Below are 285,915 nucleotides of genomic sequence, written 5' to 3'. Positions count from 1 at the left end.
TCTGCTGCAAGCTGTACCTTTTATAGGCCGCCAGCACTTTTTCCCTCAGGTCAGATTCACCTGCCTTATTCCCCTTCTAGACCCTGAAAGCCTTGAGTAAGGACTGTGTATAATTAGTTATACCTCCTAGTTTATCTAATAAAGTGCCTTGAATACAGTAAACTCTTTTCATGTTTGATAATGAGCAAATGAATGAATGAATCCATGAACATCTGCACAGCCCCTGCCTTCCCAGAATGCACACTGTTGGGGAACACCACAAGTGAATGGCTCTAGGAATTCTGGGGAGGCGATTATCATTGCCCCTGTTTTATAAGGATTTTAAACATTTATTATCTTATCTTCACTTTCTTTAAGAAAAAAAAAAGTCTTCACCTGGTTAATCAAAAGTTTCCAATGCTGTTTTTTTCAATGCAAATTGCAATTTCCAAATGATGCAGAACAAAGAAAACCACAGTGACAAAACCAGGCTGCCCAAAAAGAGAGGCTGGAGATTTCAGAACAGAAAAGATAACTTAAACAAAAGTTTGCCTGTCAACTCCCCTCATTCCCACCCAGGTTTTTTAGCATCTCCTTTTGACTTAAAAGAAGTTTGTAATAGATTGAGTTTTTAACTGTGTACTACATAGTCAAGTAGATAGTGAGTTCCCCGTCACTGGGGGTAGGCAAGGGGAGGTTGGATGACAAACAATGGGGAAAACGGAACAGAAAGTAACTGACTAGAATATAGTGAAGAGTCCAATGACGTGCTCTAAGAACCCCAAAATGACAAATTCAACTGCGTAACTGGTCAACAGAAAGGAGTCGTGGAAAACAGTGGAAGATGTAGGTTCAGACGGTTCTGAGACTGACTCTTGGCTACAGTGATGACTAGCGGTGTGACCTTGAGGAAGTTACGTAACTTCTCTGTCTAAATGAGATATAGATGGTAAAGAACCGAGCTGACACAAAGTACGTTAAAATACGCCGGCTGTATTTGTTCTTATAAGAGGAGGAGCATGGCAGACTGCACGGATTTCTCCCACTTACGTGACCATGCCTGCCTGCAAAGTGCCATCACCCCCGGGGGGCTCTCTCGTGCTCTCTCTCCCTTCTGGCATCCGGGTGTGTTTATGTGATTTGGTTTGCCTAATGGGGCGTTAGCAAATGTGGCACAAGCAGAAGCTTGCCAAGTATGCTTGGGAAACTCTGAACCTGAGGCCACGTGAGTGAGCCTGGTCTAGTCTGCTGGAGGGACAGAGGCGCAAGGCTCGATTCCCCTAATCACTCTAGCCACCATGTAAGTGAGACCATTCCAGAACCACCAGCCCCCAGCCAACCCCCGGGCTAACTGTGGAACCGCCCAGTGGACCCACAGACTCTATGAGCATTAATAACGTGGTTATTGTTTTAAGTCACTGGGTGTGTTACACAGAATTTGCTTTTTAGATACTTGGTCGACAGGTGACACGGCCATAATGCAAGTACATCTCCAGATGCAGGGGCCATTGGCGTGGATAGAACTGTCAAAACACAGCTGAACTGTCTGTCTGTCAGGCTTTCCGCCAGTTTAATCTACAGAAAGGCATAGTAGGCCAAGAACAATGAATGTTAATGCTTGGGCTGCTAAATACAAAAAGACAGTTAAGCCGTATTTACACAAGCGCTGTATTCCCAGAAAAAACCCACAGGTCCTCCTGGAGAGGAGGCTGGCTTAGGGGCATCCCTGGTGCTCTCCCTCTAGGATAGCCCGTCTGTGATCCCTGGGTAAAGCGGGGAAATATGCAAACATGATTTAGAGCCCACTTTAATATTACCTAAAAAGCGCCATTCACGCGCTTTGATGTCTGAGCTTGGTAGAAATAACACTTCCCTCATCAAAAAAGTTGTTTGATCCCTGAATTCCACTTCTTTTTTCCTTTCACATATTAACTCAGCGCATTTCGGTCTCCCCTGGGGGTAAAGCAACGAAAGCGGGTGGTGGATTTAGTGATTGCAGTTATTTAACATCATTATTATTGTAGCCCTGAATGGGGGCCGGGTCCCTTACCTGTTGACAATACCCGTGGTTCCTGTCCCACCCTCACCGCGAACTGCCCCCACCCCCCATTCCCACACAGCCCCTAGCCAGTTCTCACATCAGCTCACACGCGATAATGGCAGCGCTTCTGCTCTCAGCACTTACTCTTCAAGATGCTGAGCGTACACACCACTGGAATGATCTTTTAAAACTACCAACCGCATGCAGTTCCCTTGCTCAGATATCTGCAGTGGCTCCCTGTTGCCTAGGTCTCTGACACGCATCTCCTTTCCCTGTGGTGTTAGTGTCCTACGGCTGCCATTACAAAGTGTCACCAACTGGGCAGCTTAAACAACAGAAATGTATTGTCTCACAGCTCTGGAGACTAGAAATCCAAGATCAAGGTGTTGGCAGAGATGGTTCCTTCTGAGGGCTGTGAGGGAGAATCTGCTCAGTTCCTCTCTCCTAGCACCCAGCAGCCTCAGACAGCCCTCTGCTTGTAGACGGCACTTCTGAGTCATAACTTCACCCTCTCTCTAGGTGCATCTCTTCCTGCATCTAAATTTCCCCTTTATTTAAGGACCTCAGTGATACTGAATTAGGGCCCACCTTCATGACTTCATCTTAACTTGATCATATTCCAAGACCTTATTTCTACGTCACACTCATAAGTGCTGGGGAGCAGGACCTCAATGTCCTTTTGGTGGACTCACTCAGCCTGTAAAACCTGGTTTTTAAGGCCCTTCGTAAACTGGACCCCCACTTCCTGTCCTGGGTGTTCCCTGGGTGATCCTTGTACCTTCCCAGTTCTAGCCACAGCGCCATCAGATGCTGCCCACAGTTACGTCCCAAGTCTAGCTTCCATTCTGCCATCAACAGGGTCACTAATGCTCTCTGTACCTCCATTTCTTCTCTTTAAAATAGGCATAACAATAGTACCTACCTCCCGGGCATTGTTATGAGAGTAACATGAATTCATACAAATAAACCCTTTGAATAATGCCTAGCTCACCAGAAGCAGTCAGGGAATGTTAACTAACCTCATTTTTATGTTTTTCGAAGTCTCCCTTTGTTTCTTCCCTCTGGTGAGGCTCACCCTTTCACGGTCCCCAAGTAGGAGGTTGTGACGTCCCAAGGTCACACTGCAAGTGCACAGGATTAAAGCCCAGACATCTCCCCTAGTCCCATGCTGTTGCCTGGCCTTGTCGCTCTGTGCCTCCCCAGCCCCTGGTTGCCACGCCACTCACCCTCTTCTGGCTCCCTTCTGCGGTCCCAAATTGTTCCAGGGGTGAGCCATGAAAATCATTTTCTAAAAAACCTAGCTTCCAGTCTGAACTAAATGTGCCCTAAGTGTTAGCATCCGCTGTTCTGTGGTGTGTTAATTTGTCACTTGGGGATACAGAGGGGACAGAAAAGCACTGAGCACTGGGTAATGGATCTCTCCAGAGTTTGCCCCTGGTCTTCATCAGCATTCTAATTATTCCACACCTTTTTAATAGAGGAAGCATTAGCATTCCTAAACTGCGTAGGGGTCTGATTGAAATAATGTCTCCTGAATTATCTTTTCATAAACCCAAAATAAATAAATAAATAAGTGGGAAGCTCCACAGGCACAGCCTCCTCCTGGACTGCTGCCTGGCCGGGGTCTCATGGAGCACACAAGGGAAAGCAAAGGGGCTGTGGCTGCATTTGACACAGTGAGAGTAGGAGATGCTGTTGCCTGGTCCCTTTGCTCCTCCTCCTCCCTATCCTTCCTCACTGTGCTCACCCCTCAGGGCCCAGTTCATGTGACTCCTTCTCCAAGAAGCCTTCTCTGACTTCCTTTCCTGGTTGCATATAGAATATGGGCCAGCAGACCAGGCTCTTAATTCTCTCAATTACCACCTCTGTCCTTCCGTGTGTGTGTGTGGCCCTTGCTGGCTTGAGTGCCCATTTCTCAAAAAGAAAGTATTGCTGGAATCCCTCTCGTCTTCTCTGCAGCTTCTGGCACAAGCCCAGGCCCATAGTAAGTCTCAATATATAATTACTGACATTACTCACAGAAAGAAAGTCAGAGTGTCAATGTATCCTGGTCCCTGCAACGGTCTCCCACTCCAGCTGCCTCCCCAGATGTGACTACTCCAGAGGGCTCAGCGTCAGGGAAATGCAGAGTGGAGCTTAATGAGCAGGGGTCTTCCCAACAGTGGTCTGCGCAGGGAATGTGCTGTCTCACGAGGTGCAGCGTTCACCATCTGAAGGAGCATCAGAGCAGCAGATTGGAGCCGTTTATGGCTCAAAGACTCTTAAGGTTCCATGGCTGCAGGGTTCTGTGATGTTCAGGTTCCATTCTATGTTTCATGTCGCTCTTTGCAAAAGAAAGACCAGCTCGTTTTAGTAGCTCCCAGGCCACGTGCCATGAAGGAAACCTGTAGCCATCGCTGCGTTGCCCAGTTGCCCACCACTTTGTCTCAATTGGTGCGAACAGAACATCTCACATTTGGAGCTGTCACTCCACTGAGAGTCATTCACGTAAACAACGAGGTCCTCGTGGGTTTGATGGCAACACAAACACCACTTGTGACTCAATTAAGGAAGCGGTAATTAAAAAGGGGGAACCATATGCAGTCTCTCTAATCATATCTTCCCACTGGGGCCTGGCTGGTGGACTGGCAGGGTCCAGGGCACTTAGGGGACCTGCCCTGGGGCCTGTGCTTCAGGTCTGGGCAGAGCTGTCCCAGGGGGAGGTGTGCTGGGAGGGAAGACACCAGGACACGGCCCCAGACCCCAGGGAGGGAGCTGCAAGTGATGTAATTGAATAAAAAATGGTTGTAAATTAGCAAAGTATATCTAAGGGGTTGCAATATTGCATGCCCCCCATAAAGATTACTCAGAATTTCTTGGTTCTCAAATAATCATAACCAGTATTTTAAAAAACTTTTACTATGTTCTAAGAACTTTTTAGGTATTAAGTCATAATAATCTCACATGATAGCTGCTGTTACTGACTCCATTTTTCTCGATGGGGAAACTGAGGCACAGACCCCAAGTCATTTGACTATGAAGAGGCAAGGCTAGAATTTGAGCTTTGGGGGTACGGCCCTGGAGCCCACTCCCTTCAGCCCTGCACTCTGCCACCTCTCACCTTTATGAAATGCTCTTTCCTAGGCCTGGGTCTTCCTAATAATACTCAACTTTACCATTCGTTAAATACCACGCTGTTCCAGGAACTGTGCTATGTATTTGACATGGGGAATCCCATTTTATAAAGATGAGTTGTGATTATCCCCATTTTACAGATGGAGAAACTAAGGCTCTTAAAGATTAAATGCTGTCCCTTCCCCAACTATGTGACAGAGCCTAGAATCAAAGCCATATTTGCCTGACTCCAAGTAATTTCATCCTGCCTTTTTTATTCCCAATTGTGAGTATTTGGGATAGGATTGGTCAAGGCCAAACAGTGGACTAACAGATAGTTTCCATCTGTATCCCACTAGGCTAAGAGGGTGGGAGGAGGGGACCCAATCAGATGCTCCTGTCCTGGAGGGTTGCTATGGATTGTATTGTGTTCCCCCCAAATTCCTATGTTAAATCCCTAACCCTCAATCAACATGACTATACTTGGAGATGGGGTTTTTAGGAGGCAGTTAAGATTAAATGAGGTCACAAGGGTAAGATCCTAACTTGATAGGACTGGTGGTCTTCTAAGAAGATGAGAAAGCGACCTCTCTTTCTCCAAGGAAAGGCCACATGAACACATAGTGAATAAGTGGCATCTGCAAGCCAGGAAAAGAAAACCTGAACCCCACCATGCTGGTGTCCTGATCTCAGACTTCCGGCCTCCGGACTGAGAGAAAATACATGTCTGTCGTTCAAGCCTCTGAGGCTGTGGTATGTTGTGGCAGCCCAAGCTGACTGAAGGGTCTTATGATCTTTTTGAGCACTGTGGCAACAGGGACCCTGGCTGACCCATCACCCATCTTATGGATGGATGGGTAGATGGGTGGGTGGGGCGGGTGGATGGAAATCTGGGTGTACATCTAATTCATCCAGAGTTAGGGACAATGTCCACAGATCGACGCTGTTGTGATGACAGTTCCATGTCCGTCTTGGCAGCTGTTCCATCATTTCCTCTCAACTTCGTGGGTGACTGAGATCGTGGAGAAGAGGCTTCCACAGGTGGCAAAGAATCCGGATGCTTCTCTGTGGGTGGTCAGTGGGTTAACATGCAGTCCTGTCCCACGAGGCGACTCTCAGAATTGTTCGTGGCTAAGCAAACACACAGAAGGACCACAATCTGAAATTACTCTGACGGGTGCCTTCAGCCCTATAAACCACAGCTCCGATGTTCAGGGCAGGGTGTTTGGGAAGATTAACCTCTGTGAGAATCCATCTGGGGGCACTGGATCCAGGTTTGGCTTGGGACTTAGCAACCATGTTCTGCATGCCTACTGTGTGCTAGGTCCAACAAAGGATGCTGGGGACACAGAGGTGAAAAGAACCTCTTTCTGCCTTCAAGGAGCTCTGAGTCTGGGCGGGGCTTATGAAGCCTCAGAAGTTGGGCAGGCTCACTGAGTGCCTCTGTTGACCCCCACTCCCGCCCTCCCCAGGAGGAAGATGTCCCCCTTCTTTGACAGAGAACGGAGCACCAAAGGAAACAGAAGACCGTGTCCCTGATGACAATAGGCTCCAAACCCAAGAACAGCCTCCAGCGTCATGGCCAAAAGGTTAAATAAACAGAAGTAAAGGGTCATCACTGGAGAAAATTAGGACAAGTTTTATGTTGAGGCAGTGTGGTGGGGCAGGAATGAGGACTGTAATAGGAGGCAGTGTCTGAAGAAGCAAGCAGGCAGAAGGATGGAGCTGCTTTTTCAGGCATCAGACACTCGGGATGGGCAGGAGGATAGGTCAGCTGGAGAACAGTAGCAGCCGCTGCTTGCTGAGTACCACGCACCAGGCACATGGGGCCACGCCACATGCATGAGATCGAGCCTGAAAATGTCTGTTTAGCCCAGCGCCCAAGGAAGGAACTACCCTGTGACATAGATTGTATTTTCCCCATTTTTTCATTGAAGATGAGAAATTAAAGGTCAGAGATCTAAAGCTTCAAGCCACTGGTCATGCCACAAGTTGGCCAGAGCCGTGATTCCTGCCCAGGTCAGTCAAGCAAGGTCTGCGCCCTTCACCTGCCCTTCTGCTGCCTCCCCATGGGGCGGTTCTGCAACAGGCAGTTCCACCAGGCCTCTCTGAGTCGATTTTTCTTTCCTTGTCTATAAAATGGGTTGTTTGGGGATTGAGAATGGAGTGAACCCATGTGATGAAGAAGCACTTGTCAAAAGGAGTGTAGTATCCAACTTGGCCAGTGTGACTGCTAGTGGAAGCAGTGCAGGGAGAACTGTCACGGTCGACGTGACGACAGCCCTCAGTCTGTGCCCGATGCTGCTCGGAGCCTCACTCCTGATATGATCCCGTTCGACCCTCACCCCAACCCTAGGAGGCAGGGACAGTGACCCGCATTGTACAGGCACAGGCCTTGGGAAACGTGCGCAGCACCCCGCGGCAGCACTCTGGGTCCTCTGCCTGCAGAGCACAAACTCTTCCCCATTCCAGTCTACATGGCAGAGCAGAGAGAGAGCCGGCCCGGTGCCCAGAGAGGCGGTGAGAAGCCTGGCTCTGCCTGATGGTTCTGTGCCCTTTGGCAACTCACTGAACCTCTCAGGGACTATTTATCTCTTAAATGGAGATTTAAATGCAAGTACTCAGCTCACTGGGGCTGTTGGGAGGGTTTCAAGACGTGATGCTCATAAAACACTCAGCCCCATGCTTGGCACATGGATGTGCTGGATGAATGGCAGCTACTGTGAGGAGGAGGAGGAGAAGGTGGAGGAAGGGGAGGAAGGTGGGTAAGAGGAAGAGGAAGAGGAGAAAGAGGAGGAAGCAGAAGAAGAGGAACAGGAAGGGGAGGAGAATGAGGATACCCATGACCTGCTCTGACTTGCCTCTATTCTTGGCCTCCTGACTCGGCTCAGGTGATCCAGTCTGCCGTGGCAGCCATGGGCGAGACAGGCACAGCCACCCACAGTCCCCAGGCAGGGGCTCCTCTACATGCCCTCCTGTCTCCCTGCCGGCCCCTTCCTTGGTCCCAACAGCCCCAGAGCCCAGGCCATCATCTGGGCCTATAAATCAATAGGCTTTCTGTGGCCATTTGCAGAATCAAAGGCATAGTCCACTCCAGATAATGCATCAGGTCTGAGAGGCCAGGGGCGGAGCTGTCATCTCCAGTCAGCGAGGAGCAAAATCTATGTCTCCTCCTGGGCCTCAGTGCTGGTGTCACTGAAGGCTGCCCCCTTGGTCCCCTGCGTGAGCTAACACAGGGCAAAAGGCATGGGTGTTATGTGTGTATGTGTGTGTGTGTTTAGTTACAGAGAGAAATTTGTTGGGTTTTTAAATTTTGTTTGTGTTGGTATGTGTGTGTGTGTGTTTTTCCAAGAGGCCATCAGCATTCCGGCAGCATCCTGAGAAATTCATCAAATTATTTAACCTTTGCTGGAATAAATAATACATGTGCTTTCTCAGGATTTATTCTGATTAAGCCGTTCTGGAGCGGTGCCAGGCCTGAGCCCGCCCCAGGAAAGGCAGGGGGGTGCTGGTGGCACAGGATGGGAAATCAGGAGGCCAGCTGAGGGCTGGATGGGAGGGGGCCAAGGAGGCAGGAGATGGACCCCTGTGAGCCCCTCTAGGATGGCTGGATGTAGAGGAAGATGATGAGTTTTGACAGCCTCCGTCTCCCCACCTGCAGGCTGTCTGCCTCCATCTTGGCCTACGGAAGGAGGCACAGCGTAGAGAAAGCTGGACATGGGGTTCAGAGCCATGGCTCAGGCTGCCAGGTGACTGCTCGTGTGTCCAGGAGACCTGGCTTTGCATCCCTGGTCTGCTCTCTGCTAGCTGCAGGTTCTGCTCTCTCCTGGCATCCACATCCGGATGCACTTACCCAGATGGTGCCTGTGAGGTGCAGCATCTACTGCCTACTGAGTGCTCAGTAGGTATGAGCTTGGCACATAAGAAACTGCTGAGATGTGACCAGATCCTTTAACCTACACAAGAACTGTTTCGTACAGCTCAACCCATTCATCCATGTAGTGAGGAAGACCACGCTAACAACCTGTGCTCTAGTCTGTGTACCTTCAACAAATAACCTGATTTAACTTCAGCCCCATGAGACCAGCACATCCTCATTTTACAGATGGGGACACTGAGGCCCAGAGAGGTCAGGGGACCTGCTCACAGTCACCCAGCTGATAAGGGAACCAAGCTGGGATTTGAACCCAGGCTAGCCCCAGAGCTCCTCTCAGTGATACATTATGATGTCACTTCTACTTTGCCTTCCCTGGAAGGACGCTGCCACCCTGCATTGGGGTGAGGAAGGCAGAGACAGAGGCTCTAGGTTTCCAGACTTGAGTGCCTCCGTGGAGGGTAAGTAGTCAATGAAGGCAACACTGAAAAATCTGAGCCCAGCGGTGACACGAGATTTGCAGGAACCTGATTTCAGTGAGAAGCTCTAGATAAACTGCTGGGACATTGAAAGAAGGAAATTGTAATGTTTGGGACTTTTGCACACTAAGCAGTGTCAGAGGATCCCGGAAAGTTTCTCGAGATCACCCAGGAGCCAGCCTTAGCAGAAGCATCTCTAGCACAAGCCTGTGGATTTTAGTAAAAGGATCCGCCTCCTCCGGTTGTTCCGGTCCGCGCTGAGCACTCAACATTAAAGCAGACAAGTCTTAGAGGCTGTGAGTCAGCTCGGGTTGCCATGCAGGATGCCACCGACTAGGGGAATTAAACAACAGAAAATTATGTGCTCACACTTCAGGAGGCTAGAAGTCCAAGATCAAGGTGCCAGCAGAGTTGGCTTCTGGTGAGGCCTTGCCTCCTGACTTGCAGATGGCCTGTGGCTGTGTCCTCACATGGCCTCCTCTCTGCACACGGGCACTTCTGGTGTCTCTTCCTCTTCCTATACGGACACCACACCAGTCCCAGTGGATTAGGGTCTCACCCTTATGACCTCATTTAACCTTAATTACCTCCCTAAAGGCCCTGTCTCCAAACAAGTCACATTGAGGGTTATGCCTTCGATACAGGAATTTTGGTGGAACAAAATTCAGTTTATAGAGGTCAGTACAGGGGAAGGCTGGACAAAGCAGACCTGACCCCAGAGTGAGGGGAGGGGGCCAAGAAACAGGCCACCAAGCCTACCCCAGACTAGAGGCTCTGTGGCCCTAGCCAAGTCCCGTTTCTTCCTGGGGCCTCAGTTTCCCCCACCGCCGAGTGGGGTGGTCGCCCTTCTCCGCAGTCCCTCTAAGCTGAAAATCTCTGTAATTCTTTAGGTGTCTACATGGCCAAGGAGAGCAGGCAGGGGCTCTGGAAGCATTGTGTGTAGTTTCAAATCCAGATTCACCGCTGAGCAGCTGTGTGATCTTGGGCAAGTGGCCTGACCCTACGGAGTTCATTTCTTTATTTGTCACAACAGGGGTAGTAGTAATCTCCCCCTCTAGGCTAGTGGGTTTGGTTAACAAGAGGTTTCTGACAAGGTCTCTCACCTGGCTGGTAGTGGGGACTCCCAAAGCAGCAGCTGGTGATCAGGAAGTCCAGGATGGCAGAGCGCTGGTCTCAGACTCAGAGGCACAGAGGAGTGTCCCGGGTAGGAGAGAGCAGGATGCTGTCTCATCCCCCGAACCCACCTAGGGTTCAAATCTCAAAGCTCCGCTCACAGAAGACCACAGAAGACCTCAGTATTTCTGCAACTGCCCAGTCAGCTCCGGTCTCTTTCTAAGAAGCAGAAGCGTGGGATTGGAAAGATTCTCAATTGCCCAATGATAACCCCAAATAATCTTTCTTGAAACCACATATCATTTTCCTCTTAAAGAAACAAAATCTCTAATTAGAGTTTTCTCTGAACGTTTTCTCTTTGAAAAAAATATTAAAAATGTATAAGCCCTCCTGTATCATGTATGTATATTTCATTGCTGCATAATTGGGATCTCTGTCAGTAACCTAGGTAGCAGGCAATAGCCTTTTAACCGGCTACAGATGCGAATAGAGGGAGACGTTTTCCTCCTCTTTGCTCAACTGTTCCAGCCAGAGACTAGAGTGCTCCCTAATAAGTATTTATGTCAAAATCCTTTTGGGGGAGTGTGGAGAGAAAGAGCAGCTGTAGCACAGTTGAAAGACGGGGCTCTGATTACAGTATGCCAGCAGCGAGGGGGGGGGGGATCATTTTTAGAGCGAAACAGTGTTAATCAAGTTAATCACAAAACCCGCACTGTAATTGCTTCTGCTCTCAGACAAAATTTTACTTTTATCTAAATTACTAAAGTGAGGAGAGTGCAATCCACTCTAATTTAGCTTTTGAGCTAAAGAGAAAGCGTGTGTGGAAGGCTGGAGAGGTTTTTAAACATCAGGAGAAGTGACGCTATGGAATTCAACTTTCTCTCCCTCCCTCCCTTCGCCCTTCCTCCTTCAACACAGCTTAGCCCAGGAGTTGGAAGCTCAGGTCTGGGATCTACCCCTTAGGACTGTGTGAATAAGTTACTTAGCTTCTCAAAGTCCTCAGTTTCTTCATCTGGGAAATGGGGCTGATGCTGGCACCCACCTCAGGATATTTTGGCAGAGAAAGTGGAGTAACAAGGACAAGGTGCTTAGAGCGGGGCTTGGCGGGTACACACACATGCACACACACAACAACACTCAGGAAGTGCTAGTTACTATTCTTACCCCTCGATGCTCCTTCCTTATTTTGCCTCCTCTTTGCCTCCTTCTCCTCCTTCCTCTCCTCGCTTCCCTGACTCCCACCTCCTGTTGTTAGGCACACACTCTGTAGGAAGCATGGCCTGTCTTCAGGGAGCTCATAGTCTGGTTCTCAATTAGTTCAAATACAAGGAGAAAGTGATTACAGGGAAGTATTGGGGTTTGGACTGGAGGGGACCCCTTTTTCCAGCTGGGTAATCAAGAAGGGCTTTGTGGAAAAGGAAGCATTATAGCTGGGCATCAAATGTGGGCACTACAGATGTGGAGTTAGGAGGGTGAGGGAGAGAAGACTGGGACCCACACGGCAGACAGAAGGACCAGCGTCAGCAGAGGTCTGGAGGGGGATGGGCAGGAGCAGCTGGTGCAGGGACTCTGTGACACATCTGGGTGCTGTCATGTGGGACTCCGCCGAGCATGGTCCTGAGGACAGGCTGAAGCTCTCATTCTGGCCCTATGAGGCCCTTAAATTTCATCTGGCTCGTCTTCCCTTCCTCAGCTTCCAGGAGACCCCAGGCTGGATCCCATGATGACCATACATCGAACCACACACGGCCCTGTTGTTATTGGCTGCTGTAGCCCCCTGCCCTCCACCAGCTTCACTCTCTCCTCTTTGGGTCTCCCCAATTCACGCTTAGTCCAAGGAGGAGCTGATGTCATCCAACTTGCCCAGAAACACAGATTAGAGAAAACACACACAATTTAACTGGCAATTAAACAGGCTCCCCTATGTAATTAGTGTCAAGACAACTCACAATTACTACAGGGCGCGCCTTCGCAGCCGAGGCTGCACATTTATATACAGCGACAATTACTGGGCTCTAATATCTTAACAGGAAGCCAAGGAAATTTGTGAAACCATTTCAAGGAGGCAGGCCGTCCTATCCCTCTGCACTGTAAATAACTCTTTTGTAAACGCAACTGTAAAATTAAAGAGTGAATGCTGGAAATGATGCCGAAGAAGAAAAATGTTCTGTTGGGAGTAACTGATTGCTATTTTGGGATGACTGATTTCAGGAGACTAACTAGCTGTACCATATTAGTAATAACAAATACCACTGATGGAGGGCCTCCCTGTGCCAGGCCCATTCATCCTTTATGGCACAATGGCTCTCTTACAGCGAGGGGGGACTGAGATTAGGGGAGTGAAGCACCTTGCCCAAGCTCACAAAGCGCACAAGGGCAACAGCAGGATACAAACCTGGGTCTGACTCCAAACCTTTTGTGCAAGACCATCTCACACGCAACTGCTCTGTGCCGCCTGGCAGAGCTCACATCCAATGGCAAACCTGCATTAGCAAAGGGGGAGGCAGAGGCCCGGAGAGGGATGGATTGCCCAAGTCCAGCAGCTAGAGTGGAGCTGGATCCCAGGTCTCCTGCCTCTTACCAACCGGTCCTTTCCACTGTGTCCCTTGGTGTGTATGGAAAATGAAGACTGGAGAAAGTCACCAAAGAGCGCCCGCATTGGTAACTCCATCTCTCCTAGAATTGCCTCCCTCCCAGGGAGAGGGAGGCCTGAGATGGCTTCCGGATCATCAGATTCCGTTAACTTGACCCAAATGAGAGAGCATCTGGGAGCATTGAGCACTGCACTGGGCACACAGTAAGCATTCTCCTTCCTCTTCTCTTCTAACCCTTCACAACGACCCTGGAAAGGAATAGCAACTGTTCCCCTAAATGAGGAACCCAGCAATCAGGAACACTTAGCCAGACTTAATACACTAGCTTAGTTCATCAGTGAAATCTAATAATCCAAACCATTAGGGCAAGTTGGTGGCTATATCAGCTAGCTATTGCTATGTAACAAACTTTCTCAAAGCACTCGGGAGCTTAAAAGCAACTATTTATTTTCACTGACCCATCTACTGGTCACCTAGGGTTTGGCTGATCGAGGCTGGGCTGAGCAGGGCACTGCAGCTCTGTGACTCACTAGGCACCTCCGCTCCACATGCACCTCAGGCTCCTTGGGTCAGCAGGCTGGCTGGGGCAGGATCTTCCCGTGGGGATGGCAGAGGCTCAAGGGTGTGAGCAGAAACATGTGAGGAAGGTCTGGGATTGAATCTGGTATGCCATCACTTTTGTCCACCTGCCATTGGCCAAAGCAATTCACATGGTGGAGCCCAAGTCACAGGACCAAGCCCAAATCACGTGGCAATGGTGTGGATGCAGGGAGGTGTGAAGAATTGAGTAGGCGAGAGAGGCACTCATTTACCACAGTGCAATAAAACAGTTAAGTCATTTGTTTGTTAAAAAATAAAATCAGTATCTGATGCAAAGGACTAAAGCTTTAATTTATGACTCTGACAAATGAGAATAATGACAACTAGCTCACAGGGCTGTTATGAGATTTAAATGAGATAGTCCACATAAGTTACTCAGCTCCATGACTGAGGAGTCATCTGTACCTCACCATCCCCAGGGTGACAAACTTGGCCTGGTTTATCCAGGACCGTCCCTCCTAGGAGCCCCCTCAGTCCCAGGCAAATTGGGACGGTTGGTCACCTTAACTGTCCCCATCGCCAAACTAATATGTGCTCATCCGCATTTGTCAGGCAAGCTGCCAGGACCGTGGGGAGACAGCCTCACTTAACCCTTCCTTGCAACCACCCTACTCAGCAAGAAGCCGCTGTCTCACTGCTGCTGTGCGTGACTCTCAGGCAGCGTTAGGGAGGAATATAAAGGATAAAAGATGAGTTTTTTAAATGGACTCTTTCTAGGAGCTAATCGTCTAATAAAAAAGATAAAAGATGAACGCACACACATAACAACAACTGCATCACAAGAGAGAAAATGATCCTGGCAAATCCAGCTTTCCCAAGGATGACGAGGCTGGGATTTCTCAAAATTAACATTCCCGTTCCTTTAGAGCAGGGGTCCTCGACCTCCAGGCCAGGGACCGGTACCGGTCTGGGCTTGCTAGGAAACGGGCCACACAGCAGGAGGTGAGCTTGAGTGTAATGCACTTGAATCATCCTGAAACCATCTCCCCTACCCTGGTCTGTGGAAAAGTTGTCTTCAACGAAACCCATCCCTGATGATAAAAGGGTTGGGGAACGTTGCTTTATAGCCTCTCTGTCTTGTTAGTCAAGGTTAAGAGTCTGGCTTTGGAAACTCAAGGAGAATTATGTCTGACATGAATTTCTTTGACAAAAGGAATTTGACTTAGTTCTCCCAATGGGAGTCGTTTTATAAATATCTTTGTTTACAACTTGGAAAACCTTTACCTCAGCTAAGGGCTGGTGGAGGCTGTTCAACCATTCTGCTCCCTGAAATCTTGGGAAAGAAGAAGAATCTGTATTCAGGGCACTCTGGGTAATGTTGACACTCCCCCATTTACTTAGAAATAAATACTGAATCACGTTATCAGTCCCGATCATTCATCTTTTTCCTTGCAGCTGAGCCCTTTAATTTGATGTTTTCATTGTTTTAAAAAGTCATGGCTGGAGCCATATGTTACCGGGAGCACAACGAACAAATGAAGTGTCGGCCGAGGGAGCCAGTTTTGCCCTCGGCTTTGATGTTTTCCACGGGAGCGAAGTCTCGAAGGGATGTCCAGGTGTCTTGGGTGCATTGTGGTTTTTGAGAACGTCCTAAGATGAGCATAGGAGTTCAATACCTCCTGACCCCCTCCTGTGGAAACCAGAGGGTGCATTTGCCAGATCACAATCCACCTTCCTTTTAGTTAAGAGAGGTGCTTACTTCCTGCTCCTCTTCACCAGAACCCTGGCTCCTTCTCAGAGTCTCCGGGCTCATTCATGCATTCACCAAACTTTGGCCAAAGAGATAAACAGACCAGCTTTGGAGAGGTTAAGCTGGACACATGCCTAAGTAGTGGCTAGGCAATGCCAACCTTGGGAGAGGTATGAAGGGAGGGGGCGCATAAAATGTGTGACCAGGGCTGGAGGGAAGGGGACAGGAGTCAAGGAAGGCTTCTCAGAGGAGGTGGTATTTGGGTTGAACCCAGCATATCTCATGGTACTTTCTCCATAAAAGCAGGCATCATACAGAGGAAAATTAGGCTCTGAATCCCAGGCCTGCTTCTTACAGCTGGGGGCGGGGCTATAGGCTAGTCATCCAAGTTTCTGGGCTGAGTGTCCACGTCTGCAAAATGGGCAGTGATGGCCGCACCTAATTCATGAAGAGATCATGGGAATTCAATAAGATGTGTACTGTGTACTCAGAACACTTAATCAGTTATTTAACAAATAGGCATTCAGCACTCATTTGATGCTGGGACCGTGCTGGGCTGGGGGTTCTGTGGGGGACAAAGGCAGGCCCAGGTTCCATGATGACCACAGAGCACCTGGTACATGGTACAGGTCCAGTAAATGGCAGCCGTCATCGTTGTCGTTGCATCCACTTAACCCATGGAGTCAAAACAGGGCCCAGAAGGAACAGCACCAGATGGCCACAGGTCCACAAATGCCCTTCACCCTCAGCGAGGAGGCACTGGATCGCAGTGTCACCGAGTGCGCTCCAAATGGGGGTAAGAGCACTGAGCTCTCTGAAAGCCGGAAGTTAACCCAGCTGCCAGGCAGCAAACTCCAAACACATGTCCGGCTCCAGGTAGGAAAGAACTTTTGGTGGAGGAGGCTCAACAATGCTACCATTCACCCCACGTTCCTCCTCCACATCCTTGATTCCACCACCTCCTTTATAATGACGGCAGTGATGGCCGCTGGTCGCTGAGTGCTCATGGCATGTGCTCCCCTGGTCTGATATGACCCCCTATACCCTGTGAGGGCCTTTAATTTTTTTAATTATATTTTATTGATTATGCTATTACAGTTGTCCCAATTTTTCCCCTTTTGCCCCCCTCCACCCAGCACCCTCCACTCCCTCAGGCAATCCCCCCGCCCTCTTTCTTGCCCGTGGGTCATGCATATTAGATCTTTGGCTACTCCATTTCCTGTACTGTACTTTACGTCCCCCTGGCTTTTATATAGCTCCCTATTTGTACTTCTTAATCCCCTCACCTCTTCACCCAGTCCCCCACTCCCACTCCCATCTGGCAACCTTCAAAATGCTCTCCATGTCCATGATTCTGTCTCTGTTTTTCTTGTTTGCTTAGTTTGTTTTTTAGGTTCAATTGTTGATAGATATGTATTTATTGCCATTTTATCATTCATAGTTTGGATCTTCCTCTTTTTCCAATAAGTCCCCTTAACATTTCATATAATAATGGTTTGGTGATGATGAACTCCTTTAGTTTTTTCTTGTCTGGGAAGCTCTTTGCCCTTCGATTCTAAATGATAGATTTACTGGGTAGAGCAATCTTGGCTGTAGGTCCCTGCTTTTCATGACTTTGAGTGTGTCTTGCCAATCCCTTCTAGCCTCAAAGTTTGTGAGGGTTTTTTATACCCATGGCTCTCACACTTTAGCAGGCATCAGACTCACCAGGAGGGTCTGTAAAATATCCTCAGATATTCTGATTCAGTAGGACCCCAGAATTTGCATTTCCAGACAATACTGCTGGCTTAGGGGTCGCTGGTTTATAACATTAGTCCCCTTTTACAGGTGGGGAAACTGAGGCTCTGAGAGGTAAAGTGCGTAGCCCATACACACAGCTAGAAAGAAGCAGGGCCCACAGCACGACAAGCCGACGTGGTTTGCTCAGGAGTGAGGGGTTCCCGGGACGTGAGCCTTTCAGTGCTAAAATCAGGGCAGCAGCAGGCAAACCGGGGAGCTGGTCATCCTAATTTCAGCCCAGGCCTGAATGACCCCCTGGTCACGTCCGGACAGCACTGTGGATGTTACAAAGGGCTTGTACACCTATTAATACTGCTGCTAAGATTATTAATAGCCACTATTTATTGAACACTAATTATATATTGCCCGGAACCATCTAAGTGCTTTCTGTATCCAAGATCACTCTGAATTCTCACAACAACCCTAAAAGTAGAAATTATTATTGCATATTACAGTGGTAAACTGGGGACTAAAAGCGAGGTGATGTGTCAGGTCACATGGCTGCAGAGCTTCTCCCCAGAGGCCAGGCCCTCGCTCTCGGCTGCCCAACAGTCTTGAGGCCGCAGGATGGCTTTGGTGGGGAGAGAGGCCGGGGGCTTTCTTTGTCCATTGCTCAGCCCTCGATTTCCAGAAGCAGGTTGGACTCAGGGAACAGGGTTCTCGGGAATAAAGGAGACCAGTCCTCACCTTCAGCGAATACCCCCTCAGAGCTTCCAGAGGGCCAGCTGGGATGGAGTGTGAGCCGTGCCTGAACCATGGTCCCACGGGCCGCCTGAGCTGGGCCCTCTACTCAGGACTGTGTCCTCAGCCCCTGCGGGAATTCAGGCACATTACCTCCCGTCATGGCTCATTTCGCACGTCAGCTTGGCCAGGCCACGTACCTACCTAGATGGTCCAACGCTAGTCTAGATGTTTCTGGGAAAATATTATTTAGAGGAGATTAACACTGAAATCAGCCAACTTTGGGTAAAGCAAATTACCCTCCATAATGTGGGTGGGTCTCATTCAATCAGTTGACAGTCACTATAGGAAAAGACTGAAGTCCCCTGAAGCAAAGGTAATTCTGCCCGCGGTCTGCCTTCAGACTCGGAAACTGCTCATCACCGGGTTTTCAGCCAGGTTTTCAGGCTGCCAGGCCGCCCTACAGATTTTGGACTTGCGAGCTTTCACATTTCCTTAAAATTTCTCTCTTTCATCAGTATCTATGCACAGCCCCCCCCCCGCCCAGACACACACACACACACACACACACACACACACACACACACACACATCCTGCTGGTTCTGGTTCTCTGGGGAGCCCTGACTAATATTCCTCTGCCCTCAGTGGACCCCTACCCAGGCTTCTTCCAAATGCCAGGGGTCTATGTGACACCTGGGCCGGAATTGGAAAGCCAAGTTCAGTCAGGGCCACGTGTGTGTTTCAGAAACTCTGTGGAGCATTGGGAATAGGGGTGACATGCTCACTGATTTATTCAACACATGGTCCCTGTTGTCTCCTCTGAACAAGCATCATGGCAGATGCGAGGGGGACCGAGGGAGTAATTCAGAAGAATGGGATGACCAAGGAACTAGCTAGACAAGGAACAAGCAAATAGATAATGACCAGTGGTGCCAACTGTCAGGTAAGAAGAGGACAGGAGCCAGCAGGAGGTTCCTCGTCTCTAGGGAAACCTCCCGGCTCAGACCTAACAAAGGAGGGGAATTAGCCAGCCCGGGAGTGAGAGGAACGGTGTGGAGGGAACAGCATGTGCAAGGAGGTAGAGAGACAGAAAAGTTGGTCTAGAGGGGCAGGAAGGGAAACGTATGGCAGGGAGGAAGCTGGAGAGTTAGGCTGGGACCCAAATACGCAGAGTCTGTGGGTCTCTGTCAGAACTTGGGATTGTATCCCGAGGGCACTGGGAGCCATTGAAGGGTTTGAAGCTGGGGACAGTTGGGTCGATTTGAGAGCTGCTGTTTGTCTCCAAAGACCCAGGGTGTTCCTGTGGGTGGAGGGGTGGGGTCCATGGAGCACGGTCCCTGGGAGCCTGCCTTACTTTCAGGCAACTGTCCCATGCACACTGGGGTGGAGAGATGGAGGCTCCTCCGGCGGATGGAGAAGCAAAGCAGGTGGAAGGGTGTTCAGCTAGGTTAGGAGATCTGGAGAACCCTGGTTCCCCACTGCTTCCCTCCCCGTCCGCACCATTACTTGGCTGGGCCCCGGAATTGAGTTGTGGCATCAGGCTGCACGTGGTACACGACTGTAATTAAGGGTCTGTCAATGTTTCTCCTGGAAAGGCAATTTTCTGAGGGCATCTGGGTTTTTTTCTTTCTTTCCTGGGTATGAAGGAGTCCGGGCAGAGCACGCTGATTGTGCATGCGAGACTGATCCCGAGGTCGTTATGTGAGTGTTAATGTTCCGTTACAATATACAGTAATGAATTGGGACTTTCAGAGTAATAGCGGTTTGTGCTATTGGCCAAAATGAGTGTATTCATCTTAATTTTTAACATCTATTGCCTTGGAGAAGCTTCTGTAATTAAATGTTTGGTTGCACCAGCGAAGAAGAGGAAGGCGGTTTCCTTCACTGGGTAGAAAGGGCCTTCCTACCTTCGTCCAGCAACAATCCTGACCCCATTCCTTACCCACAGGTGCGAGAGAGTCAGATTTCAGTCCATCACAGAACATGATCATGATTACACTCATCTGGCCAGGGGCCAAACTTCTTTTCAAGGTAGTAAGTGCCCCATTGCTGGTGGTATGCAAGCACAGCGTGTACAACTGCTGAGCCATAGAGAGGATTCCAGCATTAGAGAAGGGATTAGTATTTTCAAGGTGCAGGGATTGGTGGATGGGACTCACACAGGAGTGTCTTTTAGCATAAGCTGCAAGGAAGGTTATATGGGAAATTTATCACCAATTTCCAGGATTTTAATGGCACCTGCCAACCCACCGACAGACTGCCCCTCTTAGGTGACTCATGCACTCTGCTCCCTTCCAGTCACTCATTCCTGTGAGCGGCCATGTGATAGGGTTGTCTGTGTCATTGCATCTACTTCCGAGTAACAGAGCTGAATGTTCTTTAACTTAATTCTCAACTTCAGACTTGTTGCTCTTCTGACTTGCCCTCCCAAGGAAAGTAGGCAAGCGAGCTAAGAAGAGCTCAGGGGAGTACGTCCCTTCTGTGTTTACTACAAGGGGTGACCTAGACACAGGATTGGCGTCTGTGACCCCTCCCCCACTTCAGGAATCAAATTCCAGCAAACGTCAGCATCAGTGTGTTTTGGAATTCCTAGAATTCCTTATAGAAAGCCAAGGACTCTCAATGGCTCCCTGGCTGTGTGAAGAAACTGAAAGGAAAAGCTGGGCTCGTTTGGGGGAAAATCTCCATGACCCCGTGCTCACCTTTGTTCAAGGAGCCCCATGCCATCATGGGCTTTGGTGTCCTTTATCCCATGCACCGCCCCCTCCCCGCCCCCCGCAAGGCCACTGCTGGGAGACCCCATCCCTAAGGAGTGGCCTGCCTATTTGCTTTCCTGTCTCTCTCCCTCTAGGACTGCGACTCCTTCACTCTCTGTGCCCTCTGCTGCCAGCCCAGTACCTGGCACAGAGTAAGCACTCATGAATGTTTGGGGGATGAATGAATGAATGTCAACAGAGGTCGGAGCTGTTCAATTGCACTCCTCCCCCTGCCCCGCCTCCTGAAGTCAGTTAAGACAGAGTTTTCCATCCTTTTCTTCCCCTCCCTCTTCCTCATTTGAGAGTGTCCGATGGCCCCCAAACCATAATATCTGGTGCGCATGCCACACTTCCTCACTGACCAAACCCTTTTACGTCCGTTATCTCATCAGACCCGCCTATTTTAAGGTCAGGAAACTGAGGCACAGGTTTCTGGATCAGGAGATGACCAAGAGAGGACCCCAACTCTGGTCCTCCAATTCCAAGTCCAAGGCCCGGGTAACAATACATCCACACCGTGTCCAGGACCATGTCCTCAGAAAACGGCAGATCATTTCTGTCTCAGGCAGACCATGCCCGCGACGGTCCCCGCCTCCTCTTCCGCTGTCCTCATAACTGCTGCAGGACTCATTTGTCAGGGCTTTTCCTCGGTAGGCAATTACCTGGGTTCATATGGTTAATTGAAATATTCCTTTTCCTAGAGTTTTAATTCATCCGGCATAGTTTCAGGAACCACAGATAATAAGACCTAATTTATAATTAGGGCTTATCAAGAATCAGCTAATTTCTAGACCCCTGATTCCCAAGGAGGGAGCATGCAGGGTGGGGGCTTCTCTTCCCTTTCCAGGGAGTTGCTACCCACAAACTCCAAGCAGCACCAGGGGGGAAGGAGAACTAATTGGGAGCTGGCCCTCCATCTTGGACAATTTATTAATTGGATTATGGGAAGTCTCAGGCCCCAGGCACATCCCAAGGAGGCACCATTGCCTTCCCAGGCCCACTGTGAGAATATTAGGCACAAAGACACAAGACTTGAGTTTTGCTGAGTCTTTCAGGAGCTGGGAACTTTTAAATAAGTCCCTGAGCGCTGCCTAGCCTCAGTTTCCCCACCTATACAACAGCCAAGATCACCCTGCCCTCCTGGCCGCTCAGAGTTCTCCCGGGAATTTCATGTGATGATGAGCCGGTACATTTCAGGAGCTGTTGTGATTTCTTCTGGGGTCTCTGTGCCCGGTACAGGCCTGAAAAACAACCAGAAAACAGTGTCCCATCCCAGGCACCTGTGCCTCCAAGAGGCTGAGACTGGCCAACACCTCACAGGCAGGAAGGGTTGGGGGTCTGTCTTTGACCCTAGCTGTCCTTCTGCCTGGTTTCTTGAGGCTTTCCTTGCACCTGCAGGTCCCAGGGTCTTGAACTTTAGTCCCTCTGTTGCTTACCTCTTGCACACTCCATATGTCCCTGGAAGCCCCTCAAACATCCACCAATCCAGGCTGAGTGTCAGGGAGGGGAGACAGCTCTGGAATCATGCAGGTCTCATTTCAAACCCATACTCTACCCTTCACTCGCTATATGTCAAGTTCTTTTAATCCAAAGAATGTGACATGTGACAGAAATCTAATTCAAATGATTTCAAGCTGAAAAGAAATATTGACTATGGACCTAAAAATTCTAGAAGGTCTCGCTTTAGGTATGGCTGGATCCAGGTGCTCAGTGATGGTGAAAGAGCTTTTTCTCTCTCTGACTCAGCTGTGATTTTCTCTGTATTGACCTCATTTCTCAGCAGGGTTCCAGCAGTGGTAGGAAGGGTGGCTGTGGCCATCCCTGGTGAGGAGGAGGAGGTAGAGTGAGCTCACCACATAGACTGAACAGGATTTCCATGAAGCAGGGGTGAGTAGTTCTGCAAAGAGAGGGACACTGGGAACACAAACAGCCATGTAATCTCAGGCCACTCACTCTCCCTGTCTGGCCCTCTGTGTTCTTGCATGTATAATAGTATATCAATAACAATGTTGCAGGATTAGTACACAAAAATCGATTGTATTTCTATATACTAGCAATGAAGAATCCAAAAAGGAAGTTAGGAAAACAATGTCATTTATAATAGCTTCAAAAAATATTTAGGAATAAATTTAACAAAGGAGTGCAAGACTTTTACACTAAAAACTATAAAACATTGTTGAAAGAGATTAAAGAAGACCTCAATAAATGTAGACATCCTGTATGCATGGAAGATTTAGTATTGATGAATAGTAATTACTCATCAAATTGATTTGCATACTCCATGCAATTTCTGCAAAATTCCAATTGCCTTTTCTTCCGATATTGGCATGCTGATCCCCAAATTCACATGGAAGTGCAAGGAACCAAGAATAGCCGAAGCAATCTTGAAAAAGAAAAGTAAAATTGGAGAACTCACAACTTCAACTTTCACTTGCCAATGTTAAAACTTTCTACAAAGCCACAGTAATCAAGATAGTGTGGTACTGGTGTAAGGATAGACACATAAATCAATGGCATAGAATTAAGTGTGCAGAAATAAACCCACACACCTACGGCCAGCTACTTTTCAACAAGCGTGTCAAGACTATGAAGTGGGGAAAGAATAGTCTTTGCAAGAAATGGAGCTGGAGCAACTGGCTCCCCACATGTGAAAGTACCAAGTTGGACTCCTACCTTGCACATCATCCCATGGACCGTAGATGGAAATGTAAGACCTAAAGCTATAAAACTCTCAGAAGAAAACAGATGTAAATCTTTATGACCTTGGAAGAGGCAATGATTCTTAGATATGGCACCAAAAATATAAGTGACAACAGGAACATAAATTAGACCTCAAAATTAGAAAAAAAAAACGTGTTTCAAAAGACATTATGAAGAAAAATACAGAGATAACAGGAGACAATATTTGCAAATCATATATCTGATAAGAGAATTGTATGCAGAATATATAAAGAAATCTTACAATTCAATAATAAAAAAAATAACCCAATTAGACCTGACTGGTGTGGCTCAGTGGGCTGGACGCCATTCCACAAACCAAAAGGTTACGGGTTCGATTCCCTGGTAAGGCACATGCCTGGATGATCGATTTTCTCTTACACATCAGTATTTCTCTCCCTTCTTTCCACCCCTGCTTTCCTTCTCTGTAAAAACAAATAAATAAAACACTTTTTAAAAAAGATAACCCAATTAAAATTGGGTTTTTAATCAAATATCAAAAGATACGACTATACATTTCTCAAATATGTATATCTTCCAAAGAACACATACAGATGACCAACGAGCACATAAAGAGGAGCTCAACAGCCTTAGTCATTAGGGAAATGCAAACCAAAACTGCGGAGATACTGCTTCACCTCCACTGGGATGACGATAAGCAACAAGAGGGGCAATAAGAAACATTGTTGAAGATGTGAAGAAATGGGAAACTTCATATGTTGCAACTTTGGAAAGCAGTGTGGCAGTTCTTCAAAAAGTTAAACATAGAATTACCATGTGACCCAGCAATTCCACTCTCAGCAATTCTACTCCCAACTCCAAGATAATGGAGAACATATGTCCTCACAAAACATGTACATGAATGTTCATAACAGCATTATTCATAACAGGCAAAAAATAGAAGCTGCCAAATGTCCATCAACTGAAAACTGGATGAACGAGATATTATGTCCATACAACTGAATAGTATTCAGCCATAAAAAGGCATGAAGTAGTGATACGTGCTACATGGAGAAACTTTGAAAACGTCATGCTAAGTAAAACAATTTGGCCACTGAAGGTCACATAGTCTATGATTCCGTTCATATGAAATGTCTAGGTCTGACAGACCCATACAGGGAGTGAGGAGAATAGTGGGTTATAGGGGCTGGGGGAGGGGACCGTGGGGAGTGACTGTTAACGGGTATGGGGTTTCTTTGTGGGGCGATGGAATGTCCCAAGATTAGATAATGGTACGGTTGCACAACTTGGTAAATATGCTAAAACCACTGACCTGCATACTTTCAGAAAATGAATTGATGGTGTAATGGTTAATTTTATGTGTCAACTTTCCCGGGACATGAGCTGTCCAGATATTTGGTTGCACATCATTGCGGGTGTATTTGTGAGGGTGTCTGGGGAGAGACGAGCGCTTGGATGGGTGGTCTGAGTGAAGCAGATCACCTCCCTGCCCCCAGTGTGGGTGGCCAGCACCCAGCCTACTGATGGCCTGACCAGAACAAAAAGACAAAAAGGCAGAGTGCTGAGTTCTCTCTCTCTCTCTCTCTCTCTCTCTCTCTCTCTCTGACTACTTGAGCTGAGGCATCCATCTTCTCCTGCCCTTGAACTAGGACTTACACCATAGGTAAGGTTCTTGGGACTTTGGACTTGGGCCGGAACCACCCGCTGGCTTTCCTGGGCCTCCAGCTTACAAATGGCAGATTGTGGGACTTCTTAGCCTCCAAGATTCATAGGAACCAATTCCTAATAACTTCCTTTTTAAATATTTCTCTTAGAAATATATAAATTTACATATTTGTCATATCTATACCCATATCTCTATCTATATATCTGATTGGTTCTAGTTCTTTGGAGAACTCTGACTAATACAGAAAGCATGTGATTTGCACCTCAGTAAAGCTGTTATTTTAGAAATTGGTAGCAAAACATCCACCATACAGGGTAATAGCGGAGAAGAAATGAATTGTTGACTCTAAAACTCCTAGCAGAGTGCTAGGCACACAGTAAGCGCTAAGTGTTAGTTTGTTTTCCTTTCCAAATAAGTACTCTGGGCTCCCCTACCTGCCCACACTGGCCCCCAACCCTCCTTAAGCCATTCCACCCAGTTTCTAAGGCAGAAAATTGAGGCATTCCACAAAAAAGGCTTTGCAACGCTCGACTACTCACACAGCAGCCAGGGTCATGATTAAGATGGCTGGGCTGGTCTTCCCTGATATTAATGAATAAGATATTCATTTCCCTAAGAATGCATCAACCTCTCCAGCAATCCGGGGAACATAGAGGGAGACAGATGCAGCTCTATTAATCCAAACAGGCCTCACATCCACTTTGATTCAAAGGTTTCATTCTGGTCGCTTTCCATGAAGAGGATGGTTTATTAGTTGGCGATGACAGGCTAAGTGAACTCAGGTACTGGTGTTTGGCTAAGGATGACGATGAGGCTATTTTAAGTCACTGGAGTTCAAGGGTATCTGCCTCAGCGCTTTTGTTTAAATTGATTCGTAGTCCTGCACACTTGACCTTGCTGCATAAAATAGGTCCAAGGGGGGAAAATAAAAGAGCTCAATTCTAGCCAAGGGAGCAGACGTGTCCCAGTCTGCCTGCCCCTCCCCCATGCAAGCGAACCCACCACCTGACTGACCTTGAGTGTGGACTTTGACTGTGACACGGCCACCACTCAGCAGTCACAGGAGTTGGAAAATGAATGGTCCAGCAGGATGATCCCTGCAAAGGAAAAGGATTACTCAAGGTCATGAAATGAGTCAGTGACAAAGATAGGAGTTTAATCCAGGTTGGTATACCTCAAACTCCTTTCAACTGTTATAAAACAGTTTAATCAGTGCCTACCACATTCCAAGTACTCTCTAGTGCTTCATTTATGTTAGTTCCCTTAATTCATACAACAGCCAATGAGATTAAGTACTATCAGTAGCCCCATTTTATGGATGAAGAAACTGAGAGTGCTTGTTTTACATAGAACTTGAGAAATTTTCCCCGAAGTGGCAGAGATGGGATTTGAACCCAGGGGGTATGACACTAGAACTGGCCTCCTAGCCATTCTACCATGCCACCTGTCTCTTCTTACTGCATTATGAAAGAAAATGAAATCAGATTCTGCAGGGTCTAAGCTGGACAGTTCCGCTGCTGCACGGACCAAATTAGCCTGGTAACTGTGGCGTCCCCAAACCACCTCCTGTAGAAAGGAGCTGGAGGATGTCACTCTTTGGAATGGCTCTGCTGTCTAGTTTTCTGGAGTGTCCAAAGCAGGACCAGCTAACCAGTATGAAATGGGCTACACCTTACAGTGTCTCCTGGAACTGCCCAAATAAGCTGTTCCTTCCCCTCCTCCCTTCTGAGCAGTCAGATATCTGCTCCCCTGCTCCTGTCCTTCTGCCCTTAGCTAAGCAGCCTGCTGGGGTTTGTTACTTGGGATGGGCAAGAGCACTGGACAGGGAGTAAGGGCATGTGCGTGAAAATCCTGTGTGTCCTTGAGTGAGTCACTTACCCTCTCTGGCCCCCAAATTCCTCGTGCGTAAGCTGGACATAAGGATATCTGCTTCTCTCACAAGACCGTTCCAAGGATTCCGAGAACCTGCATGACATGGGTGGGTTTTGAATGGTGGAAAGAACCAAGAGTTTAAGGGGTTATCACCAAGACAGAGCCCGCGCTAAGTGATGGGGTGTAATGAGAGGGAGAGGCCAGTAGGTGGCAGTGCTTCAAAGCAGCCTGTGGAAGGCCAGAAGGAACTTCCTATTAACCCTTCTTCGTTAGGCATATGAACCTCAGCTCCCCACTCCATACACACACCTAAAAAGGGAAAAGTGAAGCTCAGAGAGCAAAAGTGCCACTTCCCAGGACCCACCATAACACGGTGGCAGAGCCAGGATCAGACCCAAGTTGAGGTGGTCTCTGGATGTCTTCCTTCATTCAACTCCTATTTCTCTTGTTCCTACTGGGTGCAAACGCTTCTGTGAGAGCTTTCTGGGGAGTTTTACTGCTCAAGGTTGGGGGAGTCCCGCCCAACCTGGAAGCCTGCCAGCTCCGAGGGCCTGCACTTAGTGGGATAAGCACTCACCCAGCCGAAAGTGGGCACAGGCAGGGAGAGGTGATGGGCTAGAGGCCAGGAGACTTCGTTCTAGCCCCAATATTGCCTCCAGCTTGCTTTGTGGCTTTGGCCAAAGCCTTCTTTAGTAGGTCATGAAATCAATTCAGTGGGTGTCTAGTTGTAAACGGATTTTTAAAACACTAGTGTATATCTGCCGTAGTACAGCTAAACACCGTTTTGTGTTTTTTTTATTGTTCCACTTTTATACGGGCATGCGGGAAAACCCTGTGTGTCTGTGTGTGTGTGTGTGTGTGTGTGTGTGTGGTGGGTTCTGCTATAAAAGGCAGTTCGTCTCGTGCATCACAGCCTCACAGTTCCGAGAACCCCATCTAAGGGCTATTCTAACTCTTTCTTCTTCCATCCAGTATCTCCTCTCCTTTGCTATCTTCACATCTCCAAGATGGCCCTCAACCTGCCCAGGTCCCTGGGTGCATTTCTACTTTCAGCCTCAGCAGAGGCAAGGGCTGGCAAACTCAAGTCATCCCTTATTTAATACACTGATATGTGCACAGTGCCATTTTATCCTCCATGCAGTGAATCACGTGTGGTAGATATTCCCATCTTCAGGTGGAAAAACTGAGGCCTTGAGAGGTGATGTGACTTGTCGAAGGCCTCACAGCTAGCAAACGCTGGAGGCAGGATTTGAACTAGGGTCAGCCTCACCCTCAGAGGTTGCTGAGTCCACTGCCTGGAGCACAGAGAGGGTTTAGGGCTCCCTCAAAGGAAAGCAACAACCTGTCTTTCCAGCGCTTCCATTTCTCTTATTCCAAGTCACTTTTATTTCCTCTCTATCTCTCAAGTTTGATTGAATTTACACTTAATGAATCCAGCTTTGTCATTGAGGGGATGTTGGAGCAATAAGGCTTGACAAGGCGTGAGTGATGATGCAATCGGCTGCTCCGGGAGCCCTGGCAGGCCGTGGCCGTGAGTCTGGAGCCGTTCCTGCTGCCTCCCGGGAGTCCTGGTGCACAGCCCAGGCTCTGGGGAAGCAACCTGACTCCCTGCAAGGAGCAGGGCTGGCCCCGGGGCCCATCACTTTATTTAGGCCAAGGGTTCAGAACTGGCCTTCAGATTAGAATGGGTAAACCAGAAGGGGGGTTAGCAAGATGGGAGAAGTGGGTGCCAGCTCTGCCACCAACCTGCTTGCTCCATGCTCTTGGGTGAGTCACTTCACTTCTCCCGTCCTCAGTTCCTCCATCTGTGACATGGGGCAATGGTCTATGTTTGCCGTTGCTTTATAAATGATGGGAGGGAGGCTTAGGCTCTTACTGGAATTTTAAAAGTGGCTGTTAGACAGCAAATTAAACTACTTTGAAGTCCATCTTCTGTTCTCTTATTTGCTAATAGTGAAGGTCAGCTCCATGGTCCAAGGCCCCTACTTGTGCTGGCAGGAGGGGGCGTGGGGAGGAGGGAGGGTAATAGTCTTTGCTAAAGGAATAGAATGAAAAATCAAAATTTTTATTAAAGTGATAAAAATTCACTTCTGTTAGGAAAAACAATATATGCGGAGGAAAAGTGGAGATAAACAATGTATGCTCAGGAAAATGGTGGCTAGGAGAATATATCCTAATATTCAGGCAATTTCCCCCTAATTCTTACCTGAAATTTTAAACCTTTTTTACTTTTAATGAATAGAACGCACATACAGAAGAGTGCATAGCATATGAATATCGAATTTAATGAATAACTCTAAAGCACACTTGTACGAAATGACCTTCATTGTCACCCCTTGGCAGCCTCTCAAGTGTCCTTCGCCACAGAGCCATTCCTGTCCCGTGACAAGCGGCTTTTTGGCGATCATCTTTTTGTTTCTATTTTTCATTGTCTCACTACCTAAATGAGCATTCCCAAAGAATAGTTTGTCCTATTTTTGAAATTTATGTTAATGGAATTATGCTATATTTTGTGGGTGTGTGTCTTTCTTCTCTAAACCAACATGTTTTCAAAATGTATTCTTGTTTTGCTTGTGGCTATAGCGGGTGCATTTCCGAGGCTATGTAGCAATAAACTTTAATGTCTATACTACAATTCATCTACCCATTCTAATGTTGGTGGACATTGGGTTATCTTCTATGTATTTTCAACTTTCCTGCAATGAACATGTCATTACAGGTGGACTATCTGGATGTACATAGTAGGTGTTCAACTAAGATTTTTCAACAAATGGCCCTGGCTTGGTGTGGCTTGGTGGGTTGGAGCATCATCCCATAAAACTAAAGGTTGTGGGTTCAATTCCTAGTCAGGGCACATGCCTGGGTTGCAGGTTCAGTCCCTGTTCGGGGCATGGATGAGGGGCAATCAATCAATGTTTCTCTCCCTCTCTCTCCCTCCTTTCCTCCTCTCTAAAATCATTAAGCATGTCCTCGGGTGAGAATTAAAAAAATTGTTTTAAACAAATGCATGAAAAGTGATGTCATTTTTATTAATTATAAAAAAAGTTTCCATGGTACTAGGGTGGTTGAGGCTATGAACAAAGATAGAGTGAAGGGGGAATTTTCCAGATTTTCAGATTTTCCCTGGAGCTCAGAGGAGACACATCAGGTTAAAGAAGATTGGTGGATGTCATCTCTATTACCTAGAAAAGCCTCAAGCATATCTGGGTGTCCCATTTAGAATAAGAATAGGGTAATATCGAAAATGAAGAAAAACTCCAACAATCGTGGTTTTAAATGCACGATTAGAGAAAATTAAAATTTACAGAAAGCATTGTAGTGAAGTAGACACAGCAATGAATCAGGAATCAGAGGAGCTGACTTTAACTCCTGACTCTGGCATTGATGAGCAGTGGGGCCTTGAAGTAGCCATCCTAACACCTCTACCATTTCATATTTTCTTTCTTTATGTATTTGTGGAGAGGGGGAGGGAGGGAGAAGAAGAGGGAGAGAAACATAAATCAGCTGCCTCTTTCACGCCCCCAACTGGGGACCTGGCCTGCAACCCAGGCATATGCTCTGACCGGAAACGGAACCAGCGACCTTTTCGTTTTCAGTAGGACTCCCATCCCACCAAGCCACACCAATCAGGGCACTTCTCTAAATTTCAGAGCCTCAGTTTCCTCATCTGTAAAACTGGACTAATCCCTCAAAGGGCTGGTCAAGTGAAATGACATAAGTGACTGAGGTTTGTAAGTGTCAATAGAAATGGCAGAGGTTTTCAATGAAACCACAGGACAGAAAGCAGCTCTTTTAGAATGTCCATTTCCTAACATATAACATCCATTTCCTTCCTGTCTAGCACAGACCACCCGCTGCCTGAGACCAGAGATACAGGAACGGGGAGGCGTGGCCTGCCTATGAAACAGGGAGAATAGACCAACGTGGAAGCAAAGTGCCCCTGTTAATTATTAGGATGCTGACTTAATTGGAAAGGTTGGGAGCAGGAGTGAGAATAAGAGACCTCCTGGTCACTCCTGCTGTCCTGTTAGCACCAGGAGGGGAGGGACACGGCCATGCTAGTCACATAGCTGACACTCCGTTTTGAAAGAATAAAAGTAACAACAGTGTTTTCTAATCAGACTTTGGAAGCACATCCTACCCCACACCCCTCACCTTTTTGATCAGAGATCTTTTAGAAATGTTCACAAAGGTTTCGAATCCTCCTGAAATCCCATGAGGTCCGGGAAGGCCTGGCTGCAACCTTGCATTTGAGCAGAGTACCTGACCTTTTTATTTTTACAGTGTTGATCTCTTTGGCAATCTGGGGAAGCCCTTAGATTATTTCTCAGAATAATGTTTTTAAGTGAAAACAATGCATATATGTTTAAGTGCATATGTATTTTTGATGAAAATAGTTTATAGGATTACAAAGAAAATCAATTATACTGAAATATAGTTTTCAATATTAAATCAACAAATATGGAAGATAGTAATAGATATATTTCTTTATTAATACATTAAATAGCAAGCTCAGCAACAGGTCTAACAACTGACATGATTGTAAGTTAGTGAAGAACCTAAATGATAGTTCAAGATACCTGCAACAGCTGTATTGTGGTGGGAAAACATCTGGGATTTTCCGTGGTGACACATCACAGTTGTGCTAATGTGACTGTGGTTTGTTGCTTACATTCGGAAGGGAAGGAAATGCTCGATTTCAGTTATGGAATTGGTGAAATAAAGAAAAATAGATATACATGTTTTTCCCCATCTGAGGTTAGAGGCCTCCTGAATTGTAACTGTGCTTTGAGCTAAGGGCCCCGGCAGGTGTTTGAAACTGTTTTAGTTCATAATGAAGTGGCCCATACTGCGTCCCTGGGTATTTTTGGAGAAGATATCTCCTTTTACAAACACATAAACACACACAAAGACTCAGCATCCGTGGAGCCCAAGGTGGTGGAGGGGCACAGGGCAGGTAGAGCTGGGGACATGGAGGGTCTTGTGATATAAAAGAAACCCTGAAAGTATGAATGGTTGGGTCAGGTATCCCGGGCCCCGCCCCCCTGCCCCCCCCTTCCATGTCCCCCTCTGCCTCTCTGACACCATAGCCCACAAGTCCATATCACACTCTACATAGACCACCCCGACCACGGGTCTAAAACAGGGCATTTTAAGACCATTAGAAGTACCTCAGCTAGTATACACAGGTAAATTCTGTTTTAGATGCTTTATAAATTAATACACACACACACACACACACACACTGAAAACCAGTGACCTAAGCTTACTGCTTTAGGTCTCAGAGAACAGGTTACCCTCCCCCACCCCTACCACAGAGAGAAACCCTAAGGATAATAGTAGGCAGGAAAGAAAGAAAGATAATAGCAGGAATAAACAAATTAGGAAGCACAAAAACAGTGAAATCAATAAATAAAACCAAGAGCTGATTCTTTGAGAGAGCTAACAAAAAAAGACCAATCTCTAGCGAATATAATCAAGAAAAAATGAAATCAGAAATGAGGAAGTGATTACAATGATGCATCAAAAAGATTAAAAATATTGAGGGGGTATTGTACATAATTCTTTAACAAATTTGAAATTATCAATTAAACAGGCAATAGTCCACAAAAATATAAAATAGTCCAATTCATACAATAAACAATGTAGGCCAGGTCAGCAAATGAGAAAGGCTCTGAGGGAGTGAGAAATTTATTAAAGAACGACCCTCCCCACCCCCTGAAAAGGCCGTTTGTACCCACCCTAGAGTCTCTGGAGAAATCTGTCCAAATGTTACAGAACAATGCATTTCCATGTTACATAAATTATTCTTTAACATAGGAAAAATGGCTTTTTAAAAAAACTGCTAATTCATTTTGCAAGGCAAACGCAGTCCTGATTTTAAGCCTTGATACAGAATTTTTTTTTTAAGGAAACAGGATCCAATATCCTTTGAGAGTACAGTCCCAGCAAATAGTGTTCAGCAGCACGTTGAGAGACAAAAACACCATGGCCACAAAGGTTTCTCCAGCAAGGCAAGGGAAGTTCAGCACAGGGCAGCACACCAGATCGATAGATTAAATAATGGGAACCATATGATCATCCTAATGGATGCCAAAGAATGCATTTCAATAGATGTCAAAACAGTTTTAAAAATAGGAATAGAATGATATTTCCTTAACAGAAAGAAGACCTATTAAAAACCAAGCCGGCATCTTTTAGAATGGAAAAACATTAGAGATTTTCCTATTGGAAAGGGGAGCAAAATAAATAAGCTCTCTATCACCATTATTATTTAATATATATTGATATATCTTGCTGATGTAATAAGACAAGAAAAAGAAACCATAGGAATGGTTATTGGAAAGATAGAAAGCTTCATTAGCAGATGCCATGATTACATCCTTTAAAAATCTTATGATCTCATTGAAGCTACCATTAGCAGTCATACAAAAGTTCAATAACTGGCTAGATACGAATACATAATAAATATTTTAAAAAATCAATACCTTTCTTAAATAAATCCAATAGCAAGGCAGGAAACAAATTTTAAAATGAGACCAAATTCACGATGAAATATAATTAATTTTATATTAAGACATTAGCATGGCACACCAACAATTTTCAAATTTTCTTAGAAAGTTTAATAGAAAAATGTATGTTTCTCAACCAAAAGTCTAAATACTTTAATTTTTTGATTTCGTGATTCAAGATAATCTCAAAATAATACAAAAGGATTTCTTACAGAATTTGACAACATGCATTTTTGAAAAGAACAGGCAACATAGCAAAGAACATTCTTAAAAAAGAGCAATGATAATAGGTAACATGTAAGTAAGGCATTAAAGAACAATAGCTGAAATGGGGTGGTAGCAGAGCAAATCAGATCAATAGCTTAATTAAAACAAATGTCTGGAAACAGACACGATGACAAACCAAAAGGGTGTCACAAAGTGTGTGGGAAACGAAACACCAGGTAAGGAAGGAGCGGAATGGTAGGTAAGCAGAGGAGGTAGTTTATGTCCACACATTACAATCAATAACTGATTTAGAAGGGATTAATTTTTAAAAATTATAGAAAACACAGTGGAAGATAAAATGGGGTATTTATCCCATCTAAGAGAGGATTATAATAGGCCAAGTTTAGAAGAAATATAAGAAATTACCAAGAGGAAAAACAGAGAATAAGCTATATTAAAATGCTAAATGTATGCATACACTAACTAAAAGAAAAAGAATATACTCGGGAAAAGATTTGTAGCCTATGGCTTCTTAACTGTTTTAAAAAGTATGATGTTTTGGAGAATCTAAAGAAAGTTAGGACTCTTTCACATATATCTACAGACATTCATACACAGACACATGGGAACACACAAGTACATTCACATTGTCACATACATACATAGACACACACACATAAATGGCAGGTACACTTGCATAGGGCTGTTAGGCTCCCTAAGCCTCTCCTTGGTCCCAAGGTTAAGAATACTACATCTAGCCCTGGCTGGTGTGGCTCAGTGGATTGAGTACTGTCCTGTGAACCAAAGGTTTGCCGGTTTGATTCCCAGTCAGGGCACATGCCTGCGTTGAGGTCCCCAGTTGGGGGCATATGAGAGGCAACCACACATTGATGTTTTTCTACCTCTCTTTCTCCCTCCCTTCTCCTCTCTCTAAAAATAAATAAATAAAAATCTTTTAAAAAATTAAAAAAAGAATACCACATCTAGACAGAACAGAATACATTAAAATATGTAAGAACATCCCAAAGCCAAACAAATAAATGAGAAAAAGGCATGACCAAACATCTTACTGAAAAGAAAATAGAAATAGTAAACATAAAGACAAATGATCAATAGGCATAAAATATACTGCAAATTTTGTCTACTAAATTACCCAATCGGTATGACACTGATTTTAAAAAGCAAACTAATGCTGATGAGGTTTCAGGAAAAATGCCACATTGCTGGTCCTTTTGAAAAGTAACTTAAAATACCTAACAAGAGCCCCAGAACATCAATACTTTTTGACCTAATTGCCCTTTTTCTGGGAATTCATACCGATGAAATAAATCTGAGAAACAAAGATCCTCAAAGACGTTCACTACACTGTGTGCATTATGTTAGTAGAACTCTCTAAACAGTAAAAGGAGACGGCAAGAGAGTGTTGAAAATCAACATAATGCAATAATGTGTCGCCATTAAAGTGAAAATGATGAAAATAAAATTATAAGATATGCTAAGTAAAAAGTAAAACAAAATTGTATAGTCTGTACTATAAAATGTTGGTGAATGATACATTTATTTTTTAACTTTCCACAATGTTATACATCCAAAGTCATATTCCATGTTAGGCATGGAGAGGACACAATACTATAATAGAATCTGAAAAAGGGAAGAATCTTCAAGAGCTTATGTGGCTGTGACTCAAAACCAGGATTCCAGACTTAATCTGACTGTGCATATGAGCTGTTTGAGACAAGTAGGGTCCTAGGAACTTCTGTGATGAACTCAAAGTTCCTTTTCCTTCCTTTCTCTCTTCATTTTCTCTTCCCTTTTTTCTTCCTTTCTTTCTCTCTTGTTTTCTCCCCTCCCCCCTTGGAAAAGTAGGTGATTCTTATACTTCATGATCATTTTTCAAGATTACCTCCCCAATCCCATCAAACTCATAAAGCATTCAAAATATCTGTGTCAGTGTTGGAACACCAGAATCTTTAAAGTAATGTGGTATAAATGAGCACAAAATGAGGGAGATAAAAGTCCTCGCATCCTGTGATGCAACCCTCCTCTAGAATACAAACTCCACTCCTGTCTTCCACCATCACTGAATCTCCAGCATCTGGAACAATATTTGGCACATAGTAACTGCTCAGTAAATACCAGATGGTTGGATGGATGGATGGATGGATGGATAGAAGAATGAGACAAAGGACCACCAAAAAAGCAAAGAGAAGCAAGACTGAAAACCCTAAAACTCTGGACAGATCATGATTGTGGAAGTCCATAAGGTGGTCAAGAAGAGCAAATCAAAAGATACTAGGAACTGCTACACTCAGATATTAGGAAGAGACCCACACTCGGAGCACCTGACAACAGCATTTGCCCCACCTCTCTCTCAGGTACACTAAAAGATGGTGCACTGAGATAGTCAGACTGGCTAGAGAAGAGGCACCGCGTCCCCTGCTAACTCCAATAACCAAAGCAAACTATGCTCAATCGAACACTGAATGTCCCTGATCTGTGGGGCCTTGTACACTTCCCACTGGCATCTGGGCCTTAAACCTCATCCAGATGCCTAGAATCAGGGGCAGGCATTGAAAGTGAGCCAGGAGGCAGTGAGAAGTGAGCTAATCTCAAGCCCAAGAATGACTTGGAGGACTGTGTCTGTCATGCTCACACATATGGGGGGGGAGTGGGGAGGAGCAAAAGGGTATATTCTATAAAGAAGTGAGCTTCTGTGCCAAATGACTGCCTTACCAGCAGTTATAAAGTACACCACATGATAAACCGAACACCCTGACTCCCCAACCAAACCTTCAGAAACGTAAAATTTCTCTTTTTCTCCACATCTGAGACGTAAAGAAACTGAACCTGTTTCTCCTGTGACAGACTTCATTTCCAAACCCAGACCTGCCGCCAAAGAGTTGGTAAAACAAGGACAATCATCCAATTGCTGTGTTCCCCAGTACAAAAGAAGGAATTAACTCAGATATATAATCTGAACAAGTGTTCCCTAATGATAGAGACTTACTCCAAGAAACAGAAGGAAAAATTTTTATATCAAATATATATTTTCCATGAGACTGGAGAATATATTGCCTTTATGAAAAGATAATTATCTGAGATAAGACAATTTTACTTTAAGATGAAAACCGTGATTACAGAATTTTTAAATGTAGTAGAGGCAGTGAAGAGCATATTAAACATTGAAGAAAACTGCATTAATAATTTAAATTGTCTGTTGAAAAAAATCTCCTAGAATTCAGAGAGAAGCACAGTGAGATGAAAGAAGATGAGCAAACACATCAGAGCAAATCTAAAAGCAGTGATAACAGTTTGGGAGAAAAGCACTCACCAAAAGCTGGTGAAGTTGATTAAAAGAATCCACATCTAGACACATCCTGGTGAAATTTCCAAATGTCAAGCATATGAAAAAGAAGTCAAAACTTAGTACATTTTGAATTTTAAAAATGGGATCAACCAAAACAAAAATAAGAGAGTACAGGTAACTTTGGAAAGAATAGGAAAAAAAGAAAGTAGAAAATATGAAACATATAACCAAAGACTGGGAAAGAAAACAAGAAACAGTATTAAATACAATGACAGAATTAAGAAAAAAGGTATCAGTCATCACAACAAATGTAAACAGATCAAACTTCTCTATCAAAAGACAAAGATTAGTCCCGGCTAGTGTGGCTCAGTTGGTTGGAATGCCATCCTGTAAACCGAAAGGTTGCAGGTTCAATTCCCAGTTAGGGCACATGCCTAGGTTGTGGGTTCAGTCCCTGACTGGGGCGTGTACAGGAGGCAACCGAACGATGTTTTTCTCACATCAATGTCTGTCTGTCTGTCTGTCTCTCTTTCTCTAAAAAACAAAAACAAAAACAAAGATGGCTATATTGAGCCTAAAAGCAAATTCCACTTAAGCCAAAATAGCAATGTTTAAAATAAAGGAATGGGTAAAAAAATATTTATAAGGCAATTGGTAGTTTGCAAGAGGAATATAGGGACAATATTGACATAAAAAGTTGAATTCAACCCAAAATTTTAAATAGGACAGGGCTAAATGATTTGCTGAAAGTGAAACCTTCATTTACGATGTCATGAAGTTTAGACACTAAGTGACACGGTATTATAGTAGACAAAGCAAACAATCATGCTGAGAGGTTTTACAAACACTATCCACACTTTCGCTTCTGACGTGATGGAATGACTGGAATCAAACTAGCCCTTCTCTTGCAAACACCCAGAAAACAGCACAGAATAGATGAAGCAACTGTTTTTAGGCAAGTCTGACACCCAGTAAAAAATTACCAGCATGTAAAGAAGAAGAAAAATACAACCAACAGAAAAATCAATCCATTGAAACTGACCCAGAACTGATATCAATAAGTATACAAGGACATTAAAGTAGTATTATCACTGTGTTTCATATGTTCAAGAAGCTAGAGAAAGTAGAGAAGTTAAGTGTACACATGGTAGATATAAAAAATGACCCTACTCAACCTTCTAGGGATGAAAATTATAATATCTGAGATGAAACATACAATGGCTGGGTTAACAGCGGTTAGACATTACATACAAAAAGATTAATGGAGTTGAGGACAAAGCAATAGAAACTATCCAAAATGAAAACAGAGCATGCATGTTATGAAGTTAGTACTACTTTTTTACTAAAACCAAGAAAAAACAGTACCAAAAAAAAAAAAAACCCCAACCAAAATCCTGCAGAACACTATGCCCTCATAAATAAAGCTTAAGTCAAGAACAAAATAAGAGTACAACCACAGGCTAGAAAATAATTATGACAACACTGTGTGCCAAAACTTAGGGACTCTGAGGTACAACTCAGAGGATACTTCATAATTTTCAATGTTGTTTGTTATGAAACAAATAAAAAGGTGTTTGTCAAAAATAATTAGAGACAATTGTTTACCTTCCTGCCTTTCCGAGGATAATAGTGGATAGTAGTTGGACCAAACAATACACAAAATAAAAACGCTTAATAGAAGAATCTGGGGAATGAGATGTACCATTGGGGCTTTGAAAAGTTCTTATATTATATTCAAATTTTAGCAGGCATTTTTGGTGGGGAGAAAAGGACAAGCCAATTCTAAAATTCATATGGAAATACAAGGGACAAAGAATAGCCCAAATAACCTTGAAAAATGCAGTTGGAGGACATATAATTCCCAACTACAAAACTTAGTAGCAAGCTACAATAATCAAGACAGTGTGTTACCGGCATAAGGAAAGACATACAGATCAATGGCATAGAACTAAGAGTCCAGAATACACCCATACATCAATGATCAAGTGATTTCCAATAAGCGTGCCAAGAAAATTAACTAGACAAAGAGTAGTCTTTTCAACAAATGGTGCAGGAATAACATGGGTAAGAATGAAGTTGGACCCTTACTTTACACCATATACAATAAATTAAATCAAATGAATTAAAGAGAAAATATAAAGCCAAATTATAAAACTCTTAGAAAAAAAGGTGTCTTTTTTGTGATTTTCTTAAGTAATATTTTCTTAGATATAATGTTGAAAAGCTCAAACAATCAAAGAAATAGAAAAATTGGACTCCATCAAAATTTAAAACGTTTATGCTTCAAAAGAGACTATCAAGAAATTGAAAAGACAACCCATAGAGTGGGAGAAAATACTTGCAAATCTTATAATTATATACCTGATAACTAACTCATATCCAGAATATATGAAGAACTTCTTTATATCTAACTCAATGGTAAAAAGACAAGTAACCCAATAGGCAAATGATGTGAATAAGTATTTCTCCAAAGAAGATATACTTTAGGGAAATGTTAATAAAGCTATAATGAGATACCACTCCACACCCACTAGGATGACCATAGTTTAGAAGATAAACAATAATAAGTGTTAACAAGGATGTGGTGCGATTGGAACCCTCATACACTGCTGGAAGTAATGTAAATTATTTACCTCAAAGGATTAAACATACAGTTACCAGCAATTCCACCTCTAGGTATATATCCTAGACAATTAAAAACATGGGTTCACACAAAAAACTGGTACATGAATGTCCAGCATTATTTATAATAATCAGAATGGGGAAACAACCCAAATGCCTGTTAAGGGTGAATGGATAAAAAAAATGTGATATAGCCACATTATGGAACATTATTTGGTCATGAAAAGGAATGAAATACTGATATATTCTAAAATGTACATGAATCTTGAACATATTATGCTAAATGAAGAAAAGACAGACATGAAAGGCCACGTGTTACATGATCCCATTTGTGTGAAACGTCCAGGACAGGCAAATCTGGAGAGACAGAAAGTATATTAGTGGTTGCCAGGGGCTGCAGCGGAGGGAACAGTGGGAAGCGACAGCTTAATTGGTGCCAGATTTCTTTTTGGAGTGATAAAAATGTTCTGAAATTAGATAGTAGTAATGGTTGTAAAACTTGTGAATATATTAAAAAAAAAGTGAGTGATTCATTTAAAAGGGTGAGTTTTATGGTATTTGAATTATCTCTCAATAAAAACATCTACACCATTGGGAATAATAAAGCAGTTTTAACCAAAGATACAGAGAAAAAATGTTATTTTAAGGACATATTTTGCAGAAATTATAAAATACAGTGCTGCAAAAACTAAAAAATTTAATGAACTACATAAGTTTATAAGACTATACTTTCCTGAAATAAACTAAAAAAGAAATGGAGAACCTGCCGGGACTAGAAACCATGGCTGAATTTGAGATGGCTGTCAGAGAGTCCACCCAGAAGGCACTGAGTCTCTGTTTCATTGGTAGACATTGCAAACTCAAGTTTGATAACATACACAGAGAAAAAACTAATAACCAGTCGTGCTTCGGGTTATGGATATAAAATCTCTTAAAAAAATAAAAGAATGATTGGATCCAGATGTACATTTAAAAAATAATACACCACCACCAAAAAAGAGCTCATTATAAAAATAGAAGGTCAGTGCAATAAAAATGCACTATTATAACTAATCATATTAATAAGTCAAAGATGGGAAACCATATTAGACTCTTTATATACTTATGCAGTTTGATTTTTTAAAACCTACATCAAATCAATGTCAACTTTATGCTTAATGACATTGCAATAAAAAACAGAAAGGAGAAAACAAGGCCCTTAATTATCATTGTTACTTAACTTCATTACGTAAATGCCTGCCGAGGCGATTAGATGATAAACTCTAACAAAATGTAGTTTTTCATTTGCTATAATGGGATACATTAAAATATTTAACAAAGTGTTTAGTAGTATGAACTAACATGTTCACTAAAAATGTTAAAATTTAGTCCCCTTTTCTCTGTAAGGAAAGAAACTAAAAATTGCCTGTCAATTAATAGCAGTTATAGTTAAATTTTTTCATCAAATCATTCTAATAATTTCCAAACCATTTGTTGATTTTTAGAAATTGTTGATGCAATTTTTAAAACTACACCCAACATAATTAAATGATGCTTTCTCTAAGCTATAATCTGACACAAAAGCCACACCAAATTCTTTCAACAACTTATCATTGATTGGTAGTCATTGAATGACTCGGTAAATGAATGTCTCTTAAGGTCCAAAATATTGCTCATAGTTCTGACTCATCTCTCAGCTTCTGCTGAATTTACAGCAATTAATTTAGAATTCTTGTGGCCTTTAAAATATTTGGCTTTCTATGTATTTAATTTCTATTATTAAATAAGCCACAAAATTTACTATAATATTGCATTTAATTACAAAAGTGACTTATCAATCTTCATTTACTTTTAATTCAGAGCTTCATAAACATTATTTAGCCAAAAATGAACAAAGCAAAATTAATAGTTTAATAAATTAAGTAATACAGTTTATTAAAGAAAAATAAGTTAAAATTATTTTAACTTTTGTCACCAAATGACTAATGCACTTTTTATAATTTATCAATTTAATGTATTTTCTTTTTGAATTAATACTTTATCTTATTTAAAAGGGCATATTTCTTTATTTCTATAAAATCTCAATTTTCCTTTAGTTTTATGTACTCAAATAGTTTTAATTTTGGGGCATTAAGCTGTCCACTATAGTTTAAACTTCCCATGAAAATAAAGATATTTTTGATATTTTATCTAACAAATTAGCTTAAAGTGAAATCCTTTTTTCAAAAAGGGCAATCTTCCAATTGTTTGCTCCTCTCATACAATTTTTGTTCAATTGATAAACTTGATATAGTTCTCAAACTATGGCCCAAGCATTGTAGTTTTCACTGTCTCAATTCCAAATCCTCAGATATATTATAAATTTATCCTGACACTATATGATGATAAATTAGGACAATATTTACAATTACTTACTCACTTTATTCATTTTATTGCATCATCCAGGGATAATTGAATTCAGCGACTTGGACAGTGCCAAATTAAAACATCCAAAAAATTTCCTAAATTTTGGCTGAAAATGTACACTCTCTTCCCTAATTACTCACAGGCACTGTTTATATAAAATCTAATAAGGTTTTCATGGAAATATTTCTAACTGAAACCATTTTTCTTATGTGTCAGCAATAAATTTTGATAAATTATTTCAGATGTTGCTCCTTCCTGCTTCAGGAGATCAACAAAAACCATTAAATTTTCTTCAAAGTCTTGAATTTCACATCTTAAGTAAATTATTAAAACTATTTTATATGAAGCAGTTGAGGCTTCGTCAATAATGATTGACATTTTACTGCCTTGATTTATACATTTTCCAAAAATTTATTTTCTGATTTCAGTAGATAAATATTTTGCAAGAAGCAAGTACATAAATTCAGGTTGCTGTAAGTCTATATTGATATTGCTCCTTTTTGAAGGTCTATTAAATAGTTTATGTTTGACAATGTTCAATTATTTTTAGTCATAGGAAGACAAACAACCCAATTAAAAAATGAGCAAAGGACTTGAACAGACACTTCTCCAAGGGCCCAAAGACATATGAAAAGATGCTCAGCATCACTAGCCCTCAGAGAGATGCAAATTAAAACCACAACGAGATACCACTTCACACAAGTCAGAATGGCCAACATAAAAAAATCAACAAACAACAAGTGTTGGAGAGGATGCAGAGAAAAGGGAACCCTAGTTCACTGATGGTGGGAATGCAGACTGGTGCAACCACTGTGGAAAACAGTATGGAATTTCCTCAGAAAACTAAAAGTGGAACTGCCTTTTGACCTAGCAATTCCACTGCTGGGATTATACCCTAAGAACCCTGAAACACCAATTCAAAAGAACCTATGCACCCCGATGTTCATAGCAGCATAATTTACAATAGCCAAGTGCTAGAAGCAACCTAGGTGCCCATCAGCAAATGAATGGATCAAAAAACTATGGTACATGTACACAATGGAATTCTATGCAGCAGAAAGAAGAAGGAGCTCCTACCCTTTGCGACAGCATGGATGGAACTGGAGAGCACTATGCTAAGTGTAATAAGCCAGGTGGTGAAAGACAAACACAATATGATCTCATCTATAAGTGGAACCTAATCAACAAAACAAATAAGCAAGCAAAATATAACCAGAGACATGGAAATTAGGAACAAACTGACAGTAACCAGAGGGGAGGTGGGGGGGAGGATAATGGGGGGAAACGGGGGAAGGATTTTCAGGAACATGTATGAAGGACACATGAACAAAACCAAGGGGGATGGGATCAGGGGTGGGAGGTGGGGATGGCTGGGGTGGGGGGAAAATGGAGACAACTGTACTTGAACAACAATAAAAAAAAAGATGGCACTTCATAGTTTTTCATTTGCTTTATCAATATCTTGATAATTTTTTCAGAAATTTTTATTATTGCCAATGTTTTCTATATGAAACTTATTTTCATATTTTTAATAATTTTTCTCATTAATAAGAAAAATTGTCCTATATTTAAACTATGAGTTTTAACAGAACATGTTGCCTTTCTGAGGAAATGTGGAAGTACAGTCTTTCTACTTTTAATTATACAACTTTTGAGCACTCTTTGATTGTCTGGGCCACACTTATACACTAACAACATAAAGTCCCTTGTACTATTTTTTATTAAAATAACCAAGTTGTTTTTATTCCATTTATACAAATTTTTAATTTTATTTTGCTTTCTTTTTACATAGTTCCAAAATATATCCTGGGTTCTGATTTCTACGTAATATCAGAAGCTATTCCTGGCATACTTCATTATTAATACCATTTCTTCTTTGTTCTTCCACAGTCAGAAGATTCTTTACTTATAATATTTAAAAAGAACCTTAAGAGACTTATCCAAACTCCTCTGTATCTTTACTCTGGGCTTTAGTTTTACTATTTAATTATAAAGCCTTAAATTTAGAAACATCAGAACACTGCCCAATTACTACTTACAATGAATTATTATAGCATTCTGAAAATAAAACCTAAGTGCAAACTAAACTATTTAGAAGTAGGGGCAATTACATAATTTGGGCATTGTCATGAGTTAGAAATTTTTCTAAAGCAGTGGTCCTCGAGCCGTTTGGTCTCAGTACCCTTTTACAGTGTTCGAAATGATTTAGGGCAGGCTTAGATCTTTGTTTATGTGAATTGTATCTAGCAATACTTATGATATCAGAAGTTCAGACTGATAACTTCTTATTCTTTGTGTTTACTCAGTTGACTATAACAAAAATCTAGAGAATGTTAACAGAAGTAACATTTTAATGAAAAGACCATATTTGTCAAAATAAAAAAACAATGAAAAAAGTGTCATTGTTTTTACATGTTACAAATTGCTTCAATGTCTGGCTTCGTGGACTCCAGGTTCCTCTGTTTTCAGTCTGTTGTGATCTCACACATCAAGTAGCCTCTGAAAATCTTAACTCATATGAGAATGAGAGTGAAAAAGGCAAATGACATCTTAGTACCATTATTAAAAGTTTTGTCCCTATAGACTTGAAAGGGTCTCAGAGACCCCAGGGGTCACCTACCTCCCCACAGGTTGAGACCCACTGTCCCAAAGCATAGAGTTCTTCCTAAAGTGTGGGCCGTGAAGCCATTCTGCTTCTCTGAAATGGGCCAAACTGGCTCCTTACTAAGCATACGAGAAAAGATTTGACCACGTAATTTAAAAATTACATAAAAATAATGAATAAAATGAAAGAAGAACAAAACGATAAGAAAACGTTGACCATTCCAGCAGAAAAGTGAACAGCAGCGTATGTATGTATAAACATGTGACCGGTAAGCATCAGAAAAGATGCTTTACTCAGTAGTAAGTTAAGAATAAACATAAAAACAAGATACCAGTTTTCACCTATCACATTGGCCAAGATTAGAAAGGGTCATGCCATCTATTGGTTAGTGAATGGAGAAAGGACACTGTAAGCTGGACCGACGGTTTGTCATGGGGTGGTGGTGGATTTGGAAGGATTTAGTCAAGGTCTTAAAATATTCATAATCTTTGATGCAGCCCTCCCATTTGTAAGGAAATATTCAGGAAGCTTCATAACAAGGAATGTTCAAGAAGCTCTTCACAATATTGTCTCTATCAATAAAAATATCAGTAAATGGGCAACCATAAGGGTTTGATATATGCATATGTACCATATTATGAGGGTATGGCATATTCATATGGTGGAACACTATGCTTTCATTAGACATGCTATAAATATATATTTATTGACTTGGAGACAGGTCCATGGTATCATAGTAAAAGCACCATTCCAGGCAGCTCAGAGAATTCGATTTCATTGTTTTTGAAAGTATATCATTCACAAATCCGTATTACATATAAATGTAGAAAGTGTTTGTCGGGCTCTACAATAAAATACTAACACTCATTAGCTTTAGACATAGGCTTAAAGATGGGCTTACTTTATCACGGTTTTGGCCTATGTGCAATTTTTTCAACATTGGACATGGATGGCTTTTACAATAACAGATCTATTTTTTAAATCTTGCTTAGGCGCCCAGCCAACTAAGTTTGGTTCCCAGTACTTCAGATATGCAGAAGGACTGGTGCAGGCTCCTGGAGACTGTGTTGTTGGCCGATAGGAATGGTGTAAACGTACATTGAGGGAAGGCTGCCGCCGAGCTGCCCGGGTGTCTGGTGGGGGCGGAGCCCATGTGCCTCCTCCTCGGGCTGGAGGGAAAGCTCCCTTGGAAGCCCCAGACTCCCAGACAGTCGGGAGTTACCTATGTGTTGAGTTGCCCCATCTCATGGCTCTGTGGCTCTTCTGCCGTCTCTGCGGGGGCATCAGATACCAGTCCCTGAGAACGTGGGCTCCACACTGCCCGCTCAGCCCTCTGATTCCATCATTTGTTTCGGTAATGCCCAACCGCCGTTCCCCTTCAGATCCCACAGTGCCCCTGAGAAGGGCACCTCCGCCCCTGCTTGGTTCAGCACCCAGCTGCTCCATCCTCACCAGGCCCTTGGCTCACAGCACCACCAAGAGTCGTATCAGACCACATTATGATGGTATTTCATTCCCCAACTATTGTTGTAGAATTGTCTGTTTTTCTTTCCAATTCTATCATCTTTTTTGGTTTCTTGCATTTTGAGGCTGTGCTAGAGGTATATACATATAACTGCTATATTTCGCTGGTGTATTCATCCTTATATTATTATAAAATGGCCCTATTTGTCTCTGCGAGTATGTCTTATGTTAAAGCCAGCTTTGAATCTAAGGTGTGTCTCTTATGGAGAGCATGTAGTTGGATCATGCTTTTTTTTTTCCCAGTCATACATTTCTTCCTTTTGATTGAGAAATCAGACTGTTTACATTTTGATAGATAGGCTTTACATTTGCTATTCTTAATTTGCTTTCTATAGATCCTTTATCTTTTTCGTTCTCCTGTTTCTCTTTTACTTCCTTATTTTGTATCAAATAAATACATTTGTGTACCATTTTAACTCATATATTTTTAATTATTTTCTTATTGCTCACATAGGGATTATAACACATATGTTAATTTTTCATCCTGTACTTAAAATTAATATGAACTTAATTCTGGTAAAATACAGCAAGTTTGCTATAATATGTAGCTCCATTCCTACTCTTCCTCCTTTGGGCTATTATTGATGTACATATCTGTGGATAAACCTAACAGTACAATGCTAATATTGCTTTATACAATCTTATATCTTTTTTAAAAGTTAAAAGAATGAAACAAACAATATAGGTAGACTCTCATATTAACTCTTATTTTAATTCTTGTTACATATTTATCATTTTTGATGGTTTTCATTTCTCCTTGTAGATTCCAATTCCCATTGGGTGTCAATTCTTTTTGGCTTAAAGGACTTTTTATAGTATGTGGTAGGGCAGGGAAGGTCTGAGAGCCATAAATTCTTTCAGCCTCTCTCTCTGTTTTTTTTTTAAATTTGGGAATATATTTATTTAGCTTTCATTTTTTAGGGAGTTTTGTTTAATATTGAATTCTTTGCTGACAGTTCTATTTTTTGTTTTTGTTTGTTTTTTAAGATTTTATTTATTTATTTTTAGAGAGGACAAGGGAAGGAGAAAGAGAGGGTGAGAAACATCAGTGTGTGGTTGCCTCTCGCATGCCCCTCACTGGGGAATCGAACCAGTGACCCCCTGGTTCACAGGCTGGCGCTCAGTCCACTGAAGCACACCAGCCAGGGCTATTGACAGTTCTTTTTTCCAGTACTTTGAATATGTCCTTCTCACTCCATTATTTTACATGGAGAGTGAGTAATGAAAAGTATCAGCGCTTTTCTACATGCGAATCACTTTTTTCTTGCCGCTTTCATGATTTTCTCATTGTCTTGTCTTCCGACACTTTGACTGTGAACTATCTAGGTGTGGATCTTTCTGTGTTTATCTTACTTGGAGTTTATCGAACCTCTGGTGTATCCAAATGAATGGCTTCCTTAAATTTGGAGTCTTCTGCCCTTATTTCATCAAAGAAAAAATTTCCCCCTTTCTCCTCTCTCCTCTCATTGTGGTGCAGCCATTGCAAATGTGCCGGTAGGCTCAAGGCTGCCCCACAGGTCTCTGAGACTCTACTCATTTTCATTCGACCTTTTTCCCTCTCTTTCTTCAAAATGGATCATTCCTATTAATCTGCCTTCCAGTTCACTGATTCTTTCTTTGGCCATTGTGAATCTTCTGTGAAAGCTCTCTAGGTGAGTTTCTCATTTCATTTATTGTATTTTTAACTTCTGAATTTTCTTTTGGTTTCTTTCAACAGTTCCTATCTCTGTTTTTATTCTCTGTTTGTTCATTTATTATTGTTATGCTTTCCTTTAATTTTTTGAGCACAACTTTCTTTAGTTTAAAAAAATCATATTTAAAGCTGCTTTGAGATGTTTATCTGCCAATAAAATACCTGGAAACACTGAGAGACTGGTTTTTCTGTTTCCCCTGTTTCCTGAGTATGGGGCACACTCCTTTTCCTTCACATGTCTCATATTATTTTTTTGTTGTTGAAACCTGAACATTTTAGATAATATATTATAACAAGTCTGGACACTATCCTTTCTCCCTGACGTTATTATCATTAATTTCTTTGATCTGTTTGTTTAGTAACCTGTTTGAATTAAATCTGTCTTCCCGGTAGTATGCAGCTACTGATATCTCTGCCCAGGTGGGGTTTTTTTTCTTTTTAAACTTGGCTTCCTAAGGGTCATCCCATGTCTGCACAACTTAGTAGTCAGCTAATCAGACAGCATTTGTGCTGAAATGCCTCAAGCAAGTAAGGCTTCCATCCTCTGCTGAAATAGGTGTCGGTAAGGGATCAGGTTCCAAGTTCATGTCATTTTAAAGTCTGCCCAGCATTTTATTTTCCGCTGGGCCCTTATACACATGTGAGCAGCCTTAGGGCCATCCAGAATTGTGTGCATTGCTCATATCCTCTCTGGCCTCTGATGCTCATGTCTGTAGCCTCAGCCAGGAATATGGTTGGTGCGACCATCACCATGATCTCAGACCAGGAGAGCAATTGGCCCTCCCTGCTCACCTGTCCCCAGGATGACTTCTTCCACCAGTGCTGCTGGGTGCATCCTTACTGTTCCAAATTCAGTGCATCCCTCTGATTTCAGCAGGGCAGCTGCCTGGCCTCATGGCCTGCCCCATCCTGGCAGAACCTCTGCACCAAACAAGCTGAGAGGGAGGTGGAGGTTTGGAATGGGACAGGCACGAACACCACGGTTCCATTGTCTTATAGAAAGTTCAGCGGATTTTTAAACATAAATGCTTGTCGGGTTGTTGTACGGCTTAAGCTGCTTTCCAGAGGATTGGAAGGGTCATTTTGTCAGTTTTGTCCAACTTGTAGTTGCTCTTTGGGAAGAATATTTGCTGATGTCCTTACTTGTCCATTGCCTAAAGTCTGAATTTGAGGCTATAATTTTAGAACCAGGTTAACTGTTCTTAAGCATATGCTCTTGATACTGTACCATGTGGTCTCCGTCATGCTGGTTTAGCATCTGACAAGTTCTTTTTCCCACAAGTATTAACTTTATTTAGTGCCCAGGACAACCCTATAAAAAGTTTTTACTATCCTAGTTTTAGAGCTAAGGCAAGTGAGGCATAAGGGATACCGAAGATGAATATTTGCAAGTGAGAAAATTTGGATTTAGAGAGGAGAATGCTCGTTGGCCAAGGATGGGCAATGAGTCAGGCACTGCCGGGACTAGAACCTTGGTCCCCCATTTCCCAGCTACGGGGCTTTGTGAATCACCCTGCTGCCCTCCTTCGGGGGGTGGTGGGGGGTCCCAGTGCCTCTCCTCACTCCCTCACCCTCCTTCCCCTATCCAGCCTCTTCCCTATCCCAACGCCCATCAGGGCTTTACTTGTGTGAAGCAAAAGTACAGGTCAAAGGGCACTAGGTGATTGGAACGTCCTGCCCCTAGAGGGCACCAGTCTTTCTAGAACAGGAGCACAGGTTGCCTAGAAAGGTGACTTAAATGTTAAAGCATTTTGGATTACAGCAATTGCGTGCATTCTTTAGCTCTAATTATAACAGGATTAAAGTGTCTTTAATAGGTGACTGTTAATAATTTATACTGTTATCTTTACAAATACAATTCTGTTTAAAATGTCCACTTTCATCACTTTTCTCAGGGACTTTCCCTCAACTCCTGGGTTTTATAGTCAGAGTTGGTAGCAGTCTGTGAAATCATCCATGAATGAGGATTCAACAAAGCAAATTTTAGAGAAATAATGATCTATTTCCAATGACAGGAGATGCCAAAAACTACAGTATTAAAACAAGTAGCTATCTGTGTATTATAGTTACAAATGTAAAATAAAAAGCCTTCTCAACGTCTCTGAAATTACTCCAGTCTCATAAACTTAGGCTATTGAATTCTTCTGGTGACAGATCTCTTCTTTTTGCTGTGGCTTACCTTGACTAGAAAGCCTAATCTTTTGTTTAAATAAAACTTTCAAGTTCAAAATGGTAAGTGTGCCGAACACTCTCTGGTTGCCTGTCAAGACCCACTCTCTTCTCTTTTCTACTTTGCTCTGTGCCCGGGAGGCTGACCTCTGAGGACTGTATTAACTAGCTCCCTTGCCCTCTGGCTCCCAGTAGATCTGACCAATGGGAAGAACCAGCAGGAAGCCCATGCAGGAAGAGGGAGAGGCTGTATTTATTTCCCCAGGTTTGGCAGGGATCATGTTCCTCCTATTGGTGGCCTTCTCCTATAGCTAAAAGTCTCTCAAGGCCCAAGTAAGGGCTCTTTCTCTTGCCCTTGGCCCAGGGGTGCAAATGGCTTTGACAGTCTCTGGTGCTTTTGCCAGCCCTGCTGCTTTCCCTGAACTCTGCCCTCACCTCTGTAAATAGACACGTGATTAACTCCTCTGTCTTCCATTCCTTTTGAGGGCTGAGACCAGCTGGGTCTCTGACTGATAGAGCCACCCAGCGTGGATAAGGAAAGTGGGGAGTCCTGTGCTTTGCTCTCAGTCCTAGCTCCGGTTCTCCTTTGACAGGTGATCTTGGGTAAATCCTTTTGACTTTCTGGTCCTCCTCTGTAAAAGGATCGGCTGGACAAAATTAGAGGAATTTCCAATTTTCTTTTCTCATGTACTGCCAAAAGAATTCTCAAAAACCACATAATCACATATTTTAAAACATTGCCATCACAGTTTCAAATAGTTGTAAAGGTTGTAATGTCCTGCATATTGTAAATATTAGCGTTTAAAAATAAAACCATTACATCACTTTTAAAAATACATCCAATGGAATTTAAATATCATGGGCATTTTATACCCACTGTCATCCATTTTTTTGAAATGCATGGACAAACTCTTAACAGCTAGAAATGTTACAATGTTCTTCTTTCTCCTTTAAATCATTTTTCCATTCTACTTCCCCCACAGAACTTTATAGGAATGTAATATATTTTTCTGCCTGTAAGTTTCATGTGGATTATTGTGGCTAGTCTCTAAACTAAAACTGTTCCTAGATGGAAAATTTAAAATGTTTGTATTTCCTCTGACCATAACGCTGTAAGGGTTAGGCATTTTTCTGAACTGAGTCATCAACATAATTAATTCTCAGATAGAGTTGATCAAAATTTTGATAATTGTTAAACATGAAAAGTAAAATTAATGAACATTTGTCTTTTAATTAGATGGATAGAAGAGGGGTTGTGGTATCTTGGTAAAAGGAACCTCTGCTCCCCAATATTTGGAATGACCCCCAGGTTTGGTGCCCTGACCCCCATGCACCCCACCCTGGCCCAGGCTTTTCCACCCAGGGCAATGCCCCACAGTAAGAGTTGGATGGGTAAGGGAACTGCTTTTATTTTGTCAAGTGGGAGATGGGCAGGTAGCTGAGACAGGGAACGTGGGAAGGAGAACCAGGTTCACAAGTTCACATGGATGTTCTCTGACTGGTCTGTTGTAGGCAATCGCCCACATGGCAGCTGAGAGTCTAAAAATTGATTCTCTTAAAACTCTCCATGTAGACAACTCCTTGGAAATTGTATCTCCAGTAGTAGCGCCTCTTCACTGGAAGGCCACTGGGCATGGTGATGTCTGCAGGGCGCCCCTGACTGGGAGCTCCCACTGAGTCCTGTTTATCGCAGAGGGCCGGTCTGGAGTCAGGGTGCCTCCACAGTATGCACTGCTGTGACGAGACAACTCCCTTCGCTGAAGCTTCAGGTCTCCCCGTATCCTCATCTGTAAACGGGGGATGCCTGCAGCTCTGTCTCATGGGAAGTCTTTAAGAATTAGTTGAGTAATGTGTGAAGCACCCGGTACATGGCTCACAGCAACCCAGAAGGTATCCTAGGGTTGTGGAGGTGTCACTCAGCCCTGACCTACCTGCTGAGTATGATCCGTTTTCCTCAGTGTGAGCCTCCCATATTAAGGCCATTGTAAGTGTCCTGATGTCTCTGAGGTGAAAAGCAGAATGCTCCACCCTTTTTAGCCATTTTTTTGGGGGGGAGGGGTAAGTTTTACTATTTAGACAGCCTTTTCCCAATATTTTCAAAAGATATCAATCAATATTTATTCACAGATGGAGACCTCTGCTATCCGGGGAGGCCGATAACTCCAGTGCCCCCTTCAAGGGAGAAGAAAGGGGCCGTGGAGTTGGAGGTTCGGAGACCAGTGTGGCTATCTTCATAGAGCTCCCAGCTTCTCAGAGGAAGAATTATAATCAGACTATGTGAGCCCAGAAACAGGACAGTTCCTGCTTTCCAGGAATGGGAATAAAGTGTATATCTGCTTATACCCTCCTGGCAAAACCAGGGTTGCCTAGGGGTCAGGTCTGAATCAGGCAAGCCAGTATTGGAGTTTTCTGCCTGAGAGACAAAACGAGGCATTGATATGCCAAGAAGTTGCTACCTGAGTCCGTTTTGCCGTTGGCTGGCTCTGATGTGACTTTTGTGCTAAGCCCATTGCTCAGACACCAGGCTTAAACTATGCCTACCCCCCTGACTGCCACTTTGCCACCCGAATGGGAGCCTCCCTGGGTTGAGTACTGAATTCTCAGTTTCATTTCCTACTGATACAGAGGAATGCTACTCCTTTCCTTTATAAAGAAGCCACTTGTGCCTCTTGCCCTGGTTTGGTTTCAACCTCTTCACTATCTCCCAGAGCACAACTTTCATTTATAAAATCTTGGGCAGCTTTAGCTAAATGACTTTCTTTTTTACTTTGAAATTTAATTTTGTTCTGACATTTTTTGAGAAGAGAGAAGACGGGTGATGAATGTGGCAGACTGATTGTATCAACAGCCCCAGTTCTTTATCCCGCCCTGTATCCATGCCTGGGCCATGTAACGGTGCAGGATTCTGACTCTGGGCCCAGCGGCATGACTTGTTTTGGCCAATGGATGCTCATAAATATCATCTAAACAGAAGCTTGAAAAGTGCATACACTGTTGGGCTTGTCTGCTTTTCTCCTCTGCCATTGCCAAGTGAAAGTGCTTGGGCTCGCCTGCTGGAGGATGAGAAACAAGCAGACCAGGCTCAGGTGGCCCTAGTTGTCCCAGCCACAACCAACACAGATCAGCTAAGAGCCAGCCACCCCCAGCTGTGTGATCAAGCCCTGCCAAGACCAGAAGAACATGGTCTTGCAACTCACCAGGAGACTCACGAACTAAATTCACCTTCATTACTTTAAGCCGCTGAGTCTCAGAGCTGTTAGTGATGCAGCCCTGTGGTGGTAAGAGAGAATAAAATAAGCACAGTGGCAGACTTACCCTCCAGGAGCAGTGTCTGAGGGAACGCTGAGCCCCGTACAGCACCTCCCAACGACTCTGGAAATGGTGATAAGGGAAGGAACCTTACCAGGGAAGTTGACATGCTCCCACTATGCACGTGGGGGGGTCTATATCAGTGAGATTTGGGGTAGCAAAGTAAATGTGAGTACAGGCTCCACGGTTGGACTCCTGAGCCCAAAACCCAGATGCACGTAGGAGTTCTGTGTCTTTGGGCAAGTTTATTGGACCCCTTCGTGCCTCTGTTTCCTTATTTGTAACACAGGGAAGATAATGATACTGCCTACTGCATCAAGAGTAGCTCGTTGCAAGCCCCAGGCAAGTATTGTTAAATGAATGAACGAATGAATGAATGAATGAAAAGTGTGGCCTCATACCCACAGGCTAGTAAGGCCTGGGGAACCTCTGGATTCCATTTGTCTTTTGGTGGGAAGGATGCATGTGAATCGTGGAAAAGCTGCTTCTCATTTCACAGAGTCAAATACAGACTTCCGGAGAATCAAACGCATACTCAAGAGCTCTCAAAGATCTGGTGAAAATGTTTTCCTTTGGGAAATTTTGCTCTCTTGTGTGACTATCCTGGGCTTAGGCAATTCACCTTCCTAGGTTCTTGGGCATCTCCACGTGAGATTTCAAGAAGGGCACCAGAAATTATGTTATCCATTGTTTAAGAGGCTGAGGAGGACTTCTGGTCCAAATTATTGAGAGAAAGATTTCTGGTGCAGAGAGAGGTAATCCTCGACTACCTGGAAGACTCAGCTGAGAATGTTTCTTTCTCTGAAGACTCTTCAAAGTCATAATTTTTTGCAATATTTTTTAAAGAAATAGATGTAGGTCAGAATCTTGTGGTCCTGCCCTGGTGGGGAAGGCACAAGGGGCCAGCGGGAACGTGTGAGCACATGTGAGCACCTGTGTGTGTATGTATGCAGAGGGGTCTGTTCTTTTCAGTGAGGGTCTCTCCGTGGCCCAGAGGGAAAATGAACTTATCTCCATCCTCTTGCTGAGCTCTCTGGCCTCCTCTTCCCTCCTTCCTTTCCCCACCACAGACATAGGTCCTTACCAGAACCTTCAGGAACACATAGTTATAGAAATCTGAACTGTCTAGACCTAAAAGAATAAAACCACCCCTATCCACCCCAATATGGGAGGCAGAGTGCCCTTTGTCTAGAATTTAATCAGGTTTGTATTAGCAATCACATTAAAGCTTTGATAGGAGCTCCATGTTGCTAAGAAGTTTACTGTTGGTGGGCAACCCTGGGCAAGATCCCACCCACCCTTGGCATGGGGTCAACAAAAGACCAGGGGAACCTGTCCGTAGAGGGTACTCTTACAGAGTGAGAAGGGTCTGAGGACCCAGCAGTGATGTCAGAGGGTGAGGGATCACTTCTGTTGTGGACCCTGGGAAAGGTCCTATTTAATATACTGTTAAAAATGGCACCTCCTGTCCCACTCTTTATGGCTGTGTTAAAAACTTCCCCAAGGTATAATGGCTTTAAACAACAACCATTTTATTATACGCCTGGATTCTGTGGTCGGGAATTTGGACAGGGTACAAAAGAGATGGCTTGTCTCTGCTCCACCATCTCTGGGACCAGCAGGGGAGACTCCAGGCTGCGAGGTAAGTCACAGTCTGGGAACTGACATTATCCAGAGGCTCTTCAGTCACATGGTCGGTGCTAGAGCTGGAGGCCTCAGAGGCTGGGACTGAGAATGTTATCTATTGCCGTGTAACAAATTATCACAAGCTTAACAGCCTTAAACAGCACACGTTGATGATCTCACAATTTCTGTGGGTCAGGAATCTGCTCTTGGGTCTCTCATGAAGCTGCAAGCAAGGGCTTTCACTGGAGGCTCACCTGGGCAAGGGACTGCCTCTAAGCTCGCTTACCCGGTTGTTGGTGGGACTCAGCTCCTTTTGGGACATTGGACTGAAGGCTATGTTTCCTAATTGGCTGTTGAATGGAGGTTGCCCTCAGTTCCTTGCCACATGGAACTCCCCAGCATGGCAACTTGCTTCATTAAAGCCAACAAGGTGGAGAGTCCACCAGATGGACACAAGTTACAAACTTATGTAACAATTACTGAAATGACAACCTGTCACCTTGGCCATATTCTACTGATTAGAAGCAAATTACGGGTTTCACACAGACTGAGCATGGTGAGGGTTCTCTTCTACAAGGAACATTGTTATCCTATCACTAGAATGAGGGGCAATTGAGAACAGATGCCCTCTACAGCCCTCTTCCCAATGAACTAGAAGAGAGTAAGCTTTAGGAGGGAAGAGAGCAATTGGCCTTTAGATTATAACTGTCAGATACTAGACGGGGGCAACCCTAGCATTTTCTTCTCACGATAGCTCTGTGAAGTCAGTTAGCTCATGAGTTTGTGGGTTGGGGATTTAACCTGGATGGTTCTTCTAGTCTCCTCTGAGCTCTCCCAGGCTCTGGGGGTGTCCGGCTATTGACTGGGGGCTCACATGCCTGATGGTCACCTGGGGTGACTGAGTTTTTTCACCTTTCTCTCCTATTCTTCCAGCAGGCTAGCTTGGGCTCATTCTCACGGTGAAGGCAGAAGCGTAAGAGCAAGCACAAACCCAGTTGCACAAACACCTTGAAAGCCTCTGGAACAGAATGCTTATGTGATATTTGCCATCATCCCACGGGCCACCTTGTGGCCAAACCCAGAATCAAGGGATGGGGAAATAGACCCCACCTTGTTAGTGGGAAGAACTGCAAAGTCACATGACAAAGAGGGAGTGCTGCAGGGAGCTGTGCAGAGTTGAGGCTTCCAATGCAAAGTGCAACATCCCATGATCCTTTGAGGTTGCTAAAGACAGATGTATGGGTTTTGTTTTCAATAGACTTGGAATAAAAGTCAAAAAGGATTAACCATCATTTCTACCTTTATTAAAGTAGCTTTTCAAGTGTTCCTTTGTCAACTGCTATAGAAAATATTATGCCAGTTCCACAAAAAATTAAACATAGAATTACCCTATGATCCAACAATGCTCTTTCTGGGAATTACCCAAAAGAGGTGAAAGCAGGGGCTTGAACAGATGCTGTGGACACGAGTGTTCAAAACATCGTTACCCACAATAAAGCCACAAGGTGGAAACAGCCCAATGGGTGAATGGATACACAAAATGTGGTATATACACTCAATGGAAGATCACTCAGCCTTACAAAGGAATGAAGTCCTGGCACAGGCTACATCAGGAATGAACCTCGAAGACATTATGCTAAGTGAAACAAGCCAGACACAGATGAACAAACGTGTGTGATTCCCCTTACAGGAGGTACCTGGAGGACCTGGGCGAGGTAATGGAGAGCTGTGTAATGAGAGCAGAGTTTCCGATTCGGATGGTAAAATCTCTGGGCCACGAACAGTGGTGATTGTTACGTAACAATGTGAAGGTGCTTCATGTCACTGAGCCGTGCACTCAAACAGGGTTACAGTGGTACATTTAATATTATACACGTTTTACCACAGTAAATAAAAAAGACGTCTCTTCTGTTGATGCTGATATTTAAGAATTCGATTGCACCAAGAACCCATCAGCTAATGTTTTTGCTGCCTAATCTAACATACGTAATAGGCTGGGTTGGCCACACAGAAACCATTAACTTTGTCCCTCTCCTCATGGACCTCATAGTCAAGTTGGGGAAATGACATGTTAAAATAATCCTCATTAGCAAGGCCCAGAGAGTTTACAATTATTGCATTATCAATAATACAAGGCAAGTTGGGTGCCGTGCCTATCGAGGGGCCAATGACTGCTAAGAGCTTGATAGGTGGGGGCTTGTTAAAAATACAGATATTTGGGCCTCTTCCCAGACCTATTAATTCAGAATCTAGGGGCTTGAGGGTGTAAGTAGAGGCTGGGGTATCTGTCTTTTTCACAAACCCCAGCAGGGGACTCAGATGCCCACCCAGGACTGAGAATCCCTCTAAACCACACATCGTAAAATCAATTAAAAAAACCCAACTGTTTGAAGGATTAAATCTTACTGGTAACACTGATAATTGCAAAAATTGTACATTTTTTCCCCTTGGTAGAAATAAGCAACAGAAAACAAAACTGACAAAGACGAATAACACACAGTATAGATGGTGACTGACTGAAAACTGACAGCAGAACCGAAATCTGCTTGACAAAGTGTTGATCACAAAATTTGCCTGGGAAAATTGGACCCGGTAGGAATAATGGTCACAAAGGAAAACTCATGTTGTTAGAACAAAATAATCAGCAAAGTCTGATGTGGACAAATCACCAATCAATGTATCAAATTTTGTTGTCAGATATACAATGAAAATGATTCATTCTGATGAAAGTACAGTGATTTCTGTGTAGGCTTCTAGCTTTTCAAATATTTCAGATATATTACTTTTCTTAATTTTTATTTGAAATAATTTCAAAGTTATATAGAAGAGTCGCAAGAATAGTACACAAAGAACTCTTGCACACCCCTTACCCAGAGTCACTAATTGTTAATACACACATATTACTGCTTTATCACATACACACGATGTACATACATAAGCAGGGTTATGTGTAGATGTGCATATCACATATACATTATTTTTATTCTTGAACCATTTGAGAATTGGCAGATATCACATCCTTTTACACCAAAAGTGTGCAAGGACATCATCTTACACAACCCCCAAATATTTATTCAGAAATTTCACACAAGTAAATACTATTATCTAATATGCTACCGTATCAAAACTTCACCAATTGCCCCTGTAATGTTGTTTACAGCAATTTTTTCCACTCTGATCTGGGGTCCAGTCCCAGGTCACCCTTTGCCTTCAGTCGTCGTATTTCTCTAGTCTCCTTCAATCTGAAACAGTTCCTCGGCCTCGCTGTGTCTGCCATTAAGTTGACACTTTTGAGGAATGTAGGCCGGCTGTTGGGTAGACGGCCCCCAATCTGGATTTATCTGGTGTTCCCTCCGGGTTAGATTTGGTTTACACATTTCTGGCAGCAGTTCTATGCAGGCACTGTTGGTTCTTCTCAGTGCCTCCCAGCAGGAGGTACATCATGTCCATCTGTCCATTTACTGGTGAGAGAGACATTCCATCTCACCCTCCGGGCCTCACTCTCCTCATCTGCGCCTGGAGACCAGTGAGGTCTAGTGATGACGTCACGGCGCAGACATGCTCCACCCACTGGGTAGCTGTGCCCTGGACACAAGCCGTTGAGATCCCATCATGGTTAGTAGTGTGATCACTAATACCTAGGATACCTACTGTGTGCTGGCATTCGTTTTCTTTTCAACCCCCCACGGAAAACATGCATGCATATGTTATTATTCCACTTAACAGTTAAGGCAACTGAGGCTGCGAGACAGGGATGTGACGTGCTCAGGCTCGGCTGGCTGGAAAGGGGCTGAGCTGGGATTTGAACCCAGCGTGGCCTGAGTCCGGAGCCTGAGCCCTGCACTGTGCCACACTGTCGGTTCTTCACGTCGGCAATTTACCTGGTGGCAGGAAGGACAGATTCATGCTCCACTTTGGGGGCCTCCAGGTGACATTAGGAGAAAACGAGATGGGCCAGCTTCTGCCATCTTCCTTCCTTGTCCTTCCTTCTCCTGGCCTGGGTCCTCTTCCGTTCTGAGATGCAGCAGAACTCGGGTCAGGATTGCTGCCGTACTGGGGACATAAACTGCTAGACTGTGGGCAACTGCCTCCAAAGCTCACTTTGCTCCCTTCTTGGCTGGGTAGTGCTGCTCAAATGAGGCCACTCCATCGCCACCCCTGGGGGACCTGAATTTCCTTGTATATGTGTATATTAGAGTGGAAATGGGCTGGCACTAGTAAAAATAACTACCATGTGTTGCTGTGGCCAGTGTGGCTCAGGTGGTTGGGCATCGTCCTGCAAACTGAAAGGCTGCAGGTTTGATTCCTGGTCAGGGCACATACCCGGGTTGCAGGTTGGGTCCCCGGTTGGGGCACATATGAAAGGCAACCAGTCAATGTTTCTCTCTCACATCGATGTTTCTCTCCCTCCCTTTCCCTCTTTTTAAAATAAAAAAAATAAAAAGAATTTAAAAAATGAAAGAAAGAAAATTCCAGGGCCAAGGCAAGATGACATAGAGAACCTGTCAATTTTGATTCTAGTCACCAGAAAGTTCCCCAAGGACAGCCAGAGCACTGTGGGGAGAGAACGGTTTCAGTCATACTGGGCTGCCACTGTCTGGTTTGGCCAAAGACCTGAGCCTCCAAGTTCTTATCCTTAAAACAGGGGTGATCATACCTTGCCTACCCACCTCAAAGAAGTGTATCAAAAAAAAAATACTGCCATCTTGTTTGATAAATTGCTAGGAGATGTTATAAGGCTAGATGGTGCGGTGCTCTCCCATTTTATAGAGACTCGGGCAGCCCAAGTCTCCCTGGAGGGACTGTCACAAGCGATCACTTCCCTCCTGGTTTAGGCTTAATAAAGAAACCCGGCTTGAGGAAGAAGACACCGTTTTGTGAAGTCCCTGCCTGATTCTGTTCCACACCCTTTAGAACCTACCATTTCACGCAAAAGGCATTTTTTCCACCAAGATCTACCCACAAGGTCTGAGCCGAGCCCCAGGTTCTCTATGCGGCCCAAAGGCCATTATGGAGGCAACTCTTGTCTCCATGTTCCCCTCACTGCCTGTTACATGAGCTGGGCATATCCTTACCCCCTCGTTCAACAAAATCTCACCGTCATCATCCACCCCTGGTTGCTCAGATGTCTCCAGACTCCAGCAGGAGGAAACGGACCTTTTGAGTGTGGCCGCCATGCATCAGGCCCTGAGCCTGGCGCTTCACACCCCTGACCTCAGAGAATCCTCACAGGCCTCGGTGGGGCTCAACATGTGGGGGGGCTGCCCAGCCCACTGCACCTCCTTCCCCTGGGGTGGGTCTCAGAAGTCTCTGTGTACTAGGTGGCCCTGCTCCCCTTGGTCATCCATAATTGGCTCCTGTGGCACCTGCGGCAAGCTTGGTCAATCCCATTCTCTGCCCTGAGAATCTGGGTTGGAACACGGAGATGCTGATCAGCCACTGTTGGCACTGAAGGGACGGTGCGGTGGCCATTTGGACTGTGGGCCTACAGAAGCAGAGGGTGCCCACCTGGGAGAGGCAGGGAGGACGTTCGGACGATGAGCGGCAGACACAGAGAGAATGAACTGGGGCTCAGACGGCAAGAGACCCATGGCCCACAGTGCTGGCGAGAGCAAGCCCATTTCTGGTGATTTTCTAGTGCCTAGCTCCAAATCTCCTTGAGGCTTTGTTTCATTTTCCCTCCTTGGTCACTACGATCTACCTCCTAATTTAAGAACACCTTTCTTCCTTCCTTCTTTTCTTTTTTTTCCAGTTCAGCCTAATTTTGTTACTACTGCTTACAGTGGAAAGAATGTTGGTAAGACTGATAGGTTTTAGATCCCCATTTTACAGAGACAGAAACTAGGCTTAGAGATGAAGCCACTGGCCCAGGCGCACACAGCCAGTCAGCGGCACAGGCGGGAAACACGTGTCTCTGTGAACCCGATTGCTGACATGCATGGAGTACGTTCTTTATGCCAGGCATTTTCTAAAAGCTTTACATGTGTTATCTCATTTCATCCTCAGAGCACCCCCGCGGGGGAGATACTATTGTCAGCACCATTTGACAGATGAGGAAATGGAGGCAAAGGAAGGCTGAATTATCTGCACAAGATCATGTATCATGCAAGGGCCGGAGCCAAGGTTGGAACCCAGGCTGTAGACAGGATCTTAAAAATTAAGCTGAGTAGGTGTTAATGCAGCAGTGCTGGTTCTGGGGGCAGCAGGCTGGGCATGGCAGGGGTCAGAAGTTTCCAGAATTTGATAAACGTAGGTATGTTGAATTGAATTATGGATCCTTAGGGAATGGGTAAGCCCTTGGAGGTCCCTGCTGGACTATGTTTCTACCTAATGTAAGTGTCTGTTCTCCGCAGCTCTGACCAATGGTCATTCCGCCCCTGCAATATGGTACCTCTGTTCCATCATTGAACAGGTCTGGTCTCGTCCCCTGGGCTCTCACTAAATACTTGGCTCCTCTCCCTGTCTGTCCTCCTCTAGTTAACCCTTAGTTAACCTTCTGGACAGGGATAAATCACAGCTCTGGGTGACTGCAGAGTTTCCACTATGCTTTGGGAAATATGTGTGTTCACTTAGAAACTTACTTTTGTGAGGAAGACAGCAGGCTCAGCTCTTGTCCCGTCAGCATACCCTTCATGGCCCAGGTGGGACAGAATGAAGAAGGGCCAGACCCTTCAGGGCTGGGACCCCTGTGGCAGACATGCCCATCCAAGGTGGTGTTGAATGCACTCTGGGCTCTCTGCGGGGATGCGCTGACAGAGAGAAGGCGCAGCCCCTGTGGCCTGTGGGTGTTAGAGAAGCGGAAAGGGCTTACTGTGATTCTGGAAAGAGGAGGCCGAGAGGGACCTGGAAGGATTTCTCTGGCTAGATGTGCCTGGAAGCAGGCTGCAGGCAGGTCATTCCAGGTTGGTGTAACTGACCATTTTGAGAAAGTGATGAAAGTCAGAGATTTTCTCCCCCCAAAGCGTACATACAGACCTAAATTTGATTAAGACACAAATTGCTTAGTTCCTGGGTCCCCAAACCTATTCCAGGTCTCTATTTAAGGAGCCCTGATCCAGAGAGCTCCTGCCATCTGATTTTGATCCCGAGAGGAAGGGTGCTTCTACCTAGCCTTCCAGCAGGATGTTATTCCTCCTGGAGTCTTCGCTGACCCCATAGGCTGAGTAGGGCCCTTCCTCTTTCTCCTGCACCTGTGCACTTGCTGTATTGCAGTAGTTTTTTTAAAAATGTGGTCCTCAGACCAACAGCTTTAGCATCACCTGGGAACTTGTTAGAAATGCAAATTCTAGGTGGGGCTCAACAACCTGTCATTGCACAGGTTGTCCCAGCAATTCTGAGGATCATTCAGGTTTGAGGAGGGCTGCTGCAAGCAATCCTTGGCTCTATGATGTGTCTGCCCTACTACACCCAAAGTGCTGGGCACATAGTAAGTTCCCAAAATATTAATTGCATCATGTTTTCCCGACTCCCAGCACAGGCTTTTTCTCCCTTGATACCCTATACCTCTGAGTCTGGTGACTTACATACAGTGTTATTTGGGTCCAATTTCTTTCTTTTCTAGGGCCTAAGGTTGGGCTTAGCTCCCCTAGGCAGAGGAGAGGACTTGGCCTTGAGGAAGGTGCCCAGAAACTTTCACGTAGGGATGGAGCCAGAGACATCAAGGTTGGTCATCACTCCAGGCAACAAGTGCTCAGCCACCTGGTGGATGAGGGGCAGGCAAGCAGGGGGCTAGCCGCCTGGCCACCATATACACATACCCAGGGCCCATGGGAGCCCAACTCTGCCAGACCCTGCAGGCTGTCCTGCTCCCCTTGGTGCCTGTCTTACAGCAGCTTTGGCAAAGGCTGCCGAACCTCTGCCAGGAACATACTTGCCAGGCTGGCATGGAGGGAAATGGACACTTTTTTAATGGCTCTCCAACATTTGGCGGGTAGGGGAATGGTTAGAGGATTCCTCTTAACCTCTCGCAGGTGTGTGTGTGTGTGTGTGTGATCCTGGTAAGAGTGTCTCTTAATGCTCTGCCTCCTGTGAAGGGCTATACTCCCACATTTTCATTCTTCAGAAAGAGGAAGTGTCTTCTATACGGTCCCTCTGTTTCCTGACATTTAAAAAATAATAACTTTTCTGGGGAGTGCACAGAAAAAAATTCTGCAAGCTTTTTTGCCTCATATCCGATCTAGCTCTTTAAATTTATTTTTTTTAAGGTGGGTGCAATGTAAACATACCTGCTAATCCTTAATTTCCAATGCTTTTATTTTTAAAAAATATAGTTGTATTTTTCTCTTGGTGGGGGGGGAGAAAGCTTTCTCTAATCTCATATATGAGCAGTGTTTCAAATTTTTATTCTAAAAATCAGTCTATTGTGGGAGATGTAGGCTGGACCCTGTAGTCCTTCTTGTCTCCTTAGGGAGCAGGTCCTTCACACTTATTTATTTATTTTTTAATTGATGTTTTGGGGCAGATGAGGAGGAGGACAGAAAAAAAAAATCCCCTTTAAAACTTCCCAAGTCACAAGGAAGCAGTTCCTCAAATAAAGAAAAAACCTGATTTTTTAGAGTGTTGGGTAGAATTATTCTTGTTCACCATTTATTTCACATAGAGCAGTTTCTCAAGTTTTTCTTTTTAAAATAAACTTGATTGGGGGACACGGGAGGGGGCTAACCCCCCTCAACCTTTAACCTCTCTTGTCTAACATAAGGCCATTTGTTCAAACTTTTATTTTTAAAATCAATGTTCTTAATTTTTTTTTTAAACTGGGGTAGGTAGAAATACTCTGCTCACCCAGCATTTCATATAATTATAAAGTAGCTCCTCAAATATTTATTTTTAAAACCAATCTGATTGGGGGGTCTAGAAAGAGTGCCCTTAACCCCTCTTGTCTGACATAAGGCCAGCTCTTCAAACTTTTATTTCTAAATGACATTGGATCTTTTTGGAGGGGTGGCAGGGGCAATAGGAATACCTTCATGGAGCCTTCCGATTCTTCCATAAGGCTGGCTCTACAAGTTTATTCAAAAAATCAGTCTGACTTTTTGGGGGTGGGTAGTGGGAGTAGAAGAGTTCCCATTAACCCCTTGTGTTCCACTGAGAGGCGGCTCCCCAAACTTTTTTCCCAACGTGAAAATGACTTTTCCGAGGGGCTGCAGAAGGGGGGGAGGGCAGAAGGGCGCTGGGGGGCGGGCCCCGGGGGCGCGCGGAGGGCAGGGCGCGGCGCGGGAAAGTTTGGGGGGCGGGTGCGCCGCGGCCCCGGGGCTGGCGGGTGGGAGGCAGCGGCGCGCCCGGGGGCCGGCCGGCTTTGTGTGCGGCGCGGAGGCCGGCGGCGCGGAGGCCGAGGCCCGGAGCTCGCGGGCCGCGCGGCGAGGCCGGCCCGGGGGGCGGGCAGGGCGGCGGGGGGCGACGGCGGCCCCGCGGGGGGCGGCTCGGCGGCGGCGGCGGCGGCGGCGGCCGGTGCGGGCCGGGGGTGGGGGCGAGGGCCGGGCGCCCCCCCCGTGCGCCCCCAGCGCCCCCGCCCCCCCGGCCTGAGCGGGGCGGGCGGAGGAGGGAGCGGCGGCAGCGGCGGCAGCGGCGGCGGCAGCATTGTGCGCGCACCAGCAGCCCGGCCCGGGAGGAGCAGGACGCGCCGGGGCCGCCTCCTCCCGCACGGACCCATGAACCAGCCGGGCGGCGCGGCGGCTCCGCAGGTACGACGGGGGGCCGGGGGCATGCACTGCGCGGGGGACCCCGGGGGCCCGGGGCCCGGGGCGCTGCGCCACTTCATTGCAAAATTTGCCAAATGCAAAGTGCCTGGGCACGTTTGCGGGCTTTTTGTGGGCACTAACGGGAGGGTCAGGGTCTGGATAGCCCCCCCTCGGGCGCCGCGGGGTGCGAGGAGGGTGGGGGAGACGATGGGGTCTTTTCGGACCCCCAACTCGGCGCCCTCTCCGGCCCCGGGCTCGGACCGGAGCCCAGAAAACAAAGCGGTGAGAGAACAGAGCAGCCATTTCAGTTTGGACAATTCACATTTTGCAAAAATGCAACCCCTTCCAGCTCTCCCCCCTCCCCTCCAAATTTGCAATTTCCCCCTGACCCTCTCAGCGCTCCGGGTTCCTGATGACCCTCCGGGAGGTTTTTCCTCTCTGGACCCCCATCTTTGCAACAATTTTTTTTTTAAAGGCCATATTTCCCTTTCTCATTTTTTTTTTCTAATTTTTCTTCAAACGGTAGTTTTTTCCCATTAAAATGACGCCACCTAGAGGATACTATTTTGTAAATAAAAAAGAAATTAAAATTGAAAAGAAATATTTTTTATTTCTTATTTTTTCAAAAGTTTGCTCTACAAGGCAGTGGAGGGGAAATAGATTCTTTTTTTTTCCTTTTTGGGGTGAAAATTTTCACTTTGACCTTCCCAGGAGCATGAAGACAATTTTTATTTCTGAAGCCAAATCCAGATAATATGTAAATGAAAATTAAGCTGGAATTTGAATGAATTCAGTGTTTGAAGGGATGAAAGCAAAAAGCCTCCTAAAACCAAAGTCAGTTTGGTTGCCTAACTCATTTTAGTTTGAGAAAAAAACTAACTGGAATGAGGAAAGGAGGGAAATTGTTGAGTTTAGGGAAAACTGGGAGAAATTGGCTTTATGAAGCAATTAGAAATTGTACTTCATTGTAATTTGGAACTTGTTTAGCTTAGCGGGCAAAAAAGACTAATTTCACCATTTGGGAATATTTAAGTTTTTCTATTTCCAAGAAGGAAGGATTTAAAAGAGAAAATAGACCCTAAAATGTTGGCTTTGGACACACCCAGAAATTGTAGGTGGTGTTTTTTTTTTTTTAAATTTTGCATTTACATTTTACTGCATTTAAATCCCAAGCTTCTAAAGAAAAACAGAAACTGGAAAAGTTAGAGTGAAATCCTCTCATTTTTTCCATGTGTATGTTGGGTTTTGTGTTATTTTGTTTTGTTTTGATGGAATAATTAAGAGTGTTTTCTGATTTTGTTTTCTGAAAGGTCTAGGCATTTCTTTTTGTTGTTGTTTTATTCACAAAATGTCAGAAACCTTTTCTGAGGAATATTAAGTGGAAAAACGTAAATTCATTACATTATACAAATTGAGTAACCCACAGATTTGGAGGAGAGACCGCCATTAAAATAAGATATGCATAATTAACATTATTATGAAAAAACTAACAGTGGATTCACAGAAGCTCATTTTTTATGACATACAACTGAATCAGTTGATAAAGACAAGGGTTGAGGAATTCTTGGAGGAAGAAAATTTCCCTTTTCTGTGCTTGCTCACTCTTCCAATTTGAAAAATTTATTATTTAAAAAAAATCCAGATTGGTTTCAGGCCTCTCTGATTGTGATGTGGGCTTGGTAGTTTATTAACACTCGCTATTTTTTTCCTACAAATTTGATTACTTTCAAAGGGGAAGAAAAATCCATTAGCCTTTATCTTTTTAGGGTGTTTGTGATTTTTTTTTTAAAGCACAAATTTTACTGACTTATGAAGGAAAGATAAAAAGGGAAGGACAGAGGAAGGAGATGAAAATTCTGATTCTTATCCACCTTCCCTTTTGGAACACTTACTTTGCTGAAAAAATGAGGTAAAACACCAATTTGACTGATTCTAGCATAAAAATTGAATTTTATTTTTGAAGGAAAAAATCAAAATGCAAACAAAAGCCAAACGCAAAGGTTCTGGCCTTTGGAACACGAAAGCACATGTGCAAACAGCATTTGATGTATTTTTTGGCCTTAAAATAGATCAGATGAAGGTGAAACAAAAAAAAAATTTTTTTTAGAAGACAAATATTGACTGAATGAAAATTTAGCAGGTGAAAATAAGATACCCACCCAAAGTTGGAGGGTTATTTGTGATGAATTTACTAACTGATTGAATTTGCAGGGGATTTTGAACCGAAAACAAAAACAAAAAAAGTTCTCATTTTTCTCTCCAAAATGGGGGTAATATTGTCAGCATTTGCAACGTGGGACCTTGGGTGGGGAGCTGATGGTGGGTCACACAGGGCTGGGACAGGAGTCCCTGTGCCCCCTTCACCAGCCACCAGATGTCTTGGAAGAAATGGTAGCCCCAGTCCATGGATTCCCAACCCTGTTTTGTAGAAATTCAGATTTCTAAGGAGATATGAATTCTGTGAAATATATTTGACAGTGGCAGAGGTTCGACATTTCCCATCATCGCCGTTGCATTTGGGAGATTTTATTTTTTTAGTAACAAAATCCTTCAGGGCTGACTGGCCACATTCTGACATATTTGGAATGAGCTTTTTTTTTTTTTTTTTTAAGTAGCATAATTAAAATTTTTTTCTGTTGAATTATTTAGGCCGATGTCTAGGACGGTCAAAGAATTTATAATTTCCAAGGGCTCTGGTGGCCTCAAGAGACAGTAGGCCTGAGTTTAGCAAGAGCTAGAGGAGAGCTATGCCCTGGGCTGGGGAGGGGTAGGTGGGCACCCCTACCAGGCATCTGAGGAAAAGTCCGGGTTGTAGATAACAGGTTATTTCTGGTGCAAGGAATAAAAATAATTGCAGCATGTCCCTTTGTGTGTCCTGGCTCTCCTGACACGGCAACTCAGATTCCCTCGTTCCATTCTGCTGAAATTTTGTTGTGTTGTCTACATTTTAAAGGGAACTCCTGGCTAGAAACTGGAAATCAGTTTTGTTTTGTAGACCTGTTTTTCCCTTAGAAAAATTGTTTATTCTGATCATGTTTGTTGTAGAGGAAATAGAGGTGCATGATGGTACTGTTGGAGGCGGGGTCAGTTTTCTTTTGTTTCTATTGGCGTCTCTCAGGATTGAGATCTGACCCGGGCCTTGCCTCTTTCGCCTCCTATTTTAGATGGAAATGTGACCAGAAATGGATATATGAGCTAATTTTTATTAGCCCATGTCTGCTCACCACACTCTCTTAGAATATTGGGCAAAAAATCTGGCAAATTGGACTTGAGGGGTGGTAATTTGATGATGGGCTGAGTTATTTTGGTGAAAGATCATTTATACTCACTTTCACAGTAGAGACTCTTATTACTTAATGTTTTGCTTCTCTGCCTAAGGAGGTTTTTTTTTTTTTTTTTTCTAATAAGGTTTGAAATTTCAAGGGCCTGCTTTATAGCTTGACTTTGGACCAAGCAAGGAAACAGGGTTTGCTTATACTTCAGTCCTGCACAGTGGTGAACTTGAACAAGGCCTCTTGCTTTTGCAGAAGGAAAGCAACAAAGATGGCTGGTCAGTGGAAGGCTGACCTCTCTCTGGTCCTAGAAAATAAATAGCCAATGGTTTGTTTCATTTGAGAAACAGAGTTTAAAAACTCCTTCATTGTCAGATACAATTTCCCCCCCACCTTTGACTTGGCTCTTGGAATGCCGTTTCCTCTGACCTCAGAACCCTCCTGTCTTCTCCGTGGTGGGGCGATAAGAACTTCCTTGCTGTGTTCCACTGGATGTGCAAGCCTGACTTTTCATGGTCATGGTGAAATTTGAATTTTTTTCTGTGTTCTTGAAATATGTTGTGTTGGTTGTTTCTCCTCTCTGCCAATGTAAAGTGAGGTACATTTGTGGGTTCACAGGAGTCCCGGCTTTCTCACAGTCTTGCTGTATGACTTGGCCAGATCATTTATTCCTTCAGAGCCTCAGTTTTTGCATTTGTAAAGTGAGAGCTTGGGATCAGAACAATGATAATATGGAAGGAGGTTTCATCGCTGATTCTGACTCCAAGCTGCCTGGATCACTGTGTCGAGAAGGATTCTGAGGTCACATTCATACGCCCATTTTCTGGGGAGAGGGGTGCAGGGTCTATCACAGAATGGGGAGTGCACCTCTTGTTTACCATACCTGGGCTAGGCTGTGTCACGACCCATTAGTGGGTTGTAAAATCAATTTAGTGCATCACAATGAGCATAAAAAAATAGAGTACAGGGGAACACAAAACAGCAGAGGCGTAGCACAATATGAAGGTAAGTGCTGTCTCGTGACACTTTTGTTTTATTTATGCTTGCTGACGTCTGGCATGGTAAGAAATGGAGTTGCTGCTGGGAGGCGTGGTTAGGAAGAGTTTGAAAGGTGTGAACTAGGCGATCCACCATGATGTGCTGCCATTGCACTTTACCGCTTAGATCTCATCCGTTACCCTAGCTGACTCCTCCGTGAGCCCTGTGGGGTGGGCGTCCTGTGCCGCGTTTGTCCCCTGGTTGAGCCTGTCTTCAGAGCCACCGTGAAGTCTTAGCTATGTGGTGGTCACGCTTGCCGCCCGGCTGGTTGGCCTTGGACGAGACCTGAAGGACAGGTGCTAGAGCGAAGGCCGCACCTTTGCCAGATTTTCTTGCTGGAAAGGAGATTTTGAGTCACTTGGAATCCCTGTCTCGGTGGGAGGGAGAGCTGTCACGGGTTACTTTTATTCCTCCCTTACACTTCACATTGCCGGAGGACTCCTTCTGGAGTTAGAGTGCATGTTTATGCTGTATTTAAATTTTAATCAGACTCCGTATGTGTGTCTATATTTTTGTGTGCATGCGCTTCCTAGACCCTCCAGATTTGCGCTATTAGCCTCTTCGTCTTTTAAATAGACCAGTGGCGTCCAATAGAAATGTGACTTGAGCCACACATGTGAGTCACATATGTAGTTTTAAATTTTCTAGCAATCCTTTACAAAAATGTAAAAAGAAACAGATGAAATTAATTGTAATAATAAAGTTTATCCCAATATGTCGACAATACTATCATTTCAGTATGCGTTAACATAAAAATTATTAATGTGATATTTTACATTCTTTCTTTGTTAAGTCTTTTCTGATTAGCCGCGTTTCATGTGTTCAACAGCTGCATGTGACCAGTGACTTCTGTACCGGTCAGCACGGGGTCAGACCAGTGTTCCATCTGGTCATTACTGGGTGGCCTCAGAGAGTTAGTGACACATCTTTCGAAGCTCTTGGTTTTGTTGATGGGACTTCCTTCCTGAGCCCTATCTGCTCGGAGGCATTTCAGCTGATAGTGGTGATGAGTCCCATCCATTTAGCCTCTTCTGGCTGAAGTGGTCCATACCTCCCTTTTATTTGTCCCAAAGCAGTCTTCCGCCAGGGTTAGGTTAGAATGCTGTAGTTTAAAATGACAGATGATGCCTAGAAACTTCAGCATGCGTGCCATTGAAGTTGAGAAGTGCAGGAGGCAGTGGCAGGAGGCAGGTTTTAAGTAAAGTATGGCCTGAAAGGATGAAGAGAGAAGGCGGCAGCAGGTGGGTAAGACCGGGGTTGGGGTTCAAGAGAAGGAAGAAGAGAGGGCAAAGGTGGTTTGTCAGAGAAATTCATTTCTGAACTGAACACGAAACCACCAGGAAATTCCCCCAGGATAGGCCTTTAGGTCAGAAGCGTAGACATTTTCTGACACTCACTCAGTTGGTGAAATGGTCAACCAGACTAGGGACTGAACTCCGACCTCATTGCACGGTTAGCTTTGTATTGCTTTGGGGAAGTCACTTCTGGTTTTGGAACCACAGCTTCTCTGGAAAAAGGGGAGTAATAATCTTGACCTTGAAGGGTTGTTTTACAGTTAAACGAAGCTGCACATGTGAAAACACCCAACCAGTCCTTAGAAAGTGGTCCTTGGAAGGTGGTCAACACTTCCAGTTATCTCTTGACCCAGTGGCCAGTGGGTGTCTCCATTTGGGGAGATTGTGCCCCAATAACAGCAAGTCCCCCGAATAAAACTTCTTGGCTTATCTTTAATGGGCAAAGTTAGGTAACAACAGAAAGGTATCCTTTTTCAGTTGTTCTTTAAGACAGACCAGGATAAGACATCCTGTGCGCCTCCCACATCTTTCTTGTCAAAGGTGTTCTCAGTGATTTCATTCCAGGGATGCTCTAGGTCCTCCGAATAGTTCTGGGTTTGATTCAAAGCCCGTGGCACAGTGTTTAAAAGCAGTAAATCTTAATCCTGGGGAACTGTGCACCTTCGAGCTGCTTCTCACGCTGGGCCTCCTGTCACTAGTGCCCTTTCCCTCATTCATCTCTGCTCCATGAGAAACCACACCCCCTAGGGATTGCCTGCACCGGCTCTCCTGTGGAGCCCTCCCGAGCCTCCCCGGGTAGAGTTCATCTCTCCCCACTCTGCGGTGCTTCCAGATGCTCTGGACTCACAGATGAGAATTGGTTAGTTGCATTTCTGTTTCTCTAGCCAGCTTGTGAGTTCCTTGAGGGCAGAGATCATGGGTTATTCATTTTAGGGTCTGGCACAGAGCGGCAGCTCCGTAACTATTTGCTGACTTAATGTGATTTTTGGAAATCGCTCAGGTCAGTAGGGTTTGAGTCCAGTGCAGAGTTGGTGACCACTCTGGGTTTGTCCAAAACCTGTGTTGGAGGAGGGAACCACGGCACCTTTTCTTAGAGCCGACTCCCCTTGGAATGATAAAGCAGAGGGGGTTGTTGGATGGGAATAATACTTCTTTGACTTTACATGTCTGGGGGAATTTTTTAAAAGTCCCCACTCCCTTCACTCTGCTGTAGAAACTATTTCATTTAAGTGGCTTGGACGCCATCTAGGACCAGCATCCGGATGGCCGATGTGCAGGTGGGATGAACGGGACTCAGCGTTTTTGAGGAGGTGGAAATGGGGGAAACCTTGAGGTGGAAGGGGCTTGATAGTACTCTGTGTTTCCTCTAGGAGCCAGTCTTCTTGGCCGTGGGCCCGGGGCCTGACCATTAAGGGGCTGTTTACAGAACCCCCAGGACACATGGGCCCCTTAAACGTAAAGTAACTAACTGTGTGATTTGATGTGGAGCCAGACCCCATCTTTGGTTGGTTTCTGGTTTGCAGATGCCAAAGATGAAGGAAAATTTATGGGAGAAAGCTGAGGACGTTCTGTTTATTTGCTTAATCTATTTTTTGGTTTTATAAAACACCACCACTTTTAACACTTAGTGTGTGGATCAGCTCAGCAAGTGAGCCCAGGATCCCAGCTTGAGGTAGACCTTGTTTCCTCAATGGTCATGTTTCCGTGTGTTCCCTTTTCTGAAATCGGGGCGTGTGTGACAACAGATGCGCTCTGTTAGCACACTGTTTCTCCCTGTTATTTTTTATTCCGAAAAAGCTGTTACGAAATCGATGGTGTATCTAGAGTCTTGAAATTGAGGGAATAGAGTATCATGTCATCTTCCTGGGAGGGTGGATTGTGACGTTAGGAATCTCCAGTTACGCATTTGTATATATGTTTTTAACCTCACTTACCTCTGGGCTTGGCTTCTCCACCTGTCCAGTGAGGCAGGACTTCACCTTGGGAAGAAGCTTCTGGAACTGTGAGTTAGCATCCCTTTCATTTTATAACTTTGCTTCTCTAAAAGGTGTACATAGCCAGTGGGAGGGAAGTGGTGATGCTTTGTAAACAGCGGCCTTCTGTACAGCCACATGCATGGGCTGTCCTGCCAACGGCAGAACACGAGTTTGACGTTTCCAAGGGTGGGATGAGTAGATTGAAGTTCAGGGGCAAGGCTCCGCTCTTCTCTCTGCTCCACTCTTGATCATTTTGTGATCTTTGCTAAAGCACTTCATTTCCCTGCACTTGTTCTCCTTGTCTGTAAAGTTGGGGTAGATTTGATGATGATGATGATGATGATCCCAGGAACGGCACAAGATTCTTGTAAAACGTTGTGAGGGATGTGAGGAGAAAAGCTTTGTAATGAGCAAAGTGCTTTCTTTTAATTTACAGTATGTTGTTTGTACACCATCTAATCCAGGAATGGTAAATAAGTAACATACACGGCACCACTCCCTATTTCCAGGCCTGTGGCAGACATTGCTAATCGATCATGCCAGTCTTTTGCATTGAGTCTGGCCAGTGGCCTCAGAGTCCTCCTTAGTATGATGCCACCAGTGAGTTGTGTTTAGCGTGGGATGGGCATAAAGCCACTTTGTCATTTTTGATCTAGTGTCTGTCTCATTCTCAGAAGTGCAGTGGAGCTACTTGTCCAAAACCTCAGTGAATAGGCAGAGGTGGAACTTCCAGCTTCAGATTTCGTAATGCTTTTTCCCTACTATTCGCACATACATTGTGTCAAAAGGAATTAAAGTTAATTTGGTCTTGAGAAATAGAGGCTCCTGACTGTTATAATTAGATACCCTCGGGGCTGTCCTCAAAGCAGGGCTGGATGACCTGCTTCTCTCCTGATCCCGGAGTGATCAGGTTTCAAAGGGGAGATACTGGTGGCCGGGCCACTGGGTGGGGCGGGCGATGTCCATGGTCACTCCTATAGTACCGATGACATGGCGGAGGGGCGAGGCCGGCCCTGGGGTTCCTAGATGGTGTCCTGGGTTTGCCCTAAGTTTGCTGTTTTACATACTGTAAGTCCATAGATCAGTTTCTCAGTCTCTCAGAATCTTCATTCTGCATCTGGGAAATGGGATGGAATAATCTTTCACAAGAATGAAATGAAATAACATCTTTGAAAATGCTTTTTAAACTGAAGCCCTAATATGTGTTATTTTTTTAACACGTGTTGGTTTCCGTAGCCAGCACTAATTATTAGTGCTCTGTTGGGTAAATTGTTTAAACCCAGAGTCACAGATGGGTGCCCACAAGGCAAATTAGACGTACGTCTAAGGTTTAAAAAGTCTGGAAGTTTTAGACCTTGACAGGGTATGTGCTGTTCTGTTTGATCAGTTCCCACCCTGCTCCCACTTCAGACACATGTGTGACCTGCCTGGCCCCGGAAGGCACTGGTGTTGGGGCCCACTGACACAGCCTCTGTTTGTCTGTCTGTGAAGTGGGAGAACAGCCCACCCACATACCCCGCCCAGGCTTCCTGCTGGCATCACACAGCGGACTCCAAAGTGCTGCATAAACTGTGAGGGCCTGGAGAAACATGTTGGCGGTGACAACTCCTTTCTTTTCTTAACAGGGAAGGGAGGGAGGCCGAGGTGAGGATGGTATTGAGTCGACAGAAAAAGGATATAAATATTTTGGCTGACAAAGCAGAAGGAAGCTTCATGTATAAGCTAAGGAGAATAAATGGAGTCAGGTGGTGCTTGGCTCCCCAGTCTGCCATAGAAGACACAGGAAAACCTGCTTTCTAGTGAAGTGAACTTTGTGTCAGGGATGAAATCTTTGATTCCCAGGGGCCAGCCCGGGTCCTGGGGTGAGGGTAGGGGGTGACAGTCTGGAGGGGGGAGGGTTCCCAGGGAGAAGCAAAACCTGATATCTTCCCCATGGGTGGAAATGACTCCTGCAGGGCGGAGGAGGCCTGAGTGTCCCCACCGCACCGCCCCCTCCAAGCCCCCCTAGCTTGCTGGTACCATTCAAAGTCAATAGCTGTTTTGGCCAGCTTACTGGAAGTGTTACTGCCCAGGACAGCACGCCTGAGGGCTCAGCCATTCCTGCCTCTCAGCTTTGAGCCTCTGCCAGACAAATCCCCACCAGCCCCAAGACGACTGTAGAGAATCATGGACGTGAATTTTCATAGGGTGAGATTTTGCGGAGAATTTGCATTTCGTTTTATTTTGGGCTCCGAGTGTTGCGAGCCAGCTGGACATAGCCAGGGCACTTGGAATACCCAGGAAGAACAGGTGAAGACATTTTTGGATGCTGAAATTTTTTTTTTTATAATTTCATCAATTGGGAAAAATAACTATAATAATTTAAGTGTGTATATATGGGTGTTTCTTATAATGTATTCTGGAAAAGCAGAAAGTGAAACTGATCTGGAATAAAACTGAAACTGGCCTGAAATGAAGCCTCAGGGAAGAAACTTCCAGGGGGGTGCTGCTGCTGGCTTGAGGTGGAATCTGCTGTGTCTCCCTGTTGGATCAGAGGAGTCTAGAGCTCCAAAGGTGAACAGGGATTATCTGAACTTGTGCCGGCAAGAACACGTTGGTGACCACTCGGCACATGTGTCTCTTTGCTGTTGAACTGTGGCCACCCTGGATTGGGATGAGCTATGAATGTCAATGTCTACACCGTTTTTTATAGGCTTCATAGGGAAAAAATAAAGACTGTAAAGGACCTCAGTAATAATTTTTAAAATATTGATTACAGGTTGAAATAACATCTTATATAGTGGGTTTTAAATCAGATACATTATTATTATTAATTTCACTATTTAACTTTTTTTTTTTTTTAACAATGAGGTGACTAGAAAACTTGAAATTCCCTATGTGGCTTATGTTGTATTTCTGTTGGACTGTGTGGTTTGAAGCCAACCTGTTCCCTCAGAGATGGGGAGTGACTTGCTCAGAGACACACAGCGGCTCCATCAGGTAATGAACTGGACAGACTGCAGGACTCGGTCTGGGATTGAGAAGGAAGGATGATTAGTGGTGTAGGCATCACTGTAACTGGGTGGTTAGAATGAAGGGGTACTGGGAATTTATGAAAGATACGGGGGGCGGGGGAGGAGATGGGGAGAGAGAGACACGGAGGGAGGGAGGGAGAGATTGATTTTGAGAGGTTGAGATGAGTAATAATTCGGGAGGGAGTTTAAGCTCTTTCCCACTCTGCTCATCCATTCCCCTAAACATTACTTAAACACTTAGGAAGGAAGAAAGTGAACCTAACAAGGCCAGCAAGAACAAATCTGAAAGATTACCCCCAGCAATTTCTCTGCTTGCCAGAAAATTTCAAAATCTGTTTTCTGCAAAGTCTTTGGGTCTTAACTGGGGTTTTTCTGAAAGAGAGCACTGTGCAGGGCATAGAAACCCTGGTCACGTTAGGGGCTGTGGATTTTGGGTCCTGGGGAGCCTGGAAGCCATTCTGTTGGGAAGTTGTGTCTGTTCTCTGTACGACTTGGGAGGCAGGGCTTCTGGAAGACCCAGAGGGCACACTGCCATAGTGGGCAGAGCGGGTGGTGTGGGTAGGTCAGGGGGCACCCTGACCTCTAACCTGGTAGAGAGGCTGGAGCAAGCGGCCAGCCCCAGAGGGAGCCACAAAGCTCACTTGAACCCAGGTCTCTTAACTTTACAGCCCAGTTCTTCTGTTCTGAGTGTTTCGCAAGGCGTTTGAGCTGTGTGTTAGAATTTCAGCCTAGAAATTTTTATTTTTTAATCAGGAATGCTTTCTGTCAAAAGGCTGAAGTTTAGGATTCTTGTTTATTTCACTTGATTTTTTGCAAAATAGAATTTTTCTGCCTTGAACTCTAATCATTACCCGTTTACTGAGTGTTTATTGTACACCAGGCACTGGGCTAAGCATTTAACATCTATTATCTCATTTAATCAGCCTGGAGACTAGGGTTTTGTCGGTTTGTTTTTTGTTTTGAATATGAGGGTATTGAGATTCAGTGGTGAAAGGAATTGCACAGGATTACACAGCTAATCAGTGGCAGTTGGATTCAAGTTCAGATAGTCACCAAAAGCCAGCTCACAACAGCCCTTTGAGTCTTCCAAGCCCTGGCATCACACCCGAGAGCAGAGAAGACTTGAAGACGGCCATCCCCGTTTTATAGTTGAGGGATAACGTGTGCCAGGTGTGCAGTTGGTGATTGGGCTGGGACTTGAGCCCAGGTCCTTCGGATGCTCCGCCCGTGTCCTCACGGGGTTTGTATTGAAGCATGGTGTCTTGGGAGGTTGACCTCCCCTCTCTGTAGGGTTGCGGTCCGGGCTCCCAGGCTCTCATTCCCCAGCCCCCAGCAGCGCCTCCCCAGGCGAGCGGCTGTGTGTTTCCTGTGCGCAGAGCCTTTAGTACCGCATTTGAAAACAGTTGCAGAAGGTTTGCTGTAATTAATTACATGTGACATACTTGGAATTGGGGCCTCCTGGATTCAGAATGCAAATTTATGCCCAGACAGTTGTAAGGTATGCTTGCAGCCAAGAGCTCTGGCAAGTCCCAGCCAGGGCCTGTGGCATTGCTTGCTGCCCTGATGGGACTACCGTCACAGGCGGTGGAGTGGTGGAGGCAGGACTCAAACTTGGGATCCTGGAGCCCCCCAGGCTGTTGGAGAATAACCTGGGTCTCCAGTCAGAACCCTGCTCATAACTCCACCATGGTTTGGGGTAATTTCTTTTCCCTTTTGGGGCCTCAGTTTCCCCTACTGTCCAATAAGGGCTTGGGTTAGGTGACCTCAGAAAGCATGTGCTGATAATTTGTTCAGGGCGGTAGGACAATTACTCAGAGTTGGAGTTTGGAGGGTAGGGTTTTGGAAGTAGCATGTTAAACAACTGAGGTGAGAAAGGCTCGGAGTAGGAAGGTGAGCAGGCAGCTGTTGGAACAGACGAGAGAGCCGTATTAGCACAAGATGTTGCTGATTTCCAGGGCTCCTCGTGGAGAAGTCATCCACTCAGCACCACTCCATCCTCCCACTCACACATACTTGTCTCACCGTCTGTATTAGATGGTTATTGCCTTGTACCAGATCACCCCAAAACTTAGTGGCTTAAGACGACAATAATTATTTATTGTCTCTCATGGTTTCTGTGGGTCAGGAACTTGGGAGGAGCTCAGTGGCTTGGTCTGATTTAGAGTCTCTCTGTGGTTGTGGTTATGTGATGGCTCCGATTGGGTCATCTTAAAGTCTTCTCTCATGTTCGATGCTGAGAGCTTGGAAGACTTGAATAGCTGAAGTTCCTCGGGTATCCATCATGCATCTGTTCATCCGTCCATCTATATCTGCATCCATGTGCTCTCAGCATGGAGGCTGCATGCAGGGCCTGACTTCTGTATGCTGCCCTGAGGCTCCAGACTGCGTGTGCGAAGGGAGAGAGAGTCGAGCGTGACTTAGCCTTGGCAGTCATGCAGCCTTACCTGCCACCTCAGTTATGGGTTGAGGCGATTACAAAGATGCACCTCAGTTCAGGGGGGAAACGTGACCCCCAGTTCTCTATGGAGTTGTGCCAACATCATGTTGAACATGTGGGGTAGGATATATATTCATGTGGTCAGCTTTGGAACACACACGCCATACCATTTGTCTACCCATCAGTCTGTCTGTCTAGCTATTCACCTGTCCATCCCTCTCTCTACCCACCCCCTATCCACCCATTTTATCTTTCCATCCTTTAGAGGTCTGTCCTTCTTTATGACCATCTGTTCATCCATCCATCCCATTCATCTTATCTCCTTCAGTTACCTGACACATTTTGGGCACCTAATATGTGACAGGTACAGTTAAGTTCTTTCAGTAATGAGCTCAAATGGGAGAACGGGACTGATGTTTATTGAGAACCTACTCACTCTTAGTCCCCTTACCCTCAAAATAACTCCATGGCACAGAATTATCGTCGTCTCTGTTTTACAGGAATCTAGGACACAAAGAAGCTAAATAACTTGCCTGAGGTCGTTCAGTTTGTTAGTGTCAGAGCCAGAACTTGAACTCAGGACTTCCTGACTACACGGTCCCTAGCTATCTCCATTCTGAAATGGCTGTCCAAGGGTTAATTCTCTCTCTCTTTTTTTTCCAACTAAAACCAAAATATTTCTTTTCTGATTTATTAAAATAACACATTCGTTACAAAAACTTCCAAGCAGTATGGAAAAATATGCTTATTCTTTTTTAAAAAATCACCCAAAATCCTATGGCAAAGAAATAACCAGGGTTCACAATTTGGTGAACATTAGGCAAGCCATCTCTCTGATACTTAAATATATATGATTACAGTTCTATGCAAATGGGAGTGTGTTCTACATGCTGCTCTGTAGCCTGCTTTCTTTTTTTCTTTTTAAATTCATGGATCTCTTTCTTCATTGGTAAATATGTGTGTGTGTGTGTATGTGTGTGTGTATACACACACACACCCCAAAATTCACTGCCCTGTTGGGTTTCGGTTACTTCTGATCTTTATACACAGTGTCTCTCACTGTTAGGCAGTCTCCATGGCTTCATCTCCAGAAGGTTGAGTGCTGAGTCACGCTGTGGTCCCCTTCCGCAGGTGGCATAGACTGCGTTTATGCTTGGAGCTCGCTGGTTCTCCTTTTACACACCATAGCATCGCCTTGTATGGTCAGTGTTCTGAATCTTTGGTGTCCCAATGGGCAAACTGATGTGGTCAAACAGCTGTCGGTATGTTTTTATTAGCCACTTGAATTCCTTCTTTTGTGAATCTCCTGTTCTAGCATTTTGCCTCTTTTTCTCTTGGGTGTGCTTATCTTTTCCTTTGTTTTTTTTCCAAGGCTCTTTGAATTTTATAGATATTGACTCTTTGTTATTTAGGTTCCAGGTATTTTTCACTAGAGTTATTTTTTTTTAACTTTGTTAATGTCATCTAGTGGTTGTGATGGCCAAATAAAATGTTTACATTTTTGTGTTTTGGAGTCCATCTGTATTATTTTGGTGGTAGACTTTAAAAGACTTTCCCACATTAAGAATTTATAGTGAAAATGCTGCCTACAGAATGGGAGAGAATATATTCAAATCATATATTTGATAATTTTCAGAATACAGGAAGAACTCCTCCATACAACTCAACAACAACAAAATAACCTGATTATTTTAAAAATGGGCAAAGCTCTTGAACAGGTATTTATCTAAAGAAGATATACAAATGACCAACAAGCATGTGAAAATATGTTCAACATTACTAATAGTTAGGGAAATTTAAAACCACAATGAGATATTATCTCACAGCCATTAGGACAGCCGCTATCAAAAACAAAAACAGGAAGTAAATAGTATTGGTGAGGATGTGGAGAAATGAGAACCCTTGCGTACTATTTGGTGTAGCTGCTATGGAAAACAGTTCTTCAAAAAATAAAAAATAGAATTACCATATGGTCGAGCAATCCTACTTGTGCGTGTGTATCCAGATGAATTCATAGCAGGATTTCAAAGAGGTATTTGTTCACCTATATTTATTGCAACACTATTCACGACAGTGAATAGCCAAGAGGTGGAAGTAACTTGTTTCCTTTAATAAATGAATGGAGCCCCTGCTGGTGTGGCTCAGTGGATTGAGTGCTGTCCTGCAAACCAAAGGGTCGCTGGTTCGATTCCTGGTCAGGGCACAGGCCTGGGTTGCTAGTCAGGTCCCACATTGGGGGTGTGTGAGGGGAAAACAGTTGATACTTCTCTCCTTCTCTTTCTCCCTTCTCTCTAAAAATAAATAAAATCTTTAAAAAAAATGAATGGAATGGATGAAAAAATGTGGTATATACATAAAATGGAGTATTATTCAGCTTTAAAAAAGAAGGGAATCCTTTTTTTAATGTCCCACAATGTGGATGAGCCTTGAGGACATTGTGCTAAGTGAAAGAAGCCAGTCCCAAAAAGACAAGTGCTGTATGATTTCACTCACATGAGGTAGGTAAAGCCCTGTAACTCATAGAAACAGAAAGTAGAATGGTGGTTGACGGGACCAGGGGAATGGTGAGATGCTCTGTGGGTATACGTTTCAGTTCTACAAGAAGAGAAATTTCTAGAGATCTGTCACACAACACTGTGGCTGTCCTGGGCACTACTGAACTGTATGCTTAAAATGGTTAAGGGGATTAAGAAAAGTTAAATGTCTGTGTAACCTAACAAATCAACAGTTTGTCGTCTAGGAACATCAGTAGTCGTCCTTTATTTGGCAGGGGTACGTTCCAAGATCCCCAGTGGATGCCTGAAACTGTGGATAGTACTAAACCCTATATATATGCTCTTTTCCCTATACACACACACCGTTTCACCTAAAGGAAGCACTTTATGGCTTCTCTTTGGCGTACCTGAATTGCCAACATCAGCACTTGAACTTTGGGACTGACATTAAGTAAAATAATTGTGACTTGAACACCAGTCCTGCAGTACCACGGCGGGTGAGCTGATGACCAACCGAGAAGGATACACAGTGACAAATGGCCGGGGAGTATACACAATCTGGAATACTCACCTCCTGGGCGGGATGGAGCGGGCCCTCGAGATTTTGTCACACTACTCAGGATGGCACGCAATTTAAAGCTCATGAGTTGTTTATTTCTAGAACTTGCCATGTACTGTTTTTGCTGTGGCTGACTGTGGGCAACGGAAACTGGAAAGGGAAGCCACAGATTAGGGGCACTCCTGTACACTCAGGAAACCCTCGTGCCTGTATTCCGTGCAAGAAGTGTGTTTCTAACATTTAAGTCCCTGGGAGCGAAACGAAGAATTTACAGAAATATTCATCCTTATTTCTTCTGTGATTTTGTATAGGTTTTGTTTTCTTACATTTAACATGTTTGTCTATTTGGAATGTATTTGCTTTAGAGGAGGGATATAAGGACCAGGCTCTTCTTCTTTTCCCCAGATGGCAAGCTACTTGCTGTAATTGCACGATCGGCCAATAATTGAATGATCCATCTTTAACTCCTTGAAATGCCATCTTCGTCTCATATTAAACTTCCATATCCTTAGGTCTGTTTCTGGACTCTGTTGCATTGTCGGGGTGTACAGGTATTGTGCTTTTTAATTGGATCACCTTAAAATAAACGTTAACGCTATAAACTGGCACATGTGGTGCTCACCAGGTTGGGGCAGTTTTTCCGGTGACCTCCTTCACTGCACAGACTCCTTGCTACCCAGAGGGGGCTCAGGGCCAATACATATAAGGAAAGAGGTTCAGTGAGGTGGGTCACTTGCCTTAGGTGGCTAGTTGGTGCGCTCGTTTACTGTATCTGCGAAGTGGCAGCGTGGAGTTTGGAGCCTGTGTCTGTCCTGCCTCAAAGCCTATGGGCTTCCTTTAACAGCATTCTGTGACTCCTGGATGCATGGATGTCTTTCGTTAGGGACCATACGTACCCTCTGCCTCCGCTGCACCTGGCACAGAGTGGTGCTGGTATGTGCTTGTGGAATTGCATGGGAAGCCACAGTCATGGCTTATTTGAAACAGGATTTATTAAATGGATTATTCCCTGCCTGCAGTTAGATGTATGCTAACATTTGTTTTAATAAATTAATTTTGAATAATTAAACTAATGATATCACAGAAAATAAAGAAATAAAGAGATAGTGTGAAACCAATTCTAGACCCTTTATGTTCACTATTAAAATTTGGTGCATTTCCTTCTAGTTATTTTATAAGCATGTTTCTATTATTTGAATCATAATATATCAGAGTTTTTGCCTCCTGCCTTTTCCTTCTGTCTTTTCTTTGTCTTCCTAATTATCATTTTTTCAAAACTGCATGATATTTACAGAAGAGAATGAACATAGTTGTTTTTTTTTTAAATCCTCACCCAAGGATATATTTACTGATTTTAGAGAGAGAGGAAGGGGGTGGGCAGAGGGAGGGAGAGAGAGAGAATCATTGACGTGAGAGAGAAACATCAATTGGTTGCCTCCATACACACCAGGACCAGAGATCAAAACCTTAATCAACCTAGGTATGTGCCCTGACCTGGAATCGAACCTGCAACCTTTTGATGTATAGGATAATGCTCCAACCAATTGAGCCACCCAGCCAGGGCTGAACATAGTTTATTTAACATTTAGGTTGGTTCTCATTTTTCTCTTATAAAATTACACTGTAAAGAACATCTTCATATATAAAATACTCTGATATTTTAAAGCCATCCCCTTTGGACATTAGTTGAACACATTTCCAAATATCCTGCACTTTTTGAAGTATTTATTGGTAATAGGCTCTGGGAACCTCTGTTGATTTGGAAAATAAATACAGTAAATTATTTTTAAAAAGTGTCATTGACTTTATTGTGAACAGGGTTCATGTTCAATGAGAAAACCTAGACTATATCCAGAAAAAAGACTCCATAATTCCACACCTCTCCGTGATATCTGCTAATTTCATGTTTAATCCTGTATTCGTTATTTACCAAAATATTAATTTTTCCATAAATTATTTTTAATCTCATTAGCCAGAATTCTCCAATAACTCATTTTTCTGCATTTATGGGATGATGATCCTTCTTCTTTTGAAATCTTAAAAATTTCTGAACTTATCCATCCCCTGACCATCCATTAAATATTGGTTTTAATAAATTAATTTTATTAAGCTGTGACATGTAGTGCTCACCAAGGTGGGGCAGTTGCTACTCTTGATAGGTGCCAAGGTACTGAATCAATATGAATTCTGTTTATAGCCATCAGTAAAGTGCTGTAGAAAGTGTTCAGTGCTCGAAGACTGGTTGCCAGGGGTGTTTGGTGGAGGGAAAGATGAAGGTAAAGGGAATCCAGGGCAACTTCCTGAAGGAAGTAGCACTTGAGCTTGGCTTTGGAGGACAGATGAGACTTGAGGGTCTAAAGGTGGGTCTGTGGGAGGAAAGTGTTGGAGTGGAGCTTCTGGGCCAATGAAGTAAGGAGCATGAATCATCAGAGAAAGATGAACTTAGCTGTAGTGAATTTTTAGTGTTGAGTATACACGGGTGGGCAAAAGTAGGTTTATAGTTGTGAGTACACAGAACAGTTTATTTTTGTATTATTTATTGTATAATTACTGTTTTGTATTAACTGTAAAACTACTTTTGCCAATTCTCGCATTTTATTATAAATCTAATTCTTCGAGAGCTGATGAATCACAAAATTGTGCCCGAACGTGGTTATCCCTTATGTGGGCCCACCAGAGTGTTCACTTACCCAGAACTCCTGTCTCTGAGGGAGTGGGGGTAGGTGAGAGGGTCAGAGTGTGTGTGTGTTGGGGGAGTGTGCATCAGGAGGACGATGAGGGTGGGGGAAGTTAGAGGAAGAAATTTAGTCTTAGGTAACCTGGCCTCAGGTCAGAACAGTGTTTTAACGTTGCCAAGTGATTTTGGAAATGTGCTCTCATCGCTCCCTCCTGGCGTCCTGATGGAGCAGCAAGACCGGGACTTGTTCCAAGTCTCAGAGTGAGGCAAGGCAGTGACTGTCCCTCTGACTTCATGACTGACCCACAGGAAGAGGTACCTTTTATGTTGCCATCTGATGCACTCGTGTGTACTCGTCATACAAGGAAAAGCAAAAGCAGGGAACAGTATTCAGCTTAACTACTTGTGAAGCGTTCTGATGTCTTCTGTTCTATTTTATTTAAGAAAACACTGGGGCGGGAGGTGGGGAGGGCTGGGGTCGGGGGAGAGATATGGGGAAAAGGTAGACAAGTGTACTTGAACAACAATAAGATTAAAAAAATGGGAAAAAATGAAAAAGAAAATGCTTACTGTGGTTCATTTAAACTGATATTAAGACCCAGCAATGGTTCATGACCTGCTGTTTGAAAACTGCTAGCCTAGAGGCCCCTGAAGAAAGCCTGGCCACTGAATTCTCCTGCTAGGACCTCCCAGCTCTAAGCAGGTAATCCAGAGCCCCTCTCCAGCAGATAAGGAATAGATCAGGTATGTGCGGCCTGTCTGGCTCCCCCATCCTCACGATGAATATTGTAACTTCCCGTTTAAGATGTGAGTACAGGAAGCAGGAGCTGCGAAGCTCCCGAGCTGGTGAACTGAATTGGACCAGTTTCCTAGAAGTGATTAGAAAGCTCAGGGTCCAGTGAGCCCTGGAGAACAAAATCATTAGTGGAGATTATCTCAGATAGGTATAGAATTCTAGGTCTTCTTTTTCTCTTTTGCATATATATTCTAACTTTTCTTTATTGAACATGAACCCCTTTCATCATAATAAAGTGAGTCAACAAAAACATTTTTGGGGGATTTGCTCTATTTCTTTTTCAAATCAGCAGATTTCTAAAGTTTAGTGCCAATAAATACCTATGTAGGAATGGCAGAAACTGTGTTTTTGTTCATGTGTGCATTATGGAAATTTGTTACACTAATATCTACCCATGACCCAGTAATTCCTCTTGGGCATTTATCCAAAGGAGAGGAAGTAAAGTACACTAACATGAAAGTATTCGATATTCAAAGATGTCCGTCACAGTGTAGTTTTACAAAAGCTGAGTGGGAGGCCTAGCAGGAGTGCGCGGCGTGGGACCAAGTGCAGCAGCACATGGTGCTGCTCCGGCCCCAGGAAAGTCAGGTGCTAGGTGACTGCGCAGCGAAGTGGCACAACAGCGGGCTAAGGATGTGCACTTCAGAGCCAGATTACCGATGCAAAACCCAGATCTGCCCCTTTCAGACCCCGTGACTTTGGGCAAATTACTTACCCTCTCGTGGCATCCGTCTTATCATCTGTAACATGGGTAGACTGACACGTAGATGGGGAAAGGTGAAGAGCACTAGAACAGTGCAAAACTGTCACAAGGATGAAACTGCAGTTATCCATAAAATGAAAAGGGGTTGGACTTCAGAGACATCCCAGGCCTTTCACGAGGATTGCCAGCCGTGGTTGGTTGGTATCCGTTCTGTGGGTAGACCATAGTGGGAAAGAGATGCCGAGATTGGTTAGTGATGTCTAATCACAGTGCGGGGGTGGCCTAGCTTACATTCTCTACTCTTGGGCTGGAGGGCTTCATGGGCCCCACTGCACCCATGGCCTATTGAAGGATTCAGGAGTCGGCTGTGTAGTACCGTGACCAAAGATGGGTGGCTTTGAGGCCCTATTTTCCGAATGTTTGTATTAAAATCTCTCAAAGCTATGAGAACTACAAGAGGGTAGTACTGGCACAGGCCACAGGTACATGAGCTAGATTACAGTCCAGAAACAGACCCGACAGACCCAGCTGTGTGGCGGCTTTGGTTCTGGTACCACCCTGTTTTGGTTATAAGATTTTATTTATTTTTAGAGAGAGGGGAAGGGAGGGAGAAAGAGAAGGAGAGAAACATCAATGTGTGGTTGCCTCTTTTGTGCCCCCTACTTGGGGACCTGGCCCGTAACCCATGCATGTGCCGGCGACCCTTTGGTTTGCAGGCCCGTGCTCAATCCACTGAGCTACACCAGCCAGGGTGGTTTTAGATATTTTAGTGTTTGGTAAACGTCTCTCCCAATTATTTTCTTTTCACAGTTTTCATTAGTCTCACTCATATTCTACTAGATGAACTTGAGAATCATTTTTTTCCAAGGTAGAAATTGCCTGTAATTGTAATTGCATTAAATTTATGCATTGAATTGAGTAGAAAGGACATTCTCACAATACTGTGTTTTTCTGCCCAGTGACGTGGTCTGTTTCTTTACTCATTCATGTCCCCTTATCTGACCTGCAGTAGAGTTTCCTAGTTTTCCACATAAGTTTTGGACACTTATAAGCGTATTCCTAGATATTTGATATTTTTGACTGCAGTTGTAAATGGGATACTTTTCCTCATTGTATTGTATATTTTGCCTAATTAATGCAAGTACATAGAAACGCTGCTGGTTTTAATGTTGTTGCTTTGCTAGTGGATAACTTACAATATTGTCTTTTTAATTCTACTAGTTTCTTGTGATTTCTAGGTAAGTGATAATATCAGATGCAAACAATACTCATTTCCCTTCTTCTTTTACAATATTGTGTTGTTTTTCTTGTATTATGAGTTGACTAGAGCAATTTGAATAATGGCAGGGATAAGAAGTAACAAGTATTCAGGTATTGTCTAATTTCTTTTTGTGGGAAAGATTGTAGTGTTTTGCAATCGAGTATGAAGTTTTATTTTCGTTTCCGATATGTATTCTTTATCACTAAGTAAACATCCTTATGGGTTGCTAAGAGCTTTTTCCTTTTTAATTTTAATCAAGATGGAGGTGGGTTGGTATGATTTAGGAGTGATTTTCACTTTTCAGTATTTGAATTTTTATTTTGCAGTGGGGTGTGAATCATCCCCTCCCCCACTGTAAAGCTACTTAGTAATGAGAGAGGGGAAAAGGATGATGAATTTTTAACAAATGCCTTTTCATTATGTACCCAGATGGCCATATGGTTTTCTTACTTTGATCTGCTGATGTGATGAATTATATTAATAGATTTCCTAATATTAAACCATCCTAGAAGGAACCCATTTTGTTCATGGGGTTTCATTATTTTAATACATCTTGGGTCTATTTTGCAGTGCGATTAATTAGTGAGGTGGTCCTGCATTTTTGTTTTTAGTGTGCTGTTTTTGTCATCTTTTATGGGGGTTATGCTGGTACAGTGGGTATCAGCTGGAAATCTTTCCATCATTTTTAGTGATCTGGAACAAGGAGGATAAATACATTTCAAATTGTGTACCTGTTGGCGGCAGCCACTGAGATTTCTGTGTTGAGAAGGATTCTGAGGCCCTGTCACGTGTAAACAATTTACAGAGTAGGAAATGAGTGTTTAAGCATGCATGCCAGATGTTTATTTGTAGTCCTTGCCAGGAATTATTTACATTGCATGGGAATTAGCTATCTTTTGAAAGTTTAAGAGGACTTGCCTTTACAACTGCCTATCTTGGAGATAATTATTTTCCATTGTAATCCTTTCTTCAGTATTTCTTTGGCTTTTGCTTTTTTTGAAATAGTTTTAGTCATTTATATTTTCTTATATGTCTTTTCATTTCATCAAGAATTTGAACTTTCATTGAACAGATTTTTTTTTTTTAAGAATTGGCCTCTGTTTGGTTATATTTCCTAATCTGATTTTTTTGTAGTTGTATTTTTCTCTTTATTTTTTGTTGAACACTAATATCCAGGCCTATTTATTGTTTTTACATTTCACCTCTTAAAATTGTAAAGTCATTTGTTGATTCTAATTACTTAAAAAATTTACATATTATTATGTTTATGTTAAATAAATCTGTCCTGCTTTCTTTCTAGATTTTTATTTTTGAATTGAATCCTTAGCTCTTCATTTGTATTTTGCTCTTTAATAGTAACAGTGCTTAATCAATGAATTTTCCTACAGGTGCACTTTTGGCCACATTCCATAGCCTTACTCTAAAGTACAGTGACTATTTTCTCCCCTAAATAGTCTATAATTTTAGTTTTGCTCTTCTATTTAGTCTAAACATCATTTGAAAACATAATTTAAATGTTTGTGTGATCCCTTTCATTGCATTCGTTTTTATTTTTATCCATTTTTAGTTCATTGTGAGAGAATGTTGCCAGTGATGATTTTGCTTCTGGTAATTTATAGAAATTTTTGCATCTCTTTCAGAATATTCGCTTTTGTATATGTTTAATGTGCTTGCAGAAGAAGTAGTTTCTGCTTTTCGAGCTTATTGTTTGCTATATACATATATTTCTCAATTTCATATATCACTGACATTTTTAATTACATTTTCAGATTCCCTGTAGAGCCCAAATCATATTGTTTTTTGTTAATTATTTTAAGAATGTGAGAATCTGTTAATATCCTTCAATTCTATAATGTTTCTTTTGATTTTACCTTTTGTTCTTTATGTTACTTTATAGCTTCTTTATTTAACAGAAATATACCTGCTTGTTACATTTTATTTGCTATACATTTATTACCCTTAATCTGTAAAAACAGACCCTCCTTGACCTGCTTTATGCTTTCTACTTCAGTTGTCACTTTTCTAATTTTGTAATGCATTTTCTGCTCTCACCTTTAATTCTAGTGATTTCTTTTATAGAAAACACTTCCTGCTTTCTGTTGTTGGAATTTACCTCGTATAATTTTACATATTTATTTTACTTCTAACCTTTCTATGCCCTTTAAAAAGTAGCTATATCTTTCAGATAGCATGTAGATTTTTATACTTAAAAACTCGGAGTTTGAGTGTCTGTGTTTTTAATATGAAATTTACTTCTATTTATATTTATTGCAATACCTAAGTGGGTTTTTTTTTACATCTTTCATCTAATTATAGCTTTCTTTTTTCTAAGTATTTATGTAACTAAGAAGATACTTCTGATTGCTTCCCATGTGAAGGGCAACTTGGATGAGTAGAGAGCATTTTGGGTTAACATATTTTATCTCTCAGTGCTTATTACTCTATAGATACTCTGTAGTCTTATGTTGTTCATATTGCAGAAGATAATTTAGAGGCCACGCGGTATTTTACGTTTGTGATCGATTCCCCTAGCAACGCACCCCACCCTTCCTGAATTCCTGTATCATTCTTTTTCACCCTTGAAATTCATGGGCTATTCCAGGCAATATCTTGGTTTTGGTGTCTTATAATTAGTTTGCTAGATACACGGTATGTAATTTAGTCTACAGATGTAACTCTTAATAATTGGAAAATTTTGTTCCATATGTTCTACTGGTCTCATCTGTTTTTGGAATGGCAATTATCTATGCATATTCATCTGTCCCTATTGTTTGTTTTCCATAATTCTCTTTTCCTTTGATTATGTTAGTCTCTTTTACCCTCTGAGTTTTATAAGTGCTTCTCCAGGGTGTCCTTAGCCTTACTTACTCCGTTTTCTGCACTGACTACTGCTTCTGATGCTGGTTTTAATTCTGCACTGGCATTATTTGCTTCCTTGTAGTCTTTTAATTTCTTGCGTCCTTTCCATAATACTCTGTTCTTGTTGTCTTGAATTTTGCTGAGCATGTAAAGGAGAGTGTGTCTAAAACTCATTTTAGCTTCCTAGAATAAAACTAGGTTTTATATATTCTTTGTCTGAATCTTGAGTGGAATGCTCATCTCCCTTTTTTTGTTACACATTTTTATTTCATTTGCCCTCCTCCCTTGCTTCATTTATTCATTCTAACTAAGGAAAGGTATGTTCTGATACGGTATATATCCTACTTAAAACCACATCGGTGACTGCTTCCTCAGATCTTGCACTGAAAGGGGAGCACCAAATGTTGCAAGTTTCTATGGCAGGTGAGTGGTCAGCAGCCAGGGTTGCGGGGGCGGGGCTGGGGCTGTGGGTTTTCTTAGTCTGGGTTCCATCATCTGGTTTGGTGAAGCTGCACTATGAAGTGCCAGGGGTCTGTGCCCAGATTCTTCCCCGACGGGGACAGAGTTAAATTGGAAAGGCCTAACTGGAAGAAGCTTAGCTGCCACTGGGATTTCTCTGTAGAAATTCCCTGTAGAAACCACCCCCGCCTCACCCTGCCATGTTTGGTTTTTACCTCACTGATTCTGGGGCCGTGTCTCAAGGAGGGTGGCTGTGAGAGGGTCCGTTCTGATGTCTTTGGTTTGTCCCCATCTGCCTAACATCCAGAGAAATTGCTTGGTGGGTGGCTTTGCGTGGAATCCTCTTCTGGACTTCAGGATCTCTCTCTCTCTCTTTAAAATACAGTTTTTGTGGGAAACTACATAGAACAAAATGTATCATCTTCATCGCGTGTGTGTGTACAGTTTAGGAGTGGTAAGTATGTTCATGTTACTGTGCTACTGGTCTCCGGAATTTTCTCATCCTGCCCATTAAGCAACTCCCCACTCCCCCTCCCCCAACCCCTGGTAACCGCCACTCTACTTTCTATGAATTTGACTACCAGGGGGCACCCCCCAAAAATGGAATTTATTTTTAAAAATGGTGTATTTATTTTTATATGTTTAAACTTCTCTCATCTTCGAAGTAGTCTCCATTTGATGTAATACATCTATCGACTTTTTTCCACTGCTCAAAGCAGTTTTTTGAACTCCTCAATTTTGATGCCTTTTAGTGTTTCTGCTGTTTTTTGTTTCATGTCTCTTACATCGGCAAAAATGTTTTCCTTTGAGGACATTTTTATTTTTTTTATCAGGGAAACAAAAAAGTCACTTGGGGCAAGATCCGGTGAACAGGGAGGGTAGGGCATGGTAGTCATGCCATTTTGGGTCAAAGACTGCTGAACACTCAGTACTGGTAAATCACCCATCATGAAATGGGCAAACGTGTTGAGTCTTCAAAAAAAAAATTCACTGAAGCCGAACACAACCTCTCACAACAACACCAGCTGGTACACTGATACAGACGGGTTCCTAGAACACTCACCTAGCATGGTAAGCCTGTACTACAGAGGACCCACCCTCCAGAAGATAATTCTGTTTTGGGCGGATCCTCCCCTTGTAGGTACCTCACATAAATATTTGTCTTTTTATGACTGGCTTATTTCACTTAGCATTATGTCCTCAAAGTTCATTCATGTTGCAGAACATGTGAGAATTTCCTTTTTAAGGCTCAATGATTTCACTGTATGTATGTACCACGTTTTATTTATCCACTCATTTGTTGATGGTTACGTCTACGTTTTGGCTGTCCTGAATGATGCTGCTATGAATATAGGTACACATGTATCTCTTGGAGATCCTGCTTCCAATTCTTTTGGGCATATACCCGGAGGTGGAATTGGGTCATATGGTAATCCTGTGTTTAATATTTTTTTAAAAAACTATCATAGTTTTCCTCCTATTTTAAAAGAAATTATTATGGAAAGTTTCAAAAATATGCACGGTAAACACAGTTGTATAATGACCCAGAACGACCCATCGTCCGGCCTCAGTACTCACCAACGTGTTGCCCTTCTGTTGTCATCGATGCCTGTCTGCTTTCCGTGCTCCGTATGGATGGTGGTTACATTATTACAGCTGTTTCAGGACAAAGTGCCATAAATAAAATGGACCATCACAGCTGAAGGTTTGATACACAGTTCCATCCATGTCACTCCTGCCCCTATTGAAACAGAATGTTTCCAGCCCAGAATGTTTCTTTGTGTCCTTTGTCAGTTGCTGCTTCCTCCCTCAGAGACAGCATCTGTTCTTATTACCTGCAGGTTAGACTAGTTGAGTCCTGGTCTAGGACTCATAGTGTCTCCTGTTTTCATGTTCCTGTGGTCAGCCTCTGGGGATAGGGAAGAGAGCAGGAGGTGTTAGTGGTCCCTGTGCCCTTTGCCTTGCAGGACTCCCCTCTTTCAGCTTTTTGCAGGTCTGGGGTTCAATGTCAGGTTTTGTTACCACTGCCTTTGGCTTTTGTTTTTATTCTGTCCTGCTAGTATTGTAAAGGAACCCAGTGCAAAAGTCCCAACATTTCTCCAACATTTAAAACTCATTGTATTGCCCTGGCTGGTGTGGCTCAGTGGATTGAGTGTTGGCCTGTAAACCAAAGGGTCGCCAGTTCGATTCCCAGTCAGGGTACATAGCAGGGTTGTGGGCCAGATCCCCAATTGGGGACGTGGAAGAGGCAACCATACACTTACGTTTCTCTCCCTCTCTTTCTCCCTCCCTTTCTCTAAAAATAAATATAATACAATGAGTTTTTTTTAAGATTTTATTTAACACCCTCCTTTTGTTATAAAAGTAGTTATTCATATATTAAAATTTGAAATATAGAGAACTAGAGGAAGATAAATCCATCATTGTTATTTAACTGCATAATCACGATGAGCATTGGTCTGTGTTAACTGTGTCTTTTTCTGTGCACCTTTTTCCTTTGTGTGATTTAACTGTTGTCATAGTACATACAACTGCATGTCCTGCTTTTTCACTCAGTGTTGAAACGCTGTTATTTTTCTAACTACTCTATGAATGGCACGGTGATCATTTCTTACTGGCTCCATAGCAGCAGTGCTAGGGGTTGTCATCGGTGCATCGCGCTGCACTAAGTCTGCTGAGCCCACTGCATCCTCACAACATATATGTGAGGTGTGTGTGGTTGCTCCCATTTTACAGATGGAGAAATTGAGGCCAGACGAAATGTCACACATCTGGTGAGTCGGAAGTCCAGGGATCCAACCTCCAGATAGTCTAGCTCCTGTCTTCACACTCAGGCATCGTGTTAAATTCATCATTCCTCTGACTGGAATGTAGAGTGATTCTTCCCTCCATTTTACAGATGCGTAAACTGAGGCACAGAGATGAAAAATGACTCGTGAGGTGAGGCAGGAGGGAAGTGGCAGAGCTGAGGCTAGGACCCAGGCTCCTGTCTCCTAGTGCCATCTTCTGCCCCTGTTTCTGGAGACTCTTCATTCTGCCTTGGAGGGTCCTGCCTTGTCTCTAGTTCCTCAGGATAGAATCACCCCCTGCCCCCCCCGTTTTTTCCCAAGCTTCTGGTTTTCCTTGCATTCTCATTGTCATCCTTCCAAACAGCCCTCAAGTCTCCTCACCTCTCTGGGCCTCAGTTTCTTCATCTTTAAAGTGGGCATCTCCTTTCTCCGATTCCTATCTGGGCTGCTGTTGCTTCATTCCCTCTCTCATGGACTTGGCCAGCCCTGCGCTTTCCCAGACACTTGCAGGGAACTGTGCTTGCGGCTGAGCTAGCATCTGCTTCCCCATCTGGTCCCAACTTTTTCCTTAATTACCCACTGAATTGGCTCTAACAAAACGCTGACAACTTGAATGAGACATTAGCTGATACATCAGTGCTCATGCCAGAGCCTCACGGGCTTTTCCAGGACGTGACAAACCCAGGCCCCTCGAAGCCCCATGTGCCGTGGCTGGAGTCCCCATCCAAGCTGAGTGGCAGGCCCGGCCAAGGTACAGGGTTCTCATGTAGCTCCTAAATGCCACCTTCTAGTGACCGGACCCTAGGCGTTTGTGTTGTGATTGGGGCTGGGTCACACACCTGGAAGTTTGGGGTTTTGTCCTCTCTTCTGTCCCTCCCTTGGTCCCTAACCCTTCATGTCATTTGTTTCATATTACTCTTCTTCAGATACTTTCTGTTTTGTTTTGCTGCTTCTCCACATTTCCAACCGGTCCAGAAGAGGCAGGACTAAGTGTGCATGGGGCGGCTTCTTGGCGTCCTGCAGGCCTTTTGGGGCCTACCTGTTTTTGCATCCCCATGAGGGGGTCCAGTGACGTGTAATAATGGCTTTCATTCTGACTTCTATGACCCTCAGAAGAAAAGGCAAGACTTCTGTTTTCTCACCGTAAGCGGGTAGAGTCACAGGCTGCCTAGTGGGGCATGTGAGGGGCACGGGCTCCAGGGATTCAGGTCTTGCCCCTGCCACTCCTCCCTGTGACCCTGGCCAAGTTGTCCAACCTGTCGCATCCCGGTTTCCTCTTTGTAAACTGGATCAGAGAACCCCATGAGTTACTTATAAAGATTAAATGAGGCAGTGCATGTAAAGCACCCAGGCAGTACACGTAATCACTCCAATGTTACCTGGTTTCCCCCAACCCCACCCACCTTTGTAAAGCTCACCTGTGGCAGGTTAAGTCAGTTATACTCAGTTTAGGGTGCACGGTCATTTTTGGCTCGTTATAGTCCGCCTTCTTGCTTCGTCCAGTAATTTCCTTGTATTCCCATTTTCCCTCCGGCTCCGCTCTTCCTCATCTCCAAGCCGTTCATTCTGTGTATTTACCACACATCTTTTGTTTATATGTGTTCCTGCAAAATGTGTGCTGTTGTTCTGTGCGCATGTTTAAAAAATTTACATCAGTGTTACAGTGTCTCGATGGCATTCTGTTCCTGACTTTTGTATGCAGCGGCAAGTGTTTGAGACCCATCATGGTACTTCTGGCTGCTTGCTGGAGGTGGCCCCCGCATTTTACCCAGCCGCCTTTCAGTGATGGGCGGCCAGGTTCCCTTAATTTCTCCCACCCCTAGTAGAGCTGAAGTGGCATCCTTGTGCATGCCCCCATGGGGACTTCTGTGAGATCGCTGTTACGATGTGGACCCAAGGGTGGAATGTAGCATTGAATGAAATAGAAAGTACTTGAAGGAAGCAATAGGAGTTGATGTTTTCATTCCCCAAATTGAGTAAATCACAAAGAGTGCTTGGCCAGTGAAGAAGTTGACTGTCTGCTGGGCTTTTCGTTTTAATGATATTACCATTAATGTCTTGAATCCTAGCCAAGGGCCTCTTTTACCTTTTTAAGTTACAAATTTTTAAATTTGTAACTTGAAATCACACAAATACAGGTTCTTTGAAAATGATTCAGATAATGAAGAAGTAAGTGGAATAAAGAATAAAAATAGAAAGGGCCCCTCCCCATTGCCCCCATCCCCCTAAGCCCCATTTCCTGTAGGTAAGCACTAGTGACCGCGGAATATTCATGCCAAGTCTTTTCTTGTACACTCCCAGGCACAGATGCGAACCATCCCTGTTGTGTTACAGCTCAGCTTTTCCCACTTTGTGGGGTGTCTGAGGCCTTTCTAGGTGAGCCCCAATGGATCTGCTTCAGCTTTTTTCTATGCTCAGTATTGCATTTTAAGGAACTACCCTAGTTTATATAACTAGTCTCCTTCCAATGGGTATTTTGCTTGTTGTCAGTTTTCTGGCTATTACAACCAGAGAACCAACCCTTCTTGTGGTATTGGTCTGCTGGTGGTGAATTCTTTTAGCTTTTGCACTTCTCTGTTTTTGAAAGGTATTTTTGCTAGTTATTGAATTCCAGGCTGGCAGGGTTTTTTTTTTCTTTCAATACTTTAAAGATGTTGCTTCATTGTTTTCTGTTTCTGATGAGACATTGGCTGTTACTCTTATTTTTGTTCCTTTCTCTGTTATGTTTTTAAACAATTTTGACTACTTTTTAGGTGTTCTCTTTGTTTCTGGTTTTAACTGATTTGATTGTGATATGCCTGAGAGTAGTTTTTCTTCAGCTTGTCATTCATTGAGCTTCTGGGTATACAGGGGTAGGCAAAAGTAGGTTTGCAGTTGTTCGTATGGAAAAATACATCATACCAGAATAAATAATAATAGAATAAACTCTGTGTTTTGTGTTTGCCCACCCGTGTATAGTGTGCACCAAATCAGAAACTTGGGGCCGTTATTTTTTAAAACTATCTTTCCTCTCCTTACTCCCACTCCTTTTTTTCTTGGACTCCAATTGCATGTGGATTAGACCTTTTGAAGATGTTCCAAAGCACATCCATGCCCTGTTTGTCTTTGTTCATCTTTTTTCTCTCTCTTTCATTGTCGATAGTTTCTTCTACTGTGTCTTCAAGTTCATCCGTCTTTTCTTCGTTAGTATCGAATCTGTTCTACATCCCAGACCTTGTATTTTTCATCTCTAGAAGTTTGTTTTTACATCTCCCGTGTCTTTCTCTAGCTTGCCCACGTTTTCCCCTACATTCTTAAGTGTATGGAGTATGTTAATGTCTTTAAAATCTGTCATCTATGACATCTCTGGGTCTCTTCCTATTAATTTGTTTTTCTGCTGCTTTACTGCATAGTACTTTTTGATTGGCAGACACTGAATTTTACACCATTCAGTACTGGATGTTTTAATATTACTTCAAATATGTTGATGCTTTGTCATGTAATTGCTGTTGTACGAGTTTCTTGTTGCGGCTGTAGCGCATTACCACAGACTTACTGGCTGAAAGCTGCATGAATTTATTTTCTTACAGTTCTGGAAATTGGAAGTCCCAGAGGGGTCTCGCTGGGCTCAAATCAAGGTGTTGTTCAAGGGCTCAAATCAAGGGCTCTGTTCCTTCTGGAGTGCTAGGGGAGAACCTGTTTCCTTTTCCAGCTTCTAGAGTCTTCTTGCTTTCCTTGGCCTGTGGCTCCATTTCTTTGTCTTGAAAGACAGCAAGGTTGGGCAGAGTCCCTGCTATGCTGCCACCTCTCTGGCTCTCTCTTTTCTGCTTCCTTCTTCTACTCAGAAGGACCTTGGCCTAGGGCCTAATCAGGTAATTCAGGATAACCTCCCCATCTCAAGGTCATCTGATTAGCAAACTTAATTCCATTTGCATGTATCCTACCTAGTCACAGGTCTGGGGATTAGGATGTAGACTTCTTTGGGGGTGCTGGGGGGTGGGGGAGATTAAGCTACCCACCACAGCAGTTAAATTGTTGTGGATGACGAGAGCAGTCTTTAGAATAGAGCAGGGTTTGGCAAACTATAGCCCAAGGAACAAATCTGGCCTGCCACCTGTTTTTATAAATACAATTTTATTGATACACAGCTCTGTTTATCCATTTATGTATTGTCAATGGCTGCTTTTAGTCCACAGTGGCCCACAATGCTGTCTGGCCCTTTACAGAAATGGTATTCTGGTCCCATGTCTAGAGATGGTTTTTGTCCACTCTTGGGGTCATATCTTTCTGAGTGCTCCATCTGATGCCCTTTGTATTGTGAGATTTCTCCACTTGGGCTGTTGGGAGTGTGAAGTATTCTTAGCCCTGTGTGAGCTCTGAGCAGCCTTCTGCCAGGTTCCTTCTGGTGGATCTGTTCCTGGCTCAGGTAGTTCCCTAACGTGCTTGTGAGAATCAGTGCTAACGCAGCTGAAGAATCGGAGCTCCATCTCTCGGCACCTCTCTCTCCTCTGATTCTCTAACCTGCATATCCTCACTTCCTTTTTCTCCATAATTCTTACCTCTGTCCCCTCAACTCAGGGTGACCCCTGATCTCTGTTGGGGTTCCTCCTCTCTGCACCTCAGCTTGGAAACGCTCTGGGCAGTCAGCTGGGGCAGACATCGGACCCACCTGTTTGCTTTTCCTCTCCGGGATTACTGTCCCGTCTGCCTGTCAGCCAGTGTCTAGGAATTATTTCACATATTTTACCCAATTTCTTAGTTGTTTAAAGTGGGTGGTAAGTCTAGTCTCGGTGGTTCTATCATGCGCAGGAGCCACCAGCACTTCTGTCGATACTATTTTGCGTTTGCGAGTGTGCTTTGGGAAGACACCCTACTGGTGGAGGCATAATGGGGTCGGAGACTCTCCGTTTTAAGGATATTTCCAAATTGGCCCTGGTAAAGGCTGTGCCTCTTCATACCTTTGAGAGTCTCGCTCTAATAGCAGGGACTGTGGGGAGGACACACGAAGACACGGTGCTTTGAGCTCCGTTAGGTGCTGGGAGCATGCCAAGGGTTGTGGTTTTTCAGAAAGTGCTTCTCCTGGCTGTTCCTCCTGTGACTTGGGTCTCTGATAGCAATTTTGCTCTGCCCAGCGAGGCTCAGCCTGGGATTTGTAGGACTGTTATTTCCTCAGAAAGTGGGGGTACCTAAGGGCATCTTCATAAAAGCTGCTACTTTCTTTCCTGACACCTGTTGAGCATCTACAGTTTCTAAATAATGTCCCAAGTGCTTCATGCAGTCATTGTGATATAATTGAATTCTCTGCCACAGCCCCGGGAGCTAGGGATGAAATGCAGAGGTGGCGTGGCTCGCCCAAGGTCTTGAGCGAGGAGTCTTTCTGCCTTGAAACCAAATCTGCCAATTCATTCAACAGACCATTCATTTTAGTCAAGACTCCCTAGGCTGCAAGCGACAGAAACTCATCTCAAATTTGCTTAAACTAAAAGGGACACTTATTGGTATACCTCCTGAAAAGTAGGTCCTTAGGTTGTATTATCAGAAATGTGTTGCTGTCCATCTCTCAGCTCTTACTTCCTGGGTTGACTTATTTGTCAGGTGGGTCCTCCCCAGGTGGTGGCAGAAATGGCTATAGCATAGTTAGGCTTATTTCTCACCACTGTAGAGAAGTCCCAGTGGAAAGAGAGCACCTGCTTTCCAACAGTTTCAACCAAAGTCCCAGGGAAGGCTCCCATTGGCCCAGTTTGGGCCACAGGCTCATCCCTGAGCTAATCACAGTGCCACAAGGGTGTTCTATCCTGATTGGGTGGGCGTGGGTCATTTGATTCTCCCCCTGGAGTTAGGGGCTGGAGATAGCCCATTGAAACCACTTAGGTCATGGGTTCCTGGAAGGGTGAGATAGTCTGTTTTGAAAGAAGGGATGCTGAGTGGGTAGAAACCAAACCGTGTCCACATCACCCCTCTGGCTTCTGACAGCAAGCCTAGCCCCTGTAGCCCTTGGAGCTCCATCGTTCAGGTTCTCTCTGGTCTGTTTGGTGCCTGCTCCCCTGAGTGGCTTGTCTCATTTGATCTTGGTTTGACAATGGCATTCTGCCCTTCCCAGGTTCTAGCCATTAGCTCTTCTTTCTCACCACCTGGGGCAGGTGAGGCTTCCTGACGTTTGCTCCCTCTTGGCAGAACTGAGTCTGACCTGAACTGCACCATATAGACATGTAGCAGATTGGGAGAGATGTCAGCACTGGAGCCCCAGTTCCTCAGCCCCATCATGGAACTGAACCACTCCTGGCTGTTCAGTCTGGGAGAGCAAAGGAATGTGTGTGTGTGTGTGTGTGTGCACGCACGCGCGTGCTGCATGGTGAGAGAGACCCCACCGTGCTGTGCCCATTCCACTTCTGAGGCTACTGAACAAAAGGCCTGGTGGAGCCGAGTCTTGTCCCCCAATTGGCACCAGGAAACAAGGGCCCAGAAGGCTAGGGATGTCCCTAAACTCCCTCTTTCGTCATTAATAATAGATGACTTCTCTGAGGGTGGTCTGGGACCTCCCGCACTAGAGCAGCCAGCACAGGCCAAGCCCGTCCTCAGACCTGCTGTTTCTGGATCCCGGGGGTGGGTGAGAGGTGGGCGAGGTCGAGAATCCGAGCTTTTCACGGATTCCCCAAGCAGTGCTCGCTGTCACACACTACAGGGTGACTGCCTTACTCCCGGGACTCCTGTCTTTGCGTGGGCTGAGTTTTTCCTCGCCTAGGTTTTTCTCTGAAGAATTTTCCTTTCTCCTGAGGGGACTGTGTAACTAGTTTATCCAGTTTTGAGGATTTCCCGCCTTCATATTTGAACTGCTTTTTTCAGAATGGGGGTGTCGCTATTTGACCTTGGGGAAGCCAGTCTGAAGTGTGGGATCCCTTTCAGAAGGTCAGCATTGCTTTCTCCACTGAGCGCTTTCTGTGCCCAAGACACACTGCAGATAACATGGAAAGGAAGGGGACTCAGAGTGTGTTTGCGTTTCTGACTGAAACACACTGGCCCCCAAAGCCGGCCACACATCAGGACTGCTCATGGGACCGGGGAGGCACAGCTGTGTCAGAGGAGCGGCGTCTTTGGCTTGGAGAAGCCTGGTGACTCATACGGCATCATATTTCATTTGTTCATGAGTTGAGACCCTAAAGCTGTAGAGAAAGACACTATTTGTCCTCACTACAAGATTTCAAAAACTGGTTTAGCCAAAGAACTCTTTCGTGAACAAAATCTTAATGTGGAAGCCCAGTGCATCACATAAAAATGATATTTAAAATTGGGGAGGGAGGGCGACATCATGACTTTCGTGGGCTCCTTCCTCCATAAAAATACGAAGAAGTGTATTTTATGACTGCATCAGTTACAAAGATGAGTATATTAACATTATACGTTAAACATTTTCTCTGACCTAAAAGTTCACCTTCTTTATTCTGACTTTAAAAGAAATTAAAGCATTTTTGTGGGACCCCGGTGCTGGGGAAGGTGACTGAGGAGACAAGTCCTTACCTCCCTGGCCGCCCCCAGGGTGGTTCTGAAAGCACGTGTAGGCGTGGAACCCGGCTTGAAGGCCATGGCATCATTTGTACCTTAGCAGACACTGCCCATCAGTCTCTGTCACTGAGAAAGACTCACGAAGTATCACAACGAGGGTGGAATGTCAAGTCTTTCTCTTCCCTCCCTCCCCGGAACCCAGGTCTCATTCTTCAGTCTCTTAGGCATCATTCCTACCAACTGATTACCTGTCTAGCTTCGGCTTGAACCCCTCCAGGGACAAGGACCTCATTTTTGTGTTTGAGTTTTTTCTGGTCCAGCTCTGTAGGACTACTTTGTGGCTTATCCCCTAAGCCAATGAATCCTTTAGTGCCCAAGCCACTTCTGGGCTGGGATAGGAGTCAGGAGTCTGGGGTTTGAGGCACAGTTCTGCCCCTCCGCTGCTGTGTGACCCCAGCAAGGACTTCTCCCTCTCTGAGCCTGAGGTGCCCATTTGGGAACAGAGCAGTTGGACACGATGGTGTTCTCACACATCGCTGTTGTGTGATGCTAAAGAGAGACCAAGACTTGTCCTGAGTAGCTGGTACCCACAGCCAGGATAATTCTGGGTTGTAGAGAGTGTGTTGGCTCTTGCTTGGAGGTCTGTGTCCCTGTCCCCCTGGGTCCAGATGGGTCACTCTCATGGGTTTTTGACAACAAAAAATATGGGGACAAGGAAGGGGAATGGTCATGTGGCTTGGAATGATTGCTCTGCTCTTTGTCTCCCACTCTGCTGTAATTGACTTTTCCTGAGATTTGGGAAAATTTGGCCATTCCAGAGCCCAGTGGGGAGCCATCCAGTGCCCATACTGGTTGGGGGAGGGGGAGACAGGAGGCTGGTGGGCTTTCCTCCCTGGGGCTTGCTGGGATGAGCTGTAGCAGAGTGGGAATGATCTTCCCTTTCGCATCCTGTCCAGCCTCTACTAGGCCTCTGGTGCTTAGAAGAGGGATGCTCCCGTCCATACCCTGCCCTCCGTACTCATGGTCCAGACTGTTTTTGTGACTGCCCCCCCCCACCCTGCCCCCTGTGCCTCCCTTCACCCTGCCATACTAGATGGCGCTTCTAGACCCACCTCCACACCTGGTGCATGTTGTTTCTCCTGCTGGGGCTGTTGGTGTGATGGCTTCCCAGCACACCGAAAGAGTGGGGTGCAGGGCGAGCCCCCATCCTGCCCTCTAATCCAGCAGCTAATCCGTGCCTGATGTTTGCTCACCTGGTTCCTGCTCTCCACGTTGTAATTATTGATTTCTGCATGTCTGCTTACCTTGCACCCGCTGGGGTGAACTTGCCACAGAGCACCGACTTCAGGGGCTTAGAAGTTCCTGGAAATATTTACTTATTACTGGCTAATGAGTGTGTCTCTGCCAGCCAGGTGTGTCCGGGAGAAAGCATGAGCGGGTGAGGTGCTGTACAGGACATCTGCGTGGCACCAGCTGAGTTCTCCTTTCTCTTGGGTCTGGCTTTTCAGGGTTGTTTTGTTTCTCACTATTAGTTTTTGCTTAAATAACTCATCTAATGAAATGCCAAGGCAGAAGCCAGTTTCATAGAGATGTTTGGCTGAAACTACCTCCGTCCTTCCATCTCTCTCCCTTCACACCTACTGTGTGCAGGACCAGCAACTGAGAGAAGCTCAGATTCAGAGTGAATTCCAAGTTAGTGTAGAACATTCTGCTTTCTAAGTGGTAGCTTCTCACTGAATCTATGTTTAAAACAAAGTTTGTGTTGCTTCATTATAAAAAACACATAGAAAAAGTTGGAAAACACAGAAAAGCCTGAGAAAGAAAGAAAAGTGCCTATAGATCCCTGCCAGATGCTTATACTTTTGATGTTTTGATTGTCTTTCTCCTCCTCCTCTGCCTCCTCCCCTCCCCCCCCCCCCCCCCGCCTTCTTCTTCTTCTTCAGCCAGTAAGTGCAATGGTTACAGTTTGTCTCCTGTTGAAAAAAAAAAGGTCAGCGTTGTACAATGAGCGTTCCCCAGTGTTATCGGTGTTGCATGGAGTGGCTGCACCCTGGTTTACCCAGCAGTACCCTGTTTGGGGGAGGCTGTACTATTCTGGTTTTCCCTCTTGTATATAATGCTGTGAAGACTATCTTATAAGTGGATTGGCATGTGTGGGTTGTTTCCCAGACTTTTCATCCAGAAGGAATGTCAGTGACCCCCCCAGGTCCTCTCTCTACCTCGAGTGTGTGTACGACTCATCTGGGGGGTTTGCGAAAGCAGCTCTCAGGGCCTCACCCCAGAGGTTCTGACTCAGCGGGTGAGGGCGATGCTCCAGAGTCTGCGTCCTCCCAGCCTTCCAGGGGGCTGCAGGTTCGGGCACCACCCTTGGTGTGGCGCGGTGTCACCCAGACTCTCCTTTGAGGCTGTGGAGAGAGACAGTGGGGGATGGGTGGCCGGTTTCCAGTCCAGGCCAGTGGATAGCTCCCATGCTGGGGCACTGACCTCCCCCCCTCGCTGCCCCTGTCCCCTGGGGAACCTGCAGGAGAAGGCAGCATTCATTCACACAAGGGGGTCCCCTCCATCAAAGTGTTGCTGGGGTGGGATTTCAGCCTCTCAGGGCAGGCAGATGTTGGGTGCAGACGGGTGCTCAGCACTGGGGTATGGGTAGGGCCAGGGTAAGAGCTAGTTTAGGAAAGAAACTCGTGAAGACCCTGGTGAATTGTCTTAAGTGAGAGTGAGTGACAGCCTTTCTAGGACACAAGGGGTTAAACAGGCGGCTGGCACAGCCTCCCCGGAGCCAAAGGGGGAACTCAAGAGTAAGTCACGACTGCTAATTAATTCAATTAAACTACTTTATAAGCTCCACTGGTGTCAGTAAATTGTTAAAGTCTATTAAAAATCGGTGGAACGTGATGAGGGTTTGGGGATGCCGAGTCACCTTCCCACAGTTCTTGCCCCGCAGTGGGGTGCACTAGAGGAGGGGGTGTCAGAGGCCCTGTCTGGCGCCCCTGCCGACTTGCTGTGTGCTGAGGCAGATCCCCTCCTCTCTCGGGGCCTCGGTTTTCTCATCTGCACAGTTCAGTCACGGACTGGCTCTTGATCACTCACCCAGCCCTTCAGCGCCAGAGTTAGGATTTTGCAGCCCCTTCTGGTCAGAGGCAGCTGTCACTACAGATGTGCTGCCCCATTTTTGCCCTTCTTCACACCGAGTTCCTCTGGGAAGTTTCTAGGGCTGAAGGACAGCCGACCCAAAGGGGAGGTGCAGGCTCTGGAGAGAGGGGAGGGAGGAGGGTGCTGTTCGCCCGACGCTCTGCTGAGTGAGGGGTCTGCGTGCAGCTTCTTCTGCACCTCTTCCATGCTGGGAGCAGTATCCTCTTCCACGTGTAGGGGTGAGGATGCCGAGGTTCCCCGGGTCAAAGCAGCCTACCCCCGAGTAAGTGGTAGAGTTGAAATTGGAATCAGGGCTGCCCTACCTCAAAGTCCCGGGCCTGACTGCTTCCTTCTGCAGATGTATTTAAAACTGCGTCTCCCAGCCAAACCTACAACGTGCAGTATCACAGTCATGAGGGGAAAAAACACCAGCAGGGTTCTTGGTCTCTAGCCAGTCCCCAGACATGAGGAACCTGACAGAGGAGGTGACATCCCTGTCCTTGGAGGTATTCAATATATAAGTGGTAGTTGGCTGATTGCTTAGGCCTCTTAGAACCAAGCTCCCGCGAGGAATGGTGGGCGTGGCTGCTGGTTTTTAGTTTTAGAGCAGTTCGTGGTAAGGGCAGCGTGGGAATTCAGGGATTGCTCCCTGGTGCATGGACACTGGGACCACTGGCTTGTCTTCTGCCGGACCACATCTTGTTCAGCCAAACAATAGGCCGGGCAGAGCCCGTGTTGAGGGAGGGTAGCTGTGGTCCTGGGTTCGAGGGTAGCCTCGGTCATGAACTAATCAGCTGCGAGTCTGTGCTTAAGGAAGTCCATTCCTCTCCCAGTCTAGAAGTTTAAGCTTGTTCCCTCATCTCTGAAAGTTGGCGATGGGCATTGCCCTCCATTCGTGGTCCGTAGGGAGTGTGGGGGGGGGCGCATTTAGGATGAGATAAACCTGTGAAAGGAGCATGCTCTGCCATTGGACCTTTAAAGGCTCTGAAAAGTCCTGCAGTAAAGAACTGAGGTTGCCCCGGTTGGGTGGCTCAGTTGATTGGAGCATCATCCCATACGCCGGAAGTTTGTGGGTTCGATCCCTGGTAGGGACACGGAGCAGATCTGGGAGGCAATCTATCGATGTCTCTCCTTCTCCCTCCCCTCCCCCACCCGCCCTCACTCTCTAAAGTCAGTAAACATATTCTCCAGTGAGAATTTAAAAAATAAGAAAGAAAGGAGATTAACTTTGTTTACTCAGCCTCCCCCAGCCCAGCCACACTTTTCCTCCCCAAGCACACCTTTTGTTTAATGATCTGGGGCTAAGGTGAACAGACTTTGAGTCTTAAATTTTACCCCAGGAGAGAGCTTCTCTGGTTCTTTTTGTCCTGAGAACATCCATTCAGTGGATTGGGTCCACCAGCACTTGGCAAGGTGGTGTCTGAGCCCGAGTTGTGTCGTCTTAAGCGAGAGTCCATGTGTGTTCTGAGATCCCAGAGCCCTTCCGTTGCCAGGCTGCTACGTGGGGTTCCCTTTGCGGGCGTTTATCTGCAGGGCATGCTCTTGGTGGGGGTTGGAAGTCGTGTAAACGTGTACTACAAAATCCCAATGACTCGGAAATGCCAGTTTAAGAATTTGTGAACTGCAGCTGACCTTTTCAAAAGAAGGGTTGCCAAGGAAAATGCTAGTGTAAACAAGATCTTCAGGGGAAGAACTCTAACGTGTGTAAGGACTCAATCTATTTTTAAGCCTTCTGAAAGCTCTCATTGGAATATAAACACTGTGCTAATTATAAAACACCTTTTCTGTTCAAAACTGGTGTCAACAAGATGGGGGGCTGGGTGGAGGAGGGGAACAGTGTTTGCACGGCGGTTAAACCAGAGATGAAGCTCTGGCCACACTAGCTGACTTAGTTGCCTGTCTTTAAAAGTTCAGATGTCCCACTTGGTTCCGCAGCCCGGACTCCAGGGCAGGGCTGGCCACACGTTCCCACTGGCAGCAGTCAGCAGGAATGGGTGGCACAGGTCTCCCAACTCTGGACCCCAGCCTGGTTTGCTTGTGGGAGGTACCTGCCTCGCCCCTGACCCATTGAAATTCACAGCTCCGCCTTTCTTAGAATAATTTCTCCAGTGTTTAAGAGCACAGCATATAATTGCTCATTTCTTCTCCATTGACCATGGAGGCATTTCTCTGCCTTGTTCAGCAAAGCTTTTAAAGATAAACAATATCAATGACATCGAACCATAATTTATTGAGAAGCTGGATTGATGTTGAGAACAACTGCCTCCCTGCCTCCGGGAGCATACCACCTTCCACTGTGGCCATCGTGGGGGGCACTGGAGGGTGCTTTCCGTCCACCAGCCACGTGTCATGCACAGCTTCTGTCCTGCCTGTCCTATGCGGGACTGGGCTTTTGAAATGGTGGGCATGGCCCTTGTTCTTGACCGGCCATGGTCAGAGAGACAAGATGAAGGGGTAGGTGAGCTCCTGAGAAGTCAGGCTGTTGGCTACTTTTTTAGCTTTGGGGCTGCTGTGCTGTGGTGGGAGGAGAGAGGGGCCTTGGGACAGGGTGGGGGGGTCAGGGACACCTGCTAGAGGAGATGTGTGACCTTGTGGTGTGATTTATATTGAGAAATGGAGAGAAGGAAGGAGAGGTTCTCCTAGGCTCTAATGAAGAGGTAGGTCATAATTCGGGGGAGGCTTTATATGCAAATGGTATTTCAAGATGCTTAAAATATCTTCTGAGGGAAGATGCAAATAGCCGGTGGTCTAGTGAATGGTGTTTGGGGGGCAGTGAGAGTGTCTGGGGAGGGGCAGGATGGAAGGGGTGTGGGGGGTGAAGAGGAAGAAGGGAAAGAGAGAGATTGGTGGACAGGTGGACAGGCGGACAGATCCTAGGTGCCCTTGGGGAGGACCCTGAAAACAAGGTGGAGGATGTTGCTGCCCAAGGCAATGAGGAGGAGCAGGTCTGAAGCCACACGAGGGCACAGGCTGTGTCTGTCTGTCCATCACTGTCCTCAGGTCCCAGCACAGGCCTGACACAGTAGGTGCATGCTAGCGCTTTGCTGCGTGCGTGAGTGACGGCACTTAGTATTTATCACATTTATCTTTATGGCAGTGTTTTGAGGAGACATCATTATTCCCTTTTACTGATAGAGATGGACTTATTACGTGTGTGTGTATTGTGACTTCGAGGGGAAGTATGGGATCACCAGAAAGCTTTTTTTGGTAACAGCACTGTGAAATACTGATCAATTTGGTTCCATTGTGTGACCCAGGGACAATTTTACTAGCAGAAAATATGACCTTGTTATATGGCTGTAATAAAAAATCCCAGGTTGAGCCGGGCCCAGAAAACCAAGTAGCTGACCACGTGGGCAGGACTAGCCGATTCTACATCTTTTTGCTAGGGTTGGTTTGCTGTTTATTCCTTCATGGTATCAATGAGAAGCTAGGCTACAGATTGGAGGTAACAGGTCCCAGAAGGAAATTTATAGAAAAAAGCTTAACACCGAATTCAATTTGCTGTACTCCTGCAGTTAGGAAATGGCCTCTGTTGTTTAGTTGTGGGTGTGAACTGTACCAGTCTAGCCTGAAAAGTGTTTCCTGGGAATTTTTTTTTTTGGAAATATAGGTTTTAGAGAGAAAAAGGAAGCCGGAGAGAGAAAGAGAAACATTGATTCAAAAAAAGAGAGAGAGAGAGAAACATCAATTTGTTGTTGATGCACTCACTGGGTGATTTTTGTATGTGTCCTGACCAGGGACTGAGCACGCAGCCTTGGCATATCAGGACAGTGCTCTAACCAATTGATGCTCTGTCCGGCCGGGGCCCCTGGGGAAGTTGGGGAGCAGAGGCATGGGATGATGAACGGGTATCACGATACTGTACCAGATATGCACGTAACCGTGAGGATGTGTCAGGCGTGCAGGTGGCAGGTTCCCCCGGGTAGATGACTGGGCGGCGAGAACTGCTCTTCTCACGGTCCCTCTCAGAAGGAGAGCATCTTGCCCAGCTGACTCGGATTGTTGTGTTCCAAGTCATACAGTACGGTCCAGGTCCAGTACTACGAGCCAGCGTCTTCGTCTGGTGCCCGACTCGGGCAGCATTGCTCCGCTCCAGCTTTTCACTGTGAAAGAATTTCAGACTTACAAAAAGTGGCAAAAATAATACAGAGAGTTTCCATACACCTTTCATCTAGCTCCCTCAAATATTAGCACCTTACCTAATCATAGTATAATGCCCAAATTATATTAAGTTAATATTAATGCAGGAAATTAATAATCATGCAATAATATGAACTAATCGTCAGACTGTATTCAGATTCTGCCAGTGGTCCTATTAGGGCCTTGTTTGGTCCACTCTGGGACAGATCCTTGGCCTGCCTCTGAATTCCATGCCCTTGACCCCTTTAAAGAGTCCTGACTAGTTACTTTGTAGAATGCCCCTCGGGGGAGTGTTGGGTGTTTGCTGGATCACTGACTTGGGTTATGCAGTTCTGGCAGTAGCACCCCAGAGTGAGGCTGTCCCCTTCTCAGTGCGTCACAGCAGGAGGTACAGGGTGTCGATGTGACTTATCACTGGCAATGTGAACTTGAAACTTGGTTAAGGTGGTATCTGTCAAGTTCTCTGTAAAGCTACTCTGTTACCCTTCGTATTAATAAGTATTTTGTGGGAGGTACATTGTAACTATGCAGGTATCCTTTTTCCGCGTCATACTTTTTTGTCCACTGAGTTTAGCATCCGTGGCGGATTCTTGCTTGCAATAGTTATTACTGTAGTGCTTTCTAATAGGGGTTTCTTACTTCCATCATTCCTTCTACATTTATTAATTTGAATTCTAATGTAAAAAGAGCTCTACTTTCTCTCTCATTTACTTATTTATTCACTTATTTGTATCAGTGTAGACTCCTGGGTGTCTAAACTGATATAAACATAGCCATTTTAGACTTGTTTTATGGGTTATAATGTATGACTATCATTATTTTGTTGTTCAAATTATTCCACATTTGGCCAGAGCCTCCCCTTTGTGCAGGCTCCTCTACCCTTAGGACAAGTCCCATCATCTTTGATGACTGTCTCACACTCTCCAAGTATCCCAGGCTCATCGGGTACTGTCCCTGCTTCAGTTCAGGGATCCACCCTTACTCTGCAAAGGAGGGCAAGTGTTTTTGTCAGTAGCCCTCATATTGTTGTACCCCTTGCGCTCACAGTGTCTGGCACATGGTAGGGTCACAGCAAGTAATTTCCGGATGAATGAGCGACTGAATGAGTCCTGGAAAGGGAGACTGGGTAGGCCGGGGCACTGAGGCTGCAGCCCCCTCCTGGGGAGCCTGCATTTCCCGAGAGCCGGGGGCGGGGGAGGGTCTTTCCACCTGTTTCCCCTCCTTGTGCTTTAGGGTAGGGGCTTACCAGTCTCGTTTTGTCCCTTTCAGCCTGTTGTCAGCAGTGCACAGTCTGAAAAGCAGCCCAGGGCATCCCCGATCTTGTAGAGCAGAAAGAGCCAAGAGCATGGAGAGCAGCCAAGGGGAGCAGGCTGGCTGGAGAGTGAGCTGTGGCTGGCAGAGCCCAGACCTGCTCCCTGACAGTGACTCGGTTAAACAGCCGCCACAGCGGGCCAGATGCTCCAGTGGTGACCAGCACAGGTCTGGGGCCCCACGGTGCGTGTGCAGCTGGGGGCTTCATGAACCACTTCTGGCCTCCCGAGATGCATGGGCCTCGCTTGAATATTTTATGAGTTTTTCTTTATAAAAGATTAAAACTCAGTCACATTGGCTTTGGAAAAGGCTGTATAATCAGATTTGTATTTATGAGTTGATTGTGTGTGTGCATGCCTCTGAACAGGAAAACTGGCTGGTAGGCTTTCTTGTCATCCATTTCGGCAGACCTTTATGCCAGGCGTGAACTTGGCGAGTGGCAGCCTTTTCAGAGTCTAGAGGCCTGGCTGGCTCTGGGCCACCATGGCTGGCATCCTTTGAGAGCGGTCCTGGCCCCTTCGCAAGGGAGAACCTTCTCCAGGGGGAGTTGCGGATACTGATACCGCCTTGATTCAGAAGCTCAGGTTTGTGTAGCCCTTGGCCATCTGCATTCTCACCAATTCTGCACGGTGGTCCTGGGAAGTGGGCCAGGCAAGGATGGCTGTCCCAGTTGGCAGATGGAGAAATTGAGACCCAGAAAGAGGGAAGTGACTGCCTCTCCATAGTGCTAAGGAGTCTGGAAATCATGAACATTAAAAAAAAATGTCACAGTGCCTGAGTGGAGCTACAGGGGTACCGGAACACCAGCTGCCAACCTCTCATAGCTCTCCTGGGTTGAGGGCAGCAGCCTAGGTTTACTGCAGTTGAAGGGAGGTGTGGGAGGAGCAGGAGGAATAACTGTAGTTGCTTGGAGCAGGTCACCTGGAAGGAAAAGGCAATGTGAGCTTGCCTGGAACCTGTATTTATTGAGCACTTACTCTGGTGATCTTACTGTGGGGCAAGGGCAGGGAGAGATTCCAACAGATGTTGGAAGACCACCTGTCAAGGACAACAAGCCTTCTGTGGTCCTTGGTTAGGGATGCTGGGGGCCTGTTTGCTCAGCCTGGGGGTGTAGCTAAGCAATTGCCCAGCCTGGTGTGCCTCCAGCTTAGCACTCAGCATATCTGACCACCCCCGCCAGGGTAAGGTGGCCCAGAGCAGGAAAGGGGCCCATTCTAGCATTCTTTTTGATCATTTACTCATCATCTGAGAAGTCTTTATCAAGCACCTGCAGTATGCCAGGCATGTTCTAGGCATGTTCTCTGGGGTGAGTGAGACAGCAGGACTCCTGCCTCCCCACCTTGCCGAGATCTGAGTGAGCAAGGATGCTGAGGGCCTGTGGCCAGGGTCCCTTCCCTTCTGGGCTGGGCAAAAGGCCTGGCACCTGGTTGGTCCTGGCTGGGCACTGGGGCCTGTGCAGCTGTGTGTCCAGAATAAGGACACACAGAATTTCTGTTGGAAGAGCTCCCAGGTACCCCTGGGTCCTCCTCCCTTAGGCCTTGGTACCCCAGGTTCTGGACAAACCTAGTTCAACCAGTGGCTGTGAGCATGCAGAAGTGTCCTCCGTAGTACAGTCTCTGAGAATTGGGCCCAAAGAGAGCCCAAGAGGCCCAGCGTGTGTGTGTGTGTGTGTGTGTGTGTGTGTGTGTGTGTGTGTTGGGGACAGGGATCCCTGCAGGGTGCAGCTCATGCCAGACACAGTTCTCTATACTGCTGGAAGAGGTACTATAAGAAGGCACTGTAGTCGACTTTGATTTTTCACTTGTTTTCAGAGTCTCGATTTACTTGCTTGTAAAATGGGGATAAGCGAGCTCACATCATAGGATGGTCATTGGCTGTTCACATCCAGTAATGGATGTGAAGTGCCAAGCACAGTGCCTGCCGATGGGAAGAGCCGCAACAACAAGGACAGTTTGTGGTAGTATTAATGGGATTTATCAGTGGGGGTTCTGCAGTGTGCCACGGGGCTAGTTGTAGCTTTGCTTGGCCATATGTTTGCATTCCATCTGGCTGAGGGTGAGAACTCTCTCCCTGGGTAGACTGTTTTCTAGGCGGAAGTCAGTGTGATTCCATTAGGAGTTGTGAGGTTATTAGGGTTTGTGTGATGGGCTTCCCTTGTTAGCATGCAGGCTCCACCCAGGCAGAGACAGTGGCTCTCCCTTGGTGGTCCTGGCTGAGAACCTGGCACAGATCAGGCACTCGATTGCTTTGCCATTTTTAAAAACTACTTGAACATGAAGCTTCATTTATCATGAAGCTTTAGCATCTGTCAGACCAAGGCTGGAGTCCTGAGTCTTGTTTCTTCCACTGAATAACTGGCTGACCGTAGGTAAATTACTTCCCTCTCTGATCTCTTTCCTCATCCGTCAAATTGGGTCCGTGCTGTGCCCTTAGATTCTGCTCTGAGGCCAGAGATCCAGAGAATTGCTCCTTCTGTTTGCCTGCGAGGCTCCGGGTGTTCCTGTCCCCATCCAGTCCAGTGGAAGGCTTTTCTGGTGGAAGCAGCAGCGAATCCAATCTGTTTTTCCAGAGTCACAAAACACCTGCTTCTGAAGGAGAAACCCCAGAGGCTGATGGGGTCAGGAGTCACGGTGCTCAGAACTGACAGAACTGGGAATGTGCTGTGACCTCCCTTGAGGAGAGAAGAGAAGGATCTTTAACAGCGTGTGGTTGGAAGGAGGGATGAGGGACAGCTAGCTCTTCATTCTCCTTGGGAGAAGCAAGCCTTTCTGAATTTCACACTCTCCTGAAAGTTTCCCACAAACCAAATCGTTTTTTTTTTTTTTTGGACTACTCTCTGCATAAAATATTTTTATGACAAAGCTTTTTACAAAGCAAGAAGTGCCTTCTATAAAGTGAATCATCACTTCTGTTTCCTTTGTATAAAGCTGGCCTTTCTTATGTTGTGATTTTTTTGCCTTTTTTTTTTGCTTCTATTATTATTTTTATTATCCAATGTAATACATGTTCACTATTGCATAGTTAGGTAGGTAGTTCAGGTGATCAGAAAAGTAATAAAAAATCAAAATGGCCCATAACCTTCCCTCCCAGAGGTAAACGCTCTGTATGTTGGTATTTGATGTATTTATGTACATACTGGGGAGACATAGGACATGTATACAATTTAAAGCCTTATCATTTAGGAAGTATTTACTGAGTGCCTACTATGTGCACAGTGCTAGGGAGAAATTAAGGCCCAAGAAATGGATTCAGTTCCTCCAGGAGGCAATTTATATAGACAGAAGGAAAGAAGTGAAGTGGAGTGGAAATGGGACTGAGGAAAGGCCTGAAATTGATGTAAAAGTTGGGCTCTGAAAGCTTCGACCTGACTCGGCAGCGGTGGTTGGGTGTGAACGGGGCTGGATGGGGCGGGGGAAGGTACTTTGGCCGCTGCCAGGAGAGCTGATAGACACTGCCCGAAGACAGTGGTGGGGATCCGTGGCTCTGTGTTCGGGAACAAGGACGTGTCTGAGAGTGTGTTTTATTTTTATCCTCATTATAGGATATGTTTATTGATTTTTTAAAAGGGGATTTTATTTATTTATTTTTAGACAGGGGGTAAGGGAGGGAGAAAGAGAGGGAGAGAAACATCAGTCATTTGCCTCTTGAATGTGCCAGGACTGGAGGACTAAACCCTCAACCCAGGCATGCTCCCTGACCGGGAATTGAACCAGTGATCTTTTGCTTTGTGGGAGAATGCTCCCACAAAGCAAAACCGACTGAGCAACATCAGTCAGGGCCATTTGTTGATTTTTTTTAGAGAGAGAGGGAAGGAGAGACAGAGAGAGAGAGGGAAGGAGAAAGAAAAAGAAAAGCATCAATGTGAGATGTGAGAGAAACATAGATCAGGTGCCTCCATTGAACCCACAACCAAGGTATGTGCACTGACCAGGGACTGAACCCATAACCTTTTGGTGCACTGAGTGAAGCCGTAATTGAGCCACCCAGCCAGGGCTTTGTTTGTTTGCTTTTAAATTTTTTGCATGTGGATTTCCAGGTCTAGCACCATTTGTTGAAAAGACTATCCTGTACTGAATTTTCAAAGATCATTTGACTGTATCTGTGTGGGTCTTTTCTGAGCTCTCTATTCTGTTCCGTTGATTATTTGTTCCCTCTTTCACCAGCACCACAGTCTTGGTTACCGTAGCTTTATAGTGAGTCTCAAAGTCAATGGGTAGTGTAAGTTTCCTGACTTTGTTCTTCTTCAATACTGTGCTGGCTACTGTGGCCTTTTGTCTTTCCACATATACTTTAGCATCAATAGCCTTAAAATAACTTGCTGGGATTTTGATTGGGGTTGTATTGATTCTATAGATCAAATTTTAGAATTGACATCTTAACAGTATTACGTCTTCCTTCTGTGAATATGAAATATATCTTCATCAGTTAGATCATTAATTTCTTTCACTAGAGTTTTAGTTTTCTTCATATATCCTGTACATATTTTGTTAGATTTATCCTAAGTAATTCTTGTTTTTGTTGTGTTAATATAAGTGGTACTGTGTTTTTAATTTCAAATTTCAATTATTCATTGTTACTCTATGAAAACAATTGACTTTTTTAATATTACTCTTGTATCCTGCAACCTTCTGTAATTACCATGAAGTCCACTTTTTAAAAATTGATTTTTGGGGGGATTTTGTACATCAACAGTCATGGGAACAGTTATTTCTTCCTTCCCAATCTGCGTATCTTTTATCCCTTGTCTTGTCTTATTGCATTAGCTAGGATTTCCAGTATGAATGATTGAATAGGAGAGGGAAGGAGGGGACACCCTTGCCTTGCTCTCCATCTCAGGGGACACGTATCTAGTTTCTCACCGTTAAGTGTGAGGGTAGCTGCAGACTTTTTTGTACATGCTTTTTATCAAATTGAGAGAGTTCCTCTATGCTGTTTTCTAAGATTTTTTTTGACTCATGAATGGGTATTAGATCTTGTCAAATGCACATCTATCGATATGGGGATGTAATTTTTCTCCTGATGAATTGATTTTCGAATGTTGAGCCAGTCTTGCTTACCTGGAATAAGTCGCATGCAGTTGCGTACGCTTCTTTTTAAACATTGCTGGATTCAGTCGCTAATGTGTTGTTGATGATTTATGTGTCAGTGTTCAGGAGAGATACTGGTTTGTGGTTTCCCTTTCTTGTAATGCGTTTATCTGGTTTTGGTATTAGAGTAATGCTGGCCTCATGTAACAAGTTAGGAAGTGTCCCCTCTGCTTCTGTTTCCTGGAAGAGATAATAGAGAATTGGTGTCATTTAAGTGCTTGTTAGAGTTTACCACTGAAACCATCTGGGCCTGGAGCTTCCTTTTCCGAAATGTTATTAATTATTGATTTGGTTTCATATACATACATATGAGTATGAATATGCCCACATACATGAATATACAAGTGTGCCTGTGTATGACTGTATCAATGTCTGTGTCATATATGTGCCTTATATGTATAGGCATATTTAGATTACTCCTTTCTCCTTGTGTGAATTTTGGTGGATTGTGGCTGTCAAAGAAATGGTTTGTTTCATCCAGATTATCAAATTTGTGGGCAAACAGTTATTCATAATATTCCTTTATTATCCTTTTAATGTCCATTGGATCAGTAGTGATGGCTGTTTTTTCACATTTGATATTAGTAGTTATTTGTTTTCTGTCTTTTTGTTTTGGTTAGCCTGGCTATAGGTTTATTAAATTGTATTGATCTTTTCAAATAGTCAGTCTTTGGTTTCATTAATTTTCTCTGCTGATTTCCAATTTGCAATTTCATTGATTTCTGCTCTAATTTTTTTTTATTTCTTTTCTGCTGATTGCTTTAAGTTTATATTGCTCTTCTTTCTCTCTTTTCGTAAGGTGGCTGCATAGATTATTCATTTTAGATCTTTCTCTTTTTTTGTGTGTATTCAATGTTATAAATTCCTTCTAAGTGCTATACTTGCTACTTTCCACAAATTTTTTTGAATTTTTTTTATTGTTGTTCAAATATAGTTGTCTGCCTTCCCCCTCTACTCCTTCCCCCCCAGCCATCCCCACCTCCCTCCCTGATTCCACCTCTCGTTTCCACAAATTTTGATAATTGTATTTTCATTTTCCTTTAGTTCAAAATACTTTACATTTCTTATAAGACCAATGTTTTGACCTATGCGTTATTTAGAAGTGTGTTGTTTAATCTCCAAGTATTTTGGAATTTTCTAGTAAATATTTAAAAATTGAACCCGTTTTTTTGTTATTTATTTCTAGTTGAATCCATGTGGTCTAAGAACATATTTTGTGTAGTTTCTGGGTTTTTTTTTTTCTTTTGTTAAAGCTTGTTAAGGTGTGTAGTGTGGCTGAAAATGTGATCATTCTTGGTGAATATTCCATGTGAGCTTGAGAAGAATGTGTTTGTTGCTGTAGTTTGATGAAGTAGTCTGTGACGGTCAATTAGATCCATTTGATTGATGGTGCTGTGCTGTTCAGTTTAACCATGTCCTTGCTGATATTTTGCTTGTTAGGTCTGTCGGTTATTGGTAGATGTGATAGATAGTGGGTTTGGCCATTTCTTTCTATTCACTTCTATCAATTTTTGATGCACATTTTGATGCATACACAATAAAGGTGTTTTGGAGAATTGACCCCTTCGTCATTGTGTGAGGCCCCTCTTTATTCCTGACAATTTTTCTTGCTCTGATTTCTACTTTGTCTGAAATTAAAATAGCTACTTTACATTTTTTAAAATTATTAAATTTACTGGGGTGACATTGTTCAATTAGACTTCTTTTAATTAGTATTAGCATGGTATATTTTTCTCCATATGTTTACTTTTAAACCAGATGCATCTGTCTTTATATTTAAAGTGCAGTATCTGTATACAATATATAGTTGAATATTTTTTTTTACTCAGTCCACTCTGAAAGTCTCAGAATTGGTGTAGTTAGACCATCCCCATGTAACATGATTACTGATATAGTTGTATTAATATCTACCATATCTGGAACTGTTTTTTATTTGATGTCCTTGTTTCTTTCTTTCTTTTTTTTTTTTTGTTTTCCACATTTTTCTCTCTTCTCTGGTTTTTTTTTTTAAAGTTTTTATTTACCATACTTCTGGGACTATAAGGCACACCAGACCACAAAATGCACCTAGGTTTTAGAGGAGGAAAATAGGAAAAAAATTTTGCTCCACCGCTGCTCCCCCACCCCCATGAGTGAGGTAAGCTACATTTGGGCTATAAGACGCACCCCCATTTCCCTCCCAAATTTGGGGGTGGTAGTGCATCTTATAGTCCAAAACATACGGTATTTATTTTTTAGAGAGGGAAAGAAACATCAATGTGTGGTTGCCACTTGAGCATCCCCTACTGGGGACCTGGCCCACAACCCAGGTGTGTGCCCTGACTGGGAATCGAATCCATGACCATTGATTTGCAGGCTGACACTCAACCACTGAGCCACACCAGCCAGGACTCCCTTCTGTGGTTTTAATTGAGCATTTTATATGATTTCATTACCCACCCCCACCCCTTTTAGCATCTCATTTCATTAAAAGAAATTTTTTAGTGTTTGCCCTAGACTTTGCAATATACATTTACAATTAATCTAAGTCCGTTTTCAAATTATACTATACTGCTTCACAAGTAGCGCAGGTACCATAAAACAGTATCCCAGTTGCTCCCTCCCACCCCTTTCAACACTGCTGCCATTCATTTCACTTGTTTATGAGCTATAGTCATCCAGTATATTGTTATTATTATTTTGAGCCAATATTTATATATTCAGTGAATTAAGAATAAGAAGATGAAGAGATTTCATTTTACTTTCACTTATTCCTTCTCTAACACTATTCCTTTCTTTACGTATATCGAGTTTCTGACCTACGTTATTTTCCATCTCTCTGAAGAACTTAACTTTTTTTGCAGGGCAGGTCTGGTGACACATTCCCCTAATTTTGTCTTAATTTTTTTCACTTTTGAAGGATAATTTTACTGGCTCCAGGTTTTTCTAGATTTGTGGGTGTTTATCTTTCAGCACGTTAAATATATCACTCCACCGCCTACTTGCTTGCATGGTGTTTGTGGAGAAATCTGATGTAGGTCTCATCCTTGTTTCTGTATGGGTAAACTATTTTGCTTTTTCTCTCTTCTAGCTTTTTCAGGATTTCCTGTTTATCTTTGATTTTTCTGCAGTTTGAATATGATATGTCTAGGTGTGGATTTTTTTTTTTTTGTATTTATTCTGCTTGGTGCTCTTTGAGCTTCCTGGATCTGTGGTTTGATGTCATCATTAATTTTGGAAAAATTTCAGTCATTATTACTTCAAATATTTCTTCTCTCCCTCTTTTCTTCTCCTTCTGATAGTCCCATTGCATGTACATTACACCTTTTGTAACTGTTCTGCTGTTATCGAATGTTCAGTTCTGTGTTTTCACGTTTTTTCATCTTTGTTTTGTGAGTTTGGGAAGTTTCGCTTGTAGCATTTCCTTTTGATTCTTTGCTGGAGTTTCCTCTGTGCTTACATTCCCGTCTGTTCTTGCATGTTGTCCACCTTTTCCATTAGAACCCTTAGATAATAATTATAGTTATTTAAAATTATTCCTGGTTTGATCTTTTCTGTATGTGTGTCTGCTGTATCTTTCAAGATTTTGAAGGTGTGTTTCTGTTTTGTTTTTGCCTTTTACTATGCCTTGTAACTTTTTTTGTGATGTTGAAAGCCAGAGATGATATATCTAGTAAAGGAACTGATATAATCAGCCTTTTAGTGTGAAGTTGAAAGCCACACATGATGTACTGGCTGAAAGATAAATAGGTCTCTAGTGTGAGGTTTATGTTTATCTGGCTGGGAGTTAGGTTGTGTTAACAGTTTGCTGTAGCTGTAGGTGTCTGAGCCTAAAATGTTCTTTGGTGTCCTTGTTTTTGTCTTCCCTCTTATCTTTGGGTTTCCCTAGAGATTCTTTAAGTAGGAGGAGTCGGAGCCTCACAGGTCTTTCAGCGACAGTCCTCTGTTATTATCCAGAAGCCCTGATGGTGTGGAAGGAGAAGGATTTCAGGATTTTATGATTAGTTTCCAGTGTTTAGTGGGCCTGTGCCCCTGCGCTGTGACCTGAACATGTGCTGCTCAGGTTTTTCTCACCCTTCTGCACAGGTGCGGCAGGAAGTCCAGAAGGGACTGGAGCTGGGTATTTCCTTTCCCGCATGTCAGGTAGGCCCTGGTAGAACTCACTCTGGTTAGAGTCTGGCACACAGTTCATTTCGAGGCTAGGCCTTTGTTGACTAGAACAGAACTCTGGGTGTATTTCAGAATCGCTCCTTTTCCCCTTCCCCTGCTGGAGCCACAAGGAGATTTCTCTTCCGTCTTAACCCCGAGGAACTGGTGAAGCTCCTGGAGGAAAAACTCAGGAAAGGGTTAGGCCCCCAGGAGTTTTTCTCTCTTGAGCCAGCGCATGCCCAGTCTCCAAGTGCTCCTGCCAGTTACTGGCCACAGTGGCAGCTTCAGCCGTGTAAGTGTTGATTCTTTTCATCTGCCCATCTCCCCACTTTTGGGGCCAGAGGTTTGCCTTGTGACCTCAATTCTCTGCTGGATGTAAGAAAAGTCATCAATTTTCAGTTTGTTCAGCTTTTTTCTTGTTGTGGGGTACTGGAGTAATGACTTCTAGGCTCTTTCTATATTGAAGTGGAAGCCAGAAGTTCAGACCAGCTCATTCTTCTTTCTCTTGGGGTATTTCCTTTTGGGTCATTTCTGTTGACCTACCTTCCAGCTCAGTGATTCTTCAGCGGAGTCCAGTCTGCTGGGGAGCCCATCCAAAGCATTCTTCATTTTTGGTGCTCTGTCTCTGCTGTATAGCATTTCCTTCTTTTTCTCAGAGTTTTCGTCTCTCTGCTGATGATACCCATCTGTTCTTGCATGCTATCTAATTTTTCCATTGGAGCCCTTCACATATTAACCATAGTATTGACCGTAGTTACATTAAATTGTATTCCAAAGTCTGCGTCGTAGCTGAGTGTGGTTCTGATGCTTGCTTTGTCCCTCCAGACTGTGTTTATTCCTTGCCTTTTAGCATGCCTTGTAAGTTTTGTTAAAAACCAGACCTGATATATTTAGTAAGAGGAACTGAGATCGTGAGGATTTTAGGGTGAAGCTTTATGTTATGTGGCCGCGTGGTGCTATTGGGCCGTGTTTAAGGTTTGCCGCAGCTGTAGGTTTCAGAGGCTTCGGTTTCCTCCTTGTTTGCCACCCCCCCCCCCCCCCCCCCCGCCCTTGCCTGTTGTCTTTGGGTTTCCCTAAGAACTCCTCCTCAGATAGAATGTGTGTCTTGCAGCTCACAGTTGTAATCCACTGTTGTTATTCTCTAACCTTTTTTAAAAAAATCCTTACCCAAGTATGTTTATTGATTTTAGAGAGAGAGGGAGGGGGTGGGGAGAGAGAGAGAGAAACATTGATTGGTTGCCGCCTGTAAGTACCCTATTGGGGATCAAACCCGCACCCTAGGTATGCGCCCTAATCGAGAATCGAACACACAGCCTTTTGGTGTACAGGACAACACTCTAGCCAACTGAGCTGCCTGGCTAGGGCTCTCATCCTTTTGATGTAGTGGTAATATATTCGGGAGAGGAACTGGTCTGTACTCTTACGAATAAATCTCAGGCTATTTTAGTGGGCCTGAGCCCCTTCCCCTAGGGCAGACAAGTCTAAGATAAAGTGTTTTTTGTTGCGGACAGGCTGTGTTCTGTTCTCAGAATTTCAAAGGGTTACTGCCCCCCTCCTCCCCACCTTTCCCACTGAAGCAGGAACCTGTTGAGACTCCTGGGGTTAAAGCCCAGAGGTGTGGTGGCTCCTCTAAGACTGGGTCCCTGGGATGTTTAACTCTCAGGCTGGTTCATGCTCTGCTTCTAGCAATTAGGCAATTACAGTAGGTGTTCCTACCAGGCACCGCTCCACCTTCGGCTCCAGTTCCCAGTAAGCTGTATTTCTCTGCATTTGCCTCTCTCCCCAATTTTCAGGGTGGTGGTGTGCTCTGTGACCCCAGTTCTTCAATCCAAAGAAAGCTGTTGATTTTCAGTTTGTCCAGCGTTGTTTCTTGCTGTGAGGACAGCAGTGATGGTGTCCGTGATTTTTCCATGGGAGAGCTGCAACTGGAAGTCCCCACCTGGTGGATTTTGATGTCTTATTTCATGATCGTGCTGGAGGGCTTGGTGCCCTTCAGTTTGCCTGGAGATGGATGGGAACACAGCCAGGGCCTGGGCATGGAGTGATTCCTGCTGCTTTCCGCTTTCCCTCTTAGCCCTGCTTGGCCTGACCGGACAGATGACGGCTGGGCTTTGTACTACCCCTGCCTCTCCTTTGGGGGACGAAGCCGGGCCTGGCTGTGCAGGTCTCATGTGTGCACTCTGGGCCTCAGTTTGCCCAGTGGTACAGTAGAGAGGCGGTGCGAACCCTTCCAGCACTCTGGGCTCTTAGGAAACTGACACAGCACTTACTCGATGCTTCACCAGAGATGAGGGAATGATTTCCCAAGTTTGTTTTTACGGAAGTATTTTCAAACGTCAGTTTTGTGTTTGTTGTGGCTGTTAAATACAGGCATACCATGGAGATACTACTGGTTTGGTTCCTGACCACCGCAATAAAGCAAATATAATAGTGAGGCACAAGAATGTTTTGGTTTCCCAGGGCATGTAAAAGCCGTGTTTATGCTATATTGTATGTAGTCCTTTAAATGTGCAATGGCATTATGTCTGAAAAGTGTACATACCTTACCTTAAAAATGCTTTATTGCTAAAAAATGCTATCCATCGTCTGAGCCTTAGCAAGGAATCTTTTCGCTGGTGGAGGCTCGTGCCTCGATACCGATGAAAACGCGGTGTCTGTGAAGCACAGTGGAGTGCAGTGCCATAAAACGAGGTGTGCCTGCGATAGAACTGCTTCCTAATAGGAACAGTAGGGATGGCGTCACACAGGGGGTGGGTGAATAACCAGTAACTCAGCGTGTTTATCCTGGGCTTCCGTTCCTGTGATGAGTGCATTTCTAAGGAGCGAGCATTTCCTCTGATAACAGGCCTGGCTTACTGGGTGTCGTGAGGGGAGGTGGGTGCCCCCGGGGTGTGATAAACCAGTGGTTCCTTCACTCATCCCTGTGTGCAGAGGACGCCCAGTGCTAGACAGTCTCTGTAGGTCTGAATCCAAAACTCGGAATTGCCTTCCTTCTGGAAAACTGAAATTTGGGGGGAAGTTGAAATATGTGTCTGGGATTATCTTCTGTTCATTTTCCTAGATATGGTGTCACTGAGGTCATTTAATGGCAGGAAGAGCATTGCATATGTTTTGCTTGCTTATAAAAAGGTTTATACACTTAAACCTACAGTTAGTTTACATTATTATCCTAAGTCTTCTATGCTGGATTTTTAAAAAAATTTCTTAAATTTTAGACATGCATTGAACTTCATGATAATGATTTTGTAGGTTCAGGAGTCTCCTATTTTTTTTTAACCTTTTAAAAAGGTGCAGGTTGGTCCTTGCATGGACAGGAAGTTATTGCCATTTTAGTTGAGTTTTTTTTTTTTAAGGTGTAATTTCCTTCTTGTATCCCAGCACCTGGCCTGCTACCTGCAAAGGAGCATTCATTAATACGTTGATTGAATTAGTAAGTGCAGCCACATGCCTGAGTTTCTGTCCATCAAAGCTCATCAAGAAGGTGCCCAGAAGCAGAGAAGGCCCTGATTCTTAGCCTTCCTCCCTCCGATCTCTCATCTGTGTCTGGCGACAGTGGCCGTGCCCCATTGGGCAACAGTGGTGGCTGCTGGTGCCAGTGGTATTGGTATTGGAATTGCCACATGCCTGGGCTGAGGGCTGGTGATGACTGGATAGGATCAGTTTTCACATAAAATTATTTCTCCTGCCTGGGGTTTAGCCTTGTGTGGGGTAGGAAAGGGAAGTGAAGACCAGATTAGTACAGGCATGTATTGTACGTGAAAATGTGTGTTCATCATTCTGCCCAAATCAGAATTGTGGGGGCATATGGAATTTTGCTTTCTCAGGATAAAATATGAGGACAGTGAAGGACTGAGGAAGTTGTGGAGTTGGTGCCTGCCTGCGGGTCTGTGTTTAGGTGGTGAGTAAGAGCAGGGAGGTGCCGAGAGGTGGAGGGGTGGAGTGAGTAGAGGAGGGGATAGTATATGCCTCACTGCCAGGCAACCTTGCTCAGTCATTAGTTCAACCAGTTAATCACAGAGCACAGGTGGACAAGATGGCCCCTTCCCTTGGGAGCACACACAGTTCAGGAAGATGGGCAGTTTGGGAGCACAGGGAAGGGGTACTTCCGCAGAGAGTAGGGTGTCAGTAAAGGCTTCCAGGGTGAAGGGATGTTGCAGACTGAGTGAGCGGTGTTCAAATGGATAGGAAAGCAGCCAATGAGGTGGAAGGGACAGCGTGTGCCAAGGCTCAGAGGCACATGAGCAGATGGCACATTCAAAACTGAGTGATGGTGTGCCGGGAACAGGGGAGTGTTGAGGGGCGAGGCTGGAGAGCCCAGAGGGGCAGGTCGTAAGACATTTTTCTTGCCTGGTGGGGGAGTTGGGGCGTTATCCTGAGAGTGGTGAGCTGTCAGGGAGGGGTTCAGGAGTGACTTGGTCAGGTTCTTACTTAGATCTGTGCTGGCTGGTACAACTGCCACTTGCCGCATGTGGCTGTCGAGCCTTTGAAACGTGGCTAGTCCAAATGAAAACGTGCTCTAAGTATCAAATACACACCCTCAGGCTTCTGGGAAGGAAAAGAATGGAAACAAGAAGACTGATTGGGAAACTTAGAGGTAGCCGGGGTTAGAGGTGATGCTGGGTGGGTGAAGGAGAGAGGGGTCAGATGTGGGAGGGACCTTGATGTCAGAGCCAGCGGGACTTACCAGTGGGTTGGATATGGAGTGTGAGGGAAAGTGGATGACTCAACTCAACTGCAGCTTAGTCGTTTGCAGAGCACAGGTGAGACACGGGGAGGAGCAGGCACTGGTGGGATGGGGGCGGGAAATGGGAACCTTCAGACCTGCGAATGATGTTTACGATGCCTCTGAGTATGATGCCTCTGAGTATGAAATCAGTGAATCCCCAGCATATGGATGGCACTGGACTCTATGGGACTTGATGAGGTCACCCAAGAAATGTGGGTACAGAGGAGTCCCAAAGCTGAGCTCCTGGAAGTAGGGGAGGAGCCAGCCAATGAGGCTGGGGGAGAACCAGGAGGTGAGGGGGTGTCACAGCCAAGAAAGGAGAGTTTCAGGAAGGAGGGAGAGATTGCCCATGTTAGCCAAGGTGAGGACCGAGGAATGCCCTTTGGGTTTGGCAACGGGAGGGGCGGTTCACTGGTGACACTAGGGAGAGTGATTTCATTGGGGGGCTGGGGGCGGGGGCGGCTACTTAGAATGGAGTGGAATCGAAAGAATGGGAGAGAGGATGTGGAGCCAGTGAGCACAGACTGTGTTGAGTAGTTTTGCTGTAAATGGGAGAGTTAGGTGGAGGGGCCCATGGCCCTGATGCTGATGTTGGGGCCTGGCCTGTGCTGTGGGATCTGGTGGAGAAGGGAAAACTTGTGTTGCCGGGAGAAGGGGAAATTGCCGGAGCACTGACCTGATTTTGGGGAGGGGGATGGGACCAGTGCCCAAGCGGGGGAATGGGTTGGATGGGAGGGGCACGTTTGGGCCAGTGCGCCCCTGGCCCGTGGTGGAAAGAAGAGTCATTTTCTTCTGACTGCTTTTATTTTCTCAGGAAAGTAGCCATCCTCGGAAAGCAGGTTGTTTGAGGTTTGAGGAGAAAGGGGAAAGTCTCAAACACTCTGGCAGGAAAGTGAATTGAGGAGGTAAATGGCTGGGTTACCAAGGGCCCACTGGAGAATTGTGGTCATAAATTTAAAGTAGACAGTCTACGTGATTGTGTGTGTTCCTCCAGGACGGGGTGGGTGAGGAGTTGACTTGGGGTTTTGCTAGGGGGTAAAAGATTATGCTGAGGGGGGTTTGCCATGATGGGCCTCATCTTAGCTGGGGAGGATGGCAGTGGGCTGTGGGGGGGCAGGTGGAGGGGAATGGGCTGGGAGGTCCCGTTGAGGTGAGGGCTGGTGGAGGAGTCTGGGAGTCTGAGGACAGGGTGCCTGAGACTGAGATTGTGGGCGTGGTGGCGTCACTGGGGGGGCGAGGTGTAAATGTGGGTGTGGGTGGTCGAGCTGGTGGAGGGAAGGGAAAGGAAGGCCACTGGAAGAAGAGATTAAAGAGCTGATTGGCCAGTCACAGGAGCTGTTCATAGTGTTGAAAGTGAAGACGGAGAGTGTGAGGGAACGAGAGAGCTGGGGGCCACACCCCTTGGCATACATTGCCTATAGGTGGCGCTGCCGCTCAGGGCAGGGGGGAGGGGTTCAGAGTTGCAGCCACTTCAGAGGAGGCAGAAGACATGCTCTGCAGGTGGCACAGAGTAGTGAGGAGGGCGCCACAGACAGAGGCAGCCCACCCCAGGCCGAGCCTTGGCTCTGCCCCCAGTGTTTCCTGTTGGTCAGGTGACTTACTCATCTGAAAAGTGGGGATACTAATTGAGCCAGCCTCATCCATCGAGTGTAAGGATTAAATGGACAAAATGCACACAGTGAGCCTAAGCCTGGTGCTTAGTTTCTGGTAAAAACCCAAAGTCTGGTAGCTCTTTTCACCGAAGCAGAACTCTTCTTAAATAAGGAAGATTTGTTCCCAGAGAGGGATTCACAGATGTGTTCCCCAAACCGGGATTGTGGGAACAGGAACGCAGCCTTTCTGGGGCAGTTTGAGGGAGATACCCTTTTGGTCATGTGTATCTGGCCTGTTGGTTAGGCATCGGTCTCTGGGCTCCGAGTGAGGAAGCAGATAATGGTAGAAGCTGGATTAAGAAGCTGGATAATGGTAAGAAGCTGTGTGTGGCTCGGGGCAGATGTGAGGTGTCAGGGAGACCTTGGGTGTGAGGATGTGCTGGGCCTTGGCCTGAGCATGGAAAGGCTGGGGGCCGCTAGGATATTCCTTGTACATCCTTTAATGCTTTATAAGCTCATTTGCTACAGCAGCTCCGTGAAGGAGCCGTGCTGGGATCAAGAGGAGAATGGGGCCCAAAAGGGTTGAGTCACACTCTCATGCTCAGGATCCCAGCCTGTCCCTCCCCAAGTGCAGGCCTGAGCAGCCTCAGACCCAGCGCCTGGCTTTATGAATGGCCACATGGCCAGCTGGCTGGCCAGGGATAAGGGAAAGTACGGTGGCCTGGCTGGAGCCCCTGTGGCAAGTTTGGGGCTGAGTCCAGGGTCCCCCTGCCTGGTGGGAAGTGCCACTTTGTGGCTCAGGCCCCAGGATGGTGAGACTAGCCACGGCCACTTTGACCTTTCCAGCTAGTGCCCCTGTGGAGGAAGCAGATGGACCTTTCCTCTCAGATGACACCATGGACAGTCGCAGCACGTGCATTAAGGAGAGCACGTCAAGTGTGTCATTTTAGGGGCTAAAGTGGGAGCCACCAGTCCAGAGGCAGGTCCAGGAGAGGACACGGCCACTGCCCTCTGGTCAGCTTCTCCCGAGGCCACATTGGGATGAGAGTTACTCTCAGGGACAGAAGCTCCACCTGCTCTCTGTCTGGCCCTGGAAACTCCTAGCATTGTGCCCTGAGCATGTCTTTGTCCCTTTGTCCTAGGCAAGGAGCACTGCCCCAGGACTGGAGTTGGAAACCTTGAATTTGTCTTCCTCCTGCTGGCTGCCTGACCTTTGTACAAACCAGTTCTTTCTGGGCCTCAGTGTTGCTTCTGAAAAAAGAGGGGGCTTAAGGGCCCCTCTAAAGCCCCCTTAACCTCCTCCCTTGTCCCCCTATCCCAGTCAGTCTTGATTGGTTTCATCCTTAATTGCGCCTGGATATTCAATTGTCTGGACTACAAGCTCGTTGAGGATGGGGTGAAGTCATTCTGATTCTCAACTGTGTCCCTGGGACCTGGCACACAATAGCTGCTCAGGTGTTTGCTTCATGGATCACAGTCACGCTTACTTGCAGCTCTGAGCACTCTCTCACTTTTCAGCAGAAGTAGATTGGGCCTGTTCTTCCTAACATCCCAGGGGAGGGCATGGTTGGCTTGAGTCCACAGGCTGTAATTTCTTTCTCCTCCTCCAGGGGAAGCTTCTCACGTGGAACGTGGTGCATTGAATGCTGAGTAGGAAAGGTGATGCTGCCTAGTGGGCAAGGGACAGGCTCCAGAGGCAGACAGACCTGGTGCAGATCCCAGCTCTGCCTGACCTACCGTGACCTTGAACAACTCAATCCCAGAGTCTGAGTCCCTGTTATCTCTGCTTGAAAACAGGAGTAGAAAAAGTTAGCTCATGGCGATGGAATGAGGGTTAAATAAAATTAGTGAACTGCTTACTACAGTAACAATAAATTGATGTAATTTAAGAAGTGTGTAGTAAATATTTGTTGAAAGAATGAATGGGAATCTTCTAGAATCCTACTGCTCCCGGATTTATTTTCTTCAGTTTGTTATGTTGGAATCGCAAAAACTGGAGCCTTTCTGCCATGGGCAGCACAGAAGGGTGAGAACTGGTGCAGAACTCGGGGTCTGGGAGGAGGCTTGGGCCTGTGACCGAAGGTCTCTCTGAGCCTCCTCTATGTTCTGGGGATAATAGAACATATATCATCGGGTTGTTTCTAAGGATCAATTGAGATATAATGTGTACAAAATGCTTAGAACAGAATCTAGCATATTGGTATTACTTTTTGTTGTTGTTTTGCTTTGTTTTCTGAAGATGCTTAGAAATACCTTTTCCAATATTATTTTTAATCTAAAATTTTTAGCGTCTTTCCTGTTTAGCTACCTAATCCATCTGGCATTTATTTTTATGCATTTTTCCAGGTGTCTCACTCTTACCTATTTATAAATTTTATTTATTCGTTCTTGCCACATTTGATTGAATTTCATAAAACTTTACAGAGAGCGTTGAAACCCCCTGCCCCAGTCTCAGTTCCCTTCTTCTCCAGAGGTAACAACAATCTAGAATTTGGTGTTTATAATTCCCAGACACGTTTTATAATAATTCTTCATCTGGACAAAACCACAACTTTCCCAAGAGATCTTGCAACTTACATTTTTCCTTTTAAAAACTAACTTTGTCATCATTTCAGGCTTAGAGAAAAGTTGTAAGACTGGTGTAGATAATTCCCATATTACTTTCACTCAGATTCCCCAAATGTCAACATTTCCCCCCTTTGCTCTCCTGTCTCTTCCTCTCCTCCCCCCCTTTCCCTCTCCCCTCAGCTCTCTCTGTATATAATTTTTCCCCTACATTGTTTGAGACAAAATTGCAGGCATGATACCCCTTTACCCTTAACTACTTCAGGATGTATTTCGTAGAAACAAGAATATTTACTTATATAACCACAATGATCAAAATTAGAAAAGTAACACTTTTAGCAGCGTCTGTAGAGCTTATTCCAATTTCACCATCTGTCCCAGTAATTCTTTTGCAGGAAAGGAAAACCCTGGATCACAGGCCATTTTCAGTTGTCCTGTCTCTTTAGTCTCTTTACATCGGGATCAGTTCTTCAGTCTTTCTTTTGTCTTTTATGACCTTCAGTGTGGGGTTTTTTTTTTTTTCCCCTTTAGTGTGGGCCTGTTATTTTGTAGAACATCCTTTAATTTGGGTGTGTCTAGTGTTTCCTTATTATTAGATTCAGGTTAAGCAGTTTTTCTTGCGTATCCAGAAATGATGCTGTGGCCTCCTCAGTGCATCATATCAGGACACATTATTACTACTGAATGCCATTGAATGCGCTTTTCTTTGCCATTAGATTTGAAGTGACACGTTTGCAATTTTGTAAATTCTCAAAGATACATGGGTCTGCCTCTGGACATCTTATTCTTTTAAATTGATCCATTTACCTAATTCTGTGCCATTTTTTCCCGCTGTTTTAATGACTGTACCTTCAGTCTATCCTAGGTTTGCTTCTAGGTGTTTTATAACTTGTGTTATTCATGGGAGTGGTATTTTTTCTCCCATGATATTTTTTAATTGATGATTGTTGATGTGTAGGAAAGCCACTGACTTGTGACTGTTTATCCTGTGTCTGGTTGCTGTATTCTAATCTAATAGTTTTTCAGTTGATTCTTTTGGATTTATTTTTTTATGTAGACAATTATATTTGCAAATACTAGCAGGGTTGTCTCATTCTTTTCAATATTTATGTTCTTGTTTCTTCTTTGTAGTCCATTTTACATTGGCTAGGATCTCCAGAACAATTTAAAAATTTTTATTTTGAAGGTTTTATTTATTTTTTAGAGAGACGGAAAGGGAGGGAGAAAGAGGGAGAGAAGCATCAGCATGAAAGAGAAACGTTGATTGGTTGCCTCTTGCATGCCCGCAACCCAGGCACGTGCTGTGACCGGGAATCGAACCTGCAACCTTTTGATTTGCAAGCCGGCTCTCACCGCACTCAGCCACACCAGCCAGGGCTTCAGAATAATTTTGAATAATATGGTAGTGATAGTGGGCATTCGTGCTTATTCCTGACTTTAACTGGAGTAGTTCTGTCATTATATTTAGTGTTTGAGGGATGTTCTGGAGAGGCAATCTTTATATGGAGACTTAAAAAATTCCTAGTGAATTATATTGATCTTCCTTTTAAATCTCAGTCTATCCAAGACGACATAGGTTGAAGTTTATTTTTTAGAGTTGTATTACTTAATTTAGTGCCATGTCTTATTTGCTAACATTTAAGAAGGAATCTTGGATCTGTATTTATGTAAGATTTATCTACAATTTTCTCCCTTTTAAATGATCCTTGCCCAGGGTTAATAGGAATATGCTGGCTTTGTAGCAAAACTCAGGCTGCTCCCCTCCCCTCAGCAATTTAGAAGATGTAGATATAACCTGTTTATTGAGGACTTGGGAGAATTTGCCAGTAAAATGATTTGAACATTCCCAGTAATTTATAATTCAAATTTCTTCCTCAGATTATTGATCTATTAAGGTTTTCTATTTGCTCTTGAGTCAATTTTGGGTAATTTTTATTATCTAGAAACTGATCTATGTAGGATGTATTTAAAAATATATATATATCAATTTTAAAATATATCTAGTCTTTTTTTTCCTTTCTCCTTCCCTTTCTCCCTTCTTCTGATTCTTTAGTTCCAGCAACCTTCTCATTTCTTAATATTTTAAATTTAATTTTCTGGGGGTGGAGGGGCATTAGCTATTTTATTGGTAATTTCAAAGAAGTTGCTGCCCTTGCTTTTATTATCAATTTTTTGTTTTCTATTTCTTTAACTTCTGATTATTTTGGTCCTTTTCTACTTTCTTTTGGTTTACTTTTTTCTTTCTTCACTTCTTTGCACGACTGTTTTGGAAGTATCCTGTGGCTTTTGCTAGATGGTACTCTCATCGTCCGTGTTCTCTCATTGTCCATTTTAAAGGTCTGCTGTTTGTTTTCCTTTCTTTAAAAATAAACTTCTCTAAGTAACCTTTGGGCTACCTTTCCATTTCTTTGTGGTTCTCTTTTTGTTTAATTTTTGGTATTATTGTTTTGTGGTCAGAGAATATGGCCCGTGTAATTTCTTATTTAAAATAATACTGAAATTTTCTTGGTAGCCTCTATCACATCAATCAGTTTGTAATTGTTCTGGGGTTTTTTGAAAAGATGTTTATTGTTTTATAATTACATATAAAATATATGAAACTAGCTAATTGTTTTTCAAGTTCTTTATTGCCTCATTTTTGTTTGGTTTTTTAATCCTCTTGATCTGTGCATTTCTGGGAAGCATGTTGCATTCTCTCTCCTATTGTAACTGATTGTTTTTGTTTTTTCCATTTCTCCGTGTGCTTTCAACAAGCTTTGCTCCAGGTAGTTTACAGATTGTAGACGTTCATTATTGCAGGTTCTTTTGGTGGTTGAATTTTATATTAATTTTAAAAATCTTTCTGTTCTTTATAATTCTTTTTCTTTTTTTGCCATGGAGTCTTGTTACCATTTCTGCTTTTTGACATTTTGTTAATTTTTCAAAAAAACTTTTTGTTTTAAGGTAATCTAAGACTTCACAAGGACTAGTAGACACAGTGTACCTGCCCTTTGCCCGCTTTCCTCACTGGTAAGCTCTGTCTAACATTGTCGTCCCCCTTTCTATGGTAGCCTTTGGGTCTTTCATTTTACCTGCTGACCTGCCTACAACCGCCCCCTCCAATTCGTTATACCATGGGTTTTTTTTTTTACATTGTTTTTATTTAATTTTTTTCATTTCACAGTTTACATTTGATATTCTTTTGTGCTAGTTTCAGGTGTGCAACCCAGTGGTTGGACAACCATATACTTTACAAAGTGTCTCCCCTGATATTTCCAGCACCCAGCTGCCACCACGTATATTATTACAAAATTATTGACTATATGTCCTGCATATGCCATGTTTTGTAAGGGATAATTTATATACCATTCATTTGTATTGTGATTGCTTCTTTAAGTTTCAACTTCTTTTTCCACCTTATTTTGCTTTTGGTTGTTTATGATGTTTTCTCTGGTTTTGGTTGGATTGCTAAAGTTTCCTTTAGTTTCCCCTTTCCCTTTTTATTTATTTTCTTTCTACTCCTGATACTTCCCGCCCCCTCCCCACCCCCATGGGTTCAAAAGTCATAATCCTATTCCTCATTTCTCACTGTGGTTAAATTTTTAACAAACATATTTGAACTTGGGTGAGACTAAATTAGTATCTCTAATTACTCTCACCCTCCACACAGATAATTGAGTCGCACTTATACTTTTCTTATCCTTTCTAATCAATCAGTTCTTGGTTAATGTGATGTGGAATTTTATTTCCAGCTTTTAACAAAATCTGCATTGTGTTTTTGGGGAATTACGTAAGAGCTGCTTTGAGACTGTGTTTTCGGTCACTGTTTAGAGTTAAGTTTGTTTTGTTGGTTTCCTTTTTCTTTTAAGGTTGTGTTTTCTTCCTTGGATTCATTTTCCTTGGTGTTTTTCAGAAAAGGTGCTGGGGCAGCCCCAGAATCTTAGTGTATCTGAAGAAGTCATTATTTTTTCCTCAAACTGGAGTGATGGGTTGGTTTGTGGTTGTGTTCTAGCTTCAAAGTCCTTTTTTTCAGACTCTTGTAGCTATTACACTCGTGTCTTCTGGCCCTTGATCTTGCAGGTGAGAAGTCTAATGCTAGACGGAGTCTTGTTCCTCTATAGGTTTTTTTAAAACCTCTGTGGAAACGTTTAGAATTTTCTTTGTTCTTGGAGTTGGGAAGTTGTTTCAGGGTGTGTCTGGGTGTTTTGTTTCATTTCTTCTCCTCAGTCAGCACTTGATTTTTTTGCTCTGAAAACTCCAGCCTTTACTTCTGTCCTGTGCTGTGGAGAGATGAGTCAATATTGGGTGAATATCAGGTCTCCAGGGTGGAGAGACAGTGAGGCCTCAGAAGCCAGAGGCAGCCAGATTGCTTGGGGTTTAAGTGCTTCTGGACAGCTGGTCAACCCGACCCTCCATGCCTCACGTTTCCCATCTGGAAAAGGCAGATGAGAACAGCTCCTACCACATAGGTTGTTGGGAGATGAAGTGGGACCCACCAGCAAAGCACATAGGACAGTGCTGGGCCTGGAGTGGGTCATCAGGAGTGGGAGCTGTGCCCTCTCTGGTTCCTTGGAGGCATCAGAAATGGAGGACGACGGAGGTAGCAGAAGTGGTCATTTGAGCTGGAATTTGAAGGACGGACAAGATAGGACCTTCTCTGAGCCTTCGTCTCCTTCCTCAAAATCTCAAAGTGATGGAACTCGATAAATTCATTGGTATAGTTCTCCTTTTTAAAAAATTTCACACAGAGGAATGGCTTGATGGGAGGTAATTTCTCACACCTGAACCTTAAGTTGGGTCTCTTCTCCCCTTTTCTCCTTTCCCTTCCCCACCCCTCTGGTCTCTTTCTCACCCTCTCTTTGTCTCTTGAAGGGCTACAGACTCACCTGCCTGAGCCCGGTTTGACGGAATGAATGAAAGGCCAGACATCCTTGTGCACGATCTGTCTCTGGCACGTCCTCTGATGTCTCCTCTGAATCTGTTGCTACTTTCCTGGGCTATATGCTCACCTCTGTGTCTCATCTCCAGCAGGTGCTGGGGACATGCTAATGGAGCCTTTGACAAATCAGGGCTCCATATTTGCTGCAGGGAGAGATGATTGCTTCTCACTTTGCTGAGCAGGTCCCCTTGCCTTTGCTGTTTTATAAAAGATTTTATTTGTGTTGAACGACAGTCAGTTCTTTCAGGAAAACTAGAAGAACTGGTTTAGGACCATTGTGAAACTTCATTTTAATAGCAACAAGACGGCTCTGGCAACTTCAAAAAGGGCAATCAAGATTTTCTTGTTTGCTCAACAGAAAAAGTGACTTAGGGTGGTTACATGGGTTCAAAGTCGCTCCAAATTCCATATAATTTTCAACTTCTGATGATTTTTTTTAGGCTCTCGGGTTATTGGTGAAAGTACAGTTTATTTAGAGGGGTGTTCTAGGTTGGCTTTGCTAAGGTGGTGCCTGTCCCAGGTGCATCTTCAACCATCACCAGAAGAAATTGCACTGGGGAGGAGACAAGAGTAGGGTGTGATTTCCAGCATGTTCTCTCTCCTCTTGGCACGGTTCACCAAGCGAACACTTTTGAGCATCTTTTCTGCCTGGCACTGATGAGACAGGAAAGAAGAGCAGGGCGCAATCCTTGCCCTCTCGTGGCTCAGCATCCGGTGGAGGAAGCAGGCGGGGAATGAGTGATTGCAGGAGAGTGTGGTAAGTGTAGACTGCACCCAGCCCAGGGGAGCTGGAGGGGCCGGGGCAGCTCGAGGGTGGGAGAACAGTGTTGGATGAGAGTGGGAAGGGCGTTCTGGGCAGTGCTTACTGCACGCACAGAGGTTCCAAAGCATGTAGGATGTGCTCGGCAGCCTGCGTGCAGCCAGAGGGCAGGCAGGGTACAGACCCACATTGGCAGTGGATGGGGAGCCTCCCTGTTCTGTCTCAGGGAAGCCATTGCCACTCAGCTTCAGCTGCGCATGGCCATGTCAGAACGTAGGCATGGCGTGGCCAGATCTTTTTTTTTTTTTTTTTTTTTAAGGGAAGCCGTAAACCTGGAGTATTATATAAAATTCCTAAATTTTGAATTGTGGAAACTAGTAGAAAAAAATATTTAAATATGCTCTCCTCCAACCTTTCCAGGCCACATTTGTGAAACCTATTTAGGGGATGGAGAGAAATGAGGATGAAGAGGGACTCAGGCCGCCCAAGCTGGCCCTGACTGTGGCCTTTCCGTTGCCAACATCAGGAAAGAGAGCTTGGCCTTGAATTTGGAAATGGAGTCCAGGTGACTCTGGAGGAGATCTTTTCCTGACCTGACTTTACTGTGACTCAGGGAGTAGGAGTCAAAATGGTTTTAGATTTTTTCCTCGTAACTTTTTTTTTCTTACTAAATCTGGGTGGGGAGTGTGATGGTGATGGTTGGGGCTGGTTTGCCTGTTCAGAACCTCCAGCCCTCTCTGCCCCCACCCTGCACAGTTCTGGTTCTCTGTGGGATTTCCACCCTTTCCACCATCATGGAGAACTGAGAGAGGGCCAGATGAATACACTCTTGGCCCTAAACCAGCCACCATAGCCATGAATGCTCATCTTTCTCCGACATTGGTGAATGCACATTTTATTTTAAAATTTTGTTTTTAAATACATAATGCAGAGATGGCCAATAGCTGTATAATGCAAGCCATATACAGCTACATTTTGTAGTAGCCATAATAATACAGGATAAGGAAGCGGGTGAGATGAATGTTAATAATCTGTTTAACCCAGTATCTCGAAAAATGTTAGGACTTCATGTAATCTATATAAAAATTCTCAAGCTATTATACTTCTAATTTCGTGTCAAGTCTTTGAAATCGAGGTGTATTTTCCACAAACGGCACATCTCAGTTTGGACTGGGCGCATTTCAAATGCTCAGTAGCCACACGCGGCCAGTGGCAACCGTATTGGACAGTATGGATGTAACAGGTGAGTGGAAGTGACGACTGCCCAGGGACAAAAGAGTACAGTGTAGAGCCCCTTTTGCATGGTTTGGCTTCCTGTGGTTTCAGTTACCCATGGTCAACCACGGTTTGAAAATACGAAACTGACACTTCCAGAAATGAACAATCATAAGTTTTAAATTGTGCACTGTTCTGAGTAGTGTGGTGAAGTCTCACGCCATCCCGCTCCGTCCCGCCTGGGACATGAATCACCCCTTTGTCCATCCCCGCTGTATGTACAGGACAGTGAGATATTCTGAGAGAGAGAGAGAGAGACCGCATTCGCATGATCTTAATCACAGTATATTGTTATAACTGTTCTATTTTATTATACTCACTGTTAATCTCTTACTGTGTCTGATTTGTAACTTAAACTTCATCATAGGTAGGAACGTACAGGAAAACACATAGTATGTACAGGGTTCTGTACTACCCGTGGTTTCAGGCATCTGCTGGGGTCTTGGAACGTGTCTGCGGTGGATAAGGGGAGACTGCTGTATGCAGGCCAGTCACGAACCAGTTACTGAAAAGGACACATCTGGTCATGCCTCTCCCCTGCCTGAGCCCTGGTCAGCTCTCCACTCTCCGCAGGATGGAGTCCGCTGGCTCTGTCGCCTGTCCAGCCTCATCTCACACCCTCCCTCCCTCCGCCCCACCAGGCTGACCTTCTCCTTCCTCCTCAGACACGCCAAGCACCTTGCAGCCGCTGAGCCCTCATGTAGCTGTTCCCATGCCTCCTCCCGCCCCTTCCCTTTGCTTGGCTTATGCCAAACCACTTCTCAGGTTAAATACTAATTTTTCAGGGAGGTCTTTCCCGATCCCCCTGCCACCAACTGAAGATTAGATTATTTTAACATTGGATGCTGTCATGTGGGGGAAGAGGGGCCTCTTTCTTCTACCACTACTACCAGTATCTAGTTATCAGCGAGGTAATTGGCTAGTGTTTCACTACCCATGAGGGGGTGTGCTCCAGGAATGCGAGGGCCGCGAATGCTTTGTTTGCTTGTTTTATCCACAGTGGCTCATAGAGTGGCTGCAGAAAATAGATGATCAATAAATGTGAGATGAATGATGCAGGGCTGAGATTCAGTCTTGCAGAGTAACTGGGGCCCATGGGGACCCCAGAGGGCTCAGACCCCAAACAGTGAGGCCTGGGGTTCAGCGCCTATAGCCCGCGCTGGCTCTCCTGCTTTCTCATGAGCAGAGGCAGTCTCTCCCTGTTCTCTCTTGACTGGCTTCAGTTGCCTGTAAATTATATTTTTGGTGGCTGTTAATAAAAATATAGGGCTGAGGGAAAAAAAAAAAAGACTTCTCCTAATAGAATTTTATTAAATGGCACTAGTTTAAAAATGTCTCGTAAAAAGTTAATTAATTTGGGATTTGGGGATGAAAGGCGTGATATAAATGTCAGTTATTATTATTACAATTTCAGCCTCACGCTCCTGCTCTTGATCCAGCCCCTGATCTGGAGTTTCTCCTGCAGCCGGGGACTGGCAGCTCCGCTTAAATGCCAGAGGCAGGTTTGAGCTTTGGGGATCCATTGGGGACAGAGGGGACTTTGCCAAGGTAGGCTGTCCTGCCTCTTCATCTAGGATAACACTAGGCCTTGAGAGCTATTGCCACTGACTCAGGGCTGGGAGCTGTTCTGAGCAGGATGGTCTGGGGCACCCTGGGGAGCTCCGGTCAAAGCAGCTGTGAACACGAAGGTCACGTGCCTAGCCTGAGTCCGGTCACGGAACCCAGGGATGGATGGGCTCCGAGAGATTAGAACCTAAATTCTCATTTAACAGAGAGAGAAACTGCATTTGAAGAAGGGTGGTGGCATGCCTAACCCAAGATCACATAGCAGGTTAATTAAATTTATGGAGAAAAAGGCAATGAAAGCAATTAGTGAAGTGGGGGAAACCTTCCAAAAAAAAAAGATTCAGGCAATTTATAGATGACAAGTCTAGAAACTCTCTTCCAAGAAAATAGGGAGTCCTGGGACTTCATGTAAGTTCACAGAGACAGACAGCCCTTTGCACCTTCAAGATATCCCACCTTCATTTCCCTGACTGCAGACCTGACCCTGTGTGTAATTACTTATGAGAGGTGGGGGGCACGCTGGGATGTTAATCATCCCCACAGCGCTTTTGTCTCTATGCCAATTATGGGCCAAGGAGTAAGGATCTGTGCGTGTCAGTTTCCTCATCCTGGAATTGGGGTATGAAAATCCCCCCTGCAGGGGTGTGAGGGGGGCCAAGTGGGTGGGAGAGTGTGTGCTCGTGTGCCGTGGAAATGGTAGCTGGGGGTCTCGTGCACTTGGACCTATCCGTACTCACTGAGCTGAAAGGGAGGCCAGCATGTGATTGTCAGAGGAACCTCATTGGACGCCTGTTCCCACCACAGGATTCCTGACCAGGCGCTGCTTGTTTCCAATGATAGGGCTCACCCACGCCTTCTCTGCAGCCCATTCATTCCATTTTGCGTGGCTCTGGGAAGGCCTGCTTCCTCCTAACTGTCCTCGCTCTATAATCCTGGTTCTGTTGTAAGGATTCATCGATGGCGTCTCTCCACTCCCCTTTCAAGTGGAGGCTTGCCGTTTTCCCACGCCGCCCTTCACTTACATGGTGTAGGCAGAGTGCCTGGTTCAGAGGAGGGGCTGGGGGGTGGGGGTTGTGGAAGGAAGGAAGGAAGGAAGGAAAGAAGCAAGCAAGCAAGCCCGTGCCCATTTGGCTGTCCTGAAAAAGGATCTGTTCAGGGGCCTGTTAGTACGTCTGTACTCACTGGTTGGTTGGGACTGTCCAGGGAACTGAATTTGGGAATCAGATGGAGCCGAATTTGAACCTGGGCTCCTCCCCTTGCACAAGATACCTATTCTCAGTAATTCTGTTTCCTCATCTGGACAGTTGAGATGTGGGATACCTACCCCACAGCGTTATGGTAAGGATTAAAACAGGCGATGTGTGTAAAGTACTTCACACACCACTGTACACACAGTGGACGCTCACATGGGGCAAAAGATGATAGTGCACATGACATTGAAGTGATTTATTTCCTTGAGGCATTATCTTGGTTGTCCCAGGTAGCTAGTACTTTGAAGTGTCCTATTACTTAAATCCCCGAAGTCCAACCCAGGGCTTGGCACATAGTCTCCTTTGAGAAGCTTCCAATTCCCATGGCCACATGCCTCCTCTGATTATTAGGTGAACTGAGCTGAACAGAATGGAGAGTTCTGGCCTGTGTTTTGAAGCTCAGGGTCAGGTCCTTGGGAAACCCTGTTTGGGACCAGGCCTTCCACATCTCCCTGGCTGCTTTCTGCAGCTGAACTGCCCTGATGTGGAAGCTTTTGAGCAAGTGCGAGGTCTCCTCACCTTTTAGAATGTGAAAATAGCTAATAATTATCTTGAGTAGAAAACAAGCACCACGGGTTCTTTTTATGTTTTATTGTAAATAAAACTGTTACTCTCCAACCCCCTCCCCCTCCCCCAAAGAAAACCACAGCGGCCTCAGACTTTTGAAGGCCTTTGAATTGAATCCCTGGAAGAGGGGGGGCGGTGGGAGAAGGACGAGTCCGGGACATCCCCTTGGTCGTCGTCTTACTGCTCCTGACAGAGGGTGTCTGAATGGCAGCCTGTTTCCTTCTTGGTTGATGGCAGAGCCAGGCCGATCGCGTGGAAGGAGATGCTGCCGCCACTCCAGGAACAGAGCAGCCGCCCCCACCCCTCATCTTTATTGGATTTCAATGAGTCTCTCTGCTCTGGGTCATATGTGCAGTGTGCAACCTCATAAATGGCGTGGTGGAATTTTTGCTTTCTTTGTACTGAGGGCTTGAAGCACACTCCATTGCCATTGTCAACCTTGAGTGGAGAAAATGCAGAAAACCTAGCAGAACTCATTTCTCTCAGGCAGCCCTGAGACTTGGAATATGTCTGTTCCACTGAGAGACATGAGCTGGGCGGGGGGGGCGGTGCGGGAGAAAAGCAGAGACTGCCTTTCCAAACTCCGTGGCCCCTGAGGGGCTCTTTTCCTGGAAATTCAAATCCTCACACTTTCCTGTGGAATGTTTCAGGGCCCTAAAAGAGTATTGCTGGACCTCACAGCTTTGCAGTTGTCAGATCAGAGGAGGGATCCCAGGAGGCATGTGGCTGTGGGAATTGGAATTTTCTAGAAGGACTGTGGAGTACCTCTCCTCTGACCCTGAAGCTAAGATGTTTCAGACCAAAAATTACTGGGTTAAAAGGACACACGTCATTTCTTCAGACCCACCAGGTGGTTGCCAGTTAAGTGCTTACTCTGCCAGGCATCCATCCACATAGTTTCGAGTGCCCACTGTGTGCCAGCGTAGTGCTAGGAGCCAGCTGTGCTGGGGTGAGCAGGTGGCAGCCCCTGACATCGTGGCAGTTACAGGTGCCAAGACTTCAGCGGGTGGTGCCCTCCTACAGGTGAGGTGTGGACACAGGGTCACATCTTTCTGATGATGTTATCTCTGCACTTAGCAGCTGGGTAGGGAAACTTCCTGCTTTCCTACGTTTTGGAACTAGAAGTGCTAGGATCCGTTTTCCATCTTCAACCCAAGAAGGGAAGCTAAGGGCCCGTGGGGCACTTGATCTCTGCCTATTTCCTCAACCTCAGAGTGGCAGAGATTAGGCTTGCATGCAGGTTCTCGAGTCCCCAGTTCAGAGTGGAGAAGGCCCTGAAACAGAGCAAACAGAGCAAGGCCACTGTGGTGACCATAATTGCCTATGAGATTGCCCAGCGTTTCACTTCTGCATTGGAGCTTCACATTTCCCACATGGAGGTAGCTTTTGGTTACTGCAAATTGCTACCTGTAATTGGAAAAAAGTAATTAGAGAAGGAGCATTTCCTTGCCACCCAGATATGAGGGCTGGGTCTTCAGGATGGAAGTTCCATAACTCAGGGGTCAGTGGCTAGGAGGTGGAAGAGTCCTCTGATGTAAAGAAAACATTTCTCTCCCTTACTGTCCCTCCAGATCCATTAGGCCCCTTTGCAATCCGTGGTCTGGAGACAGGAGGTGTTTATACAGTCACTCAAAGGTGTTTGCTTCTTCCTCATCCTGGTTCCTCTGGGTCCCTACCACGAGATCATCCAGCTTGAAGGCCTCTGTCATCAAGGTGATCATTATCTCCCAGTTGTCCTCCTGCCCTGGAGGAGGATGTACCTCTTTACCCTGAGCTCAGAGCTGCCTCCCTCTAATTACTGTCCCCAGAGCCCTGTGCTCCCCCTGCACAGGGACACCCTCCCAGAGTGAGGGGCTGGTCTCTGGCCCCACACAGGGCAGCTCTGTTTGCTGTCACCACGCCCCCCCTGCCTGGGAAAATCCTGCCCGGCCATGTGTAAGTGTGTCACTGCCAATAATAGTGCAAAGGCTCCAGATCCAAGGGCCTTCTAGGATCCTTTCCTGATTAATTAGGTCAGCGTCTCCAAAATCAATTTCCAGCAAAGTTGTGCTGCCTGGTAGCGCCGTTCCCCGCCTGACTAGTTGGCGGGGACGTGATTCCCTGGCCTCTGGCACAGTTCAGGCCTTGTCTCTACCTGAGAAGAAAGTCACACTACACATCTCTTCTGTGATTATCCTGACTTTTTATTTCATATGCCCTCCCCCTCAAATCTTCTATTAAACCCCCGTAGATCCTGCTTCAAACAGGCAATTAAACTAACAACGTAATTATATCCCTCAACGCTAATTGTAACTGGTTTAGGGGAAAAACAAAGAGGAAGAGGCTTCAGAATCTCTGGAAACTAAAAGCAGCTGATATAATTTCCAGGTACGTCTTGTCCTGCTGCATTTCTGTGAGAGCCCTGGCGGCCAGGGGCTGGTGTCTGTGTCCACACAGCTGTGGGGTTGGTCCGGGTCACCCTTAGGACAACCGTGGACCTGTGTCCACTCTCCTGCGAATGTGCTCGTGGCACTCCTGTTCCCGTCCTCCTCTGGTTTTCTGTTTCTCACTCTCCTTTCTCTGACTCCATTGCAAGCACTTTTATCCTCTGAGAAAAGAATGAACAGGCGAGGAGGTGGAAGGTGTTGGAGAAAACTACAGTTCTTCCAGTTCTTGTCAACTCTCCATCATCCCCCATAGCCATGGGCTGCTGGACTGTGGGATTCTCCCTTGGGGAAGCTGGGGGTGGGGGGGCTGGGCAGAGCTGGCCCTGGCCCCAGGGTTTTAGCATGTGTGTGACAAGGATGCTACAGAAAGGCATCTCTTGCCACCTCATGCATTCTCAGCGTTTCCCAGGCCTCTTCTCTGGACAGGCCCTGTGTTCAGTGAACAAGCCCTGGCCCCTGCCTGGGGGCTGCCCATGGGCCAGGGAAGGAGTCAGGCAGATAGGTAGTTGAGCAGTGGGACCATTGGGAAGAGTGTACATCAAAGGAGATCCAACTCTGCCTTGGGTGGCCTGGGGAGGTGGGAGGTGGGTGGGGCAGAGTAAGGATGTTGAGAAGTTTCCTGGTGGAAGTGATGTCTAAGATAAGACTTGGCTGAAGGATGGTTAGATGGGAGGAGAGTTAGCTAGGTAGTGAGCAAGAAGCGGGGGCAGGAGTCCTGGTGTGGCCGGAGCATTAGGTGAGGACTATGTTGGTAGCAGATGGGAAGGCGTGTGCATTTTACCTCGGCAGGAAGAGGGGACTCTGTGAAGGGCTTCAGGAGGGGAATGACAGGGTCATACTTCTGTGGCTGCAGCTGAGGGGTGGGGACTGTCGGATTGGAGGGCTTTGAATGGAGACTGGAAGGCCTGTTGGGGGGGGGGAGGGTTGAAGGAAGCTTGGGCAGTTTTTCATGAGTGCTGACTGCCAGCCTGTCCACCTGCCGTGATGGGGATGGACTAGCTGTGTGACTCTGACATGGTCACTTCTCCGAGCCTCCCTCCCCTTACCAATTAAAGTGCAGGTAGACATGGTTACCTTTCTGTGTTGTAAGGCAGGGCAGGGCACATATCAGAAATATCCACACCTATAAAGGCTCTTGCTCCATGCTTGACCTAGAGTTGACATCAGAGTGCTGCTTTTGAATAGGGAGCATGTGCCAGGTGGCCTGGGACACTTCTTCCAAAATATACCTATCTCTCTTCGGTGGGCTGCAGCACTTCCAGAGGAGGGGTCTCAGGGGCCTATACTGCATGGATGGACTCCTCTTGGGCACCCTAGCAGTATGTGGTCACTTTTCCTTTACGTCTTTTCCCGTCTTTGGTGTCCAGTCCTGAGCCTTGGCCTCAGACCTGAGAGCAAGTGTGAGTCTGTGCCATTTTCCTTTCCCAGAAGCTGGGTTGCCCAGCTTGACAGTGGAATATGCAGGTGATGTTGCCCTTAGGGTGGGTGTAACTCAGGTTGCTACCTCGGAACTCCATGAGCTTGGGACCCCACTTCCTTTCAGTAAAGGTTTTCAGGCTTTCATGGCACCCGGTTTGGGCCAGGTATTCTGTCCCTGAGTTTGACGTTTTCATTAAAATTTCCATTAACTGTTTTTTTTTTTTTTCATTTTTTTTAAGCCAGTGAGCAATTTATAGATTCATTAACTTTTTACTACACTTGTGAAGCCAGGAAGAGGGGAATAAAGGAAATGAAATATTTGGTCCGCAACGTTTCACTAAAAGATGGTGGCCTTTAAATATGGAGGATGAAAGGCTGGAAAATTGGGGCTGGTCTGAGAAAGTGTGAGGAAGGTCTGGGATCTTCTAGAAGGATCCAGAACTGGAATATCCTGGTAAGGAACACCACATTTTTCATCCCCCTCTCCCCTTCTGCCCCCCCTTCCCCCACCACAGTTGATCCATCCTTTTGCTTATAGCCACTGATTATTTTTTTCACCAGATGGCATCCCATCCTTTGGTGACACAGCTCCAAAGGATGGGGAGCTCACTGCCTCTGGGCAAACTGTGTGCCTCTGAGCGCACGTAGTTCTTTCTAGTGTGGTGCAGCCGGGCTACGCACATCTCTCATTTCCTTTCCTTTTTGGGGAGTTACGTGTGGCACAGTGGTTGGTATGGCACATGGGCTTTGGGGCCAGAGAAGCTTGGGAACTAAAACTAGCCCTGTTCCTTACTAGCTGTGTGATTTGGGGCAAGTAAAGTTGACCTCTCTGAGCCTCCGTTTCTTTATTTATAAAATCACAGTAGTATTGGGAACTCTGGGGAGGCTTGGAGAAAGGACAACAGTATTCTTCAGCACGCAGTGAGGTGGTGAGGATAAAGCGAGGTGGTCTGCTAAAGATGCCCACCTGCACTGGCACTCCAGACTGTGCCGTGCGGTTGGGCTGCCCATCTTTGAGTGTTCTCACTTGGATTCCGTTCCCGACAGCAGCGAGTCACTGTGCCTCTCAGGACCTCGGTTCAGTTTCCTCGCCCGTGAAGTAGATGAATAATTCCTAGTTAATGAGGATGTTGGGTGAGTTCAAACACGTTTAATGAGCCTTTTATGTCACTAGCACGTAATAGTATCTCAGTACACTCCAGCAGTCTATATAGTCTTTGTGGTCTGTTGTATTAAAAAGGCTACAGGCTTAAAGATCATCTTCGCCAAGAGCCTCCTAGAAAATCTCAGTGCTTGAAGGTAGTCTCAAGGTCAGCTTGTTCTGCTCCCAGGTGGACTTTGAATGCCCAGGGTGCTGAACTTCCCAGTGGGTGTGGTGTTCCGGGGTCCAGCCATCATGTCAGATGGCTGCCTTCTCAAGGACAGGCTGGAAATACATGTTGTGTAGAGTCACAGGTGTTCAGTCTGGAGAAGGATGTCATCCCAGAAGTCACCTTGTCCCAAAACCTGCCTGTGTAGATGTGTAAACTATAGTGAGTTTTCCCTCAGAAAGTAGTAATGATAGAAAGCTAAGCAGGAAGGAGGGGAAAACGTCATGTATTTTTGAGCCACCCAGGGCAAGTGCTTTTGGGGGTACTCTATATGTGCATGTAAAATTATACATATACGTAGTTTTGATTCTGTTCTTGAATTTCACTTCAGCACGTAGGCACTTTTCAGGTGGCTCTCCACCATTTGTGCGCGTCCATTCCATGGCTCCATAAGGTGATGCTTGTTGATGCTGGTGTGCATATAGTTCGTTCCCCAGTTTTCATTGTAAATAATGCAGCGGGCATCTGTGGCATGAATCCTTCTTCTTCATGCGGTATTCATTGAGTTTGTTCCTCAAAGGAGATTCCTAGGTCAGAGGACGTGAGAGTTGGCAGGTCTGTTGTGATAGTGCCAGCTTAAAATTAGAGAAAGGGGGCGGTGGATGTGACAACTGGGGGCACGCGGTGGCTTTGGAGATTGTTGTAGAAGAGCTCCATTTGGGAGAGTTGACATGGCAGAATGCTACCTTCTAATCCTCTGTCGTAGCTGGGTTGGTGGCAGCCGACCTGTTTTGTTTGCACAAGGGCTTTGGGTCAAGCAATGAGCTGGTGGCTGGAGTATTGATTTGTATGTGCCCAGCCTAAAACACATATTTAGTGCCTCTGATTGCAGAGCCCCACGCTGGGCCTGACAAGAGAGCTGTAAGACTAAGGCCCATGAAAAAAAGTTAAAGATTGTGTGTAAATATATATGACCTTGAAAGCATTACCTCCACTCTGAGCCTTTATTCTCCCTCCATACAACAGGCCTTCTGGCTCAGAAGACTGTGTATCGATGAGAAGGTACTGGGTTTCGTGCACTGAAGGGGTTGCCCGTGAAGTCAGGATGGGAGAGTCTAGCCTAGTTCTGAGTGAAGTGTTGGGGGTTGCCTGGTACAGCCAGGGGAGGGCAGTGCTTTGGATGGACTTCTGAGAAGTATATAATGTCTTCACGTGTCCCTTCTTAACTGTTACGTCATTTGACTTTCTATAATTTCCCGGTTTTCATTAAATGTGGGCATTTTCCATCTTCTGCTTTGGCTGTGAAGTATGCTGGCTGTCGAGGTTGTGCTAGGTTGACTCTGCAGTGAATTTTATGGCGATGGAGAAGTAACACCGCTAACAGGGAAGACTGTGGTAGCCATCACTTGTGTAGCACTTGGTCTGTGCGAGGCTCTCTTCTAAGTGCCTCACAGTTATTAACTCTTTTTTTCACTGAATGATTCCATTAAATTGATTCAGTGCATGAAAGAGAAGCAAGACCTGGGGTCTTGGAAAGGGAGACTGGAGCCAGGGGAGGAAAGAACTCAGTATTTGTCTTGGAAGAAGACCTGGGTTTGAATGACACCCCTGCCAGTACCTAGTGACTTTGGGCAAAGTCACTTAACCTCCACTCCCTCCCCTTTGAGGTGGAAATCATGACACCTACCTTGTAAAGAATTAAACGAAGTAATGGATGTAAAAGTCCTGTCGATCCCTGAACAAATGTGGGGCATTGATAGAATGTGTTATTCCTGCCTCACCTTACTCTCAGCTCTGGGAACCAGGGTCATCTTCCCCTTTAAGGATGCTGTGTAGATGCTCTCTGTGTGTTGGGCCATGTGGCGGGCACTGGGGAATCCAGAGGCATGCCCCCCCCCACCCCCGGGGAAGATGTATGGTCCATCTGGGAAGACAGGTCATAAAAAGATGACAGAGTGTACCAGCTGGTTGATCAATACCATTTGAATGGTCCAGGCAATAAGTGCTTTAAGAAAACAGGGGAGGGAAATGGGCCATATGGCTTGGGGGAGGGGCATGAAGCGTTCAGTGAAGGAAAAGCATCCTTTCTTTCTTTACAGGATGTAGTTCAAAACCAAGCCTTCCACCACAGCCAGGACAAAGACGTTTACAGGGTTGAGGCTATGCCTTGTGGGACATGAATGCTCTTGTCTTTATGAGATGGTTCATAAAACAGCGCCATAAAGTTCCAGTGTGAATCTGGAGTAGTGGCTCTGAAGGTGGAAAGTTCTGGGGCCCTAGGAGTGCTCTCCCCTCCACCAGCCCAGCTGGCATCAGACTCTCGTACCACAGAGCCTCCACGCCGGGTCCTGATGAACATAGTGTTCTAGATGACGTCAGGAGGTGCTTCTACAGTAGCCACTGGGAGCTTGGGTCGTCTGAGTAATGGCTTAGGGGCAACCAGCCTTCCACATGATGAGTTTTCTGTAAAGACTGGAAGTAAAAATATGCTGGCAGGCCATCCAAGCACACCCCATGTGTTGGGAGACTGGGACTGGTTGGCCAGGCTTCCATTGCTCAGAGTGTCAGGGCTCTTTCAGCGGAGCTGTGGTTCTGCTGGGCAGTGTGGAAGAAGGTAAGACACCGCTGGGAAAGTTCCAGTCCATACGGGGAAGCTGGGCTCAGGTGGATACCTTGGTGAGCTATGCAGGACGCTACCATCGAGGGGTTGCAGCTCTCCAGGAGTTTCCTGCTCTGAGGTGGTCACCTGTGCCGGTCTGACCTCCCTCAGCCCCATCACTGCTTTCCCCTACTGTGTTCTGTATTACAAGGAACTACATTTCCCAGGTGCCCATGTTCTCTGGACTCTGAATAGTTGAGACAGAAGGATGCACAGTAGGCCTATTGGAAGGTGGGAAGAAGGGAAAAGCCCACGGTATTTCTCCCCTCTCACTCTGTGCCTCTTTCATTGTTTTCTGTGTCACTCCAGCCCCTCTGTGATCCATTCCCATTGGGCAGCCCTTGCTGAACAGCCCCAACTTCTGGTTACACCATCCCTTCCCTTCCCCTCCCCAGGCCTAGAGGTGGTAGTGGCAGCTTCCTTCTATGCAAATCCTTGGTTGTCTTTCTGTTCTCTGTTTGACTTCTCAGCCCATTCCTCACCTGTGTACTCAAATCCCTCTATTAAATTGCCTCATTTTAAAGACCTAGAGTGGCTTCTATTTTTCTGATCCAGACTATGTAGGATGTACCACCCATATCAGGCCCCTTAGGACATTTGGCTGTTCCCAGCCTGATTAATTCCAGGGAAGCCATGGTAAGATCGAGAATGCCCTGATAAATGCAGGGTACCAGATTTTTCCCCCCTGAAAAGAAAACAGAATTATAAAATAATTTCAGAATAGCCTGGCTATCTAGATTTCTCAGCAGGTGCCCATTGGGATGTGCAGAATTACAGTCTTTCTTTTCTTCATGGGCCTTTTATTTTGTAGGAAAATGGGTGACTCCTTCCTTTCCAACTGTGAGAAGAACTATTTTGATTTTTTAAAAATTCATGCAGTCATTCTCCCCCTCCCCCACTTGCCTGGGCTGTTGATCTTGTGATGTATTTATAGAGATTGTGGTTGGCTGACCAGGAGTTATTTTGCAATAGGAATTTGTAAGATTTCTCCTTTGAGCATGTGTGGCAGAGTTTTCTTTTTTTAAAAAGAAAAAATTCCTTCTTAGAACTACTTTGCCCTTCTGTAATAATTTCTCTTTCAAACCAAAGTTAGCCCTGTGTTTTACCCTTACGTTTTCTTCTGTGTGTATTTGTCTCTGGTCTCCTCTCTTTGAGATCTCTTTGCTCTTAATTTTAAAAGGCCACAGCTCCTCCTTCCTAAGGAATGTTTTTGCAAAGGAGCATGCAGCAACCAGAAAAAGAGCGCTTTAGGGGTCTGGAGACCTCAATTTCTCTATCTATAAGAGGAGGGTGCTGGACTAGATTAGAGGGGGCTAGCATACTGCCATCCCCAGCTTTACCGTGCTCACTGCAGACATCAATAATCAATCACAGTGCTTTTCCTAGCTGAGCTCTGATGTGGCCCCAGAATCCTCAACACATTGTCCCGGGCAGCCTCTTGATTAGAATTGGCATTGAAAATAAAACCTGTGTGCTGTTCTTGAACTAGACGACTTCCTAGACCTCATTTGCCACCATGGTTCTCTAAGGTTATTGTTTCTTTAGGTTTTAAACCAGTTGGCCTTTGTGAGGCCTGTTTCATACACAGCATAGCCCTGGTGCTGTGGAGCCACAGAGGAGCTGTTCACAAAAATCCGGCCCTGCTTTTTGAACTTGCAGTTCAATTGGGAGCAAGGCTGCAGAGAGCGGTGGTGTCCCCAGGTGGTGTCCTCAATGCCACACCCTTGGATGTCGAGGAGGTTGTCCCTGGGTTCAGGGAAGACTTTCTGGAGCAGGGCCTGGGATCCAGCCGGTCAGAGTAGACAGCAGCCTGGGCAGCGGGACAGCATGAGCGAAGACAGACACAACAGAATCGACAGGTGTCTGAACTTGGAGGGTCCTCAGAGTCCACCTGGTCCACATTCTTTGGTTTTTTGCTAGGGAGACTGCGGCTCAGCATAAAATAGGGACTTGCCTGAAGGTAAGTAAATGATATAGGGAAAGTTTAATAAATGGTCATTTTTATAGCGCATTCACCATTTGCCAAGCATTAGTTTGAGAGCTTTACATCTGTTAACGAATTTAATCCTAAGTAACCTTGTGAGGTGAGTACTATTATCCCCATTCGACAGGTGAGAAAACTGTCAGATGCTTAAGTGACTTCCCCCGGTGTCACAGGCACATCAGTTGTGGAGGCAGGGTTTGAACGCCGCCAGCCCCACTCCAGGCTCTGTTCCGGGCCCCGCCATGCCACGTAAATCCAGCTGGAGGGACCAGGCTATCTGGTTGTTTCTTTAATGTGTTCATTCGACTCACTCAGATCTGTGGCCCTTGTAGTATCACTAGCCCTAGCTGAGAGTGTGATGGACTTTCAGCCTTTCCATCCACCCGACAGTTGTGTTTTTGCAGGCTTTTTCCTCATTTTACTTGAGAAAGGCGACTGGACTTGAGCCAGGCCCCTGAGCTCCGAGTAGCCCAGACAGAATTTGAACCCAGGTCTGCCCGACTCCACATGTCCCAGGTGGAAGGTTGCCGAGGGGCTGGCAGTCTAGCAGCCCCCTTGGACAGAAGGACAGATGGAAGGCCAGAGGAGGCCTCTGCCAGCAGTCAGGGGAAAGGGTCTCCTGTCCGGGAGGCTGCTGGTCTTCCCCAGAGGCTGTCCCAATACTCTGGCGTCACCGTAGCCACAGGAGCCCTTTACTTTGTCCCTTGAAGAGGTTTGAGGAGCAGCTTTTTCCCCTCACTGCCTTACTTAAAAAACACCTAAGGGGGTGACTCTTAAAAACCCTGTTCCCCAATTCTGGGTTCACTAATTTGGAGCCTGTAACTCTCTATAACCCTATTTATAGTAGGGTTTTTCCCCCATGAAGCAAAAAAAGTTTTCCTTCTTTTTTTAGCACCCCCCCCACTTCCTGCCGATCTGAATATTTATCATGTATTTAATGAGTAATCTGAGTCTTGGCTTGGTGAGGCTGTACCAGGACATGGTTTATGGCTGATCTGGTTTTAACTCACTCCAGGCGGTTTTCCCTGGAGTTTTCTGTAAAATCATAAACCTGGAGAGAGAATTTTTGTGGAATTCAGTCACATGACTTGCTCTTTTGTAAATTGAGAGATTAACTGTGTGACTGTGAAGGACTGAGACATTTTTCTTTATTTTTTTTAAAAAAGAAAACAAACAAACAGAGCAGCATTTATGCACCCAAAGGAGCGTGTCCACTCAGAGACAGGGACAGTCACTCGCCAAGGTCACCCTGCTGGGCCCTGGAGGCAGCATGGCATAGATTTGAGAACATGGACTTGGAATTAGAGCATCTGAGCCTCTTCCCAGCTGGTCCCCACACCCTGCAAGCCTCTAGGTTCTTGTATGGACAGTGGGGCTGGGGGTGGTCCCTACCACTGGGGAGGGTTGAGATGGTGCATGCAGTGCCCGAGCCCAGGCCTGGCGTACAGGAGGTGACCGGTAGATGCTGGGTGCCTGGGGATTGCCAGTATTACCCCCACCTGCAGCCTTTTACACTGGATTAACAGTCCGAGCTGACGCTGCGGGTGTACAGGCCCTGCACTAGGCAGGTGACTGATTAACTCAGTGCTCACAACAGGCTCTGAGGTGGGCACTGGCATCACCCCCGCTTCTCAGAGGAGGGAACTGGGACCATGAAACATCATTTGCCCAAAGGCCCATGGCAATTGTCGGCTTTTGACCCGCCTGACTCCCAGTGACCGCCATTCCTACTTTTTAGGTCATTTTGCACAGTTCAATCTTGGAGCCTGAGGGCTTTTTGGCTGCTGGTCCTAGGGAGGGAGACGGGGTCTCAGCTGATGCTCCCTGGATGCTGGCCTCAGCCCTCTAACTGGTCTCAATGCCTCCATACTGCCCCCTCCGGCAGCCCCTTTGCAGACAGAATTCTGATTACGTTTCTCCCCTGCCTGAAGCCCTTCATGTGGGGTGCAGGGTGGAAGAAAACTCCTTGTAGTTTCTCTGCCACTCTTCTATAAATGTAAAATTATTTCAGTATAAAAAGTTAAAAAAACCAAAAAAAACAAAAACCCTTGCTGAGCCTGACCAGGAGAACAACCTCACACGTTTTGACGCAGCCTTAGGCCCGCCCCTTTGTGACCCAGCTGGCTGGGCATGTGGAGTCTGCACACCTGAGGCAACCGGGAACTGTCATGGACCTTTTAGATCCAGGTGCAGACCGTGGGCTCCAGCCGTGGCAGCATCCAGCGGCGCCCTGGGGTGAGAGCGAGGCTTGTGGTGTGGGTGCTGAGTCTTGCATGGCAGCCCAGGTGAGGCTGCTGCCCCTCCTCCCTGAGGCCAGGACTGCCCAGGCATGGAGGCGGATTCACCTTTTACTTCTGTCCCTCCCAGGTGCCCAGGGCGGTGCCCGGAGGAGACAAGCCCCCCACCCCCCCACACACACACTGCAGCTGCAGCAGTTGAATTGACTTTTTAAACCTGCCATTGATTGGCGACTGCTGTGTACCAGTTTCACCCTGGGTACTTTCCACCCTCTGTCTCAGGCGTTCTTTGTCACTCCCAATAGCTGTCAGTCCTGGAGCTGGCTCTTCTCCACTGCCGAAAGTGACAGTGGCTTTCATGCTGGGCTCCCTGCCTCCCTCCTGCAGCCAGCAGTTGCTTTCAGAGGTGCACGTGCTGTGGTGACCAGTGAGCCTGGGAATGAAGCAGAAGCTCCTCCCTAGTCTGGTTTTCAGGTGCTCAGTAATTAGTAGCCGTTGATGGTGGTGACAAAGACAGTGATGATGGTAATAATGTCAGCATTAAGGTCCTGCTCCAGTCTGCATGGCTGCCCACCAGAGAGAGGAGGAAAACTTGCCTGTACCAGGAAACCTCTAGGAAGTAGCAAGGCCCTCGCTGGTTTCATTCCTGGGTAGCCTGATTTATTTGTTGATGCTTAACCGCAGACAGCAAGGGCTTGGGAAGAGGCAGAAGGCCACTGTAACCTAGAGGAGCAAAGACTTGGTTCATTTCCCATGGCTTCCCCTGGTGGTTGGTACCTTGGCCAATCGGTGATGGCATCCCTGGGGCCTTTCTTAGCCTCTGGGCTCTGGCCTGGGGTCTGGGCAGGAGCTCTCTGGTGAGCCTGGGCATGTCCGGGGGCTAGTCCCTTCCTCCACAGGTGAAGGCCGTCAGAGAAGTCCACAGCCCTGCGGGGCTCCATTCCCCAGACAAGGCAAGGCCCTTCTCCTTGTGCACTGGCACCCAGCTTGTGTCGGCTTCATTTGCGTTTAGATTTTACATCTCCCCCATTGAGGGGGAGCTCTTGGTGCCCTGTTCTAGTGTCCATGCCCTTAGGGAAGCCCTTCTGACGCTGCAGTGTCACTGGGTCCTGTTGTCAAAGGTGCTGATGACATTCAGGCTTCTCTCTTCAGAGTACACAGCTCAGTCCACAATTAGAAATCCATAGCAGTCACTGCTTGCCTTCCTCACTGTTCTTGTTGCTGTTGTGTCCCCAGTAACTGCCCTGGTAGCCAGCACACTGTAGGCACTTAATCGGTAATATTTGGGTGAATGAATAAGGAACCATTTCTGATTCACCTTAGTGTCAGTCTCCGGAGGCCTTGCTCAGTATCACACAGAGATTATGAACTGCATAAAAATCTGTTGAAAAGCTGCATCGCCCTTCTGAGTTCCCTTTTTCTTTTCTTTTCTTTTCTTTTTAAACCGAGAGCCTTCTCTGGCAGCTTCCACCACCCCTCAAGCTTGGAGCCCAGGGTAGTCAGTGCCTCTGAGTAACAGCGTTCACTTGGGAAAGCAAATACACAAAGTTCAAAACCAACTACCACATGTAGAAACACTGCTGAATGTGATCTAAGAAGCAAGGTCTGCTTAGAGATTCTATAGTGTATTCAGTTTCTTGGGAATGAATCCTCTTCATGAGTTGCAAAGCTGTTGTTGGCACAGTCCCCCTTATAGGTGTGTTTCAGGAGCACCTGGTGGATAAGCGCGGGGACCACTTGTGCTCGATTTGGGGCCCTGCGGTTAGATAGAAAAGCAGTGCATCTACATTGTGTAGGGCCAGATTGGACTTCCTGGTTCTGGAGATGAAGGTGTGTTTCTACACGTGTGAACTCTGACCAAGCCGTTGACCAGCTATGTGACCTTGGGCCAGTCATTGGGTCTCTCTGGTTAATTCTTGATCAGAGGGGGTTAGTTAAACTTTAGTGTCTTCTTGGGATTAATGGGAGGACCCAGTGCAGTGCAACAATCAATAAAGTGCTGGCTGTCCTGGTGATTAATATTTTCATGCACCAGAGAGATGCAATTCCATTTTTCTTGGTGCTAAGGCACAAGATTTTTGGAATCTTTCTTGACTCTTTCTCTCCACCCCCACATCCAGTTCATTGGCAAGTCCTGTCGGTTCTGTTTGCCAGTATATTCAGAACGCAGCCCTTCCTCACCTGCCCACTGCCACTACCCCAGTCCCAGCCACCTTCATCTTCTACCAGGGCTGCTGCAACAACTTCCTCACTGGCCTCCACCCTTGCCTGTGGTCTGTTCTTAACACAGCAGCCAGAAATGATCTTTTTAAAATGAAAGTCAAATTATGTCCCTTTGCCAAAACCTGCCAGTGGCCTGCAGGCCCTGGGCTGACCTCCTGTACCTCCTCTCTCATCCTCACTTATAGGAGACCGTTCTGCCTGGTGTGGGCCCAGCTCCCACTGGAAAAGGCCAGTGGAAAGCGAGGTCCGGCACACAGGACCCACGCCCACAGATAGGTTCTCCTCAATGTAATGTGCCTAGAAAAGCAATAAAAGCCTGTCAAGGCAAGGGTCAGGGTGCTCTCCCCTTGAGAGAGTGGCCGTGCAGTCCCTTTTCCTCCACAGGTAGTCTGTGTGAATTTGTCTTGTCTCAGCCTCAACACCTCGGACACTGCAGGCCGGTGTCCACATCTCTCACTCACTCCCACCCTTGGGTATCTGCTCTGGCCATTTCCTTTCCCAGACACCCAGTGGCCACTTCTTCCATTGCTTGCCCAGTGACACCTACTCTGATCACTTTACTGCCACCTATGACTCCTCCCTTGTCCCCAGCCTTCTGACGGCCTCCTGCCCTCCTCTAGTTTTCCTCTCCAGTGCTGATTACTTTCTGGCATTTGTTACACATGTTTTTACTAATTAATTTATTAGACCTAATGTTTCTGTCTCTCCCACTTGAATGTAATGGCCGTGAGGACAGGGATACATCCCAGCTGCCCAGAACAACGTCTGGTGCATAGAAGGAGCTCGATAAATACTCGTCCGATGAGCAAATGACTTTCTTCTGATTTGAGTCTTGTGCCTCAGTGGGGAAGAGAAGAAGTTCAAGTTAAATTTGGAGATTCATTGGCTATTGGAAAGGAAAGAGATAGGTAGATGAGGCTGGAGTTGCTTTGGATGCACTCGCCCTCCTGTCCTCTGGCAGGTGCTTCTTGCAGGCTTGCAGGCAGGCAGGTGTGATGCCTCTTGCAGGCTTCCAGGTCAGGTGACTTGGTTTCACTCACTGCTGGGGCTAAGCCACCTCCTTTACAGGGTCATTTGGATCAGTTGGTAATTTAAAACAATTTATATATTCAAATTAACGTGCATATATATCTATGAAATACGTGTTCTGGAGTAACATGCATTTGATACTTGTGAATGTCACATTCATGTGAATTACAGTAAGAAAATACAGGACTCCAGGGGCATTTGAACATGCAGAGGACTGCCCTTCTCCCTGGGTTCACGCTACTCTTCCCTTCCGAGGGCAGAGAGAAAGAAGCCCCAGAGGCCGTGAACATTGTGGGTTGAAGTTGTCCACCCAGAGCTGAGCATAGTGTTTGATGCGTAGTAGGCTTTCAAGGAAATATCTGTTGAATAAATAAAGGAGTGATTGATTCCTTAAGATCAGTTGTTCTATTTCATCCCAGTGGAATTGCCAATGCATGCAGTTCATTCATCTAAGCAACCTCATTATCTGTATTTCCTGAGAAATCACAACTAACGGATTCGACCATGTTTGCTGGCTGTTTGCTCTGTGCCAGGCCCCGAGCTGGGTGCTGGAGACCTGGCCACGTGCTCAATGTGGGCTTTGCCCAGGAGGAGCACATGGTCTGGGGGAGACCAGCGCCCCAGGAACTGTGGTCCCAGTCCCGTTGAGTTGGTGAGAAGCACTGGTGGTGGTGCGTTAGCAGCGTTGGAGAACAGTGAACAGGGACAGTCCAATCTAGTGGGGGAGGGGGAGTCATTGGAGTCTCCAGAGAGGAAGCAATTTTTGAGTTTCAGTGGGGGAGGGAAAAGGCAAGATCTTAATTAGACCGCCACGGAAATGTGCTGCGCCAGGTCCTGGGCTTGACTGGCTGAGGCGCCATCTTGGGGATGCCCCCTCTAAGACGTTGGCCCCCTCCATCCCCCCAGAGCTCAGGGGACCCTGAGCCCCCATGTCTGCAGTGGCACCTCAGCCTCCCCAAACCTCTGGCTCAGCTCTCTTATCGAAGAAAGGCATTTCATTCTTTGAGATCAGGCAGCCAGGACCCAAGGAGCTGTTTTCCTCCATTGTGCAAGCATGACAAATCATTAATTTTTGATTGATTTGCTTAGAATTATGGGCGCCCCAGCATTCTTTCCGCCGCTGAACAGCTGTATAACAAATGAATATATCAGTGCGCACAAAAGATTGGAGATCTAAGAGAAGCAATTACATTGGCCACCCTCCCCCACCCTCACCCCTTCCAGGGCAGTGAAGGGAGGAAATTTTTACCAGAAATTCCTCAAGTGGCTTAAAGAAAAAAAAAAATGCCTTTTTATAATTGAATTAAATCTTTATCTCTTCATCTTTTGCTGCAGATTTCCAAACACACACCAGTTCCCCACATGCTTGGGTTTCATCCATCCAGGAGGAGTCTTTAATAATGAAATTTCAACTTGTGAATTAAAACCAAAATGAAAAAAAGGGGGGGGGAGCAAATTCTACTTCTACCCCTCCTCTTTCCTTTTTTTTTTTTTTTTTGGTCGCTGCTATTCCTTTAAGATTTTGGAACCGTACCAGTGCACTAAATGTGACCTCCATAACTTTTAAATTAAGAATTTATGCTGGCTTGAAATTTATGAAATATTTCAGCATGAAAGAAAGCCTTTTTTCCCTCAGGAAAATTGAGCAATAAATCACAGCACTGTGGATTTACTGCCCTAGAGCCAGCGAGAGATAGGATTTTTTTTTTTTTTTGCTTCATTCTGAAAAAAAAAATGTAATCATATAAGACAGCTTAGCTGCTATCCTCCCACTCTCTAGAATTTTTAATTTCAGCTGTTTCTGCTTGGATTTATTTCCAATATTCCTGCTCGGCTTTTCAATTTCCTCAGTTATTAAATTTTAATTCAGTGCATTAGCATTTAAATTAAAAAAGGGTTTATTTTATCGAAATCGTTGGCCAGCCCCCATCCCGTAGCACACGAATTGCCTGTTTCTGCCATTTGCACAAAATGTGAAATGCAGCTAATGTATTACAACTTACATTTGCACAAATTTAGAAATAAAATTTCTGGGTTTGAAATAATATTTTCTTTCCAAGAAAATCCTTAATAAGAGAATGGAAAAGAACAACTTAACATTCATTTGGGAGGGAAGAGGAGGGCCCAATGAAACCAAAAATAGCCTTGCCCGGGTCCTATAGAGAAGCCAGTGTATGAGGAATGGAGGGGGCCAGGAAAGGGGGCAGGTATTCTAATGGTGAGCTGGGGGCTTGGAAACCTTTATTCCAGCCACTGTGAGAGTGAGCAGGAGGGTCTCTCATGGCCCACTGTCCCCCAGCACGTTTCATCTGCCATAGAGCGGTTCGGGCCAACTCCACATAGAAGGACAGAGATGGAAGTAGAAGGTGGAGATGATCTGATTGAACTGACGGAGCCATGCCCCTGTCCCTGTTTCTACCTGTGCAGAAGTGCAGGTCCAGGGAAAGGAAAGAGTTTGCCGAAGGCTTAAAGTGAGACCCAGGCAGAACCAGGGCTGGAAGCTGCACCCGGCCCAGTGGTGGCAGCAGCAGGAGAATTTCCATTACTTAAGCAATTACTATACATACCTGGCCTGCACTTAGTACTTTGCCTGCATTACTGTATTCAGTGTCATTGTCGCTGGCCCTTGGGACAAGATCTCAGGGCTGAGGGAGGGTCTGATGGACACACATGAGGTGCTGACTTGCAGCATGGGGTTCAGATCAGGCCCGAGACAGGCAGGGAAGACCCCTGGTGCTGTCCAGCCCAGCCCAGCCCTGCTGCTTGCTCACCTCCTGTGCAGTCTTATCCAAGTCACTGTTTTTCTGTGCTTCAGTTTCCTGCAGCGGATAAATGATGGCTCTGGTAGCTGTATCTAGGGTTGTTATGGTGGTGATTATTACAGCTGAGCCCACGCGAAGTACTTTGACATGCATTACTGTATTTAAGTTATTTATCTTGTTTAAGTCTCACGCCAGCCCCACGAGGTAGGTCCTGGGATTGCTGTTGCCACTTTGCAGATGAGGAGACTGAGTGTGCGCCTGGCGAGTACACGTGACTTGCCCTGGAACATACAGCTAGAAAGTGGCAGAACCAGGACTCCAATGCAGACCCCCAGCTCTAAACCCTGGGCTCTTATACTTCAGTTCAGATTGAGAACAAGTCAGGTTCCACTGGGTGAAGGCGAGTTTGTGGTTCAGGTCGGATCACACAAAATTGCTTTGGGCCTAGGAAAGTGGCTGTGCCAGTGGTGCAACTGAATTCGGACAGTAGGGGTCAATCACTACGATCTGTCGATTGGTGAGGACACCCGCCATGCTGGCCTGGCCCCTCAGGGATCTCTACACCTGAGAGTAGGCACCGTCAGCACTGTGGGCCTCAGCTGGGGCTGGGAGGGCCCGAGTGGCGGACCCCTGTCATTACGGTGGGTCTAGACTCAGCCAGGCCCAGGTGCTGTGATGTTGACGCGTGCTGCCTTTGACATCTCTTGTGCTCATTGTCCGTCAGCTCCTAAACAGACATTTCACACCCTGCCGAGGTGAGACGGACATCTCCCAGCGCCCCTCCTCCAGTGGTTCCTTTTCGCCCGTGTACCACTTCAGTCTCTGCCACGGGATTTGTCTGGGCAACTCTTTGAACATGTTCAGCATTGTGTATTTTATAAAAATATGTGGAAAACAAATGAGTGTTGCTAGCAGTGGTACAAAGCTCAAATATCATAAGCATCATAAAAGAGAAACATAACTGGGGTTGATCAGATGCGCCCCAAACCGAAAATCTTCTCCCCCACCCAGTCACATGACCACTATACTTGAACCCGTCAGCTCTGTGTGAAATTATGAAGGACGGAAAAGGACAAAAAGACTACATTACAATGATGTATGAAATACTAGAGATAGGTGCTCAGAGTTAAGTCTGGAAAGCGAGAGGTCATTTGGGACTTTACAGATTTTTTAGGCTCTCCGGGACAGAATTTCCACCCCCTATCCCTTGTGCCTTTACTGTGTGGACTGGAGAATGCGGTCTTCTCGCTTGCTTTCCAGACAAGTTTTGAGGAATGCAGGATGTCAGAGAGAGGCTGTAATTGATCCTATTCTTTTGCTCACAGTGAAATGATATGCAAACCATTTTCTGCTTTGTTTCTCCTACTGAAATAATACACCGGCATGCCATCAATTTCTCCCACCCAGGCCTCGCATTTCTACCTCCCTACTTGTCCCTGTTGTGTGGGCAACAGGGACTGGGTGAGCTCACCCCATTTCCCGATTGGCCCTCCTGAATCTTGGCGGGAGATAAAATATTGCCGAGCCGAGGACGGTGGGCACTGGAGGGGCCCAGACCTGGTCATCTAGCTGTGGGGCGTTGGATGAATAACTTACAGACCCTCTGCGCCTCACCAGTAAAGTGGGACATGTTGGGGGACCTACTGAGAGGATTACATGAGAGGCATTTGATGTTATACACTAGCTAGCACCTGCTGGGAAGTTCTTCAGGGGGAGCGAGTCTGGGTGCCCACAGGGACCAGGCTGGAGGACAGGGTAGAAGGTGGGAAGGAGGGGTGAAGGCTGGAGAACCAGGTATATGAGCCCTCGTGGACTGTGGGGATGTGGGACTGTGTGTTGCCGGATTAACTGGTTTTTAAAGAGAAACTGAAATGGGGCCTTTTGGGGGGAGGTGAAATCCCTTTATTTTTATATATTTACTCTTTGGATCCAAGTCCGCCATCTGGTTTTGCCAGTTTGCAAGTTCCCGTAAGCACTCAGCAAAAGGTAGCTGCTGCTGTGTTTATTTTACGTCCTCAATCCTCCGTCCACAGTCCTGAAATTGGAAAAGCTTGGAAACAAAAAGAAAAAGAGTTTTTGTAACCGTTGAAGTGGCAGAACTTGACCAAAGGGAGACGAGGCCAGTCGCCATATTCACTTATCCCACGTAGGGCTGACTGCATATGTTTCTCCGTAGAAACACCAGTGCGCCCAGGTACTGGGGGCTCCCCAGACCATGCCAGGGTGGTTTCCAAATACAGAGCACATGTGCCAACGTTGCCCTGCTAAGACCCAAAGGGTCTGAATTTGGGAACAAATGTGTGTCTCAGGGTTTTGAACCCACATTGTTTGAGCTAGGAATACTGTTATGTACATGTTTTCACAAAGCTAAGGAGTGCAGGTGCGGGGGAGATGGAGACAACCATACTTGAAGAACAAGAAAAGAAGAAGGCTAGGGAACGCATCTTCAACCAGGGGTGGTGGAGAAAGCTGGGCATTCCCCGCATGTCAGCAACCTCCACATCGAGGACCCCCCAGCACTGGCCTGGCAGTCAGGGACCCCAGGTATCTGCTGTTCAGGCCTCGTGAGACTTCAGGCAGCTCCCTCCTCGCCCAAGGCCTCAGTGTCTCCATCTGAACCAGAATTTGATGATTTCTGAAAATTTCATTTGATCAGCCTTATTCCCCCATCCCCCACCCCCAAATAAAGAGATTAAGAACCGCCACTCTCATGCCTCCCCCTGCTCAGAGGGTTGGGGGACAGAATATTTTAACATAATAGGATTTTTCCCCTTGATTGGTAGGAATAAATCTGTGGCTACTGTTTTATTGGAAATCCCAGCTGAAAATAAAAATGGTGCAATTCAATCTCAGATTTAGCTGGTTACTTACTTTCCACCGGGTCCCCAGGGCTCTGTGGTTGCTGGGTTTGTGTTGGCAATGGGTGCTCAGCTGGATTTAAAGGGCCAAGTGAATTTGGGTTGGGGGGGTGCTGACTCCCTGTTGCCACTGGGAGCAGATTTTTCTAGCCTGGAGGAAAGGAGCAGGGGTCGTGGCCAGCTCTCCCGTGTGTCTGAGGGAAGGCTGGTGTTGAGCCGCAGAGTGGCAGTGGGTAGAGTCTGTGTCTTCACCCTTGGCTAATGCATGTGTTTGGGTTTCTTTTGCAGGCTGACGGAGCCAGTGCGGCTGGAAGGAAAAGCACGGCGAGCAGGTACACCCCCTTCTCCCCACCCCTGGCCTCACAACGAACAGCCACCTGTCCCTGGTCCTCCCCTTCCACCTGAAATGATGGGTGGTCCAGGCCAGTCCTCTTTGCTGAGAAGTTTCCCTTCTTCCCTGGAGGATGTACAGTTGTGGGCAGCACTTTCCAGCCCTCCTGGTATCTTCTGTGGGCACTTGTGACTGGAACCAAGGATGACTCAATCCTGAACTGGCCTTTGGCTGCTCCTGCCCAAGTTGGGGGGAGCTTTGGGATAAAACACAGGACTGGGCAGAAAGACCTGGGCTTGAATTTTGTGTCATCTCTGGCGTTATGAACTCCAGGGGAGCCTGTCCCAGCCTAGTCTGGAATCCAACAGCCTGGCTTGAGTCTTGTGCTTGCTTGTTCCCCTGAACCAGTCACTGCAAAGCAGGGGAATGGAATATCCTGCTGAGCCAGACCAGGGGTGTATCCTCACCCTTGGAGCTGGCAGGTGATAGGAGGGGTTGTCCCCAGATGAAAGCTGGGCTCCTTACCAAAGAAGGCGGGAAGAGATGCTGGACTAGCCCACGGACAGATGTCTGTCACAGTGATAAACGTTGGTGCTGCCGCTGCTGCTCCCTCGGGTGGGCACTGGAGGCAAGAAGTCATCGAGGGAGACTCAGGAGAGATGGCTGTCCAGGCCACACGTGTGATTGGAGCCAGCTCTAGGACTACAGCCTACTGCAGCTGGGGTCAGGCGTAGGAGTTTGCCCATTAGCCCATGGAATACTATTTTTTTTTAAGTTAGTAGATTTTTGTGGAAAAAGAGGTTCTGTGGCCAGATAAGTTTGGACAGTGGATTAAGCAAATTCAACCGATGTCTTCCCTGTGGAACTTTCCAGAGCCTTTCTTGTGCTAATGTGTGTGCGTGAAAACAACCGAGAGATGAGAATGCCAAGCTTCTCAAACTTACGTAACCATGGAACCCTTTTATTGAGGTTCATCCCACAAAGCCAGTGTTCCTTGGGACAGGCCTGGGGAAACCTGGGAGCTGTTCAAGTTCTTCGAGCAGAAGAGTAGCACGTGTTTCAGGGAGATCACTCTGGCCACTGTTTGCGGGATGGAGTGGAGGCAGGTAGAATAGAGGCCGTGACACAGGCTGCAGGTCACCGTGACCCACACAACCCAGCCCCTACCTCCCCGGAGTCAGTCTCCCCCTCGCTGGGTCTATTGGCTTCCTGACCTTCTCTCTGTTTCTCTTATACTCAAGCCGGGGTCAGCCAGGTTGACCTATAAAGGGTCAGATAGTAGGCCACGGTCTCCATGGCAGCTTCTCGGCCTTGCCCACATAATGCAGAAGGTGCCGTAGATAATATGTAACCACACAGATGGCCGTGGTTTGCCAGCCCCTCGCCTCAAGAGCCCTTGCAGCTGCTGTTCCTTTGCCTGGAGTGATCTTCCCTCTGATCTTTCCATAATTAGGGCCCTTTCATCCTTCAGGTCTTGATTCTGTCCCCCTTCCCCAGAGAAGCCTTCCCTGACCTCCTTCTTCAAGGGCCCGCGGCCTTCATGTATTTATGTACTTTCCTCTGCCTCTCTAGTGCCAGCGCCGTGGGCAAGGGCCGTGTCTGTCTTGTTCCCTGCGAGGGGCCGGCCTGTAGCACATGCTCAGTGAGTGAGTGTGGGCTGTGTGTGCCGAATGAGATGGGAGAAGATGTGGGGTGGTGTAGGGATTGGGCATGTGGGCTGGAGTAAAGCGGTGGGTTCCGGGCTCGGGCCCATGAACACAGGTGCTGACCCGTGTCATGGCCAGCAGCTGCCCAGCACCTGTGTTTCCCTCCTGTGGCCCTGGAAGAAGGATTATGCCTGAGGACAGTGTAGCAGCTGTGGCCTCTGGGGCAGTGGGATTCTTGAGACAAGAGGTGGCGGGAAGTGCTTCCTGGAAAATCAGGGCTGGTAGGGGCCTGAGGCTTTGGCTGGCCCCTCCCTCTTATTGAACACGTGGGGAGGAAAGGCCCTGCTCAGGGTCATGTGATGAGTAAGTAGCAGTGTCAGGCCTTGAACCTGCCAAAGCCAGGTGCTTTCTCCACTCAGAAATAGTGGGCTCACGTGAAGGTCTAGCAAGCCTCTCCCACCATCCTCCATATTCATCAAGCACCTGCTAGGTTAGGCTCAGCGCTGTGTGCTGTGGACTCAGATGGGTTTGAGGCTGGTCTATTCACTTGGTGGACATTCGAGTGTCTGCTGTGAGGCAGGCACTGTCCAAAGTGCTGGGTATACAGCAGTGAACAGACAAAGCTCCATCTGTTTCTGATGACTCATGCAGATGTGGGCCTTGTCTTCATGCATGAATCTGTCCCACACCAGCGTATCTGCCCGTTGAGCAGAGGACAGCAGGCGGGTTTCTCTATAGGCACAGCGGCGGCCCGAAGCTCGGTCTCGAGTCTTAGCAGCCCTCGGCTTCAGGGTGGGGGAGGGAGAGGAGTGCTAAGATAGATGAGCAATGCTTGTCCCAGGCAGGGGGGTGGGAGAGTGGCACGCATGCCATCTCTTGGCTCCTCTGGCTGGCCTAGGCTTGAATATACTCAGTTATGGAGCCCTGACTTATTACCAGGTTGCCAGAATACACACAAGCAAGGACCAGTCCAAACCTTAGGATCGTGTGTAACTTGAAGAAATTTCTAATAATAATGACTACCATCCAGTCAGCACTTACATGTCAGGCTCTGGACTAAGGGACTTACATATATTAACTTACTATTAATTTATGTAATCTTTGTAACAACCCTAAAAGGGAGGAGCTCTTGTTATTCTCACTTCACAGCTGAGGAAGCCGAGGCACAGAGGGGTTTACAGGGCTCAGGCTGTGCCAGGTTGGAAGCGAGCCACACAGCCAGGACATTTCCCTAGTCTGACTCCTCTGATGCATAGGCTTAACTGCCATGCCCTTCACTTCTTGGTATGATGTGATCAGTTAATAGGTGGTAACGGAGACTGTTAGGGGCCAAGGGCTGTGCCAGAGGCTGGAGGCTTGTCAAGAAGGCAGGGACTCCAAAGGAGCTATCAAGTGAGTTTATATTGATTCTGTCATTAAAGCTAATAGAGTACCTTTGAAAGACCAAAGCAGTAATGTTATATAGTGACCCAGCATTCACTCAGAAGTGACTTATGCATTAAACATCAAGAGAATGTCAACACAGACCTTAGCTGATGCTGGTGAATTCGACCCTGACCTCAAGTCAGATCGGCCAGGTGGGGTTTAGACCTGTAGACACTTTGTGGAGTGTTAGACTCACTTAACCCCTCTTTCAGACGGGGAGACAAAGGCCTAAGGCTTCCGGAAGTCAGAGGGAGGCTAGCTGGCCCTGGTCAGGAATGACCTTGAAGGACCCGCAACCCTCTGACGTGGGCTTCCACTCTCAGCCCCAGTTGTGCCACCACCCATGCTACTATACACACGGGGCTCTGCTTACGTCCCAGCACCTACTTTTTGGCCCAGAAAACCTAATTTTGTTACTTCTCCAGAAGGGTTCTGGCTAAACCCCAAAACCAACTAATTCCTTAGCTCTGGCTGCTAAGGAATTAGTGTTAAATGGAGGGGGACAAGGAGAGGTGGTGTTTCTGATCCTAAGGGACACCCGAATGTGGTTTGGTTTACTTCCCTGTAACCCAGCCTGGGTCCATTTTACAAGAGCAGCGATCCCAGCACTTGAGGTTAGTGCTGACCTGGTGAGCAGGTTACAAATCACGGAGCCGAGCTCCAGCCAAACCTCACTTACGTTCTCAGGGCCATGGGGGCTGCAAGGGCCTTGGCTGTGGAAAATTAAGGGAAATGCAGTTTTTATAATCAAGTAAATGCAACTACAGGCTTGCTGTAATGAAGAATTAATGCCTTTTTTTTTTTTTTGTCAGTTGAAGGTTTTCAGAGCTGGAAGGTCCCTATAGACAATCTACGCCAGCATTCTTTGAAGATAAGGAAGCCAGGGATAGAAGAGGTTAAGGGACTCATTTGTTGGCTGTGTGTACCAATTGCCTAACAGGTGGTCAGGATAGAGTAGACAGGGAGATTGTCCGGGTGGGAGGAAGATGAAAATCCCAGTCTTGGTCATTCATTCCACAAATACTCAACTGAGCACCTGCTAAGTGCCAGAGTCTGACCCAGTGCTGGAAGTGCAGCTGTGATCAAAGCAGACAATCACCAGCCTGTGGAGCTGATCTTCTAGTGGGGGTGGCAGAGATAATACATAGGTAAAACATGTGGTCTGTCATGTGGTAGAAGGTGCTCTGGGGAAAAGCAGGGAGGGGGATTGGCGAGCCAGAAGGAGTATTGCATCACCAGGAAGGTGACATTTGACCAAGAATCTGAAGGAGATGAGGGACTGAGCCAAGCATTCATGGGGGAAGCACAGTCCAGGCAGAGAGAGCAGTAGTTGCAAAGGTCCTGGGACAGGAAAGTGTCCATTGTGTTGGGGCAACAGCAAGGAGACGTATGTGGCTGTGCAGGGCCTCGGGGGCTGTTGTCAGGACTTTGGCCTTGATCCTGCGTGAGGTAAGGAACCACTGGGGATTTTGAGCAGAAGGGTTGCATAAATTTGGTTTGAAGAGGATCATTCAGTCTGCCAGGAGAAGAGTAAATGGCAGGGGTAAAGACATTGCAAGACGTGTTACCAAGGGTTCAGGACAGGCAGGATCTTAGAAGCCAGGCTTGGACGTGTCTAAAAGGTTATTTTTTTTCCAGGCCTAAGGAATCCAGTTTCACAAAGCGTTGTGTGTGCCCTGCCTCCCAAGTGCACAGCCCCCTGCTTGGTCCTGGGAGAGCGTGGAACAACCTGTGGCTCCCACTCTCCGTGCCTGCTCTGCCGGGCATCTCTCTTCCTTGTCCTCTGTCCAACTCCACTAAGGGCCAAGCAGCTTAGCACAGTGTTGCGGCCCAGGCTGCCCGGGTTCAGATCCTGGCACCGCCCACCTCCTGGATATGTGACCTTGGGCCAGTTCCCTGACTCAGTTTCCTCATCAGTAACATGGGAGTGATTGCCTCCCTCCTCATGTTGTCAATGATAGTAGTAGTAATAGTTTTAGTATTACCACTATGAAATGTAATAAAAGTTTAGTAATATTATCATTAAGTGTTATAATAATATGTATACCCTTAGCACAATGCCCGGCCCATCGTAGATGTGCAGTAAATGCTTGCTTTCTTCACCACATGCCCATCATGCTGGATTCCATTCGTAGGGAGAGGTAACAGTGGGGTGGCAATTGATTTCTTGCAGAGCCAAGACATCGGAGAGAGGGCTGGAGGTAGGGGTGAGGGTGGGGCTGGAGCTCAGATGTGTTGAGGGATTACCATGATCCACCTACGTATGATGCAGCTTGTCCATATCTCGTTTGGTTCTCCCAGAGGTCCTCTGAGGCAGTGATGGGCATCTCTCTTCATTGGAGGAGACTGAGGAATAGACTTGTCCAGCGTCACCCAAATAGTCAAATGGCTTTGGGCCAGATTGAGTCTTGTCGTTTAAGCCAAGATTTTTTACTGGTGGACCATGTAGTTTAATAACCACGTGTGTGTGGCTGCATATTTATTTTTTGCATAATATATTCCTATTGTTTAGCATTTTGGATTTCAGCAATGAAATTAAAATAGCTCTAAACAAATTAACTACATTTGCACAAAAAGATCACAGTACCAGTAAGCCCAATGCGAGTCAGTGGCCGGTATGGTGTTAGCAGAATGAATTACTTGAGAACTCGGGGTGTATTTTAGTCAGGTTGCATTTTCTATCTTAACTCTAGATTTATGTTCTTGTTATTGGAACTTACTTGATTTCCAAAAATGTGTACTCTCACCCTACTGAACTTTGGACAAAGTTAGACCACAGAAATCATAAATTGCAGGCAACTCTGAAAGTTCAATTCCAAAGTGGGAAATAGGGTTCAATTGCTTTTTTGGTGGGCAGGGTTCACTCTCTGCTCAGTCAGTTACCCTTAAACCTACACTCTGCAAATAGGGCAGATTCTTGAAAATTCACACATCCTTAGGCTTGCCCTGTGGAGACAGCCACAGAAATGCAAACTTACTTAGGCCATCAAAATCGGTGATCATTTTTGCCAAACAGCACTGAGGCTCTTGAGCTTGGGGTGGTCCTGCAGAGTGGAGTGACAGGTCTCTAGGGACCCTCCGCTCAGTCCACCTCTCAGTTTGAGTCTCTCCCTTGTGCTCCTTGAGCAAATTAAGAAACTTCTTGTGACGCTGAGGCTATCAGCTCAGAGTGCCCGGAAGCCTTGCCTTGTCCTGAGAAGCGCGGTCTTGAGAATGGTAACTAGGATGGTCTGACCTGTTCACTGTTTGAAGCCATCAGTGACAGAGGCTTCGGCCTGAGCAAGCAACTGGGGAAATTTCCACAACTGCATCATCTGTCTGGCTCTGCCAGTGAAAGAGAAAAATCCTCTCCCTCGGCTTCAGCTTCCTCCGGGTTCCGGGCAGCACGTGGTGATGGTTAAGAATGTCAGTATACCCCAAATCCACCTGGATCACTCCCGCCTTCCCCCTGCAGTGAACTTGGCTGCAATGTTCTTCCTCAGCGCTCCCCTTCCTCACTGCTGCAGGGAGCCGGGCCGTGCCCTCCACTCCTGTTGTCTCAATTGGACCTAAAAACCCCTTCTACACTCACCTGTGAATGTTCCATCCATGGCCCAAGAGTTCGTCTTCTCCATCGTTTCACCAGACTTTTCGTATTTTGCCTGGCAGGTGCTTGGAAGGGATGGGAGGATAAACCCTCACATGTCCTGAGCCTTACCGTGTGTGGTGCCACGCGGGGCCCGCCTCTGTGCGTCTCTGTGCTTTAATCTCCCATACAACCCCTCGTGGTCAGTGTTCTCGTCCCTGGCTGACACCTGAGAGGAGGGCTCTGCAGGCAGGTTAGGAGCTTGGCAGTAGTCTGTGCATCTAGTTTATTGTCCTGATACCTTGGGAGGACCTGGACTGTATAGTGAGGAGTCTCCTTTGTGTGTCACGGGACAGTGGGCAGTGAGGGACCAGGGCTGGGTCCTCACCCTTGAGTGTGTGGACAGAGCTGGCTGTGCCTTACAAACCTCGGTCTGCCAACAGCTGGCCTCATGGACTAGTGGGTGGAGCATGGAGGGGAGGAGGCCAGATGTAATGCCAGGATTGGGGGAGAGGCACATTGGAGGGACAGCAGCTGGACAGCTCTGGGCATCATTTGTCAGTGTGGGCAGGATGTTGGAGGGGAAGTGGTCCTGTTGGGTAGGACGTTTCATTCTGGGAGAAAGGGATGGCAGCTGAGGCCCAGCCTCCGCAGGAAAGAACGTTGGTGGCAGAGGGCCTGTATTTATTCTCTGCTTGTCCATCATCCAGCATGAGGACCAGCTTAGGGACTGCCTCCCTCTTCACTGATTGAGTTACCCACCCTCTGGGGTCTGAGTTGGACCAATGGGTGCCCCGGAAGATGCAGAACAGTGGGCATGTGCCCCTCTATGGCCTCTCCCCTTCCCCACCTGCCGGTGAGCATATTCTACCTGGACGAGAATCTCTGAGTCTGCAGGGTCCTGACAGTCTCGTGAGGGGGTTCGTAGTCAGGTGGGTCTTCAGAGAATAGTGCACCTTGCTCGCGGGTCCAAGTCACGCTACTGCCAGACCCACGGGAAGAGGAGGGCTGTGCTTTTGTTTAAGACGCCGTTAACAATATTTCTTTGCGGTGACCTGGGGCAGCCTTCCCTGTACCAGGACACCTGCAAGAGAAACTTCCAGCTTTCCCCAGAGGGCCTCACCTGCTAAACATCAGAGTTGGTGACTTGACAGCATTGCTCATAACTCCTGCTTTTCTCTATTTTAGGCTTCTATTAACCAGGGAATTAACTCTTAATATTTAAATCTTCACGCTGTCTTGCTGAACTGCAGTATTACCCAGCGCTGTGGCTGACTGACACCATACACTGAAGACAATTAAGTGCCTAGGAATTTCCTCAAACTAATGGTAAATTTATGCGTTGTAGGTTATTTTGAATTTCTAGACTGTTAAGAGTTGTTTAATAGGTTAATAGTTTTAATCTATTAATCTAATCTTTTCTACTTGACTATTTATTAAAATACATCAGTGATACATGACAGTAATGGAAGTGCAGACAATTCCGAGGGTTATTAAGGCCCGGGTGGCGGCATGAAGATTTGAAACACGGGCGGAATAGTAAATACAGACGCAGGCCTCCTCACTGGGGTTTGTGGAAATGCGGGTTTTGTTGTAGGTCCCTCTTTTGGTCCTTCCAGGCTAGTGGACGTTGTGACCTTTTTCTCTGCTACGCTTTCTGTCCTTGCAGCTAAAAACAGGAGCTTCTTTCTGTCCAAAGGACATGTGCGAGCAACGGCAACCATATTTTACAGCACGTCAAGGAGAGCTGGAGGTCAGCAGGGAACACGGAGCCCAAGTGCTTTTCTCTGTGGTGGAGGTGGAGCCCCTCAGTTTAATCCTCTGGCACGTGCCCCGTTCTGTCAGGGCACTGAGGGTCCTGTAGGAGGCAAGGGAATTTGTTCCCTATCTCCTGGAGCTTCTGGTCATTTGATCACTTATTTGTTCATTCATTCAACAAGTGGTTTTTATTATTTTCCCTTCCCTTGAGAAGAGAAAACAGAAATCATCCAAATGATCTCAAGCCCGAGAGTCGGAGTTGGGCAGAGCTGGCCGAATCCCGCTTTTGTCCCTAGAAAGCTGTGCGAGCATGGAAAAGGCACTCTGCTTCTCTGATCCTAGGATTTCTTATTTGTAAACAAAACTACCTACTGTGTCCGGTGTCATGGAGGACAGTGAGATGACAGGGGAACACCTGAAGCCCCATGCCTGGGATGGCAGAGCCGTTCAGTACACCTGAGCCACCCTCCTCCTTACTTGCATCCTCTGTATCGTCACCACAGCACCTCTTGCCTGTGGGTCGCTTTCTGTTTGCGTCATTCAGCGGGCATTACTGACGTCAGCCAGGGGCCAGGCACAGGGATACAAAAAGCAGGGGTGTGGAGCCCTGGCCTCTGGAGGTCTCCCAGAACCGTGCGGGATTAGAGGCAGATGGGGGGCATTCCCGGAATGACTAGTGTGAGACTGCGGGTCCCCTGAGACCTCAGCCCCCACCCCGTGCCCTGAAGACCCAAGCCTGCTAGCGGATGACAGAAGGGTGACCCTGCATCCTCAAGAGTTAGTGTCATTTTGCAGTATCCAATCACGGCACAGTACACCACGCGCATTATATGTCAGCAACATCTCAGTCGACCTGGAGGGGGAAAGGAGCTGGTATCGGAGTTTTAGCTGGCTACTGTATTTTGGCTTTTCAGGAAGTGGGAAGAGCGTGTTACATTTGAGGAGGCTTCCATTGGAAAGGAAATGCATGACTTTGACACTTCAGGAATCAGCATCACTTACTCAGTTGGCTCCTGGGAAGCATCTCCAACCCATGTTGTACTGAGGAAGGATGGGTGGGACATTGCTGTCTTCAGTTCTGAGCATCAGTTGAAGCAGTGAAACCATGGACAGTTCTTTGGCAGGTGGTGTTGCAGGGCGGCACCTCAAAGGCTGTGCTGGCATTGGCCCTCCCAGGTCATGTACCTTGGATCCTTAAATGAGAGAGCTGGGGCTCACTGATCACCTCCACGTGCCAGGCACTGCTGTGGGTGCTGAAGTGTGACAGTGAACCTGCAAGACAAAGTCCCTGTCCTCTTGTAGCTCGTGCTCTCGTTGGGGTGACGGACAGTGAAGAGGATGAGAGGTAACGAGTATGTTAGATAAACGTAGGGTCAGTACTGAGCAGAACGCATGCAGCAGGGGAGGGCTATGGAGTGTCGGAGGCCTTGGATCCTGCAGCTAGGACTTCACCACTCGCACTGGGATGTTTGAGTAAAGCCCTGAAGGAGCGGTAGACTCCGGCCATGGAGGCATCAGGGGAGGGGGAGAGACAGAGGAAAGAGCAAGTACAGAGGCTGGAGGCAGGAGCTTGCCTGTGTGCTCAGGGAACAGCTCACAGACTGGGGTAGCCAGTCAGGGGGAAGGAGAGGGGAGGGATGCTAGCAGACGAGGTCAGCGGGCACGTGGGTCATGTCACGGAGAGCCCTGAGGGTCAGGTGTGGACCGTGGCTGTTAACACTGGGTGAGGTACGGAAGAACCATAATGGATCTTGAGTGGAAGAGTGACGCGACCTGGGTTATTTTCACAGGATGGCCCTGGCTGCTGTGGGGAACACCAGTTCAGGGGTGCTGAGCCAGGGCAGGAGCAGGGAGACTGCCCATGAGGTTACTACAAGACAGGAGGAAAGAAGGCAGCTGGACGAGAGTGGTGACCATTGGCGGGGGTAAGGAGTATTTAGGTTCTGGACATATTTTGAAGGTGGATTTTATAGGATTTGCTGGGAGATTCAAGACCAGGATAATTCCAGGGTCTGGGCTTGAGGACTTGGATGGGTAGAGTTGTTAGTAAAGGAAACAGTGAAGACTACAGTTACTTGTGGGCAGCATTGTGGACTCAGGGGCTAGTGGGAAGAGCCCTGCGGTAGGAGTCAGAAGAACCGTTTCTTAACTTGGGGGGAGGGGCACTGCAAAGGCCTGGTGTGTGTGGGTGCCTGGTAGGCATCCCAGGGGATGTGCCAGGCAGGCAGTTGGGGATGCAGATCTGGAGTCCAGGGGGCAGGTCCAAGCCGGAGATGGAGTTTGCAGTTCATCTTCATATAGTTGATATTCAAAAGCATGAATCTGGAGGCAGTGACTTACGGCACAGGTGGCAAACACAAGGCCCGCGGGCCGAATCCAGCCAGCCCTCCACCTTGTTTTATCCGGCCCAGCATCTCGTTTCTACCTGGTGGCAGCGCAGAGCTCTTGCTTAACTGTTAAGGAGTAGTTACATTTATACAAGTCCTAAAATCATATTCGGCCCTTCGAAGGCAACTATGAGGCTGATGTGGCCCCTGGTGAAAATGAGTTTGACACCCCTGACTTAGGGAGTGAGTGTGGATAAAAATAGCAGAGGTTCTAGAGCTGATCCTTGGAGCAGGTCAGTGTATAGGGGTTGGGCTGGTAAAGAGTAATCAGCAGAAGACAGAGAAGGGGCCAGAAGATGAGAAGCCCACCTGTGAGCAAAGTGGGGAAAGAGTTGGATGGAGGAGAGAGGGGGACTCGTCCAAGGAGGGGTTCAGTGAGGACTGAGAAGGGACCGTAGGAGTGAGGAGCATTGGAGGTCACGGGAGGCCTTGGGAAGAGCAGCTCTGGTGGAATGAGGGAGAAAACAACCTCACAGTACTTGGGAAGCATTGCCAAGGAGGGGTGGGGCCGCCGACATCTACAAGTAGATAATTATTTGCACTCAGATCATTGGTTGGTGGGCAGATGGGCGGAGTTGGGGGACTGGGTCAGTGGACAGCCTCTGCAGCAGGGTAAGCAAGGCCTCTAAGTCATGGCTGCATGTGTGTTAATTCATTTAACACCCCAGGCATCCATGCGTTCCCAGAGAATGTGCTTAAGCACAGCTTGAGGCCAGTTAACCCTCATTCCTAATGAGTGGAGTCTTTAATGAAGTTGTATTCTAATGGGAGTTAACCGAGTCATTATTTACACAGTGTGATTAGAGATTTTTTCCCCCTACGTTATTTCAGGTGGCTGAAGTACCAGAGTAAATACGCAGTAGTCATTGGAGAGGGGGTAGAGGGGTCCTCAGGCTGACTTTTGGGTGCAGATAGATGTGCTGATCCCCATCCTATGCAAGGAGATAGGCGCGCCCTGCTGGGTAGAGGTCTGGCCTTGACCAGGGTCTTAGACATTAGGGTCTAGCTCACTCATGCAGATGAGAAAACTGAGTCAGGCAGGGGCAGAACCGCAGTGCGGTGTGCTGAGGACTTCTCGCAGCTGCCGAAACTTGGTAGAACTTGACAAAATGTCAAGCATTAGCACTTCTGGTGGAATGATGTAGAAACTGTGCCCAGAAACAAAGTTGTCTGACTCCTGGGCAGCTTGTACCACCTGGGACTCTTCCTCCAACGTGGCCAGAAATGGCATTAGTTCTTGGGCCTCAGATCCCAAGATCTGTTATTTAGTTGCATTGCCTCAGGCAGGACCCACTCCAGGATGGGAATCCAGGATGGGAATCAGAGGAATTGTTCCCAGAACATGTTCCTCACTGGAGGGTGTGTGACCTCAGGCGTGCCGTTCACTCACTGTGTTGATTGAGTGCCTGGTGCACAGGGAAGATGCAGATGTGAAGGGGGCTGTTCTGTGCTTCGGTTTCCCACCCTGGGCCACAGGGCTCTTGTGAGTGCCAGATGTGATGGGGTGGATCTAAGCACTTGGAGAACCATCTGGTAACATCCAGAGGAAGGGATTTGTTTCTGAAACCTTCCCAGGCAGGCTCTGTGGCACATTGGACTGGGCAGATGCAGTAACAGGAATGAGTTAGGACGAAGCAGAAGAAAGCTGAGGGTAGTGGAGGGCAATGGTTTGCAAACTTAACCACTTTGGAGCTATTTCTTCAGATTTAGTCTTATGTAGTGTATTAGTTTCCTGTTGCTGCTGTAACAAATTACCACAAACCGGTGGCTTAAAGCAATGGGAGCTTGCTCTTTCACAGTTCTGCAGGCCGGAAGTCCAACATCAAGGTGTTGGCAGGGTGGCACTTCTCGAGGCCTTGGGGAGAATCATTTCTGCCTCTTCCAGCTTTTGGGGGCTGCAGCATTCCTTGACTTCCAGCCACATCACTCTGATAGCTTTCTGTGGTCATGTTGCCGCCACCTCCTTCCCGGTGTCATCCCCTCTTCTGTCTGTCCAGTCTCTCATGCGTCTCTTATAAGGACTTGTTGGTGCATTGGGGCCCTCCCAGATAATCCAGACTGATCTCATCTCAAAATCCTTAAATTAGTTATATCTGCAAAGAGCCCTTTTCCCAAATAAGGTCTTATTCACAGGTCCTAGGATCTAGGATGTGGGCATGTATGGGGGGGTGGAGCACCGTTTACCCCACTCCAGGGAGAAAGCCTAAATATGTATACATTAGGCCCAGCTGTGTATATCAAAGAGAGAGTAGGGGTCTTGGAGCCCTATTCAGTACCACCCTCCTCATTCAGGCCTCCTGGGTGCTTTTGGGCCACTGCTCTGGAGCCCCTCAGCCTTTAAGGGACACACTTTGCGAACCGCCGTGTTGGTGGAAGGTGGGGGCTCTTAGGGAATTCCTTGGACAAGGACCCACTTGGTCTGGCTTCTGTCCCAGCATTCTGGCACGAGCAGTAGCCAGCCACCACAGATGCTGTGTACTTGCCGAGAAATATCCTTTTAGTGCCGACTTCAGATTTTATGTTGAAGTGTGATTTGGGTTAAATATAAAATTCATAGCATATCTTGAGCAACTATTTTGTAGTTATCTATATATAAATCTGCTTTACAGAGACACAAATAGAATAGATGGTGGAGTGTCAGCACGTGGATAGATTCCGAGTGCTTTTCCCTAATATACCTAATGATTCGTGCTGAGAATATCCAAGGGCTCCACTGTACATTTAAATGGATATAATTAAAATAATGAGCCCTATTTTAAAAAATGATATATGAAAAAAAATTTTTTTTACAGAAGTTAAAAGGAGCTGCACCACTAACTCAAAGTGATATAAGTACTCCTGCAATTTCATTGTTATTAGGACACCTAATTAAATGCGCAGCATCTGAGAAAAGCAACATTTGGGCTTGTAAATCCTAAGTGTGAAGCCAGGGAGGAGAAGTTGCCTGTGTGCCCAGCGCAGCGAGGGTGCAGGGGCATCTCCTTTAAGGGAGCGCGTGTCGGGTACCATCATGCCTGTGGGTGAGAGGGTGGCTCACGTGGGTGAGAGGGTGGCTCACGTGGCTGCCAGCGTAAAGTGTAAGAATCCCCCTTGCAAAGCAGATGGGACGTTCAGAGAGGGGTCAGCTCCATCTCCAGTGAGCACGGCAGGTATCCTAGAGGTGGGGATGTCATCCTCTTCACCACAGCTGCCATCCATGGACACCGACTCTGTGCCAGCCCCCTGGCTCACGGCCTGCTCCTGCCCTGGTGAGGATCATGCTCCCCCTTGAACAGACAAGGTCACCCAGGCTCAGAGAAGGGAGTCTTCTGCCCAAGGTCACAGGGTGTGCGGGCACCCGGCCTTTCTGACTTTCGATAGCTCCTCCCTCTGACCAGGACGTCACAGTGCTGGTGAGGTCCTTGAGACCAGGAAGGGACACCAAGTCTGTTCGGGTGGCGTGATCAAGTGCTCCCAGGACTCATGCTGAGCTTCAGAATGTGGGTGGTGAAGAAAGGGCTGAGGGTGTTCTGAGCAGGGGCCTAATCTGTCCCCTCCCCCCTGCCCTTCCCCATGGGCAGGTTGGACACCCACTCTGGTGGGCTTCTTTGCTGGTCCTGGGAAGTGCTGTGCTTGCAGCAGCCAGGGTCGGGACCGACGAAGGCCAAGCCAGGGAGAGTCCTCAGTGGCCTGCCCAGCACCCCACCCACCTCCAGCCCTATGGGCTGTGTTCTTGCCAGACTGGCATTGAGGGTCAGGCAGGACCCTGCCTTCCATCTTCGTGCCTAGTGAGCCTCAGAGCGGGCAGGACTGACTGACCATTAGCACCCATGTGGTCTCACCTAGGGAATGGGAGTTCAGCCGCTTCTACACCAGTTTCCACCAGCATGATCATCTCTGTGAGTCGATTTGGACAAGGTGTTAGGTTTACATTTTTGCAGTTGATCCTCACGAGGCCTTCTGAGTAGGTGTGGGGGTCCCCGCTTCACGTGTATGGAAACAGGCTCAGAGAGGGTCAGGGCCTCGCTCAGTGACACCAACCAGGAAAGGATAAGAGAGTTAGGATTTGAACTCCCACTGGTCTACCTCCCCAGCCCCTGCACTAGAGCCTATGCCCGGTAAGCCCCTTCCCTTACATCCTGGGCACGCTCCCCTGTCCCACCCCTACAAGACAGTAGACACCCATAGGACATTTCCCCTGGGGCCACTGTCCCAGGTCCCATGCAGATATGGCCTTGTCGTCTGCATCACAGCGCTGAGGAGTAGGTGCTGTGTCTACCCGTTGTATAGATGTGAAGACCGAGGCTTGGGGTGGGGTTGTGTGAGGTCACTGATGCAGTAACCCACAACTTGAGCCGGGCAGTGCCAAGATTTGGCCCTGGGGTGATCTGACTTCAAACCCTGGTGCTCTTTCCCTCTCAAGTCGTCGCATTGCATCCCCGCCAGGCTGTCAGCCAGCCTCTGCTCCGGCGCCTCAGTGCCAGGGAGCCCCTCCCCCCAGCCTGCCCCCTGCTGTTGCTGGCAGGAATGTTTGCTTTTTCTAAAGCCATAGCTGCCCTCTTGTGACTTCTCAGACCTGTCGGTCCTGGTTATGCGTGGGACCTGTCCGAACTCAAAGGCTTTTTGTCTGAGATGGGATAGGCATGACCCTCTTCCCGGGGGGCACCGGACCTTAGTAGGGGGTCTCTAGTTGGCGAGGTCTTGTGGAGTCAACAGCAGCCAGAAAAGCCAGGGGCCCCCCTGTCCTCCTGCACACCCACTAGCACCTTGGTCCTAACTCTGTTCTGGTTTCCGAAGGGCAAGAATGGGTAACACAGGGTGCAGGTGGGCAGGCTTCCCTCTGAAAGTTTCTCTGCCAGGCTGGGTACGTCGCAGCTAAAAGCCAGGATGCCTGCATCAGTCTGGGTCCCACTTCCTTGTACCCACGTGACTTCGGACAAGTTCTTGCACATTGTGTCTCAGTTTCCTCATCTGTAAAATGGAGATCATACCAGGACTTACCTCTCAGGGTGGTTCCTGAGGATGAGAGGAGTCAGCGTGTTAGAACAGTGCCTGGCACTCACAGAACTCTTTTGATGTTTCTCAAGTAAATAAAAGAAATGAATGCTGAGGTGATTGGCTCCCCCAGCTTTATGTTTCCCGCTGAGGAGAAGGGCAGAGGGTCGGACAGGGTCTGGCCCTGATGTGGCGAGCACACGAGGAGGGGGCGTCACTGGGCCCACCGAGTGCCGAAGATGTTCTGACAGTTTTCATTAGTAGTGACAGTAATGGTGGCTGTGCCTCGAGAGCAGTTACAGGCCAGGCACTGCGTAAGTGCTTTTCGGGCACCAGTTGATTGAAATCCATGCGCACACCCTGTTAGCTCCATTCTGCAGATGGGAAACTGAAACTCCGAGGCTAGGTAGCTGCCTCAAGTCACAGCGAGGGTGGGGGCTGACTTGCCGCACTGCCTCTCACAGGTGTCTCGTCCACCTCCGTTTTCATTCCTGTCCCGTCTGCCTGCGTCCTGGCCTCCTGTATTAGTCAGCTCAGGCTGCCATACGATGCCATACCACGGATGGGGTGTTTTCTCCCAGGTCTGGAGGCTGGGCATCTGAGATCGGGGTGCCAGGAGGCTCGGGTTCTGGTGCGGGCCCTCTTCCTAGCTTGCAGACAGCCCATCTTCTCTCCAGGTCCTCACATGGTGGGGACAGAGTCTGAGAAAGATCTCCCCCTTCACCCCCGAAGGGCATAGTGCTATCAGGTTAGGGCCCCACCCTTAGGACCTGTGAACCTTGATTACCTGGTGAAGACCCTCTCTCCAGGGACAGTCAGCTGGGGATTAGGACTTCACCAGATAAGTCGCAGGGGTTGAGGACAAAATTCAGTCCATAACACCTCCCTGGTGGCCTTTCCTGTCTCTCTCTGCTCAATTTCTCCACTCTGGGAGAGAGCTGAGGGCTGGAAGGGACAGCAGACCTGATAAAACCCACGCTGTCGTGATAGATGGGGCTGGAGCCCAGAGAGGAAAAGGGCCTTGTCCAAAGTCACACAGCAAGTCCGCTCTGGATCCAGGATCAGAACCTGGGTCCCTGCCTCCCAGTTGGTGTGCCAGTGGGTCTTGCCCGAGCGTGCCTCGAGTCTGGGCCTTGAAGATCACGGTGCAGACGCTTCTCTGGAGTTGTGGGGGAGGCTGGGCACGGCCTTGGCTTCCCCACCTCGGAAACAGAAGCAATGGTGACAGTCCCCAGCTGGAGAGCAGAGGGGCCCTTATGACAGCATGGTTGCGGAGTAGATGGCAGGGACCTGGCTGCATGCCTTAGCCTGCCCTGGACAAGTCACAGCTCTGCTCAGGCCTCAGTGCCCTGCCCACCTCAGTATTGAGTGTTACCTTGAGGATGTTTTCTGATATGTGAAGAGCCACCTAGAGGCCAGCGTGTTGGAGGCTGAGTGCTGGCTCCAGGACATCTCAACCAAGTTAGCCTTTTTGGCTTATAGTTTCCCCATCTGTGAAACTGGAGCCGGGAAGAGCCTGGATAAGATCCCCAGGCCTTCTGCCAGGGAGCGGAGGGAATGGCACCAGGCACTTAAACCGCACGTCAAACCACTCAGACACTCCCGCTCCACGGGCGGGCGGAGTAGCAGCACCAGCCTCAGTGGGCGCTTACTGGAAACATAGAACCTCAGGCCAAACCCGGGACCTGCTGGACCAGAATCTGCATTTGACCAAGATTCTCAGCTGACTTACATGCACATTGAAGCTTGAGAAGTGATTTCAATCAGCCAGAGCTGCCCTTTTCAGGCTCTCGTAACCCCAGTGACAGGCCCCTTCTTCAGGCCCCCGCTTCCCCACCTGCGAAATGGGTGGAGCTGGAGCCCCAGGCTTTCCTGGAGGACCACCCGGGGCAGCCACGGGCCATGTGCTTCAAGGAGAGGTTCATGTGAGAGGTGGGTCTGTAAAGATTTGCAGCCCCCTAGGCTGATGGGCTCCCAGGTAGGTCTGGGGGTGGGCATGGGTCCAACTGAAAAGACTCTCCTCTTTTCCAGGGAGCGCTTGAAGCGCAGCCAGAAGAGCACCAAGGTGGAGGGGCCAGAGCCCGTGCAGGCCGAGGGCTCCCTGAGCACCGAGCAGGGAACGATGACGGAGGTGAAGGTGAAGACAGAGGTGCCCGATGACTACATCCAGGAGGTGATCTGGCAGGGCGAGGCCAAGGAGGAGAAGAAGGCCGTTGGCAAGGATGGGACAGGCGACGTGCCTGCAGAGATCTGCGTGGTGATCGGTGGTGTCCGCAACCAGCAGACCCTTGGTGAGTGAGTGCCCATCTGAGGGTTGGGGCGGGGACCAGAGCCCCGGGATCTGTGCCCCTCCCTGGCCGAGAGCCTTCTGTGGCTGCCCTCTGCTACCCTCAGGGCAAGAACTGGGCTCCTTAGACTTACCTTTGCCTGCACAGTTCCAGTCTGGAGCTCTTCTCTTTCCGCCTCATGTGGCAAAACCCTGCTCATCCTCAGAGACTTTGTTGAGTCAAATGCCTGGAACTCTGCAGACTGGTGAGTCCCTTGTGCTGTGTGGCTCCCATGCCCCAGGCGGGCCTAGCACAGCCCATATAGCCTGGTGTCCCACAAGCCTGTCTGTATGTCTTCCTCCTCTGCTTGACTGGAGACTCCTGGGGACAGCTGCCAGCGCAGGTCCTGCTCAGAGCAGATGCTGATTCAGGATCTAATTGGAGACAGACTGCCTTCCCCAGTGTCTTCTGACCTGAGCCAGGCTCAGAGGAGCTCTGTGGCAATGTGCTTCTTAGAAATCATCGCTCTCCTCACTTTCCAGCATGAGCCAGGGGATCCCCCTCAGGGGCTGCCTGCACTCCTGCCAGGCTCACCAGGGCCCAGCAGATATGTTTATTTAGCGTAGGAGAGATGAGCCAGACAGGCAGGTGGTGGGGATCATGTCCAGCTGGAGCGCCCACGCCTGGCATACAGAGGGGGTCGCTCCTCAGCTGTGGCCGACTAGGTGGGGAGACGGGCTCAGTGTGGCCAGCTCTCTGGATATACCACATGCCAGAAATGAGAATTTTCATGTGAATTCTTCTGGCTCTAAATGTTGGCAACTAATTCAACCTTTGAAATATGCCAAACAAAGCCTGCCTGTGGGGCAGAATCACTCCATGGGCCCGAAGTTTGCAAACCCTGGACTGTCAAATCAAGTCCCCGTGCCTCAACCTGGCACTGAGGCATTGCCTAGTCTGTATCCGAGTGCCTTCTGACTCGTGTCCTGTGTTAAGCGTGTTCTTAGAGGTGCCACCATCTCCCTCTCCTGCCTGTCTTTCCTGGTCTAGCTCTAACTCACTGCTGACGTCTAGGCTCACATCCCATGTGTGGCATGCAGGGCCTAGTGGGGGAGTTCCCCTCTATCTATTTCCCTGAGTGTAGACTCAAGTCCTGCTGCCTTTTTGTTCCCCCCTCTGGGACTCAGCCTCGAGATCCCTCTTCTACCTGTTCCTTTGCTGGGTTTGGCCACCGTCAGCCTCACCTGGGTCATTGGGTCATCCCACTAACCACCATGCCTTTGTGTCTCCCTGCCCTCACCTGCCCCCATTCTAGTTGCCAGGGGCCTTGGCCGAAACAGAACACTGAACATGTCATGCCCTGATTATAAACTTGGGATTCCCCCACTCTGTCTAGGGTCAAGGCCATAGCATGAAGAACTTCCATAACCTGAGCCTTTTAACCTCATTTCTTAGTTCTGATCTTGCCAGACCTTTCATTCCAGCACAGTCTGTTCTTCTGCAGCATTTCCTGCCCTTTGCCCTTACTGTTCCCTCTCCCTGGAATGCCTTCAGCCGTTTCTGCATGCCCCAATCCAACCCAGCCTTCAAGGCCAACTTCATTGCCACCTCCTCCCAGAGATCTTCCTTGATCTCTTCTGGTCAGAAGTGATCTGTTTGTACCGTCTCTCACTTGGGCACTTTGCATTATCTGTTTTAGATCAGAGGTACCCTGTCTACGCTTGTCTCTGCCACAAGGTTGGGAGCTCCTGGAGACTGGAGCTCCGGGACCTGTCAGGTCCATGTCCCTCTGCTCTCTCCTCCCACCCCACAATACCTAGCAAGGTACTGCTGGCTTCTAGGAAGCAGTGTCGACATTGGTGCTCCAACTGTCCCGATGGGGCTAGGTTATGCCACAGTAACAAAGGATCTAAAAATACAAAGCGACCATGGTAGCTCAAAACCACCAAAGTGTATTTCTTAGTCACACTGCATGTCCATTGTGGGTCACTTAGGAGCTCCACTCTGCTCTGGACCCAGGTGAAAAGCAGGCATTTTATGGAATGGTGCCACCACGTGACCAAGGGAGGAAAGCTCTGGAAGGACTCACACTGGCAAACAACCTGCTGTGACCCAGAAGTGAGAAGTGCTCATTCCATGCAGTCATTGGCCAAAACTAGTCACATGGCCCACCCAACCTCAAAGAGGCTGGGAAACACCATGCTAGCATGTGACAGAAGGGAAATGAACCAGAAATATTTGGGGGGAGAATGTGAGTGGCTTAGCCCAGAGCCCTGTAAGAGAAGACTCTTCCAAGGGCCTGTGTCCGGCCTCCGTCCATCAGTATTCACTCCCATGGCCAAGGGCTTTCAGCCACTAGGTGTGTTAGTTAACCGAGGAAAGGTCATCCTTGCTCATGTTGGGGGTGGGTTTTTTTTTAAAGGCTCATTGGACCCAGTATGCCCTTTATCAGGAGAGGCTCAGTAGGGAAGTGGAATTTGAATCTTGGGATGGAGCTGGCAGGCTGGACTCAGTGGGGAGAGCCTGGAGCAGCTGTGCTAAGGAAACGTGGGCACCCCTCCCTGAGCCAGCTGCCTGCACAGTGGGAGGCCCCAGGGCCCTTGGCCCTTCGCCAGCCACCACACTGGCTTCCAGCTCAGCTGGTGCTCGGCAGCAGGGTCCCCGGCCTCACTGTGCCTTAGTGTCCTCTTCTGTTAAATGAGGCATGTTCCGAGTCCTGGCCACCTGTGGGGTGTGGGAATCAAGAGAGGCAGAGGAAGGGAACATTGTTGTATGAGGAGAATGAACTCTACTCCTCGGACTGAGAGTGAATCCAGGCTCCGTGACTTAAGCTGTTTTACCTTGGGCAAGTTTCTTGACCTCTCTGTGCCTCAGTTTTTATTACGGCAGATTCACTGGGCTATGTGAGGATTCAGTAATCATAATATATGTAAAGCTCTCAACACGGTGCTTAGCAAATGTGCTTAGTAAATTGTTAGTACTAGTACTAGTATTAACAGTATAAAATAATCTCTTCAAAGGGAAAGAATAGTAATATTTCTGCTTCCCCCACCCCAAGTTTAAGAAATAAGCTAGTGTGATACAGAGAGGGAGGGGGAATGGGATGGAAGGGAAGCTTGGCACTGGATACGGTATCAGAAGACTAGGACGTAATGGGGCCTTGGTTTTCTCATCTGAGAACTGGGCAGGCTTGTCCCGTCCCTGGAGCTCCTTCCAGTACCGCCTCCCTAGAACTCAGGAACTTGGAGTATCTTGTGAAATTTCTGAGTTACCTGCTTTTGGCACATCCTTGTGAAAACGTGTAACAGCCACAGTGATGAGTTAGAAGTGGACCCACCACAGGGAGCCCTCACCAGACAGGCCCAGCTCATTCCTTGCTGGCCATGATGGCCACTCTTGTCCCACATCCACCCAGCCCGACCTTCCTTGAGGGTGTATTTTCTGCCAAGGGTCAGACTCAGAGGAATGTGGGTTGGCCACAGCACCAGGAACGGAAAGCATTTAACAACAGAACAAAAAAATCAATGTTAGAATTGAGCCTTTTGAATTCATGCAATCATAAGATGGCAAGTAGATTTTATTTGGGGGGCTGTGTCCAAGTAACTGCTGCAGGCTCGTAGGAGTCCCCGTTCAGACTTCTAAAGGGGGCACAGTCCATTACTGATGTCTGCCGTGGATGTGGAAGTGGGCGGTGGGGCTACGCCTGCCATAGATTTGACACGCCTGTCCCCTTCATTTTATAGAAGGGCAAACAAAGGCTTGCAGAAAGAAAGTTACCCAGAGTTACACAGCAGGTTGGTGACATTTTCTTCTACTTTGTGGAGGTCCTGCTCCACCTCACAGCACCCCTTCCCACCCACTGCCGAAAGGGAATGAGACTCCCAGGGATCTCGCCTGGGGTGGAATGCGGGTTAGAGCTGTCCCTTTAAATGAGCTCGTGCCGCAGTGTGCTGCTGTGCCCTGGTGGGTGGCCAGGCACTGAGGAGTTAACATGTTCCCAAGGCAGCTGGCAGGGGAGTGTGGGGCTCTGCAGAGCCAAGGGCCTCCCGAGTGCCACGCTTAGGGCTCAGAGCCGGGCTCTGTTGGTGAATAGAATAGCGGTCCTGTTTGGTCACCCAGTGCTGTGCCACGAGGGAACCTCCCGTTTGCCTTTTCTCTGAGCTCCATCCTCCTTATACCCCCCACCCCCACATGCTCATTGGCCCTTTAACAACCATCAGACAAACAGTGTTCCCAATGACACAAATATTATCCGAGGCACTTCCCATGGACAAGCCTGGGTCATGGACACGTGGATGGCATTTGGCAGCGTCTCAGGCTGGGGAGAGTCAGGAGGGGCATCTGTGCCCAGGATGCTGGCTGCCGAGCTTGCAGTAGTTGCTGCGACCTCCCTTTTGCCCAGCAATTCCTTGGGCTGAGAAAGGGTACCTCTCACTCTTGGAAGGAACGTCATTGCCCTTGGAGCCAGCGTGGGGCTTAGGGGCGAGGCCTTGAGCTTCCTTATCTAGCAAGAAGAGGAGAGATAATACTGACAGTGACAGCTTTGTTGGCTAAAACCGGAAGTGAGTTCACAACCTCCTGTTCCCTCCTGACAAGCTGCGTGCAGAAGTCTGCACAGCAGCGGCCCCGAGGAACGGCAGGACCACACTTGCGGTTTCTGGAGCTTCTCTGCAAGGAATGCTAGGACACACAAGGGACCACCATCGCATCTCCCGGTTCCACGTTCATGACATTGCTTGTTGATCACTGCATACTGTCCTAACTGGACTTCAGAATCCTTCTCAACACAGTATACCAAGAAGTCACCGCCGGTCAGCCAGAACTGAAAAATCTGAAGTAGAAAACCACGTGCCATCCTCGTCCTAGATGGTGAAGACAAGGCAGGCTGGGTTGACAACAATGAGGACCTTCCAGCCCCTGGGACACTTTCTGGTTCAGAGAAAGACGGATACCTGTGTCCCATCCTGGTGGTCAGAATGAGATGCCAAGCAGTGGGTGTTCTTCTCTGTGCTGTGAGACTACTGGGCCTTAATCCAGAGACATTACATGAGAAGGAGCCCGGGGAGAGCCCCGGGGGCCTGGAGACCTGATGGTCAGGGCTCCCCAGTGGTGGTTGAGGAGCCCATGGAGGGGGCGAGTGGCCCAGCTGGACTCCTCCTCAGATGAGGGGGTGAACCAAGAGGTTACTTCCAGAGAGTTAACTAGCTCAGAGTAGGGAGCAGCCTCAGGGGAGAGCTAAGGGCTCTTCGTCCAGGGAAGGGGTGCTGTGGGCCAGACAGATGGTAGAATCTAAGTATTTTGGTGGGAGGGGATGGAGCAGACACATTCCAGATAGCCCCAGCCAATATGAGGAAGTTACCAGGAGGTGATTTCAACTCATTAAAAGGAGGGACTTTGTGATTATGGGAACCACAGCCGGGTGGAACGTTGTGAGGGAAGGCATTCCCATCCAGGAGACGGGTGAGCAGAGAGGGTCACCAGTCGGGGTGTGTGAGGGGGAGACTGGATCCTGCAAGGATGTTTCTAGGCAGTGAATGTAGAGCACCAAAGGGTGGAGGTGTTGCCACACATGGGCTGCCCAGGGAGGAGGGGCAGGAAGAGGAAGAGGCGGAGGAAGGAGCTCAGCCACAGCTCTGGAAGGAGCAGCAAAAGAGCAGACAGCCATTCAGACAAGGCCACGTGGGTTTGGTCTGTGACAAACCCAGCAGCGAAGGCGCCAGGTCCTACTTCAGAGTGCCAGCTGATAGTTAGTTTCAATAGGTTGTTGGCAGGGCTTGGCGCCTCAGCTTGCCAGAACCGGCACTCAGCGCTCGCTGCAGCCACTCGGAAAGGAGGGGGTTTGGCCACCCTCCCAGGTGCATCTTGTCCCTGATGAAGGCTCTTCATCGGGAGGTCCAAGGTGGGAAAGGGATCTCAGTTGGAGCGTCCCCATTGGAACAGGCCCCAGGGCTCTAAGCCAAGACACTGGCTGTGCGTCCTGCTCGGGGGGCCTTGCACAGGCTCCCAAACCTCCCTGAGCCGTAATGTCTTGGTTGATCAGTGGGTACCCTAAAACCTGCCAGTAGGTGTGTTGGGAGCAGAGTGAAGGAATGGGTAGGAAAGCGTTTTTAAAAGGGGACAAAAATGCAAAGCAGAGACCAGAGGTATTAGCTGAAGCCTCAGATGTCGGCACATCTGGGGTTACCTCTGGGATGGTAAGAATAGCGGACCGATGGCTCGACACTTCTGTTCAATGTCCTCTAAAAGAATTTTGAGAAATTCTCACTCACATTTTTGAGTTGACATCTTACATTTTAATTCAACGTTTAAGTAATTACAGAGGATATAATTTCTGGAGTATTGTGTAAAAAAAATGTGGCCTTTGGAAATAAAACTGTGAACCCTTTTAGACGTGTCCAGGATAATCAGAACCCCGCTGCTCCTCGCCGTCCACCATCATCCATTTAAGAGACATGGGAACGGGCCCATCTTTAACAGTCAGAAATTTTACATCTTTCCTCTTTCTCCTTGAACTCATATTTCCAGTCCACTTCCCTCACAGGGTTTTATCCTAATGTAATATATTTTTTATGCTTGAGAGTCTTTTATTGATCACCGTTTCACACTCATCTCCCACAACAAGATGTATGTAAATTGAAATAGAAATTTCTAAAAAATTTGTTGGGCTCATAAAGCTCTATATTTTAAAACGTTTTTTTTTTCCAGGTTGAGTTATTATTAGCATACAACTTGCCAAAAACAAATTTAGAGCAATCATAAATGTACAAGTAAAAAATTATCGAAAATGCACCTTTTCATAAAATGGATGGGGCTTTATTTCTTTTTCAATTGGCTCATGTTTCTGTGAATTAATATTTCTTATATGTTGAATGAGACAGGATTTGGCATTAATTTAATTCCCGTCTTTTGGTTTTCCTAAGTGTTAAGTGCTTAGAAAGCTCGATCACCTAACCAAGGAGCTGGGGAGGTGTGGAGTTTTGTACTAACAATGTCACTCTCTTTTTTTTTAAGTACATTTTTAAGTATTTTTTAAGTATATTTTATTGATTATGCTATTACAGTTGTCCCATTTTTTTCTCCCTTTATTCTCCTCCACCCTGCTCCCCTCCACACCATCATTTCCCCCCTTAGTTCATGTCTGTGGGTTGTACATACAAGTTCTTTGGCTTTTCCATTTCCTGTACTATTCTTAACCTCCCCCTGTCTGTTTTGTAACTACCGCTTATGCTTCTTATCCCCTGTACCTTTTCCCCCGTTCTCCCCTCCTCTGTCCCCACTGATAACCCTCCATGTGAGCTCCATTTCTGTGACTCTGTTCCTGGTCTAGTTGTTTGCTTAGTTCGTAGTTGTTTTGTGTCATTCAGTTCTTTGACTCCAAGTCTGCTGGAGATTACGTGGGGGTCTCTCATCAGACATTATTTTCCATGGTCTCTCCTCTGACGACCCCGTTAGATCTTCAATTCTGTTGAGACTCAGAAAACACTCAATTCACGAGAGGAATTGTTCCCAGTCAGTAGATCCCCCTGCTTTCTGAGTCCGATGGCGTATTTCAGATCACACCTTTGCTGGGAGCCCTGAGATGATCATCCCCTGTGTAGGACACCGAGGCAGGATCAGGTGGATGAGACGACCGTCTTATTTGTAAGGGGAGGAGGAGGGGAGAACCAGCTCCCCCGCCTGCTGCCTTGTTCTCCGTTGTGTTGATTTTGGGAAAGATGCATTTGGGAGTTGATGATTGGGGATTGGTTATCTTAAAACTGCCTGTGGCCACACATCCCTAGGGGCTTTTCTCTCTGCTTGGAACATCCTGGTTCAGAGGATGTTTGGCCTGAGGCCAAGTCCTGGAGAGCCTCAGGAAACCTGCTTGTCCTTGACTTACCTCTCCAGGTCCCCTGTCCCCCAGCAGGCTCTGGCTGCTCCTCAGCATCTGATCTGTAAGCCGCAGCCGCTATGATGCTCCGCGCTAAGTACAAGACTGCCCGTTGTGAGGGGCCATCGCTCTGTCTGGCCCCATTTGTGTTTTTCTTCTCCCCTTCATCTGCTCTGGATATCTGCCTTGTTGCATTTTCACGTGTCCTGAAATGTGTCTGAGCTTATTGGGAGCTAGCTGGGTGCAAATGAGAGTCGGGGGTTGCTACCCACGTTCTTTGTCCTCATGAGATAGCCGGCTCCATGTTTGCGCCTTCCCCCTTCCTTGTCAGCAGGCACTAGACTCCCCTGGCCTCTGCTGGTCTCACCTGGCCTGCCCAGGGCTCTCAGGGAGGGCGCAAAGCCAGGGCCTCTGCCAGTAGCTGTGGAAAGTGCTGGACAGCGCTGTTGGTCAGTGCCTGTGGGTCCTTGTTGTGTTACTAGTGACAGCAGGATGGGGGAGGGGAAAGGCTCACTTCGAGTGCTGTCCATGCCTCTTGATAGTGGGCTCTGGGAGTCCTGGGCTGGTACCAGGCATGGTTGGGGGGGTTCTGCTGCCCTACAGCATTGGGGAGCCCCATGATGGAAAGGGATTTACAGCTCCTTTGACACCCAGAGGAGACCTGGCATGGTGGCATTAGGATGGCTCTGGAGCCTGGTGGCTGCGTTTCAGCCCAGTTCCTCCAAAACCACGAGCTGAGTAGCCCCAGCCTTGGACTACCTGCCACCTTAGAACTTAGAAGCTCATTGTTGAAGTGGGTGCTTAGTTGTCCCAACCACATGGGCACTTCTGGGAAGGTGGAGGACAGAAGTGAGACCTGGGTGTCCTCGGTAAGTGTTAATGCAAACAAACGCCATCTCCTCTTGGTGTTTCCCCAGGGGCTGTTGCATGGCAGGTGCACACGCTGGCTCTGGATCTAGACAGGTCTGGGCAGTATGTGTCACTCTCCGACCCCCACTTCCCTCCCCTGAGAATGGGGGTAATGATTGCCTTTGGCTGCTGGGCTGGTGAGGATGAACTGAGCAAGTGTGTGAGGGGGGCCTGAGTCCGGACCCTGCTCCCACTGGTTGGCGGTGTGAGGCGGGCAGGTTCCTGCACACCTGGCCAGCTTCAGCTTCCTCACCTGTGCATTGAGGTCAGAGACCAGGCCTGTGCAGCACCTGGTGCTTAGTAGAGAGTGACGGTGACATAGGACAAAAAGGTAATTGGGGAACCCAAGAGTGAGGAAGCATGACAGGCAGGAAGTCAGGCAGCGGGGACAAGTGTCTGCCTCCGCTGAGAGTCCCCAGAAGGCCTCTCATTGAGCAGCCCACTGAACCAGCCTGGAGTACACAGTGTCTGTGGGGTTGGGTTACTGTTACTCGGGGACAGATGAGTAGAACCCATTGAGCCCCTGCTTTGTGCCAATCGTGGAGCTAAAGACAAAGAAATCCACAAGTCTGATCTTTGCCCTGCACTGGTTACGTTCTTCCCTGTGAGACAAGACGCACAGAATCGCTGGGTAACGGGCTGCTCGATTCCACACTGGTGTCAGGATGATGGCATTCCCTCCCGTGCCCCACCGTAGTCAGGTGACAGTACCACCAGCCAACTCTCATGTTGTACCTCCTTAACCCTGACCTCGGTGATGAGGGTAGGAATCACAGTCCTGTATTTCAAGTGAGGAAACTGAGGTACAGACCGGAAAAGGCCTGTGCCTGAGATCAACCAGCTAGGGCGTGGCAGTCAGAGCTGAGGGTCAGACTGCAGGCCCAGTGCTCTCTGACTTAATCGGACACCTCATCCACTGACTGCATACCTGGGCTCGGGTGGGAACACCGTTCCTGCTTCTCCCAGTCTTCACATCGGTGCCCTGGCATAATCCACATTTCCCAGTGCGGAGACAGACTGAGGCCTGGCCGGAATATGATGGCGCTGAGACTCCATCTGAACCAGTGATTCTCATACCTGGTGGCTGGGCATCCGGATGCCCTGGGGACCCTTTTGAGAAGGCAGATTCCTAGGCCACTAGCCTGAGCTATTCTAGCACATTAAGCCTGGAGTGGGGCCAGGGCCTGTGTATGTATGCCGGCTCCCTGGCCATTGTGTTAGAAAGGATGGGGCCAGGGCCCAGGTGGTGTCAGGTACATGAGGGATGGCAGGATCCCTTGGGCTCTGCTTGGCCTCCTGCTGTGGGCCTTTGCCCTGTGCTCTGCGTGGTGGGCTCTTCTGCCTCTGACGTGTCTGAAATATGCCTGCTGGAAACTCGGTCCTTTCAGTCTGCCTACTCTGGGGGGAAGGACCCAGCACAGGGCTGGGGTCAGGTGCTTGTACCATGTTATCTCTGCACATCTGAGGCAACAAGACAAGCCCTCCGCAGAGGAGGGGGTCCTCTGCTTGTCAGACACGTCTGTAGTAGGCCCGTGTACTTCCTGGGGCTGTGTAGGGCCACACCTGTGGGGTCCCAGTTTACAGGTGAACACACTGACTGAGGCTTAGTGTGAATAAGGAAGTTACCCAGGTTGTGCTGTTGGTAAGTGACAGAACGGGGACAGGGACCCAGATGTGTCTGATTTGAAGCCTGTCCTTTCAACATCTGTCCCATCCTGGCAGGGACAAGTAGCTAGAAATTCTTCTAATGCATTTGAGTGCATTACATGGTTGCAATTTATTCCTAATTGTGAAGGAGGACCTTCGTCTCCTTTTTCCTCAGGGAGTAAGTATGAGAGTTACCTAAAGAAGTTGCCTTCTCTGCCCTGGCTGGTGTGGATTGAGTGTGGGCCTGAGAATGAAAGGGTTGCCAGTTCGATTCCCATCCGGGCACATTGCCTAGCTTGCAGGCCAGGCCCCCAGTAGGAGGCGTGTGAGAAGCAACCACACACTGATGTTTCTCACCCTCTCTTTCTCCTTCCCTTTCTCTCTCTAAAAATAAATAAAGTCTTTTAAAAAAATTTTTTAAAGAAGTTGCCTCCTCCATATTGCAGATTTGGAAACTGAGGCCCAGAGATGGCAAGTGACTTTCCCAAGGTCACTCAGAGAGTTGAGGCAAACCTGGAACTAGACCCAGGCCTCCTGACCTCCAGGTCTGCGATGCCTCTGCAGGTCCTTGCTGCCTCCTTGCTTACTGGGGACAAGGTGGCCCTTGGAGGAGCTCAGCCCCCTTGAGGCAGAGTCAGTGGTCCCTGGAGGCATCACCGCGGGTATTGGGGCCACGTGGGGCCAGTATTGGGTGCTGGCTGAGCAGTCCCTTTCTTTCCTGTTTTCCAGGGTCTTACGAGTGTGGAATCTGTGGCAAGAAGTACAAGTATTACAACTGTTTCCAGACCCATGTACGCGCACACCGAGGTGAGTGCTATGTCCCTCGGGCGGAGTTCAGGGGCCACGCCTCCCTGTTCTCTGCCCGTTTTTCTGCCAGGGCCCCACTTGGGTGACTCCGAGGAGGAGAGGAGTATCCTCCTTTACATGGGAGAGTGCACAGGGGTAGGGGGCTGCAGGACATGCTACCAGGCTTCTGCCACCAAGGCCCCCTGCCTGCTCCGCACAGGCCTGCTTCCTCCCAGAGTGCGTCATTGCTGCCCAGTGTCATTTCATGTGCTGCCCATGATGGGCCTAGAGTGGCGGCAGGTGGCTGTGTCCATTCTGAAGATGAGGACACTGAAACTGAGGGGACAGGAGGGCTGGCGCCTGACCCTCCCTGAGCCTGGCTGGCAGGGAGAAAAGGCTTTGGGTCAGGGCCTTGACTGAGGTCAGGAGGCATGGGGAGGGACTGAGAGGCTCAGTTCTCTGCATCGTCAATTGCAGACAGTGTCCCTGTGTGCATTGTAGTGGGTTCACGTGCCCGGCCATTGGTCCAGCGTCCTCACCTCCTTCTCATTCATTCTCTCTCCCCCTCCCTCTGTCTCTCTCCCTCTCCTCCTCCCCCCTCTCCCTCTCTCACAGACACTGAAGCCACCTCAGGGGAGGGAGCCTCCCAAGGCAGTGAGTATTTTCCCCTCCTTGTGGGTTTTGGGGGGCAGGGTGAGGGAGCCAGGGGTGGAAGGAGGAGACACTCATCCTGTCCCCTCCCCAACCAGCAGGGCCCGGATGGCCTCTAAGAGACATGTTGTTACGGTCCAGGCTCTGGGGCCAGAGGGTCCTTATGGAATTGTAACACGGTACCTTGAAACAGCCGTCTCCAAAGTGTATTCCAAGGCATACTCATTCTAGGGAAGCTAATAGGTGTTCTGTCGGTAAAGGGTTCTCTGGCCAAAACACCTGGGGAAACCTTGAGTTCTGCTAAGATGAACGTGTTTCTTGCTACAGACTTCTCAGGCCCTTCATCGGCAAGCTGCACAGGTACCTCTAAGAGGGGCCCAGAATATGCAGTTTCTTCTCTTCTTTTGACTCCCCTCCATGGACTGGGCTCCATCGCTGATACTTGGGAACTTCTGCTTCAGAGAGTTATCTCTTAAGCACCTATGGGCACCAGTGAACTGGGGTGCAGTACCCCGGAGTCTGGGATGTGCAGGGCCTTGCCGTCTGGGGACAGTGTTCTCTTTGCTGCTCACAGGCCCTGCTAGCCCTCCCCCCAGATCCAAACTCACAGGCCTGGTGAGCAGCCAGCCAGAGGGGTACAGGCTGGGGTGGAGCTATCCCCACCCAACAACCCTGAGCTGCGGCACCCAGCAGCTTCACGCACTCCCAGGTGTGTCCCAGCAGAAATGTGCGCTCACGTCCACCCTGAGCTGTGAACTGGGATGTTCTCAGCAGCACTAGTTGTAACAGCTCTGAACCGGAGACCTCCCGAGCGAGTGCCCAGCTAGATACAGCGATAAGTAAGTCATGGAGTGTCCACAGGAAGGACTGCAGTACAGCAATGAGGAGCAAAGACTCAGAGCCCCACACAGCAGCGTGGATGACCCACCGACCACAGGAGCAAAGGCAGCCAGCGCACAGGTCCCTCTGAGATCTGCCTGCAGGAAGTGCAGAAGTGGGGACACGAAGTCGCGCTGCAAGAGTCAGAATCCTGGTTCCCTTTAGGAAGGGGCCTCTGGGCCCCGACATTGGAGCTGGGCGCTGGTTTCGGGTTTGCAAAAATGGAACAGGCTGCACACGTAGGGTTTGTGCTCTTTCTGCCTCAGGGCCAGCGCACTTTTGTAGGGGACCATATACTGATCGTTTGGGACTTTGCAGGCCACCAGACATCTGTCACAACCGCTCATCTCTGCCATGTTGCACAGACGTGAACTCCTGTCCTACATGTTTGTTACACCACCATAAAAACATTTCTTAACATATAAACAAACATGAGCCCCTCAAACAAAAAATCCAAAATAGGCGTCTGGGGCTAAAGCAGGACCTTGACTGCACTGGGTCCAAAGCACACCTCCGCATCCACTTGCTTTGGGTTCTAACCCTCGTCATAGGCAGGCAGGGTTGAGGCTACCCTCCTCATCCTCAACCTTAGTCTTTCTGGAGGAGAACCCGGGGCTCGGGTTGATCGACAGCAGCCGGAGGGCCCACGTCTTGGAAGAGGCGAAGGCCTGCCCTTCCTCCCGAGCGCCCCAGCCTAGCCCCAGGCTCCTTCTCTCTCAATAGCTCCCTTCTCTTCCAGCTCCCATGGTCTGCCTGTGGTCAGCCTCCCATTTCAAGATCTTCCCCATTTATCTTTCCTTCCTCAGCTATTCTGGGCCCCTGGCCTCTCCGGCAGCCCCTCAATGATGTGTTGTGTTCTCTCTAACTTCCGTTGTTCCCGCAGGCCCGCTGGTAGTTAAGGACTCTGTCCCCAGGGCTATTTTTAGTCCTTCCATCACTTTTCCCTTCCTTCCTGTGGCGTTTTCTCCCCGTGGCCAGCGTGCTTTATTTTATTCCCAGTGCTGCAACCCTGCCCTGACCCAGGCCAGCAGTGCCCACTCAGAGAGTCTGGCGTCCTCATACCCCAACCTCGTGACGGGAGTCTGGCCCTAGAGTCCTAGAGCCAAAGTGTCCTGTTGAGGAAGGCACACCCACCCAGTCCACCCGTGGTGCCGATGAGAGTACTGAGACCCAGAGAGAAGTCATACAGCTTGTTAGGGGTGGAGGTGGGCACAGAAACCAGGTCTCACACCTTTAGTCCAGGAATCTTCCGTTTCTTTGTAAGAAAAATTATAGTGCTACATAGAGGCATCTACCGGCTTACCCGTCTCTCAGCTAACAAAAAGACTGACTTCACATCTACTTCTCTTGCTGTTGTCACATCGATTCCCTTAGCATTGTACTCGTTTGTTCTTTATTACAACTCCGGGAGATGAAGGAACTGTTGTCCCCATTTTACAGAGAAGAAAACCGTGGGGCGGAGGTTAGGGGAATGTTGGTGTTAGTCGCCCTTGTGCGCTGTAGAGTTGGGATTGAGCTTGGGCAGCCTGCCTCCAGAGCCTGCCTCCCAGAGTGGGTTTGCAGTGCTGTTTCCAGAGACGCCCAGCTCCCTGGCAGTTCTGAGAATGTGGTTTCACATTCTTTCTTTAGGGATAGCTCTCCTGTCCTCATCCAGTCCTGCCTTAGGTGGGTCTGAGAATGTGTTCCCTGTCCCTTTGAGACGTAGTGGCGTGGGATTCGACACAGCATGCTGGGTGGGCACTTCTCAGTGGCAGAAACTAGGGGTTCCTATTGGATTGGAGGTGGTGGGTGTGGCCTGGCTGGCTGGAGAGGCTGTGTGGGCAGGGACAAGGCAAGTGGGGCAGGCAGCTGCAGGGGGTGACCCGCACTGGCTGGTATGGGAGAGGACTGTCAGGGGCAGGGCCCCATCTGGAACCCGCAGACCCCAGGTGGCCTTGACTTACCCACCTCTGTTCCCCAGGTGTCCAGCACCTAGAGAGGATTATGGTTCAGGTGGGACTTGATGGGGGAGGTCGTTGTCTAAGCTGGATTCCTGGCCATGGAACAGGATAGAAGCCTGAGCCAGGCTTGGAATCCTAGAACCGCCAGCCTGGGCAAGGCCCCAGGATTCAGGTCATCTACTACTCTCCCCTCCCCTCAAATTAGGGAGAAGAGGGGACACTGAATCCTGAGGTGGAGCGGCACTGTCTGGCAGTCTGGGTGAGGTCAGGCAGGACCAGGCCTTCCCCCCACACCATCCCTTGGCTGGTTCAGGTGTGATGGTAGAGACTGGTGGTAGGGTGGCCAGCTGGACCCTGCCTGATCCCCCCACCCTCGGAGTGTCTGCATGTGCCAAGGCTGTGTGCACACCTCGCTTGGGGGCCAGTTAGTCTCTGTGGCCCTGGTACCTGGCACTTTCAGAGACTGCAGGTGCAGTGCACGAGGTGGAGGCAGAGGTGGGGAGATGACTGATGTCATCTGTGTCCCAAAGTTCAGCTACATAGGGGCCAGAAACCTTCACACAGAATTGCCCAGCATTGCAGCTTTGGCATGGAGGGGTCTCATCAGATCCTGTATGTGGGTGCTGAGGAGCAGACGGGGGCCAAGGGGCTGGGGCCCCAGCCCAGCGGTGGAGGGTAGCTGGACAGGGAAGAGCCATGCACCCTGACTCAGCCGTGGCTTAGAATTAAGTCAATACTTGAATCCTGGCTGTTTCCAGCCCCAGTGTGTAGCCTGGGCAAGCTGCCCACCCTCCCCGTGCTGGGCATCCTTAGAAGGATGGGGTGGCTGGGCCATCCCTAGATCAGCCCAAGGAGTGCACATGCAAGGTGTGTGCAAGCAAATGTTAGAGAGTGTTGCCAGCGTGCGGAGGACAACTTTCGGTGTGAGTCCAGCCTCTGGCTTTGGGTAGACTTAGGGATTATCCAGACTCAGGCCCTGAGTTTGTTATCTATTGCTATCTGACACATTTCCCCCAAACCTAACGACTTAAAGCAACAAACACTGATTATCTCCCGGTTTCTGTGGTCAGAATCTGGGAGTGGGTCCTCCAGTTCTGGGTCTTATGCAAGGCTGCAGTCAAGGTGTCGACCAGGGTCATGGTCTCCTCTTGGATTTCAACCAGAGCAGCAGCTGCTTCCACAGTCACTCCAATGGTTGCTGGCAGAGTTGGTCTTTCCCACGCTCTTGGACGGAGGGCCTCGGTTCCCCACTGTTCACCGAGGCTGCCAGGTAGTCTCTGTGGGGCAGCTTACAGCGTGCCAGCTAGGGAGAGAGACTGTGTGAGCCAGACAGAAAGTCAGGGTCTTCTGTAACCTAATCTCAGAAGTGACATCCCTGGACAGAGAAGGGATGTCACTTTACTGCGTTGTCTTCATTAGAAGGAAGTCACTTGGTCCTGCCCAGGCTCAAGGGGAAGGGAACAGGCAGCACGTGAACACCAGGAGGCCAGGGTCCTTGGAACCCCTCTCCGAAGCTGCCTTCCCCAGCCCCACTTAGCTGTGGGGCCAGCTATGACCTGCCCTTAGGAGCTGAGCTCCCATAGGGTGGGATTGGGAGTTGGCTTCTCAGTCCCCTTGTGTAGAGGGCCCCTAACACCCCCCAGAACTGATTCTCCATGAAGTCACCCATTGGGGCCAGTCTGAGCTTGTTCCTTCTTTGGTTCCTGAGGCCAGGTGAGCTGGCCCCCCAAATCCCACCCCAAGTGACTGAAGCCCTGGTAACCACATGTTCCCCACAGACAATTTCAGGTATACATGTGACATCTGCGGGAAGAAGTACAAATACTACAGCTGTTTCCAGGAGCACCGAGACCTGCACGCAGTGGATGGTAAGTTAGGCCCCTTACTCCTTGGGAGCAAGTCACATAAAGAGAGCGCCCCAACACTAGGGCTGCTTATCTGGACCCCCTTTCCCTCAGCCCTCCCTCCCTCCTCCAACCCAGAGGAAGGTCATGCAGGGGCAAGACCATGAGGGGAGTGACCAACCCCTGAGGATCCCGGGGGAGAAAAGGTCTCCATTACCTTCCACGTATACCTCTGATTAGAGTAACCCAAGTGAAATCGCCAGTTTTATAGATCAAAATCAGTCTAATACCCACAATTTCATATCAGTTCATTATATGATTTTATATTTAGTATTCACATGCTCTGGTGAAATTAAACCAATTTTTTAAAATGAATGATGATGTTTTAGTGTCTTAGATTATAGAGTTAGAAATTAGAACAATAAATTTATGTAATTTGTTTTTAGAAACTTAAGAATCCTAGAAATAGGGTCTCAGACCTGGGAAGGATCTTGGGGCCCCTCTCTAGCCCCCTTGCCCCCAGCCCACCTCACAACCAGGCTCACTTCCTACTGGCTCATCCTTCCTCTTGCCTGCTGTTTTCATCTCCTCCTGATGTCTCCCTGGCCCCTCAGATGGGTACTGATGGTCCAGACACAGCAGACAGAAGTGCCTGCCTGCCCCTGCTGGGGTGGGGGATGGAAGGGCAGAGGTGCCCTGCTGTGGGAGGAACAGACATGGGGACACAGGTGTGTCCTGGTTGGAATGCACTGCCCTGTGGCCCCTGGGTTTCCGGGGCATCCCTACTAGCCAGGGTAGCTCTCCTAGGCCCCAAAGGCAAGCTCACCTGGACAGGGGCTGGGAGCAGTGGGCAGAGGCACCTGTGGGTGGGCAGGGACTAACAAGGCTCCTGTTTGCTTCTTTCCTTCTGTGGCTGTTGCCTCCTGCCCGGACACAGTGTTCAGTGTGGAAGGGGCCCCCGAGAATCGGGCAGGTAAGTACTTGGTGGCTGGCCACCTCTCTGATCCCCAACTGGGCTCCTGAGACCTAGCCACCAGGGCGCTAAGGGCCGTGTGTTCTCCCACAGACCCCTTCGACCAAGGTGTCGTGGCCACTGAAGAGGTGAAGGAGGAACCCCCGGAACCATTCCAGAAAATCGGGCCAAGTATGCGGGCCTCTCCTTGGGGTGGGGGCTGGGTGGGGACACAGGAGGGGGCTGGCTGAGGGTGGCAAGGTGAGTTCCGCCGCTGGAAGAGGGTGGAGTTGCTCATCTGGCAGCAACGTCCCTGGCCGGTGAGCCACTGGCCTTCTTGTACCTCACTTTGCCTACCTGTCAAATGGGTCAGTCAGTGTTAAGATTTAGCTTTTGAGAAGCAACAGCACAGGGTCAAGGTCAGGACAGTGAAGGTAGCACATGCTTGGTGCCCTGGCAGTCTGTTAGCCATCCTGAGCCTCGGCTCCTCACCTGTGGCATGAGGATGACATGTCCCCACAGGTTTGTTGGGGGATTAAATGAGATCATGGATATCAATCACCTGTTAATTAGCACAGTGCCTGGTACATAATAGGTGCTCGGAAAATAACTCGTTATTGTCATCCGAAGGGGTTTATCAGCCAGTGGAGATGTCCATGGGAAAGATAGGGAGATGCTCTGTCCTTGTCCCAATAAACCCCTGAGGGCAGGAGGCAGGCACATGACCTGCCTGTTCCCAGCACACTTGTATTGAGTGTTGTGGGGACGCAGCAGTGAGCAAGACAGATGTGGCCCTCCCTTTGGGTGATGCACGCAAGGAGGAGGCCCGCTTACTGAAGTGATAGTTACTGCAAATCCAGAAGCACGGGGGGCTGTGGGTGCCAGGAATACCTGTCCCAGCTTGGGAGTCCAGGAGGGTTCCGCGCGGGAACCAGGCTGGGAAATGAGCCCCTGCATCCCACTCGAAGGCAGGAGAGCAGCACTTTTCTGGGAATTAAAAGGCAAATCGATTTTTTTTTTGAGATTTTATTTATTTGTTAGAGAGGGGGAGCGAGGGAGAAAGTGAGGGAGAGAAACATACATCAACTGTGTAGTTGCCTCTTGCACGCCCCCTACTGGCAACCTGGCCCACAACCCAGGCCTGTACCCTAGACTGGGAATCAGACCCACGACGACTCTTTGGTACGCAGGCTGGTGCTCAGTCCACTGAGCCACACCAGCCAGGGAAAGGCAAATCCATTCCACGTTCAGGTTTTAGAGAGCCTTGAATGCTGGACAAAGTTATCTAGACTTAATCCTGACTAGACAGAGCTGAGCCTGGGAAGAGCGTACTAAATGGGGAAGGGACATAATCTGATCTGCATCTTAGGAAGACCATTTGGGGCTGGGGGGTGGGTGGTGAGCATCTCACAAATGGTCTCATCTGGTCCAGTCCTTCAGAAATGTACATTCTTGCTTACCCCTCTCTGTACATCCTGTGTCTCTCTACCCTGTGAAAGACCTTTATTGACTCTGCATGATCCCAGTAAAGATTAAGGCAGCTTGCGAAAATATACACACATATAGAACGAAAGGATGTGGAAATCTGACGGAAGAGAAATCGAGGGAGCCCACCAGGGAAGCCCGTGCACCTCAGGATGGAGCTTGGTCCCAGGCCCTTGGAAGGCACTGGCTGGGCCCCTGTTTGCTTTTTTTTTTTTTTTTCCAATTTTTGTTGTCTGTGCTGTTACAGTTGCCCCTTCTTTCCCCACTTCTCTCCCTTTGCACACCTCCACCCAGCCCGATCCCCTCAGGCAGTCCCCACCCATTGCCCATGTCCTTGGGTCATGCATATATGTTCTTTTTCTCTCCCTTCCCCTTCTTTCATCCAGTTCCCCCCATCCCTGCTCCCCTCCGACAGCTGTCAGTCTGTTCTATGTATCTATGCCTCTTATTCATATTTCCTCATAGGGGATGGTTCTCTGCTTGCTTTTTACTCTTAAAGCACTCAGGAAACCGCAGATGTGATAATATCTGTAAAGTGATTAGCACACTGCTTGTGATATGCATAGTAAACATTCAGTAAACAGTAACATTGAAATTATCTCGAAGATAAAGAAAATGATGAAATCCTCAACACGAAAACTGCCAGAAGGTAGACTGTGAGAACACCCTGATGTGCATCAGACCTGTTCCGTGGCGGACAGTCAGACAGTCGTAGACAGACCCAGGACAGGGAGCCTCCGCATAGCGCTGCCTGTCCATTTCTTACCTGGTGTTGTAATCATGGACATCAGCTTCGGGTCCAGCAGGCTCGGGTTTGAATGCCGGCGTCACCAGTTCACTAGCTGCTTATACTCTGAGTCTCCTCTGACTGATCTGCAAGTTGGGGGCAAGAACGTCCATCTGTTCTGCAGGATGAATGCGTGACGTGTCCAGCCAGCACCTGGCCCACGTTCAGGGCGTCACAAATGAGCAGCGCTGCCAAGAGGTAGAGGAGGAGAGCTTTAGAGCCATCCCAGACACAAGTCCCAGCTCACACCTAATCCCTGCGTGACATCCTGCAAGTTCTGTAATCTCTCTAATCCACCATTTCCTTAATTCAGAAACGGGGTGATGACAATAAAACACTTCTCAGGATTGTCATGGAGATGAGCTGAGATTATGTTTATAAAGGAATTAATCCGAGAAGCTTACATGGAAGCATTAAATAAGTGGTGCCTATTAATTACCCAGAAAGGTGCAGAACAAGATGAAACTTGTTCTGTGTATCAGTAGCTAAGCCTTACAGAAAACCCATGCTAGGACCAGGGAGGAATTATCACTGATGACGTGGAGTAGGGAAGTGTGTTGAGAAAATTAAGCTTGACGCGTGGAAGTGAGGCTGCTAGAACGGTGTGAGGCTGTCCCTTATTACCACCCAGGAGCTGCCTTGTGAGATAAGAATGCTGCTGCTTCCTGGGTTTCTGCCACTTTTTTAAGTAGGCCAATGCCACAGAACTATGAAAATGATGTGTAGAGTAGGAGGAGCCGGTAGAGGGACTGTACACTGTGACAGGACTACTTGCCACAAGTAGCAATTGTAGGTGGGGGAAGAGGGAAACAGCCTGGTCGCGGTGCATGCTGGGAAGTATGCCTTCCACGTTCACATCAGCTGAACAAATGAGAGAGTTAGGGACTTGAGGAGGAAGCCCAAGGCGTGAAGGAGCAGAGGAGTCCTGCCAGAAGGAGCTGGTCTAAGGGGTCCTCTGTGGCAGCTTGCTCTCCAGCTGCAGATCTGAGAATTACTACCACGATGGTCTACCGTGATAATGGGAGGATTCAGAGCAGTTCGTTCATGTCTGCTGAAACAGAGTAAGTCTGCATTCGTGTATAGGTCACTTGATTTTTACATGTGGATCAGGAAGACTCACTTGCAAAATAAATTAAAAAACAAGCCATGGGAACTATGAAATTCCACATAACGAGACAGAGAGAATTTAGGAGAGTTGGGGGAAGAGCATACCTCTGAAAACGGTCTACCACAAAATCTAGAAGAAAATTCAGTCTGACGGCCACAGTTGATTCTATGGCCTGTCTTAGGCCACTTGGGCTGACGTATCAATGGGTGGCTTAACAGCAATTTGTTTTCTCACAGTTCTGGGGGCTGGTAGTCCAAGATCAGGGTGCCAGCTATGGTTGGGTTCTGTTGAGATCACTTTTTGGCCAAACACCATCACATTGGGAGGTAGGGCATCAACATCTGAATTTATGGGGGGCATGATTCAGCCCACAGCATGAACCCTGTGAAAAAGGAGCCCGAGTTGTGTGGTGAAAAAGCAACAGGATGAGATGAAAAGGCAGAGGGAGGCATGAGCTGAGAGAGGATTGCAGAGAAGCTGAAAAGACAAGAACAGAACTGAGACTTCCATTATAGGGAGTGAAGAGCAGAGCCGATCTATAGAAATGGAATTGACGATGCGAAGGGCAGATTTGAATGGAGGAGAGGATAAGAAGAAATCATGATAAATGTGGAGAATGGGGAAGCAGTTCCTGGTAATTGCTGATGCTGTACCAGGGGAACAAAAGCAGTACTTCATAGATATAATAGAAGAAAAATTTGCTCAGCTGAAGGAAGATCTATGTATGCAGATTTAAGGGCTCATCATGGATCAGGTAGAGCGAATGTAAAGAGACCCATAACTAAAGACATCTTAGTGACTTTTCAAAACTATAAATATAAAGAAAGGAATTATGTGGCCATTTAGAAATAAAAAAGCCAGTTACATACAAAAGAATCCACAATGGACATGCCTCAGTCTTCTTTGCAATACGAAATGGCAAAGGTGATGAAATAGTTTTTTGTTTTGGGGTTTTTTTTTTGTAATGAAAATAGTTTTGAAGGGAAAAGGTTGTAATCTAAGAATTTTATGTCTAGACAAATTGTGATTTAGGTGTAAAGGAAAAAAGCCAGAACTCAAAACATACTGTATCTCCTGTGTACTCATCTTCAAGAAATTATTTGAAGTTATACTCCAGGGAACTGAGTGGTAGAGCACTCTTAAGGGCTCAATTACGAAGAAATAATTCGCAGTACAAGAGCACTTGTGGTGAATACCAAAGCCAGGTAAACTAGAAGTAAATTTAAAATATTGCAGATCTGATTGTCAAATTGAGTGCAAAAGGCAAAGCTTATTCTAAAATGTTAAAAGTGAGTTTTAAAAATGCAAGAAGGGAGAAACGTTGAGGGATACAGGAAAGGTTGGTTAAAGCAGCCCTCTTCATCGCGTGGTCCCCAGAGCAGCAGCCTCCAAGTCCCCTGGAAGCTTACTCACGACAGGAATTCCCCGGGCTCCCACCAGCCTGCGGAGTCAGAGCCTCTGGGCTGGGGCCCAGCAACCTGTGTTGTAGCCATCTCTCTGGGTGATTCTTATACATGCTGGAGTTTGAGAAGCACTCAGTTAAACTCCCGTTCTCACTGGTAAGAGATGTGAGCATATCATTTCCTGCTTGATTACAGCATTTGGAAAAACATACATACTGTCCAAAACAGTGTATTGGAGAATAATGAAAAGGCAAAGAAAAGAGTTTATACATCAAACGAGTGAAACTTCAAGGAAACAAACCAGAAGGGTGGAGCCTAAGGGAAAAAATCATAAAACAAGTGAAACCAAATCAATTACAGCAAGAAAAGGAAATGGCATGCTCTTCTGTATTAGAAGACTAAGATTCTCAGGTTAACTTAAAATGATCCAATTATTATTGGCTTATTGGAGACATACCTAGTTAATTCATTATCTTTTCTCTTTCTGAGGAAACGCATTGGTGTTTCCTTAACTAAATTGAATTCCCTGTTAGAATTTTCTCAGCACTGTGCATGTCTCCTTTAAGAGCACCCAGCATGGTGGCAGCTTTAAATTTGTACGATTATTTCATGTTTTCTGTCTCCTTTTCCAGACTGTAAGCGCTGTGACGGCAGGAACCACAACTCTTTTTGCTCAACACTTTGTGCCGGCATTTAGCACAGTACCGTTTAACGAACGAAAGGACAGGGACATCCGGGGAAATGTCTTTAAGCACAGGCAAACAAGTAGAAAGGAGGACCTGACAAAGTAATTACCAAGAATTAATAACATTCATGCCAGGCGCACTAATAGAACTGTATAATTAAATATTAGAGCAGTGGTTCTTAAACTTCCCCGTGCATCAGAATTTTCCAAGGGGTCTATTAAAACACAGGTTGCTGGAGCCCATCCCTGGAGTTTTTCTTTCAGTGTGTCTCGGTCAAGTCCTAAGAATTTGCATTTGTAACAGGTTCCCAGGTGATGGTGATGCTGCTGGCCCGGGGACCTCACTGTGAGTGAGAAGCACTGTGCCAGGGTCGTTCACAGTGAAGATTGGGATCTCCTGAGTAGACAAATAAGATTCAAAGTTTCTATATTGGGTGAGAAAAATCATAAACAGAATTAAGAAGCCAATTTGACCAAAAGTACTTGTAACTAATGTGCAAAATGTCGGTATCCTAACCTACAGAGTTCTTAGCGATTTAGAAAAGGTAAGTATGTCTATAGAAACATTGTGGTAAACTCAGAAAAGTCATGAACGAAAACTGTAACTAGACATGAGGAAGAGTCGATTTCCGTAGGACTCAAAGAGGTGGAAAATCAAACCAGCAGCGCGTTATGTTTTCCCCTTTCAGGCACAGTTTAGGGAGATAATAATACTTAACGCTCGCTACAGTGTATGGAAACAGTCATTTTCACATCTTTCTGACTAAGACAAAAACTGGCCCAACCTTTTGACAGGTAGTTGGTGCTGTGGTTATCAAAAGCCTTAAAAATGCACGGCCCTTAATGTATCCCATGGAAATAATGTGCAAAGATTGTGCACACTAATCTTTATCTTGCAGTGATGTGCAAAACTAATGAGTAAATGTGCAAAAACTTCTACAAGGATGTGGCTCGCAGCATTTTTTTTATATATAAGGGAAATGTTTTTGAATCTAAACGTCCCCTGGTGTAGGAGACTAGCACAGCAGATTCTGAAGTCCACTGGGAACCACGCAGCCGATGAATGCAGTAGAGATCGAAGGTTATTGATTGAGCAAGATGTCCACAAAGTATTGTCGATTGAATGCACCAGGTTACAAAGAGGATATAGATCAGGGCTGCCGATTCAAGGCCCGCAGGAGCCAGACAGGTGATGTCAGTATAATGGGAGAGAGGGGTGGGGTCTGGGGTAGGTTGCAGGGTACATGTGTACCCAAGGGGTAGCTGCTGCTCTTTGTTCGGGGATTGTAGATGATTGAAATTTTTCTTATTTTTTAAATTTTGTATTTATCCGTATTTTATAATTTTCCCCCAGTGAACAATATTACATCAGAAATTTTTAAGAAGAAAGAAGTTAGGCAGACCCAAAAGAGAGGTAAAAATAAAGGCTGGTGGGACCTGAGAGGAAGAAGTGACCTCTTCTGCTGGGGGGTGGGGGGTGCTTGGGGGCACGGGAAGGTCCTGGAGATGAGGGGACCCAAGTGTGGCCGTTGCAGAGGGCAGGGCAAAGGGGCTGATAGACAGGTTAGCACTGGAGGTCAGCTTGGGTCAATGCACATTTCCTGAGCACCGGGGCTTGGGGGTGGAGCGATGAAAGAGAACAGTGTGTGCCAGGTACTGTTCTAAGCACTTGACATATAAATTTAATCCTCACAGCAATCCTATAAGGTGGTCCTATTATTATCCCCGTCTTACAGATAGGAAAACTGAGGCACAGAGAGGTTAAGAGATTTGCGCAAGGTCACACAGCTCCAAATGGCAGAGCTCGGAATTGAACTCAAGTAGTAGTTGACTTAAGTGGGCTCCCAATTAGTTTGTTGTCCCAGAATGAGAAGGAGTTTGCGGGGAGGGAGCACACTGCTGCTTCTGGATGGGAGCTGGGCACCTGGGCCCACACTTTGTTTTCCTTCTTGGACAGAAACCGGCAATTACACCTGTGAATTCTGTGGAAAGCAGTACAAGTACTACACGCCCTACCAGGAGCACGTGGCCTTACACGCCCCCATCAGTGAGTACCTTTTGTTGTTGGGGGAAGGGGGCGGGCCTGCCACAGGCCCGGGCTCTGGAGTGTTGCTAGGGGAGGGTGAAAGTAAAGGTGAGCTTGGTTTGGGCTGGTCTCTCATATCCAGTTGTGACCTCGGGGCTGGGGGCGGGGGGAAGTTCACCTTAACTCCAGCAGCTAGAATAGGTGGGAAAGCCCCACCCTGAAGGCAGTGAAGACTGAGTCTTCCCTCAGTGGACTCAGAGGGTGGCCACCACTCACCCAGGTCCTTCAGTAGTCCTGTCCCCACATCTTCTAAGCACCTCTGAATCACGCTCCTGAATCCTCACCCCCAAAGCCAGCATCACAGGATGCAGCCTCAGTCTGAACCCATGCAGAGCCTAAACCAGGCGAGGGATGGCCAACTGGACAGGCAAGCTCCCTCTTTGCCCTTAGTGGTGGAAAGGGTAAGAAGCTAGGAGTGCTAAATCAGGGCTCAGAGCTCTGGGTGTTAATCCCAATGAGGTCACGGGCTTGCATGTGACCTTGGGCAGGACCCCAGTCTCTCCCTCCTCTCCTGACCCAGAAGGGAAAAGGTTCTAAGGACCCTTCCCACAGGGACACAGTGGCCTTCCATCCTCCTGATGCTGCTGATTTCTCAGCTCCACTTCTGGATGTTGGAGCAGGCTCCATCCTTCAACCCCAAGCATACGATGAGCTAGGAGGCCCTCAGTCCTCAACCAAAGTCCCGACAGGGGTGGGGCTTAACCCCCTTGGCAGAGCAGATGTTTAGGAGCAGATGTGGGGGTATGCCTGCTTTTGTTTCTCCGGGTGGAGCTGCGTGGACCACACTCCACACTCTCTGGATGGGGAGGCTTGGGTCCAGAGACAGGAAGGGGTTATGCAAGGTCAGCAGGGGGTTAAGATGCCTACAGTCTGGGAGGCCCAGGACCCTTTGGAAGCCCTGAAAATAATACAGGCACGTGGCACCCCCCCCTCCCCCTGCCAGGGGCATTCAGGTGGGCAGGAAGATGTCCAGAACTTAGAGGACAATGCAGGCAGCTTCCCCAGGAAGTCCCCCCTGCTGGGCAGAGCAGCAGAGGCTGGAGGTCTCCCATGGATGAGAGCTTGGTCTGAAGTCCGTAACTGAGTTAGGCTTCTTGTCCTATTCAACCTCTGACTGGTGAGTTACCTTCTGGGTTTCCCATCTGTGGAAGTTCTTGAGGTCTTTCCAGCCCAGGGGTCTGGATTCTGGGCATCTCCAAACCCTCTAGTGTGGCCAAACTAGAGGACCCATCCTGCCACTGAGGCTGGGGGTGTATGGGTCATCCATTTCCCACCACATGTTCTGGTGGGGAGGTAGTGGGGAGAGGACACAGGGTCTGCTTGGTGGGCTTGACGCACTAATGGAGCTGCTGCCAAGTCATCAGGGCTGTGGCGGGGCTTGAGTTCCATGGCCTGGACCCTCTGAGGATTCCTCTCTCCATGGGCTAGGACTGGCAGCCGTGAGTGGGCAACTGTCCAGCTGCCTGGAGAGGATGCTCCCCAGAATGCACTTCAGTGTTAGTTGCAAGGCCAGCCTGCACCCATGGTTTCAGTCTTTGGAGGGTGCCTTCAGTGCTGCGGCTGCTCTTCTCCCAAACTTCTGAAACAAGTTGAGTACAGTCATGGAGTCAATAAGAGGGGGAGCTTGGCTTTGAACCTTCGCAGGCAAGTTCCAGGGCCATTCTCTTAACCATGAAGCTGTCCAGCGTCACGTCAGATGGGGCAGCACGGGGACTACATTGCATGCACCCTGATTTCTCCCTTAACGTCTAGGTGCTTTTCTCCTGAAGGGCTGTCCACTGTTTCTCTGTTCCTCATTTTCTTTTTCTCTCTGTCACGGACTCTCGTTCTATGTCTTTCTGCATCCGTCTGTTGAATAAATCTTTCTTCTCTATTACTCACTGAAGTCTGAGGGCTCTAGGATCAGCTATGTTTAAATTACATGAGAGATTTAGGCCAGATCCAAAAAAGGACTGGTTCTCCAAGGCTAACCAGTGGCCCCTCCAGTGGCCTTTGGATCCAGAGATTTGTACGTCCGTGGGTTCTGGGTGGAATTAGGAGCTAGATTTGACAGCTTCCAGTGGTACCCAGGGCCAGGCCTCGAGAGCCCCGGTCTGGCGAGAATGTCCAGAGGGACCTAGGCTGCCTGCAGCAGCTCTTACCGATGGAGTCATAGTACGTACTCCTTTACGTCTGGCTGCTTTCACCAGCAAAATGTTGAGATTCATGCATGTTGTCATAGGTATCAGTTATTCATTTTGACTACCAAGCCATTGTGTGAAAAAATAGCGATTTGGCCATTTGCTCGTTAATTTGAGTTGTTTCCAGTTTTAAGCTGTTGTGAATAAAACCGCTATGAAAACACTTGTACAGGCTTTTTGTGGACATACATGTTCATTTCTCTGGGATAAGTACCAGGGAGTAGGATTGCTGGGCCACAGAGGGGAGTATCTCACCCTCCCACCAGTCACGGATGCCATGTTCCTGCCAGCATTCAGTGGCAGTGGGCTCTTTATAGTTCTAGTTATTCTGGGGGGGGGGGTGTCTCATGCTCCTTTGTGCTCATTTTTCCTGATGACTAATGATATTGAACACTTCCATTTGTTTATCGGTCATTTGTTTATTTTGCTTTGGAAACTATTCACATCTTTTGCCCATTTTTTGGTTGGGTGGTTTGTCTTTTTGTTATTAAGTTGTAGAAGTTCTTTATATATTCTAGATCCAGGTCCTTTATCAGATACGTATATTGTAAGTATTTTCTTCCAGTCTTCCGCATGCCCGTTGATTTTCATAGTGTCTTTTTTGATGAACAGTCTTTCGTGTTGATGGCATCTAATGTATTATTTGTTCCCTATGGTTGGTGCTTTGTGGGTCTTACCTAGGATATTCTTGCCTGCCTCAAGGTGGTGAAGATATTCTCCTTTATTATCTTTTAGAAGCTTTATAAATTCAGCTTTTGCATTTAGGTCTGTGATCCACTTCAAGTTATGAGTTGATGAGAGGTACGAGTTGAGATCCATTTTATTCCATACGGATATCTAGTTGTTCCAACATCATTTGTTGAAAAGATCGCCTTTTCCTCATGTTGCATTGGGACCTTTCTTCAAAATGAATTGAATATGTGAGTGAGTGAGTTTACTTCTGTCCCGCCGATTTCTTTGTCTGTGGTCTCATTTGCTGGACTTTGATAGCAAGTCTTAGCTCAGGCACTCTCAGGGTTTCCGTGCTGGCCTTTTTAAAGAGTGTTTGTCTATTCTAGGAACTTAGTTTTTCCTTGTAATATTATTCTTCCTACCATTAGTCTACAAAGTGTCTTACTGGGATTTTGTTTAAGATTACACTGAATCAGTAGACCAGTTTGGGAAGAACAGACATGATAATATTGTTTTCCAGTCCATGAATATGGTATATCTAAGTATTTATGTCTTTTTATTTCCATCAGCAGTAGTTGCTACTTTCCAGCACAGAGCTCTTGCGCATATTTCATTATATTACCTCTAAGCATTTCATGGTTTTTAACATTACTGTGACTTTTTATTTTCCAACCATTGTACATGTAAACATAATTGTTGAATATTGAATTTGTAACCCACAACTTTGCTACATTCACTTATTAGTTCTAATAGTTTTTTTTTTTTTGTAGATTCTTAGGATTTTCCTTGTACATACTGATGCCATCTACCAATAAGACAGCTTCATTTCTTCCCAACCTATGTTCTTACTACTTTTTCTTCCTACCTATACTGATGAGCATCCCCCAGCACAGTGTTGCATAGATGAAACGAGTGGGTATCTCTGCCTCGTTCCCGAGATAGGGGCAGGTCTTCATCATTCAGCACTGTGTTAGCTGAAGTGGGTTTTCACGGACGCCCTTTACCAGTTGAGGAAGTTACCTTCTGTGCCCAGTTTACTGAAAGTTTTTACTGCGGACTGGTGTTACATGTTTTTTCCTACATCCGTTGCGTGCTTGTATGATTCTTATCTTTTATTCTGATAATGTGAGTTACATGGATTTATTTTTGTTTCCTTAATAAGTCACTGTGCCTATACTTATTAAAACACATTGACACTAAGTCAGACTGAAGAAGGTTACACTGCCGGGATATTTCTTTTTTGTCAGAAAAAAATGGCTTCTTTCTTTGAAGCTTTTTCTTGAGCAGGTATCTAAATTACTTTAAGACCTAGGGTAGTTTATAGAGTTAATTTGCTTTCCAGAACATGTTTTCTGATTACTTTATTTGAAATTTCCGAGAATTTTACCTGGATTTTAATATCACTCCCAAAGCAGACCCCTGAGGAACCGGAGAACTGGGATTAGCAGAGGGCTTCATACTCAACCAGTGGTTTGTTAATGATGGTCATAAACAAAAAAAAATAAAAATTTCCGGTGAAGTCCTTCAAACACTTTTATTGAGGTGTATTGTTATGTAATAAAGTGCCTGTGTCTAAAGTGTACAGTTTGATACACGTGCACCCACAAAACCATCGTTACAATCAAGAGTATGGACACACCTGTCACTCCCAAAAGTTGCCCTGTGCCCTTTTCTGAGTCCCTGCTCTCCCCCTCCCCTTCCACAGGCAGGCGCTGATCTGCTTCCTATCACTGCAGATTCCTTTGCATTTTCTAGAATATCGCATATATGGACTCTTACAGTATGCGCTCTTTTATTGGTGTGTGGGGGTGGGTGTCTGGCTTCTTTCACTCACCACAGTTGTTTTAAGATTCATCCGTGTTTGCATGTATCAGTCCTTCATCCCTATTCGCTGATAGGTAGTGTTACTCCGGTATCCACATGTTGTAAGTTCTCACTTCAAGTTGTCAATAGGTTCTGAAATTTTAAGTGAAACAGTGTAAAACAAAACCAGTTTTACCATAGGCTAATTGATGCAACAGGAGTTAAGTTCCTGCATCTCATCAGTGTTAGAATGAAATAACATTGAATGAAATTATATTATTTGAGGACCTACTGTATAGATAGCACAATGTCCTGTATTCACTTATGGATGGACATTTGGGTTGTTCCAGTTTGGAGCTAATACAAGCACAGCTGCTGTGAACACTGCAGTGTATGACTTTACGTGGACAAATGCTTTCCTTTCTCTTGGGTAAATAGCTGGGAGTGGAATGGTTGGATCATAGGGGAGGTGGGTTTAACTTTCAAGAAGTAGCCAAATTGTTTTCAAAGCAATTATGCCATTTTACATTCCAGCCCACCTGCACTTTTCTTTGCATGTAATGTCCTTGTCTAACTTGGCTATCGGGGTAATGCTGGCCGTATAGAAGGAGTTGGAAAGAGAATTCCCTGAGTGGAGTGTCAGCTGGGTTCCAGTGATTGATAACACTATTCAAATCTCTTCACCTCTTCAGGCTTTAAAAAAAAAAGGCTTGTTCTGTCACAGGCTGAGAGAGGAGAGGCAAAATCTATAACTTTAATTGTGGATGTGCTGTTTCTCCCTTTAGTTCTGCCAGGTTCTGATCCGTGTATTTTGCAGCTTTTATTGTTAGGTGCACACACTTGGGATCATCATGTCTTGATGAATTGATCTTTCTAAAATTGTGCAATGCCCTGTTTATAGCGGGTGATACCCATTGTCTGAAATCTGCATTATCTGATGTCAATGTAGCCACTGCAGCTTTCCTAGCATCAGCGTTTGCATGGTATACCTCTTTCCATTCTTGTCCTTTAACCTATATGTGTTTTTATACTTGAAGTGCATCCACATAGCTGATTCCTACTCCTTTATCCTAAAAAGGCAATCCCTGCCTTTTAAAGATTCATTTTTTAAATTAATTAATTAATTAATTAATTTACTTATTTTAGTTTTTTAGAGAAAGGGGAAGGGAGGGAGAGCAAGAAGGAGGGAAACATTGATGGGTTGCCTCTTGTACACCCCCAACCGGGGACCTGGTCCACAACCCAGGCATGTGCCCTGACCCGGAGTCACACCTGCGACCTTTCAGTGTGCCAGACGATGCCCCACCCATGGAGCCACACCAGCCAGGGCAGTCCCTGCCTCTTAAATGAAGTGTTTAATCCATTGACGTTTAATATATTTTGGGATATGGTTGGATCTAAGTTTACTACCTTGTTGTATTTCTGTTTGCTTCATTTCTTCTCACTGTTCATTTTTTTGGTCTTGCCTTCTTTAATGTTAATCAAAAGTTTAAAATTTTTCCTCTATTAGCTTTATATCTATACCTCTCCTTTAGTGGTTGCTCTGTGGTATACGATATGTATCTTTGGCGTATTACAATCTGCCACGAATTTCTGTAACGTATCACACATAATATGAGAACCTTATGTCAGTGTCCTTCCACTTCCTACCCTCCTGTCCTTTCTGCTGTTCTTACATCAGACCAGTGAGTCTTCTATCACGCGTATGGATCACACAGACTCACCCATAAAAGTCTAAGTTGTAAACCCAGCAGTTACTCTTTTTTGCTTTAAACAGTCAATTATTTGTTACAGAAATTAAGAAATGAGAAAATGCTTTTTATATTTACTCACATACTTGCTATTTTCTGTACTTTTCTTTGTATAAACCTTAATTTCCTCCATTATCATTTTCCTTTATTCCCTGAAGAACTTTCTGTAACATTTCTTACCTTGTAGGTCTGTTGGTGAAAGACATTCTTAACTGAAGATGTTATTATTTTACCTTTTGAAGGATATCTTCTCTGGATATGAAATTCTGGGTTGAGAATTTTTTCTAGCACCTTACAAATGCCATTCGTTTATATTCTCTATATTGTGTCTCATGAGAAGTCAAAGATCTTTCTGATTGTCGTTCTATACTGACTATATCTTTTTTCTCTGGATTATTTTAAATATTTTTCTGTACTACTGGTTTTAGTAATTTGACTATGGGTGTACAGTTTTCTTTGGGTTTATCTTGCATGGGGTTCCTTGAGCTTCTTGGATCAGTGGGTGTATATTTTTCATCAAGGAAAATTTTCAGTCAGTGTTTCTATAAATACTTTTCTTCTCCAATTTCTCTTTCATCTCCTGTTGAGACTTTACTTACACGTAAGTTAGATGGTTGGATGATGCTGAAGACCAGCTAATGCTCTGTCCAGTGTTTCAGCCTTGTTTTCACTCTGTGATTCACTTTGGATTATTTCAAGCACCCTGTCCGCGAGTTTACTGATCTATTCTTCTGCAGTGTCTTAATTTTTTCATTGGAAATATCCATCAAGTGAATTCTTCATTTCCGCTGTCACATTTTTCATTTCTACAATTTCCACCTGGTTCCTTTTTACATCATTTCTTTCTTCATTATGTTCATGTTATCCTTTAAATCTTTGAGTGTATTTATAATAGCTTCTGTAAGGTCCTTATCTGCAAATTCCATTATCCCTGTCATCATTTCCTACGTTCTGTTGACTCTTTGTTTCCTCTTGAGTATTATTCATGTTTTCCTGCTTCACTGGATGAATATTTGTATTTATTCTGTGCTGCACATTGTGGATACAGTGTTGTCGAGTGTCTGAGTTTTGTTATCTTTCTTTGAAAAATGTTGGATTTTGTTCTGCAGGCAGTTAATATAGATTTCCTTGATATTTCAAAGGCTTGTTTTTAAGTTGTGTTGGTGCAGGTCTGGAGTACAGTAGCCCCTTCTGATGCACAGTTTAACTTTCCAGTTTTAGTTACCCACAGTCAACAATGGTGTGAAAATATTAAATGACACCCTGACTGGTATGACTCAGTGGACTGAGCGCTGGGCTGTGGACCAAAAGGTCACCAGTTCAATTCCCAGCCAGGGCATGCAAGAGGCAACCAATTGATGTTTCTCTTTCACATTGATGTTTCTCTGTCTTTCTCCCTCCATTCCTCTCTCTCTAAAAAATAAATAAATAAAAATCATTTTAAAAAGTAAATATCAAATGGAAGATTCTAGAAATAAGTTATTAGTACGTTTGAAGTTGTGCAGGGTTCCGAGGAGTGTGATGGAACCCCATGCCGTCCTCCCCCGTCCTTCCCAGAGTGTGGACCCCTCTTTGGTCCAGCTTGTCCGTGCCGTGTGACTGCCCAGCCCTTAGCAGCCCTCTTGGCCCTCGGATCGACCGTCACACTGTCACAGGGCTTGTGTTCCAAATCAGCCTTGTTTTAACAATGCCCCGCTTGCATTCACATAGACTTTATTATAGTGTATTGTGACAGCTGCTCTATTTTATTATTCTTGTTGATCTCTTAGTGTGCCTAATTTAAACATTAAAATTTATCACAAATATGTACGCGTAGCAAAAAACATAGTATATCTAAGATTCAGTGCTGTCCACTGGGGGTCCTGGAATGTGTCCCCTGTGGATAAGGGGGGCTGCTGCAATCTTTATGCTAGGGTTAAAATAATCCTCCTAAGGCATGGCCCTTCTGGGTCTCAGCTGAATGCCCGGGTTATTCAGCCGCGCCTTCTCCCTGGCAGGTAGGAACTCACACACCCTCTGACCTTGTGCAGCCTCTGAATTCTGACTGAGCTCACAGCACCCCGGTAGCTGTTGGCAGCCAGGCTTTGCAGAAGCTCTCTGCACACATCAGCTTGGCATTCAGCCAAAGACTTCAGGGGGAGCCTCTGCACGTTTCTGGAGGGTTTTTTTGTTGGTGGTGGGGGTTTTTTGTTTTGGGTTGTTTTTTTTTTGTCTGATTCCCTCTTCTTTGTTGTTCTGCCCTGCAACTTCTGGCCATCTTAGAAGCCCTGACCTCTGATCACCGCCTCCTCAGTTCAGGGCGATCACAGAGCTTCCTTTGCGCTTCACCTCTGGGCCGTGGCCCGCCACGTCTCTCCAGGCAGAGAGCAGGAGTGGTCATGGAGGTCGCGGGAGGTCTGCTTTTATGATTCATAGTCCTGCACCTCCTTCTGTTCAGGGTCTGAAAACTGTTGTTTCATGTATTTTGTCCAGCTTCACAGTTGAATTTGGAGGCGAGCTAGTCCTACACCAGTTGCTCCATCATGGCCAGAAGTGTAAGGTCTCCACTTCGCTTCCTAAGACTCAAACCCACGAGGAGGGTTTCCCAAACTCTCTTGCATCTCGTCTGCCATTCATTTCCACCAGCCTTTGAGTAAGCTGTTCCCCTGTGCCGCAAATTCACTGTACCCCTCCCCCCAGTAAAGGTCTCAGGGAAACCCTCCCACCCCGGCGTCTCTTCTCCCTCTTGGTGGCATGGTTACTTTTTTGTGGATCCTTATATTGTCTGAATTTTTGCTTCAGATAAACTTTGAACTTTACAGAAAGGAGGGACCACTATGTTCTCTTATTTTTAAATATCTCATGTGTAAATATCTCATTTTTTTCCTACAAGAGCAGTCAGCAGGTCTGTCTGAAACTTTCTTTCTTTCTTGGTGAAAACCCAGATGGGAATTCCAGTCTGATAACATTCCCTGTGAGAAGGCCAACAGATAGTGCAAACTATTGAGTGAAATGAGTCAAGAGCCTGGGAAATCCATCCTGGCTCAACCCCACACTGCTGTGTGCCCCTGGAGGAGTGCCTGTACCCCTCTGAGCCTCTGCACCCCTGTCTGCCTTACACCTTTGGGGCCAATGGGAGGAAAATGTGCGGAATGGGCTTCCCTCGAGGAGAAGCTGGGAAAGGTCCTAGGCTCCCGTACTACTTCTGTGAACCGAGGAGAGGTTTCAGCCCTCGAGCAGGGGGGTCTGTGGCATGAGAGGCCGCTTCCTCGGCCAGCTCCCAGGGCTCTTGGGGACTGAGAGCGTGACCCTCTCAGGTACCGCCCCCGGGTGGGAGCCACCGGACGATCCAGACACGGGCTCTGAGTGTTCACATCCGGAGGTCTCCCCGACTCCACGCTTCGTGGCCGCGAAGACCCAGACGAACCAGTCGGGGAAAAAAGCTTCGGCCTCCGTGGTCCGATGCTCCACCCTCTTACACCGCACCCCTCCAGCCACCCAAACCCAGACGTTCCGCACTCCGAATTCGGGATCTCCAGCAAGCAAGGCAACTGCAGGTACCGATGGCCTGTGTTACCCCACAGTTCCTCTGCTCCCTGCCCTCCACCCGCCTGCCACAGCTGTGCCCGGGGTCATTGTTCCCTTGCAAGAGCAAGAGTGGGGCTCCCATAGTTCTCTGGGGCGTATCTGGGTCCAAGCTGTGCCTCTGGCTGGCCCCGTGACAGTGACGAACCACCTAACCTCTCTGAGTCTAAGTTTTCTTATCCTAAATCAGAGGGCTGTACAAGGTGGTTTGCAAACATTTTTTTTTTTAGACAGGAGAATATTTTTTCCCAAGTTACAACCTACGGTGTTTTCAAAAAATGTTTTTAATTGCTTGCCAACATTTGAACCTTAGAGAATTTTATGTAAAACTTGATTGTACCAGACATTGACAAGTCAGATCTGGCATTCCAGGGCCCACGTTCCTGCAGGGCAACAATTGGCTTGGGGCTGAGCCACAGCTGCCTCCTTCCATAGAGCATGTGCTCTCCAGTTTTCCACAGTCCCCACCACTCCCTCCTGCCTACCAACACAGTAGCCACGTGGCAGGTGTCATTTCTCATTGTGATCACACTGTTGTCCGTCTCACATCCAGCCCAGTTCATCCATTTATGTCACCTGCCTGGACCCCCCACCCTGTGGCATGAGTTTGCATCCCCCAATCTAAAAATGCATCTCTACGAAGAGCTGTTCTCTCTGAAGCAGAGTGGCTGACCCAGAGCTCTGCGCTCTCAGCCTCCCTCTACCTAGCACTGCCCGTGAAATCGCTCCACAAGCCATAGCCCAGCAGGAAGCCAGTGGATGCAGGTTCCAGTGTTTCCGAGTCCATGCAGAGAGGTCTCAGACCCCAGGAGGGTGAACAGGCAGTCATAGGTTCACCCGCATTTCTCCCAGGAAAACTGATAAGACGCAGCATGTGCTGAGTACCAGTTATCAGGAATTCTGATTCATAACTGGATGGAGTGAGCCTTGGGCCTCCTGCCTGGGTATGGGGGGTGTAGGATAGAGGGATGGTGAGGTCCTTCTGGAACCATGGGCCTTTCAGTTGCTTTCAGGAGGCCCACAGCCCTCCATTAAACATCCAAGTGATCAAACTGAGTTCAGCGAACCAGTCGACTGGACTGGAGCTACTGCCAAGGGACTAGTTGTGTCTGCCGTTACTCTTTGGTTCGGGGGGATACTGTTGGACAAGGATGTGGTTCTTGAAAATGTTTGAAGATATGCTTATTGTGCTTACATATCCTAGAAGGAGAATAAGGGCTGAACCTTGAATGTAATGGATTTCCAGGTACTGCATTCAGAAGAGCCAATAGCCGTTAGATATTTCTAGAAACAGACTGGTCATCATCATGGGCTCATTGGTGGTTGATGTTGGCTCAGCTAAATAATGGGCTCGTGGCTTTTAAATGTTGCCTTTTCCCCCTGACCTTGTGGCTGGGGGTCTTTACTTCTGTGGTTTCTGCAGGGAACTGCCTGGAAGGGGCTGTGTGGCCTATGTTAGCTCTTGGACCTCAGTGTCCCCAAGTAAACATCCAGCAAGCTACAGCACTTGCTCCTAGCTGCCTTTATGGGACCTGAAGACTTGGGACTGGGGGCTCACACCTGGGCTTACCAGCGTGAGCAGGAACCTGCACAGTGGAGCTGCCTGTCGCCACCGCCTTCCTCATGCCGGAATAGACAGCCCTTCCCGTGTGGGTGTGCGGGCCTGTGCATACGCCATAGCCCCACTGATTTGCGGCCAGAGGTGCCTCTGGCGGGGAGAGCTGATGAGAATTTGCAGTATGAACTGAGTAAAACTAGTGATAACCTCGGTTGTCCTAAGTTCTACCAGTAAGTTGGTTAGGCTGCTTGAAAACCCTCCGCGGAGGGGCCAGGCTTCTTCCTCTGAACACACAAGGAACAAGATGGAGAAAGGACTCGCTTAAAAAGGAAGCGTCTGCCTCGAGCACAAAGTCTCCTTATTGTGCCGTTTTAGAGGGTTAGCGGCGTGTTCAGCCCCAGGAACCTGCCAACCTCACTTTCCTTTTTCTTTTTTCCTACCTGTAAAGTGGAAGCGACGGCATGGACCTCACAGAGCTGTTGGGAGGATTAAGGGACAACATGGGTATAAGGCGTCTGGATCAGCGCCTGGCACATAGTAGGTGCTCAGTAAATGAGCGCCCCGCCCTTTCCCCTAGGTCAATTTAAAGATGACTCCTTGAAGGCAGCAAACGTGCAGCTCTCAGCCTGCATGTTCTGTAGACACGTTTGGAAGAGAGGGTCGTCCTCCTGGTGGTGTGGGCAGCTTCTGTCAAAAGGCGGTCGGACAGGAGGCGTGTTTGGGGAGGGGGCAGAGCGTTGAGCAGGACCTGTGGGAGCCGCCTCTGGCGTCCTGTCCCACCGCCCCAGTGACCGCCTGGATCCCCGGCCCCGGCAGTCAGAGTGCCTGCCCTGCCGCCATGGGGCGGTGGACTGGGCGACAGTGGCATTTCCCAAATTGGGTTCCTGAAATTGCCATTTTCCAAGGGACATTAAGGAATCTGATAATCAAAAAATAGGCTTCAGTGGCTGCATTCATTTGGGAAGGCTGGGTTAAAGGAAGCAAAATGGGTCTCTCTTCAGTTGAACTGCTCAAGGCCTTTGACACCCTCGTGCACGTTGTTTCTCCTTAAGGAGGGGGCTGGGCCAGCTGCTCATCCCAAAGTGGCTTTCAGTATTCCTGAGGTCTTTCTCCTGGAGCATCCAGCGCCCCCATTGTGCCACGAGCTGTTTGGAAAAGCCGAGTCCCCTTCTAGCATGGATGCTCTGTCTCAGGACCTTCTGCAGCTGGGGGAGGGGTGGGCACTGAATTGGTGTTTTCCACTGGTTGGACGCTATCTCTGTGCTCCACTGTTTCCAGACAGTGCCTGGGAGAAGGTGAGTCACTAAGGAGAGTGCCACCTGTAAGCGGAGATGCCCAAGAAGTCACTCAGGAGCTAGTCCATTTCCCAGTGAACTCTGATCAGACCTCACCTGGTCTTTGGCCTCCTGGGGTGGGGGGCTGCCCCTGTTCTGCCTGGCTCGCCTTCTCTCCAGGGCGCCTCCTTGCTATCCAGGGACCACTTGGCATGAGGAGCTGGACTCACTGTCTGGCCCACCCACTCTGCCAGGAAACAGTCTGTCACCCTGCCTGGTCTGTTGTGGGGCTGAGAGAGCAGAATCAGGCATGGGGACTAGTGGGCGCAGGTCTAAATTACTCAGTGTCACAAATGTGGCTCCCCAGGGGCCAACGGTGGGTGACCCAAGCCCATGTTCCACCTGCTGTCTTGGCTGACCTTCCTCTGTGTGCTCCTGGGCAGGTCACCCACACATCCATCCCCCCTCCCTGGACCTCTGCCCCCTCTGAGCACTGTTAGGGAGTCTCCTGGGGCCCTAACAAGGTATCGGGCAACTCAGCTGAGCGTGAGGAGCTGGGAGTCCTGGTTGGGGCCTGGCCCTCCCCAGAGCAGAGGCTGAGTGGTGCCCAGGTGCCACAGCCTCTGAGCCACCTCTGGCATGCTGCCCCCGCCTTTGGACCTGGTGCTGGTCAGTCACCATCATTTTCTCTCCCTCTCTTCTGTCCCCAACCAGCAGAAAGCGCTTTCAGTCGGAGAGTAGAAAGCAAAGCACAAAACCACTTTGAAGAGACGAATAGCAGTTCCCAAAACTCCAGCGGTGAGTGTGCCCTGTGACAGGTGTCCTGTGCGCAGAGGCCGCTGTCGCCATCTGCTCCCACCCGCAGTGGCGGCAGCAGGTGTTTGCTGGGCTGGGGTCTCCGAGAGGCGCGGCCGTGGTGTTGGGAGGAGGCCAGGGCCAGGCAGAAGCCCAGGGGCCTTTTCTTCCAGGGACATCCCTCTGGGCCTCAGGGGCCTGGCGGGGACTATGGCCCCTCCTTGTCTGATCCCCACGGAGAGAGGACTCCCCTTCCCCATAGTACGAAACATCTACTCATACGGCCCCAGAGGGTTGGGCCTAAAATGGCCATTTTTGTGTTTTTAGGGTAAATATTGTAGCCAGTTTTGTTCCAGTAGAGACAAAGGGGGTATGGTAGAGAGAGAGCTGTGGCCTAGTAGCCTGAGGCCCTGAGTTCTGGCCCCACTCTGCACCAGGGACCATCCAAAGGTTCCCTTCCAGCCTCCACCAGGTTTGCCTGAGGTTCATGGTGGTGTTTTGGCGCCCTCTGGTGGCTGCCTTCCCAGGACCCGGGCAGGGCTGAGAATGCCTTAGGAACTGAGTAGTGGAAGGCTACTCTACCCAAACAGAGCTAGATCAGCCTGGCGGGTCCATGGCTGGTCACCAGCAGCCTCTGTCAGAGAAAAGCACAGCAAGGTGGTCCGCACAGTGACAGCCAGGGCAGGAAGAGAAAAGAACTCTGACACTAGTCATATTAAAGTAACGCACACACTCTTTTACATAGTTGAAGTTTCATTCATCATAGTAGGTTTCAGCTTGTGCCCGGCCTATCCTGGGCCCTGCTTGGGTCTAGACAAGTGATGGACACAGCTTGACTGTCCATCAGGGGCTTATGAAACAGTTGGGAGCACAGACCTGAATGGGGAGGTTTCTGTGCAGGAATCTGAGCTGCAGCTTCCACCTGTAGCCGAGGTTCTGACCTCCGCTCTACCACCTGTGAGCTGGTGACTCGGGCCAGCCTTTTCATCTCTCCTCCACTGTGAAGTGGGGGTAGCAGCCCTGTCCCTGTGCTGGTGGCCATTCAGCGAGTGTCCTGCACAGATTACACACCTGCTCAGGTGGTGGGGTGTTTCTTGTTTTCCTTTTCTTTCTTTTTTTTTTTTTTAAGTAAATGAAGTGGTTTGATGTATGCCCTGAGCGAGGGAGTGAGGTGTGCTGTGGGAACCCCAAGAGTGTTGGCGTGATCCCTTAAACTGTGGAGAGCATACTGACTTTTCCAAGCTCCTTCACGCTTTTGAAAGATGTAACCCAGCAGCATCTCCCAGAGTTTTGCCCAAGGCCACACAGGAATAAGAGTCAGGACTGGAACTGCGGTCTCCCGGAGCCTTTGTCCAGCTGGCGAGCCTGCACCCCCTGCCTCTGCGTCCCCCAGAGCTGATACTCAGGATTGGGAACGCATGGTGTAAAGGGCAGCCGCCACTTACTGAGCGCTTACCATGTGCCTGGCATGTGTTCAGAGCTGTTTGTGTCTTATCTGTTTTTGTTTTTACCCCAGCCCTGGGAGGAAGTTTGGGTCAGTGTTATGTTTATTTTTTGGATGAGAAAACAGGCTCAGGAGCAGTGGCTTGTGGCCCCAGGTCCCCAGCTTGTACTCGGTGGAGCCAGGGGTGGAGCCAGGATTCCAGCCTCGTCCATCCAGCCCCACTCTGCTGCCTCCTGCTGAGCCCCCCCCCAATACCAGGAAGCATGGGGGAAGTCCCAGGAGGCAGAAGCCCTCAAAAGCACAGCCGTCACTGTGGCTGCTCTGCTGTTGGGTGCCAGGCACTCCCATTCAGTGCCAGGACCTAGAAGCAGCTTCCTGCCCTGAAGCAGGCAGCCCCTGCCACCACCAGCCCCACCCTACATGGCCATTTCTCATTAGACTCTGTGGGCTCAGGTTTTGAGAGTTGAGCATGTCCTAGAGGGATGGCCCTGGCTGATCTTGCCTTGCCCAGCGTCCCAGGCCCACCCCAGGTTGTGAGCCTGGCTCAGGTGCCCCCGTCCTCAGAGGGCCCCATCTGGCTCACCGCTTACTAAACACAGAAGTAGTGACAGTCATCTCAGAGCACCAGAACAGGAAGAGACTTAGCTAAACTGTTTCTCTTTTGCAGAAACTGCAAGTCCCCTGATTTCCAATACTTTCCCTCTCCTACAGAGTAAGTGATGGTCCCACTGGGGGGCTGGAGAGGGCAAGGCAGGGCAGGGAGTGAACTCAGTGGCCACACACTTTCAGAGCCTCCCCAGAGCATCTGACCTTGGGCCGCCCTCCCAAGCAGGCAGGGCAGGAGGAGGAGGGTCCGGCGCTGGTGGGTGGAGGAGTTTGGACAGGGGACGAGGCCGAGCCCTGACAGTGGCAGCCTGCCTCTGCCCTTGGCCCTGGCAGCAACATAGACCTCCTGGTTCCTGCTCACCACAGCAGCCTCAGGACACTGCCTCTGAGCCCCGCGTCAGCCATCCTCTTCCTCTCTCTACCCTTTTCTCCTGTGCACCCCTCTTCTTCCTCCCTCGTCTCTGCTGGGCACTAACTCAAGTACTGGGGACAGAGACAAGAGGTAAAGGCCCACGGGCACTCTCGTCCTGTTCCTGTATGCTCTGATCCTTTCATCCCATCGCCCTCCGCCTCTCCCCTTCTCTGCATCTTATCATGCTTCTTGCTTTTCTGTGGCTTTCCCTATGTCTGACTCTTTTCTCTCGTTTCTTCTTCCCTCCCCTTCCTCTGTGTCCACTGCCTTGTTTTTGGTTCATTCATCCATTCATTGGTTCCCTCAGCAAACAGTGATGTCCATGTGCTTCCACAGGCAGACAGATGGGCTGTGGAACCCGTAAGACACGGTCTCTGCCCGAGGGAGTGCCTGGTCCCTCCTCCAGCCCATCCCCAGTGCCCAGAACAGTGCCTGGCACACAGTAAGCACTCAATAAATGGCTGCCTGACTGCGTTAGATGGTCTCTGTATCTGCACGTCCCCCTCTCTCCATCAATCCTTCCTGCCCCAAGCCTCCCCCTCACTAGTTAGGGACAGGGGCAGGTCAGACTGGGCCCAGAGCCCCAGTGTGTGTGGGTTCCCAGTTCCAAATCTGCCCGCAGCCCAGCAGGAAGGCGTCCGGGGTCGTTCTGCCCCTCAGACGGCAACTTCCTCTCTCCCCACAGAACCCTACACGTGTGGCGCCTGCGGGATCCAGTTCCAGTTCTACAACAACCTGCTGGAGCACATGCAGTCCCACGCAGGTGAGAGAGCGAGCCGGCAGCCCGCCCCTCCCCCGCCTCAGCCCTGGGAAAGGCAGAGGTGGCAGAGCCAGCCTGAGGGCCCCAGGGAAGGCCACTCCTTCCCAGGAAAAGCTCACAGGATATGGGACCTGCCCTCAGGGAGCCCCAGTCATCCTTATAACACGAGGTGTGGGGGCTGTCCGTGCTCTGGGGGGCGGGGATAGCAGCCTGGGGGCAGGGTGCACAGAGAGTAGGCACAGAGCTGAAGAAGGCTCCTAGAAGGTCATGGCTCCTGGCCTGAGCCAAAAGGCCAAATAAGAGCTGGCCAGGAAAGAGACATGAAGGGGCACACTGAGCGTGGTTTGAGATTGGGGTGAGCAGAGGCAGGAGAAGCGAGCGAGGGGGCTGAGCCCGGGCAGCTGGGGCCTGTGCCCTGTCTCGGTGCAGAGGCATCAGTCACCAGCCAGGAGGGCCGGGTAATGCACAGGTGTCTACGCCCCGGCCAGACTTTTGGACGTTGTAGGTCTGGTCCAGGGTGGCGGGATGGAGGACTTGCATTTCTGAAGAGTCCTCAGCTGTGCCGCTCTCTAGCCCCGCGACCAGGCTTGGAGGGCTGCTGCTGCGGAGCTAGAGAGAGCAGTCGGCTGTCCAGGCTGCCTTTTTATGTGCTGTTCTGCTATCTGTTCAGTTTGCACTATTAACACCCTTACTCTAGACCACCCTGCCTTCCAACCGATACCTCTGATTTTAGGTGTTCGTCACAGGAGCACTCCATTGCTAGTCTAATTCCTGTGTTAGCCAAGGAGACGCCATTTGCTGTAACAGATGAGTGCCCAATTCCCAATGTTGAGCATAAACACATAGTTCTCAGTCACATCACCGCCTAGCACGAGCGGCCCAGCTGGGTGGCCTTCCACGTGGAGATTCAGGGAGCCAGGCTCCTTCCTGGTATGGCTCCACCCTCCCCTGGGTCTTCGGAACCCTCTCCCTGTGACTGGTGACCAGGGAGAGAAGCACGCTTCCTTCTTTACCACTTTAAGTGACAAGTGACACGTGTCACAGATGCTCAAATTCCAGGGGCAAGAAAAGTGCCCAGAGCCACTGCCCAGGGAAGGGAAACAGGAATGGGGGGGAGGCAGCTAGCTGCCCCTGGCACCCGCCCTCAGTAATCCCCGGAGGCATTGGAAATGAACAGGGTGAGACCCGTGCGGTGATTCAGTAGTGGTAGCTGCTGCTGTTCCTGCTTTGACTACTATTGCTTGTATCTCGGGTTTACCGATCCCGTGCAGTCTTCCAGGTCTGCCTGACTAGCACAGGGCAGTCCAGGGCTAGGCTCTCTTTTAGGCTAGGTGCTGTTCTGTTAGTGTAACCTCTCTGCACTCATTCATCCATCCATTCATTCACTTATTCATTCATTCAGCATGTATTTATTGGGTATCTGATGTACACTAGGCACCAATTCACGTGATTTTGGGAAGCTTATTATTTATTTCTAATGGACTTGTTAAAATCAGGACAGAGTTGGTTGGCAGCCAAGACGTGAGTTCCATGCTCTGGTGTGCCTCCAGGGCCTGTGATCATGGGCAGGAAACTTTGTCCCCCTCTCTGAGCATCTCCATCACTAACACAAGGACACATAAACCTGCCATTTCCAGCTGCGCTCACACCGAGGATTCCTCTTCACTTATCACACCACCCACTTGCGTTTGCCAGCAACCATCCTACACCAGGGAAGGCATGGAATGCCAGTACGGGACATTTAGACTTGACCTTATGAAGCATCTTGACAGCAGGTGGGAGGCTGGCTGCTCAGGGACCGCTGCCTGAGAAGCCCACAACCCAGCTCCTTTCTCGCCTCCTCCAACACCCCAGCCAGGCACCTGCTGCTCTGCCAGCTTCAGGAAGCTGAGGCCAATTAGGGAAGAGTCTGGGTGCCTGGGCTTCCACAGACCTCAGGCAGTTGGGCAGAGGCCATTAAAATGCAAATGAAGGCTGCACCTCCTGGTGGCCCCACCTCCCTGGAGCATCTCCCCTTGTTTTCCACGAAGGGCTTTGGGCTGCTTTGTTCTGGTCCAGTGCAGGCAGAGAATGCAGGAGGCAATCCAGCGCTGAGCCAGGCTGATGCCCAGGCGGGCTGAATCAGGATTAAAGGATTGACTCCATACAGAGAAATTAAACGTCAAGATCTGCGCAGTTCGTGGTGCTGCTGATAAGGGGATCAGCCTCGAGTAACACCAATCTCGTTAAGAGGCTGCTGACTGGCACAGGGTAATTCCCGCTAATAAACTCTCTCTGTGCTGTGGGAAACCCTGTCTGGCCTCTCATAACAGTCCAGGGGCCCATGTTGGCGGTAACAGTGCTGAGACCGCCAGCGTTTGGAGAGCGAGTAGTCCGTGCCAGGTATGGTTATTCCATCCGACCTCCTGAACAAGCTCGTCAGGGAGCTGACATTATCCCCCTGTACAGATGGGGAAGCTAAGGCTCAGAGAAGGGAATCACTGGTGCAAAGTAGCGCCGCTGTGGGCGTGGTTGCAACTCCTTGGTGCCAGGACGCACCGCAGTCCAAGAGTTTTACACACATTAGCTCACTTAACCCTCAAACAGCCCTCTGGCTTCTGTCCACGTCAGCTCCACGTTACAGGTAAGGGAATCAGGCACACAATGGCTGCGTAACTGGCCCAAGGCTTTGCAGTCTCGATGTTACGCCAGCATCCAGACCCTCTCGGCAACCGTCCTCTTCAGCTGGATAAGCTGATTGGTGAGGCGGAGGTCCCCTCAGAGATCATTCCTCCCAGGCCCTTTTAAAAGGACCCTGAGGAGGACCCTTAGCTGGGAGCGGCGTGGGGACTTTCCCAGGAACCCCCTAAGAGGCATGGGGACCCCCAGGCAGCGGACAGGTTGGCATTTACAGTTTGAGGATTTCGGAATAGCCACACCTGATTTCTAAGCTCTCGGAACCACTTTCCCTCTCAGGGCCTGAGTCTTCTCACCTGTAAAGTGGGCTGACCAGTGCTCTCCACAGGCTGGCTGTGAGTTCTGGAGATGACATGTGACGTAGTCGGGGCTATGGCACCTTCTAGGATGAAACCGGACAAGAGCTGGCCCCTCTTTTTCCATCCCCTGCCAGGAACAGCCACTTTCTCCTGCCTGCCTGGGTCCCTCCCAGAGACAGCCTTTATTCCAACTTTGCATTCACCTGGACACTGTGCTTTGCTCCTTCCCATGTTATCTGTTAGTTCTGCCAGCAATTGTGTTAACATCTGTGTGAGTACCTTCCTTTTCCCCATGATGGAAATGAGGCTTCGCAAGCATAAAATCCCTGTGTAAGAAGGAGCCAGGATTTGGAGCTGGACCTCAGGCCCAGAGGCCACGTGTGCCTTCACCCGCCACGCTCCAGTTCTCATCTGGTCGTCCACAGGCCTCTTACACTTTAGGGTGACGTACTATCCCCGTTATGCCCGCAGCGGACAACGAGAACAACATCGCCTCCAACCAGTCCCGGTCGCCACCTGCCATCGTGGAAGAGAAGTGGAAACCCCAGGCCCAGAGGAACAGTGCCAACAACAGTAGGTCTCCCCGGGCCAGAGCCCAGGGCACTGCTGGAGGCCTGTCCTGTGCACCTCCAGACCCTGCTCTGCCTGTTCCTCCTGCCCCTCGTCCCTACCACCTATGCCTCCCATGGTGACAGAAGACCACACTTAACAGTTTCCAAAGCACTTTCACACCTTTCAACCTCGTCAGTGTGAATTACGACCTCGTGGGACGGGCAAAGGGAGGTCTGGGGAGAGGAGATGATCCGTTTGTGGTCAGAGAGCACAGATTAGTGACAGAACCAGAACTGGAATCCACTCTCACAGGTTTTTTTGCCTGCTCTTGCCTCTGTGGCCTCACATGTTTTATTCACTAGAGATCCCTTTATTAGAGGCCACTGCTATAAGGAGGGAGAGGTTAGACTAGGTGACTTGCAAAGTCTAGGTGAATAGCACGTGTGGCAAGTATGTTGCACATATATCGCTATGTTCTATTCCCATGCCTGTGGCAGGCATTACTAATCAATCAGCCAATCATAGAATGTTACTCTATTGAGACTTAGGCAATGAAATTGGTTCAGAATTGCTAAGACTACATGCTCAGAGTGTTAGGCTGCTGCCAGACCAAGGAACCTCAAATGCCAGGGTTGATCACATCTCTCCTTGTGTCCCCTGCCAGCCACGACCACTGGTTTGACATCCAACAGCATGATCCCCGAGAAGGAGCGGCAGAACATCGCAGAGCGGCTGCTGCGGGTGATGTGCGCCGACCTGGGTGCACTGAGCGTGGTAAGCGGGAAGGAGTTCCTGAAACTGGCCCAGACACTGGTGGATAGTGGTGCCCGATACGGGGCCTTCTCGGTCACTGAGATCCTGGGCAACTTCAACACGCTGGCGCTGAAGCACCTGCCGCGCATGTACAACCAGGTGAAGGTGAAGGTGACGTGTGCCTTGGGCAGCAACGCCTGCCTGGGCATTGGCGTCACCTGTCACTCACAGAGTGTCGGCCCTGACTCCTGCTACATCCTCACCGCCTACCAGGCCGAGGGCAACCACATCAAGAGCTACGTGCTGGGTGTGAAGGGAGCGGACATTCGCGACAGCGGCGACCTGGTGCACCACTGGGTGCAGAACGTGTTGTCCGAGTTTGTGATGTCGGAGATCAGGACAGTGTACGTGACGGACTGCCGGGTGAGCGCGTCCGCCTTCTCCAAGGCCGGCATGTGCCTCCGCTGCTCAGCCTGTGCCTTGAACTCGGTGGTGCAGAGCGTGCTGAGCAAGCGGACGCTGCAGGCCCGCAGCATGCACGAGGTCATCGAGCTGCTCAATGTGTGTGAGGACCTGGCGGGCTCCACCGGCCTCGCGAAGGAGACCTTCGGGTCGCTGGAGGAGACCTCGCCGCCGCCCTGCTGGAACTCGGTCACGGACTCGCTGCTGCTGGTGCACGAGCGCTACGAGCAGATCTGTGAGTTCTACAGCCGGGCCAAGAAGATGAACCTCATCCAGAGCCTCAACAAGCACCTGCTCAGCAACCTGGCGGCTATCCTGACGCCAGTGAAGCAGGCGGTCATCGAGCTGAGCAACGAGAGCCAGCCCACCCTGCAGCTGGTGCTGCCCACCTACGTCAGGCTGGAGAAGCTGTTCACGGCCAAGGCCAATGACGCAGGCACCGTCAGCAAGCTCTGCCACCTCTTCCTGGAAGCCCTCAAGGAGAACTTCAAGGTGCACCCAGCGCATAAGGTGGCGATGATCCTGGACCCACAGCAGAAGCTGCGGCCTGTCCCGCCCTATCAGCATGAGGAAATCATTGGCAAGGTGTGTGAGCTCATCAACGAAGTTAAGGAGTCCTGGACTGAGGAGGCTGACTTTGAACCTACCGCCAAGAAGCCCCGCTCCTCCACTGGTGAGAACCCCACAGCTCAGGAAGACGATCGGCTGGGGAAGAGCGAAGTGTACGATTACCTGCAGGAGCCCCTCTTCCAGGCCACCCCTGATCTCTTCCAGTACTGGTCGTGCGTCACCCAAAAGCACACGAAACTTGCCAAGCTCGCCTTCTGGCTCCTCGCCGTTCCGGCTGTGGGGGCCAGGAGTGGGTGTGTGAATATGTGTGAACAGGCCCTTCTAATCAAAAGGAGGCGACTGCTCAGTCCAGAAGATATGAACAAGCTCATGTTTCTGAAATCCAACATGCTTTAAGACGTTACTTCTGAATAAAAGAAGAGAAAAAGAGAAGAGAATGGTAGGAAAAAAATACACAACACTGTCGCAAACAAAAGGAATTTAAGTTCTAAACACTGTGGACCTCATTATAAATGCCCCCTGGAAACTTAAGTGCTTTTTTCAGTGTGTGTGTGCATGTGTGTGCGTTCGCCTGCACCTGTGTGGGCGTGGGGCTCTTTGCTCATCTGCGTGGCCACAGAAGCTTCGCACACGCATGCACACACATACTACCCTGGTGCATGCACACACGCCTGCTCGTCGGCGTGTGTGCATTAAACTGGGCCTGTCAGGAAAGCTGAGTGTTTGGGAAAGAGGGAAAACGCTTCACCTCCTTTTCTCAGTAAGGGGCTTTTACGACTCCGTTTTCAGGTGTGCAGATTGGTAGGACGCTGATGTTGCAGAATGTTCAGGCAGCTGAGATCTGAAGTGACTTGACGCTCTCTGTCCTTCACCCTGTGGTCCCCCTTTTCCCTTCACGCCCCTCCCCCAGCCCCTCCTGCCCCTGATGCACCCTGCCCCTCCCCTCCCCGGCTGCCCTGCTCTGGACTCTCCAGACTGCATCAGATGGACAGTTTCTGCACTGGACTTTGTTCTCGTTCACCTTCAGGGCATTGAGCTGCTGCCTGCGAGACCCCTCGGGTGTCACGGGGCGGCCGCCTTAGAAACACACCTCTCTCTCCCCAGAGCAGGAAAGGAGACTTTCAGAATATAAAGCTGACTTTTCGGCTTTTTAATGTAAGAAAAAAAAAAGGCATATTTCAGAGAAGTATTGATGCTGTCTCCACTCGTTAATAATTTCTCCTAACTTCTTAGCAGTTTTTACCGTTTTGTTTTTTGTTTTGTTTTGTTCTTTCAAATTTAATTTAGACTCTGCTAGGAGGCACTGAATGTCTGTAACTTATATGTTGAAGTTTTTTTTTTAATTGCCCTTTTTGTTCCTCAAGTCACACTGTAAACTAGCTCATCTCAGTGGTATATTCTCTCTCCTAGGGTTTTTATTAGCTTTCCCTGTACAGTCCAGTTTCCGTGTATTTGAACAGCAAAGACCATGAACTTGTCTGTGCTGTTTGGAGACCAGGAGTGGGGTTGGAGTCACAGGTTTCAAAGTGTGGGGTTCGGTGGAAGCCATAGGGAAGCATGTGGCTTAGGAGTTCTGAGTGTGAGTGGAAGACCCGCCCTCCTGGCTCACTGTGTCTGGTACTGCGAATGTCTGATTTCTATACCCAGAGTGCATTACACTACTCGCCACATCACTGACACTTCCAGCTCAGCAGGGACTCCTGAGTTGATCCCTGTTCACGTCTGTCACACCTCAGAGACCCACGGCCTCCCCTCCCTCCCCAGGACCCCAGGTGGTTCCAACGGCTCCATTGCCCGCAGCCCTGGGGCCTCCTTCCAGGACAATAGTTGAGCATGTTGCCTTGTGGGCCAAATGATTGATGTCTTGAGGGTGGAATGGCATCCGGCCACTTGAACTTGATGCTGTGAAAGATGTCCTTAGGCTTTTCTCTCCTTGAGCAATTTAGTTTCCATATACTCAGTCCAAATGCTGAGGGTGGCCCCTCCCCCCCAAAGAGGTGGTTCCGTCTGGACCAGTGATCAACACCCCCAACCCCACCTCTCTGTGAATAAAGTGCTGGTGGTCTCATGTCCTCTGGTGCCCGTGGCTGTGGCACAGAGGTGGTCACACCATGGGCTTCAGGCTGAGGAAGACCACCGCTATGGGGGGCCGTTCACGAAGGCACATTTTACCATCCCTTCCTAGTAATAAAGCATTACTCAACTGCGAGATACCTCGACTACAAAAAGCACTGTACAACAGTCCTCTCCCTGTGGCCCGTGGCAGGTGGGACGTGAAGTTGGTGTGAAAACACTGTCCCTGGGGGCCGCACCTGCTCGCTCTGCCTCATGAGAACTGATGCTCCGAGGCTTGGACATACTGAAGTGCATTCATTCATTCAAGGGGGCCGTTGCCACGTTCTCTCCAGCAAGCCGTGGTCTCAGCAGCCACCCCGCCACTTCCTCTCCCAGGGAGATTCTACGTGTTTCCTCTACAACATTGCCAGATGGGGTCGCGCCATAAGAGCCTCTATTCACACTGGACAGTCACCTGATGTCACTTCATAAAGTGTATCAGCAGACCTCGGTCAGACCTGTGGGGGCCTTCCAGAAGGTGGCTGCAGGGTTGCTGAGGAGTGACAGATGCTGACAGCTAACGGTTCCTCCATCTTTACTTTGCTGCTGGGGACGGGTCCCCGGCCGGGCACTTGAACCACAGCAGGAGGACCCCAGCCGCTCCCTTCGTGTGGTCTGTGGGACCAGCCTCGGGTCCCGTCCTCCCTCTACTTAGAGCCAGGCTGTGCTGGTGGCCCTGCTGGAAGGCCAGTTAGTTGGAAAACAGGCGTTTTGTTTTCTCGTAAAGCCATCAGGGACCAAGTCCAGATGTGCATTTAGAATCTTCTTTGGAACACGGATGTCTGCCCTCCAGAATGAAAATTTGAGTAAGTCTCACTTAAATTCCAGATCTGTACGTCAAAGGCCTCAGCTCCCATTCTGTTTTTCCATTCCACCTTAGTTCAGTCCTTAGGACAGGTTCAATGTCCTAGGACAGGCACCATGCCACTGGGCACTCTGACAGCTGTCCCCTGGGGCTGCCTCAACCAAATGTGGTAACAAGGTGGCAGGACGCTGTTTGTCTCTTACAACCTCTGGTTCCCCAGAAACTCATGTTGCCAACAGGGAAGACTGTACCACACAGCAATCCCTGTAGTGTAGGTCCTGCCCAGCCAACAGCTTAACAACCCAAAGATCTCCCAGGCCCAGCCACTGGCCCCCTCATTTACAGCAATATCCACCTTGTTGCAATTCTAGTTCAGCCAAAGGACTGAGGTAGACTCTTCCACTTCATCTCCAGGCACTCAACCTGGCATTGCCCTCTGGAAGGGTTTTGTCTTCTGCTTCCTACTTCCGTGACTGCTGCAGGACTTTCTGCCACAGGCCCTTGGCAGCTGCTGACCAGAAACCTGGGCGGCTCCAGGTATTCGCCAACTGACTTGGACACAACTCGACTCAAGCCATGTGATTCCCAGGACAGAACCGGTCTTTGTTCTGTTGTACCCAGACCCAAAAGGAGAGACTGCAGGGGCTTGGCCCCTCATCTGAGATCAGTTGGCTTCACCACTAAAGCCCAGGACCATGCCTCGTGGGTGGTCCGTCAGACTTGAAGTAGCCCAGGGGTCTCGGCTCCACCAAGAGCAACGGTGCCATCCTAGGTGTCTCGAGTGGATGCCCCCTGGCCAGGCACCATTCTCCCTTCCCTGTGCCTAGGTCAGCCAGCCCGGTTTCCCTCCAATGGCAGTTAGAAACCGGGAACAAGATGGGGGAGGGGGACCACCTGCTGCACCAGCAGCCAGCCCACCTGACAACCTCATGCTTGGCATTCAGAGAGCGGCTCTCAGTTGGGGAAAGGGTTTGATGGTGTATTGGGAAATTACGGGGCTCCGGAATTCCAGGGAGGACTATTTCTTTTTACACCAGGTCCACAGGCTGCCAGTTCTCTTCTTTAGTTTGTTCCTTTCCTGCACTTTCAAGAAATACCAGAGAAATGGTACATGGCATGTTTTCCACTGTGAAGCTGAACTGTCTGTTGGAGTCCCCTATGCTTGCGGGAGGCCACCTGCCTCCTCCTGGACTTGGATGAGGCTCCTTGGAGAGTGGACACCTGGGGAGACATCAAGGATACAGCACACACCCCTCTGGGCTCCACAGATTCACAAGCAAGGTTTAAAACGAAGCCGGGATGTGGATGGAGAGGGGCGATCCTATGAGAAATGGCCCAGGCCGGGACAGGATATTGTCGTCATGAGGGGTGTGCTTGCAGAGACAGGAAGAGGAAGTGCACAGGGCATGGTGGGCAGCATCCAGGCCCCTGGAGCTGGAGTAGGTTCGTAGCTATGCCCTTGCCTTAGGAACCGGCGGCGCCAGTGTCCCTGGGATGTACCTGAAGGAGGGCTCCTAGACAGGCTGCTGCTTCACACAGGACCCAGAGGCTAAGTGAGGCTCAGGCTGTCCCCTGGAGACAGCAGAGGGGGGCTCCTGACTCGGCCCTGCCCCAGCCCCCTGTGTCCACCTGGGCCAGTGGGAGAATTGGGATGGGGCCTGCCCCTCTCTTCACTGTGGCTAATGTTTGCTAGGCCAGTTATGGTGAACCAATGATAACGGTGTTTTTCCCTCTTATGTTTCCCTCCCGGCTTCCCCTTTTCAGGGTTTTCTGGAGGATGATGTGGTTTTTCTTTGGCTTTCATTTGGGTCTGAGGATCGTAGTTGATAAAGGCCAGTCTTTCCCAGATGGGGCCCTGGGATTTCTGTGTGACAAGGTACCTGCTCCCACTTGGATGGGGTGAAGATCCTGTTTGCGTATTCATGGCCCCACTGCCATCACCACGGTGTCGCTTTAAAGATTCAACTCCTGCATCGAGAGGGATCCGCTAGGTTTGCAGTTGGGCATCAGCATCGGGACCGTAAGGGTCCTACCCATCTAATGCGTCCCACTGGGCACCTTGACTCTTCAAACCAAAGTTCCTTACAGGGGCGCAGCCCAGCCTCAACGGCAGCCTCGGGCCTGAGATCCCTGTGGCGCTTCCCGAAGTCCAGGTTGGCCAGAGACCTTGGGGTCTGAGACCAGCCGAAAGGAGGCACTCCTCCCACAACCCAGGTGCCAGCCGGCCCCTGCCAGGGGCCCTCCCTCCCGCCCAGCCAGGGCAGCCAGGTTCCCAGACAGTGAGCGAGCTCGTAGACTGGCACGGGGCTGGGACTCAGCAGCCAGGAGACAGAGGGACCTGCAGGGCTGAAGGCTCAGACCCACCGGGCACATGCCCAGCAGGGCCATTCAGATCCCAAGCATCAGGAAAATGTTTTGTACAACCACCTGAAGCCGAAATATTTTTTAAAAGTATAAATTATTTTCCATTCTCTTCTGATCCTACCTTCTTTTCCGCACAACTTCACATTGGTGATCCTTTCACATCAGGTAAATCTTGAGAAAGCCTTGGTGCCCCTCCTCCCACGCCCCACTCAGTAACCACGTGCGTGCACCCCCACCCTCTCTCAGTAGTGAAGACGTTCTAGGCAATACCATAGGCACATCGGACTGTGTCGCTCTTCGAGTGCAAGAAACTCAAAGTCATCTTAAAAAAATACAAAAAAAAATTTACAAAAAAAACAAACACAAAAAAATATCTTTTTTAGGCCAGAGTTTTCTACAGGTATTAATGAATATTTTTCTTAATCCTTATAAGTTTTATGTGTTTAATATTTCTTAATACCGGTAGCATTAATTTATACTTTTGTAGCAACACAATATTTTTATAAACAGCCAGTGCTTGGCTCAAGTCTCCACGAGGGGTTTATGCAGGGCCATCTTGGGACCCTGTGTACCATGTACTGTATTAAAAAAAAAAAAAGTTACCTAGTGTCACCCTTGCTGTGTTAATTAAGAGAAGGCGTTGTTTGCGGTCTCCTCGTCGGTGTGGATCCGACAACTCTGCAGTCACATTGCAGGGGGGTTAAGCTGACGGTTCTTGTGTGATGTGTGAGCCCCCGAGACCGAACTTGAGGGTTTATTTAAGGGTTTTCTGTTTGTCCTTTGGGTTTTTCGTTTCGCTTTGTTTAGGTACTGTTTCTCCATTTACAGCCAAATCAATTTCGTGATGTTTCAAACTTTTACTGATGTCAAATGGAGGAAAGGGACAGAAGAAGGAAAGATTTTTACAAAGTAATAAAATTTAAAACTGAGCTGTTTAAATGTTGCTGTTTTTAACTGTTCTTGTCCAAAAGTGGGACATTCCCAGGGAGAAGAGGAAGGTTCCACTTGGTTCCTTAAGTCGCCAAAAGCCCCAGCCCAGAATTCAGAACCCCTCTACCCCATGAATTCTCGCAACATTGTTTCCCAGTCAGTCGATGCCAAGGCAAAAAGACACCCTTTTAATGGTTAGAGAGGATCAGTTGCTTAAATGATTTCATGTCAGTGTTGTATTTATGGTTTTACAATAAAACGACCTTTAGGAAGATGGCAGTGTGTGGTGCTACTTCTTGGGTTTGGGGCTGGGCCATGACATCCGGTTAGGAGCATCTACTGGTGAGTAGAGATGGACCAGAGGCGGGCTCCCTGGGGGTGACAGCTAGAGTCCCTCCCGAGGGGCACACTGAGGTCAGGGTTGTCAGCCCCTCTGAGCTATTGCCTACCTCCCACACCAGACCACGCTTAGCCGTGTCTGATACATGATGGCGGGGCGTGGCCAAGGGCAGAGGTGGTCTCTACAGGCCTGGCTCCTGCAGCATCATTGTTCACAGAAGAAAGGGCAGAAGTCACCTGAGTCCCACAGACCCAGTGCCTGAGGGATGCGTCCAAGTCTACCTTGCCTAGTACTCATTCCTGTGCCTCGTGTGTGTGATGTCTGTTTCCTGGGGAAGAGGGTCTGTGGCTTTGCCAGATTCCTGATGGCGGCTGCGTACACCCTCCACGGTGAACTACGGGGACCATCCCTGGTGGACCTGCCCCTCTCTGGGCCTCGTCCAGAGCCTCACGTATCAGACCGGGACACATCAATGCTTTGCTTGAGTCCTGCTGAAGGTACATCAGACAGAAGACGCCCCTGTAAGGTGAGCTGTGGCCTGAGTGGGGAGGGAGGGGTGACAGCCCCTCCTGAAGCAGGCCTACTGCTGCCAGGACGCCATTCAAGGTGTTCAGGTAATGGGATGCCAGCCCCCAGCACCTCACTGCATCCCTGTCTCCCACCAGACCCAGGCCGCTCTCCTCGGAGAGGGTTCCTCGATCAGCAGGACAAATTCCATCACATTGCGCTTGTGACAGCTCATGTAGGCTCAGGCAGGCCCAGCCTCCCCGGGGCACCAGCCCTGCCCTCCAAACCACCCTTCTGTGGGCGTTTCCTGCTGCGAAGTTTACTGTGTGGGCGTCCCTGAGCGAGCAGTTGAAATTTAATCAAGGAATTTCTGCTGGTCTCAAACAGAAGTCGGGATAGAATCCTGTTGTAGTGGACAGTCCTCCCCACACCTCAGAACATCACAGATAAGGCCCGGGCCCAGCCCAGAGCCTTCATCCGGCTGAAGGCCCAGCCTGTGGGTCTGAAGGTTTAAACAGGATATGCATTAACCAGCCATGTCTGTTGTGTGTCGGAAATGAGTGTGACCACTCAGGGATCAAGAGAGTCTTCAGGGCAGCCGCTTGCTGAGGGCGAGTCTGGGCCTTCCAAGGGGGACATCAGGGCTCCAGACTGGGGGTCATAGGTGTTCCCCCACCCCCCACTGCACCCCTGAGGGATGAAGTTGGGTCGAAGGGAAGTTTTTGTGGGGAAGGCCTTGGCAAGTGTCATGGAGACAATTGCCTCTGGGCTGGGCGGAGCTGGGGGCATGGGCAGGGTGCAGGCCCAGGGCTGCCGAAACCTACTGTTGTAGAGAACTGGGAAACCCAGGTTTGTATGTAGAAGTTCAGTTTTTCAACGGGGAACTCAGAACCGTGAAAAACGCCTTCTAAGCCTCACACTCCATCCAGCTGCTGCCCAGCACAGCTGTGGCTCACACCCTCTGCTTTAAGCATTTGTTCTTCAGGTCGCTTCAAAAGATCCCTCTTTGGAATGGCACCTTCAAGCTGCCGTGGGTGTGCAAGGCATACGTGGATGGGAGCAAGGTGTGGTGCCATTTGTTGGGCCCAGGCTGGAGAGCCTGTCTGTCACTTCCCCCTGTGCCTGGACCCCACTCACTTCTGCCCAGACAGTCCTGGCCATGACCCCAAATGTGTGTCTCAGGACAGTCCTCTCTCCACGCCCCAGACTTTGGAGGACACAGAGGGAGGGGAGACTTTATGTGTTCTGACCAAGGGGGTGCAAGCTTTCTATACCCAAATCCTTGCTTCTGGGTTTATCCCCTCAACTGAAAAGGATGTGGAAGGTCCTGCCTTCTTCCTTCTTTGTGGGTCTCTTACGCAGATGGGCTAATGGCACGGGCAGGACCCCTGACTGAATTCGCCCCCAGCCCTGGTCAGCCCATGGAGAAGAGGCGCTGGCCCTGCCTGGGTTTCTGCTGCCCTGGTCAGCTCTCCATGCCAGGGCACACGCAGGGCTTCCCTCCCAGCAGCAGCCGCAGCCAGCTGGGCTCTGGCTGGACGAAGCTCGCAAGAAGTGTTTATAGATCGGATGTTTGTATATTCGCTGTGTCTGAGCTGGAGGCTGCTGGAGTTGCGTTCTTGGGCCAGGTCGTTGCCTGAGACCCCTCGGGTGGCCTGCCAGTCCTGAGGGGAGGGGAAGCCAGCCTGACCGAGGGCTCCTGGCTCTGGTCCAGGGCCCTGCTGGTCATCATGGATGTGATGTGAAGGTCGGTGAACAGTCTCTTTCTGGGGCAAAGGGCAGGTGGGGAAACAGCCTGAGGCTTTTCAGTTTCCAGCAGCTGGTGCTAGGGACACAGCTGTGAATGAGGTAAAGCTTTGGAGGGGGTTCCATGGAACAGAGGACAGGGGAATTATTTCAGGCACTGACTCACCTGGTCACACGAGGGTACAATTATCCTGACCCTGGGTCGCTGGTGACCTGGTCAAACCTCTCCCAGAAACAAGTACCCAGAGCTTTCCCCTCTTTTTCTAGCTTTACCAAAACAAAGCAATCCTCTTTTATACTCTGTGAGTAAATAGAACTGCGATTCCTGCTTCCTAATTTGCATAGCTCATCGCACGTGTGGAGGGTGGTTCTACTACATCTCCAACACACGCATTTTTCACTCCTGGGAAGGCTCTGCGGCTCATGCCCCGCCCAGCTCTGTCTGCCTGTCCTGCCCCGTCTCCTTACACTTAGGTGACAATGGACAGTCAGGACATGGAATTGGAGGAGTCTATGATTTGGTTTTTATTTGAACCCAGGTCTCTTGGCCCGGCCTGCCCAGTGTGGGGCCCTGGGACAGACGCCAGCCCGCAGCTCCCCTGCCGTCCTCTGGCCTTGGACCTCTGGCCTTCGACTGACCGGTCAGTTGGAGAAGCGCAGCAGCTCCTCGTCTCCTGTGGACACAGAGGCTCAGGGAGCAGGTGTGGGGCCCACCCGTGGGCCGTGGGAGGGGCCAGTCAGGGGAGGGTACACCTCATAGAGGAGGGAAGGCAGCTCGGGCTGAGTGGGAGCCTGAGGCCAGAAACTTCTGCTTGCTGAGTGACTTGCTGAGAGAATGATCTGATTTGTTGCCTCTTCTGATTTACTTCAGATGCCATTTCCCAGTGGGGAAATAAGGCACAGTAATCTTAAGTGGCTGCTATTCCCTGCAATGCTGTAACAGGCATTCCTCCAGAGAGATTGAGGGTTGGGTTCCAGGCCACCGTAATAAAGCAACTATCACAATAAAGTGAGTTGTAATCTCTTCGCTGGTGGAGGGTCTTGCCTTCAGTTTGTAAAAAATACGGTGTCTGTGAAGCGCCATAAAGTGAGGTGTGCCTGCCCTGCTGTCATAGTGCCACTGTCATTGTGAGTGACAGCTGCTGTTAGCTGGGCAGTCATTGCGCGAGGCGCTGTGAAGTCTGGGAAGTAGGTACCTTGTTCCACTTTGCAGAAGAGAAAACTGAGGCTAAAGTTGCCACTTGCCCAGCGTGGCTAGCCTGGGAGTGCCAGCATCAGCGCTGTTCTGCCGTGCTCCTCAGACGACCCTGCACACCCTCCACCTCTACCTGGTACCCCAGGTACCTCATCCAAGCTGGGGTAAGGCCTAGGGCTTAGCCCCATTTTAAAGATGGGAAGCTGAGGCCCAGAGAGTGAATGGGCTGGTCACCTGGTACAGAGTCCAGAACTTAGCTCTCCTAGCCCCCACCTACCAGGGCTCTCCCACCTGGACCCCAGCAGCCTGGCCTCCCACAGGGCCTCCTACCATCACCGGGGACGCCACAGTACTCCTTGCACTCCTTCTCCGAGTAGAACTTGTTGCCGTTGCCTTGGCAGCCCCCATAGGTAAAGAGGATGCACTTTCCCTGGACAGCATCAAATGCCCAGAGCTGGGTGAAGCCTTTGCAGGGGCCACGGACTATGGGGAGGTTGCAGGCCGCTGTGGGGTAGGAGGCAGGCACACAGCATTAGTAATCCTTACAGTTGGCTGACCTGAGGCAAAGGACCTAAACCAGGGGGCCCTGCTCATCTAGATCACAGAGTCTCTTCTGTCTGCGAAACTGGAGCCATGATAAGAGATAACTTGCCTAGGGTTGCCCGTATCCAAATGGCAATTCCTGACTTCAGGAAACTTGCCCTGGAATTCCACCCCTGGAACAACCTCTCTTAACTACCTGTTCAATTGGCAGGTGGTTTGTTGGGAGAACAGCATTGTGAGATGTAGCATGCAGAGAGACAATGGGCCCAAACTCACCCACAGTCCGGCAGGTCTGCAGACAGTCCTTCTCAGTGATGAAGTTGTTGCCGTTGCCCAGACAGCCACCATATTGGAAAGTCTCACAAGCCATGGATGAGCCATTGTAGAAATACCTCTTGACCATCCCCAGGCAAGGACCTTCTGCAGAGCCCAGTTGGCAGGAATCTGGGGAGGGGCAGAACAGCGGCACTTGCTGAGTGCTTATTGTGTACCGGTCACCAGGCTGGACACTTAACCATGCATCATCTCATTTAGTGTTATCTCTGCACTAAGAGAAGGATTACCAATTAATTTTATAAATGAGGATATTGAGCCCTGGCTGGTATGGCTCAGTGGATTGAGTGCTGGCCTGTGAACCAAAGGGTCGCCAGTTCAATTCCCCGTCAGGGCATGTGCCTGGGTTGTGGGCAAGGTCCACAGTGGGGGGCACGTGAGAGGCAACCACACATTGATGTTTCCCTGCTTCTCTTTCTCCTTCCCTTCCCCTCACTCTAAAAATAAATAAATAAAATCTTTTTAAAAAATAAATAAATGAGGGAATTGACTCTTAAGAGGTAAAGTGACTTACCCAGGGTCACACAGAGCTGAGGTTCAAAGTCGTGTCTGTTGGACTCCCAAATCAGTGCTCATTCCATTCCATAACATGGGGAGTTACCAGTGACCCATAGACCCACCAGCCTCTGCATTGGTCTTGTCTGCCCCAATATTCTCACACATTCACTAGCACCCATGCCACAGGCCTGACCTCTTGACCGAGGTCCCCCCATACCTTTGCTCTCCTTGTTCCTGCCCCTGGAATCCATTGCTCTGCAAAACCCTACCTGGATGCCTGGACAGAGCATGAATTCCCCTTCATCCGTGCAGTCCTTGATCTCCTCACCCCTCCATCCTCTGAGCTACTCCAGCCTGTTAGCTGACCCTCCCTTTTGGGTCCATCACTTTCTTCCCTGACTGCCTCCACCACTCGAGCAGAAGTTCCAAAAAGACGTGGGTGATGCATCTCTGTGACTCCAGTGCCAGGCACGGGGTCTGAGGGGGAGCAGGGTTGGGCTCCCACAAGAGCCCTGGTGGTCAGCTCAGCAGGTTGTTATCCCATCGTATAGATGAAGCAACCAAGGCTAGGAGGCCACACAGTGAGACAGACAAGGTGAGCACTGGCTCTTTATTGTGGACTGAGACCATGCCTTATCTCCTCTCTCCCCTCATAACCCCCGGCACAGGGCAGAGTACTTGATTTGCCTTTTCTAGGCCTAGTCCTTGACTCTAGCAGAAAAATCAGAGATTTCATGGTCGTGAGGGCAGTCAGAGTGAGCCAACCACTGGTCCTTCCTCTCTGGAGTATGGCAGAAGGGGGTGAAAAAGTGAGGGATTGTTACCTTCTTTCTTGGTGAAATCAGTTACTAGTTGCCCAGCCCCCGATCCCTCCTCTTCCTGGGGCAGCACAGCCCGCCGGGCTCTCTGTGGGGAAGACAAAGAGGCTGTTGCAGGAACCTTGCCACCATTGCTCACCTGTACCTTTGGAACACATAAGCCATTTGTTTTGGGAATCAGGGTGTAGACAGAAACACAGCTACTAGACTGGTGAATGAATGGCCTGTTTTCCTGAAAGCATCAACCTGAATTCCAGAATGGGGATCACAGGACAGATTTCTGGTCTGAAATGAAAAACCAGAACCTTGAGGTATAACAATGCCTCACATCCAACATCCAGTTGAAGTGTCCAAAGAATGTAAAAATGGAAAAGAAATCTACCCTGGAGTTGGAAACCAGGGAAGGGCAGGGCAGTACTCCCATGCAAGAAGCTTGAAGGCATTTGTACACAACAGAGCACGGGTGTGATTGGTTTGCAGGAAAGGCTGCTTACAGTGGAAGCTCCTTACAAAGGAGAAGCTGTCTAGAGAGTGAGGAGAAAGGGCCTGAGATTGAACCTAACACTCCCAGCTGTGGTGGTTGGGGCTGTAGCACAGGGCAGGCTGCCAAAGCTGTCAAAGGGGTCTCTGAGTATAGAGTCCCCTGAGGCAGGATTCCATGGCAATTTAAGAAGGGATAAACGGGGAAATTCAGGCCACCAGACAGTCTTCCTGCCCACAAATGAGACCTGGAATTGGCAAAAGTAAAACTACAGTAACCTTCAACTTTTTCCTTCTCCTTTTAAGATGCAAGTGAAAGCTGTGATCAGGGACTCCACTGTCTACCAGAACCCATCTCAAGCTGGTCGCATATAGGCCTTTCTTGGTGAGAACGAAGGAAAAGGGAAAAATTGTGGGGACAAATTAAATAATGCAGCTGCTCAAAAGAATCCGATTGAGCTGTAGAAATATCGCCACCAAACATAGGATGACAGTAAGAAAAAGGCAAAAATTTAAACCATCAATGATATTCAAGATGACATTGCATCAATATAACAGGAGCCAACAATTATGGAAATGAATAGCAAGAGAAGTAGAAGGTTATTAGAGATGAAAAGATTTTGTTGAATTTAACCACACAGTGGAAATAATAAACTACAGTTTAGAGACTATAAGAAATAAATTAACATAATAGGAATTCTAGAGGAGAGACAATCAATATAGAAATAATAGAAGAAAACTGTTCTCATTCGAAGAAAGACTTGAGTTGTCCACTTACAAGAGCTCACAGGGAATGAGGCAAAATTAATGAAGAGCCCCACCTAGGCCTTTCCTAGAGACAAAGGATAAAGAGCCCAGGGGCCCTTGGAGGAGATGATGACATTTAATGAAAGAAGCTGCAGAGTAATATCTAGGGTTATAAAAGGGAAAACATGGTAACCCAGGAATTCTTCACTCATCCAAGTTGTTGGCCATGTGATATAAACACAGGAAGGCATTCCCAGACATACCAGGGTCAAGGAGTTTTCTAATTATGTATCTTTCTGGAAAAAATCACTTATGGAAGTATTCCCACCAGCTAAGGAGGGAAAAGAGATGGTGTGATAGCAAAGATTGATGGTAAAGTATTAAGCCAATAAAATGTAGAGTTTGGGTTAAATTGTTAAAATGGTCATATAACAATGTAAATGTTTAAAGTAATTCTTGAAACAAAAGATAGAAAATATAAACATCGATCTCAGATAATATCCACAAAAATGGGGATGTTGAAAACCTGGAAGAAAGCAATGGAAGTGTGCCACAAGTCTCTCTTTTGCAAAGGAAGTTGTTAGTTATTGTTTCATTCTTGACATTGATGAGGAAATACAGATTCTGTTGTGATCTGGATGGAGATGGCAGATTGAAATGTCCCTCAAAATTGCCCTCTAATACCTAACAATTAGCAAAAAATGAATTCAAAAATACCAGCCCCCAAATGTTCTTCAACATCACCCAAACAAGGAAAGGGGCATAATTTAAAGCAAAAACTAAAACTGTTGCTCAAGGAAATAAAACACATATTCTGAAGCTGAACAGGATGGTCAGTAAGGGTCAGCTCCTAGTCCTGCCCTCCGACTTCCAGCTCTGGCAAGTCATCAAATTCCTGATAGTGCTCCCTAATATTCCCAAATCCTGAGAGCAGAAAATTGAGGGCAACCCTATCATTTCCCTCTTCTGGCAGAGGAGCAGTGAAAATGACTAGTGGGAGGGAAAGTTTAGAGGCTGACTCCCTCTAAGTGAAGGTTCTGGGTCTATGCAGTCTAGTGCTCCAGGGGGTGTCCCAATGGGCCCGATGTACATCACTTCCAGCCCCAACCAGGGGGAATGAAGCCCACATAGGACACTTAGCAGTCCTTCAAAAGAGAAAGCTAATGAGGGTATTCCAACAACCTTGGACTTCAGAAGAGTAGATAGAGCACCAAAACCCAGACCTTACACTGATTTTGGAGGAAAGGGAAGTAGGGTCAAAGTTAGTGGGAAAAGAACCAAGGAGTAAATGAAACCCCACACCCCATCAAATTAGAACAAACTGAAAGTCTGACTAAAACTGACTTGCAAGAACAAGATAAAAAGAAATAATACAGAAACAACCCAGACCCACTCTCCTTTGTCCCTTCCCTTCCACAGGTGTTAATCTAAGGCACCCTACCTGTGACACCTTCCTCAGAAGAAAATACAACTCAAGGAACAGAAGGCAATTCCTTGGTGGCCTCAAGCTATACAATGGCTTCATAAGAACAGGCATTTATTAAAACAAGACTCAAATACGAAATGGTAAGTAATAGACTAAGATGAAAAGAGAGAACCAGGATTAGATAAACAAATTGAGAACCCAAACTCTGTAAATTCAGGGCGATTGAATAAATTAGAAATAGTGAGGAACAGAATGGATGCTGTCAAATGGGATGACTGTCCAAGAATAAAGGTCAGTGATAATACAGATGAAAGTAATTTGAGAGGAATTAGTAGATGTGGAAGACAAAGATGCCCTGGCACGAAGAACAAGTGCTCCCAAGGTAGTAGAACCCACAAATGGGATGGAGGATGAATCCCATGCAAGAGAGTTCCCTGAAAGACAAAGAAATCTAATCTAAGCATGTTGTATTCCAGGAAGTTCTGATAGGGAATTCTCGACACAAAGACGTGGCCTTGTTAAGACATTGACCTTGAGGACTAGCTTTGTCCAGGCACCTGGGCAGAAGAAGCAAAGTGCTTACAAGGAGAAGGAACATTGGGTTGGCCTCTGGATTCTCACAGCGATCATCAATACTTGATAACATTGGAGCAGAGCAGATGAAACTTCTGAGGGGAAGAAGACAAACCCAAGAATATGATACCCACTGTCATTCAAGTTTGAAGGACATGAGGAGACAATCTCAAAAAGGAAGAATTCAGGGATGAAAACACCCATGAACCCTCCTTGAAAACATCGCTAGGTAAAGAAATGGCACTAATTAAGAGATTAATAGGAATAAGGAGCTCAGGAGTGGAGAAGTTATGGTTATGTTCACTACGGGTGAGTATAGAATCCATTAAAATACAGAACCAGTACTAAACGACTGGGAATTATGGTGACAGCAGTAGGCTGGACAGCGTAAAGAAAAGGGGGACAGGAGATGGAACAAAGTTTGGGAGTGCCAACAGCTGTCTTTCAAACCACAGGCAACAACAGACGTCCTCTAAAAGTAGGTCCAGGGATGCCAGCCTCCTAAATGATTTTTCATAACCTTGCCTCTACTCAGAGCCTTCTTTAAGAAAGAAATCTTTTGTGGTGGAGAAATATCTACTTGAAGTTCAAGAAGCCCACTTCATTTTTTTAAAAAAGTAAAGAAAACTACAATCAAAGCTTTTAAAAATTAGAAGTAGCATTTGCAATATAATCCCACTTAATAACAGTGTATCTAAATCCGTGCTTCTGTCTAGCCAATCTTCCTGCCACCTGGCCTGCCCACGTGCATGTCCAGATTCCCGGACTGATGTGAATGCTGGTCATTTGGGGGTGGTGGAATTTTTTAGAAATGTCCAATTTTAAAAAACTTTTCTGCCTTGTTTTAATTCCTTATCATGAATATATGTTAGTTTTATAAAATCAATGGTAATTTTTCTTAAAAATGTAGAAGCAAACAAATAATATGTTAACTGTTAATTCTATGCAAGAGTAAGGACATTTTTTTTTTACTTGCTTGGATATTTTCGATGTTCAAGAATACATTTCTAAATAAACATTATATATATTTATACACACATTTATACACACATCAGCAGAATAAATTAAGATACATAATTTTCAAATGATCAGAGGGAAAATTAGTAAATAAAGCCTAATCAATATGGCAAAAAGCAGGAAAGTAAAACAGGAGAGTAAGGAAGCCCCAAAAATCAAAAGGCAGCACAAGAGTCCTGCCCTGTGTCCTGAGAAGCTGCTTGCTGTCAGGTTTTCTATTTTTTAGAAAGAGCAATTAATTTTATTTTCATTTATTGAGTATTGTTAGTTCATTATTAAATATCTTACTACTTTTAGGCACGATGCTAAGACCTTTTCTAACATGGCACTGAATTCCAGCTCTTGGAAGGACTAATTACCCCATTTCGTACATGAGAAAAGTGAGGTTCAGAGGGCGCAGCAGCTCGCCTCAATGGCAGAACCAAGGCTAAACCCCGGTGGGACTGCCTTCAACACCCAGGCCTCTCACTGCCTTCCCTCAACCCCTCTCAACGACCCCACCCCCCACCACAGCAGGGCCTAAGCAAGGGCAACAAAAATGGAGCAGGCAGGGGGTAGCAGGAAGAGGTACTCACTGGGGGTGAAGTGGGCTCTGGTTCCTGCTCCCCGGGGACACACTCTCCTAGGTCAGAGGACAGGGCACAGAGGTGAGGACGAGGACCACACTTGATGAGCATCCTAGACCAGGGAGGACTTTGCTTCTTTCACACTGCTGCCCATATGCCAGGTGGGCATTGCACTGACAGCTGGCTTGTGCATTAGCCTCTTCACGAATGGCTCCACCCACATGATCAGCTGAAGGTCATTCATCACAAAAGCTACAGGCTGGTGGCTGCACCATCATCACTGTCGCTGTTGTCTCCACCCCACCACCAGCATTTCATCAGCACCATCACAGAACAGCAGTGGCTACCATTTGTTGAGCACTTACGAGACACCAGGCACATCACTATTGTATTTAACAACTTTATCTCCTCCCAGCAACTTATAAGGGAGACGTTATTATCCCCATTTTACAGATGAGGAAAATGAGGGTCTGGAAAATTGACCAGCCAAAGAAAGCCAGCCACACAGCTCAACATGAACCCAGGTGTTCAAACTCTGGAGGCCATGCTCTTCACCCTTACCTTCTATGACCTCCTTAGAGGCACCTAAGGATTCTGGGTATAACCTCAATTAGACTCATAGCAGTAGAGTGAACACTGAATTGGTTCTAGTACAGGCTCTGCCAGCCGGGTACATGCTATGTGACTTGGAGTAAATCCAGGGGCCCTAGCTGCCTTCTCTGTAAGGAAAAAGGGGGACTGTAGCTCTGCTTATCTCGGAGGATTATAAATAAGAAAGACCCAGGGGCAAGGAAGATGTTACCTGGGGGCCATGAAGGTTGAGGAGGAGACAGAAGCGTGAGGTGGGGTGGGGGTGCCATTTACCTCTGTCGGCCATTGTGAAGATGGAGTCCTTGGGGATGCCCAAGCCCAGGGCAAACTCCCTGAACTCCTCCAGCAGGTCTTCCCGAAGTTGTGGCTCCCGCCCTACAAGTGGGGAGCAGAGAAGACACCTAGAACCTCGTGGCCTGGGCTGGCAGGACCTGAGGTCATGTTGCCCAGTGATTTCCATTTAGGGGAAGTGTGAAACTATTGGTCCAATTTGGTCTCTTCAAAGCGTTTATGCAAAGATCAGCTCCAGGAAAGGAAGGCGTGTCCCCTCCCAAGTGCCAACCCAGGTCTCCCAAATCCCCACAGAGGCCTCCTCCCCAGACTTCTTTAAGGGCCTGAAGGCTCTGGAATTCTTTGGGTCTGGAATTTTGGAAATCAAAAGAAGAGGATTCTGCCTAAAATGTGAGACTGAGCTCTGCCTCCTTCACAGAGAGAGTAAATGTTCTCACCTATCCTGTAACTGAAGTTTTATCAGAAGGAAAAGGTGAAACACCCTGTTCCTCCCCACTCTGCTCCACTGTCCCTAAATCATGAGTCTCCCCCTACCCCCAGCTCCAGTGAGCTTATCTAGTTCCAGCCCCTTACCATAGAGCTTGGCGGTAATAGTGGGTCCACGGTGGTGGCTGAGTTTCTTGGTCAGAGTAATGGCATACTCATCGTAGTTGGTATGGACCACATAGGACTCTAGGGTGAAGTTCCATTCTGCATGGGAGATGCAGGGAAACAAAGGGCTCGGTGGTCAGAGGCTCTTGTAGCCTGAGATCCTTCACCTATTCACCCACACATCACCTACTCAGCCATCCTGTCTACCCATCCCTTCCATACACTTGGATATCTATTCACCCATCTATCTCCTGCATAGAGTCATCGTTCATTCATCCACCATCATTCCATCCGTCTTCTCCATATGTCAGTCCAGAAGTTTATCCATTTTCCTTCCTCCCTCCCTCCTTCCTCCTTTCCCTCCTTTCTTTTTCCTCCATCTATTGAGTCATCAGTTTATCTAGTAGATGATTGATTAACTCACCTATCTGCCATCCATACATATGTATATTCATTTACCAAAGTTTGTTTATTCTCTCATTTATCCAACTATTCACCTACCCAAACATTCATATAATCAACCCCTAACACAATTATTTGATACATAGAGCATATTCAATAAACATTTGCTGGATAGATGAATAAATTCAAGTCCATGTTCCTCTGTCACTTAGCGCCACGCACACTGTACATGGTAGATGCTTTGCAAATTTGTATCAGCTGATTGCAGATGCCCAACATGAAGACTGATGAAATCTTGATGTTATCCTTACATTCACACACACCATCAGTCTAATTCTGGGTGTGCACGTACATTAGAGAGAGAGAGAAAGAAGAAGACGAAGAGGGAGGAGGAGGAGGAGGAATTTTGGAGGAAGGCTAGATGACATCTCAGAAAAAGAGGAGGAGAGATTACAGGGAGAGAGAAAGCTGAGACACAGGAAAGAGCTTATGACACTGAGGTATTTTTTTTTTTTTTTTTTTAGCAAAGGAGAGAACTGCAGGCGTCTCCTTTGACCCAGCTTACTGGATTTGTGAAAGCGGAACTTTCCATTGGTGTCTGTTTTCTCAAAAAACCCAGACAGCTCCTCACAGACACCATTCCTGGAAATCAACAAATAAAATAAAAAGGTAAATTCTGGTGGAGAACATGGTCCCAATACCCCCCTTCTCCTCCTCCTCCCAGGTCCTTCTCAATCTTTCTTTTCTTTTTTTAATTTGGAAAGTAACATTTTCAAATCTCTTTTGTTTAAAACACTTACACCAGCCCTAGAAGACACCCATTTCACATATGAGGGAACAGAGGGGCAGAGAAGAAAAGGGACTAGTCCATGCCATCTCTTGGCAAAGCGTGTACTAAAAATCAAATCTGTACATTATACCGATGCACTGGGAAGTGAGAGTGACGAATGAACGCATGCATTTATTACTCTGTGTGTCTCTTGCCCTCGTGCCCTTGGCTGTGAAGCGAGGGTGATGATAGTTTCTACCTCACATTGTGGTCGGGGGCATCAAATGAGATACCATATGTAAAGAGCTTGGAGTAAGTACCTTGCACATCGTAGCTCTTACTGTTACAATGATTATTACTCGTTGAGCAGCAGCAGGTCTGCGCCGTGCACTGTGCTGGGGATACAGAGGAGGGCAAGACAGACCCTGCCCCATACGCAGCTTCCAATCGAGTGGGACAGGTGGGCAGGCACGAGGTGCTCCGAGAGCACAAAGACAGACACGTAACCTGAACCTGCGGGGATCAGGGGGGACCTCCTCCTTCTGGAGGAAGGGACATAGAACCTGAGTCCTGAAGGATCCCTAGGAGTTGGCCCAGGGAGGTGGGGAGAGGTTTCCCTAGTAGGAGGAACATATGGCACAAAGGCCAAGAGGTAAGAGAGGATGAAGGATTCCAGGATCTGAAAGCAGGTCCACAGGGGTGGGTCACAGAGTACATGGAGAGAGTGGGGCAGGGAATGGTGAGTGCGGGGAGGGGCCTGGAAGGCCACGTGAGAGGGGTTGAATTTTATTCCCAACAGCAATAGAGAAGTGGTATGGAAAGATTTAAGCAGATTTGAGTCTCTGAAAGGTCTTTCTGGTTGCTAGGTGAAGACTGGATTGAATGGAAAGTTCGAGATTAGAGGTGGGGAGAAATGCAGAGAGGCTGTTGTAGATGATCAGGGGAGAAAGGCAGGTGGCTCAGACCAAGGCTGGTGGTGGGGAAGGCGGAAGAAGTGAACAGATGGGAGGGATTTTGGAAGAGAAAGGACAAGGCTCGATCATGGGTTGAATGGCCCATGGCAGCAGAAGCAAGAGTTTAGGCTACTGCTTTCCCACCCAGCTTTCCAGATTGGGTCCCTGGCGGGTCGAAGTGCCCTTAATGCACTAAGGGATGCACTGGGAGCAACAGCAGGTTGAAAAACAGGCGTAGTGTTGGAGGCATTGCCCTTGAGGTGCAGGTGGGATAATTAAAAACGATGCCCTGGGGTGGGGGGGAGCAAACAGTAGAGAGATCTCAAGCTCAGAGCCCAGGGCCTGGCTGGAAGGAGAGACCTGTAACTTTGCAGGCCATGGTGGTGACTGAAGCCAGGGTGGGGTGCTGGGGGGCCCTGGTCCCTCTTGCCCCTCCCACCCCATCCCCAAGCTCACCGCCAACGAGTGCTGGTCGTGCTGATCTGCCTCTCTGTTGCTCCCTCTCTCAGCAGCAGCGTGCTCATGGTCAGCCTGTCCTTGAACCTCATCAGCCATGGGCAGGTGGAGCCTATGGCCACGTTGAACCATTTCCCGTAGAACTAGGAGGCAGCCACAACGTGGAGGGTCTGGATTTGGCCTCAGACCTCAAAGAAGACTTGGCAGACGTCTGCTCCCCTCCCTCCTCTGAGTGACTAAAACTCTTAAGTGATAACATCTTATAGCTAATTGGAGGCCACACAGCTTCAAGGGAGGATGCAGCCCTAATAACAGAACTTCAGGCATGTAGCAAGCTTAGAAAGGAGGGGTTCAAGTGGGGTCCCACCTGCCCAAAAGAAGCCTTCCTCTGTGCAATCTGAGGTCTGTGCCTGTCACTTGGATGGGGTCCAAATTCTCACACCCTAAAGTCATCACCAACCAGTGCTCCCCAAGAGCAGGAGTCAGGGGACAGGGTGCTCACTACCTTGCAAGCAGCCCAGGGCCCCATGTTATAAAGTACCTCCTTTCTTTGAGCTGATCCAGGACAAGCCTGATGCCTCTCTCTCCTGACTGCACGTCGGAGAGTTGTGAGAGCCCCCACATGCCTGCCAAGGGCCAGTGAGCCTGCGCCCCTTCCCCATCACAGACCACCTCTGGGCCCTGCTCCTCATTACCTCTCCACCCATGGCCCTTCCTTGTCCCTGAAAGTAAGTAAAATCCACAGGATGCCACAGCGAGGGTCTCAGAGCCCCCCTGTGCCGATGTGCAGACTGAGCCCTGGGTGGACAAGGTTCTGTTTCAGGTCCACCCAGTGATTCAGGCAGCGCTGGACCTGGAAGGAAGGCCTAGGACTCCCTGCGCACAGCGCGCTTGTCCCCGTCAGCCCCGAACTCTGGCCTGATTCTCTTCTCCCACACACCGCCCTGTGCCACCCAGGCCTGTGAGGGCAGAGGACACAGCACAGGCTAACGGGATGCTGTGGGGTGAGGTGAGTGGTTGAAGGGGGAGGGTTGGGGTGGGGTGGGCAGGAAGAGTCCGGAAAAGCTGGGCTTTGTGGAGTAAGGGTGGCTGAGGGGCAGCAGTCAGCTCAAAGCCTTCTCCGGGGAGGGTTCTAATAGAACCACGGGTTCCCCTTGGAACCTGAGAGGACAGGTTTGAAGGTGAGCGTGTTTGACTTGGGATGTCAGACAAGAGTCCCACAGAGTGGCAGGTGCGTTGAGTTGTCGCTTCAACAAATCCCAGATGGCAGAGCAGGAAAAGCCTTTAGGGGCCCACCCCTGGAGTTCCAGATGGGGAGAGAGAGACCCCAAGGCAAGCAAGGCTTGCCCCCCACAGCAAGGCCCAGCTGCTCAGACACTGCCATCACCCCCAGAAAAGCCAGCCTTACCCTAGATAAGTTGAAGTTCTCTTGCACTTGGAGGTCATCTGGCAGTGTGGGCACAGGGTTGGCAGTGACTGCCAGGCAGGCGGTCAGCAGCAGCAGGGCCCTGAGGCTCTGCATAGCTCTACCTAGCAGGTCCCTCGTGGGCTCAGTCTGGGGACAGAGGAGCTCCCTGCCTGAGACAACTGCAAACTGAAGCTGGGGAAGGGGTCAGTGGGTCATGGTGACTTTGGTGTTTGCCCTGCTCTGACAGGACCAATCAGGGCCTCAAGGCCGGGTCTGATCGATACCTCGTAGCGTCCTGGCTGGGGTCAGTGGTCCAAAGGGGCCAGGGCGTCTGTTTCAGAGGCGGTGTTGGCCAAACACAGCAGGGCCCAGATGCAGCTGAGGCTGTGCTCACCCCCAGAAAGACTTCTCCAGAGACTCCCACCTGTCACGGGGGTATGTGAGGATGCAGGGTACAGCTAGCCCTGACCTTTCCTGCTGAGTCATTGCACCCAGACCTCACACTCCCCAGAGGCAGGAGGACAAGCCTGAGTGGGCCCATTTCTCATATGAGAAAACTGAGGCTCAGGGAGAGGAAGTGACTTATCAGAGACCACAGGGAGGTCTACAATATCTTGTCCGCAGCGTTCCGTCTCTCACCGCGGGTTTCCCACAGCCCCCCACAAATCACAGTAGAACTAACGATGGTGGCGACTGGAATGACAGCTCCTGTGCGCGGAGCACCTGCTCTGTGCCAGCTGTGCTCCTGTGCTAAACACTCACCCACCACCGCCCCACACCCCAGGTGCGAGTTTCCCCCTCTTAGACAGGGGACTGGAGTCTCCAAGAGGCAAACGACTTGCCCCAGGTCTCACCAGCGGTAAGTGGCGTCACCGAGGGAGGCAGCGTTTGGTGTGGTTGGGTGCATGGACTCGGGAGCCAGACTGCCTTCTGCGCCACTCACCGGCTGTGAGGCCTCGGTGGGCGACTTCACTGCTCAGTGCCTCGGTTTCCTCATCTGTGAAGGGGGGTACTACTAGTTCCATAGTATCATCGTGAGGATACTATGCTTGTATCAGCTCTTGAGGCGGGTTGCAGAGTGTCCCCCAAACTCACGTGCACCCGGAATCTCTGTACCTGACCTCATTTGCAGATGTAATTAGTAAAGATGAGGTCGGCCTGGACGGGCATGGGTCCTAATCCAATGACCGGTGTCTTCCTAAGGGAAAGAGGAGGCGGATTCAGACGGTGACACAGAGACACACAGGGAAGGTGGTCAGGTGAAGGCGGAGGCAGAGATTAGAGTGAAGCAGCTGCAGGTCAAGGCCAAGGACAGCAGGCAGACACCAGAAGCCAGGAAGAGGCAAGGAAGAATTCTTCCCTAGAACCTACAGGAGAGACATGGCCCTGCTGACAACTTGGGGTTGGACTTCCAACCTCCAGTATAAATTCATGTTGTTTTAAGCCATCCACTCTGTAGTACCTTGTTAACGGCAGCCTTAGAAGACTACACAGTATTCATTAAATTAAAAAAATGGAGTGAAAACATTTTAAAACTTAGGTCTGTTTGTCTCTGAAGCTCAAACTCTTGCCAGGCATGCTGCAGGCCTCTGTATAAAGTGCTCTTCTCTGGTGGTCGGAGCTGCTGTCCTTTTTCCCTGCTCTAGGCATAGAACATTCCAGACACACAGCAGCTGCCCTGCTACGGCTGGGAATGACCCCTTCAGATAGGCCGCTCCATAAGCAAGCCCCTGCTCATGGGAGAATCCGGACTTCCCCACACACAGTGGCACCAGCACACGGTGTGTTAGAGCCAGCCAGCCCGTTTGTCTTCCACCAGCATCAGGAAGAGTGTGTTTCCTTTGCTCCAACACTGCCAGCTTGGCTACTGATGGCATCTCCCTTTTGCTTTGGCTGCCAGGAAGCTCAAAGCCGTGTTACAAGTTTAATCACAACAATTGTGTTGGCTTATATTTGGGGGACAATTATCTTCCCTCTTGTTCACAAAGTCATTTATGGTTTGGCTAGTGGTGGTAGTAAGGAGGCAGTCTGGAGTAAGAGAAGGGCAGAGAAGGGGGAGCCAGAAGCCCTGGCTTCTTGTTCTGCGTGACTTTGGGATGACTTTCCCTCTCTGAAGTCCACTTTCCTCATCTGGAAGATAACAGTCCCCATTCCGTCTCCCGAGGGGTCAAGTGAGGCCATGTGTATGACAGTCCACTGTCTTACCTGTGTGATAGACTCTGGGTGTGTCTGTCTTTGGAGAAACCAGGCCTGGTATAAGATGAAACATAACCATGAGTCACTAATAGGAGTAGAGCGCCCTATTAAGGTTGGGTGCAGTGTACCGGGAGGACCCCTCTGATCTTCACAACATTATTAGGGTTGTCAACCCCATTGGCTCATGGGAAGCCCAAGGCCCACGGGCTGAAGAACAATGTGGGCCTCTTTGGACAGGGCTGCTCATTCAGACACACAGCCTGTCCTGGGGGAGGGGAGAGGCCGGAGGCCTGACTAGGATGTTGATTTCTTCTCCTGCCTCCAGGGATGTTTGCTCTCCTGAGATTATTAACCAGCACAAACAGAGGGAGCAATCTCTGCCAGGACCCACTGGACTTTGAGCTGCTTTTTAAAAATTAACCCTGGGAGGGACACAAAGATGCACCGCTGGCAGTGCGGTCAGGAGGGGCTGCGCCCTCTTCCCACCCTGGACACTGGGGCAGGGTGGGGAGGGCGGCTTTGGGGCCACTGCCCGCTTAGGGGATCCAGAAACCCAAGAGTCCACAGGAACTGGACAGGTTCCAGAATCATTTTGAGGGGAGGGGAAGGGCCTGCCCCTTCCAGGAAGCCTCAGAGCCTGAGAGGTGCCCTGAGAAGTGGGGAAGGGAGGCCTCATTTTCAGATGAAAATGTGTGTTCAGAGAGGGAATGGGACTTGTTCAAGGTCATCCAGCTCATGGCCGGCTGGGGGTCAGATCGACCTGACTTCCAGCACCCCGCTTTTCCCCATCACTTATTCATTCGTCCACTCTTTCCGTCACCAAATACACGCTGGGTGCGCGTCAGTGAGGATAGTACCGGGCTCTCAGAGCTCACTCCTGGTCAGGGTGGGAGGGAGGAGGCAGGAGGAGATGATTAGACAGAATGGTGACTGCAGCGATGGGGAAGCCAAGGCCAGAGGAGGCAGTCTAACCCGATGAGGGGGACTTAGCCAGACAGAAGTGCATGGGGTGCGTGGGGGGAGAGGGTAGTCCAGACAGAAGGAACAGCAACTAGAAAGGCTTAGAGGAGGAAGATGGAGAGAGAGGGAGAGAGAGATGCATTTGGAATACAAAAACCAAACCAACCAAAAACCATAGGTCTGGAGCTTGGGGGACAGAGGGGCATGGCCACATGAGGCTGTGGGTGTGGCTGAGGCCCAGCACTTAGGACTGTGGTACCAGGCCGAGGTGCTTGCTCCTTGTCTGGAGTGTATGGGGAGCACTGGTGGGTTTTCAGAAGTGAGTGGCCATTCTGATTCCTAATCAGGGGAAACCAATGAGGAGGCAGTGGAAGTGGGAAGTCCAAGAAAGCAACTCCCTAGGAGTTTTCCAAGAAGCTGGGGCACTGGGACTTGGTGACTGGACCAGCAGGGACATCAAGGATATTGGGCAGAACTCAGACCAAAAGGTGTGGTCAAGATTCGGGCCTTTCTCTGCTCGTGGTGGAGGGGGATGGCAGGGTGACCTTCCTTCCCCTATGAGGAGGTGTCTAGTTGCAGACTTTGCCCCAAATGCTTGACCCTGCCCAGCTCCCTCGGACTTGGAGCCAAAGCCTGTCCATTCATGGCCAAGCTGGAGGTGAGCAGCACCCAGGACTCCGTGACAGGCGATAGGAGAGGAGGTATCCTCACTGCCCTGTGATTTCTAGACTTTGGTACTTGTTCCCCACCCTTGTCCCAAAAAGCTAGGCCTTCAGAGACTTGGGTCTCAGTTCTTGAAACTTGCTGGGTGACCGTGGGGGCAGTCCTTCCCTTTCTGGCCTTGCCTTCCTCATCTAGACCTCCAAACGAGGGTAATAGTAACTCACTTGACAGGACTTAAATAGAACCAGAGGAGGGGCATTTGTGAAAGTGCTCCCCAGGTGTACACAATGGAGGGGCGATATCATCCCAGGCACTCAGCACGCAGAGGCTGCAGAAAGGCATGCGCAACCCGTGTCCATTAGAGGGCAGCAGAGGACTTCTGGAAAGACCACAGGTTTGCTCACAGATGCACAGTTCAGACCAGGAACCAGATGCTAAGGCAAAGGCCCATTGAACTGTTCTGGCCAGAGAAGTTCTTACCGCAGCCTGTTGAAAATGGTGAGTGTAAAACAGCCAGCTTCTACTTTGCCTATCCCACCCTGGCTACAGAGTAGGATGCTTAGGTGAGGCCCCTTTAAAAAGAGTTCCCTGGGAGATCCTCCAGCTAAGCCAGAATTGGGTACCCCTGCTGTAGACCACAAGGTGGCTGTAATCTGAATAATCATGTGATTAAGGCTCTACCATATGTGATGTGCCAGACTCCATGCCAAGCACTCCACAAGCACATCTCCTTACTGAATCCTCCCTTTAAGGTTCTATCATTTTACTATGATGGCAGTCATACTAGCAGATGGGGAAACTGAGGCTGAGAGACCAGGTGATCCAGTGTCAAAGGGCACCCAGCCAGTGAGTAGCGAAATCAAACCCAGATCTGTCTCACTATCACCCAAGTCACTGTGCCGACCTGCCAAGCCCTGTTCCTGATACACAGCAGGGCCTTGGGCCTTGTACTTTCAGCAACCTCGGGCAGGGAGTGCGCTGTTCCCCTTCACCGATTCCCCACACCTGGAGCCAGGCTTATGTGAGTCTGGCTCTCCCTTCCCCAGCCAAGAGCATGCTCATAGTCTGCCTCCCTGCAATCTGACCCTTCTCTTCCTCTTCAGGGCCTAACACAGTGCTGGGCACTTAGTAGGTGCTCAGTGAACACGTGCTAATTGACTTACTTAGAACCGTGAAGTCAGACCCCAATAAGGACCACCCAACGAGAAGACAGCTGAGAGCAACTGGGAGGTTGAATCCTCCCCAAGTCTAAGATAATGATCAGTGGGTGAGTGGCTGATACCACGAATGATGCAATTTAAAAAGCAAAGAGCCCTTGTTCGGTAGTGGCTTCCTTGTGTTGATTTTGCATTAGTCTGTGTATCGGGGGGGGGGGGGGGGGGGGATTTGCAAGGCTTCGTCCCCCAGAGTGATGGTCAAGCAGCTGAACTTTGCACCCAGACAGACCTAGTTTCTGGTCATGGCCGGGACCCCTTCCCGCCTGTTTGATCTTAAGTTACTCCACCTTTCTGAATCTGAGTCTTTTCCTGTGTTAAAGGGGGGTAAAAAGAGCTCAAAGGGATGTAGAAGAACTAAATGATGAGAAACGTGTCCTCTTGTTGCTCTTTGGAGACAGCCGAGCAAACGCACAGCAGTAAGTGCTAGGCCTGGGTGGAGGTGCCCTGGGTGGAAGGCGCCCTTAGGTGTTGCCAAATTAGCTTCCTGATTGTGAGAGTGGGTGGCTTAGCCTGGAGAGGCAAAAAGTGAGACATTGGAGCTGTGTCCTCTGGCTGCCCCAGGGACAGAGCTTGTGGCCCAGGGTCTGGCTCCCCTTGCACCCCGGAAGAAAGGGCTCCCAGAGGAATAATTTTCCAGAGGTCTGTCTGCATCCAAGAAGAGGACACATGCATTTCCTGCTCTTTTCAGGCTGGTCTCATCTGTCCATTGTAGCAGGACCTCCAGGGGCCAGCCTGACTCCTGGCTGACCGAGCTGACATCACCCAGTGTCCTGGGAGGGACTAAAATAGCTCTTTTCAGAAGCCACAAGGCAAGCTAGACTCTTGCGCAAGGCGTACTGGCCTTTCTTCAATGAAGAAAGTGATGTCTCCCGGTCAGCTGCCCTGGAAGGGGAGCAGGGACTCTTTCGCAGCTCTTTCCCTGGGCACGAGTCCTGAATGGGCACTTCTGTCCCCAGAAGAGTCCTTGAAGGAAGACGCCAGTAGAGCTGGATGTCAACAAGTTTATGAGTCTGTAGAACTGGAGTCCAGATATGAATGCAATTCCTCTCCCGTGAGTATAGGAACGGTGAGGTGTTTGTGCTGAGAGCATCCGTTTGTCATAAAAACCAGCAATAGCAACTAGCATTTACACAGCACTGACTGCACGCCAGGCTCTGTCCTAACAGTTTATATGGATCCACTCTTTCAATCCTCACATCATGCCCTATGAGCACATATTAACATCTCACAGGGTAAACCAAACTTATCCCCATGTTGCGGAGGAGGAGACTGAGGTTCAGAGATGTCGACTGCTTTGCCCGGGCTCCCACAGCCATATGTTGGCAGACTGAGGCTGAGGGAGGGAGTGGGTATGCCCAAGATTCTGTGGCCTGGATTCCCCCCAGATCTCCAGCCCGGGCCCCATCCACCACACAAGGGCCAACCTTAGGGGTTCATTTTGAATTCTCTGAGTTACAGCACAGGCTTCCCAGAATCCTGCTTCACTGGACAGTTTGTAAAAAATTCCTTTATCTTTGGGGTTGGTGAGGGTTCTTCCATGGACAGAAAAACCTTGGGAGGTCCCTTCCTCTGCCCCCTCAAAGACGTCTGCAGGGTCTGGCCCTGCCGGGTCATGCTGGGCTTTCATGCAGACCGATTTACCCCGGGAGGCTGCTCCATGTGGTCAGAGGTTCCTGGGTTGGACAGAAACTGCTCCTCTGTTTGCCCTTCCTCTGTGGTCCTACTGGGTGGCACTTGGCACTGTGGTTGAGAACACGTATTCAGGAGCCAGACCACTCCATTGCAAATCCCACTCTGCTGCCTTCTAGCTCTACGACCTTGGAAAAGGTCCCAGACCTCTTCTTGGCTTGGTTCCCTATTGGCAACATGAGGATAATAATAGTACCTACTTCACAGAGCTGTCGTGAGCAATGAATGGGTTAATACCCGGCAAGTACTGGGAACAACGCTCCCACCACAGAAATTTGCTAATCGTTATTTGTTCCATTACTAGTAATTGTCACTTTTATTGTCCTTTCCCCCGATTGCCTGGAAGCTCCTTGGGAACAGGTCAGGCCAGGGTCCCCCCTGCCTAGTAGAGCAGGTCTGGCCTTCAGGTAGGGACTTAATAAATGTGTGACGGGTGAGAGGATGCGACCAGAGCTGTGAGCTGAGGGAAGGTTCTTGAGAAAGACACCTCTGGCCAGCTTCCTCCACGACCAGCCCCTGCAGAAGTCAGCGATGGCCAGGGGGCTTGTCTGGCTCACGTAGGTCCGTTGCAGCATGCTTAGAACCCAGGTCCCCTGACCCCAGTCCTGGTCTCCGACCACAGCACCAACAGGCCCCCAATTTCCAGTAGCTTCTGCTCCTTGTTTCATGGCAAGACCACCCCTACCTGCCCAACCTGGCTGCACCTGTTTGTTTGCTTAAAATAAAGGGAGATGAGATTTTGGAAGCTCAATAAGAAGGTGGAAATGGAAAAAGTCCTCTAAGAGAACACAAAATATCTTTCCAAGCAGCCAAAATGAACCTTTTGTGCATAACATTAAATAAGTATGAATTTGGGGCACATGCATCCTTAGACAAAGGGAAGACAGACCCCGAGTGAGACAAGGCTGGGCACAGCCGGGCTGTGAGAGAAGGCTGCTGCGGCCAAAACAGACAGAGGGACAGGCACAGGGTGTTCCTGGCAGGACGGTCTTCACATGCTCTCACACTGACTTTCCCTCTTGGGAGTCACGTGGGGCTTGGCCACCCAGATGAGACCTCAGAGCCTTTAACACAAGACTCTACAGGAGCGCTCTTCCTGAAGCTTGTGCCATCCGACAACCCATCATGCATCAGCAAAGAGTTGGGACCCCTAAGGATCTGGAAAACCCAAACGGGGGTCTAGACATCTAGCTCACTCACTCTCTAGACTTGCCAGCATTCTAGAAACTTATGGATGACCCTCTGAGCTCTGGTGAACCTCCCCACCCCCAGCCAAAGATCCCAGGGAATCCCTTCCAACTTCTATATGATCTTTCAAAATTTCAGAGAGATCTTTTCGGGATTTGGGATTCTGGGAAATCCCTACAATATTTTGGAATTTCTGAGAGCTGCCCCCAATTCTAACGTTCTGAGGTACCAGAGACCACGTTCTAAGTTGGACTGTTCTGGAGTACTACCTTATTTCATGGGGCCAAAGAACTCCCACATTCCAGCATTCTGGGAAAGGCCCATAGCTTTCAGGGTTCCAGAAGCATCCTCTGCAATTCACCTGTTATCAGTAAGGCCCCTGGAGGTGAAGAGTCCTGATATGTTACTGGGTGTTGTGGAATTCCTCTGGTGTTCTGGGATTCTGGACAAGCAGCAGCTCTAGAGTGAGGATGCAGACAGGGAAGTGGACACAGGGCTTATGAGACGGCTGTAGCGCAGACTTAGCCCTTTGAGTCCCAAGTCTGCCTCTGGGAAAGTAAGCGGGGGCTCACTGAGCTGGAACTAGGGAACTGGAAAATCGTGGCTGGCTCCAGCAGGAGAAGGGATCATCCAAACACAGACCAGCAACAGCCAAGGACCCCTGGGTGGTCCCTGACCACCCTTCCAAGGCAGCTAAGAAGAGTCTCCGCTCAGTGCCAGGGCCCACCCCTGCCCAAGGCTGGTGGGCCTGAGGCTGCAGACCTCCCAGCAATCAGGGTATGAGGCAGCGAGTAAGATAAGGGCTCTGGCAGGGGAGGAGCCCAGGCTCAAACCTGCGGAGCCACCCAAGCAGATGTGCTTCACCTAGGGCAGAAAATTACCGAGAGCAGACAAGCGACTTTATGGCGTGAATCAGGCTCACCCTCCTCCCCTCCTTCAGGTCTCTGTACAGGTGTCACCTGCATGAGACCTCCCCTGTCCCCCTTACTTGGAGCTGCACCTGCTCTGGCAGGTGGACCTCCCTATTCTATTTTGCTCCACGGCATTTATCACCACCTGACTTCCCATGTGTTCTGTCCATTTTCTTGCTTTTTGTCTGTCTTCCACGGGGGAAGGATTTTTATGCTGTGTTTTTATGCTATTTCAATGCTGGCTCAAAGTGGGTTCTCAATAAATATTTGTTGATTTTTTTTTTAAACTCAGATTGTCAATTCCGTGGAATTGTTGTGCTGACTACAAGTTGCTTTTGGCTAACTCGTCTGCAACAGGCAAAGCCTCAAGCTGTTGTCTTTCCATACATCAGTGGGTTTAATCCCATGACCATCCCGTGAGGGGCTATTACTGTGTCCATTCTGCAGGTGAGGCCTCTCAGGCTTGGAGCAGTTAAGTCACCTGCCCAGGATCACCCATGGATAAGTGATAATGCTGGGATTTGCACTTGTGTGGCTCAGTCTGTGGACTTAACCACAGCTACCTCCATCTGGCCCAGCTGCCTGTGGTATCTGCTGTTACCCGTGATCCCTGGGCTCTGCCTCTGTGGACACTGGCCACCCACAGTCACCACTGTTGAACACCCCTAATACTCTGTCACAAGTCTTGCCTTTCAATTCCTGGCCACTGGGGGCTCCAACCTGACCTGACCCTGATGGCCCATTTCAGGGACCATCCCTGCAGAGAGAATCTCAGTCACTGGCTCTATATTGGGGAAGGCTCAGAGAGGCCAAGTAGCCTGCCCTAAGTCACACAGCATGCTCAAGCGTAACCCTGAGGCACCTTGCTTTGTCTGTGGGCCCTCACTCTTCTGGGGATCGGAGGGCATCATTAGGGAACATCCCTAGGGTTATTTTCTAGCGTGGTAGGTAGGAAAGCCCTGGGTCTTTGCTTGCTTGGCCTTGTGCTGGGTGGTGGGGTGGGAGCAATGGGACTCAATTTCTTCAGGCCAGGCCTGTGGGCAAGTCTGGGCACTGTCCCAGTGATGACTGCGACTCCCTCCCCAGGGGCATCCCCAGGCTCCCTGCTCCTCCCCAGGCACCCCGGCCTCAGCCTGCTCCTCCCCGGTGCTCCCCACACCTGTGACTGAGGCTGGCCTGCTTGGTCGGTGCCTTGCTGGAGCCCAGGGTCCAGGCCTCAGCTGATTCCAACCTGAGGCCTGGCTCAGGTACTTCTGGTTGAGGAATTTCATCACCCACACTGGTCATTTTACTGGTGAGCCTCCAGCTCACCCTCACCAGTCGGCCCACCTGCCACGGTGGCTGGTATGACCTCAATGCAAATCTAAGCTGGTGACTCCTCAAGACACCTCTGTAGTTCCCCTTTGCCCTCCGGACAAGCCCCAACTTCAGATGTGGCCCACAAGGCCAGGCGCTTCCTGGTGCTGGCCACGTTTGGAACCTCAAGGTCTCTGGGCCTTTGCCTCGACAGCCCTTCCACCTGCCCTGGGCCGGCTGCTGTTTACTCTCTGAGCCTTAATCATCGTTCTTGAGCAACCCTTCCCGGATCCCTCAGAGTTCCTGATTGGGTGACCCTCCTCTGTGCCTCCAGTACCCTGGCTTCCCCTTCAGAGCACTTGTGTGAGGTGGTAAAGGTCTGTCTGTCTGTTCCCCACCAGAGTGTGAGCTCCCTGGGCAAAGCCAGCTTGTCCCTTGCCAGTCTTTCCATCGCCTTGATTTGCAGTTGATGCCAGTGGTGTTTCTGAATGAGTGAATGTATGAACCAACAGAGGAATCAGCCATCTGGGGCTCGGTTTCCCTAACTATAAAATGGGAGAGTTAGGTTAGCCTTGTGGCTCTCGTTGTAATGAGGTCCTCTACTGGCACCTCCAATTTCTCAGGTCATGTTGGGACTTCCCCTTAATTGTAGACCCAGAATGGTCTACAGCCTCCTGGGCACTGTACCCGGAATCATGAGGTTCCTCACCTCCATGACCCTTGCCAGAGCTCAGTAGGACAGGGAGCCGTGTCCCCTATCTAACTGACCGAACACCAGAAAGTGGTCTAGGGAGAGGGCAGGACTTGCCAAGGGTCTCAGAGCAGGTCTGTGGCATCAGAACTTGGGGCTCATGATCCTTCCAGCACCAGGGCACATGCAGCCAGCACAGAGAAGCACGCCCCGCACTCCACCACCTGCCCCAGGTCCAGGCCAAATCAGTTTCCTTCACATCTCCTTCCTGGAGCTGCTCATCTTTCCATTTCCCCGTGGTGTCCCAGTGACACAGAATAGTTGCTCAGTTAAAAAGTGTGTAATACACGAAAGAGATGGAAATCTGGAATATTCCTGACCAGAAGGGGACACACCCTTCTGCCAAGAATCTTTGCCTCGTCTTCCTCAGTCCCCCAAGAACTCCTCCCCTCTAGGATGTCCCCATGGCAAGTGACTACCCGAAGGACAGGACCCACCAGACTGGGAGCTGAGGCCTCTTTATTGGAATGCACATTTCATGACCTGCTGCCTGGTTTCTCCTGAATCCAGTCTCATGTCTCATAGTCTGGGGTGGCACCCTCTCTTTGCTCCCCCAAACTGCCCTTTGGCCCTCACCCCCTGGCCCTCAGGAACTGTCCTTGCCCAGCCAGCCAGCAGAACAGACCGGCAGCTGCTACCCCTGTTTAATAGATGGGGAGACTGCAGCCCCAGAGCAAAGAGCCCAGCCCAAGGTCGCATGGTGGTCTCCTGGGCTTCTGTTTTGCCCTCAGCAGGGAGGGAGGACTCGGCTGGGGCTCTGTGTACCCTCATGGGAGGGTGGCTGGCTCCGGCCGCGTCGCAGGGAGCTGCTGATCTGGTCTCTGAGGGCCTCCAGTCTCCGGGCCAGGTTTGGAACTGTGGCCCCACCTGAGGGGCATGGTGAGACTTGAGGCCTGCACTATCCTGGGTTTATCGGGTCCCAACGTCCTCTGGGGAAGTCTCAGGGGGTACCCACTTGCCTCTGCCCCCCACATACACCATGGGCTCTGGTATACATCTAGGCCTGAAGGTGACCCTAGGAAGAGAATTCCAAGTTTGGAAACTAGAAAGGCCTTAGAAATTACCACTCAGCACATGCCCTGTTCCAGAAATGGAAAGACTAAGGTCTGAAGAGGGTGGGTTCTGGCCTAGGATCACAGAAAACACTAGTGGCTCCTCCCTCTTTCCCTTCTTCACCTCTCAGCACTGGCGACGTGTTTGGGGGCCCCATGGGCAGGGGCGGTGCAGAAGGTACCACCTCCTCCTCGGTGAGGATCTCCGCCAGGACTCGGGTCTGAGTCCAGTCGCTGTGACTCCTGGGCCAGGGTGAGTTGGGTGGTGGAGGTGAGCCTTCATGTTCCAAGGCCTCTCCCTCCTCCACCCCAGCTCCCCAGGGCCGGGCCCACCTCTCTCTTGGGCATTTGGCAGAGCCAGGGCTGCATGGCGGTGCCCAGGGTGGGGGCCGGGCAGACAGGGTCATGCCATCTGGGGCCTCAGCGCCAAACACCTGCAGGAAAGACCAGAGCCGACACTGGGTGACTCAGTCCTGTCTCCCTGTGCTGCATTTCCCTGGTGCCAAGCACAACACCACCGTCCCTGCCACACCTGCCTGGTGAGGCACCACATATGACAGATGGGCATAAAGGGGTAAGGTCTTGGGCACTTTTCCTGTGGGCAGCAGGGGGCCCTGGTCACGTACTCTCTGGAGACTAGAACTCCCTGAGGACAGGGACCTTGTCCAGTCTGTACCAAACAGCTTGGGGGAGAGTCAGTGAGCGAGTGAGCGAACACATGAATAAGCAGATGCACACGGGAAGAATATGTAAGTGAATGAATGAATAAGCAAATGGCAGAGAGAGTTTCTAAAAGAAGGAAAGATGGGGAGGAGCAGGAGGTAAACAGTGATTGTAACCCTGAGCAGAAGGAGCCCAAAGCCAGCCACTTGCCCCCATGACCCAGCCTGGGACCCTGGAGGCCCTTGAGCTCTGGAGCCTCCTGAACTGATCCCCTAGATCAAGGTCTCCAGTTCTCCTGGACTTCCCTCAGCCCTACCTGGGCCTTTCCTACCTGGGGCAGGTGGAGCTCCCTCCGTGGGCAGGCCCAGTGGGCCGGCGGTGCTCGGCACAGGGGGCAGAAGTGGCAGCAGGGGCAGACGCACAGGGGTGGCAGGGCCTGCAAGAGGGTATGTCAGAGGTTCCCTGTCATGCCTGCCCCTCCCCATTCAGGCTGGGTAGAGACTCACATGGCAGGAGGGAGTTGGCACCATCACACAGGGACATGGTGGGGCTGTACCAGGGCAGGGCCGGTGAAGGTAGCAGGCAGAGAGGAGCTGCCTGGAAAGAACAGCAGGGTCTGTGCCTGCAGCCCTCAACCTGACCCACCAGGCTGGCCCCCACGTCCCCCACTTCAACAAACATTCCTGGGGCCCTGACTACGTGCCAGGCACTATTCGCAACACTTTGCACGTGAACTCATTTGATCTGATCTTTCAAACAAGCCTGTAAAGCGGGCACTGTATCATCCCCATTTTACAGAGGAGGGAAACCAGGCAGTGAGAGGTTACACGACTCACCCAAGGTCGCACAGCTAGTAGGTGGCAGAGCTCGAATTTGAACCCAGGCGGTCTGGACCCAGAGGTCAGACTCTTAACCATTCTATTAACCTACCCTTTTCCCACCTGCCCTCTGTCCCAAGGCCTGTCTCTGGGCTGGTGACCGTGCTCACCGCTCCAGCTCGTGGACCTGCTGGGCCAGGATGCGCTGCTCATCCCGGGCCAGGTCCCGGCTACTCTGCAGCTGGCTCTTTTCTTTCCTGGGAAGAATAGATCCCGGGACAGGGACAGGAAGCAGGGCTGGTGGGGGTGTCAGCCAGCACCCCCACTGCAGTGCAGTAAAAACCCCAGCAGGTGGATGGAGCCAGAGGGATTGAGGGACCGGGGAGGGAGGCAGCTTGGCAGGAGCCGCCCAGCAGTGACAGACAGGCACTGAGCCCCCTGGCTGGGCCCTACCTGAGCCTCTCATTCTCCACCATGAACTCCTGGAGCATCCCGTAGAGGTTCCGCTGGGCCCAAGCCACTCGGGTACCACTGAATGCAGAGACTGCAGGGAAGGGGGTGATGGCCGGATCCCCAGGAGCACAGACCCTCTCCACATCCTGCTTCACCCCCAGGGAGCTCATACCCTTGAGGTCCATCTGGCCCAGTTGGGACCGAAGGAGGTGGTTCTCTTCCCGGAGCTGCACTATCTCAGTCTCCAAATGCTGGGGCTGCTTTGCCATAGGGGACTGCAGAGAAAGAGCCCAGAGCTGCCATTTGTGGCCGTGCAAGTCACATGCTGCACGAGGGCTTCCGGGAGTGGGGAGAGAGGGGAGCCCCAAACCAGCCCATGTTTACCCACCAGCCTTGCACCCTGGCACAAGGCTACATCCACCTGGAGGGGGCACCTTGTCCTAACGGCATCAAAGTACCTATGGCCTCGGCTGCATGACTGCAGGGCCCTCTGTAAGCTGGACCCTACTCTAAGTCCAACCCAAAACTCAGTTTGTTTGAACCTTGGTTCAGGTCCTGACCCCAAACGAGACTCCACATCAGACCCCTAACTCGACTCAAACTTAATCATGATACCCACTGAATCATATCCCAAATCAGACTCTAACCTTAGACCTGCCACAACACTGACCATGACCCTGACCCCACCGCATCATCAGGATTTCAGCTCTAATCCTAACTGACTCAGTCCCAGATTTCAGTTGTGACACCAACTCAGGTTCCAACTACTGCCTGGCCCCAGCCATCGTCCCTGCCATCCCTCTGCCTGTGTCTCCCTCCATTCACCTTGGGGGCCTGTGGCTGAGTTGTGACCCGCTGAGCTCGGCTGGCGTATCGCAGGGTGCTGAGAGTCTCAGGAAGGCACTGGGCTGAGGGGGACACGCAGGCCACCTGGGGAGGAGGCCCCTGAGTGTTCCTCCCTGGGAGCCCCTCCCTCAGGCCCCACTCTTCCCTGCCAGCCCCCCTCAGGTACCATGAGGGTGACCCCACGCCCCCCCAGTGAGTCGGCCAGCAGCTTGGTGAGCTTGCTGTCTCGAAACGGAATGTGGCTTTGCTTCCGCCGTGGGTCCAGCAGCAGAGAGATACAGTGACCTGGGTGGGGAGAGTGAGGCCCAGCCAGGTTACAACCCCTGGCCCAAGGCCATGCAGCTGGTCCTTGTAGAACGGGAACCTCCACCCACACCCCCGATGCCCAACAAAGGGCCTGGCCCTCGGCAGGGGCTCAGAAAGTGTCTGACACGTGGACTGAATGGAGAGGAGCTCCCAGAGCATCTCCCCACACACATCCTCTGGGGAGGAAGCGGGAAGACAGGGCAGGTCCCTTCCCCTCAGCCTGCCCAACTGCACAAGGGACAGGCTGAATGTCTGGTGGCTCATACTCTGCACTTGACCGAGTCTACCTCCCAAGTTAGAATGTAGCTTTATTCTTGTAGAATAAAGTTGATGAGGGCTCTAGATTCATCAACAAGGCTTTAGGAGCAGAGGCACAAGTCAACAGCAAGCTAAGGCCAGAAGGAGGCCTGTGGCTCCTGGCCCTCAGCTCTTTATGCACTACAACCCCTCTGGTTCTACTACTGCTCCTATTGCCCCTCTGCTGCATGGACAGCTACAGGTCGGACAAGAGGAGGGACTCAGACCTGGACCCCAGGTCTCACCCAGGGCCAGCAGGCTGCGGTTGATGCTGTTGGCCTCAAGCATCAGCTCCCCACGGGATCCTGTGGCTGCCACCTTCTCACTGCCGGCCAGGTCTACAAAGCACAGCTTCCCACCAGAGGGGGGTTCCCTGGGATCCACAGGAGGCACCTGCTGGGATTGGGGGGTCAGGGCTTGATAGGGATATGGTTTCCACCACGACTTCCTATACACACCCAAGTTGTTTACGCACACAGAGGCGGACCCTTGCTGAGTGGCCCTGGGCCAGCTCCTTCCCCAAGCTGGGACACTCACAGTTTGGCGGCTGACATACAGTGTAAGCAGGGCGTGGCTTCGGCTGGAGGCCTGGTTCAGGGTGTGAGCTGAGCTCCTTCTACGGCTAAGACCTGAAGGGGAAGAGCGTCAGGAACTGGTCCTGGTAGGAAGAGTAGGTGATCACCAATGACAGACAAGGAGCAGAGGTGTCCCGGTGAGGGAGGGCCTAGCCTGTGCAAAGGCACAGTGGCAGGAAAGGAGAATGAGGGGATGTGGGGTCTGGCTCTGGCACAAACAGGCAAGAAGGGGACAGAGAGAACTGAGTGGAAGAATGTCAGTCTGATTCACATTTGATCAACACCTCTTGTATTGCTGTGTGGAGGGAGAGAGGGGGAGCAGAGAGGCCAGCGGGCAGGATAGGATGCTGGGCTGGGCAGGAACCCAGACTCTCAGTACCCTAATGCCTGTCCCAGGGTGGGTGCTCAATAAACACTGGATGAACGGATAGGACTGGAATGGCGGCCCTAGAGGCTAGACTAAGAGTTATGACCTTGGCCTTCAGGACATGGGAAGAGTCTGGAGGGTCTGGAGGGGAAGAGGGATATGGTTTGCTACAGGAAAAGTGCAGATGGGAAGCAGGGAGCCTTGAGATGGCAAGGCCTCTTTGTGGAGGGGGAAAAAAGAAAAAGGCCTGCCTGAGGCAGAGGTGCTGGGCTGGAAAGAGAGGTGGGCCCAGAAAGAGTGTGGAAGGCAAAGCAGCAGGTCTGGGGGGTGTCCTTGCACCATGTCTGAATTGTTGTTTTGCCTGCCCTCACCTCGCACACGGGTCACCACTCCCCAGCCCCAGCAAGGGCCCCTGAGTGCATTCGGTGAACCGTAGAGGGACAGGCTTCCCTGGATCCCAGAGCTCCCCTGAAGTGGCACGTACCCATCTGCAGAAGTTCCATCAGGGCCCCCAGACTCCCAAACTCCACCACCCGCAGCTGCTCCACATAGAAGCCCCGGGTCTTGTTCCAGCGAACAGGGAGGGGCCGGGGAGATCCCAGGCTCAGCAAGTCCCGGACCTGGGAGATGAGGGTGGAGGGTGAGGGAAAGACCCCAAATCCATCCACCCCTACACCTTACCGACAACAGTCCCCCCACCTATTCTGCCCCTTGGCCCAAGCTCCTTGGGAAGCATGGCTTCCATTCAATTGCTCGATTTCTGTTTGTGTCAGTCCCCACCTGCCCATTGTAGACCCCACCTGCTCATTATAGATCTCCAGGTAGGAGGCCTGCAGGGTGACAGGAGCGCCCAGGTGCTGCACGCGGTCTAACAGCCAGGCGAAGGTCCTCTGCATGATGCCAGCCAGGCTGGGGGGTACGGGCACCCCCTCTCCCTGGGGGCAGAAACATTACCACAGTAATAACTACTCTTCCTAGTGCCCCCACTTGTTATGCCCCAGGAACAGTGCCAAGTTCCCATATAATATCTCACTGAATTCTCAGTCAGGACTATAACTTCCATTTTACAGATGAAGACATGGAGAGCTAGTCAGTAAAAGGCACAAAATTTGAACTGCATATTGGGCAAGCGCCCTCACCTCTCTGGGCCTCAGTTTCCTTGTCTGCAAATACAAGGGGCTGAGCTACACTGTCCAAATCTGCGCTGTCGGTAACTCCCCACTGACCCGTGACCTTGGGGAGCTCTTCTTGCGCTCAGCCCACCTGGGGAGGAGGCCCCGTCAGGGTGTAGGTCTTTCCGGAGCCGGTCTGGCCAAAGGTGAAGACGGTGCAGGAGAAGCTGTGGGCAGCGGGGGTGTGTGGCTGGATCCAGGTGGCGGGCTGGGTGCGGCCGAGGGTCAGGGCGGTGCAGGGTTGCGGAGGACCCCCAAGGCCTCACTCACCCGCGCAGCGCCAGCTCCCCGAGTCTCCTGACGCCACATGCCCGGAACACATCCTCCTGCGTGCGCGCCCCATCCAGTACGGCCCCGAAGCGGAATGCCACGTCCGGGCCCCCGCCCGGAGGGCTCACCTGAGGGAGGGGGCAGTGGAAACAGGGTCGGGGCCTAGGGAGGGCGGGGCCTGGACAAAGTTGCCTAGGGGTCAGGATGAGGAGCTCGCTCTTGGGTAGGTTTTTAGGCGCTGGGGTGGGGCTAGGGAGTTGGAGTGGGGTGGGAGGGTCCCTCACCTGCAGAGTCCTGGTCCCTGTGCAGTGCAGCACGCTCTGTTCCCCTCGACGCAGCTCAGCAGCGCTCATGGGACGCACCCTGGGGTCCAACGGGAGGATGCATGGTCCATCCCGAGGTCTCCATCAGCCCCTTCCTCTCTGGGGCACATCCTAGCCAACCTATACCCACCTGAGCACCACCTGGATGGGCGTATCCGGCCCCTCTGGCCCCTGCTCCAGGCTCCGCGCGGGGTCCCTGTGGCAGCAAGGTGAGTTAAACCATCCCTCCATCCAGCGGCTCCTCGGACCTCCCAGAGGCTCCTCGGACCTCCCAGAACTTCTGCTCACCCATCGGGGGATCCGCGCTCCTCCATACCCTGCTTTGTTCACGGAGTTAGCTCTCCCGGAGTCTTGCTCCTTTTCCTCCCCACTGCCCTCCCTTTTCCACCACCGCTGGGACCGGCTATACACACCTCACATCCTCCACCCCCATCCCCCCTTCCCAGGCAGTCATCCATCCGGAAAGGCTCGGCCTACCCAGGGCTTGCTAGTTAAAGATTTACCCACCCTCACCTCTGGTGGAGAAAGTCTTTCCCAAGCTAGGGACCCCTAGCTAGGGCGTTCTAGAGTCTGAAGATCCCTTGCTGTTACCCAATCCCATTAGGAGGGACCACCCAGACCAGCCTCCTCTGTGTACAGATGGGGATACTGAGACAGGGATGGGAAGGGCAAACAGCAAACCTCGGCAGGGCATGGGCCAGGCTCTCCCTACTCTCCCCACATACTCCTCCAGTTTTGTGATCTTCCTCTCCCCTCTCCCCTTCCTAGCAGGTCCAGCTTCTTGGAATCCCCCACCAGAGGAGTGGGAGGGGCCAGGTCTCAGCTCTAGGAAGACAGAGCTGGATTGAGTTCTTGACTGAGTTGACAGAAGGCCCCAAAGCATCTGGTTAAACATTGGGCCACCTGCTTCTCCAATGCCAAGGCTGAGCCAAGGCCAGGACTGGTGTTTAACCCTCTCCTGGCCTGGCTTATGAAAGCAGCACAGATGTCTGTGAGGGTGCTGGGCACTGGGCGGAGGAATCCCCTAGTCCTGCTACAATCCCGTGTGCAGGGAGGCGCTTTGAGGGGAGTTCAGAGGCCAGCAGAGGCAGGGAGGTGAGGGTGGCAGGTGAGGCTTATAGGGCCTCCTAACAGGAAGGATCTAATAGGGAGAGTAACATAGAGCAAAGAGGGACTTGTCCCTGGCTCTGCCACTAACATACCAGAGAGCTTTGGGCAAGTCATTTCCCTTTTCTTAACCTGTTTCCTTCCTGTACAAAGAGATGAATGATTTTACACAGTTGTTCTGAGATTTCAGTGAGAAAGACGGTCCCTGACATACAATGGTTCGACTTAGGATTTTTTGACTTTATGATGGTGCAAAAGCAATAAGCATTCAGTAGAAACCATACTTTGAATTTTGCATGTTGATCTTTTCCCAGACTAGTGATATGCGGTAGGATACTTTCTCGTGATGCTGGGCAGCAGCAGTGAGCGGGGTTCCTGGCCAGCCACAGGGTCACGAGGATCAACAACCAATTCTCTACAGTGTAGTATTAAATTAATTTGAGACTTAACGTATTTTCAACTTACTATGGGTTTATTGGGCTATAGCCCTATCATAAGTCTAAAAGCCTATATTTGAAAGTGATTCATAAATTGTAAAGATTTCTCTAAAAACCAAAATAAAGCCCTACCAGTGTGGCTCAGTGGGTTAGGCACCATCCTGCAAACCAAAAGGTCGCAGGTTTGATTCCCGGTCAGGGCACATGCCTGGGTTGTGGGCCAGGTCCCAGTTGCTCTCGATGGATGATTCCCTCACACATGGATGTTCTCTCCCTCTCTTTCTCCTTCCCCTCCTCTTTCTCTAAAAGTAAATAAATAAAATCTTTTTTTTTAAAAAAAGCAAAATTAAAATCCCTAGATGATCTTTAAAATTCCTTTCAACTCTGAAGTTCTGCAATCTGTCATATATTTTCTAACCCCAGGACAAGAATGACCTGTTTGTCCTGTTTTTCAGATGAGAAAACAAGAAAACAGAGATGGGCAGGGGGTCTGTCTACGGAGAAAGCAGCTGCAAATGGCAGAGCCAGGAGGTTCAACCCCAGAACTCTGAGCTCTAAGCCCCGGTGCTGTCTGCGGTGGCAGGCTGCCTTTTCCCGTTGTACACCCAGTGAGTGATCAGGGGCTTCCTTACATGCCCTTAAAGGGTTAAGGACTATTGATCATTCGTGTCTCAGTGTGCGTTGGTTTCGTTTATCAGCTTGTTGTCCTCCTCAAACCGCACAGAGATGAGCCACACTGAAGGGATTTTGAGAAAAGCGCAGAGACAGGGGACCTGTGTGGGTTGGGGTGTGATGGGCTGTTTGTAGGGACTTTCACACCAGGCTTCCAACCTGGGTCAGAATGTGTACAATGCTGAATGTTCAGAGCCTGTCCCCGATTCCAAAACTGCACCTTTTAATCAAGAACAGCGGGTCCCCCATGGTTGAGGGAGGGACACAGGGAAGGCATTTGGGGAAACTCAGAACTTAGAAGCTGGCTTGGAGTGCATCTCCAAGGCCTCGCTAGAGGGCAGCAGAGCACCGCGCCACGGTGGCCCCAGGGCTCATCACAAAGGAGGCTTTGTCAGGCACAGCCACGCTCTTTCGATACATTTTTTTCTGAGCTTGGGCACGGGGCAGGGGCTGACCAGCCTGATGTGGTGGAGAGGGATGAGCAGGCCTTCAAGAAATGCTCTTCGAGGGAGTGAATAAAAGCAACATTGAGCAATCAGGGGACCCTCCCTTGCACACGCCTGCTCCGGGTCCAGCCCCTTCAATCCACTCCTCCCTTCAATCCCAGCCATCCTCCCTGGGAAAATCCTGCCCTGACTCCCTGGGGCCTCAGAATAAAGACTGAGCTGCCCCGCTGAGACCCAAGGTCCTTCGGACTCTATCTTCTGCTGACCCCTGTGGTTGTCCCTCTCCACAACCCACTGCCCCCTACCCTTGCATCCTGTACTCTAACCCAAAAGTTTTCCTGGGCTTATGATAGATTCCTCTACACATTGTTCCTGCCGTTCCCTCTACCAGGAGGGTTGTCTTCTACCTGGTGGGCTTGTCCTGCAAGCCTTCCCGCAGAAAGTCTTGCCTGTCACCCTCTTCCCACCAGGCCAGGCTGGAGTTGTGTTTGTCTCAGCATCCTCCTGGGCCCCTCTCTGTTGCAGTGCTGATGACACCAGGTGCAGTACTGTTCGGTTGGTCTTCCTGTCTGTTGGGAGCAGGGACTGTGCTGGCTTCGTCCTTGCAGTCTCTGAGCTCCTGCACACAGTAGGAGCGCAGCAAATGTTGGTTGGAGAAGGGAAGGACCCGGGGAGCAAGAAGGGAGGCTGGTGATCTCTCCCCAGCTGCCATCCCCCCTCCCTCCCTCCTCTCAAGGCTAACCACAAACACTTAACTTCGTGATGTAAGCATCTCTTTAGGGACTCATTTATCATGGAGAACATCAGCCCCTGCCACAAAGCTGCTCTCCAAAGTGCCCAGAAGCTGGGTGACACTCTCCCAAGCGCCAGCCAAGCTTGCAGATGGGTCTGGGGCTCACCCTGCCAGACAACCTTGCTCTGAACTGAGGTGGGACAGAGATGAGTAAAGAGACCAGGGAGGAAGGGTGTTCTCAGTTGATCACATGGCTCTCATCCTGCATTGTACCCCCGGGTGGAGGAAGAGCCAGATGGATCCAAGGCCAGTTGTGAAATTTTCCAAAGAAAGCTTGCTGTAATCTTTAATTAAAACGTGAATGTAGGCCATAGGACTCATTTCACAAAATTCTCCAAAGCAGGGACCATAGGGAATCACTGATTTTACTTCTTTTCGGTCCCCATTTCACAGGCGGGAAAACTGGAAGGCGGAGCAGTACAGGCTGGGGCAGCACTTGCACTGGTGGTAAAGAGCAGGGATTTTAGGAAGAGATGGAGAGAGTCACAGTAACCCATTGGTGCTCCGGGGCCACTCCTTCCCCTAAACACCTGGTTCCTCTCCTCTGTGGCCTCACGAGGCTTCTCTGTGGCGTCTGGTAGGTACTGGCAGTCACGACAGGCTTCCCGCTTGACAAGGACCTTTGTGACGGAGAGATCAACTCCCAAGGCCCAGCTCAGGGCCCCGCACAGAGGCTTACCCACTAACTGTCTGATGGAGGTCCCTGCAAGAGGAAATGAGACACCCAGAAGCCAACTTCATCTTTCGGTGAAGAAGAGCATCATGGGTGGTTGTGAAAGGCCTCAGGGCTGTGGAAACTCCCTGTTGTTGCCGGGATCTCAGCTCTTCTCCCTAGAAACACAGGCAGCTTTCCCCCTGAGTCAGTCTACGCACTGTTCGCCCAGGAATGACTTGCCTATGAGCTGGGTGGTTTCCTCTACAAACAATCATGTTGACATGTAAGAATGTTAAGAGGCATTAAGGAACCTCTCTTGCACAATGATGCCTCATGTGTCTAGAACCTTCTGAGTCAGAGGGATGGGAATTAATGTTTATTGAACACTTGGGTATTTATTCTACTTCACTTGAATTAATTTTTAAAGCAACCCTCTGAGACTGGCACTGCGATTGTCCCCATTTTACAGATGAGAACACTGAGGCTCAGAGACGTTCAGTAACTTGGCCAAGGTCACACACCCACTAAGTGATGTGGGAATCTGACCATCGCCAAAACTTGTGTTCTGCCCTCTGCACTCTGCAGCCCTTTTCTACGAGCTGTTCCGCAAACCTGAACTTGGATAACTGAAGTTGGCCTTTGAAGTGCACACTTGCTTAAGTTTAGCCATCTCTGTTGAAATGTGCTCCCACATCGGCTTTCACGGCCTGCCCTCTCCCCCGGGGCACGTTGAGCGACACTTTAAGGCGGCGCTCCACCCCTGGCATCAGGATCACCAGGAGATTCCAGACCCTGCCTCCAGAGGTGCCGATTAATTGGTTTGGGGGTGGAGCCAGGGCAGAGTTTTAAAGCTCCCCAGATGGATCTACTGAACAACCAGTGTCGACAACTTCGGCTTTCAATTTTTCTTGATGACCAAAGTCATCTGATCCGGTGTGTGACTTGGGCTATATTCTGATAGTGATTTCTTAGATCTTGATGGGTATTTTGAGACCTCCGTCTGCTTTTTCCAGGACATCTGTCCTTCTGAGGGGTTGTCTCACTGTGTTCCCCATGGTCCCTCTGTTCATTTCTAGCATGGGGACCCACTGAGAAATCACAGACTGAAGAGGGCAGAACTGCACAGTGACTCTGCCTACTGCGACCATGGGATCCATTAGGAGTTTTCCAGATTTTTCTTCCATTCTAGTTTGTCTCCACGCTGGTGTCAGTAAGTTGTCCAATGGGGAGATGCAGCTGCACATTCAATTGGAATGTTGATTAAGCACTCCCAAAGCACCCATGGTGTTCCGGGTCATAAACTGGGTACTAACAATCCACTGTGTTGTTTGGTTGTGAGCTTAGAGTGGCTGCATCCTCTCCCAGGAAGCCCTCCTGGGTTGGGATGGGAGCCCTCCTCTGGAGACCTACACTCCCCCACACCTACCAGCCCCATGACCTTAATTCATTTGGCTGGTTTGGGGGTGGGGACATGAGCATCTGTCTGCATTAGAGAACTCTAAGTTCTCTGAAGGCGATGACTAGTTGGTGGATAAGGGCATGTCTGTTAAAATGAACTACTTGTACCAGCTGAACCCAAATGCCATGACAGCACAGGTGAGGAAAGGGAATTCTGGCCAGAGACCAAGGACTGGGAATCTGGGAAGGCTTCCTGGAGGATGTGGCACGAAGGCTTTAAAAGATGGGAAGAAATTGAGGCAGGAATGAGGGCAAAGAAGAGCCTTTCAAGCAAAGAGAACAGCATAAGCAAAGGTCCAGAGATGGGACAAGTTGAAAAGCAAACTTGCTTAGTGGGATGGGAAGCCAGGAAGACTGGTGGGATCATACTCCAAACTGTCCAAAGCCAGAAGCTTCCATAGAGGCCTGGGGAATGGTCCTGGATAGGAACTTGTCTTCACTCACTCATCTGGAGGAGCAGAGACTGGGGATTCTCCAGAGCCCCCTCCTATGATTTTCTGGCTCTTCTCAGGAAAACCCACCTACCTTATCAGCAAGGAGGGGGCTGAGTTTCTGAGGCCTGGGTGGGTGCCAGGCCCCACTGCTGACTTCCCCTCAGGCAGCTAAGGAACTGGAATGCAGGGCTGGGGGCTTCCACAGCAACCCACACCCTAAGAGCTGGTCCCCAGGAAGTAGCGGGAAGCATGTCTCCCAGCTGTGTTACCCTATGGAGACCACCCCCGCTCCACCCACACCCAAAGCCTCAATGTTCCTGAATATGAATGAGGAGGACAGGGGCCAGAGGTACCTAAGACTGCCTACTCCAGGATTCTGGGATTTCTGGGAGAAAACACTAACCCTGTCTCCCTGGGAGAAATTGATGGGGAGACACAGCCCCCACAATCCCAAGACTCTGTCTCTGAGATAGTCATTTCTCTCACCAAGCCTACAAGGATTTGATTAGCACCCATTTCTAGGGCTCTGCTTCATTTCAAGCCCATCTATCAGGACCCTTCTCCTTTCCAATTTCCATCAGCTGGACCCTTTGTCCTCTTCCCAGAACTAAAAGGGGCTGGATTCTGTTAGCCTTACCTCTCCCCTGGCACTTATGCCCCCTTTGGCACTGCTATTACTACTATCATACTAGTATGTCTGCTGCTACTACTATAGCTACTGATAGAGGAACTCAAGAGTTAAAGATTTTAGCTTCAGTTATAGTTGGTAGGCTTACGTGATCAATGCCTGTGGAAAGCTGGTATTCCAGGAACTGCAGTGCATGACCCACTGACTCCAGAAGGTCCACAAGTAATTCAGCTTTTGTGCCGCAGGGAGTCTGCAAGCCTTGGAGATGGTATCTGAGCCATTGTGTTTCACAGAGGGAACGTCTGTGATTCAGATAGAGAATTGTTGATCAGCAGATAAAGAAATACAGTGGTGCCTCATACTCCTCCTTGTTAATTTGTTCCAGAACTCTTGATGAGTGCTGAACAAGTGACACATGATGAAGCATTTTCTCTCGCTGGGGGTCATAGTGACTCATATAAGTTCTAGAAAGTGTGCCGAGTCCCGAGTAAGCACCAAGTGCTAAAACATTTTTTCTCATCAATATGTGACCAGTATAGTTCTGGTTGTTTGCTTAGTTTGTTTTATAGATTGTTGATAGCTGTGAATTGGAGGGTTATCAGCTGGGAAGGGGAAGGGGGAAAATGGAGGGAAAGGTACAAAGATTAAGAAGCATAATTGGTAGGTACAAAATAGGCAGGTGGATGTTAAGAATATTATAGGAAATAGAGAAGCCAAATAACTTATGTGCATGACCTATGGACATGAACTAAGGTGGGGGGATTGCTATAGAGAATAGGGTACCAGGCAGAGGGAGGCAAAGGTGGAAACATTGGAACAACTGTAATAGCATAATCAATGAAGTATATTTTTTTAAAAATGTGATGAGTTCAGGGTTTGAAGAGGTTTGAAGCCAATGAGTACCAAGGTATGACTGTCCTAGAAAAATCGCTGCTGGACTGCAACTCTTATTTGATTAACCTTTCTCCAAACCCTCTATTTACCCTTTCCTTCTCCCTCTGAAAAGGTTAGCTTGAGATGGAATGTCAAGTTGCATTTTAGGGTACATAGCCCACCCTCTTCTCAGATCCCTGACATCTGAATAAAGCTCCCATGAAGATTCAATCCTTGTCTCTACTTGTTGGTTCTGGTAGTGACAGGCAGCACAAACACCGACTTTTCCAGTTTCACTACCACTGTTTACTGGTACAATGAGTACTTCTACTACTACCACCACCAGTATTTCTACCACTCTATTACTACTAGTACTGTACCATGACTACCACTAGTACTCTACCGCTCCATTACTACCAGTACTTCTTACTATGACTACCACCGCCAGCACGTCTCATAGTACTTCTACTACTGTTACTACTATAACTTAGACTACTAATACTCTCACCATTACTGTTACTATTAGTGATTATACTAGTAGTATATACTACTACTGCTACTGCTACAATGATGAACTACTTATTTACTTCTACTTCTCATAACAGTAAACGTTATTGATTATATTGGGTTGGCCAAAAAGTCTGTTCAGGGTTTTTTTTTGTAAAATAAAAGACACATTTCTCATTTTCACCAATAACTTTATTAATTTGGATATTTTGAGTATATTGGCTATCTCTTGCTATTGACCTCTAGTGGGCAGAGGTCACGGGTGCTTCTAAATATCTTCTAATGCATAAGACAGCCCCAAAGCAAAGAATTATTTGGCCAAAATGTCAATAGTACCAAGAAACTTTGCAAACCACCTTTGACACGTTCAATCAGTCACAGCACCTTCTCCACACACTGTTCAAATCTTTTTTTGTTTCAGTTGCATTTTTACCTTTCTTGAAATAATAAAGCATAATGCATCATAAATGTATATTTCTTCCATCTTCAATATTAAAATGGCTGCACAAAAATTCACCAATTTTGGTAGGTTTTTTTAAATGCATGCTGATATGACAGCTGTCACAAAACAATCTAACAAATTGTTTCGAATGAAGTTAAAGACAGCTAAGCACTACTAGAGCCATCTTGCGGAATAAACCAAATGAACTTTTTGGCCAACCCAGTACACAATGGCCCAGGGACTGAGCTAAGCACAATCAACCGATGTATTTAATCACAGCAGCAGTCTTCTGTGGTATAAATATTCTCCCTACTTTAAGGGTGGGGAAACTGAGGCTTCCAGGAGCTAAGTAAGTGCCTAAAGTCATAAGGACTGTCAGAGACTGAAGCAGGATCTCAACCAGCAATGTGACTATGGTGGCCATGTCTGAGATCTGGAATCCTGCCCCTCCTCTGTCCTTTGTCTGGTTTCCTGGATACGTCCTTGGCTTATCTTGAGTCTTCAGGAAAGGGGTCTTTGAAATTGAAGAAGAAAAAGGGACCTACCTTTTGCAAGGTCTCCCTACCTTTCACAAGATTTCTAGAATGCCACGAGCAATGCAAATAGTAGGTGCTCAATACAGACAAGGTTTGGATTAGTTGGATTCTAACAACAACGCTTTAAGGCAGGGAGAAGGGTGCAGATGCTACAGCCGAGACTCTCAGAAGAGCTGTGACCTCCCCAGAGGTAGGGTTGGGACTGTGTGCCGGAACTGTCCTTTGATGGCCTTGGATACAACCTGAAGCATTGACCCCAGCCACACACTCTTTCGTGTGCATTGCACTTTATAGTTTACAAAGCTCACACATCTGTCATGTGATTTCATTCTCACAATAACCCTTAGAGGGAGTGATCAACTCCACTGCATAGACAAAGAAACTGAGCTTAAATTAAGGCAGCTTTTGAAGGGCTCCTGGGGAGTCAGTGGTAAACCCAGGATTTGAACCAACCCATCCTACCCTCCAAGACCTGAAAGTAGGGGCCTCACAGCTGGAAGAATCCAAGAGGCCTCTCTTGGGATAGCCCTCCTTCCCTGCTCTGCCCAGCCACCTCAGCCCCTGTGGTAGGCGAGCCATCAGCCCCAAGGGGCGGAGACAACTGGTTATTTCCAGCCTGGTACTTAAGGGCTGGCCAGGGAGTGGGGTGTGGGCTGGTCAGAGGGCTCTGTGCTCCCAAGAGGGTCTGGCCTTTGGCTGCTGAGACCCAGGCAGGGGGTCAGGGATTTCTGTCCAAGCCGCCTAGGCTAGCCAAAGCTGGGCAGGTTTCCCAGGAGAGGGCAGGCCACCCCCTCCCCAAAAAGGTAAGATATAGGTAGCCAAGATGCACACAGGCAGCTCATTCAGCCCCTCCAGCTCAGCTGACCCTGTTCTGGGCTGCGGCCCAAGCTGAGGCACTACCCCTGCTGCTCCTGAGAGATGGAAAGAGCAGACAGTGGTCCCGGTCCCGATAGGGGCTTAACGCTGCCACAGGGGCCCACAGATCAGTTAAGAGCAAACACATTATGCTCTGAGAACTTCTCTTGTGCAACCCTCCCTCCTAGCAGGTCTGCAAGGTAAACACTGCCACCCCTCTGCCCCTGAGAAATGCTATTGCCACACTGACCCCCTTTCAAAGCATCAAGCATTTCCTGCCTCAGGGCCTTACACATGCTGTTCCCCACTGCCTGGGTGCTGTTCCTTTAGTTCCTCACATAGTTGCCTCCTCTGTCTTCAAGCTTGAATTTAAAAAGCCACCTTTCAGTGATGTCTTGCCTAATGCCCCTGATGAATGGGTTCCCCCAACCCCATACACACAACCTTGTCGGTCACCTTCCTCTGCTTCCTCCCCAGTATTCGTATTGGTATTTTTGTTTTGTTGTTGAATGTCTCTCTTCCCTGAGAGGGCAAGGACAAAGCCTATTTTATTGACCTTCATGTCCCCAATGTCCAGCAGAGGGCCTGACACCCAGAACAAACATTTATCACATGTACAAGGAAGGAAAGGGAAGGCCTTGCCCAGGTCCTCACTGTTAGAGGGCATCATCAGCATCCTAACTTGACTCTACCTCTTTCCAAGGGCGCCACCAAGCCATGCCCCATGAGCATGTTCAGTGTGGATGCATTGTCGGCCCATCCCCTGCACTGTTTCTTCCTCGGCCCCGAGGCACACATGGGGCTCTGCGCTTTCTCTAACTCCTCTCGCAGGTCCTCCAGCTTCTGCTCGCACATCTCCGAAGCACAGGTTGCTCACCACATCATCCACTGCAATGTTACAAGGCTCCTCCTGACCCCACGTGATCTTCTGAACGACAGGATAGGCTGTTCTTCACAATTCTCATGTGCTGAAAAGGAAGAATTTCTATCATTAGCACAAGACTTTAGGCTTGGACAATGCACTTTGCTGTTTGCTTGTTTCCTGAGGCCCAACCGTGGGCCAGGCCTGTGGTCGCAAAGCAGAGAGCCAAACAGCTTTGGTGTCTGCCTTCTCAATGATGCTGAAGGCCTGTGATGGCCTCTGAGCCACAGAACAGCCCTGGTGTTGGTGGAAAGGCATGTGCTGTAGATCTGAGGCTTCTGAAGTCTTACCGCGCACACACACCACCCAAGATCTTAAGACACGGATTCAGGTACCGCGAATCTGGACAGAGAGTCTGCACGTGGCACAGGCCCCTGGGTAATGCCGCTGCTGCTGGTCCATGGACCAACCACACTTTGAGGAGCAAGGTATAGGCCCCACTGATGAAGGAGGACAGTGAGGCCCAGAGTGAGTAAGGGACTTGCCCAGGGTCACCTGGCCAGGCAGCAGGGGCTGAGAAGGGACCGCCCCACTCCTCACGCCAGCACTCTGGAATTCACAGTGCAGACCAGGCTCAGTGTGCCTTTGTGAGGCGGCATACCTGAACTCACCCAGGCTGCCCGCCCCTGCCCGTGAATAGCGGGCCTCTTTCCTTCCTGCACCAGGCCGGGCAGGCGTGAGCCCATGGCCGCCCCCTCCCCTGCACACACACTCACACACCCTGGCCGGCTGGGCTGCTCTCCCTGTTTGGGGAAAGTCAACAAGAGCATTTGAAAAGTCTTTCTGTGTGGAGAATCTGTTTGTATAGGGGGAGGAAACGGAGAGCCGGCCAATAGGTAGAAATATTAATGAAGCTTGTTATAAAGGGCCCATTCACGGCTCTCCGAGTAAATAGGGCTCTTGTCGGGCTGCCACGTTATCTGCCAAGTTCAAGAATGTGGTTTGAAAAAATAGAATTTAAAGGGGTGAGGTGGAGCCTTAAATGGCCAGCCTGCTGGCGCTGGAGCCAACTACAGGCTAAGCCTCTGCTGAGGGGCTGGGCCTGGGGGCACTGGGTGCTGGGTCTTGGGGTGAGGGTCTGCCCAGGGACAAGGGCTGGGGAGGAGCCCCCTTAGAGGGGTCTCAGAGAATCCCGCACACTGACATGGAAGGCCTGGTGCCTTCCCTTCCTCCGCTTGGTGTCTGGCCCACGGCTACAACTCCTCCACACAGTCCCCTCCTGGGGGTGCAGGTCAGGAGTGGGACAAGGCTGCAGGAGCGGTTCAGCCCTTGGTACCTGAACTCTTCCATGAATCTTGCCTCTCCGGGTGTTGGTAATGGGGGCTGAAGGTGGCAGGGCGAGGACTTCTTAGTAGCTCTCGCCATAATGTGCTGCCAATCCACAAACCCCAGCCATCTTCTCTCACCGCCTTGTTCTACTTTACAAATTGTTACCCAAACAAGATGTAAGAAAGAGCAGAAAAGGCTGAGACGTTTGACCCACTCCTTTCACACAGGGCAAATTTTGGGATCATAGAAGGGGAATAACCAGCTCAAGGCCACTCAGCAGGCCTTTAGCAGAATTGGGGCTTGCTTCCCCCATTTCCTGTTTGGGTCAGGTCCCCAGGACTGAGGACGGTGCCTGGCACAGAGGAAGTGCTTTGTCACCTCACATGTACAATGTCTCATTTTTAGCCCTGGACTTAGGGCAACTTATAATCAAGGGTCCTGTCCTACCCCATTTGCCCCCGGCCAGCTCTGTGGCCTTGTGTAGGTGACTTGGCCTCTCTGAGCCTCAGCTTTCCTCCCCATTATAAAATGGGGTCATCGGGCCCTGCCCCTCCCATTTAGAAGACTCAGTGAGAGGATGTTGGTGAGGCGCCCAGCGCTGTGCTGGGCTCTGTGGGTGGCCAGCAACAGTGGCCATGGGCATTTCTTTTTCTGTCCCAGCCTGTGGCACAGGGTACTGTCTCCAGGAAGCCTGTTCCCTGGGCTCTCCGTTTCAAATGGTGGTTTCCACTCAGGTCCTAGAAGGCTGCCTTGTGCTGAGGGTCACAGGACGCTAGGAATCAGGAGTCAGGGGCTTCTGCCACGGATGACATTAGGCGGCACACCCACACTGGTGTGTGAACTATCACAGGAGTCCATGAAAAGGCCCTGCAGGAAGCCGTGGCAAGAAGCTGACCTGCCATCTCCTCCCCAAATGCCTGCTCAGACCCCGCCTGCCAGACAAGGGTTAACCTGTGTGTGGGGAGAACATTTATATTGGCTTTTCTTTGCATATAAAAGGGGGGAAATTCCTATAAAGCAAAAAGGAAATAATCAATGCAAAAACTAAATGGAAACACTTTTTAAAAGGTTCTGCCAGGAGCTTGCTGTGGAACCTTGAACAGTGGAGACTTAGGGAGATTTGGAAAGCAGGCAGTCAGCAGCATCCCTTGAGGGGAGGTGTTGCAGGGTACTGTCACAACCATAGGCTTCAGGGCTCACAGGCCGGGGTTCAGCTGGGCTCTGAGCCTCACTGGCTGTGTGACCTTGGGCAACTGATGGACCTCTCTGGGCTTCCATTGTTTGATCTGCACGAGAAAAGAGAAGAGAGGGTTAACGTGTGTGAAGGCCCTGGCACCTTGTGGATGCTCATTAAATGTCAATTTCCTTTCCTTTCTGGGCCTCTTGGCAGGCTGAGGGGAAGTGTCTGACAGGTCGCACCAGCCAGACCTGAGAGAGACACAGCTCTGCAGGCCTCGGCGCCTGCACAGCAGCTCGGCAGCCCCGTGCTGACTCTGTCTTCGCCACCCTTTACAGTTTCCAAAGCATTTACCTCCTCACCCTCAGAACCTCCCAAGAAACCTGTGAGGTGAGTAGGACAGTGTTGACTCCCCAGCGCGCTGAGACTGGGAGAGGGTGAGCGACTCAGACGCCAAGCTGTTGGACAGGGCCCAAATCCATCTCCTCTTTTTCATTTCTTCAGCAAATACTGGTCAGGGCTTGTTATACGCCGGGCACTATGTTGAGCATGGGGATACAACAGTGAGTGAAACCAGACACGGATGGATGATGGATAGATGGATGGGGGACGATGGATGGATGATGAACGGATGATGGATAGATGGATGAATGGATGATAGATGGATGGATGGATGAAAGGAGGAATGAATGGATAAGTGAAATAAGAAAGAATAACTGGTGTCTTGAGGGCAGCCTCCTTGTCTGTTCTTTCCATCCCTGGGCCCCCCGTACTGAGGATGGTGCCTGGCACAGAGGAGGCACTGCCACTTGCTACATAAGGGTTATGGACTCAAACACCAGGCTACTTTGCTACACGTTTTTCTAGTTGTGTGATTGAGGCGAAGTTAGTTAACCTCAGAGTGCCTCAGTTTCCTCATCTGTAAAACAGGGTGACAATATTTCATAGGTTGTTGTGAGGACGAAATGAGTTAATACACGAAAAGCCCTCAAAACAGGACTGTGTCTGGTGCATAATAGTAAGTACCAAGTAAGCATCGGTCATTATTATTTTTCTGGTTTCACATTTCAGCTCCTTCCTGTTTCCTAAAGAGGATAACGAGCCCTCTGGAGGCAGGGCTCTGGGTGCTCTGCCGGGCGTGCCTCCTAGTAAAAGTGTCTGTGATGCTGTGGACGCAGAGATGTGACAGTTCTGAGTCCAAATCAGGGTCAGAGAATCAGGGTGCACGTTCCAATGGGCCAAGGGCAGAGCTGGCCCCTGGCTGAGGGAGGCAGGATGGTAACGTGGTCAGAGCTTCGGGTTGGGAAGGGACAGGTCACACTTCTACTCTAGCCCTGCCACGGCCCTCCCCACACAGCGCCGCCTCCTTTGAGCCTGGGTCACCCCAGTTAGACCTCAAGGGGGATAGTCTTCTGGGAGCCATTCAAGTCCACAGACGAAGGCCACATAAGTCAGGCAATCTTCGGCTCCTCATCCTCAATTTTCCCTTCTTTGAACGGATTTTTCCGGATCGGAAAAACTGAGACTTTGCTAGCCTTGGAACACACACACGCTCTCTCTCTCTCTCTCTGCCCTCTGAAATGCTGTGTCAGCGTCAGCTAGTGGTTGAGGATGGCACCAGATGGAGTGCTCATTAACGCCCCTGAGGAGTGGCCCAGGGTCCCCCCAGGTCACCTCCCCAGAGCACACAGGCTGCACTTTCTCCCTGAGGGCCACTGACTGTCCCACCTTGTCCTAGCCCTGCGATTTATAGGAGCCAGTGGTTGACACAAATTCCCACCCGGCATAGGCTCGTGGGCCCGTGGGCTCCATCGGATGCCAAGAGCCACAGAGACAGCTCCCGCCCGCCTGCCCCTCACTCTGTAAGTGAGTCACTGGGGTTTGGAGTGGGCCACCCTGGGGGTGGCTCCTTGTTGGAATAAGACAGTCACCCTCAAACAGAGCAGGCAAAGATGGCATGCCAAACCCTTAGCTTGGCAAAGCTTCCACACAGAGGGCACCAAGACATCTCCCTTCAGCCAAGGAATTGCAGGCACTCAGCTGGTACCGCCCTCCAGGAGGCAGGAGCCCTGCTCCTGCAGGTTGAGAGGGGGAGACAGAGGCACAGCCAGAGGGGGCTGTTGATGAGGCCACAGTCACACAGCAAGTCAGTGGCAGAGCTAGAACCCTGGAGACCAGGTTCATGGACCTCTAACGCTCCCTTGTGGTTCTTCTGTTAAAGGAAAAGGAGCAGCCGAGGGCCACCTCCACTCCCACCCCCCGCTGCTAAAGCTGACCTACCCTGGCTGGTCTTCTGGGAGCCAGGTGGGTGCCTGAACATGTGGATTTTGGGACAGATTCCTGGGTCTCCCAAGTTTCTATGCAAGCCAGTGTGAGGCCCCCTTTGTATGCCAGGCAGAGAGAGGGATGTGGTAGAGGAGAAAGGCCCGGACTTTGCCATGGGTACACCTGGGCTCCATCTTGGCTCTGTCACTTACTAACAGGGTGATCACTGGCAACTTAAGTAACCCCTCTGAGCCTCAGCTTCCTCATCTACAAAACGGGTGACGCTATCACCTCCACGGTGGGTCACTGCAAGGGCTGCATGATATCAAGCGGCGGGCATGTGCAGTAGGCACTTACTAAATGTTAACTGCTACACAGCAGTGAGTTCTGCTCCAACTTGGCTAGGGCTGCCTGAATGGAAGGTGTGATGGGGACAGGACCCAGGTGTTACAGGTGAGAGGGTCCCGTGCAGGAGCTGCAATGCCATCCTTTAAGCACAGGCAGGGGCTGAAAGCCTGGTGGCTGCCCATGTCACCACTTGCTGGAGAGCTCCAGGGGAAGTCTCCCTGCCCTCCAGGACCCAGGTTTCCCTGTGCAATGGCGCTGCGCCAGAGGACTGAGCTTCTGCAGAGGACTCCAGGCTGGCCCAGTTCTCAGGGCAAGGGCAGCCCCCACCCTGGAGCTGCTCCCTGCCTAAAGGATGTGTCTGAGGAGGTGGACACTTGGCACAGGGCATGCAGGACTGGAAGTGGATGAGTGGGTGGGTGGGAAGGAGGAATTCTCCTGGGCCAGACCTGTCAGGCCAGGGCTACTGTCTCAGACCCCCAGGCTGATCATCCACCAGGCTGTGAAGTCCCAGTCCTCTCGGGCCAGGCCCAGGCACTCACAACCAGCAAGTGTCCTTCACAGCACCGGGAAGAGGGCCTGTGCCCCTCCCTCGGAGCCTGGGCATCCTGGGTGGCAGCCACTCCCCTGCATTTCTGGAGCCTCGCAGGTTCTCCAGGAAGCAGGGACGCTCTGAGAGGCCCTGGGTCTGGTGGGCCCTGCTGCTGGATGCCTCTCTCTGCCCAGCAACAGAGGCACACCTCTTCAGATTCGCCTTCCCGCAGTGCCGCTCCAAGTCCGCCGTCTCCTCAGCTCAAAACCCTCAATGGCTCCCCAGGGCTTGGAACCAACTTCAAGTCCTGTGGCTTGTGAGAGAACTCCAGAGGGTCCCAGAAGCCTTGACGTGGGTGCCAAACCTTGGGCATATACATTTGTCAGGGGAGAATTCTGGAGTTTCATCAGACCCATGTAAAAAGCCACCGCTCCGCAGACTGAAGTCCAGCCTCTTGGTCAGCATTCAAGGCTTTCCCCACGTTGGTCCCAGCCTGAACTCCAGGTCTCAGCCTCTGCCCCTTCTGGCCCCACTCAGTCCACCCGTGCCCTTCAGACCTGCGACTCAACCTACCCGATCCCCTTGACACGCTCGTGCTGAGGTCCCCTCCTCCTCTTTCTCCCAATGTGTCCCCAACTACTGGCTCTTCTCCCAACTGCAGTATCATCAGGGTTCCCTCCTCTGTAGTCCTTCGAACAGCTGCCCCTCCTGTCCACCTCATAGCCTCATGGGGCCCGGAACTCGATGTCTCCTCCCTGGGCCTGTGCAGTGGCCTCTGTCCTCGGCCCTGCCCTCCCCTCATCCAGGCCTCTCCATGGACCTTCCACGCCTGCTGTATCACTCTCCTGACCCAGGTCTGTTTTCTCCCTCCAGGTGAGTGGAGTCGTGGGGCAGAGGGGAGATGGAGTAGGAGCAGAGCAGGGGGAGGAGGAGAGGCAGAAACGAGGGGGAAACAGGGAGGGAAAGAGAGGCATAGACAGACAGAATGCTGAGCCAGAGCAAAAGAAACAAAGAAATATGTAGAAAAAGACTGATAAGACAAGAAGGGAGGAGAAGAAACAGGGAGACCAGGATATAGAGACAAAGGGAACTACAGAGAGAGGAAAACAGAAAGAGACAGGGAGAGGCAGAGAAATAGAGACCACGAGAGAGAGAATGAGAGCCAGAGAGAAGCAAGGCACAGAGAAAAGGAGATGAGGCTAGGAGAGCCCACAGCCTGTGCTAGAGGAATGGCTTTTCAGTGCCTTCCATCCCTGGCATCCTGGCCTTTCTCCCCTCCTCCAAGCAACTGATCCTCCCTGGGGAACAAACAGCAGGGCCTGGTACCCGATCCTGCTGCCTGAGGCTCACCCCCCTCCCTACACTGGAGGCTCTGGCTTGGCTCCCTGTCCAAGACTCATGTGAAAAGCTCCAAGGACCCTCATCATTGCCCCCCATTCCCCAAGAAGTGACCTTGGGCTGAGCTGGGGTGGGAGTGTCCCAGAGTTTTATGATTAGGGACTTCCAGGATCAGAAAGCCCAACTGGCTTGCAGATAAGCTGTGTGATACTGGGCCAGAACCTTAACCTCTCTGGGCCTCTGGGGAAGTCAAAGGGCACATTTAGTGTTGTCTGGGAGGGACACCGAGAGGGTTGGGTTACACCCACTCAACCTGCCTGCTCCCAGTCCCAGCCCGGCTTGCGGCTGATCTTGTTTCGCGGTATCTATAACCACCGCTCTGGAAGGCGGGAGAAGAAAAGAGTTGGGGTGAGAGCTCTGGCCATTTTGCTCAGGAGCACGCGGCCCAGGGCCAATCTCGAATTCCGGCCTCACCTGTATATTGGCCTCCGCCGCTTCATCTGAGATGGGAGTTAAGTTACCTATCACTAGAAAGAGACTGGTTAACTGTTCCTTGCCCGGGAGGGTGGCCTGGTCCCCGTAAAGCAAGGGTCTTATGGGGAAGCCTGGCTGGAGCATGAAGAAGAATAAAAATAACAGTGCTAATAATGGTGGCGAACATGCATGGAACTCTCACCTACTACTCTGCTCAGCGTTGTACGACCTGACCTCAGTCACAAGACCGTGTGACACGGGTACTCTCCTGCTTCCCTCTGACAGGGAAACTGAGGATTGGGGCCAGTGAATGGTGGTGCCAAGATTCAACTCCAGGCAGCCTGACCTCAGAGGACCCTTATCCCATTAAAGGACAGGACAAGAGGGACAATTTTGTTGGACCACACCCATCCAGGCAACAGTCCTAGGGACCCAGCCCTGTGCTAAGAACCAGGCAGCCCCTACCGTTGAGGGGCTCACCACCCAGTGGAGAGAAGAGTTATGCAATGAGCAGAGGACTTGCCCCTTAAATGAGCTCCTACTATGTGCCAGACTCTGCAGGGTGCAGCTTGAGTGCAAGCTCAGCACCACATTGCCTGGGCTTGAATTCACGTTCTAAGGCTTGCCAACTATGTGACCTTAGGCAAGTTCCTTAACCTCTCTGTGCCTCAGTTTCCTTGAGTTGTTGTGAGGGTGAAAAACACTGATTTTTAGAATGGTCTCAGAACTTTGCCTGGCATGTGCCGCAGGCTTAGACATGCTACCCACCGTCATCTTCATGACCATCACCATCATCATCGTCATCTTCTTCATTGGCTCCTTTTGGAGACCGTGCTGTTTCATTGACTCAGTAATTCTATGAGGCTGGTATGGTTTCCCTTTACGGATGAGGAAACCGAGGCTCAGAAAGGTAAAATGACTTGCAGTAAGTTAGTAACAGGCTGAATCAAGATTTGAACCCACGACTGTAGGAACATGAACCTGTGTTTTTAATCATCTTTGTTATGTGTCAGAGAAAAAAACTACTTTCTTTCTTACATCCTTCCTTCCTTTCTCTCTCTCTCTCTTCTCTCCGTCCCTTTCTTTCCCTCCAGCTTCCCCTCTCTCCATCTCTTCTCCCCCCCCCCTGTCTCTCCTTCATTCCAGGAATATTTATTGAGCATCTTCTACATGCCAAGTCCCGTGTGGGGGCTGCCCTCCACCCCCACCAGAAGAAAGTTTTTCCCTGCTTTCTCCTGGGGCCTCCTCCACTTCCCTGGCTGTATCTGCAGAGGGAAGAAATATTTGGTTGGGCCCATAAAGGTGGGTAGCTGAGCAGGCCTGAGGGGTACCCTACTCCAGCTCCAGAGGCCAGCCCCCTGTGAGCACACTGCCTCCTGCTGTTCCCATTGGCTGTCTTTACCGCAGTGAGAAAGTGCGGTTGTCAGCCCCCGGTTAATTAGGTAAGACTTTATCTAGTGAAGCCTGTGAAAGGATGTTTGCCAGAAAGGGGTGGGCCACAGGGGTCACAAAAAGAAAGCTGACCCGAGGCCGAGAAAGCAGAGACCTTAACCAATGTCTGCTTGGACCTGTGGGCGGGGTGGGGGGTGGGAGGCAGGAGGGGGTCCCAGGACCCAGGGGGGCCAGAGTAAGAAATGCATGGACCAGACCTCATTCCTCCAGGGGGTGGGGCGTGTATGAGAGGGGTTCTCCGACGTGGGCCATCTTGGCTCTAGTCATTAGCCCTCTGCTCACTCATCCCTTCCTTCTGGAGCCTTCTGAGGCTGAATTTGGGGTTCTCAACTGGGTTCCCACCTCCCTTTGAGGCCCTATGGGTCACTTGTCACAGGGACTGGAATTGCCTCGTTAGCTGCCTGCCTCTTTCTCACGCTTCTGGTCCCTCTCCTGGAACTCTCTGCTCTGTCTGCTCCTTCACCTCGCCCAGGCTCTCTTTACATGTGATCTGCTCGGAGGGGCCTTCCCTGGCTGCCCTACTGAAACTAGTCCTGTGGCGATTCAATAACACATCTGCAAATTTTTTGGCCCTCCTCCTGGCAGGAGGTGGGGTCTCCGTCCATCCCTTTGAGTCTGGGTAGGTTTGTGACTGCTCTGAGCAACAGTGCACCACAGGACGTCTGGGGCTGGGCCCTAAAAGGCCATGGAGCTCCTACCGTTCTTGCTGGACGATTTGTTCAGGAGCCCTGAACTGCCATGGGGAGTGTGACTACTCTGAGGGGCCTGCGCTGTGAGCAGCTCTAGCCACGTGGTTGGTCATACGGGGGTGCTCTGGGCAGCTGTCCTGGCCCAGCCCAGCTGTTAGTTATCTCAGCCAAGGCACCAGGCATGTTGTATGAGCTTCCTAACGCTGTGTGACAAATCACCACAAACTCAGTGGCTGAAAACAACATGGTTTATTCTCTCGCATTTCTGGAGGTCAAGTCCGAAAGGCACCAAATGGGCTAAAATCAAGATGCAGGCCGGCTGCCTTTCTCCGGGAGGCTCCTGGGGAGAATCCATTTCCTTGCCTTCTCCAGCCTCTAGAAGCCCACCCACATTCCTTGGCTCCTGGTCCCTTTCTCCATCTTCAAAGTCGACAGAGCAGCATATTCTGATTCCTCTCTGATTATAATCCCTGCTTCCATCGTCACATCTCTTTCTCCGACTTCCCTGCCTCCCTCTTTCCTTGTAAAGACTCTCATGATTACATTGGCCCCATCTACATAGTCCAGGATAATTTCCCCACTTCAAAATCTTCAGTCGCATCAGAAACTCCTTTTCACCATGTCAAATAAGACACAGATTCCGGGGATTAAAACGCGGGGGCATTATTCTACCCACCGCATGGAAATGGAGACACTTCCAGGTGATTCCTGCCCCTAGCTGTCTAAGTGGTCACCACAGCCACTCAAGTCTTCCCAGCCGACGCCCCAGCCCTCATGGGGCTGCCATGTACCGCGCCCCCCCACCGTGGTCCACTCAGACTTCTGACCCTCTCTGAGCACAAAAAAGGGTGGCTGGGTTGTACCGCAAAGTTTGCTTTCATCCTTCAGGCAGCAATTGATCGCTTTAGCATCTTTCTCATCATATTCTGACCACTCAGCAGCTTTTTTTTCCCTCCATGGTACTTTAAAAATTATATCATACATTCACAGGCTTCCTTGTTTATTTTCTGTCCCCCCAACTGCAACATCAGGTCAGAGGAATCAATGCCTGCCTCCCAGATACTGGCTCACCAAATCAATTCATGTCTCCCCCATCGGACTGTAAGCTCCTTGAGGTTAAAAATAGGTCTGTCTTGACCATCACGGGGTTCCCAGAACCCCAGCTGGGCCCCAGCACAGAGCAGGGGCTCAGTACATGTTGAACATGTGACCCTATTCTTTTCATGTAAGTTTCTGAGAGTCACAAAGTCAGAGGAGGCTTGGAAGTTTCCTCTATCTTCCTGGGGTCCCAAACTCAAGTGACCCCAAGGGCCAGCTGGGAGCACATAGACAAGGGGGCCACTGAACTGTAAGGCAGTTGGAGGCGCTGAGGCTATGGCCAAGTGGATACTGCATGTCTTACCACCCTAGGCATTTTTTTAAAGGTGGACATATCTGACCAATCACAACACACCTTCTCTTATTCTTCGCCCCTTCTCGAGTCCCCCCATCTGCTCTCTGCCATTGCTTGTCTGTGCCCCAGGAGGCTCACCTGTCTAGGCGGACGGCCTCACCTTGGCTTCCTTGCCCCCGTAACTTCTGAACTGGTTCGGTCTGTGGGAGGCATCAGCTCACTGGAGGGCAGAAGGGGAAGGAGGCTGGGGTGTCTGCTCCCTCTCCGCCCTGCCCTGCCCTGCCCTGCCCTGCCCTGCCCCAGCGCTGGCGAAGCGTGTTCTCCGAAGGCTGCAGCTCCTGCTTGGCTCCACCAACTCATTCTCTCCCTTTGTTTCTTCAAGCTGGGGTGACAAGGACTCCTCACGGCCGCCAGCCTCAGGGTGCTTGCTTCACCTGCTCAGGCTGCTTCGCATAGCCTATGGATGCCTTGCTTTGAATGGCTCCACTGAGAACTTCCATCCTGATCTTTTTTTTAGTCATTATCAGTAGTGGTGGTATCATTATTGATAAGCTACTTGGTCTTTTTGCCTGGAGCATTAAATGACCTCTCAGTTGACCCTTTGGCATGTGCTGCCTCTGCCAGAATTCTGAGTGTGACAACATCTTAGACCTC

General features: G+C 48.2%; 3 protein-coding genes across 21 annotated transcripts; 1 reads left to right on the top strand and 2 right to left on the bottom strand.

The window, feature by feature from the left end:
* Positions 1-64,384: 64,384 nt before the first annotated feature.
* Positions 64,385-229,573, top strand: ZNF618 (zinc finger protein 618). Of its 12 annotated transcripts, none has more exons than XM_053921431.1 (16): positions 64,385-64,536; positions 157,858-157,901; positions 175,687-175,946; positions 187,078-187,155; positions 187,750-187,788; positions 192,383-192,472; positions 193,386-193,421; positions 193,515-193,592; positions 200,223-200,282; positions 200,826-200,915; positions 210,657-210,896; positions 214,474-214,554; positions 216,663-216,707; positions 217,699-217,776; positions 221,220-221,321; positions 221,965-229,573. In XM_053921431.1, exons 1-16 carry the CDS (start codon positions 64,504-64,506, stop codon positions 223,479-223,481), a joined length of 2,871 nt encoding a protein of 956 aa, XP_053777406.1. In that variant the 5' UTR covers positions 64,385-64,503; the 3' UTR covers positions 223,482-229,573. The 12 variants fall into 12 exon arrangements, with proteins under 12 accessions (XP_053777406.1, XP_053777405.1, XP_053777409.1 ...); XM_053921430.1 differs by having other exon boundaries at positions 214,471-214,554; XM_053921434.1 differs by lacking the exon at positions 200,223-200,282 and having other exon boundaries at positions 214,471-214,554.
* A 2,820-nt stretch (positions 229,574-232,393) lies between these two features.
* AMBP (alpha-1-microglobulin/bikunin precursor) lies at positions 232,394-245,747 on the bottom strand. The gene is made up of 10 exons (XM_024562467.4): positions 245,550-245,747; positions 244,142-244,284; positions 242,529-242,605; positions 241,544-241,660; positions 240,953-241,054; positions 240,098-240,144; positions 235,286-235,367; positions 233,907-234,074; positions 233,418-233,591; positions 232,394-232,566 (listed from the first exon to the last, which is right to left on the bottom strand). Exons 1-10 carry the CDS (start codon positions 245,661-245,663, stop codon positions 232,535-232,537), a joined length of 1,056 nt encoding a protein of 351 aa, XP_024418235.2. The 5' UTR covers positions 245,664-245,747; the 3' UTR covers positions 232,394-232,534.
* Positions 245,748-256,862: 11,115 nt separating this feature from the next.
* KIF12 (kinesin family member 12) lies at positions 256,863-264,335 on the bottom strand. 8 transcript variants are annotated; one of them, XM_045197071.3, is made up of 19 exons: positions 264,244-264,335; positions 263,693-263,758; positions 263,524-263,602; positions 263,240-263,367; positions 263,061-263,136; positions 262,598-262,732; positions 262,282-262,417; positions 261,393-261,484; positions 261,101-261,251; positions 260,419-260,537; positions 260,232-260,336; positions 259,579-259,681; positions 259,407-259,497; positions 259,124-259,210; positions 258,642-258,732; positions 258,467-258,571; positions 257,806-257,906; positions 257,597-257,715; positions 256,863-257,287 (listed from the first exon to the last, which is right to left on the bottom strand). In XM_045197071.3, the coding sequence occupies exons 3-19, from the start codon at positions 263,590-263,592 to the stop codon at positions 257,148-257,150; spliced, it is 1,848 nt and encodes a 615-aa protein (XP_045053006.2). In that variant the 5' UTR covers positions 263,593-263,602; positions 263,693-263,758; positions 264,244-264,335; the 3' UTR covers positions 256,863-257,147. The 8 variants fall into 8 exon arrangements, with proteins under 8 accessions (XP_045053006.2, XP_045053002.2, XP_045053003.2 ...); XM_045197067.2 differs by lacking the exon at positions 264,244-264,335 and adding an exon at positions 263,851-264,005; XM_045197068.2 differs by lacking the exon at positions 264,244-264,335 and adding an exon at positions 263,851-264,005 and having other exon boundaries at positions 261,101-261,248.
* Between the last annotated feature and the right edge of the window lie 21,580 nt (positions 264,336-285,915).

Source organism: Desmodus rotundus, chromosome 1, assembly GCF_022682495.2.
Source record: "Desmodus rotundus isolate HL8 chromosome 1, HLdesRot8A.1, whole genome shotgun sequence".
NCBI lineage: Eukaryota > Metazoa > Chordata > Mammalia > Chiroptera > Phyllostomidae > Desmodus > Desmodus rotundus.
Note: the sequence above shows the minus strand (reverse complement) of the source record. Positions and strands in the feature narration are given on the sequence as shown.

Bases quoted from the DNA above. Each gene is read 5' to 3' on its own strand.
- AMBP (XM_024562467.4), bottom strand. From the start codon at position 245,663: ATGCAGAGCCTCAGGGCCCTGCTGCTGCTGACCGCCTGCCTGGCAGTC. The intron at 235,368-240,097 runs GTGAGTACCTCT...TCTTCCCCACAG, and splicing joins CAGAGCCCACTTCACCCCCA to AGAGCCCGGCGGGCTGTGCT. The intron at 233,592-233,906 runs GTGAGTTTGGGC...CCTACCCCACAG, and splicing joins GCAGACCTGCCGGACTGTGG to CGGCCTGCAACCTCCCCATA.
- KIF12 (XM_045197067.2), bottom strand. From the start codon at position 263,876: ATGGAGGAGCGCGGATCCCCCGATGG. The intron at 259,682-260,231 runs GTGAATGGAGGG...CTTTCTCTGCAG, and splicing joins CTCAGCCACAGGCCCCCAAG to TCCCCTATGGCAAAGCAGCC. The intron at 257,716-257,805 runs GTGGGCCCGGCC...ACCCTGGCCCAG, and splicing joins GCCAAATGCCCAAGAGAGAG to GAGTCACAGCGACTGGACTC.
- ZNF618 (XM_053921430.1), top strand. From the start codon at position 64,504: ATGAACCAGCCGGGCGGCGCGGCGGCTCCGCAG. The intron at 193,422-193,514 runs GTAAGTACTTGG...GTTCTCCCACAG, and splicing joins GGCCCCCGAGAATCGGGCAG to ACCCCTTCGACCAAGGTGTC. The intron at 214,555-216,662 runs GTGAGTGTGCCC...TCTCTTTTGCAG, and splicing joins CAGTTCCCAAAACTCCAGCG to AAACTGCAAGTCCCCTGATT.